This window comes from Furipterus horrens, unplaced genomic scaffold (assembly GCF_987537825.1).
Source record: "Furipterus horrens unplaced genomic scaffold, mFurHor1.1.pri manual_scaffold_5, whole genome shotgun sequence".
NCBI lineage: Eukaryota > Metazoa > Chordata > Mammalia > Chiroptera > Furipteridae > Furipterus > Furipterus horrens.
In genome coordinates, this window is record NW_028327175.1 from 93,886,568 (window position 1) to 94,162,913 (window position 276,346).

Consider the following 276,346-nt stretch of genomic DNA (forward strand, 5'->3'; position numbering starts at 1 on the left):
GTGACTAAAGCAGTTTCACCCTCCCCTATGCCGGTACCACTTCTTTCAGCCCCAGGGAGAGATGTCTTACACCTTCTCGGGAACCAAAGCATTAATTTTGGCCCGTTTTGCGTCGAAATAGTGTGGCGTAATATGTTCGTTGTGACCGAGTCGATCTTTGCCCAAGTAGTATTTACCGTTCCGTTCTCCCCCTACTAAGTAATTGGTTTCGCCCAGCCGGGTCCTGGGCGCGGCGGCGACAGCCGCGTCACTGGCGGGCGGGATCCCTCCGCTCTGGGGAGAGCAACGCTGGACGGTTAAGTTGGGGTGACTGAGAGAATCCATCCGCGTCGCCGTCGCTGCCGCCTCCGCCGCGGAGGAAGACAGGACCTTCCTTGCTCCTGTAGCGACCCTTTATAGAGTCCCACCACCACAGGTACCTCCGCTGACGAAAGGAGTCCTTACTCCCCCATCCCCAAATTCCCATGGGGGAGCGAAATCTTTCTTCTTTCCGTCTCCCGGATCTGGCCTCTTGGGAGCGGACGTAACTGCCCAGACTTTCCCTCCTTTCCTCTGGCTCTGTCGCTCCTAAACCCGGAAGGGGAACTGGGGGACCCTCGCCCGCGATAATGCACGCCCTCCCTGCAGCATTTGGAACATTTTGTCTGACCCTTGATGCCGTTGGGGCTCCGCCTGCCTCTTGCTCCCTGAGAAGTTGGGAGCAAATTCAGAGCTTCCTGTAGGCCCCGGTCCGCCCCCTTCCCCCACCTCCACTCCTGTTTGCCCCTGGATAGCACCCCTCGTGTTTCCCATTTCGCACCCCCGGCAGCATTCGTCTTGCAAAACTCCAGAATCCTCAGAGAGGCAGGCAAGGCCGCGAGGCCACCCTTTCCTTCGCCACTACCCCACCCTCGATTTGGGTTCTGCCTGTGTTTTCTGGCCCCATCACCCTGGAAGGGAGCCCATGGCACCCCTTTTCTTTTACTAGTCCTAACCCCAAGCCTAGCTCCCGGGAGCCCCCACCCCCTGCCTAGCATTCTTTTGGGCAAAATGGAGGTCGTGGGGGCCGGAGAGCCTGGCCCACTACGCTTCGCTGCGCTACACTGGCCCGCGCCTTCCAGCTGCCAGATCCGGGACCCTCCCTTGTCCCCTCCCCTTCGCCTCGCCGGACTTGCGGAGGCGGTGGGACCCCCATTTCTCCTTGGGACCCAGCTGCTGTGTGCCCAGAATTTGGGGGACGCTGAGGGGGCTCTGGAGGGTGATGGGGACTGAGGGCTAAGAGCGTCGCCCCAGCCCCCAACAGCTTCCTCTGGTCGGCTTTCGTCTGCCCCTGGTCTCTGGTGTTGCTACCCGTCCGGGGCTGCTGGCAGCTGGAAGGAAGGGGCTTTGTCCGGAGCTGGGGGAGGTGCAGTGAGGGGCTTTGTCCCTTCTTTACTTTCTCTGAGGGGCATCCCCCGGCGCTGGCATAGAAAGCTGAACTGACAGAGGGGAAATGTCAGTGGGGAAGAGGAACGCCCAGGCCTGGAGGAAGTGGGAGCAGAGTGGGGGACGCCCGGATTGGCAGAGTGCAGTGTGCATGGCGAGATCACACAGGTGTCTGGGAGTGGGGAGGCGGCAGGACTCCGGGTCCTGGAGCGGAGCCAGCCAGGCCCCTGGAGCCCCAGCGACGAGCCCGCGGGTTGGGATCCTGGGGTGCTGAGGGCGCAGGGCCGGGCCGCCTGGAGCCGCCACTCGCTCGCCCGCCCGCGCCGGGGAGAGAGCAGCTCTGCGCCTCTGGGCGGGGGACCGCTCTTCGGGGCCTTAATTACTTGTGAGCGGCTCCCACGAGCTTTGTGCGGCGCGCCGGAGCGGGCGGCCTCGGCTCTGGAGGGAGCAGCGGCTTGAGGTTGTCTTCCCCACCACCCTCGCCTCCACCTTCTGCAGGCGGCTAATGGGCGCAGCCGGCCCAGGGATTATCCGGGGTGAGCCGTCCCGAACCTATTAGTGCCCAATCGGCTTTTCCCAAATCTTGTAAACAGCCACCCTGGGCGGCTCTGGGGAGGAGAGGGAGGCTGGGTCAGGCGGGGGCGATGGGGCCGGGGGTGGGGTCACCCACCCTACAGGTCTTTGCCTTGGATGCGGTTGCCTTGGCAACCGGGCTAGGGTGGGGACACTTCACCAATGAGGTGCTCTCAGTCCGGGTGACGGTTGCCTAGGCAACCCCACGAACAGTCCAGCCTCCCCCTTTTTGTCTACCCCCCACCCGCAATCGTCTAAGCTTGGAGGGTGTGTGCGGAAGGTGTGCGGCGTGTGGGGGTGAATTTAAAGAGGCACCGCCCCTTTTAAAATAAGGTGCTAGTTGGGCGGTGCCTGTGTGGGCTGGGGCAGATGCCTGGTCTGTTTTGAAGGGACTCTACCCCCGCCCCGCCTTCACCCCCCGCCCCCAGTTCCTGTCGCGGGTGTCCTGCCCGGGCTTCTGTCCGAGGGAGGGGTTTCCCCTGCGCTTCCTCTTGCATTTCCCGCACCGTTTCCGGGGGGCGGGAGGAAGATTGGGGAAGTCAGCTATTCCTAGGCCACATCTGTGCCTGAGGCCCTGGGTTCTGCACGGGACACCCACGCCCCTACTGCTGTCCCTTTTCCTTTCTGCCCAGTGTTCACCCGTGTCTGTGGGCTTCAACCCGCCTTTCTCCCCTTTTTTGCCATGTGGCCTTGGGCCTGACGTCAGCCCTGCAATCCCCCAGGCCTTGGGCCAGAGGCGAGGAGCTGCCTCCCCCAGCCCCCGTCCCGCGGCCCCCAGCCGCCCCCAACCCCGCCCCACGGACCCGGCGCCATGAGTGAGCTGGAGCAACTGAGACAGGAGGCTGAGCAGCTCCGGAACCAAATCCGGGTGAGAGCCTGGCCGGCTGAGCTGGGGGTGGGGGGCTGAGTTGGCAGTGCCAGGCGGCTGTGTGTGCTAGAGGTGGGGGGCTGTTCTTTGTGTATGGGTGTGTACCCTAACCCCTTACTGTTTTATCCTTTCCACACCCCCGTTCCCTGTGTTCTTTCCTCTCCTCTCATTCCCTTGTCTTCTCTCCTGCCTCTGACTGGCTCATCTGTCTCGTACAGGATGCCCGAAAAGCATGTGGGGATTCAACACTGACCCAGGTGAGATGGATCTAGGGCTGGATTTGGGATTAAGGGAAGAAGCACGTGGCAAGGATTTGAGGCATACTGCTTAATGGGTTCTGCCACCTGACCCTCCCTGACCTATTCTGCCTCCACCTCCAGATCACAGCTGGGCTGGACCCAGTGGGGAGAATCCAGATGAGGACACGGAGGACCCTCCGTGGGCACCTGGCAAAGATCTATGCCATGCACTGGGGGACAGACTCAAGGTGTGTGTGTGGTTGGGACTGGGTGCTGAGCTTTCATGTTTTCCCTGGAGCTAAGGTTACAGCAAGCAGAATTAGGGCTGTGGACAGAGGCAGCCTTGTAGTTCTGGGGAGATGAACAGGATGCCCATACTGCCAGTATGTTTGGGAAGACTGTGACTCCCAGATATACCCAGGAGACCAGAAAGAGGACCATACTGACAGGAACTTCTGAGCTGCCACTGGGAGTTGTCTCAGAAGGGGCTCCCCCAGTATGGGACATTGGTAAGGGTATCCCTTTCTCCAGAGGGAGCTTCACATCCTGACCCCTATTCCTATCTCTTGCTACCTTCCAACAGGCTGCTGGTCAGTGCCTCCCAGGATGGAAAGCTCATCATCTGGGACAGCTATACCACCAACAAGGTAGAGGTGATGCCTGAGGCTGGATGGGGCTGGGCTGCAGGCCCTGTCTGGTTAGCTCTGACCTTGGGCACTGTCCATCCTCCCTAGGTCCATGCCATCCCACTGCGCTCCTCCTGGGTCATGACCTGTGCTTACGCACCCTCAGGGAACTTTGTGGCCTGTGGGGGGTTGGACAACATCTGCTCCATCTACAGCCTCAAGACCCGTGAGGGCAATGTCAGGGTCAGCCGGGAGCTGCCTGGCCATACTGGTGAGAGGGGCCTGGTAGGGTACAGGTGCTATTGGTAGGGGATAGGCTGTGCTGCCCTTCCTTATAAGACCCGGTTGACCAGCCCCTTTCCCCAGGGTACCTGTCTTGCTGCCGCTTCCTGGATGACAACCAAATCATCACCAGCTCTGGGGACACCACCTGGTGAGGCCCTGCCAGGGGTAGGCAGTTGGGGTTCACCCACAGTTCCTGCTTGGGGGACCACTGCCTCAGTGCTCAACATGTAATGCACACATCCTGAACAAATAAGGGCAGAGCTCTTATGCTGAACAGTTAGCCTCCTTCTCCTGTTGCAGGAAGAAGACAAAAGTAGGCTTCTGTGACTCTGGCTCCTGGTGCTCCTTCTATGGAGGCTGCCAGGACTGGACTCACATGTGGGGGGTTGGGTATGCATGGAGTCTGCCTGCATTCCTCTCTGATCCTTTCCTTCTTCCTGTCACCTTTCTAGTGCCCTGTGGGACATTGAGACAGGCCAGCAGACAGTGGGTTTTGCTGGACACAGTGGGGATGTGATGTCCTTGTCACTGGCCCCCGATGGCCGCACCTTTGTGTCAGGTGCCTGTGATGCCTCTATCAAGCTGTGGGATGTGCGGGACTCAATGTGTAGACAGACCTTCATTGGCCATGAATCTGACATCAATGCTGTGGCTGTAAGTTCTGGGAAGGCTGAGCTGGCCCATCTCTGCCAGGCTCTTGGCCCTGCTCTGTATCCTTATTCCACTCTGGTTCTGTCCTATAGTTCTTCCCTAATGGCTATGCCTTCACCACCGGCTCTGACGATGCCACGTGCCGCCTCTTTGACCTGCGGGCAGACCAGGAGCTCCTCATGTATTCCCACGACAACATCATCTGTGGCATCACCTCTGTTGCCTTCTCTCGCAGTGGCCGGCTGCTGCTCGCTGGCTATGATGACTTCAATTGCAACATCTGGGATGCCATGAAGGGCGACCGTGCAGGTGAGAGCTGGGTGCTGGGTGGGGACAGGTGAAGACAGGGAACCCAGGCTGGATTAGTTCTGATGTACCCCTCCCTTACAGGTGTCCTCGCTGGTCACGACAACCGTGTGAGCTGCCTTGGGGTCACTGATGATGGCATGGCTGTGGCCACAGGCTCCTGGGACTCCTTCCTCAAGATCTGGAACTAAAAGCCCCAACCCCCAACTGGGCCCGGCCAGGAGGGGCCTTGCCCATGCCCACACTACAGGCCGGGAGCTTTGGGGCTGGAGGCACATGAGCTTCCCTCCCCTGGCCACAGGGCCTTGGGTCCCTGCTTCCCTACCCAGGTTTGGTTCCTCCCAGGGGCCCCCACTGTGGAAATAAAGATGGGGATAGAATGGGGGAAGAGGGGCAGAAAGCCCTTCTTTAGCTGCCCTGGAGTCAGGGCCTCATCCCCCTGGAGGGTCAGAGGCAGGAGGTGGAAACTCCAGGGGCTGGCTTTTTTAAAACTGGTTTTATTTTAATTTTTATTATATTTTCAGTTTTTCCATAAAGGAACCAATTCCAACTCTGTACCTGGTTGCTCTGCTTGTCTTCCTCACTTCTGGGAGGGCATATCAGCTGCAGAGTATGGGGTCCTACCAAGTAGGAGGCAAAAAGAGAAAAATCCCATTCTTCTCAGACCAAAGGTGGAGCAGAGATAGGACTTAGCCCAGTAGGGCTGCAATTGTTCCTAAAAATAGCCCTCCATTCTACCAACTACTCCTACCTGTAGCTCTTCCTCTGAACTCTGCCTCCCCTTCCCCCAAGAAAAAAATACAGAGGCAGAAAGGAACACACGCCAAGTTTTATTGGGGTGGGGTGAGTATTTACAAGGGCAGGTAGAAGAGGGAGGAGTAACAGGATGGAGGAAATTGTGGGTACACGGCAGACAAAGGGATACAGAAGGCCCCTGTACCCACCCGAACCCCAGGAAGGGCAGGAGAGCAGCTGAGGCCCGGGAAGATGGGCTGGGAAGAGAGCAATGGGGGCTGAGTCCCTGGGCTTTTGGGCTCAGGGGCTTGTAAACATTGACCACTCTCAGAAGGGGATAGGATGGGAGAGGGCTCCCCCTACACTTCCTCACAGGGTTAAGGCCTCTCCAGGCTCAAGGGCCCCCCTAAATTCAGTCTAGCTGAGGGGGGTGGGGGGGGAGAGGAAGAGAGGGGAAGTGTCATCCCCCCTCCCCCTGCATTGGCTGCGGCAGGGGTGGGGGCAGTTACATTCACTCACAACAGTACTCCCCCCCCCACACCTCTAATGCCGCCAAATACTGGCGTGAGGAAAGGGGGAGCTGGGGGGCCAGCAGCAGCAAGACATTTTCCCCTGGCCCATCACCCCCTTATTGCTTTAGAGAATATTGTCTTTTCACTGACGCTAACACTGTTGAAACCAGGGAGAAGCAGGTGGAGGGAGTCCCTCCACCCATCCACCCCCAGGCTAGCTTTCCCACCCCCGCAACACTGACCCAGTTGCCACTTTGGTGCAAAAACAAAACAAAAAAAAAAACAAAAATGTGGTCTCTCTGGGGATGGATGGGGAAAGAAAACGGGTGGCTACTCCCCATTTCCCCAGGGCAGGAAGGAGAAATACATTCATGGAGGGGAGGCAGTGGCAGAGTCCTGCCCTAATACTGCACTCTGAGCAGTGAGGTCAACAGGAGAAGCTAGGTGAAAAACCCAAAAGATTTAACAAACTGTTAAAAAAAACACACACACACACAAATGGAGACAAACCTAGGCAGGTGATAGGGAACAGGTCAGTGAACAGAAGGACCACCTCTTCCCTTAGGAGAAACAGACACTTCTGTTCTTGACTACCCCACCCCACCACCTTACCCAACATTAAAAACATCACGGGTGCAGGGAGGGGAGAGGCCACTCCTCTCCAGTTTGGTCAATGAAGGGGTCAAGGCAAAGCTGGGTGGTCCATATCCCACACAGCCAGCCAGCTGCAGGAGCAGGGTTCCCTAACAGCCTGACACTGCAACCTGAAGCTCCAAGCTACCCATTCCCTTGGCCTCCTGGGCCTCTCCTCTCACCCCCTTCACAGGAGAAGTCATTATGTGGTGCCTCTCCAGCTCCTGGAGGAACTGCTCTGCCCCCACCGCGCACAAGGGGTGGAAGCAGGAGCTTGTGGCCCAAGGAATACATTCACGTGGCAAGGCAGGGAGCTGGGGCTTTCTGCTTCACACCCAGTTCCCCCAATGGCAGTGGTGGGGGAAGCCCCTCACCAGGACCAGAGTGGAAGTTTTGCTGCCCTGACAGCCAGATGAGGTTGGCACTGGCTGGCCCTCTGCCATTGACCCCGTCAGCCACCTAGGGAGGGGAGGTAGCCTGGCCCATTTGTGCAACTTTCCCCCAAAGCAGCAAAGCAAAGGGGCTCCTTTGGCCCCAACCCCAGACACCTCTGCCACAGTCATAGCAACAAGGGGGCCTTTCACAGCAGTCCGGCCGGTGGGGCTGAGAGGTCCTCGATGTGCAAACTGCTGGCACCCCAGCTTCCAGTTACCCCAGTGGCCGACCGGGCAGGGAGGGTAAGTGCAGCCTTGGGGGCCAGGCAGGACAGATCGGTGGGGCCATGTCCCCAATGCCCCAAAATAACAGTGTGTTTTTTCTTTCAGCCTCCTAATCTTTTTTTTTTCATAGTTTTTTGTTTTTCTTAAAAAACAAAACCAAAAACTCTGTGGACCTTCCATGTCACCCCCGCAATCCCCAGAGGGGAAAAGGGTGCGTATAGTTTTTAACAATATTATTTTGTCTCTCCTAACGTTTTCTTCAATGTTGTTTAAAAATTTTTTTAAAGAAAAAAAAAAAAGCAAAAAAACCCCCCTTCTCCCCAATCTATTAAAGTGCCTCGTGGTGGGTGAGTTAAGGTGCATCGTGTGGTTTGTAACAAGTGCTGGGGACCCTGCCCCTGCTTCCTCCTATGCTCCTTTGTTGGGAGCCTGCAGGCTGGGGACCCAACGGTCCAAGCTGCTGCTGTTGCCCCTGGCCTACAGCCCAGGGGGGCTGGTGGGATGGGCTGGTCAGTAGTCATCCACGCTCTCGATCTCACCAGAAGGTCCATGTAGGGAGTACCCTGGAGCCAGAAGAAGCTGGGTTTGAGCTTTCTCACCTATAGGTGCCTGCTCCATGCTGAGGAAAAAGCTTTCTCGCTGGCCCTACCCCCAAAACATACCCAAGATGCTGGGGTCCGAGTGCAGCATTAGTGCACGCCTCTTGGCCTTGCTGCCCTCTCCAGGGCCCAGTTTGGTGCTGTGGTTGGTCTGAAAGGTGGTCTGCAGAGAGCCACTGCTCAACCAAGCCTCCTGCCAGGCAGCAGAGAGCAAGTGGGAGTCAGGACGGGCTGAGCGACCTTATCCTCACCTGCAGGGGATGTGAAACCTCACCTGTTGCTGCTGCTGCCGTTGTTGGCTGGCTTTTTGCTTAGCTCTCCGCTCCAGGAATTGTTTGGCAAATTCTTTGGCTTCCAGCGTGTCCCCCAGGCAGGAACGAATATAATCATGGACATCATAGGGGGATTCCACCTCCTTGAGGATCGCTACAGCCATGGGCACTACAGGGCAGGATGGTAGCTGTCAGGGCCTACCTGATGTAGGTCTGGCACCCTGGCCCAACCCAAACACCCAGGGTCTGCCACCCATACCATCAAGGCTGCCCGTGGTGCTCAGTGTGTGCAGCATCTGCTCACACCACTGGGTGAAGCCATCTTGGGGCCTGGGGATGCCCTGTAACAGCTTCAGCAGCTTCTCTTCCTCCTCAGTCTTTTTGCGCACAGGCCGACCTGACAGGTGGCTGTACGAGTCACTAAGTGGGACGAGGAGGATTACAGGCAAGAGATCAGTTCAGGTGTTCCACATCTTTCCATCCCAATCCTAGCCCACACCCTGCAGGCCTCAGCACCCACCTGAGAGAGGGGCTGCTCCGGCTGTTCTTCAGGCCCAGGCTGCGGGCCAGGCTCCCGCTGCTCTTGAGGGTGTCCTCCCAAAGCCCCAGGCCGACACTGCCGCCCCCACTCTTGTCGGGCCCGCCCCACAGTGGCCCAGACTCAGACACCCACTGGTTCTGGGGGGCTGCGCCCAGGCCCCCAAGCTGGTACAGATGGCAGGAAGTCAGGGTGGCCCAAACAGGGACACACTCAAGAAAACTAAGTGGGGAGGCTTATTTATGTGTCAAAGGGGGAAGTAAGGACCACATAGGAGATACTTCAGAGTCAGGTATGGACCAGAGCTCCCCACCCCACTCCCGGGTCACCCTGATAGCTGACTGGAAGGGGTTCCTGAGGCCCCAAAAGTTTTAAGTCAATCAGGGAAGGGCCCAGCTTGCTCACCACACGGTGGTTGGGGGCCTGGACCCGTGATGGCTCCCGAGGTGGAGGCTGCTTATGCAGCTGTCGCTCGCCCTCTAACTGCAGCTCAAGCAGCGTCTTCATGGAGAGTCCTTGCTTGGCCAGGCCAGCCCACAGTGGGGGCGGGGAGCTGGGTGCAGGCGGCACTGGGACTGCGGCCACTGCCTGCTGTTGCTGCAGTAGCTTCAGCAGTAGCTCCTGTTGCCGCACCTGAACCACAGAGACAGTGACAGTTAGCAATCTAGCCCCAAGCTCATGTCAAGCAGGCTGAGGGCTTAGCTGGGTGGGCATCCACCTGCTTGCGCCGAAACAACTCCTCTTCCTCCTGCCGCCGCTTCTGCTCCTCCTGCTGCTGCTGCTGCTGGCGTCGCTTCTCCTCTCGGCGCTTGCGCTCCTCCTCCTCCCGCTTCACCCTGAGCTCCACTTCTCTGCGCTCTTGTAACTGACAGTCAACAACATCAGACATCAGACACGGGGGCACAGCGACTTCCCTGTGTCAGCCCAGCCCCTGACACCAAGGACTCCAGCCCCAGGATGCCTACTCACTTTATGTTGCAGCTGGAGTTGTTCTAGAATTGGACCCTGAGTCGAAGAGTTAATTGGTATGTCCCAAAGACTGGCCTCACCGCCTGCAGGAGTCAAAGGCAGCTACAGGAGGGAGCTGAGGCCCCCTGGACTGAAACAACCTGAGGGGGAGGCACAGCTCCTGTGGTCCCTACTTCCCCAGAGACTGCTGGGCTGGTCACATACCTGACTGTGATGAGGCTGAGGTATGTATGTCCCAGAGTGAGCCTGAATCTGGCACCGACAAGGACCGGTTCATCGTCGGGAGCAGGTTCTGGTCTCCACCTCTGAGGAACAAAGCACTGATTCTCAGCACCCTAAACCCATCTCCAGGCTGCTCCATCTCCCGACTTTACATATTCTGAGGGTTCATACATGCAGCCAAGCAATGACTGTGATGCGACAGACAGAGAGCAGCCCACAGACCTGGGAGGTTTGAGAGCTTGGAGCTGTTGCAGGAAGGCTGTAAGCTGCTGCTGCTGCGGTGGCGTCAGGTCCCCCAAAGCCGCCTTTTCCCGGAGCCCGCACTGCTGGAGGGGGCGGCTGTGGATAGGAAGACAGGCATGAGGGGGGCTGCCCCTATAGCCAGTGCACATCTCTATAGGCCCTTCTAGGCCCCTGTACCTATTGACCAGCTGAAGAAACTGCTGGTGCTGCAGCTGCTGGTACAAGGCCGCTGCTGCTAGCTCCTGTTGCTTCTTCAGCCGCTCCTGGTCCATGTTTCCCTGAGGAAGAGTGAGAGTATACATACTCGCAGCTCTGACCTTGTCATGCTCCACACAACCCACCTGACATCCATCAGGCTCCTGCCCTCCCCACCCCGCCCTGCCCAAAAGTGGATATGCTCACCAGCAGTGGGGGTGGCGAGGGGCCCGGGGCAAAGGGCACACGACCCCACATCTTGATGACCTCACCCAGTGGCTGGAAGCCCTCATCACAGCCACGCTTCACAAGTAGGGCCATGGAGAAGTAGCCTGCCTGAAACCACTCTGCCATCTCCTGTGTTGTGAAGGGGCCTGGACCGAGGGAAGGGGGGCTTTGGTTAGAAAGGTGTGCCAAAGAAGCCCTGAAACAGAATGACGTTGTGCCTCACCCCCAGGAGCTCTCCTGCATGCCCCATACTCTCCAGGGCACCTTGGATCTCTCCCTGTGGGTCCTTGTAGAACCACTTCCGGGCTGCACCGTGGCTGAGGGGAAGGGCAGTGGCAGCTGCAGAGTGGCGCAGTCCCTGGGCCTGCATGGCGGCTGTGAATTGCTCCTCCTCCAGGGAGCTGTCCTGCAGGGATGCCACAAGCTTCTCTGCCTCCTGGGAGCCCAGGGAGAGAGGGAAGGCTCAACTGCCCAATCACAGCAACAGCAGGATGGGGTTGGGGTTAAGGTCGGGCTGGGGTGAGCTGGATGCTGAGCTGGATGCAGTGGGACAGATGGGGAAGAGCTTGGTACCCAGGCAGACACACAGATTAACAATGGCGCTCTGTCCTCCTGTAGGGGTAGATCCCTAGAGCCTTCTAAGGCCTCCTGCCCCCACCCAACCTGCTGCAGGTGCTTCAAGCCTTCATCATCTTCCAGATCTCCAGGCGGGCCAGGGGGTGAGGCCACCCCAGGACTCAGCTGCACTGCCCTCAAATCATCTCCTGGGAGCAAAGACAAGAAGGTGGAATTGAGGGGTGGGGAAGTAGGGGGGGGCCAGTCCAGAGAAGGCACAAGATAGTCCCCTATCCACCCTCATTCCAGAAAAACAGGCTCTACTCTAGCCCCCCAATACCTCATGCACCTCCAGAGAAAATGCAGCCCCACCCTCTGGCTACCTTCAGCAACTGGCAGGTCTTTCTCCACAGCATCACCTCCTTCCCCATTAGTGCCCCAGAGTGGGCCCAAGGTAGCCAGTGGGGATGAAGAGCTAGACTTCTCCTCTGCAGGTGGCAGTGGGGTCAGTTCCTTCCCATCTGAAAGAGAAGGGTAATTACCAGAGCTCAAAACCAAAGAGCTAAAAGGCTTTAAAAATGATTTAGCACAAACCCTCCATTTGTGGCCAGATCTTGGGCCTCTGGATTTTGAGTCCACCAACTTAACTTTCAGTGACTCAACACTGCAAACCCCACTTTGCACACTTCCTCTTTTGCCCCTACAACACTGGACAGTGGCATGTGTATCCACGGCGCTGCCGAGGAATGTATGCACAACACCATAAATGTACTACTGTTTTACAGATTCTTTAAGGGATTTGCAAAGGTCACTATGATCGGGCTTGATTTTTATGACACACTTCCTTTAAGACACAGCCCTGTTGTTTCCGGGTTTCTCCCCACACCTGTATCTGCTTTCCTTGAGTTTCTAAGCAGCCTTCTGCTACAGGTGAGTGGACAGCCTGTACCCAGCCTGGTGAGGAAACCCTCTGCCCACCTGGCCCAGTTCCAGGCTCTCAGGCCTTCTCCTTACCCTACCCCCTGCAGGCTTACCTGCCTCAGGCCCCTCCTCATCCAGCCCTTCGGAAGGCTCTTCCTCTTCTTCTTCCAGACCCTGGAAGTCGAGCTCCTGCTCCTCAGGAATGGGCTCCTTGGGGCCCTTCTGCATGGGATTAGGGGATACAATGGGAGGTGAGGGGCACAGGACAAACAGGTATGAATAGGAGGATCTCATCAAGGCAGTTCCCACCATACTCTAATAAAAATCTTCCCCAAGTCTCCTCATGGATGGATACCTTGAGAGGCAAGAAGGCCCCGGAAGCATCAAAGGTACCCATTTCTTCATCCTCATCATCCAGGCACCACTCTGGGAGCCCATCCTTGTCGTCATCAAAGCCATCAGGCCCTCGGCACCTCCGGAGATGAGAGTTGACCCCCCCACCCCGTCCCTCCTCTTCACACCCTCCTCGATCCCCTCGCAAATCAAATTCAAACTTGCGACGTCGGTCCCCATGTTCCCGCCAGCCAGCAGAGCGGGGGCCACCATCTGGGCAGGAAAAGTCAGAGAAGAATGAGTATCCCAGTAGAGCCAGAGGGTCCTCTTCTGCTGCCCCCCAACCCCCTGGGACCACCAGCATTTCCAGGACTGCTCCCCAATGCACTCTACTAGAGAACACTTTTAGCTCCCTCCTTCTGGCCATGAAAGCCCCCTGCACAGGATGTTCTTGCTGCCCCTCACCCCGCCCCCTACAACACTCATCTGGCCCCAGTCTCACCAGGGCTGGATGAACGCCAGCGGTCACCATCTCGCCGAGGTCCTGCCCCAAGTCTCCAGCTGCCCTCCTCTTCTTCCTCTTGCTCCTCCCGGAGAGAACGCCAGTTCTCACTATCTGAGCGGGCATGTTCCTTCCTCGGACCAGCCCCTCCCTCCTCAAACCCGGATCGTGCTTGGGGATGGGGGAAAACACAAGTGGGGGAAGACACAGTCAGTAAAGTTGCAGCCACAGCCTCTTGGGAGACTCTATAATCCCCACTGATAAAGATGAGCCCAACTCTGAGTCCTCTTGCGCCCCCACCCCCCCCATCTTACCCAGGAAATGTCCCCTTTATTGGGTCCACCCATTTCAGTCTCTCCCCACCTCTCAATGACCTTTAGGGCCTGGCACCTGACCCACTACTATCCATACCTCCATCCCTCCTGGCCGACTTCTCAAACCGCCTCTCGCCTCTGCAGGACAGAAAGATGTTGGTCAAAGGTGGACAGCTTCCTCTCCCTGACCTTTGAGATCTCTGCACACCTGTCCATTCTGCCCCAAGAAAGGTGGAGGGGAGGAGGGGATAGGGGACTAGGAAAAAGTCAGGCCTGGGAGGGAGCTGATCCAGAAGGGCAGAGCGACAGGGGTAAGAAGGCAGAGAGCTCGATCTCTGACCAGGGCTTATTTGGTTGGTCTTCTATTGCCCTTAAATGACAAAGAGCCAAGCCTTTTGCCAGGGGACCCTGGATCTTAACCCTGGGGCTTCTCTCTGCTCTGTTTCTATGCCATCTCCTTCCAGCCTGCACCTGTCATCCCAACTCTGGCTACGCTGGATCTCCCGGGGGTTTCGACCAAAGGCCCCGTCGCCTTCTTCAATGCTTCTTTGGTAAAAGCAACTGTCACCACGGCCACGGCCTAGAAATGAAATGAGATGCACAGAGATCACCACTGCACATCTTCAAGACCACAGCCCCCCCACCCCTCTTGCCCCAGAACATATTATCGCTCCCCCTACCTCGGCTCCGTGTGCTGCCCCTGCCACGGGAGGTGCTGCCTGAGGTGGGGGCAGCCCCTTTCCCCATCAGCCTCAGCACAGCCACACTGTTCACTGACAGGGAGAAGTTTCTCTGAGGAGGGAGTCAGGGATGGGAGTGAGGACCCAGGTACCTGCCTGCCACCGCGCTATCCCGAACTGCATCCTCCCCCATCTGTCTTCCCAATCCAGCCCCACTCCAAGATAGAGCTACAATGCCCCAGCCCACAGCTAACCCAGCTCAGTCTCACCTGCTCCTCCTCAGTCAGAGGCTCCAGTGCCAGGGGCTGCAGTGGCTCCTCCTGTAGCACCGCAGCAAATTCCTTGTCCTGCAGCTCATCGGGCACCTGACAATCAGGGCAGGAGAGCAAGATACCACATACTCCTGGGACCTCTTCATGACTAAGGCTGAATAGGCAATTGGGCCACATACCCCACCCACACCTGCTCCTCACCTTGTTCTCCTTGATATAGAGGGCCAGCATCTCCTCTCGCCCATATCGATAGTCAGCCAGCTTGTATTTGGGCATGGCAGGGGATGGGGGTGGGGAGGCCACACTGCCACCACTAGAAAGGGCCCTCAGCCTAGAAAAGGAACACAGGGAAGGAGAAAGACAGGAGTCTGAGCAGCCCCTTTCTTCCTGGCTTCCCCACACCAGCCAAAGCACGTCTGACTCACCACTCAGGCCCAAAGTTGAGGGTCTCTGCTGCCATTGTGGAGCTGAGTGTGTTGTAGAGGTCAGAGGAGATGAGCAGGGGTGATGGGACTTAAGAGTTTACTCTCCAAACACCTGTGGAGGCACAGGGTACACTGGGCTTGGAGAGAACACACCCAGACAACCCCGAGAGGATATGAAATAAGTCCCCCACCATGGTGGGCACAGTAACTGGCTCTAAAATGACTTACCTAAACCAACCAGGTGCCACTCACACCATGAGCTAACCAGAGTCACAACAGGGGGAGACCTGAGGGAAAGAGGGCAGCTAGAGCCCCTTCTGTTTCTGCAGGGGTACCCACCCTCGACCCATACCCACCTGGAAGCCTTGCTCCGGGCAACAGGTAGAGCAGGGACCAGCCTCTCTTCAGGCAGGAGCCTATGCTGGAGAGACCAGGGTTCCCAAACTACTGGATGCTGGTCTGACCGCAGTGGTGCCCAGGGAGGGACTTTTACATCTGGGAAAAATCCTTAATGAGAGGTGAGGGGAAGAAGGTGGGTTAAATTAATGGGTCAGACAGGTCTCCCTGCTTCGAGCCCTCCTCTGTCCTGCATACCAGTGACCATAGCCCCTGCTCCTCCTTATCTCTGTCCCCCCATATGTTCAGCCTCATGAGCAAAGCCTGACTGAGGTGCTAGAAGTGGGCAGAGAACATGCCAGGCACCTCTCTAGGTCTTAGCACTCTCACCACATGGCACAGTATTCAGTAAGGGGGTGCTTCAGGTTTTCATAGACATTCAGGACAAAGATAAAACAAAAACAAAAAATCCCACTAGAACCACAAATATTCCAGACAGAAAAAAAGGTCGGCTATGGAGAGAAGGATTAGAGATTAACTTGAGAGAAAAATTATGTACTTCCCACCTGAAAATTTTCAGAGCTGGCTACTTGGTGTCTAGAGTTAGTTTCAAGAGAAACCCAGTACAAGGAGAGTAGGCATGGGGACGCTATTCCAGGGACAAAGATGGGGCACACTTTGAAGACTGCATATAGGCAAGTCTAGCCAGTTCACCCATGGGCTGATTTACCAACAGGAACCAACACCTAAACCCCTTTCCTGGGATCAGGAAGAGCCCAAGCACAAATAAAAAGAGCCAATACGGAAACAAGGTTATGATCATACAAGCTGGAAAGAAGACCCCTCACCATAAAGTACAAATAAGGTCAGAGACAGTGAGGCTGATGAAAGTGGCAGCGTTGGCAGTGGCCTGTCCCTCTAAGGACCAGTAGAGGAGGCTCTCAGGAAGCAGCTCATCCCTGGCGGTTCCAGGCAAGCAGGGGTTCAGGGGGCTGCGCAAGGGTTTCCTCACTGGTTGGGGAGGGCACTGGACTGGAGCACCTCCACAGTGGCCATCAACTCCAAGACTCCACAACTCTAGGAAGGAAGGAGGAAAAAGGGTTTCTATCAGAGGGGTCAAGGGGCAGAGGCTCTCTCACCTATAGCTGCACAGCAGAAGACAACACAGAACTCCAGGACAGAAAGAGGACCTACTCCCAGAATCCCAGCATCCTAGGCTGAAATGGAACTTCTGAGACCAGTTAGAGTAGGGGTGACCTCCCTCGGTAGGGGCATCTCTTCTACAACTGCTCTGGCTAGATACTCCTGGTGATGGAACATGATATGGCACACACAGCCATCATAAGACAAGTCTGTTGAAAAGCTCTTCTCTTCACGGAATTCAAGTAGGCCTCCCCAGACAGCGGAGTAAGATGATTTTTTTCAATGCTACAACCCTTATGTAATTCGGCCAATGTACAGAACTTGAAGACTTTATGCTAAGTGAAACAAGCCAGTCACAAAAGAACAGATACTGTATGATTCCTCTTATATGAGATTCCCAGAGGAATCAAATTCAAAGACACAAGAGAGTAGAGTGGTGGGTGCCAAGGGTACAGGGCAAGGTGAGTTGTTTAATGGGTACAGAGTATCAGCTGAAATGGGGCAAATGAAAAAGTTCTGGAGACAGATGGTGGTGACAGTTGCACAACATGTGAATGTATTTAATGTTGCAGAACTGTACACTTAAAAATAGTTAAAATGGGCCCTGGCTGTTTTGGCTCAGTGGATTGAGCTTCATCCTGCGAGCCAAGTGTTGCTGGTTCAATTCCCAGTCAGGGCACATGACTAGGTTGCACGTCAGGTCCCCAGTTGGGGGAGTGAGTGAGAGGCAACCACACAGTGATGTTTCTCTCCCTCTCTCTCCTCCTTTCCCCTCTCTCTAAAAATGAATAAATAAACAAACAAATAAATTATTATTTTTTTAAAGTTAAAATGGTATATATGTTATCACCATTAAAAAAAAAAAGGTTTAGGGAAAAAAAAAGGTATTTGGGGATAGCTATCACATACCTAAGTCTTCCCCATTCCAAGAAAAACACCTCAAATTCCTTCAAACAAACCTCAATAGAGACTGTTCTGAACCTCCTCCAGTTCACTCCAGAAGAGCTCATCTTCTAGAGGAACAAAGGAATCCTGCGACATGAAAGGTTGCTGTGGGGAGAAGGGAACAGAAAAGGGACAACTCACCCTCCCACCCTGCCAGGGAGTGGCAAAGGCGGCACTCCTTGGTGCTTTCCACGGCTGGCCTTTGCCTTTCTGTCCCAGTTGTAAGGAGCAAAGTGAGGAAAAGTGGCTCCCAGTATGAGCAGGAAAACTGCAGAGGCAAAAATAGGAAGCATTCAGGGAAGAGGGTAGGAAGCACAGGAACACTGGATAAAAAGGTCAAGTCTCCAGGTGGGCTGGGAAGGAGGAGGACCTGATCCCAGAGCTGGTGGCTGGCTAACTGGCCCTTCCTCGCCAAACAGCATGCATGCCTCCCACAATTTCCATCCCTCTAAGCAGGTATGTCTTTCCACATGCTTCTCAACTAGGGGCGGGGGGCACTCTGCTCTCCAGAAGACACTTGACAAAATCTGGAGACATATTTGGTTGGCATCACTGGGAAGTGCTACTGGCATCTAGTGGGTAGAGGCCAGGGATGCTGCTAAACATCCTACAATGCATAGAACAGCCCTCCACAACAGAGAATTATCTGGCCCAAAATGTCAATATTACCATGTTTGAGAAACCCTCCTCTATACCATGTGCAGAGGTAAACACCTATTCTCTCTGTTTATGGGGAAAAATAAAAGATGAGAGAAACCAAATTTACCGCAGTTCATTCTCCCTTCTGAAGAGTAAGGAAATAATTCCCTGATTATACTATTCAATGAGAGAAATCTGAAACCCTGCCGGGAGGGAAATCCTTGGGAAAAGACTAGAGTAAAAAAAATAAATAAAAATTTCCCCTAATTTTCTCTACCACAAACTCTCAAAGCCAAGTGTTTGGATTCTTTTCCAGTGAAGGAAAGGGTGGAGCGTAAGCAAGCAGGGGCGTGGGGACACAGCCTCTCCTGGCTATCTGATCTAAGGATTTCTCACAGATTCATTCTAGCTTAGCCCCCACCCCTTGCCCTGTCCTCAGCATCTGCCTGCCTCATCTATCAGCTCCTCTTAGGCCTCAGTATACTCTCACTCCCCTGGCATCCAAATTATTGCTATTAAAAGGCTGCCCCCTGCCGGAGTCAAGGAGATAGGACACACACTGGTCCTGGACGCTCACAACAGGCTTGAAGGAACAGGAGGGGAGGCTGTTCTCTGGGGTTCAGAACACACGGGAGAAGGTAAAGATCCAGAGAATAGGGGGTCCAAGTACACACTAAGTTAAGAACATTATTTCCTCATTCCGTCAATCCTGAAATTAGCCCCAATCCAGAGCAATGTGTCTTGGCACAGAAAAGTATCATTATTAACAGAAGTAGAATACCAAATTCCCCAACATTTGAGCAAAACTGCCCAGCCCCAACCAAGCCTGTTGGAGGTGACTTTGCCCTTTCTCAAGATGGAAAGATTCTCCCTAAATGAGAACTCAGGGGCTTAGAAAGCAGTGCAAGCAGAATCCCCTTGGTTGGTCAGCTATTCCAACTCTCTCCTCTCTGAGCCATCCTGACAAATGCTGCCCCTCAGCATGTCTACTAGTTAAGTTTTCAAAGCACTTCCATACTTTAACTCATCTGAACCCTTCTGCCCACTTGCCCAGTCTTGGGCTCCAGCCAGGGAAAATAAGGAAGAGAGGTTGCAGCTGCCCCAGCAGGGTACCAACAGGTCCCCACTCTATCCAGACTAGAGAAGGGGCATGCAAGTAAAGCAGCGGGAACTACTCCACACTCTCAAACATATTTGTTGAGTTTTAAGCCATTTCAAATTTCTCGGTAAGATTTTTAAAAAACCCTTCATATAGCTGCCTTTTCTCACCTTCTCTGCTCTAAAGTGGGCTGTTTTTCCTACTCCAAATTCCAACCACAGATATAAAAGCAAGGGAAAGATGGGGTCCTTTACTCCATCACATCACACACAATACTAATACATCCACTGGCTGAAAAAGCTAGGTCAGGGGTCTAGAACACAACTCAATTGACTGTAATCACCATATGGTACCTGGTCTACAGGCCATGACAGCAACACAAAGTCCAGCTCTGCCTCAACCTTTCCCAATGACATGCTAGACCTACAATGCAGAAAACAAAACTGGAGCTGGAGAGAAGGTAGGTGGCCTGGAATTGCACAGGAAACAAAACAGATGAAGGAACCAGAAAGCAAATTCCCCCCAGCACTGTGAGCAGCAACGGGGACCTGCCTGTTGGGACCCATGGTGTTTAAATCGCAGAGGCAAGTTGGGGGCTGTTGGTGGGGAGCTAAGTTGCAACCGGCATGTGAGCTCGAAGGAGCAGCAGAGGGTGTGTAAAAGCAGCACTGAGGAGCAGAAGGGGAGTAAGACTTGGGTGGCTGGAGGAAAAGAACCAGCCAACAAGTATTGATTTAGCCTCTCCCAGGGCCTGCGTTGTGATGGACCAGACTTGGAAGCTTACTGGGAATTCGAGTCATGACTGGGTAAGAGGTGTGATATGAGGATCTCCTTCAAGTTAACTTGGGTGGGGGGAGACGAAGTGTGAGAGGGGCCTTAGCGGTGGAGCTGCTGCATCAGGGGGACGGACCGGGAAGGGCCCAGGCTGGCAAAAGAAAAGACTGACGCGTTGAGCACGGGCGGAGCAAGGGGACCCCGATGACCAAGCACTAGTGTTGTTAGCTGCAAGTAAATTCAGGTGAAGACCCAGCAGAGCTGCTCTGGTTATCGGGAAAGGATTCCACGTTTACCACAGTCGTGCAATGCTTGGACTTTAAGACACGCAGGGCCCAGCTAATTCCAACAAGAACCCGTAGGCACGTTGAGGAATCTCCGGGGAGCGCTGAGCATTCGGGTCGGGGGCCCCCGAGCCGACCTGGCGGAGGAGGCTGGCAGGGGGAGACCTGGGATCCCTGGCCGGGTTTCAGAGGGATCGGAGCACGACCGTTAGGAGCGCGGGGGTGGGAAGGAGGCGGGCCGGCCGGGAGGACAGCGTGCCCTTCAGGGAGGGGCGCCAGGTGCGTGGGGCGAGGGCGGCCGCCCCCCGGGAGGGACAGCAGCCCTGGAGGCCGCACCGGGGGAGGGACCCACCCTAGGGCTCGGAAGCGGGCGCACCGGGCGGCAGCGGCCTCCGGAGGAGCCAGGGGAGGTCCGTGCTGGTGGCCCGCGCGCTCTGGCTCTGGCTCTTGCAAGCTCAGCGCGGCCGCCTCGGCGTCGGGGGCGGGCCTGCCCCGGGCCCGGCTGCGGGCCGGGGGCGGAGGGGCCACCGAGCGCTTACCACGGCTGGCAGGCGGCGCAAGGTTCCGGTCACAGGGCTTAGGCGGCGGCTGGCGAGCGGCGGGCTGGCGGCGCGAGGCGGGCCGGGGGCGGCGGGGGCGGCAGGGGAAGGGGCGCTGGCGCTCCCGCGGCGGCCGCTCCTCTCTGTTTGTGTTTGTAGCAAGATGGCTGCCCGCCTCGCACCACGTGACGCGGACGCAGGGCCGCCCCTTCGCCGCCGCCGCCGCCGCCGCCGCCGCCACCTCCCTCCGCGGCTTCGGCCGGCTCATGCCCGCACGATTGCTCTTCTCCTAGTGCCCCGCCGGCGTGGCGTGGGCGCCCGCAGTACCCGACGCCCCCACCCTCGGCACGTGACTCGGGAGCCTGGCTCGTCTTAGGACGCAGGGCACGCTGCGGTCAGGGTGTTGGAGGGCGCCACCGGGGTACTCCCCGACTGCCCCCCGACACGGCGCGCGACCATCGAGAGGGAGGCCGCCGCTAGTGGCATCGGTGTCTTCTCATCAGTCGGCTTCCTCCAGGAAGCCCTCCTGTGTTGAAAGGGACCACAAACAATGTAGAGGTGCGTTTATCAGATGTCCTAGGATATATGCAATAAGTGAGGAACCTAATAATTTAGAAACAGTGCGAGGCTAGTGAGAGCTGGAGTTTTATCTGGCTCTGCCACTAAGAGTTGACTCTCTTCTTTTTGTAGGAATTAGGGGTTAATGTTCTATCCCTCATCCCGGCCCCCACTCCACTCCCTTCCTGGAGTGCTGAAAGAATTTAGGTGAATGTGAAAGGCTTTGAAAAGAGATGAACTACTATGCAAATGTAAAACATAGATTCACACCTCCTTTGTTTAAAAAAGGTTGTCAGTAATGACTTCAGAATCCCTGATGCTTTTAAGATGAATAACTTTTGTGTGTGTTTTCACCATTTTCCTTAAAAGTTATTCCAGAATATATGCTCTACTATCCAGCTTCCTAAAACAGCTGTTACCAAATACAAAATAATCCTTTTCAAGACAATGAAAAGTAAATTCAGACATGTTGTGCCACAGCGGAGTGGAGACTTTAGAAGCAACTAGAAAGACCTTTTGTTCCTGCAGCGAGTATGCCTCCCAGGCTCCTATGCACTTGTAGTTTCACTATCTTCTTTTTTAGTTTTCTTTGACTTTCTTGCAGACAGGATTCCTGCCTCTGTTGTCAGTCAAACTGCTTGCTCACTGGCTGGAAAACGTAATTGTTTAAAGCAAGGATTCTTGTGCTAGTTCCATCTATTACCAGCTGTGGCCTTGGGCAAATTAATTAATCTCTTTCCTTTGGATTGTATGGTAGAATACTTAGTAGTGCTTGGCACAGGGCAAGCACTCCACAAATGCTAGCTAATAGGGGCTTTTGGTTACACGGGGTCCTCAATATTCAAGATTGTTAACACCAAATGAAAATATCTCAACAGAATCCAATCTTGGGTCAGAATTCTCCTAGAAGATGCTTATGAAAGCTGTTTTGTTTTACTCAAGGGCTTTTGTTGTTGCTTTTTGTTTGTGTTTTAACTTTGCTAGATTGTGCTCTGGGTGGTTGGAAGTTACCAGCAGCCTAACCTCTGAATGAGATCTTAGCATGTTTTAATTAGTAATTAGCTAATGTGAGATTGTAAATTATGGTGGAGAAATAGTACAGGGGCAGAAGATGGGAGGGGGGACCTCTGTGGACTGGGAGCAGTTGGGGACAGTGGTAGCTTGTACTGAGCTGAAAGGAAGGGCAAAATTTAGGTAGATTTAGGAAAAATGGGCATTCCCTTGAGAGTAGTGACAATGCCAGCTGATGGGAGAAGAGGACCTGGATTGCTAGTTGCATGAGAAGGGCGTTGAAATTTCAGTTAAGGGCCTTGAATGGCACCATGAAAATGTTTTTGATCTGAGAGTAGTACGCACTAGATGCAGTGAGTAAAGGAGAGCAAGGCTGGACTCCAGGGTAGAAAATGGGAATGATCGACCATAGTTCCCTGTGTACCAGCTTATGACCCTGTGCAAGTTCTTTCCCCCAACTGTAAAGTGGGAACCTTGCTACTGCTGCTAACACTATGGAAATGAACCCTACAAGTGCCCTCTTTGAGAATGGAAACTATATCAGACAATCTCCCATGCAGTATTAAAGAAAAAAATTATAAACAAATCACACACAAAAAAAGCTTCTCCTTTTTTCTTAATGGCAGATTCCTCTGTGGTGTTTGCCTTCAATGAAATATAAAATGATAAGGACCATTTTACTGTCAAATCAGTTTATTCCAGAGCTTGGCTTCAATTACCTAAATTGTGAACCTTTACATAATATCTGGATGTCAAAAGTTTGGAAAACATTTTAGACATCACGAAAAGACACACAACTTGTGTAATAATAGTTCACAAACTGTTGTTAAACTGATAATTAAAAATAATCAGACAAAATGGGCCTTAAAATTAATTTATTGCATTCAGAATTAGTTTCTACCATGTGCTAAGTTCTTTGGTTGACCAAATGTAACTGCTTGTCAAGTCATTAGTGACCCACATTGCTAAATCCACTGGTTCATTATCATGTGTCCTTTGCTGGTTCCTCCTCTTCTCCCCTATCTCCTAGGACGTAGTCCTTCTAGACCTCTCCATTGTTACAGGAGGGACTATACAAGATACGAGTCCTACTGCTAGACATTCTGTCTCATTTTAGCCATTGCTTCCCAATGTCATATTGCCTGTTTCCCCTTGCCGGGGGGATGCCCACCAAATCCTGTACGTTATCCCCACTGGTCATACTATCTTGTACATCTTTTTGACCTTCTATACTAAACTATGAGCTGCTTAGCACAGTATTCTGTTGTAAACAATATTTCAAGCGTCTAATAGGGCTCCTTGATCCCACCTTCATTGCTGTGTAGTATTCCATGGTGTGAATACCACAATTTAACTATTCACCTGCTAAAAGACACCTGGGTTGTTTTCTGTTTGGGCTATTACAGATAAAACTTCTATGGACACGTGTGTACAGGCTTTAAATTCTCAAGAGCATTGTTGCTGGGTCATATGGTGAGTATATGTTTAGTTTTACAAGAAACAGACTGTTGTCCAAAGTGGCCATATCGTTTAACATTCCCACAAGTGGTGCATAAAATATCCAGTTTCTCTGCATTCTTGTCAGCACTTGCTATTGTCAAGATTTTTTATTTTGGATATCCTAATTAGTGTGTAAAAGTCATCACGGTTTAATTTGCATTTTTAAATGGCTAATGATATTGAACATCTTATGTGCTTATTTGACATCCTGATACCCTCTTTGCTAAAGTGTCTGTTCAAGACTTTTGCCTATTTTCTAACTGAGTTTTCTAATTCTTGAGTTTAAAGGGTTCTTTATATATTTTGAATATAAGTTCTTTGTCAGATACATGAGTTGCAAATATTTTCTCCCAGTTTGTGGCTTCTCTTTTCATCCTATTAATGTACTCTTTCACAGAGTAAAAGCTATTAATTTTGATGAAGTACAATTTATCAATTGTTTTCTTTAATGGATTGTACTTTTGGAGTGGTGTCTAAGAACTCTTCACATGATCCTATGTCATCAAGATGTTTTCCTATGTTCTGAAAGGTTTATAGTTTACATTTTATATTTAGAGCTTCTGTCCATTTTGTGTTAATTTTTTCATAGGTCTGAGGTTCCGTTCTTTGCCTATATGTCCAATTGCTTTAACATCACTTGCTGAAAATACTTATTCTTGCCCCATTCAACTGCTTTTACGCCATTGTCAAAAATCAGCTGGCTGTATTTGTGTGAATCTACTTCTGGGTTCTCTTGTTCTGTTTTATTAATTTTTGTGTCCATGCCTTGGCATATACCACACTGTCTTGATATTGTGTTTATATAGTAAGTCTTAAAGTCAGAAAGTGTGATTCCAATATTTTCTTTTTCAAAATTGCTGTACCTTTTCTTGTCTTTCCATATAAATTTTACGATAAACTTCTTTATATCTGCAAAAATTCTTGCTGGAATTTTCTTAGGAATTGTATTAAAGCTAGAGATAAATTTGGAGAGAATTGATATCTTTACTGTGTTGAATCTTCCAATACACAGGCATGGTATAACTTTGTATTTAATTAGATCTTTGATTTTTAAAAATCAGCATTTGCAGTTTTCAGCATACAGCTTTTGTAGATATTTTGTTAGACTTATACCTAAATATTTCTCCCACCTCCCCCCATTTCTGGGGTGTTTGTATGGTATTATTGTGTTTTAAATTTTAGTTTCCAGTTACTTATTGCCAGTGTGTAGAAATACAATTGATTTTTTGTATGTTAATCTTGTATCCTGCAAACTTGCTAAACTCATTTATTAACTATAACATTTTTTTGTAGATTCCTTGGGATTTTTTGTGTATATAATCATGTCATATGCAAATAGAGGCAGTTTTATTTGTACCTTTCCAGTCTGTATCCTTTTTTTGCCTTATTGTATTGGCTGGACTTCCAACAATGAGAGTGGTGAAAGAAGACATACTTGCCTTGTTCCTGATTTTAAAAAAAAGGTGACCACTAAGTATAATGGTAGCTGTAGATTGTCTATATGTTCTTTATCAGGTTGAAGAAGTTTCTTCATTCTTTGTATGCTTAAGAGTTTTTATCATAAATTGATGCTAAATTATGTTAAACAGTTTTTCTACATCAATTGATAAAATCATGAATTTTTTTTCTTTAGACTGTCAGTGTGGTAGATAATATTAATTGGCTTCCTTATAGTGAAACAGCTTTGAAATCAGTTCTACTTGGTCATGGTTTATAATTTTTTTTTAAAGATTTTATTTATTTATTTATTTATTTATTTATTTATTTATTTATTTATTTTTAGAGAGAGGAGAAGGGAGGGAGAACGAGTGGGAGAGAAACGTCAATGTATGGTTGCCTCTCACACATCCCTAACTGGGGACTTGGCCCACAACCCAGGCATGTTCCCTGACTGGGAATCAAACTGGTGACCCGTTGGTTTGCAGGCCAGTGCTCAGTCCACTGAGCCAAACTAACCAGGGCCATTTATTTATTTTTAGAGAGAGGGGAAGGGAGGGAGAAAGAGGGAGAGAAACATCAATGTGGTTGCCTCTTGCAAGCCCCCAACTAGAGACCTGGCCTGCAAGCCAGGCATGTGCACTGACTGGGAATTGAACCAGCGACCCTTTGGTTTGCAGGCTGTCATTCAATCCACTGAGCCACGCCAGCCAGGGCAGTTTATAATTCTTTTTATATACCATAGTCCCCGCTTATCTGTGGGGGATACATTCCAAGATACCAGTGGTTACCTGAACAGATAGTACCAAACTCTATATATACTATGTTTTTCTTACACATATATACGTTTTCTCTTAAAGGAAGCACTTTACGGCTTCTCTTTGGCATATATGAATTGCCAGCTTCACTACTCTTGATCTTTGGGGTCATTAAGTAAAATAAGGGTTATTTTCCTGGCTGGGTAGCTCAGTTGGTTAGAGCATCATCCTGATACGCCAAGATTGCGGGTTCAATCCCCAGTTAGGGCATATACAAGAATCAACCAATGGAGACCCAGTCAAGATGGCTGCATAGGCAGATATGGCTTGCCTCTTCTCACAACCACATCAAAATTACAACTAAAATATAGAACAACCATCAGCCAGAACTGTCAGAAATCAAGTTGAATGGAAGTCTGACAACAACAGAATTAAAAAAACCACATCCATTCAGACGGGTAGGAGGGGCGCAGACATGGAATGGGTTGGTCTCTTACCCACGTGTGGTTGATAAAAATTCAGGAGGGACATCTCCTGAGCAGGGAGTCCCTGCCCCACACCAGGCCCCCCAGCCCAGGGTTCCAGTGCCAGGAAGATAAGTCCCCACAACTTCTGGCTACAAAAACCAGTGTGGATGGAGTCAGTGGAAGAAACTACTAGAGCCCCAAACAGTTCATTTTAAGGAACCCACCACACATGGACACACCTCCTCAGACTCACTCCCTCTGAGCTCCAGCACTAAGATAGCAACATGAAGGACACCAGTGGTATACAGGGAGAAACTGAAGTGCCTGGCATCAGGGTGGGCAGAGGCCATTGCCCCTTTTCTGAACCCTCCCCCCACAGGCTGGTAAGCTGGTGTCATATCTGAGGCTCCATCCACCTGGCTAATACTGTTTGACCTGCCTTGGAGATCCCCAGAAACTCTGCCCCACCCAAATTATGGGCCCACCCAAGCTGCTTTTCTATATGAATGGCTGGTCTTGGCTCATGCTTCCCAACTTCCTAAATCCTATTAAATAAGCAACAGCTGGCCTCAGTGGGCTCCAGGCCTGGCACTAGCAACAGCAGCTTAGATTCACAGCCTGGCTTCACCTGAGAATCTCCAAGCCCAGCACAAGTAGCAGCCATCTCAAATTGCTTTACAGCTTAGGCAGGGTGGCCCCGGGCAAAACACAGGTGGGTGCTGAACTTGGCCTGCACCACCTGGGAAACCCAGGGCCAGCACACCCAGTGATTAGCTACAGGCTATGTCAGAGCACCACCACCCTGCACCTGCACAGGATCCTCCACAGAGGGTGGAGGTTTGTGGTCAGTGGTCACAGCCAGTCATTACAGCAAATTAACCTGAGTAAATCACTCCTGTTGATCTTCCAATAGCAACCAAGGCTCAACTACAAGAGGAGGGTGCACTCAGCCCACATAGAGGGTTTACCTCGAGTACCCAGCTTAGGTGATGGGGAGGCTATACCACTGGACCCTACAAGACACCTACTACACCTACCATACTATCGAGACATGGAGTTAAAGCAGTTCTACCCAATACACAGAAACAAACAGGGCAGTTGCCAAATTGAGGAAGCAAATAAATATGGCCCAAATGAAAGAACAGAACAAAACCCTAATAAAAGAACTAAGTAAACTGGAAATAGCCAACCTATCAGATACAGAGTTCAAAACACTGGTGATCAGGATGCTTAGAGAAATGATTGAGTATGGCCACAAAATAAAGGAAGAAGTGAAGGTTATACAAAGTGAAATAAAGAAAAATATACAGGGAACCAACAGTGAAGGGGAGGAAGCCAGGATTCAAATCGATGATTTAGAACAAAAGGAAGAAATAAACATTCACCTGGAACAGAAAGAAGAAAGAAGAATTGAAAAAAACGTGGAAAGGATTAGGAATCTCTGGGACAACTTTAAACATGCCAACATCTGAATTACAGGGGTGCCAGAAGGAGAAAAGGAAGAGCACAAAATTTAAAACTTATTTGAAAAAATAAGGAAAGAAAACTTCCCTAATTTGGCAAAGAAAATAGACATACAAGTCCAGGAAGCACAGAGTATCCCAAACAAGTTGGACCCAAAGAGGACCACACCAAGACACATTGTAATTAAAATGATAAAGGTTAAAGATAAAGAGAATCTTAAAAGCATCAAGAGGAAAGAAGAGAGTTACCTACAAAGGAGTTCCCATAAGATCATCAGCTGATTTCTCAAAAGAAACTTTGTAGGTAAGAAGGGGCTGGCAAGAAGTATTCCAAGTGAGGAAAAGCAAGGACCTACAACCAAGATTACTCTGTCCAATAAAGCTATCATTTAGAATGGAAGGGCAGATAAAGTGCTTCCTAGACAAGGTAAAGCTAAAGGGATTCATCATCACCAAGCCATTATTACGTGAAATGTTAAAGGGACTTACTTAAGAAAAGGAAGATCAAAACTATGAACATTAAAATGACAACAAACTTAGAACTATCAACAACTGAATATAAAAAGTAAATAAGTAACAAAAACAAACTAAGCAAAAAACCAGAACAGGAGTAGAATCATAGGTATGGGGATCATTTGGAGGATTATCAGCTGGGAGGGGGAAGGGGAGAAAGGGGAGGATGGTGCAGGGATCAAGAAGCATAATTGGTAGGAACAAAATACACAGGGGTATGTTAAGAATTGAATAGGAAAGGGTGAAGCCAAAGAACTTAACATGCACGACCCATGAACATGAACTAGTGGGGCGGGGGCAGGGGGGATTGCTGGAGGGAAAGGGATACCAAGTGGAGGGGGACAAAAGGAAAACATTGGGACAACTGTAACAGCATAATCAATAAAATATACTTAAAAGAATCAACCAATGAATGCACATATAAGTGGAACAACAAATTTTTGTTCCTCTCTCTTTCCCTCTCCCTTCCTCTCTCTCTCTAATCAATACATTTTTAAAAACTTAAAATAAGGATTACTTGAACACAGGCACTTACATGGATTCTAAGTGATTGATTGGTGGGTAGTGGATATTCTGGACAAAGGGATGAATCACATCCATGGAGAGCAGCAAGGTGAAATTTAATCACTTCAGAATGGCACAATTTAAAACTTAAGAATTATTTCTGGAATATTCCACGTAATATTTTCAGACTGCAGTTGACCATGGATAACTGAAACTGTGGAAAGTGAAACCATGGATAAAGGGGGACAACTGTTGGACTCAATTTGCTAACATTTTGTGAGGACGTTTGCATCTTCGTTAATAAGAAATATCAGTGTAGTTTTCTTCTTTTGTATTTGTCTGGTTTTGACCTCATAAAATTAGTAGTATTTCTTCCTAATCTGATTTCTGGAAGAGATTCCTGTAGAGTTGGTGTTACTTCTTTTTGTAGAATTCACCAGTGAAACTATCTGGGCCTAGATACTTCTTTTTCTAAAGTTTCTTTAAAGCTATTAATTTAATTACTTTAATAGTTATAGAACTGTTCAGATTATCTATTACATCTTGGGTAAGTTTGGTTGTTTGTGGTTTTTTAGGAACTGGTCCATTTAATCTAAGTTGTCAAATTTATGTATGTGGGGTTGCTTTTATTATTCTCATAGTATATTTTAGTGTGTGAGGGATCTTTAGTGCTATACCTGCTTTCATTTCTAATAGTCATAATTTGAGCCTTCTTTCTCTTGTCCTTTCTTTTTTGCCAGTGTTGCTAGATCAACTTTGTTTATCTTTTCAAAGAATTAGCTTTTGGTTTGAGTTTCTTTATTATCTTTCTGTGTTCAGTTTCATTGATTTTTCCTTTTTATATTTCCTTCCATCTTGGTTTGGCTTTATTTGCCTCTCCTTTTTTTTAAGAAGTTCCTTGAGGTAGAAGCTTAGATTATGCTCTCCTTTTAAAGATACTGTTAGGTTGTTCCACAGTACTTCTTGGTTCCTGGAAGAACTGTTTATCCATTAAAACTCAGCTCAACACTGGCAGTGGAGCTTAGTTATTTGGAACATCTTCCCAATATGCCAAAGTTGTGGGTTCCATCCCTGGTTAGGGACCAAAACAAAAAACAAACAAACAAAAAACCCTGGAATTTATTTATAAAAAATTGTGCATTTATTCTTACATGTTTAAACTTCAGTCACCTTCCAAGTACTCTCCATTTGATGCAATACACCTATTGAGATCTTTCCACTGTTCAAAAATAGTTTTTGAACTCGTCAATTTTGATGCCTTTTAGTGCTTCTGCCATTTTTTTTTCCACTTCTTCCACATTGGTAAAACGTTTCCCTTTGAGGACTTTTTTCATCTGGGGAAGCCAAAAAAGTCGCTCAGGGTCTGATTAGGTGAGTAGGGAGAGTGGGGCACAGGAGTCATGCCGTTTTTTGGTCAAAAACTGCTAAACACAGTGTGGTGTGGACAGGTGTGCTCATAAATCACACATCATGAAATGGACAAACATGTTGAAAGAATCTTAAAAGAAAATTCACTGAAGCCAAACGCAGCCTCTCACAACGCCAGCTGGTACACTGATACAGGTGGGCTCCTAGAACACTCACCTAGCAGGAGAAATCTGTGCTACAAGGGGCCGGCCCTCCATAAGATAATTCCAGGGTTTATTTGTCTTTTTTTTGGGGGGGTCCCCCCTGTACAAGAATAAACTAATGAATGCATAAGCAAGTGGGACAACAAACCCACATTTCTCTTTCCCTTCCTCTCTCTAAAATAAAAAATGAAAATAAAAATAGCCCTGGCAGGTATGGCTCAGTGGGTTGAATGCTGGCCTGCGAACAGCAAGGCCGCCAGTTCAATTCCCAGTCAGGGCACATACCTGGGTTGCAGACCAGGTCCCCAGTTGGGGGTGTGCGAAATGCAACCAATTGATGTATCTCTGGCACATTGATGTTTCTCTCCCTCTCTTTCTCCCTCATTTCCCCTTTCTTTAAAAGTAAATAAATAAAATTTTATTAAAAACAACAACACTCAGATGTCACTCTGAGGCACAATAGGGTTGTAGCCAGCCTTCCCTCCTCACCTGTTACCACCTTTTCCTCTCAGCCCCCCCCCCAACTTGTGGGTAATGAAATAATTTGAGGCTAAAAGGAGAACTAGGTGATTTAAATCGTGCTGGGAGTTCTCAGGAACCTGACCTCTTTCTAACCTCTAGTAAAATGAGGTTAGACTCCACCCTAGGCATCTAGAGAGGGGTCTGGGGTCATAAAAATGCCAACTCACATGTGTAGGTTTCCAGTTTACAAGATTTTATTTGGCTGCACAACTCCATGGCAAGACAGAAATTATTCTCATTTGAGGGATGGAAAATGAAGCAGAGTAGTCTGAGACCCTCAATGCAGGTCAAACACATTTCCAAAGAGAACTCTCCAGGTCCAGAAGCTGCACCAATCTGGGCAGAGGACCTCCACACCAGGCAGTCAACCTCTCCCCACTGGCCTTAGGGAGCCAGAACCACCAAACCCATTACCCACGCTTTGCCTCGCCTTTCCCGCCAGAGGGCGCATGTCCTGCCAGGTCGCGGGAGCAGCAGAGCTGGTGGGTGATAGCTGAGGGGTGTGTGCGGGTCAGCATACTTTCAGGAAGCCGTGAAACCTGGGTCTCATAGCTTGGGTCCCCACGGGCTGGCTTGGGAGAGGTAAGGGAGAGAAACGGCTCCCATTGAAGTGCAGGAGAGTCCGCGGACACTGGCCTCCGTTAAAGGTCACTCCTCGCCACTCAATGCCCCACTCTGGGCAACGGGGAGTCTGGGCGGGAGGTCAGTTCTGTCAACTCTGCCATGCCTCGTCTGACCAGAGGAACTGCGATGCAGGAGTCCAGGACTTGTCTTCAGACTCCTTCGCCATCACGTTCTCCTGAGCGCTCCGGAGCCTGCTGTCTTTGCAAGACCCTAGCCCACATTTTCCACGCCCCTAGAATATCCGCCTTTACTCTCCCCACCTTCTTCTCCCTGTCCCCCACCTCCCCACCTCCAGGACCCCTCCTCGACCCCTCCTTAGGCCAGGAACTTGGACTGGTCTAGAGGAATTGACCCTCCTGCTTTTGGATCCTCCCTGCTTCTATTTAGTACCCGCCTCTGCCATCATGCCCCGCCTCCGAGTCATACATGTGGTAGTCCCATCACCCCCAGAAACCTCGCGTTACTCAAAACACCTCGCGCGGCTCCTTCAGCGCTCCAGGAAAGGGGCGGGGAGAACGGAGATCTGGAAAGCGATTGGTGGATCTCACTGGACTGGTGCGGGCGCGCTTGCGTATTCTTTGGCCCTTTTAGATACGGTGTCGCCGGCGATCTAGCGTTCTTGTTAAGCTCATCTTCTCTGCCCTTCCTGGGGTCTGGGGAGTGCGGGGCTGTTGGCACAACGCGTGAGTGGCCTGGCAGGGGAGAGGTCCGCATGTGCTTGGAGTCTAGTGTGGACCAGAGAGAGTAGGGTTGGAAGAGCCAGGGAAGGAGGTGGTGGAGGGGCCTGTGGTCGGGAACGATGTGATGAATGAATAGGAATTAAAAAGTGGTAAGGGAGATAAGGGAGCTTGAGGTGATGGGCGGGGACTGAGACTAGAAGGGAAGAGAGGCGCTCAGTGCGCCCCCTCCTGGCTACACCTTTTGGGCAGGAAATGGGGTAGGGAAAGAAGTGAAGTCGCTTGTTCGACCTCGCTGGTCTTGTCTTTTTCCCGTGCCAGGGCACACAGCATGGCAGAAAACCGAGAGCACCGCGGGGCCATCGAGGCTGAGCTGGATCCGGTGGAGTACACCCTTCGGAAACGGTTGCCCCACCGCCTGCCCCGGAGGCCCAATGACATTTATGTCAACATGAAGACTGACTTTAAGGCCCAACTGGCCCGCTGCCAGAAGCTGCTGGACGGAGGTTCACGGGGTCAGAACTCATGCACTGAGATCTACATTCATGGCTTGGGCCTGGCCATCAACCGTGCAATCAACATTGCCCTACAGCTTCAGGCTGGCAGCTTCGGGTCCTTGCAGGTGGCTGCCAATACCTCCACTGTGGAGCTTGTCGATGAGCTGGAACCAGAGACTGATACACAAGAGCCGCTGACCCGCATCAGAAACAACTCGGCCATCCACATCCGAGTCTTCAGGGTCACACCCAAGTAATAAAATTAGTCTGGCTCACCTTATTTTCCCATCCCCAGCTAGGCTCAGGTATGACTCTCCTTGTACTGAGTACTGTCATGAACCTTCTACCAGAGCCATATAAGGAAAAGCCTCTCCTCTCATAGCCGGAAGGACTGAATTGAGAGGGGAAGAGTGTTTCTTCTTCAGCCCAAGCAATGGGCCTTCCTGAATCTTGGTGGTCTGTAACCAGCCATTGTCCTAAACAATAAAAAAGTATCGAGTTGTATTACTGTCCACCCACTCCACTACCACTGTGCCTCCCCTGTGTAAAGTCTGTGTGTACCTGAAAAGGAAAGTAGGAAACTTGACAAGTGTTTAGGTGCGGGAGGGGAACCTGATGCCTTCACAGAGAGTATAGATTGTAATATGGACATTGTAACATAAACTTCAGTACAATGTAGAATATGGACAACCCAATATTTGCTTTAAAATTTCTTACTCTCTCAGAGGCAGGCCAAATGGATAAGGTGTACACTTTTACCTGTTGAATGCAGCTGGGATAGTTGCATGTTCAGAAGCATCAGACTCTGGTAGAGGTTCTAAGGCACAGGAAAGGTGAGTATTTAATAATGTATCAGGCTCTGTGGTAGGGACTGACATATGGTTTCATTTGCTTCCTGGTCTTGCGGGTCCCAAATTGTTCCAAGCAGCTATGGTCCAGAGCCCTTGAAACCCTTCTGGCTGGGCTGCTCTCATGGGAAAGGAAAGCCTCCCTCCTGAATTACTGGGCGCACAGATAATAAATACTTCCGGGGTATTTTTAGAAAGATCTGATCAAATGTTTATCAAACGAGTCATCTAAAGCAATGTTTATCAAAGTGGGCAGTAATCCATTTGTGGGTCTTAAAATCATTTTACTGGATCATAGACTTAAAAAGCAAGTTAAAAAGTACAACTTCAGTGGCAGTTGCCACTTTTTCATTTATCAGTTTATATATACACATGTGTACTAGGTATGTAAATTGTGTTTTACTTTGGTTGAGATCACAAGTTTGAAAGTCTCCAATTTAAAGGTTAGTAACAGAATTTTACTCTAGTTTGCTTGAAGGTAGTTTGGTTTGAGTTTCGAAAATCAGGCTTCTCATGTATTGAAATTCCTCTGACTTTGAGTATTCCTATTGATGAGAGATTGATTCTGGATGAGTGACAGTAACTCAGGAAAGCAGATTCCTAACAAAAGGACTAGTGCTTCATTCAAACAAGTAAACATGTACTCAGTACCTACTGTGAGCTAAGTCCTGGGTTGGGCCCCGGGGATACAAAGGTAAGTATAAAATGGCCTCTGCCTTCCAGGAATTCATCATTTAATTGGAAAGGTGGATACACAGTTTCTGTGAATGAGGAAGATGTGTTATATAAGGAAGTAAGAGCAGCCATGATATGGAAATGTGGAGAAGGAAATGCTAACTTTCTGGTGGGATCTAAGATGGTTTCACCTTTGACCTGGATTTTGGAGGATGAAGAGGAGTTTGCCAGACAAACAGAGTAGAGGGCATATCTGGTAGAGGGGTTGGTATGCACAAAGGGAATTTGTGAATAAGCAGGACACATTCTGGGGCTGGATGGTCGCTCAGTGGCTAGAAAGCAGGAGGCGGGGTAGCTATTATAGGTGACATTCCTATCCCACCCCTTATCCCTCATTCTATCATCCTTGACTGCAAAGCTCCCTTGTCCTGGAGTCCCCCAGTAGCAGGGTAGCCAGCAGGGAGCTGGATATAACTATGTGTCTCCCTGCACGTATGTGTTCTTGTGTCTGCGCTCCTGGCCTGAGCCCAGCTGAGGTGGTGGCAGGCAGCCCTTTTGCATTTGGTTTGTTTTGGCAGCTCTGTCTCCAGGCCTATTTGTTTGTTGTTTCTATTCCATGTTCTCTCACTGCTTGCCAGTGCAGCTTCCCTCAGTGGCAGGTTTATAGAAACAGTCCCTAGACATTGGAGCGTATGGGGGCTAACCATTGAGTGTGGGGGCAGGTAGGAGATAAGGGGAAAACTGCATCTACTGGAGTCCAGGCATGGTGGGTGGGGCAGAAACTCCACCTCATTTGTAGGGAAGTCAGAAGGGAGGCTGACTCTGTCTTCTCCACCGCCCCAACTTCTGGCTGTCTGAAGTGTCATTCATCAAAACTTGAGAAATGGGGCAAGTGAGTAGGGGCAGAAGGTGTGTCCAAATGTAGTTCCCCTCCCTTCCTTTTATTCAACAGCTGCAGTGCCCACAAGGAGTACATAATCACTTCCTACTTCAAAAACATCCTCAGAAGCCAGAATTCAAACATTGGAGGTGGGTGTAGACATTTGCTCCTCATTTGTAGCATTATCAAGCACCCATTAGTTGGGGATTTGTGTTAGGCCCCAGGCCTTCCCAGAGAGGTCTAAACCATTGGTCTAATAGGAAGCAGGACAGATAGACTTAAAAAGAGAATTTGCATCATGCTTGGAACTGTCCTGGCATTTGTAAGGGTTACTATTGTTAGTATGAGCCTTTCGGCTAAGAAATGGTTTGGGGCCTCTTAATGTAGTTAGGGAGAAGGGAAGGCGTGTTGTGTTTGGTTCACAAGGCTGGGTTATTATTTCTGTCAGGCTTTTGATTGTGGCTTGTCTGGAAAGGCCTCAGGACACATGAACTGGTTTGGATGTGCTGATGATCCTTCTAGGTAAGTCCCCGCATTATGTCCCAGGTAAGTTCCTGGTGCTTGGTCAAGAGTTGGAGTTCCACACACCCTTGAACTATGGAGAAGTTGGACTAGAATTATATGTTGAATATAGTTCCTTAGGGAACAGATATCCAGCAGCACAGAGATTTGAAGTGAGGCCATGAAAGAAGTCTTGTGAAAATGACCACTTAAGATTCCATCTTCCTAATGGCGTTATAGGTGCTTTTTAATATATGTTTTTTGGTTTAGCCATATTTTCCAGTTTTTCAATGATCATGTGTTGTTTTTATAATAAGAAAAAGTTAATTTTTTACAAAATCCTTTTGTTCTGTTCTCTAGTTTGGGTGATCAGGGGAGTCAGTCATCAAACTAATGAGATAACCTCAAGGAGAAGTGATTTCATTGCCCAGTCCAATAATGAATAAACATCTGACAGACGGATGGATGGGTGGATGCACAAGAAGACACCTTACAGTCTATAATCTATAACAAGCCTCTGCTCCCTTAAGAAACATCAAATGTTTTGTCACTGGAAATATGCAAGCAGAGGGTGGAATTTTACCTTTACAAGATCTCCTAGATCCCTTCCAAGTCCATGAATCTTGCTTGTGGCAAGAAAAAAGTACTTTCCTGAAAGTACTAACATTATTTGCTGGTTCATGAAATAAGACATGAGTCGAAAGGCTCACTTACATACAGATTAGGGATGCCTGTGGGGGTCAAACAATAGGTTTTTATAATTTGCCAGTTCTCAGTGAACCATGAAAAATTTTGGAAAATATTTGCTAAATTTGGGTGTTTAAGTGTACAGTATTCCCTCACTTATCATGGGTATTACGTTCTAGAACCCCCGCGATAGGTGAAAATCCGCGAAGTAGGAACCTTACATTTATTTTAGTATTTATATATATTTTAAGCCTTTATAAACCCTTCCCACACACTTATAAACCGTTCCCAGTCCCTTATTTACCTTTCCCACTCCCTTATTAACTTTTCCCACACTTTTATAAACACTACTTATGTTCTTATACATATTCTACACTTTTAAACCTACATAACTTTAGCAACATATGTATGCAGTACCACAAAATCCTGCGATATAGCGAAAAATCCGCGATAAATAATTAAATATAATATTTTTTAAAGTCCCGCGATAAGTGAACCGTGATATAGAAAGGGACTACTGTAGTCTAAGGCTGCTATAAACTTCCCTTGAGTAGATCTTGGCCTGTAATCCTCTAAAGTAGGAAGAGCCTATAGGAAGGACCACCCAGAAGAATTCATGCAAAATTCTTAGAAAGTTCCCAAGCCCCATTTAACAAAATGAAACCTTTGTACTCACAATTGTATACCTGCAAAGGCCTTACATGGGAGAAAAACACTCCCATTGATATTGCCAGTAGTGTTTTGTTTCAGTTGGAACTTTCTAATTTTATTTTTGCTTGGTGGACAGTTACTCTGGCCAATATAGCAGCTCTGTCTTCTGATGTAGGGTGGGTGATGTGAGCTAGAGATCCTAGGATGTGGGCTGACACTTTTCACAGAAACCTAACTCGGAGAAGTGGTTCTGGAGCTCAAGGCGGAGGTATTGGTGCTCTGGGAGTGTTTCTTCAAGGACTCAGGTGTTTGGGGAATTCAAGAGACAACTGAGGAAGGTGGCCCCATGATACTTATCTAGGGTGGGCCCAAAGGCCTCATTCAGTTCAAGGGCATTGGGCTTTTCTAGGGACCCACACTGATGGAGCAAGAAATCCATGGTTGGCCCCAGACTTTGAATAAACTATGTTTGAGACTTGTCTTGATATCTGTGACTTAACCTACCTCTGATTCCCACAGTGATGTCATTTCACTCAGCTGTGTTCAGAGGCAAGTTTCTCCCAAGTGTAGTCAATGTATACACCCAGAAATATCAGTCCACACCCCACTATTCTCATGACTTTTTCCAGTGAGCTGCTTGGTGGGGCAGCTCCAACACCAGAGATAAGGTGCCATTAACCTGTGCCCAGCTCTCCAGAGGGAATAGTGGGAGCTGCTGGAGGAAGACCGAAGAATATGCTGGGGGTTTGGTCTTCAGGCCTCCAAAGTGAGAACAAATAGCAGGGGTAATAAAGCAGAAAACACAGAAATAACAGCATTTATTGATCACTCTATGCCAGGTATTACATAATCCTACCACAGCCCTGGGAAGAGATTACTGTCATTTCCACCATCCTCATTCTATAGAAGCAAAGTTCAGAGATAAAGGCACAAGTCGGGTGCTAGTAAGTGGCAGAGCTCAGGCCACCAATCTGGACTCCCTTGTTTACCTTTAGGCTGTGAGGTCACAGAGCTGCTTGCTAAGAACAGAAAACTGGATCTGATTCTCCTAGCTACTTGTGGCCAAGAAAGCAGTCCGTGCCTCAACTTCTCCAAATTGACCTTTGCACAGGACTTTCTTTCTCCAGCAGGAATCCCTTCAACATTCTTGCTCCACTTCCAGTTCCCTAAGGGCCAGGAAGCCCTCCCCACTATCCCATCCTCTAAGGTCCTCAGCCACCTCACTTCCCAGCACAGAAGGTCTTCTGGGCCACTGGCTGAACTCTTGAGTCAAGCTGAGAAGCAACTGCTTGGAAAGCAGGGTAGGAGAGGCCCAGAGTCCGTCCGCCCCCCATCTCCAAGCCAACTCCAGGCAGCTGGGCCTTCGTACTGCCTGGGGTCTGGGACAGCTCACGGGTGCTGTAAATTTGCTTCTCCTTGGATATTCAATCTGAATTGGCTGCCAGGAAGAATTCATGGAACAGAGCCTGCCTCCACCCCCGCCATCCTCTGGTCACAACCGTCCCTTCTCAGACCCTGCCTCAGTGGCTGCCTGCACAGGAAGTGGAGGGAGGCCTTGCAAGCCCCCAAGATCCCAGAGCTAGGTTGTCCAGGCATGGCTCCAGCAAGCACTCTGAGGATGAATGGCTTACTTCCGCCCACTAGGTCAATCTCTGGCTGAGGTATCTGGAGTGGAGGGACTACATAATGCAAGCCACACATAAGTAATGACCATAAACAGGAAGCATGCTGGGTGCCTGATGAGTACCAAAGTGAACAAGACCTGTCATACACTGTCCTTTGCTCTCTTCTCCAATTAGCAGGGCACCTCTCCTGAATGACTCCTGAGAGTACCATTCCCATCAAAGTCTACATGAATGACACCCCCTGGAGTTGTGCAGTACTCAACCTTGACAGTTGTGCAAGTGGTGGCCCTGACAGTGACAGACCTAAGATGTATAAGGATGGCAGCACAGAAGAAGGAGACCACTTCCTGCTGGTGAATTAGGGAAGGTTTCATAGAGGAGGTAATGCTTAGGTTTGGTCTTTGAAGAACAGGGGAAGAGAGTTGTAGGGTGGAAGGCACAGGGTGAGCAAATGGCAGAAAGCTGAAAGCCATCTAACTGAGCTCGTGTGATGAGGGGAATAAGCAAAGTAGGAGAATAGGTTGGAGAAGTAGGTAGATGGCAGAACACAGAGGACACAGTCTTGGTTCTGAGGCAACCAGGAGCAACTGCAGGCAATTATTTTTTAAGTTTTATTTATTTATTTTTAGAGTTAGGGGAAATGAGGGAGAGAGAGAAGGAGAGAAATGTCAATAAGTTGCTTTTCTCATGTCTTCATCTGGTGATCTGGCCCACAACCCAGACCTGGCCCAAAACCCAGGCATGTGCCGTGACTGGGAATTGAACTGGCAACCTTTCAGTCTGCAGGCTGGCATTCAATCCACTGAGCCATACCAGCCAGGACGATTGTAGGCTATTTAACTGGAAAGTTAATCTAGTAGCAGGGTTGAGGATTAAGTGGAGGGATCAGTGAGGAGACCCTCTGCAGTGTTCCTGGGACTGGGTCAGCACCACACCAGAGGAATACAAGCAGGAAAATGGAAGGGGCACTGGGTAGAGGGTGGTGGACATTGGATAGTGAGCCCCAGATAGCTTCCTGTTTTCTTCCTGCTCTTCAGGGCCCCCTGATGAGGATAGACAGGTGGACCCTGCTATGCAGTATCCAAGAGCACCTGGGGTGAAGTTGTCCTCCAAACCAGCCTCTGCCCTCCTAGCAGAATTACGCAGTTTAGGGATTGGGTGTTGGGTGGACCAAGATCCTTTCCTCTACTCTCTCTCCAAAAGCTGCAGAGGAGGAGCCAGCACCACCGCTGTCCAGCAGGTCCCAGCACCTATAGGCTGTGCTCATGGCCCATTGCCTTTCCTTTCAAAGGTAGAGGCCTCTGACATGTTGCTGTCAGAGGGGAGGGAGGAGCAGGTCCCACAATCCTAGAGGCTCATCCTCTCCTCCCTTTCTTCAGCCTGTGTCTGTCTACACTCCCCCCTCCTTTGTCCCTGGTTCCCTCTTCATGGTCAGGTCAGGGCAGTGACGCAGGAGTCAGGGGACTGGGAGAGCAGAGCCTGGGGGGGTGGGGGGGGTTCAGGACAGAACACATGTGCGGACGTGTGTGGACGTGAGTGTGCATGTGCTTGTCTCACAGCTGGGATCTGGGAAGGGAGCAGAACTGGGCTCTGAGAGCCAAGAGGTGCTGGGAGTCTGCCTGGTGCTCAGAGGGAAACTGGGACCAGAGGGCATAGTGCCATGTGCAGACCGACATCCAGTACACCAGGTTGGAGGAGGGCTCCCAGAGTAGGCTTGAGGTGAGCTGAGGGCAGGTGAGCAGGGTGGGAAAGTCAGGCCCTCATTACCTCTGCCAGAAACACACCAACGTCTCCATTCATCTTTCTGAACTCCTCTTTGATCGTGGTCTCCCCCTTCACTCATGGCTCCCTCTCTTGCCTTATTCAGGTCACCTCAGCATGCATCCCTGCCTGCCTGATCTAAAACTGCAACCTTTTCTAACACTCCTGGTCTCCTTTCTCTGCCTGTTCTTAGTCCTTATTGCCATTGGAGATCCTCTCTTTTATTCATATTTGTGTTTGTCCCCTGCCTCTCTGCTAGAATGTCAGCTCCATCAGGGCAGGCACTCTTGACTTTCATTCACTGCTCTATCCCCAGGTCCTGGCCAAGAGTTGTTATTTTTATATATATTTCTTGAGTGAATGAATATTCATTTCTTGAAGAAACAAATATTTCTTGACTAAATGAATAAGTGAATGAATGAATGAATGAACATATCCCACTCTTTCCAAACAGAAGCCAAATTCCTCAGTGTCATTCAAGACCCTTCACAACCTGACCCCTCCTTAACCAGCACTCTGGCCTGATCTCCACCTCTCCTTTCCATACCTACACACCTGGCCCTTTGCTGAATTGGCCTTCCAAACCCACCTCACATCTCTTTCCACCAAAATCTTACCTGCTCTTCAAGGCTGAGCTAATTGTCACCTTCTCCATCAAAGCTTCCTTGACTTCCCCAGATAGAGGAGCTCTCCCTCTTCCAAACTCTTTCAGCTCAGCTCTGGGCACTAAAGCCCTCACACTTTGCCCTGTGTACACATCTAATCTCTGTGGTAAGCTACTAACTCCAACCAGGAGATGGGAGCTAGGTCTCAACACATCTTTTTGTCTTGCTAAGTGTGTAGTCAAGTGTCTTGAACACAGATATATCCCTAATTTAATGGGACTGGGTAGGGAGTAAAGGAATATATATGTAACTATGTGTGTTTGTAGGACTTTGCTTCTGTCTTATGAAAGCTGCATAAGGTGAGACTAATACTTGAATCACACCCATTTGACAGATGAGGACACTGAGGCTCTGGGGCTGAGGCCATTTTCCAAGTTTTGAAAGCCGGGCACCCTTGGTCTCCTGCTTTAAGGAGCTTGCTCCCCTGCCTCAGGGCTTCCTAGAAGCCACAAAGGCTTAGCTACAAATCCTAACTGCCATCACTCAGGGGGTTAGCTGTATTTCAGAGTTTGTAAGAATTCTGCCATGCAGGTGACCCTGTATCACAGGCGAAAAAAACAGATGTCAAAGTGCATGTATGTCCTACACTGCATACCATGTGCTTTGTGCCCTACCAGTTCAATTTCTGGGTTTTCAGGGTCCTAGAAAGTGGGGATCGTGGGGGGAGTAGACCCCCACACTTCTTGCTCTGTGCACCCCCCTTAACTTCCTCAACATGAACAACAATGGTCCTACCACAGACAAGTACAGGGACTGTGAAAAGGAAGACAACTGGCTTGCGCCTGGCCAGCACCTTCCGGGCTTCCAAATCCAGCACCCTCTTAGGAACCTAGGCATTTCCAGCTCTGAGCCCCCACCCAAGACCCGGATCCCCCGCTCCCCCTCCCCCAGCCAGGGAGGTGTGGGGGTCCCCAGCCTTTTTCAGAGGGGCTCTCCTAAACCAGGCACAAGCGTCCTAACCATCCCGCTGGTGCGCACCCAGCTGCACCTACCAGGGTCAGGCGGGCAGAAGGGTGTCCCTGTACCCGCGCCTCTGCAGCTCGGCTCCCGCCCTAATGAGCCTGCGACCCAGGCGTCCTGCCCCCTGCTCTGACCTCCTGGCCCCAACCTCGGGCGACCCCTCACGCACACAGTCTCCTCCACCCCCACACACGCACGCACACATGCTGATAACAGTCCCGACCCCCGGCCGCAGCCGCAGTGCCCGGGCCGACACTGGCCAGTTGCCTTGCCGCGTGTCCTCCCAGACGCTGGTCCTGCGCTTGCTCGGCGCGACCCTTGGCTCGGCAGCCCTTGAACCGGTGGCCCCCTCCTCCTGCCTGTCGAGTGGCTCTGCCCCACGGGGCTTCCCGGGATGAGGGCTCGGGGCGCGGGCGCCGGGCGAGCCCCTGGTCGCTGAGCGGCCAGACAGGGCGCGGAGATGGGGGTGCGCGGTGAGTGCTTGCCTGCTGAGAAGCTCCCGACCCGGTCCGTGTTTGAGAAGGGATTTACGGCTGGGACCGTTGGCCCCGAGATGACTGAGTTCAAGGACCCGAGACTTGCTGAGGGACTCCGGAAGGACAAAGGGGGTGGGGCAGCCTCCACGTGTCGGTCGGGCTTGGGGAGTCCTCAGGAAAGGCAGAAGGTGACCCGGAGACAGGGACGAAGTTTTGGGGTTCTTTGAATAGAAGGGCCGCTATGCGGGTTGGGAAGAAGTTGGTACCTGAGTCCTGGAGCAACCACCAGGATCTGCGAAAGAGGAATCCTCTGTCACAGCAGGATTGAAGTTTGGCCCGGACAAGTGGAGCCGGTAGCTGGGGGGTGGGGTGTGCGGTTGGCAGTAGGATTGAATGAAGGCAAAGGAGGCAGAACCTGAGCGCTTGGAAAGTTGGGGTTGGGAGGACTGGCCCAGGCGAAGAGCGGGATGTGTGAGTCTGCCCCACCAAACCAACCCTTCTCCTCCCGTCCCACACCAAGCCTGGCTCTCTTTTCTAGAATGTCTTGCCCTGCTGCTCCTGCTGTCTTTGCTGCTGCTTCCTTTGGGCTTCCCAGTCTTCGGCGCCCCCCAACGCCTCATCTGTGACAGCCGAGTCCTAGAGAGGTACATCCTGGAGGCCCGTGATGCCGAAAATGTCACGGTGAGGGCCCCCTCCCCAGGACATGCCACAGAATTCATTCTCAGGGGCTCAGGGGTCCCCACCAAGATCCAGGAACCTAGAATCCTTCCTGGCACTTAGTTCAGGGCTGGAGGTGGGAGGCCAGAGCCCCAGGAAAAAATGATAAGACTGGTAACCCTGATGCCATCTGGAAGCTAGGTAAGGGGCAAAGCTAGAGGGCCTATGGCCTGTGGGCTGGGCTGGGAGCTCTTGGGGACCTTGACTCCCTGGGGTTGTGCTTTTAGATGGGCTGTGCTGAAGGCTGCAGCTTCAGTGAGAATATCACCGTCCCAGACACCAAGGTTAACTTCTATGCCTGGAAGAGAATGGAGGTGAGTTTATTTTTTCCTTCTTTTCGGGAGTCTCATTTTGAGAACCTGATAGCGTGGGAAGGAGAATGATAGAGACAGAGAAAAAGTGGAGCAGCAAAGATGAGGACTGAATAGAATATGTTTATTCATTTGTTTGTTCATTCATTCACCCCACAAACCTTATTGCATGCCTTCTGTTTGTTTGCTCAGCTTTGTGCTTGGGGCTGCTGAGAGGGATGAGGAAGGGCCAGCTGCTGACTCCAAGTCTCTGTTCCCTTTAGGTTGAGAAGCAGGCCTCAGAAGTCTGGCAGGGCCTGGCTCTGCTCTCAGAAGCCATCCTTCGGGGCCAGGCCCTGCTGGCCAACTCCTCCCAGCCATCTGAGACCCTGCAGCTGCATGTGGACAAAGCCATCAGCAGCCTGCGCAGCCTCACCTCCCTGCTTCGGGCGCTGGGAGCCCGGGTGTGTAAGAATAGACCTTCCCTCACATTCTGTTTGCTCTTTCTGTAAAATGGGAGAAGGGCCCTGCTAAGGAATGACTTCCTTCAAACCCCTTCCAATTCTGTCTTGAATCCCATCTCTCTCCAGGGTCCCTGGCACTGCAGTAATCTTCTGCTCTCTCCTTGACAGAAGGAAGCCATCTCCCCCCCAGACACAACAGTCTCTGCTGCTCCACTCCGAACATTCACTGTTGATACTTTGTGCAAATTTTTCCGAATCTACTCCAATTTCCTGCGGGGAAAGCTGAAGCTGTACACAGGGGAGGCCTGCAGAAGGGACAGGTGACCAGGTGCTCCCACCGCAGGCACATCCACCACGTTGCTCACCACTACTGCCCATGCCACGCCTTCCACACCACCACTCCCAGTCCCCATGAAGGGGCTATCAGCTCAGCACCAGCCTGTCCCATGGACACTCCAGGGCCAGTGGTGACATATTAGGGGCCAGCGGAACTATCCAGAGCTCAGCTCAAATATGAGGCTCCAAAGCAGGAAGAATTCAGGAATCAGTTAAACTTGGGACGGTATCAGCTGGAGAGACACTGAACTTATCTCGGTGCCCTGCCAGGACAAGCTGGAGGGCAAATACCTCTTCTTGCACCTACCAAGCAGGGATAGGATGGACTGGAGAATATACGTGGCAAGTCATGAATTCTCTAGGTTTCATGGGGTCTCCATGACAGCAAGAGCCCCTTGGACAATGATGGTGGTGGGAGCCGTGAAGACGGGATGGGGGCTGGCCCCTGGGTCTCATCGGATCCAAGTTTTGTATATTTTTCAGTCTCACCGGCAAGAACTAAAACCATAACATGGTTTTTGGTTTTTCTGTTTTCCTAGAGGCTCCCTATTTTCCTGGCTCTGCTCCCATCATGGCAGTCGGCAGCAAGCCTGGGAAAGCAGTGTGTGTGTGGGGTGGGGGGTGGGGGGGCGCAGTCAGGCCCTACGTGCTGCCTTGCAGGGCCTGTCTGACCTCTTGACCCACTGGGCCTGAGGCCACAAACTCTGCCCACACTGGTCAATAACGTGGCTCCATTCAAGGCTATTCCTTAGTAGGCAGCTACCAACACTTTATTCTGCCTCTCCTCTATGGCGCCTTCAGCTAATGCCACATTCCCAGCATCAGCCTTTGCCACCTCAGTGCACCAACCCCCCTTTAAATCCAGCTCACCTCTTTCCTTGCCTGGGAATGGTCACCATAAACGTTCTTCCCCGAGACTCCCAGAGGGGCAGTAGACAGCAGTGCAGAAGGAGACACTTTCCCAGACAGCCAACTCACTGAGCACTCACTTTGTACTCAGTGCTTCTCTAGGTAGCTTACTTCTGTGACCTCATTTTATTTCCAACACAGCCCTATGAGAAAGTTACCACTGTCATTCCCATTGTATAGACTAAGGCCAAGGCAACAGGAATTATCCCAGCACTCACCCCTTCCCTCTTCTGCTCATTTTCCTTCCACACAATCTCTACCTGTTCCCTGCTCCCCTGAGATGGGGAACACAGAGCAAACTAACTCAACCTTCCCTCCCAATCCCTACTTCTTAGCTGATCCTTTACTCTGACAACTAACTTCAAATTCCTTCCCAGAAATTGCTTCCAGGGGCAAAGCAGTGCTCAAGAGAGTTCTGTGCAGATAGTAAAAGATGTCATAAAACTATCTAGACTCCAAGCCTTGCCTTTATCGCACACATGGGGATGAAGTCTTTCTGCTTATATTGGAAAACTTAGAGAAGTCAGCCAGTGCCCCTGAAAATATGCAAAAGGGAGACAATGTTTTGCAATTTGCAGTGGGAAAAATTATGGGCAGATTGAAGGGTTGGAGGGTATTTGCCAACTATATGTGGGGGGAGGGGTGAAACTGTGGTGGGAGGAGGCAAAGAAGGGGTGGACCCTAGGCAGATTTTTCACTCTGGCCAACACAACTTCTGGCCTAGAGTGTCCTCTTCAGGCTCTGTTAGGAAATGCTAGAGAAATCTACAAGCAACATTTCAATAAAAATTTGTATTGTGTTTTCCACATGTGGCATCTGGTTTTTGCCCCACTGCTGTGACTAAAGGAAGAATCCTTCTTTCTTGCTGGTGGAATTGAAGCTAAGTGATCTGTTCAAAGCCTAAGGAATCCAGCTAATAAATGACAGGTAGGACCTGACCTCGAGATTTAGGAATCATAACTCCAAAAGCTTGTCCACCTATTTTTCAGCCTGATTTGCTGCCTACACATCTGCCCGGCTCTTTCATTTCCAGAATTCAGGACCACTGACCCTCAACTTCTCTTCAGACTTATTACTACTTTCAATTAAACAAAGGAAGTAGTTAATGGTACCTGAACTATATGACTTGGGTCAGGTGTAATGGGCAAGTATGTTAAGAACATTAAAACACAATTTATTTATTCCACATTTATGAAGTGCCAACTGTGAGCTATCCTTTGCACTAAGTGCTAGTAAAATGACAGTCTGCGCTACTCACAGCCCAGTGTCCTCCAAGAGCCAGTAGTCCCCAAGGGCAGAAAGACGGCTCGTTATTTTAGCCACAGTCAGCTTGGTATGTGACTTGAGTGCTGAAATGTGGGCACCCAGAGGCCCAGGGTGTGAACAACTGGGCGAGAGCCTGAGTCCCTGTCCAGAGACAGATATGCAAGGAGGGTATTTGCAAAGTTTTTCAAGTTCAGACCAGGAGTGTGAACTTTATTCTATACTGTTATTATTATGGTTAATAATACATTAAACTCTGTGCTGTGATTCACACCACAACTCTGTGAAATAGGAGGACAATAGGTACCACCTCCCTTTGTCAGATGGGAAACTAAAACTAAGTTCTGCCACGTAAGTGATGGAACCAGCTCTTCTGACTTCCTGGTGGGATAGGAGCCAGCGCAGCCCAGTTCTGAGTCAGCAGGTTACATAACTGTTCAATGGAGATGCCTTCTGTTTGTAGAATGCTTTTCGATTTATAGGGTGCTTTCCTGGGCATCTCTCACTTGCTCTCCTAAACCCCACGAGGAAGGCAGAGACGGTAGAGGATCCTCACTTTGCAGAAGAGGAAACCGAGGTCCAGAGAGTTTATGGGCCTTGCCCAGGTCATTAGAGACAGAGAGGAAGGGCCAGGATCATAAGCCAGGCTTTCTGACTCCAGGTCCCTCTTCTACCAAAAGTATACATCATTGGGGCAGAGGAGAGTTAGAAGGAGTGAATGGAGGGAAGGAAAGAGCATTAAACATTTCCATTTTTCACTGCCCACTCCATACTCTGTCTCAGGCACCCACTTCCTCCCTGGGTGGGTGGAAAATGCCCACCACTCTCCCCATCACCCAGTCTTCCAGCACTAGAGGCCAACTCAACCACCGTTGCAGCCCCAACTCCCACTTTGACAGCAGCCTCTTGGCATTGGGTACTACTGGCCTGAATCCTCTCCCTGGGCCTGACCATCAGGCTGACTAAATGCAGGTGCCTGAACCCAGCTCACAGCCTACCTAGGATTTTTTAAAGTATATTTTATTGATTATGCTGTTACAGTGGTCCCAATTTTTTCCCCTTTGCTCCCCTCTGCCCAGTACCACACCCCTTCCCTCCAGCAATCCCACCCCCCCTTAGTTCATGTCCATGGGTCATGCATATAAGCTCTTTGGCTTCACCCTTTCCTATATTATTCTTAACTTCCCCCTGTCTATTTTGTACCAACCAATTATGCTTCTTAATCCCTGCACCATTTCCCCATTTCTCCTCTTCCCCCTCCCAGCTGATAACCCTCCAAATGATCCCATACCTATGATTCTGTTCCTATTCTGGTTTGCTTAGTTGGATTTTGTTTTTACTTTTTAGGTTCAGTTGTTGATAGTTGTGACTACCTAGGATTTTTCTGGAACTACTCAGTCCACAAGTTTCACCATAGCAAGCAACTGTTTCTAACTGGGGTCTCTTAGACATTGGAATCTAAACTGAAAGTTAACTACTGTCTATTATTTCTAGCTAGTCAAGGCTAATTACTCTAAAATTTCATCATAAAGCAGTGACATTTTAAAAAATTATTAGCAATAGAAAAACAGACAGCAGTATGGTTTCCCAATTTTTGTGAGTCATGCTCAAATGTCTATAAACTTCCTTCTTGATTTTTAAAAATTGATTATTTAAAAATCTCTGGCTGTGCTTATCTCTCCTCTCCTTCTTACAGATGAGGAAAGGGAGGCCCAGAGATGGTGATCAAAGTGCCCAAGGGCACACAGTGATGCCAGGACTTACTCCAGTTCTCTGAAGTAATTCCCAGGGGTTTTCTACATCCCAAGATCTCTCACACCCATTCATGCAGCTGCCAGTATTGTCGGATGACAAACCCTCTGGGGTCTTGCTTGTTCCAGACTTCCCAAAATGCAGAGTCCAATGGTTTCCTCCCATCACCACCATCCATCCCTTCCTGTCCTGCCTGAGCACCCAACCCCCACCTCTGGCAGGTTGGAAGCCGTGGCTGTCCAGCTCTGTGGCACCAAAGGGAGGTCAGGAAAATCAGCCCTCAAAGGCCTTATTGCCCAACCAGGAGGGTTGTGGATCAATTTACTTCTGCTGCTCTTCCTTAGGTTAACCGTTTCCTGGCTTTGTCCCTCTATTGATTGCTCTGCTAGCTTGGTCCAGAGGAAAGGTAGACCAAAGTCTGAGATGGGGCATCCTTTATATCTCCAGGTTTGATGAAGAAGGGCAGAGGATACCTGTCTCTCTGGATCTAATCCCTACAAGGGCCCTGTTGATGCTCATTTGGGCACAGGAGTCACCGAGACAGTAAAAGGGGCTTCTGGACTTCCCTTTTGGGTGCCTGGTGCTCAACTATACCACCCTGTCCCTGATAGACCAGAAGAATGACCTGCTTAGGCATCACTGTCACTGTCAGGTGCCCTGGGCATAGATTTGGTGGAAGGGGGTGGGATTTGCTGAGGTAAAGAGAATGACACTGAAGGCTTCTCAGAACTGGGGCATGGTGGGATATGGGAAATTTGGACGCCCAATAGCTCAGCTCACTGCAGACCAGCCCTCCAGCCTACCTACAGCTCTGTATGTACAATGAGAGTCAACGGGGTTTTTTAAAGCTAAAAAACCATCACCCTTTCAGCTGCAGTCTCATGTAGAATTGCCATTTATGAAACCGATAAAAGCATAGCTGCTCTGGCTGGGGTAGAATCCCCTATTTGGATGCCCCCAACAATCCCTGAGGGGCTCCTCACAGAACTGTGGGGCTGGGCAGGACACAGTATAGGGACTGTCTGTGTGATGCTCTTATGCTAGGCAATTGACTTCATCTCTCCTGAGTTGTTTCCACACACATGGAAAATGAGGACACTATCTTTGCCAAGAATAGGACATGAAATTCAGGTAGGTTAGCCTGCAAGAGTTGCTGTTTCCAGCTGCATCTACATTAACATCCATCCACATCACATCTCTCTGCTTCCACAACCTCCCCTCCTGTCTCCCTGGCTCTGACCAACTACTCTTTGATTCATATTCTTCCCCATGGCCCCCCACTCCACCACCACAACCAGCTTTTTGAAAATGCAGGTGACTTGATAGTCACTCCCATTGCTTAAAAACTTTTGGTGGTTCCTCAGAGTTATGGTATTCAAGGTTTCCTAGATAGGGTTCCTGCCTTCTCTGAGTCTTACACACACACACACACACACACACACACACACACACACACACCACACATTGGCCACTCTCCACATGTGTCATGCTCCCTCCAATCTTGGAACATTTCCTCTTCCTGGAATGTGCTTTCCCAACTTCTTTGTCTAATTACCATCTCTTTGTCATTTAGAAAGCCCCTCAGGTGTCACCTTCTGCATAAGCCTTCCCTACCCAGCATTGACCTGGGTCAAAAACTCCTTCCACAGGCTCTCTACTGAGCACTGATCTGTCTGCCAGCCAGAGAAATGCACCATTGTAGTCTGGCAAAAGATGGGAAAAGGTAGGGTGGAGGAGAGAGGACTGGCATTAGCCAAGCAGGAAGGTGGGGATGAACCAGCTGTGGGCAGGGCTGACATGAAGCTCATCTGAGAGGGACATTACTGTGGCCTTCCTGTGACTGAAGACTTCTCCACTCACCTCCTCCTTCACAGATGCAACAGAAGCCACTAAATATGTATCTGCGTGGTCCCCTCCCCACTCCCTTCACAGAGCTGGTTGTCCCTCCTGCTGTCTGTGGTTTAGACTTTTCCCACCTCCCTTCTCAGAAGCCCTTTTCTCATCTCTCTCACTGTTGCACTCTTCTAATGAGCATTTACACAGGCGCAAACTTCTCTTATCTTACTATTGTAGCGATATAATCAATAAAATATACTTAAAAAAAACATAAAACTTCTCTTATCTTGAACACATCTTACTTTGTTCCATTTTCTGCACCTACTCTCCCAGTCTTCCTTAGATGGCCAAACAGCTTTAAAATGCTGTCCCTGCCTCCTTCTGGGATCCCGTTCTTCAACTTCCACTCCCTCCTCAAATCTTCTAGTCTGGCTTCCTTCCAACTAAGTCCCTCAAATGACTGTCACTAAGGTGTCTATAACAAACCAGATCTATACACAGGAATATCTGGATGCCTAAAGGTGCAGAAGACGTGAAGACTTTGCTCACACCTCCTTGGGGGTCACATGACCACTGTAAACCGCTTGCTGTGTGTCCTGCTACTGCCAGCTCTATATCTCCACCTGAATATGTACATAAATACATACCTTTGTTCTGGAATTTTACATAAATGGGGGTTACACTATAAAATATTTTCTGTGTCTCTCTTCTTAATCTCTAGGTGCTCTTTTCACCATTGGACTCCATGGATCTACCACCATTCTTTTTTTTTTTTTTTTTTAAAGACAGGAATAAACTCTAATAATAGCATTATCAAATAGTACCTTTAAAAGTTATTTCTTAAAATTGTAATATACACATAATATTTATCATCTTAACCATTATTATATTCACTTTTTTGTTTGTTTCTTTTTTAAGACTTTATTTATTTTTTAGAGAGCAGGGAAGGGAGGAAGAAAGAGAGGGAGAGAAAGATTGTTTGGTTGCCTTCCCCCAACCAGGGACCTGGACGGGAATCAAACTGGCAGCCTTTTGGTTTTCAGAATGCCGCCCAACCCAATGAGCCACACCTGTCAAGGCAAGTACATTCATATTCTTTGTGCAACCCATCGCCACCATCTGTCTCTAGAACTTTCATCTTGTAAAACTGGAACTTTATACCTATTAAACACTAACTCCCCATATCTCACTCCCCCTAGCTCCTGGCAACCACCATTCTAGTCTCTGTCTATATGAATTTGCTTATGCTAAGTACCACATGTGAATGGAATCATATTGTGTTTGTCTTTCTGTGACAGACTTATTTCAGTTAGGATAATGTCCTCAAATATCATAACACGTGTCAGAACTTTCTTCCCTTTTAAGGCTGAACAATATTCCACTGTATGTATATATTACATCTTGTTTATCCATTCATCAGTCTGTGGACACTTTGGTTGCTCCCATCTTTTGGCTATTGTGAATAATGCTACTATGGACATGGGTGCACAAATATCTGTTCAAGTCCCTCCTTTCAATTTTTTTCATCTTTTCAATCCTATATACCTAAACAATATAGTAATCCTTTTTTTTTTTTTTTGAGGAAAACTGCTCTTTTTAATATCTGCATAACATTCTTTCATATGAATAATATTCCTTGAATATGATCTGGCCACATACTAATGGTAAGCATTTCAGTAATGTCAATTATTTACCTATTGTAAACAACTAAGATGTTTAAGGTATGTACATCTTTGCGCAAATAAGCATTTATTTCTGTGGGAAGATTAATTAGAAAGGTAATGCTGGGTCAAAGATACAGTATACACATTTGGAAGTTTAATAGTCATTGTCAAATTACCTCCTGAGAAGTTTTCCCCAACATACAATCTTATCAACAACGTGAGTGTGTCTGCCTGCATACTGGTGACACTCAGCGCTATCAATCTTTTAAATTATTGTCAATATAACAGTTTAATTTGCTCAACATTTCCCTTATTAATAGTGAATCAGAGCATCCTTTCCAATGTTTGCTGGCTGGTTGTATTTCTTTGGTGCCCTGTTCTTTTCAATTCTTTGCCAATAAGCATTTCAGCCCTCAGTTTACTTGACCTTCCAGTCGCCTTTGCCACTTTTGTCAGTTATAGAATTTTAGGTTTGAAATGAGTTTCTGTTGGAATTCTGCAGTGTTGCATTGTCTCCTAGAATCCATGGTTGCTATAGAAAAGGCCGACGCCCTGCTGATTCCTCATACCTAGTGTAAGACCTGCTTCTTTCGGTCTGAAAGTGGTTAGGATTTTCTCTTCACCCCTGATATTCTGAAATATCAGAAAGTCTCTTTTCTTTCTCTCTTGCTTTCCTTCTCTCTCACTCTCACTTTATTTCTCTCAATTTTGATTTATAACTTTTATTGGATTTTAAATTTCAGCCCCATAGTTTTTATTTCTGATTGTCCAGTTTTCATGGCATCCTTGGAAGGATGCCCAGCAAGGAGTGCCAGGGGTGTCTAAAATAGCCTGGGCTCCTTACTCTGCCTTCCCCTTATCCCTTGAGAGCCAACTCTGAGGTCCTGCATGGCTTTGCCAATCTGGACTCTGTTGCTACTAATGGCGGCTGCTTGCAGCCAGGGTCAAGTGCCCGCCTCTGTCTGGTAAGCTGGGCGAAGGGGTGGATTGGGGGTGGCTCTGAGGAATAGTGGGGGGTCAAAGTTGGAGGGGGCAAGCAGGCTAGTGATGAAGGGCAAAGTCCTGGGGAGGAAAGCGGGAGCCCCATGGGAAAGACAGAGGATGAACAGAGATGAGAGGAGCCCCACAGCTTCAGAGCCAGGAAGAGCAGTGCGAGGGCTCGATGGGAACAGGACAGTGGAAACATGAGGAAAGCGGGAAGAGCTAGGGAGACAGGTCTGAAGATGGCAGAGGAAGAAACAGAGAGGTCAAGCCCTCAGAAAATGGACAAAACCTGGAGCAGACCCAGCGCTTAGGAGAGGCTTCAAGTAGGAGGCAAGAAATGATGGTTGGCTCAGTGTCCTGGAGCTCATCTGGGGGGATTTGAACAAGTAGAACTTGAACAACCAAAACCAAGGGCTGTTTTATGTGGCCCATGCCACCTGAGGAGTGGCAGGGGCTTTTCTGTAGAATCTGTAAGGTGAGGAGGGGTGGTCTCTTTGTTAGTCCTCTCTATGTTCAGTTGCATGTAGTTGTGGCAATATCAGCCCTGCCTCACACCTAGCAACAAGGACCCATATAATCCCTACCTTAGGGGGCAAACTTGAACTATAGGACAAGATGATCTCAACCCAAAGGAAGGAGATTCCCCAGGTATAAACTGGTTCCTCCTCATCTGAGACTCAATCACACCTGACATTCAGGGCATAGAGGGAGAGAGGGTACCGGCGGGGATGTGAGGACCTCTCTGGGAAAACACTTTTTCAGAGACAGATGAGAACTTAAGGTGAGCTCACAGTCAGTCATTGAGGTTTATAATTCTTGATAATGACAAGTATTACATTTTATTCTTCCTCCAAATCAACCTCAAGGAAAGAGAAGCCTCTGGACCAGAAACCACTTGCCCACAGCTTTAGGAACAACTGTGAGTTGGAAATGAGGACCGCTCAGACTTTTCTCCCCCCGCCCAGCGTGGCCAGTCCTCCAGGCCAGACAATGACATAAACATGGAATAAATGTGTAAAGAGCAGCCCTTAGATGACAGAGGATGGAGGGAACTGTGGAGGAGTGTCAGTCAGCCCTGCCTAAAAGACTCACATTCAAATTAACAGCAACTAAATGTATGCTGCCCGGACAAAGCCTATCTGCCCCCCTGAAGCCAGCCCCCGGGACCTCAGTTTGTGATTCTAGACCTAGACATTCTGCCCACCCCATCGCACCCCCACTATGAATTTCTCCTAAGAGATGACTTGTTTCTCAGATTCTCTTCCCCAAATATCTGCTCTGGGCCCTAATCTTAGTGGCCATTTTCTCTAAGTTTACCAGTCTTGTTAACCCCTACCTTCCCCCTGCCCCACTTTGGCTCTGCAGCAGGTCTTGTCCCCTCTCCTGGCCTCATAGTAGCCTTTTCTTCCCAGCCATTATCACCCAGTGTGATTTTGAGAACAACTCCAAACCGTACTGTGACTGGACTCAAGAGTCCACGGATGATGGAGACTGGATTCGAGCCAGTGGGCCCTCCCCCATGGGCAGCATTGGGCCCCCCGGGGGGGGTACCCTAATGGAGGTGAGGAAGCCTAAGGTTTTAGGGAGGCAGCTGGGCGGTGGGCACAGGCAGATTAGGGTGGGGGGAGCAAGGAGGCAGTTGGAAGTGGGCACCTGGGCTCTGGGAAAGGGTTGGGGACAGCTCATGAGGGTGGCAGGGTCCCACTGTCCTGGGTTCTGCCTCCCTAGAAGGCTACTACCTGCACCTGGACTTGAGCACCCTCCACCCAAGGGGGGTGGCCCGCCTGTGCAGCTCCCTCATATGGGAGCGAGGCCCCCTGTGTGTGCACTTCGCCTTCCACATGCTCGGGCTGTCATGGGGTGCCCAGCTCAAACTGCTGCTGCGCACGGGCACCAAGAACAAGCACCCCAACCTGCTTTGGCAACACATGAACACTCAGAGCCCCTTCTGGATGTCCACCACCGTCACCGTGCCCAGGAGCCATGCCCTGCCAAGCCAGGTGAGGCTGATGGCTGAGCCTGGGGCCGTAGTGGGAATCTGGGTGTGTGGGGGAGCCAGCAGACACTGGGACAATGAGGGGGTATGGGGTGGCTGGGTCAACTGAATTCAGGCAGGGAACTAGGGGTTCACAGGGGGGTGATCCCTCCTTCCTCCCACAGCTGATATTTGAAGGAGTGATGGACAGCACTGCTTACCTGGGCATCGCTCTGGATGCTATTTCTATCCGTCGTGGCTCCTGCAGTCAGGGTGAGTACCTGTCCCTCCTCCTCTTTCTCTCCACCCCCATGATCGCCTAGGGTGGCAGGTGTAGCTCAGGGACCATAACCCTAGTTTCTTCCAAAGTTGAGGATACTTGCTACTCTCTACCTTCATACCCTGCACCTTTGATCCCTGAAGCAGCCACACCTAAAGAGAGGTTCTCCTTTAACATAGAGTTGTGGTGATACCTGTCTTGGAGTGGCCAACCATTCCACTTTATCCTGGGCTCTCCTGATTTTAGTACTGACAGTCTTACATCTCAGGGAACCTCAGTTCAAGGTAAACCTGAATGTTTGATCACCTTGGCTTCTACAAGATCTACCTGGAATTAGCCCTCTAATCTGATGTTAGAAAATTGAGGGGAACAAATTCAAGGGAAAGAAAATTCCAGGGGTTGGATGCAAGGCATTCATCCAAAGAACATTTATTGAACACCCACAATGTGCAATGTGCCTGGTACTGTCCCAGGCACTTTAGATATCTCATCTTACGAAAAAGACACTGAGCACAGGTACTATGCTAGATGCTCCCCACATATAATCTAGTTTACGACATGTGGGTATTGTTATTCCCAGTTTATAGATGATGACATTGAGGGTTAGGCCGTTTAAGTAACCTGTGCCAGGAACACAGCTGCTAGGGAGTGAAACTATAGCTGGCTTGAAAGCCCTCCATGGCTCACAGGACCCACATGGGGACTCAGAATTCTGACTCTAGACCGAGGCATACTTTTCAGAGATGCATCCTCTCAAAAAAAGCTAAATCCTTTCTCCTTTTGTTCCTTCAGTCTGCATGATGCAAATGTGCAGCTTCGACACTCAAAATAATCTCTGTGGCTGAAGCTGGCTCCCCACAGCCTCTGGGGTGGGGTCGAGTGGGTCCAGAAGAATGGGTCATCGGGGGTGCCAAACGTGGGCCCAGATAATGACTTCTCCAGCCCTGGTAGTGAGTAATGGTCACGCTCCTGTCCTCTGACTCCCTGGGCTTCTGGGGACCTTGTAGGAGTTTATGAGGTTTGCCTGACAACTCTACAATACCTCAACCTGGAAAAGTCTGGGGTGGACCCAAGCAATCTCAAACCTCTATCGGCTTGAATTGCCTGGCAGAAAGCAAACCCCACACTCTCAGCCGGCTCCCCCCACTGTCACCTTACAAGCTCTACCTGGCACAGTTGGCACAGCCTGCTCCTTACCTCCCTTCCCTGGCACCTTTCATTCTTTAATCATCCAATAAACATTTATTGAGCACCTACAGTGTGCCCAATACTGTTCAGGCACTTAAGATACATCAGCTTACAAAACAGACAAGAAGCGGTGGGAGACCAAGAGGGGACAGTTCCTAAAATAATAAAGAAGTACAGTTATACAGTTATAAGGTGAGCAGTGCTTTCAGAAAAAAAAAAAGGTTGAACAAAGTAAGTATATTGGGTGTGCAGGTGTAGGGTGGGCTATATGTTTAAATAGGGCGGTCAGGGTAGGTCTCATTCAGGTCACATATGAGCACAAACTTGAGGGAGGTGAGGCAGTGAGGCATGAAAATTTTGAAGGGAAGAACATTTTGACCAGAAGGATCAGCCATGCAAAAGTCCTGAGGTAGCAGTGGGCAGGTGGGGGTGGTGGGTGAGGGGCTATTGGAGTCCTTCTAGGAGCCATGGGGCTGGGATGGAGAGGATGAGCTCAGGAGAGTCTTAGGAGGAACGGATCATCTGGAGCCTTGAAGGCCTCTGTCAGGACTGTGGCTTTTATTCTACATGAATGCCTTTGCAGATTTGGAACAGAATGACTTGATCTTACTTATGTTTAAAAGGATCACCTGCTTTTTGTGTTGAAAATCCACTGAAGGGAATGCAGGGAAGCCATTTGGGAGGCTTTTGCAATAATCCAGGGGATGCTCTTTCTTCCTTTTCTATTCCATCCATGTCTATCCCTAGCTTCTTTTCCACCATCTCCCTGTGCTCTTGGCTGGGCTTTTCTTCTTCTTCTCCGTCTCCTTCTTCTCCTTCTCCTCCTTCTTCTTTTTCTTTCCTCCCTCCCTCCCTTCTTTCCTTCCTTCCCACTCTTCGGCTCCTTTTCTCTCCTCCACACCAGCCACCTCTTGTCTCTCAATCTCCTTTGCCCATACACGGTTCTAGCTGGCACTCAGTGCATGCTATGCCAATCTTCACAGGTCAAACGTAGAGGATCGTGCTCCCTAATTTCCTCTTCGAATTTGTATATCTTTCTTCTCTTTCCCTTTCTCTTTCTGCATTGTCAATTCTTCCCTTTCCTTCTACCTTATTTTCATTTTCATTTTCTCCAGCTTTCCTTCTCCCTACTCCATAGCTTTTTCTGCCCCATCCAACTCCACGCTCTCAATCCTCTGAGCTTTCCTGGGGCCTGAGGTTTGCCTTCTAGAAATACATTGAGAAACCCCACCTCACCTGCATTCTAAGCCCCTGGAGAGAAGAGCAGGGCCAGCACATCTCTGTATCCGCCCCTCCACCCTGCCCCTGGCATTTAGCAACGTATCCCATGCACAGCTGTTTCAGTAAATGTTGGTTGTTATTGCTTTTAAATGTTCTCTCTTCATTTTTTCCATCTTGTTCACTTAATTATATTTTTTCACCTTTTCTTTTTTTTCCATTTCCATTTCTCACTTTCCCAGTATCGCCACTCCTTGCTTTCTCTTTCACCATTTACCATTTCCTTTCCTTTCCTTCCACTGTCCTTTGTTGTTTCTTCTCTTTTTTCTTCTCTCCCACTCCTGCCCTTTCGCCTCCTTAGCTCTCTTCTCTCCCTTTCCAAAGTCCTCCTTCCACGGGGGTGAGCGTGCTCACCAGGAAGGACTACTAGATTTGGGCCCCTGCAGGCACGCATGCGCGCTGTCTGTCGGCCGCCTTAATTTATTACCCCCCCCCCGCCGACCCGGTTACCAGTTGCGTCACAGAGCGATGTAGAAGCCGATTGGCTGACTGAGCTTGTGGTAAAGATGGGGTGGGGAGATGGCTCCTCCTCTGTATCAGACATGCCCTCTCTCACCAGTTTGTGTTAATCGACTATGTCCAGTGGGTCAATAAAAGTAAGAGGGACCTAAAAAGTCAGAACCCAAAAGACAAGGTTCTGTCTGCTGCTTCTGAAAGGATGCCATTTTCCATGTGGCGACGTCCATGTCTTTACCCAGCCCTGCCAAGCACTTCTGAAAGGACTGAAGGCCTCAGCCAGTCGTGAGACGGGTGTAGGCCGCCTCAGCACTCGCTGGTCCTCGGAAGCTGCTGGGGCTCCCCAGAGCTAGACCCTCTGCCCTCACAGAGCCCTGTCACTGTGCCATACTCCCCCAATTTCAGCCACCCACCATCCTGACCTTTTTCTTCACAGGTGGCTTCTACATGCTCCTAGACCCCAAGAGAGCAAAACCAAGGCAGAAATCGATCCTCCTGAGCCCCCTGAGCCCGTCGTCAGGCTGTCTGAGCCTGTCTTTTCACTACATCCTCCACAGCCGGTCTCCTGGAGCAGCCCTCACCGTCTATGCTTCTGAATTGGGTGAGAGTGGCAAAGGCACAGGGTTTACTCTGAACTGAGGCTCGTCTCACGGGGCTGGGTTGGTGGGGAGACATGGGTCTAGAGAAATCTGGGCTATGTGCGAGATAATTTTAGAGTGAAATTGAGGAGCCTGGAGGGCACTGGGCTGTGGAAAATTAAAGTGCTAGGAGGGGCTTGCATATGAGGAAGGGCAATATACTCCAAGTATTCCCTTTGCTACCCATCCTTGTGAGTACAGGTTTGAAGTCATTTCCAGTGCCCTTAATCTCACTTCCTTGGATTGCTTCCATTGTGGGCAGCACCCAGAAACACACTCTTTTCTCGTGACAACCTGGACCCAACTGGCAGTCTGTTTCCGTCACTTACACAGGCCAGGGACAGATTCAGATACCGTTGAGCAAAAGGTCAGGTTTCCTTGCCCATAGCAGGCACTCCTGATATGGAAATGGAGTGAGGGTCTGGGCACTGGCAACAAGGTGCCTAGGTCCCTGAATAGAATAAAATCAGACCGAGTGTGGGGCGTGTGGGGCATTTGGGCCGTTTTCTCACACCCAGCCCCCTCTTCCTCTCTCTTCAGTTCATTGTGGTGGGCGTCTTTGGAGAGATCCCAGAACCAGCTGTGGCAGTGGATGCAGTCAGCATTGCTCCCTGTTGGGGTGAGAGCAAGGCCCTGGGAGGTCCAGATCTCTCAGAATCAGGGGTGGGGTGGGGGAGGAATAGAGAGATGGCCAAATTTTCTAAAATTTCCCATTTTGATACCCTAGAGTGCATTCCTCGGTGTGACTTCCAAAATGATGCTCATCCCTTCTGTGACTGGGTCCAGACATCAGGGGATGGTGGACATTGGACCTGGGGTGGTAACAATGTGCCCACCCAAGGTGCAGGCCCCTTTGGAGGGTCTCTTAACAGAGGTGAGATTGAGGACCCCTCAAGCCGATGAATTAGGGAATCTGCTCCTAGCTAGGGGGCTGGTTGGTGTGATTGACGGAAGAAGATGTAGGTGGTGAAGATCAGCCAGCAGGTGTTTATTGGGAAGGACCATATGACTGGAACTGTGGCGATGACAGAGCTAGAGTGAACTGAGGATTCTCATGGCTGTGGAGTCACTGAAACCCCCAGAAAAATCCAGGCATCTCACTTCATTGAGCCCAAGGCTTCAAAATCTACTATCTCATTTTCAATTAAGATACTTACTGGTGCAGCCAACAAAGGAATCTGGGTTGCTGACTTGGCTTTCCTTTCCTTCTGATCCTGCAGTCTTCAGTTAGACAAGTTCAAAATGAGCCCTGGCTGGTGTGTGGCTTAGTGGATTATGTGCTAGCCGGTTCGATTCCCAGTCAGGGCACATGCTTGGGTTGCAGGCCAGGTCCCCCGTTGAGGGTGTGCAAGAGGCAACCACTCATTGATGTTTCTCTCCCTCTCTGTTTCTCTCCCTTCCTCTCTCTAAAAATAAATAAATAAAATACTTTTTAAAAAGAGAAAAGTTCAAAATGAGCACACACACACACACATGCACACAAGGAAAAAACAAACCCAAACACTACAATGTGGAGAGTTTGGGTGTTTGCATCAAATCTCTACTTGGCAAGCAAGGTGTTGCTAAAGAAAGCAGTGCTAGACTTGTCCTGTGGAGGTTTCTCATCTTGCCTATTCTCTTTTTCCCCCAAAAAGGTGGCTATATCTACCTTCAGACTGACAAGTTGTCCCAGGCAGGCCAGTCTTTCAAACTGGTCAGCCCAGCCTTCTGTGCCCCGGGTGCAATCTGTGTGAAATTTCCCTACCATATGTATGGCCTGGGAGAGGGCCGCTAAGCTGAAGCTCCTGTTGGGGAACCCTGAGGGCAGTTCCCTCATTTCTCTCTGGCAACACGTTGGGTCTCAGAGTCCCAACTGGCTGAATGCCTCCATCACCATCCCTTCAGGACATCAACAGCCAATGCAGGTGAGAGATGGAGAGAATAGGCCTTCTAAGTATCTGTGTGGGGCATGGTAATGGGGATACAATGCCTAGTATCTGGGGACATAACCAGGACTAAGATGGGGCACTGGAAGGGAAGCAGAGCAGAAAAAAACTTGGTGTTCCTGAGAAGCCTCTTTGGCTCCAGAAAAGGGGCAAGGGCAAAGTTGAGGGTGGAACAAGGTGGCATTTTGGCAGAAGACAGACAATGCCTGGCAGAGTCACTGAGGTGCCAGGATTTCACTTTCATTTCTCTTTTCCTTCTTTCTCCCTCATTACCTTTAGCTGACACTTGAGGCGATCAGGGGCACCAACACTGCCTTTGTTGTTGCTGTGGGTTTCATCTGGATCAGTTATGGGACCTGTCAAGGTAAGACAAAACCCAAGACCTCAGAAATGGGGCCATGCTTTGGGATGACCATCTCTTCAGTTTCTCTATATGTACTGGTTAGAAAGCAAATCCTCTCTGTGTCTGAGTTTTCAGACAGCTTTGTTTTCTGTAAGTTACCCACCTCTATCTTCCTGGCTCCACCAGGATGCTTACTTGAATGATGTGACTTTGATGTCACGAATTTCTGTGGTGGGATCCAGAACATCTTAAGGAATGGGGATCCTGAAAGGAGGACCAATATCCTCTTCATTTTGTGTTTTCTGTGTCTGGCACAATATCTGACATATATTATGAGCAGTGGTTGTTGAGTGTTTATTGAGTGAGGGCGAGGTTGGGTGTGGAAGGAGAGTAGGAGTAAGTCACCCCTTTGATCTCACCCACTCAAATTAGATGTGAGTGAAGAGGGTGGTCCTATTATTTGACCAAACTCCAGGGATTTTTTTTTTCTTTGCAGGCCCTATGCCAACAATGCTACCTTCCAAGTCTCCAGTTCCCCCTGCTGGCCCTTCTGAGACCCCTCTCTCCACAGAAAAACCTATTGCCCCCACAGAAAAACCCACTCTCCCCACTGGAAAACCCACAGTCCCCACTGGAAAACCCACACTCCCCACTAAAAAATCCGCAGTCCCCACTGGAAAACCCACAGTCCCCACTGAAAGGCCCACAGCTCCTACCACATTTATACCCACTGGGTCTACCGTCTCAGTGATGCCTCCTAATACTTCAGGTACCTCCATGACCACTGTGACGCTGGCCACCACTACAACCCCTAGACCTACTCCAGGTATGTGATCATCGGACACAGAGCTGAAAGTAGGAGACAATGACTAGGAGAGAGTATTAGGGAAGGGGGCACTTCTAGTAGAAAACTGCAGTCTTAGAGGAGAGAGAATCAGACATGGTGACTTTAGAAGAAATAAAGACTGACTGCCATCAGCGAGAGGAACAGCAGGGCACAGATAGGTGAGGGTATTTGGGAACCAAGCACCAGACTTTCTTCTTCTTATTTTTTTATTGAGATACAATTCATATACCATAATATGCATCATTTTAAAGTGTGCACTTCAGTGGTTTTAGTATCTTCACAACATTGTGCAAACATCATCACTTTCTAATTCCAGAATATTTTCATCACCCTCAAAAGAAACCCCATACCCATTAGCAGTCACTCCCCATTGCCCCAATCCCCAATCCCTGGCAACCACTAATCTACTTTCTGTCTTCAAGACAGAAAGTAGATTATTCCATTATGTATAAATGGAATCACATTATATGTGGTCTTTTGTGACCGGCTTCTTTTACTCAGCATGATGTTTTCAAGGTTCCTCCATGTTGTAGTCTGTGCTAGGACTCCGTTCCTTTTTATGGTTGCATAATATAGATTAACTTCTTAGAGAAGAACTTGAGTGTAGGGGTGAGAGACAGGAAGTCTCCCTGAGGAGAATTATGGAGTGGAGGCTTGATAAAGGCTGTTTCCCCCTTAGTTTGCTGCCCCCCAGATGCCCACTATGAACCCTGCGCCTGCCCAGCATCCTGCCAGAGCCCCAAGCCCAAATGCGAGCCCCTCTGCAAGCCTGGCTGTGTCTGCAATTCTGGCTTTTTGTTTAATGACTCCCACTGCATCAATGCCTCTTCCTGCAACTGCTTCTACAACAATAATTCCTATAAGGTAAGACCACTGGGACGCCCAGGTCCCCTGAGGGAGATTGCTAGAGGAACACCTGGGTCCTGGTTCCATCTGCTCCCCAGGTGAGGTGAATTTGGAGCCGTGGAACAGTCCCAAGGGGTCAGGTCTCAAGCAGTGATTACACGATGGTGGAGTCATTCGTTCAGCACGTAGTTTTGATTGTCATCTCTGTTCATGCAATAAATACTTGCTAAGCATCCACTTTGACAGGACATGATGCTAAGCTTAGCAGACAGTTCTGTCCTCCCATGGTCCTGTGCCCTGTGCTCCTAACAGTCTTGATATTTCTGTACTTCTCTGTTCCATACTGGCAGCCTTGATGCATTAGGCACTAGACCAACCAGGGGCCCTCATCTCCAGTCTGAGGAAAGTTGGGGATCCCTAGGTATATAGAGAGCCCTGGACATTGATCAGAGCCTCTGGCATGTTCAGGACAGAATACAGTCAGTATTCCAGAATCTTCCAAAAGAACTTGTAAATCCAGATAGGATAGATCAAAAAAGAGAAGTTACTGTTCTTATCTTCCCTCAATGATGGCCCCTGCCCTGAGGGACATTTGTGAAGAGCAGAGGCTCTGAAGGGGCACACAGTCTGGGCCAGCACTGCCCAAAAGGGATAGCAATCAAGCCACAGGTCATTTTATGTTTCCTAATGGACACATTAAAAAATAAATAGAAGGAAACAGGTTAAACTAATACCAATATCTGCTCAATCCTGAATATTCTCATTTCAACATGTAATCAATAGTTATTAATAAAATAATTTGCATTTCTTTTTTTCCATGCTAATAGTCTTCAAAAATCCAGTGTGTATTTTATGCTTACAGCATATCTGGATTTGCACCAGCTGCATTTCAAGAGCTCAGTGGCCACATGTGGCTGGTGGCCACTGAATCGAATAGAGTCAGCCTAGAGGCAGGCCAACCTGAGCTTGAATCTTGGCCCCAGCACTTTGCTGGGTGACCTTGGTCAAGGTTCTTTACCTCCACAAATCTGTTTTCATATCTATAAAATGTTAACAATAAGATTTTCTACTTCATAAGATGGCTGTGTGATAAAATTAGATCCTGACATAGACCAATTACTTAATAAGTGTTAATTATTATTATTAGCAATGTATGATAACTACCACTTGCAGCCTAATAATTAACAGTGCATTCAGCTATTTGTGTCCAGTGCCTCTTCTTAGCTCTGTGTATTCTTCCTCTTGGTCATCTCCTCCGGGGCTACTCTCTCCCCACCCCATCTCTCTTAACCAATCTTCTGGGTGTCCCTGTGTCAGCGTTAGGATTAGCTTTAGCTGCAGCCTGGGTAGAAAGACCTGTCCTGGCTGTCCACATCAAGCATCTCTTCCCTGCCCTGAAAGACATGTATTAACACAGTATATATTCACTTTTGCATTCAAAAAGTGTTTATTCAGTACTCCTGGCATTGGGTCTCCATGAAGAGGGCATGGTCCTTGCTCTCATAATACTGTTAGATTCTTTGGGACACATTGGATCTTGGTTCACTTCTTCATTCAGCAAGTATTTATTGAGTGAAAGCTCTCTACTGGGCACTGTGCCATGTGTTGGGGCTAAGGTAGTGAGTAAAGATAGACATGGTCCCTCACAGGGGGAATTATAATAAAATAACTCCAAAAATAAATATAAAAGTGCAATTGCGGTAAGTCCTGGGAAGAAAAGGTACCCAGAGCTATGAGAATGACCCTTAGTCAGGGAGGTCTGGAAAGTCTTCCTAAGAAAGCAGTGTCCCTTGATCTGAACCTGTTGGTTGCCTAGGAATAATTTAGAAAGAGGGAGAAGGAAGAGCATTCCAGAATGAGAGAACAGCACATGCAAATGTCCTGTGGTGGGCAGGAATATCTAGTAGGAAGAGGGAAAATATGAGCAAGTTTTGGGCAGGTGTAGTGGAAGAGAAGGGGGGCTATAGCATGGGATGACAGGATCTACCTAAGAGCTCTTTAGCGTTGTGACCCCCAGTTCCTTGTTCTCAGCCTGGGGCGGAGTGGTTCAGCCCCAATTGCACAGAACGTTGTCGCTGCTGGCCTGGCAGTCAGGTGGAGTGCCTGAGCTCTCGGTGTGGGACACACACGGTGTGCCAGCTGAAGAATGGCCAGTACGGATGTCAACCCTATGGTGAGACCCTTCTCTTATTCTGTCCCCACCTGCCAGCCTTTCAGAGTGGGTGTGACACCAGGGTTCCAATCCCTGCCTTTATAAGAGAAGCTGGGGTGTGCAACGGGGTGGGTGAGGTGGCTACCTGGCCTGGTGAACCCTCTTGCCGTCGTCCTCTTTCTTCCCTCGGCAGGCACTGCCACCTGCTTTGTCTATGGAGATCCTCATTATCTCACCTTTGATGGGAGGCACTTTAGCTTCGTGGGCAAATGCACCTACATCTTGGCCCAACCGTGTGCCAACTCGACAGGTAGGGTCCTGGAGATGCCCCCCACAGCCTGGGTGAGGGGTCTGACAGGACAGCTGGGCATAGGAGCAAATGGGAAGGGCAAGAAAAGAAGGGTTGACATGTTCACTTCAGAAGCAGGACTTTCTCAAGACTAGGCTACTGGGGAAAATGCATCTTAAGACACTTCTCTTTATCAGTTGTTTCCTTGGCCAGCTTTTATTGAGAGGCTCACCTCACATAGTGGCAATAAAAGGACAAGAGAAATAGCACAAACATCCACCCTGGAGGACATTTCAGTCCAGTGAGGGGAGATGGGTTGGCAGCATGCCATGACAGACTGTTCTGGGAGAGACAGACAGTCATGCCCCACTCACATGTGGGTCCGGGTTTCCCTCTTGCACTGCAGAGCCCGTGTCTCTGTGGCCCTTTATCCCCACAGTGCCAGGTGTGGGTGCATCCCTCAGTGGATGCTCAGAAATGCTGTTGAATGAGCCACTGGGTGCTCTTCACTCTTCTCCCCAAACAGAGCCCTTCTTCAGGGTGGCGGTGAAGAATGAGGAACGAGCACAGGAAGGCATGTCTTGCCTTAGCAAAGTCTACGTGACACTGCCTGAGACCACCATCACCCTGCTCAGGGGCAGGCGCACGCTGGTGAGTCCATTTTTTGTTCAGCTCTGCCGGGGCCGCCGGTGGGCTGCTGTAGCCTTGTCCTGCCAGTGCCTGTAGCCTTCAGACCCTCTCAGGCATAGGCTCCAGGGCCCTCCCCTTGGAGGTCTTTAGGATTGCTGTGGAGGGTGGATGTTGGGGTCTTCTGGGGGTCCTTCTGGCCCTCAGATCTGTCTCTCTGTCTCTTTCCTTGGCCCCGCTCTCCAGGTTGGAGGTCAACAAGTCACCCTCCCAGCCATGCCTTTTAAAGGCATCTTCCTGGCTCCAAGTGGGCGATTTGTGGAGCTGCAGACTGCGTTTGGTTTGCGGGTGAGATGGGATGGTGACCAGCAGCTCTTTATGAGTGTGCCCAGGTGAGGCGGCTGCCACTTCTCCCGCTCTGCCCCTCCCTCCCCAGGACCATCCAGTCCTCTTCCCCTTCCATTCCAGGCACCGATGCTCAGTCTAGGTAGGAAGCACCTAGATCAACTGGCAGGCCTCCTCTTTGATGAGGAGACAGGAGGAAATGGTTTCAGGGCCATGGATGATAGCAGGATATATTCACAATGCTTCGGGAATGTGCTGGAAGGAGTCACTGATGGGCTGTGGGAGCTTCCAGAAGAGCGGTCACTTGACCCCAGTCATCAAGGAAGAGTGGGTCATAAGGGAACAAAAGACTTACTTTAGAGAAATAGTGAACAGCAAATTCAAGGAAAAACAGGAATGTCTTGGTGCCAGCAGAAGGTTTGCTATGGCTGGAAGAGGAGTGTGAGCAGAAGAAGGAAAGGGGAGGAGCTTGTAAAGGGGGCCCCGGAGCCAAGGGCTGGGAGCTCCCTGTGTGCCTGGCACCTGGCGTGGAACCCTTGGTCTGAGTCTGCACCTCCTCCTTCTCTGCTCGTTGCACTCGTCCCACTCTGTCGTGTCCCTCAGATGACTGAGGCCCCTTCTTTTCATTAACGCCTCCTCCGCGCTCTGCCCCCCGCAGCACCTACTTTAGCAGACTCTGTGGTTTCTGTGGCAACTATGACGGCGACAGTAGCAATGACAGCAAGATGCCTGACGGCAGGCCAGCACGAGATGAGGAGGAGCTGGGCAACAGCTGGCAGACCTCGGAGGATGCGGACAAGGAGTGAGTGAGGACGTCCCCGTCTCTGTCACCGCCCTCCCACCCCGGCTCCTTTGCCCCTTTTAAGAACCACGCACCCTGACTGGCATCACCCCTCTTCTCCTCTCTTTTCTTCTATGCACCCCAACTTCTGTCCCAGCTAAGTCCATGAACTCATTACCAATTCACTCACCCCTACCATCAATGTTCCTCAGACAATGGTGAGGAGACTTCTCCCTTTTGCTTGCCCAGCTCAGGTTTTCCCATCTCCTTTAGGGCTTGGTGTTCAACTGTCCTCCATTAGGGATTGCTGAGAGCGGGGAGACTGCTGGGGCAGGGGCCGAATGGAGGCGAGCCTTGACCCTTCGGGCATTTGGGGTGGATCTCTTCCACGTGCCAGAAGAACAAGGCAAATCCCCCATCGTGTAACTCAACCTTGCAGAACACTCTGTCGGGGCCAGAGTTCTGTGGACGGCTTGTGGTCTTCCATGGAGCTTTTGAGTATGAAAGGAGGCAGGATGGGTGTGGGGGTGGGGCTTGGCCCCTGGAGTCCTCTGAGGCAAGGGGCTCTGCCCCCTCAGACCCTCTCACCTGGCCTCTCTCTGCAGGGCATGCCTCCCTCATGTCATGGCTTCTGTCTTCTTCAACAACTGCCTCCTCGACATGTGTAAATTCCAGGGGCTACAGCAGATGCTGTGTCCTCACATGGCCACCTTGACGGAGACCTGCCAAAATGCTGACTACGTGGTGAAGCCCTGGAGAGGGCCCCAGTTCTGCCGTGAGTTGTGCCGAAGAGCAGGGTTGGGGGGATGCTTCCTTCAGATGCATATGAGAGCAAAGGGCCAGCATCTAAAAGCGTTTGCACAGGCTTGGGGGTGCCTGATGGAACCCCCTCGCTTCCACACATGGACAGGGTAATCTGCAGAGTCAGAAATATCCTATGCGCTGAGAAAGTCATAGTCACTTGTCAACACAGAAGTCTCCCCAGCTGCCTGAGGCTGTGCAGAGCAATGCCCCTGGGTGCATGCCTGCCCAGGTTGCCTGATGCACACACAAAATACAGACTTGTGCTGGGAGGTTGCACCATCACTGTCGCACACCTACTAAGAACGGCCCAGCTCTCTGGGGAGCCTGCCTTTAGGACAGGACCATGCCCTTAATGGGGCCACGTGGCTGGTTCCCCAGCTTTCCTTCCACCTTGATCGTTTACCTTGGGCAGGTCTACATAGCAGCGCTGTTGAGGTTCTCGGATCAGTCTGCTCCCGGGGACCTGCCTCTTGGTAGCTCCCTACAGGCCTCTCCTCCAGGCCCAGGGTAGAAGCTGAGCTCCTCAGTCATGCTCCTCCCAGTCCCTCTCTTCTTCTCAACGTGGCACAGAAGCCTCTAGCTGGGGCCTTCTGAACTCTGGGCTATGAACTAGCTACAGGCCTTCCTTCTCTTGTCCTCAGCTTGCCCCATGCCCTTCTCACCTGTGCTTCTCCCTCCACCAGCTCTGGACTGCCCACCCAATAGCAAGTACACCATGTGTGCCAAGCTGTGCCCCGACACCTGCCATTCAAGCTTTTCTGGCATGTCCTGCCAGGACCAATGTGTGGAAGGCTGTGAGTGCAACCCTGGCTTTGTCCTCAGTGGTCTCCAGTGCGTCCCCCGATCCCAGTGTGGGTGTCTTGACCCCACGGGCCACTACCTCACGGTGAGCCGCTGGGGCTGGAACTCTTAACCATGCAGCCAGAAAGCCCCCTGTAGGGGTCTGAAGTCTGCAGCAAGAGAGGAGTCAGGGCAGGACCTGCAGGGCTGGGATTACGGAAATCCTGGCTCAGATCTCCTTTCCCTTTTTCTTTCTTCAGCTCTAGCACTTTTCACATAGACGGGGATGGAATCACAGCAGTTAGTGCTTCCACTACCTGGCAGAGCCTGAGACCCCTGTTTCTCTTCCCTCCCAGCTTCTCTGTCCTCTGTTTCTCTGAGTCATTTTCTCCATCTGTCTCCCCTGAACACTTTCCAAACACCATCTTCTCTCCTACCAAGGCCCCTTGCTCTGCTGAAGGACTTCGGCTCCCTCCTGGCCCCATCTTCACAGTTTTCTTAGAGGCAGCATTTGGAGCCAGACCCTGGTCGCGTGTCTCTTCCTTCTCTGCCTGTCCCTCACCCAGGTCCGGGCAATTACACTGATGTCTGTCAAAGCGGCCTACTACCTGAGGTCCTCTTGGATCTCCTCCCTTTGGCCTCTACTCCAGGCCCTCTGAACACTGTCCATGCCTTGCTCTCTCAGTTCCACCTTCTGTTAAGCCCCTTTCACCTGCTCTGCCTCCAGCCACCCAGCCACCCATGCCTGTTGGAATTCACCTCCTTTGAGGCCCTGTTATAATGTTGCCTCCTCCTTGAAGCCTTCTTGATAGGCAAAGTTAGAAAACAGCTCTCTAAACTTTTGTAGCAAGTGCTTACTGTCTGTGTTGATGGCAAGAGACTCGCGAGGTGCCTTGCTTGTTGCTTGTCTCCTTTGGGTGCATACTGTGTTGGAGCACATGATCTATCACTTTACTTGTTTACTGCTCCCACTCTGGATCATGAGTTCTCTTAAGGCAAGGATTTCATTCACCCAGTTCATTACTGAATTCCTCATGACTGGCACCATGCACATACAAATATCCCTTGCAGTAGTGAAGGAACAAGCAGATGATGGAATGATTGAATAAGTGAATGAATGCCAGACTTTGGCAACTAATCCTGGAGCTTTGAGAAGATGGGAATTCTTCCCCAGTGAGCAAGCCAGTGATCTGAATAACAGTGGGCTAATAGTCAGACCTGGAAATAACTTCTTTTTCTTCCTTCTTTTATTCCCCCAGGTAGGGCAGCAGTGGTTCAAACCAGGCTGCAGGCAGCTCTGTATCTGTGAGAGCAACAACAGAATTCGCTGTGGGCTCTGGAGGTGCCACGCCCGGGAAGTCTGTCGTCAGCAGGATGGCATCTATGTCTGCCATGCTCAGGGTGAGCAGTCAGGTGGAAGGTGAGCGGGGGAGAGTGGGGTGGCGCTGCCCATGCAGCCTCCAGTAAGGGCAGGGCCTTGCCCTAAAGCAGGCTCCTCAGAGAGCTGGAGGATATCCAGGGGCTGGAAGGCAGTTCCCAAGAACCAGAGAATCATCTTCAAGGACCCAGAGAGTGGGGTTGGAGCAGTCCCTGTTCTTGACCTCTCCAAGCCAAGCTGACCATCTGATGAGCTACGGGAACCACCCCAATGTGGATTGACCAGATGGCACCTCAGGGTCAATGTGCCTCTGAACTTCATCTCCTCCTTCGCAGGGTCTGCCACCTGCACTGTCTCGGGGGATCCCCACTACCTGACATTCGATGGAGCCCTGCACCACTTCATGGGCACTTGCAGCTACACTCTGACCCAGCCTTGCTGGACATGGTCCCTCAATAACTACTTTGTCGTGAGCACCACCAACGAGTTCCAGGGTGGGAACTTGGAGGTCTCCTATGTGAAAGCCGTCCATGTGAAGGTCTTCAACCTCCAAATATCACTGATCAAAGGCCACAAGGTTGTGGTACGTGCCTCTCCCTACCACCCCGGGCCCCACAGCTCCAGCCTGCTCAGAACCTCTGCGCTGTCTGTCCCTCCTCAATGCCTGTTTGGCTTCTGGAACCCCAGGGGAGTTCCCCCCAACAGACCCAGCCCCAGTTCCTGAGATGTGCCCTCTGCCCCTCTCCTGGTCCCCAGCCTTGGTCCTGTTGTTGTCCTTGTTCCAAATGCATTTCCCTGCCATGTCTTCCCTGCCTTTCTAGCTGAATGGTCACCGGGTGACGCTGCCTGTATGGCCTGCACAAGGTCGGCTGAGCATTAGACCCAGTGGCTCCTTTATTCTCCTCTACACTGATTTTGGGCTTCAAGTTCACTATGACGGGAACCACCTGGTTAAAGCGACAGTGCCCTCCACCTACGCTGGCCAGCTCTGTGGGCTGTGTGGTAAGTTCCTTGGGCACCTGCGGGCAAAGCCAGGACAACAGGAAGGAGTTTGTCCTGGCCCTTGCTCATACACACACTTAATTAGGTGTCCTAAGCATTGGTCCACCGCTTCATAGGGTGGAGGGTGTTGGGCATGAGGGTGGGTGCTAAGGGAAGCTCAAGGTGAGGAAAAAGTTAACCTTGGTCTGTGGAGTGCAGAGTGAGGGAGCCTCTTGGGGGGAAAGAAAAGTGGTGGTCCTGGGGCTGGATCCTCTTGCAGGGTACTTCTGTGGTCTCTGTTAAACTGCTCCCTCCTCCAGGAAACTATAACAACAATAGTTTAGATGACAATCTGAAACCAGATGAAAAGCCTGCAAGTAACTCCATCCAACTGGGAGTTGCCTGGAAGTCAAGAGAATACTTTGAAGCCGGGTGAGCTGGGATAGGGGGTGCCAGGCAGGGGGAAGTAGACCTCCTAGGGGAGGAGCTCGGCGGGCAGCCTGCAGGGTCCTCTGCGTATCCCCAATCTCCCCGAGACTGATTTTGATGCTCTCGCTGCTGATTTCTCCTGTGCTTACTGATCTAAGTCTCTTTGGAGAACCATTTTGGGAAGTCTATACTGCAATCTAACCTTCTTCCTTCCTGCTGTATCTTCTGACCTTTCTACTTGAGGGCCCCACTTTGTTCTTTCCTCCTGTCCTTATTCACATCCCTGCTTTTCTGTCCACTTTTGTTTCTGTTTTTCGGGAACCTTCCCTAAATTCCTGTCCTTTCCCCCTCTTTTTGTTTAGCTGCTTCTCTGAGGGTGGCAAGACACCCCGATGCCAGGAGAATGAAGTGGAACACACCTGGAATAAAAATTGTAACATCTTAATCAACCCTCTGGGTAAGCTTCTTCCTCTGCTGGCCCCTTTTTCCTCCCCCAGAGCAGGAGAAAGAGGAGGGGGACTGGCCAGGGAGGGAGGAAGAGTGAGACATGAAATAGAGAGGAAGTCTGGAGGAAGGCAGATGGCAGGACAGAGGTAATGTGCACTTTCTTGGGAGCCTGATGGATAAGCCCTTTTTCTGCATCTCAAGAAATAGGTTCTCAGTAAGTACTGGTTTTGATGGAAATAGATGTCGAATTTGCCCAGAGCAACTGCTTGGTTCTGCTCCCTTCCCAGGCTTCTGCTCTTCTCTCACCACCTGTGGTTTTATCCTCCAGGTCCTTTCTCCCAGTGCCACAAGGTGGTACCCCCGTACTCCAGCTTCGCCAGTTGTGTGCATGGCCAATGTGGGACCAGGGGTGACACCCTGACCCTGTGCCGCTCCCTGCAGGCCTATGCATCCCTGTGTGCCCAGGCTGGCCAGACCCTGGCCTGGCGGAACAGCACCTTCTGCCGTGAGTGACCTGATGGGCACTCCTGCAGTATGGAGGAGTCCCTGAACCTTGTCCTCTCCCCCTTTCCCTAAATCCTGTTCCTGTGTTCTTCCCTTCATAGCCTGGTCCTCAGCCCCCACAGGGGAGCTCCTCTGTTCTCCACTTTCCAGTCTCTCCAAGCCCAACCCCCATCCTCTACTTGTCTCCAGGCACCGGCAGCCTCCTGCCCCCATTTGGTTACTGCATCTTTCTCCTCTTACCTGTTCCCTTTCCTCCTCTTTCCCAGGAACTCCTTTTTTTTTCAATTGTGGTAAAATATACATAATGTAAAATTTCCCATTTTTATGACTTTTTAAATAGATTTTATTTAGTTTTAGAGAGAGGAGAAAGAAGGGAGAAAGAAAGGGAGAGAAACATCAATGTGTGGTTGCCTCTCACATGCCCCCAACTGGGGACCTGGCCGGCAACCCAGGCATGTGCCCTGGCCAGGTGTTGAACCAGTGACCTTTTGGTTTGTGGGACGATGCCCAACTTTCGGAGCCACACCAGTCAGGGCTTAAAGACTTTTAAGTGTCCAGTTCTATAGCATTAATACACTCACATTATTGTGCAACCATCACCACCATTCATCTCCAGAACTTTTTCATTTTCCCAAACTGAAACTCTGTCTCTGTTAAACACTAAGTTTCCATTCCTCTCACCCCAACCCTGGGCACCACCGTTCTCCTCTCTATCTTTATGAATTTCACCACCCTAGGGACCTCTTGTAAGCATAACCCCACAGTATCTGTCTTTTTGTGACTGATTTATTTCACTTAGCATAATGTCCTCAATGTTCATCCATGTTGTAGCATGTGCCAGAAATTACTTCGTTTTAAGGCTGAATCATATTTCATTGTATGGATTTATCCCATTTTTATGATAAACATTTTCCATTTATCTGATAAATATTCCCAGGAATTTTTTTTTTTTTTTTTTTTTTTAAGATTTTGTTTATTTACTTTCAGAGAGAGGGGAAGGGAGAGAGTAAGAAAGGGAGAGAAACATCAATCAGTTGCCTCTCGCATGCCCCAACCGGGGACCTGGCCCGCAACCCAGGCATGTGCTCTAACTGGGAATCGATCCGAAGACATTTTGGTTTGCAGGCCTCTGCTCAATCCACTGAGCCACACCAGCCAGGGCTCCCAGGAATTCTCGGTGCCTCAAGTTCAGGGAGCTGGAAATTACTCAGCCCTTCCTAACACTGGTTTCTTCTTAGCTCTGAAATGCCCACCTGGCAGCAGCTACAGCCCCTGTGCCAACCCTTGCCCAGCCACCTGTCTCAGCCTGGACACCCCACGGGATTGCCCAGCAGCACTGCCCTGTGCCGAGGGCTGTGAGTGCGAAAAAGGCCACATCCTGAGTGGAACCTCCTGTGTGCCCCTCAGCCAGTGTGGCTGCACTGACCCAGGGGGCTCCTACTACCCGGTGAGAAGCCAGACCACAAGGGTGCCCTGCCCTTCCAAGCTCTACAAGTTAGGGGGCAGACGCGGTAGGGCAGGCCAGTGCTGGGGGCTGAAGAGCAAGCTGAGAGAGTGTAGCAATGCTTTACTGAGTAAAGCTAGCCACGTGGAGAGTTCGGGGTGGTGGGGGCCCAGTCTGTCTGTGGCTTCCAAGTTTCTGTTGCGTGCCCACACCTCACAGGTTGGGGAGAGCTGGTACACGGACAATACCTGCTCTAGGCTCTGCTCCTGCTCCCCTGACAACAACATCTCGTGCCTCCAAACCTCCTGCAAGCCTAACCAACACTGCTGGCCCTTGGATGGGCTAATGCGCTGCCGGGATGGAGGTATGTGGCCACTGAGCATGCAGGAGGACCTCACAGCCACCAAGATGAGCTCTCCCCAATTTCCCCTCATGCTCTCCTCACTGCCACCTGTGTCACTCTGGGTTGTGGCCCTGCTGTACCAAAGAGCTTCTGGGGGCGACGGGGGGTTTTGTGTGGAGATGACCACTGCGCTGTCTGGAGGGGCTCCTTGGAGTTACTCGTGGTTCGCCCATAGCGGATGGGCCATTAGAATTCTCCCCCTGGCAAGATAATACCTGCTCAACCCACAAGCCTCACACCAGCCAGGCCCTTGTATCTTGATTCTTTTCTTTGTCTTCCTTCCCTTTAGAGTCCCCTTCACCTTCACATCCTCTCCTTGAAGGCAGGGAGAATGCCTGTTCTTGGTAGAGCATGAGTATTCCTCAGCCACCTCTCTCTCCTGCAGGCATGGGAGTGTGCCAGATCTCAGGCAACTCCCATTATGTGAGCTTCGATGGCAGTTACCACGCCATCAGGAACACCTGCACTTACATCCTGGTGAAAACATGCCATATCACCATGGACCTGCCTTTCTTTAAGATCAGTGGCGAGAATGGGAGGCGGGAGAACCAATCCCCTGCTTTCTACCTCCGCCAGGTCAACATTAACATCTTTGGTTCCCTGATCACTCTACAAAAGGGCCACCGTGTGCTGGTGAGCTGGGTGGCATGGGCAGGGACAAAGGAAGAGAGCTCTGGGGAGAGGGCTCTAGTCTTTCTTCCTACTCACATGTCCTACCCTCCTCTGTAGATTGATGGTGAACAGGTCACCCTTTCCTCGGCCAACAAGGTCCGGGGTGTCAGCATCTCTGCAAGTGGCGTCTACACCGTGCTCAGCGTTTACATTGGGCTGCAAATCAAGTTTGACAGCAGTGGGTTCTTAGAGCTCGAACTCCCTAGAGCCTATTACGGGAAGGTGAGGAAAGCACCTGGCTCTTCTCCTAAGGGAATCAGCCCCCCCGCGAGGTGTGGGGCCCTAGACCCAAGAGGTCACTCCCCAGAACAGGAGAGGGATGCTGAGTGCTCCTTTCTCTTTTAGAGTACAAAAGGGGGTGCCAATGAGAAATGCTCTCCTGCCCCCCCGCAACCCCCCTCCCCCGACCGAATCCTGAGACTCCCCTCTGCCCACCCAGGTCTGCGGCATATGCGGGAACTTCAATGGTGAGGAAGAGGATGAGCTAATGATGCCCAGTGACGAACTAGCTCAGGATGACGTTGAATTTGTGGATAGTTGGCAAGACAAGGAGGCCAACTCAATGTAGTTGTCCCCATGTCTTTCTGCCTTTTCATAGGAACACAAGTTGGGATTCTAGATATGTGACACACCTGGGTTAGGGAGATCAGAGCGCTTCCTTTATGTGTGTAACTTGAAACCAGTAATGGCTTCTGGGTTCTGGGAACCTATCTGGGGAAACATAAGTCTTCCTTTTTTGGTTTCAAAACATGGTAGCTAACCGAGGCTGCATGGAAGGTGGCCAGAGGTCATATCAGCTTCCCAGTGAAGACAAGAGGTGTCTTCAGGGTCATTTGGGAGCGCCAAATCATTTCATTGCTGGGGCAGTGGCTTCCCGTATGATGACCCCTTTCCCTTACCACTTGTCAACAAGATGACCAAAAAGCTGACCAGATGAAGACCAAAAGAGAATATCAGGAGGAGCTAATTGCAAAATGCAGACCAGATCAACTAGCAAGAGCTCAGGAGCAATGCCAAGTGGCCTTTCAGGCTTCAGCCTGGACTCAGTGTGCCACCTACCTCGACCTTAAGCCCTTTCTGCTCCACTGTGTGCACAACCTCTGTGAGTTTAGAGGCCTAAACAATTCCCTCTGTGGTTCTCTGCAAGCCTTTGGGGCTGCCTGCCAGGCTCAGGGACTCAAGCCCCCAATCTGGAGAAACAGCAGTTTCTGCTGTGAGTGTCCCTGTACTACCCCAAATAGTTTCCAAACCCTGTTTCTGCCTCGATCTCTTAAAACTGCCCTGTTCTCCTTTCTGACTATTTCTGACCTATTTCTGACCTCACTATTTCTGACAGCAATGTTTACAATAACCTCTTAGCCAGCCCCCCCCGCCCCTCCCCCCACCAGGACAGCACAGTCTGCCTCTCATCTACTTCGCTAACATGGTCTTTCCAAAGGATACGTGATCCTGTTACTCCCCTGCAAGGCTATTGCCTGCAAGATTTAGTCCAAGCTCCTGTCTGAGATGTACAATAGCCTGCATGCTGTCCTAGCCTCTCCTCGCTCACCCCCTTTTTGGGCCCCTGCCATCATCTGCAACAAATGATCCCATTCCCCACACAGGCCTTGCTTTTCCACACCCCTCCCTGCCTTGATACACACCGCTCCTTGCACCTGGAAAGTTCTCCTCCTGGCTTACTTCTAGGTATCCTTCTATAGCTCTTTTCTTTAAAGTTTTAGAAAAAAAAAAGATTTGTTACATAACATTCACCCCTTTTAAAGTGTACAATTCACTGGCTTTTAGGATCTTCACAAGGTTCTGGAACCATCACCACTAATTCCTGAACCTTTTAAATTTTAAAACAGTGATTAAAGTGTTTTTAGTATGTGATGCATTTATATGGTTCAAAAACTTGAAAAGTATATCCCTAGTCGGTGTGGCTCAGTGGGCTGAGCACCAGCCTGTGAACTGAAAGGTGGCCGGTTTGATTCCCAGTCAGGGCACATGCCTGGGTTTCAGGCCAGGTCCCCAGTTGGAGGTGCGCAAGGGTCAACCACACACTGGTGTTTTTCTCCCTTCCTTTCTCCCTCCCTTCACCTCTCTCTAAAAATAAATAAAAATAAAATCTTTTTAAAAGTAAAAAAATAAAATAAAAAGTAACTTGAAAAGTATTTTAAAAAGTCCCAGTGAAAAGTCTGCCTCCCATCCTGAACCCCATGGGTCCAGTTTCCAGTCTGCATCTCAGTATTTTTCCAAAGGTCTTTTATTTATGCACATACAAACAAATACACATTTACTTTCCTTGTCTTTTTTACAAACAGTGTTTGAGACATAGTATTTTGTACTTTATTTTTTTCACTTGACAATCTAGCTTGGAGATCCTACCACATTGGATATTCTCTTCTATGTCAGATAACCACGTCTCATTTTGTTTGGCAGCTGCGTAATATTCCATTATGGTATCATAATTCATTTTTCATAATTTATTTAGTCTCCCATCAATAGACTTTCTAATTGCTTCCAACCTGTTGTCTCCCACGCTGAACTGGGAGAACCATTCTTCTTCTCTTCTTCCCTCGGGCCCTGGCACATAGCCCATATCTCTAAGGCTCCACCCCTCCCTTCTTGCCCCCAGCTCTGGAATGCCCCACCCACAGCACTGACTCGGCCTGTGTCCCTTCTGCTTACCTTTCTCCTGAGACCGGGAAGGCCAGTGTAAAGATAGCAAAGTCCTATTCACCTGCCAGAGCGCTGCATTTGTCAGCCCGGCTACATGCTGCAGTTATGATTATCTATGTGTGTGTCATACATATCTGTAGGATAAATTCCTAGAAGTGGAATTGTTGGGTCAAGGACGCTGTGCATTTGTACTTTTGAAGGGTGTTGCCATTGGCTTTCCATAGGAGTTGAGGAATTTATATTCCCACCAGCAACGTATGAGAGTGTCTGTTTCCTCACAGCCTCATCAACACAGAGCATTATTACACTTTTGAATTTTTCCCAATCTGATAAATGAGAAATAAAAAGCCTTAATTTGCATTTTTCCTACTATGAGTGAGAGTGTGCATTCTTTCATATATTTAGGAGCCACATGAATTCCCCTTTCTGTAAACTATCTCTTCATACCCATTCACCAGTTTTCCACTGGATTGTTGGTCTTTTTGAACTGTTTTATAGAAGTTCTTTTTTCTTTCACACAGAGTAGCTCTTTACTAGTGCTACAAGTCACAAAACAACTTCCAGTTTTTTATCTTCGGCTCTTTTCTTGCCATGCTGAAAGAAGTTATATATAGTTTGTGTGATTAAATGTGTTAGTCTCTGTTTTATGGTTCTGCATGTTGAGCCATGATTACAAATACCTTCCCCCTCTGAAGTTAAAAAAGAATTTGCTCATGGTTTGTTCTAGTATTTTTATGGTTTTATTATATTTTAGAAACATTTTTGATCCACAGGAATTTATCCTGGTGTGTAGTACAAGGTATGAATCAGCTTTGGTTTTACTTTTTTCCAGCATTATTAAATGACCAGTCTCTCTTTTCCCCTTGACTGAAATGCTATAATTTATCATATACTAAATTCCCATGTGTTTGGGTTTTTGTATGGACCTTCTCTCCTCTTTCATTGTCCCATCTGTCTTTACTTACTTGTAACGATGTTGTGATCATTGAGAGTTTAAAATATAATTTCTGGTAGAGACAGTCACTACCCACTGCTTTTCCCTTTTTTAAAAATAAAAGTTTTCCTGGCTCTTCTGGTTTGTTTGTATCTTCCTCTCCACTTGAATATCATCTTGTCTTATTAGAAAACATTACAAAATCTTTTTGATGTATTTCGTTGGGATCATTTAAGTGTATAAATTAACTTGGGGAAACCTGACATTTTTATATTGCAGACTCCTATCCATGAACACTCCCATTTGTTCACAACTACTTTTGCCCAAAGGGCTTTAATTTGACTCCTCCAACAGAATGCTCTTTGCTCCTGTTACACCTCGCATACACACGCCTGTCACACACTTACTGACCGTACACCTCAAGGCCTATGGGAGCTGCTGGCTGACCTTTATCTCCCATGCTGAACTGGGAAAGCTATTCTTCCTTTCTCCCACCGCCCCCCCCCCCTGCCCTCCCCTGGCACATAGCCCATGCTCACTAAGTCTTTACCTCCCCCCCGCAGCTCTGGAATGCCCCCCCCAACAGCACCTATACGACCTGTGTTCCCTCCTGCTCACCTTCCTGCTGGGACCTGGAAGGCCAGTGCAAGGACACCAAAGTCCCCTCCACCTGCGAGGAAGGCTGCATTTGTCAGCCTGGCTACGTGCTCAGTGAGCAACAGTGTGTGCTCAGGGCTCAGTGAGGCTGCAGGGACGCCCAGGGACGCTCCCTTCCTGTGAGTGGGGACAGAAGCTGGGGAGGGAACAACACAGCTTGAGGATGGCGCTTTTTCCTTTCCTCAGCCTTTATCAGCCTGGGGTGTGTCTCTCTGGCTGGCCCTGCTGGGGTGTGAAGGCTGGTGACAGGGCACGGTGGTCTCCAGCCAGGCCTGGGCTGGGGCTGTGTTCTTTGGGTTTGGATCTGAGGAATCCCAAACCTGGAGTACTGCACAGTGTAGTAGAGGAGCATGGCCTTGGTGGGAATCCTGATGGCACTCTCAGGGGACTGTGTTACCTCAGTTTTCTCATCTGGAAGATGGGTCCAGTAGTTACCTCCTAGACGATGTCTGTAAGACACCAAGCACAGTGCCCCCAGGGGGTGGTACAGAGACGTAAGTGTGTAGGTGGCTCCATAGCTGCCTCTGGTCTGTGCCAGTTAAGTCATTCAGACTGCGGGCTTGGGCGGAAGGGGTGAGAGGAAGGAAAATTGGCCCTTCCTTCCTCAATCCCTTGGTCTTCCCGCGGCTTCCACAGGCAGGGAAAACCTGGCTCTCCAGCGACTGCACCCGCAACTGTACCTGCAGAGCAGGAGCCATTCAGTGCTGGCCCTTCATCTGCCCCGCTGGCTCCCACTGCCACTCCAACTCCAATGGCAACAGCAGATGCACCCCCCCACAGTAAGGGAGGCAGGTGGGGAGGTGGAGAGAGGCAGGTCCAGAGGGGCTAAGGCTGGGAAGCTCTGGAGAGAAGGGGCTGAGCTCATCATGAGTCTCCCCAGCTTTGTGCCTGCCTGCAAGTCATGACCCTCTCTGGAACTCACTCCTTTGGGGCAAAAAGAGGAAACTGGGAGAGGAGATCCTCTTCGTTTTTAACGGGGCTGGGAGAGAGGAAAGGTGCAGCTCAAGTATCAGGGGAGCTCAGGGCTCAGAGGGGGAGTGACAGGTGACATCAGGGTAGGTGAGGGATTCTGGGGGCTGCTAAATCTGGGCAAGATGCCTTAATGTTGGCCCTTCTTGGCAGAGTGGAAACGGTGCTTAATTTCTGGAGACCCCCATTACTGCACATTTGACGGCCTCAGCTACCGCTTCCAGGGCCACATGACCTACACTCTGATGGAGACTGTGGATGTGCTCCCCAGTGGGTTGACGCCCCTGGTCGTGGAGGGACGCAACAAAATGTATACGTCCCTCAGCCTGGTCTTCGTACATGAAATCATCGTGATGGTCCACGGCTACACAGTCCAGCTTCAGGCTGAGCTGCAGCTTGTGGTAAGATCTGGGCCAGGCTAGGGGGTCCTGGGGAGGCAGCCTGAGCCATGGGAGGCCACCTGGAGCAGGTGAAGCCAGGACTCCGTGTTCCCTGGGAAGTTCCTGACAGTAGCTGCCTGGTTATAGAAGTCTGAGTTTGTGTCACACCCACATCATGGGATTAAGCAAAAGGCTGGAGAGAGACAGGGGACAAGAGAGGAGAGATCCTGCAACATGAAGATGGAGCCAGCTGAGGAAGTAGCAGGGGCATCAACTCTGCCAATGTTTTTGCGGGAAAGTGGTAGGGCTGCAAAGGTAGCCGATCTCAAGGAGGCCTTTGCCCCGAAGACAGAGAAGCCTACTGGGCTATCTCATTCTGTGGAATGATGACAAAGAGGGGCATTGAGATGTGCCAAGCGAGGCAGAGCCATAGTGGCAGAGGGGCAGGTTGACTCAGGTCTCCCCGCGGCCCCTGCCTTCCTTCTCCAGGTCAACGGCCAGAAGAGGGCCATCCCCTACAAGCTCAGTGAGCATCTGCAGGTTATCCTTCAGGGCCGTCAGCTGTATCTGATCACTGACTGAGCTGGTTATCAGTTTTGGTGGAAGGAACAACGCAGGTACCTGAGGCTAGGAACCCAAGAGCAGAAGGGACATTTCTGGGATTGGGAGGGGAGGCCCACATCTTAGACAGAACAAGCATGGTGAGGAGACCCCTGCCTGGGAGTGGGGCCCTGAGCTCCCATGGAGGCCCCAGGAGGTGTGGGAAAGCAAAGAGGTGGGGAGTCTTGCTCTGGATGCCCCCTTCCTCCTGCAGTGATCTCCCTGCCCAGCACATACCAGGGACTTGTGCGTGGCCTGTGCGGGAACTTTGACAAGAACCAGAAGAATGAGTTTATGCTGCCCGATGGCTCCCTCACTCAGGACCCCAACAATTTTGGCAATAGTTGGGAGGTGAAGATCAATGGAGGCCTTCCCCGCTTCTCAAGGTGAGAGGGCTGGGGCTCAGAGCAAGAAGGCCCAGGCCCCAGGGCCATGAGCAACAGCCCGGTATCTGTCCACACCCTCCTCAGCCCCATATCCTCAGCAGAGGAAACCTGTAGGCAAGTGCCCAGACACACTTGCTGGATTCTCCTAATCCTGTGTGTGTGGGGGTGGTACCTGCCATCTGGATCCCAGTCTGTGCTCATGCCCTCCCCTTACACACTCAGTTCTTCTTAAATTCACGAACCTTCCTGGCCTCCCCTGGCCCTTGGCTCTCTCCGTCCAAGGGCCATCCAAGAGGAGGGGGAAGAAGAGAAATCAGTCTTTGATGTGTCAGAATGCAGCCCAGAGCAGCTGGAGCTCATCAACAGCACCCAGGCGTGTAGGGTGCTGGTGGACCCCCAGGGCCCCTTTGCTGCCTGTCACCAGACTGTGGCCCCAGAGTCCTTCCAGGAGTGAGTCAGGGGCCCAGGACACTGGGAATTCCTTTTCTCCTGGTCTCTGACTTTTGCTGTTTGACTTACTTCTATCTTTGTGGCTTCCATTCCTTGTGGCACTGCCCCAAGCCCCACCCCCCCTACCCCTCCACACAGTCAGACAGACAGACACACACACACACACACACACACACACACACACACACACACACAGCCTGAGGTCTTTCTGCTGGGGTTTCTAAGGCCTTATTCTATGGGGCTGAGTGTCCTTGTCTCCTCCCCCTCAACTGTCCCTGCTGCTTCCCCAGGAACTTTATGCTTGATCTGTGTGTTGCCCGGAACCCCAAAGAGCAGGAGAAGCTGCACCGCCAGCTTCTCAGCGGGTACACCAATATCTGCCAAGAGGCAGGCACTGCCCTGGCCAGCTGGCGGGACCACAGCTGCCGCGGTGAGGCACTGACCTACCCCCCCCCCGCACTGGCCCCTGACCCCCGGCCCCCCAGCAATTTCTACCTCTGCTCAGCTCTGTGCCACCACCATTGCCCATATCAGCGTCTTCCCGACTGGGTTCCCCACTCCTCAGCTCTCGCTGTGTCAACGTCCTCCACCCTAAGCGCTCTCTGGCTCCACCAGGGAAGTCTCATCCTCACCCTGTCACCCATTTTGCTTCTTCTCACCAATGCCCATCTTTGCGCCTCCAATCCTTTCTCATGCTCTAACATCACAGGCAAAGAGACACTCAGAACCGGCCCACTGTCTGGCTTATTTGCCTATACCAAGCAGTGTCCTGTGCGTGACCTTGTTTCCACTTCAGCCCCGCACTCCCCGCACCTGCTGAACCAGCCCCAGCCTGACCACTCTCTGACTGTGACTCTGTCCCTTCAGCCTTGGCATGCCCAGACAACACCATCTATCAGAGCTGTATGACACCCTGCCACAACTCCTGTTCCAACCTGGCGGCCCCCAGGGACCGTGAGGGCCCCTGTGTGGCAGGCTGGGCTGGCCTCCCAGGCTACACCTACAGTGGTGCCCAGAGCCTCCCCCTGGCCCTCTGTGGTTGCACCGACAATGGCACTTACTACCAGGTTAGGGGGATGTCGGAGGCCTGGGGTGGGGGGGTGGGGTGGAATTGCGGAGGGAGGAAAACTGGTCCTTCTCCTCCCAGTCCTTCTTTCCTTTCCAGAGGGGTGATGACTTTGTGACTGAGAATTGCTCTCAGCGCTGCTGCACCTTTGCCAGCTCAGGGGTCCTGCTGTGTGAGCCCCTCAGCGGCAGCACTGGGGGAATCTGCACCCTGGGGACCCTCACTCGTGGCTGCTTCCAAGGTGAGCCCAGATCTCCCCTTGGCTTTAAGTTGCCTCCATACCTTGGCGGTCCCTGGATGTAAGACTGTCCTCCCAGTCCTATCTATGCCTGGCCCTCTCCTGGCTCCCCCGCAATGATGCCAGAAAGTTTGCGCCATTTAATTCTGCTTCTTCTCACTTAGTCCCTTTTTGGGGAAGGGCAAAAGTTAAGGATCTGATGTGTCCTGAGCATATGCTATCTGCTGGGCACCAGGCACTTAGCATCAGCTTCCCATGATCTCCTTTAGTCCTTACTCAGCACTTAGTAGTGAGTATAGGCTCCCCATTTTTTAAAACAGATTTTATTTATTTGTTTCGAAAGAAGGGAAGGGAGGGAGAAAGATAGGGAGAGAGAGATCAATGTGTGGTTGCCTCTTACATGCTCCCAACATGTGCCCAGAAACAGAAAGGGTGGGGGTGAGGGTGCGATGCTAAGGCCTTGGAGTCCCTGGGGCAACATCCTCCTGGAGAACCAGCCACAAGCGGGGATTGAGGGGGATATAGGACCTTCACGGTGGCAACCAAAGACCAAAGGGAGTGTCTCCTCCTCCACCCGCTCCTATCCCGTTCCAGAAGTGTGCTGCATTGTGTTCTGCCTGTTGGTACTGTTGGTGCCCATGGTGGTCAGAGTGCCGGCAGTAAGCAGAACATGTGTTTTGAAGAAGAGGATGAGGACAGGAAGGAGAATGAGGATGAGGATGAGGATGAGGAGGTGAGTTCTGGAAGAGGGGTTGACGAGGAGCAGCTGGGAGGTGAGTGAACAAGGGGAGTGGGCACTGACCCTCTCTGTCCCCCACCATCCCCTAGAGAGAAAAGGCAGAGCTAGAAGAGAGACAGGCCGGCAGACACGGGTGAGAACTACCCCACTGCCCAGAACCTTGACCACCGGGAATCAAGCAGGCCTCTAATACAGGTTTTCTTGCTTCCTCCCTTTCTCCTCAGATTTTGTTCCAGAGCCTGCCTTCAAAGTTGCTCAGTTTTGAGTCGTCCTCAAAAAAGGAGACAAAATAAATTATTTATTTTTGGATGTGAATTTCCACACAATCATGGTGGAGGGTCTGTGAGGTGGGTCTTGGGGGGACAAATAGGAGGGAGACAGGTATGGGGGGCAGAGGGCTCAGTAACCCACAAAATGCCCAGAGGGAAGGTCTGAGCAGGTCAGGTCTGTTCCGTAGGCAAAGCCACATCAGGGTGGGAGGCCAGCCCTCTGGCTCCTGAGATACAGGAGAAAAGACTGCATTTGTCATGTTTTCCCCCAAGGAGTCCTCGTTAGAGGACTTTGCCTCTGTACTTCCCCACCAAGGGTAGGGAAAAGTGGTCCTGAGGAGTTTGACATTTCTTTTTTTTTAATTTAAAGATTTTATTTTTTGAGAGAGGGGAAGGGAGGGAGAAAGAGAGGGAGAGAAACATCGTTTGGCTGTCTCTTGCATGCCCCCAACCTGGGACCTGGCCCACAACCCAGGCATGCACCCCCGCCGGGAATTGAACTGGTGACCTCCTGGTTCACAGGCCAGCACTCAATCCACTGAGCCACACCAGCCAGAGTGACTGACATTTCTAATGATGAGCTGCCTTGCTTGGTAGAGGCTAAGAATGGGAAATGTGGCTTTTTCTAAATGGTGGAAAGGCCTGTGCCCCTCTGAAGGACGCGTCCCCCCCCCACTTCTGCACAGATCCATTTCCCAAAAGAGCCTAAGCATTACTGTGGCATCTGAGGGTGGAGTCTGGCGCTTCTTGCTGAGGAGTCTTGAGTTCCATCCCAGTAGGAGTGACACTCCCCCCCCCCCCCACACACACCTCAGCCTGCGGTCTAAGAGCCCCCCACCAGGCAATTCCTTGTTTGGGGGAAGGGGTGGGACATTCTGCTTGGGCTCAAAGAAAAAGAAGGCTCCCAACTTGCAGGGAGGCTGTCAGGATGTAGGACCCCAAGGGACAGGAGACTTGAGCCTGGGGACACCAAAGCAGGCAGGGCTCTAGAAAGGTATCTTTACTCTGTACTTACATTCTGAGATGACCAGCCTTGCAGCCACCTTCCTTTAAGGAAACGAGGCCTAACCTGGGTGGAGATAGGGCTCCGGGGAAGGAGGGTTGACTGTGGCCAAGCCATCCTGCCCCTTAGCTGGGGGGAGCAGCTCACACTCTGAGCCAGGAGTGGCAGGTGGCCTGGCTCAGGAATTTAGGAACTGGGCTGACCATGCTTTAACCTGGCTGTCAAGGGGCTTCCTGCTCTACACCTGCACAGTCCTTTACCTGTTCTTTAACTCACTGCTTGCTCAGCAGTCCTGCTCCCTTGACTTACTCCTCCCCTGACCAGATAAGGTCACCTTCTCTAGCCAGATATCTTGATTGTCAGGGGAAGGGGTGGCCTGGGCTGGCATCCTCTAGATAGACCTCTTTCTAGACCCAGACACCGCCTGTCCTTGGCAGGACTGGGTCCCTTTCTCTTTTGGAGGTATAAAATATGGGTGATATCTCAAGCGAGGGGACTCCAGAAGAGGCTGATACAGGTGGGAAATTGGAGATGGGAGTTACTGCCTGAAGCTCCCTGGGCTGGGAGAGGCAGAAGCTATGATTTATAATCTGCACTGACCCCAACACCACAAAAGGGGTAAACTGAGATGTAGAAATGACATGGTTGCTCCACTGGACAAAGCTGCCCCAGCCCAGACCTGCCCCTGCAGGTGTCCCTGAGGGTGGGCAGACTCAAGGGAAAAGAAGCAGAAGAATGCAGAGAAAAAACAATGGGGATTGACTCTATCTTCATCTTCCTGTTTGGGAGGGAGAAGTGGGGAGAATACACTAGGTAGTTTCCCCCTCCTCTTCCCAAGAGGATGGGAGAACCTGCCTAGGCAGCACCTTGAAAGGGGAATTGTCCTGACCCAGCCTAGCATCTGTGTGTATGTGTGCACACGTGGGGGCCTGCATCCTCCACCCCAACTCTCTGCAACTCCCCCACAGTCAATGCCCATATTTTCCTCCCATGCCTTTATACCAACCCCAGCTGTCAACATCTGGCACACATCTGTTTCCATCTGACTGGACCCCCATCCCAGTGGATGCCCTCCTTCAGGGGGCTGTAGAGGGCTGTGAGCTCAAGGCCTCCTCTGCCTCAAACAAGCATCCTCCCAGGGCTAGGGAAGCTGGGCAGGGGAGGAGGGGGCAGCCCCACCCCGGAAGTGCCCCAGGCTCTTGGCAGAACCATCTGGAGCCGTTAGAAGCAGCTGCCAATGACTCATCTCCCAATGCCCCCACCCCACCACCTCAAACACACCCTGGGGTTGGGAACTCAGCACCCAGACCCCACACAGCCGTTTCTCCAGATCTCCTACCCCTCCATACAGTCTCCACTTTCTTCAGAAGTCTATTCCATCCCCCACTCCCAATCACCCCCAGAGCTGCAACACTTCCCATTTTCTTTTATTTATACAAAAAAATTGTTTTAAATATAATTTAAGAACCCCTCCAAGCACCGGTGTCTGTCTCTGGTTTCTACCACTGCTCCCTCCCCGCCCACCACGGACACAGCTCAGGCATACTTGGTGGGGCAGGGAAACGTCTGGGGGCTGTGGCATGGCCAAGGCACTGTTCTGAAAATAGACACAACGATGGGTCCCTATTTCGACCTGGGAAAGGGAGGTGATCATGAAACATGTGCCCTCTGACAAAAAGTTATAACAAGGACAATAAGAAACCAGAAACAAAAACAAGAGAGAATAAGACCAAAACCAAAACTTAAAACTCAAAAACCTTCAATATGAAGGCAGCAGATGGGGGAGGGGCATTTACAAGGGAAATAAGTTTGGTGGAGACAGCAGCAAGGTTCGGACACCCAAGTCCAATGATTTTGTCACTGGGCCATGACACCCCTTCCCGCCTCCCACCACAGTGCTCCACTCCCAAGCTTAAAGGCTTGTCACCCTCTTCTCTTTGGTCTGCAAGGTCTGTGGCCCTTCAAGGTGAGGAGGGGCACCTGGGGGCTCTAATTGGGGGTCAAAGGGAGGCTGTAGGGGTCGCACCTAACCGCTCCGGAAAATTAGCAGATTATGGGTGCTTTCTTTCCCTCTTGTCAAACCCAATCCTGAGGGAAGGGCTCCCACACCCTTGATGGGGCTCCCCGCCTGAGGGGTATGTTCCATTTATACTCCCATATGGCAGAATCTCCAAATCCTGTCTCTCCAAATTGCCAGCTCCCCGTCCCCATACGTTCAAAGTGCAATCCAATGGGGCATAGGGATGGAGGCCTCTTGGGTCCCCACCCGACTGTGCCCCGAAAAGAAGGGGAGCCGTGTCCCCAGCATGGGAATTCCAGCTGCTCTAGAGCTGTGGGACCAGACGAGGAGGTGCAGGTCAGTACTGAGGAGATGGTGCTCCCGACCCGCCTGGGGCTCCAGGTTTGGACTGGGATTTCATGTGCTGGACACTGGCCAGGATTTTCTTCTGGTGTCCCGCCAGAGTAACTCCTATTCGGAGCAGGTCCCTGGGAAAGAACAGAGAGCTAGGTGAGGCCATAGGGCTGCTGGGGCGGCTCTCCTAGCTTAGCTCCAGAAACCTGGCCTTGGGATTGTCAGCCAACCAGGAAGACCAGCGGGGGAGGGCGCATACGTCAATAGTTGCTGGGCAGCTTCCGGAGGATTCGGAGCCAGGCTACAGCCCTTCTGCGCAGCCGCAGTAGAGGATAGGGGAAGGGTCGAAAGGCAGGAGGTGCGGAGGTGGGGGATGAGGGCTGAGGCCTGGATGGGTGCCCCGCCAAAGATTAGGGAGGAGAATCAGAGAAAGGGAGAAACGAGAGAAAGAAAGGCCCAGCAAATGAGGTTGGGGGAAGGGGATGCACAGATTGCTGTAGAGGAGAAGGGAGAGGTCAGAAAGAAAAGGCCAGAGAGAGAGGAAGGGCTGGGTGGAAAGGAAGGGGAGGGATGGAGTAAAGCAAACTGCCTCCCCCATCCATTCTGAGGCCTGGAGACTGAGATAAGGGAAAAAAGAAGAGGTAGGAAACAGAGCAAGAACCTATGTCAAGGAAAGTTTGTTTCAAGTTTGGGAGGGGAGCACCCTGGCCCAGTGGGGCCGACTGGCCTGTGACTGCCCTGTCAGGGAGAGGGCCTCCAGGACCCTCTGGTTCCAGATTTCTATTCCTTCTTTTTCTGTTATTCAAATCTGGGGCCAGAGAAGTCCTTGGGAGAGAAAGGGGAAGGCAGAAAGGAGAAGTATCAGAGAGAGGCCAACTAGGGAAAAAACAGTATTTGGGAAGCGCTGGAATCATAAAACCATTTAACGCTAAAGCTGGAAAGGTTCTCCGAAACCTAGTTGAATCTTCTCCTTTTATGGGTGGGAAAACATCCAAAGTTGACACGTTGTTAATGGGAGAGCAGGGTCTGGAATGTAGATAGATGCACAAAGATAGATACAGATTGCCAGGCAGGGAGCAAGATGGTCCAGGGCTGAAATGGTGCAAGGGAGTGAGGTGGGCACGGCTGGCCTAGGAGATTCCCTGGGCTCTCAGCCCCAGCAGCTGTTGCTGCTTTGAGGAGGCCCTAGAAAAGCTGGCACCAGGGGTTGACCCCAAAGGCCCTGCTGACCAGTGGGCTGGATTCTGGTCCCCAGGTGCTTCTCTGACCACTTGGCTCTAACCCCTGCCTCCAGCTTCTGCCATGACTTACTCAGTGGAGATCTGGCTGACCAGCTCGAAGGAGCCAAACCCAGCGGCTGCAAAGCTTTCCTCGTATCTTCCCATCTTGATGGCTCGAAGCCACTCACCCACAGAGCCAAAAGCTGAGTAGTGAGGCTGCCGCTGATCCAGAAGTGGGTGTGAGGCCCTGGGAGACAAGGATGGGGAGCATGTGCTGAGTACCAGGGCTGTGTCAGGATGGTGACGGTGAGCCCAGCCTTGGGGAGGCAGACAGGGACAATCTCATATACTACCAGAATGACAGATAATGTTTTTGGAGATTCTGGAGGGGCGGAGGTGGCAGAGTGCAGCAAGGAGGGCCCATTCTCCTGAGTCCTCACCCGCCGTTCTCTCTGGCCACGATTTTGAGGCTAGCGGGGTTCCGGATCATCTTGTCGAGGGCACTGACCACCTGGGGGAAGCGGGGCCGTGCATTCCGGTCCTTCTGCCAACAGTCCAGCATGAGCTGGTGGAGGGAAGTGGGGCAGTCTGGGGGAGGGGGTAGCCGGTAGTCTTGTTCAATGGCATTGATCACCTGGAATGACAGAAGCACTGGGTGAGGATGTCCAGGAAGAATGAGGATGCCAAAGGATCCCAAAGAAATGGAGCTTAGCAGATGCTGGCTGGGAGCGACAGCCCTCCAGAATGGCAAAGCTGGGGGTCCTCCTGGCTGGGGCCCAGGCTGGCTGTGGCTTAACGCCCCAGCAGCTCTTGGGCTGTGATCCAGATGTGTAACCTCCCAACTGTGCCCTCCATCCCTGTTCCTTCTGTGACCAAACATGCTATATCAAACTCTTGGGTACGAAGATCAACTTTTCTTTGTGTCACCCTCATCATCTCAAGGTCCCAGCAGTGATGAACTCTGGGAACCCCACCCCCACCCATATCCCAGGTGAGAATATTCCAAGAAGATATGGTAGGACCAAGGGACACTTACGTCCTGATTGCTCATATCCCAGTATGGCCGTTCTCCAAAAGACATGACCTCCCACATCACAATCCCATAGCTCCAGGCATCACTGGCAGATGTGAACTTCCGGAAGGCAATGGCTTCAGGGGCTGTCCATCGGATGGGAATCTTTCCTCCCTAAAAATGAGGAAAGCAAAGATGAGCTGAGGGTCTTACAAGATCCAGGCACTCTGCTCCTGGCCTTTGCTTTTCCACCCAGCTCAGGACTCCTTTCTTTCTGGGACCTAGCACCCAGCTCCACAACTCCATTCTTTTCTAGACACCCAGAAGTGAGGTTTCCTAAGCTGACCACTCCCTCTGTGGTCTGCTCCTTCATCTTATCCCTGGATCAGAGCTGTCAAGCCCCCAGCCACCTTTGCAACCTTCCCTGCCCACCTGGCCCTAAGAACCTAGTTCTTATGTCAGTCCCTCAGCCTTACCAGAGAGCTTGTGTACGTGGGGTCAGAAGAGTTCTCCTCCAGGAATCGGGAAAGGCCGAAGTCAGAAACCTTGCAGACAAGGTTGCTGTTGACCAGGATGTTGCGGGCAGCCAGGTCGCGGTGAACGTAGCTCATCTCAGCAAGGTACCGCATGCCAGAGGCAATGCCTCGTAACATGCCCACCAGCTGGATGACAGTGAATTGTCCATCGTTCAACTGGAGACCAGACAAAGGGGCGGGGCATGGTTTGGACAGCTCGCCCTCTATTCCCCCTTCCTTCCACATTCCAAACTGTATGTGTCACTTCAAGACCCATCTCACATTCAGGCCTGTAGACTTCCCAGGTACGCCCTCCTTTCTCTTATCCCCAGTTCTCTGAGCTCTGACTATATCACCATAACACCAATGCTTACAATTGTTCCAATTTCGAATGTACACATTCACATTCTCTTAATTAGAGTGCAAGGAGAGATTTTAATTTTTTCTTCCTTTTAACATGGTATAGTGCATTATACCCAGGACATACTCAACAAATGCTTGTGATCTACTATGTTCTTTTCATTTAACAAAACCAGAGTTCTGACAAGACTGTGCTCTGAGCTACCTGTCTACAAGTGGAGATAAATTTATGCCGATTCAGCCAAAATCAGCTCAGCCAAGAGAACAGTGAGGAAATCAGGGTACCATCAGCAACCACAGTGCCAAAGCCAAGATCTAAACCCTGACATTGACCTTTACAGTTTGCTCTCACCAGGTAAACCAACCAGTAGGGAATGGTTAACTAATCCCATCTTTTGGGATTAGTTAACCCCACAGACACAGAGTCCAAAACCAAAGTCTGAATCAATCCTCCAAGCCTGAATCCACTCCAGGACTTGAATCTGTTCATAGAAACATCACTTGCCAGATGCTCAGAGTATAGACCTCAGAGCGGCCATGATTCCTTCCTTTTTTTTCTCCCCTCACCTGCCACTTACAATCCATGAGTAAATTCTGCTGACCCTGCTTCCAAAACATACCCCAGATCCAACATCTTCTCTGCACCACACTGCAACCTTCACAGCCTGCAAGTCTCCTCATTGGTTTCTGGATTCCTTCCACTCCTGCTCCCCAGCACCCACCAAAGTGATCTCTTACTGAAACCCCTCCAAAGGCTTCCCGTTGAACTTCTGATCAAACCCAAATTCCTGACCAAGGCCACGAGGCCCATGTGGCAGGGCCACCACCTACATCAAGATCCACCATGGTTCCTCTGCTCCCCAGGTTCAGCCTCCCCTGCCTTTCTGCTTCTTGTTGAGTTCCTGCCCCCAACATGATTCTTCCTCCATCTTCTCAAGGCTGGCTCTTTCCATCTACTCAAATGACTTCTCTTCTAAAATAGACCTCCTCCCCCTCCCTGCAATGGGATCCCTTGTCAGGTACCAATGGAATAGACTCCTGTGTCCACTAGAGGGTCAAGCCATCATCACACTACTCCAGGTCAACCTCAGCATCACTCACAGTGGGACCCAAGTGGCTTGTGCCTCCTGATGGGGCGCGCCATGTGAAGTTCACAGCACCCCCAATACAAGCTGGTTATCAACATTTAATTTTGAATGTATCAACATATTAGACATAGCTTCTCTTATAGGAAATACAGAGAAACAAGCTAAATGACCCCACAGGGAAGAATCTAATAAGTCCACAAAGTGAGACATTCAAGGGGACAGGTAGCCCAGCTCTTCAGCATGTCAGGGTCATGACAAGGGGCTGTCCTGTTTTTGAGAAGAGACTCAAAAACAATAATCACCAGGTATAATGCTTGATCCTGAACCAGATGGTTTGGATAAACCAGCAGTAGGGACATTTGGGGGACTACTGAGGAAATGTGGATATCAACGGGGTATTAGAGGACACCGAGGAATTGTAATTTTTTCTAATGTAATGTAATTTTGCTATGTAGGAAAATACTTTGATTTAAAAAAAAATGCGAAGTGCCCTGGCCAGAGGCTCAGTTGATTAAAGCATTATCCCGTACATCAAATGTTACAGATTCGATCCCTGATCAGGGCACATAACTAGGTTGCGGGTTTGATCCCTGGTTGGGCTGCATACGGGCAGCAACTGATTGATATTTCTCTCTCTACCTCTCCCTCTCCCCCGCCTTTTTTCTTTCTAATCAATAAACATATCCTTGCGTGAGGGTTAAAATAAAAATGCAATGTAAAGTTAACAAAATAATAAAATTTAGTAAACCTGTTAAAGTGACAGAAATAAGCTCTTCCCTCTCATCTCCAGCCACTTTTCCATGATCTTGTTTAATTATTTCCACATTTGAAACTATTTGTTTATTTTTAGAAAAGCTTGTTTGTTTACTTAATTTTCAGTCTTCCCCATTACACTGTCAACTCCCTAAGAGCAGAGATATCCATGGCTTTATTCCCAGGGCCCAGGACAGTAGCTGGTGTACAAGGAGGTGCTCAGGAAATATTTGTCAAAAGGACAAATTATGACCCCTTAGATCCCAAGGTCAGCTGTCCCACTGAGAGCCCAGTTTCACCCATGCCCTAGAAGCGGCCAGTTCCAGGGACTCAGCCTTTCCTGAAGGGAGGATGAAGGGCAAAGGCAGAGTGATGTGGAACCCGCCATCTGTCCTGGGTTCTGAGCTCCTTGGCTGCATTGGGGTAGCACGGGTGAACTCAGGAGGCTGGGGCAGGGGAGCTCACCCGCAGGAAGGAGTCCAGGGCACCGTTCTCCATGAACTCAGTGAGGATCATGACAGGCACGCTGTTGGTGACCACGCCCTCCAGACGGATAATGTTGGGGTGCTCGAACTGTCCCATGATGGAGGCCTCGCTCAGGAACTCCCGCCGCTGCCGTTCTGTGTAACCACCCTTCAGGGTCTTGATGGCCACGCAGCTCTCCTTCTTCCCCGGGGCCTTGAGCCGCCCCCGGCACACCTCCCCAAACTCGCCTTTAGGAAGAATGCCAAGGGTCAGCTCTCCTCCTAGTCTGGCCCTGCCATCCCCTCCCTACCCCATTTCCCTCCCCTGCCTCCAGGATTCTTTCCTCTTACCTGCACCAATCACCTCTTCAATCTTCACATAGGAGACATCGATCTCTTTTGCAAATTCCCTCACAGCCTCATTAGGGTCCTCGTAAGTGAAGGGGTCAATGTAGACCTTAGTACCTGAGGAATCATGCAGGGCCCATTAACCAAGTAACTTCCCCTGCTCTCAGACGCCCCAATTCTTGGCTCACAACCCTGCCCCAGCACCGTTTCTTTCAGGACAGGCCTACATACCGTGCCCGATAAGATACTGTCCGTGTTTGTCTGAGTATTCAGCTTCTCTCCCACTGCTCTGCTTCCTATAGCCATGGGAAGGAAAAGGTAAACGAAGTCACATACTTATGTTCCCAGAGGAACAGGATGGGAAGAGAGAAGCAGAGATTGAAAAAGGTTCCAAGTGGAAATGGGCTCTTGGGGTATTGAGTCTTGCCCTGGAGTAAGAGGGCAGGTGGCCACCTACACAGGTTTTACAGGGGTCTCCAGATGCTCAGAGCCCTCACCTGAGGCAGAGGACAGCAATGACAACGACCACCAGGACCAGCACCACGCCCACAACTGCAGTGCCTGCAATCAGGGCCAGCTGCTCCCGCCAGCTCTCATTCTCTGGGGGAGAAAAAAAACATGATCAGGAGACCTGAAAGGCCCCCAGGGCCCTGCCCAAGTCTCAAGAATGACCTGTGGTTCTCCTGAGAACAGTGTGGCAGGTAGCAGAGGACGAAGGAGAGGTGGGGCTGGGAAAGCACAGTGATTTTCAAACTGCTTTCTGTGGGCAGTAAGCCTCTCCAGAGTCCCTCAGGGCAAGGTTCCCAGCCTTATTACTGTCAGAGCTGGTTTGATCTTGTTCTGTTATAAATACTGGTGACCACTAAAAGTCCCATTTGAATGAAAGGTTCCAAAGGCTAAATAAAAGTAAAAGCTTATAGCCCCAAAGAACCCATATGGAAAGAACCCATATGTCCATCAACGGATGAATGAATAAACAAAATGTGCCACAGCCACACAGTGAAGTATTTTTCAGCCGTAAAGGAAATAAAACACTGACACACACTACAGCACGGATGAACGTTGAAAACATTATCTACGTGAAGAAGCCCACACATTGCACGATTCCATTTGTATGAAATGTCCAGAACAGGTAAATCCATAGAGACAGGAAGTATATTAGTATTTGCCAGGGGTTGGGGGGTGATGGAAGGGGTATAGGGTCTCTTTTTGGGGTGCTGAAATGTTCTAAAATTAATTGTGATGGTTGCACAACTCTGTAGATAAACTAAAAACCAATGAATTAAACATTTTTAATGGGTCAATTGTATGGTATACAAATCATATTTTAATAAAACTGTTTTAAAAAATTTAAAGGTTTAGAACACTACTGGGCCAACATATTACAACAGGTGCCATCTCATTTATGCCCTGGAGCTTTGGGAGAGGGGCCTCATATTTTCGTTTATTTGGATGAGAGAGCTGGGGCTCCAAGGTCAAATTTTTTGCCAACAGTCACACAGCTGAGGGAAGGTTGCTGAGCAGGTCTTCACACTCAGTTGTTGGTTTGGGTTTCAGCATCCTATGCTTTCCTCAGCAGGCAAAACGCCTCTCACTTGAGGGAAAGAGGAACATAGGGGTGTGACTTTGGGGGTCCTTCAGGAGCAGCACCGCCACCCATGCATATTCCCAGGCTCACCATCCAGCTGGGTCTGGCTGTGGTGCTCCTGCCCAAAGGGTCCATAGCCAGCCTCAGAGCGCGCCCGCACCTGGACCAGGTAGCTGGCTCCCCGCTTCAGCCCCCGCAGATCTGCCCGGTTTTCTGATGTTTTCAGGAACCGAACACTGCTGGGACCCTCTGCACCCTGTCCAAGAGGAGGAGAGGAGGGGTTGGCCGGAAGTAGAGGCCCCCAGTTTCCACTGCTCTTCCAGCCTCACCCTGCCCTGCGCCCCATCACTAGCATCTTGGTTCTATTACATAGCAGCTGAGGGCTTTGTGCTCACTTAGGTGCACTGTGCTGAAAATTTTGCATTCAATGACTCATTTAATTGTTTCAGCAATTCTGCGGGGTTGGTACCATTATCACAACTATTTTCCAGGTGAGGATAGTGAGCTCAGAGAGGCCAAGGGGCTGGACCAAGGTCTCACAGATAGTAGGTGGCAGAGCTGGAATTCAAGTGTCTGCAATTCAGGTGTCCCACCCTTGGAGCACATCTCGCTGCCCACCCCCAACCCCAGGGGTGGTGCCTGGTCTCACCTTTTCATGGTACTTGACCTCATAGTCCAGCACTGCTCCACTGGGTGTCCGGGGAACAGCCCATGTCAGGCTCAAGCTGCTAGGTGAGGACCGAGTCACCCGGATGTCAGACACTGGGGGTGGCACTGTGAGACAGGACATGTTGCGGTTCTTCTGCATGGCAGCTCTGTCTTTTACCTTTCCCAACTCTTCCGCTAGCTGCAATTTTCTCAGTTCACCAGATGTTTCAAGAATTCCTTCTGGCTCCCATCCTCAACTCTCCAGACTGCCCTTGTGTCTTTCATTCTCTGCCTTTTGCTCCCAAAGCCCCGACCCTCCATACTTCCTGGGGACACCATTTCACAGCCTCTGTCTTTTTTCCCTTCAGCCCATACTGGCCTCTCCCACCAACACCTCTCTCATCTGACCATGGGCTGCACCAGCCCCCAGTCTTACCCTCACGGTCAGTGGTGACATTCACAGCCTCAAATGGGACAGGCCCGGTGGCTATGGAAGATACCCCATTCAAGGCAGTGACCTCGAAGGTATAGGTGAAGTCAGGACGCAGCCCACGAATTGCAACCCAGGGCTCCACCAGGTCCTGGGGACCAGGGTCGAAGGTCAGGTCTCCACAGGATGTGCAGGACCCCCCAGGACGGCACTCCCGGCAGCGGAGCGCATAGGTGAGGTCCTCTCGGCCACCTGACTCGAGGGGAGCACTCCACTCCAGGCGCAGGGAGGAGCCATTTAGGCGGGAAACCACGCTTCTCGGAGCTGATGGAGGGGCTGCAGGAAACCAAGGAATCAGACAGAGGCTGAGCAAATGTGAGGAATGGGCAGTGGGACAGACAGGCAGCCACAATGACTTGGCTGGGCACCAGCAGGCCAGGGTCAAGAGGAGGAAGGTCTGGGAAGATGGGGGATGGGATGGGGGTCCACCACTGGTCACTTACTGGTACAGGGTGCACTCCGGGGGTCTGTGCGGGCCCGGAAGTACCCTATGCGGCACTGGCAGGCAGGTGAGCCAATGGTGTTGGAGTGGCTGTTGGCTGGGCATGGTTGGCAGGCCCCATCCCCAGACAGAGGCTTGAAGGTGCCCTGGGAACAGGCTGAGAAAGAGCAAGCATTCACCAAAAACATGCATCGAAAACATGCAGCTGTTCTTAAGGCTGCATGAAGTGCAAAAGGGGAAGCAGGGCAGGAGGAGTTCAGAAACCTCACCTCTAAGAGAAGGAGACCTCCTCCAGATAAAGAATTAACCCTAACACCCACACCACCTAACTCTTTGGCAGTCTGATGAAAACCAAAGGCCGCTGCTCAGAAAAATGATTTTGAATGCATACCACAAAACACACTGGATTATAAAGTAAACCAAATAAGTTGAATACAATGATCAAAATATGAAGAAAAGTTTGTGACATAGAAGTGTGTATGCCTCTCTATTAACAAGATAAAGCAGACAATCTAACAGCCATCATAATACCGAAGTGGTGAGGAGAAAACACAGCATTTGACATTCTTGTATCATCTGTCATAATGGGCTATGAAAATACCCAGGAACCATAATGAACAAGAATAGAGATCATGACACCTTTGTTCTATGAGCCCAACAAGGTGCCCCTCACCTGAGAACAGTCCTGCACCCCTGGGCAGCCTCCCATGTCCAGAAAGGACTGGTCATTATCAGGGAGAGTGTGGAAGTGAGGAAGGGCTCTGAACTATCCTGGGGAGGAAGTGGGGAATGAAGACAGGCCCTCCAGGAACTGAGTGCCCAAAAGAGCAAAGAGCGTTCATAATCGAAAATTAAGAAGTGAATCTAAAAAACAGGGAACAGGACCTTCTTCTCATGGATTGGCAACAACACTTTCTTGGGGACATGCCCGTCCTCACCTCGGCACCTGGTATTCCCCTCAGTGGCCTCGAACCCTGGAGCACAGCTACAGCCTGTGACTGGCTGCTCAGCCCACTGGCCATCCTCCCGGCAGTAGAGGCTGGGACTGGGGCCGGGGACAGGGACAGCATCTGCCACGCAACTCCCTGCCACTGGCACCACGAGCTCACGAGGCACAGTCTCTGGGAAGCGGGTGAGGTTCACAGTCAGCTGGGCACACTTCTTGTAGAAGAGATGCAGGGACAGCAGGGCCATGCAGGCGCCCTGGTCCTGGAAAGCCAGGTAGAAGCCAGCCTTGGTGAGTGGTCCCAGACGCAGGGTCTTGATGTTCACCTTACCGGTTGCCTCAGCCCCAGGGCGCTTGCGGGTCAGGTGCTCAGCAGCCACTGTGTCTACCTGGGGTCAGAAAAGAGACTCAACTGCTGCTGTCCTCCACTCCCCAAGGACCCAATGGACTGTCTACTTTCTAGCTTAACTTCTCCCTGACCTCCTTGGTTTCTGTTCCAGAACCTTCTCTCCACCTTTCTGAACCCACACTTTCCTGTAGGCCCCAACATTGTTCATGAATACGAGCTGTGCTCCTACACTATGTCCAGCCTCTGCCCTATACCACCCCCTCATCCTACAAAAATTCATTAACACGTGTTCAACACCAGGCCCTGAACTCGGTGCATAGGAAACAGAGATGAAGAAACACAAAGAAGCTACAAAGGATGATGAGTGTGATGGCAGGTGGGACCCCAGAGTGGGGTGACTCAGCAAAGGCGTCCCAGGGGACACCTAGGAGCTGGAACACAGAAGACATAGTAGGTGGGCAGAAGAGGCAGAGAGAAGGCATTCCAGGGTGAGGGTTAGTAGGATAAAGGGGCAAGTGCAGAGTGGCTGAAGTACAGTGAGTGACTGAGAGAACCTCCTCTGGGGACCAGGCCAGCAACCCAACTGCATGCTGCTGCTCCAGCTAGCAGACACCCTCTTCCCTCCCTAGACCTGAGGCTCCTGCTTCCGGCGCCTCAACCAGGGGCCTTAGACGTTCACCTCCATTGCTCCTAGATCACAGCCTTGCCCCTGCCCTGCCTTGGCCCGGGGTTGTGTCCTGGGTACCTTGATGTAGGGGTTCTCCATCCAGGCTGGGGTGAGGGCTGTGGCTGTGTCAGCGTCGCTCTCAAAGTAGAAGACTGTAAAGGTTTCCTTGCAGGAGCGCCCAGCCCGGGGCAGGGACAGGCACTCGAGCATGGTGAATCGAAGTGTGGCGTACACATGGACAGCACCTCGCCTGGGGACCCAACCCGTGCGCAGCCAGTGGGCCAGGCCTGGGGCACGCTGCACATCACACACCTCATAGGTCCGAACGCTGTGTTGCTCTTCATCGAGGCCACTCAGCTCCTCCCACTGTGGGCAGAAGGGGGACAGCGTAGGAGCTGCTGAATGGCTTAAAGGTCAGTGGGAGGGTGTTTGTCATCAAGTAGAAGTGGCTAGGGTCGCTAGGGAAGGGGACTTCTGAGAACAAGAGCTTAGAGGACACTGGTTATTGCTGCTGTGATCTAGGCAGTGATACGGGAAGCAGGTCAATATTGGTGCTCCTCACTCTCAGTTTCCCTTCTGAATCCCAGCTCTGAGGCCCAGCTCTTACCTGCCCCTCCACTTGAGGAAACGTCACCCACTTCAGGTCGGCCGTTTCCAATTTTGTGTTCAGTAGGGTCTCTAAGACAGATAAGACAATCAGTCAGTGCTTAGGGGAAGTACTGGGAAGACCAGATGCCTGGGAATGGAGAAGGGGGGTTGGTCCTCTTAGCTTCAAGCTGGAGGAGTCAGTCAGACTGAGACAAGAGATAAGGAGGGGAGCGAGCCCTGCCCTCCCATTTCTCAGCTCTTTCTTAACAACTGGCTGGCTCGCTGCCCCTCAGGACTCCCAGATCTAGACCTCCCTCAACTACTGTACCCTGGAGGATAGGGGAAGGTGCAAACAGTGGCAGGGTAGAAGGGCAAACAGTTTAGAAAGGATTAAACTGGACCCCTGACCTGGCCCTGCCTCTGTGGTGGGCAAAGGGCTGCTGGCATGGGGACACCCCTCCTTACAGGGCCTGCCAGGGCCTCCACAGTACCTTCTCCAATACCCAAGTCCCTGCCTCCCTGCCTTCAGCTCTCCTCCTCTTCAATGTCCCCACCCCTTTTGGGACCCAACACTCCAGTCCTTCAGATCCTGGAAAGTAGTGCTTAGCTTCTTAGACCCCGCCAGGACCCCTACGCCCTCCCCTCTCCCCCCAGCTCTCTGCTGCAGCTGCTGTGAGAAGGGGAAGTGCTGGAGGCCGGGATGCTTGGGTTACCGCGCTGGCCCCTGCCTGCAGAGGCCTCACATCTGGATTTGGTTATGAGAAGGAAAAAGGGAGGAGACTTTAGGGGTGTGTGTATGGAGGGGGACACACCTGGCTCAGCTCGACCTAGGGGAGGGCTCCAGAGGGGGGCGGGGCTCTGGCGGAAGGTGGGGATTAGGGGAAATTGCACAGGCCCAGGCAGTGCAGGGTGGCGGGAGGGTAGGGGAATCCCCTTGGAGGCCAGGGCAATGTGGAGGAGGGGCGGGGAGAGCCAGCAGCACACCTGGGTCCAAGTCCTCACTTCCCTATGGGGGCTGCTGGAGAGAAGGGAAGGCAGGTGGGTGGGGCAGGCTCCTGCCAGGGACCAAGTGCTATCCATGGAGGGCAAGGAATCAGGCGGGACCTGGCCAGCCCCAGGTAAGGCCCATGCCCCGTGGGTGGTGGGAGAGAGCCCAGCACGCTGGGGACAGGATGCCCGGGGTTCTGGGAAAGGGGTGGATAGAGCCTGCCGTCTCCACCCTCCATTGTTCCAGCCTGGATAGTGTTTTCCTGTCTCCAATTTACACACTGTCTCTGTTTCAGGGCTGCCCCCTGAGCTCCCAGCGGCTCACTTTCTCTTACTCGGTCTTGGTTTCGCCTCCACCTGGAGTGCTCTCTGACATGTCAGTAGTCTTGCCTCTCACCTCTCTCTCCCCAGCTCTCTGTCCACCTCCATTCCTCTTGCTGTCTCTCTCCTCCGATTTTTGTTTCCCACTTCTCAACTTCACTGGGGTGTCCAGCCTTGGATAAATTACTTAACTCTTGTAAGCCTCAGGCTCTTCATCTGTAAAATGGGACAACAATCCCTCCTACCGCCAGGGCTGTGGGACCCATGAAAATATAAAGCACTCAGCATGGGCCTGGGGCTTAGGAAGCACTTGGGTAACAATTTGAAGTGATTCCCTTTTTCTCTTTGCCTCTTTTTCCCCACTTCATCCTGACAGGTTTTCCCTTTCCTCTGCCTTTCTTTCTCTCCCAGTCTTTACCCTTTTCTCAGAGCCAGGTCAGTCTTCCCTCTCTCCACACTCAGCCTTTGATCCCCAGCCCAGAGCAGCACTGCCCAGCCTGGAGGAGAGGGGTTTCTAACTGCCTTTGATTCCTCTTCTTCAGCAGCCCCCCAAAGCCCCCTCTCCAGAGACCCCTTTGATTTCAAGCAGTGAAGGGGGGGGCAGCTCATTGAAAGGAGATTAAGGATGTAGGAGGAGGGTTTATAGGGCTCTTGGTTCCCCCACTAGGGGGTGAGGGGAGGGGAGAGACTCATGGATGAAGAAACATTTGGGAGGAATACAGAAAAATTAGAAATTTATAGAGACTGAGTCAGGGCAACACAGGGGCTGCACAGGTCAGTTTCTGCTGGCCTGCAGGGTTGGAGGAAAGCCAGCTTGTCTAGGACTTGAGCAGGGCTGGGGTCTAGACAGCATTTAAAGGGCTGGGGTACAGCCTGGGGAAACCGGGAAGGGGGCCTCTCTGTGGCAGGGGCAGTGGCTTTGGGAGATTTGTTTGGAGTGTGAGCGCAGAAGATGGTCATCCTGGCAGAGGCGCGTGGAATTGCAGGATCAAGGTGTGAATGCTAAGGAAATGAGGGGTGCGGGTAGTCTATGGCCTAGCACAAAATTCTGCCTGTCTGCAGTTGTTCCTCAAGAAACCTTTCCTTCTTTTTGGCGGAGGTGGGAAGAGGGTCTAAAACTTTGAAGAGAGTTTTGAAGTTTGGGGTAGGGGGGAAAGGAAAGGCCGCCAAAGGCGTCTGGAGTCAAGAGTGAGAGTTTGGGGAGCCGGGGTTGGGGCACGTCTTGGGACGGAGCCCGACTCCATCTCTTTCCCAAACAAAAGAAAACTGCACTCCCCGCTGGGCCGCCTCTCCCCCGCCCCCCGCCCGGGCTAGTACTATTGGTCCGAAGTGTTCGGGGTTGAGGTGCCGGGTAGGGGTAGAGAGAGAGGTCGGCCCCTCCACTCCGAGGCCCAACTTTGGGGGCCCCAGGAGCGGCGGGATGCCCCTAAGTAAACTCACCTTCTAAAGCGGCTGCGAGCGAAGCCCAGCAGAGCAGAACCCGGAGTTCCATGGCGCCGCCTCACTCCGGTTGGATCCGATCTGAGTTTGGGGGGCGCTAGCCCCCCCAGGTCTGAACCCCCCCCTGAGCGAATAGACACCAATTCCCCGCGCGGGACTCTCGGTTGGAGCTTCAGCGCGGGCCCATACGGGCGCGCAGGGAACCGGGCGGCGGCGCCCAGGTGTGGCCCCGCGTCCCCGCCGCGCGGGCGGGCGGGGGGCGTCCTTGTAGGGGACGCGCCGGGCGGGAGCAGAGAGAGACGTGGCTGGAGTCGGGGTCCCTCCGGGGCCTCGGGGTCCCGCCCCGGCTGGCTAGGGGTGGACCTGCCTTGCGCTTTCACTCCCCCCACTCCGTGGGAGTGGCGCTGCTCGCGCTGCGGGGCCGAGTGCGCTGCGCGCCGGCGGGGAGGGTGGAAGCAAGAATAAGAACTGAGCAGGAGAGAGGGAGACTGCGGATCAGAGCCGGGGCTGTGCTGGGCTGGGCTGGGACTGGGCCAGGCGGCGCCCGGCGGAGGAGGGAGGGGCGCGCGGGAGGCTGGGGGAGCCGCCCCCAACCCTGGCTAGGCTAGGGGGCCGGGGCGCGCTGATTGGGTCGCGCGGTGCTGAATAATTCATGAGGGAAGCGGAGTGGGGCGCCCAGTGGAGCAGGTCGGGAAGTTCGGAGAAAGTTTGGAGAAAGGGGAGGGGCGGTGGGCGCGGAGCCCAGGGACCGCCCAGATGTGCACCGAGACTTGTGTGCCCTGGCGCGGATCTTGCGTGTCCGGGCCTGGGCCCAGGGACCCCCAGGGCAGGCCCGAACCCGGCGGACACCGGGGAGCTGAGAAGCGCTCCCAGCAGGCGCCGAGGGCCCCACAGAGGTGCGCATTATCTTCCTGCGGACTTAAGTTTCTTCGGGATTAGCCCACTACCCCCTCGTCGGCGCTGGGGACCGTGTTTGGGGAAGCTTTTGAGGATGGAGGGTGCCCTGCGGGCCCCGAGGCAGCGATGTCAATTTAGATATCCCTGGATCGAACGTTCATACAATCGTTCAACAAACATTAAGTATTGGGGACTTAGTGTGTGCACAACCTAGCGCTGAAAAACGCGGAGTGGAAGCGAGAGAACTGTGCTGAGATGGGGAGGAGTATAGCAAAGTCTAGGAAGCAAGGGCAAATAAAAGGTAGGTGGGTTTGAGAGAGTGAGGGGTCAGGATGGATTCCCAAATCACTGTCCTCATTCACACTGTCGCGTTTGGGAGGGCTCCGCACCACCCGCAGCCCTGACCCTTGGGGCTGGGGCCGGGCTGCTGCTGTCTTTCCTGAGGCTGTTTCCTGTCTGGCTCCTGGGGGCCCTCGGGGTGGCTGGGAGGGCCTTTCCTCTCATTGCCACCACCCTCCCCCAGTTCCATCAGTTAGAGGGGAGGATCCAGGAAAGCAATGAACCTCCCACCAACCCCCTTCCACATCAGGGCACCTAGTGTGAGTCATGGGGTGGATGGAGGGTGCTGCAGGAGTCCCCCAGTGGAAGAATTGGAAGGAAAGGGCTTAGATTCAGAAACTATTTAAGGGGAACAGAGTCTGGAGGAGCTGAGGAACCGAGAGAGAGGGAAGGAGGAGTCACCAATACCTGGGGAGGGGCTGCCAAGCATCGCTAACCCCCCAGAGAGGACAGCTAAGCCTGTAGTGACCTCTTGTTCCAGATCACTTATCTTCCTGCCACAAGTGGTGCTCCCCACACCCCTGCCCTTCCTTGTTGCTCTGCTTGGGTCCTGCTCCGGGGTGGGGGGTCACAGGGGGCAGGAAACAGCCGGCTTGGCTGGAGCCAGGCAGACCAGGCCAGCAGACCAGGCCCAGGCTGGGAATACCATCCTCTCTCCCTGATCTAAGTCCAGTCTCCGTTCTCTTACTCAGCTTCTCCTCCAGGTTATACTCTCACTGCCCTCACCTTTCTCTGCTTTCACTCTGCACTCAGATTCTCCCCTCTAAAAGTTGTCCCCTCCTGGGCTCTGCTTTAATTTTCTCATTTGGTGGTGGTGGGGAGTTCATCATTACAGATGAATCATGATTCATCATGATGGTGCATGGCATAAATGAAATGCTAGAGACCAAGATACACAGGGAAATGAGGCAGGGGGCAGTGAGGGGCTGATGAGACCAGAGGAAGGAAATAGTGTAATAGCTCACCACAGATTTGAACTTTGTATTTCTGAACCCTGAGGATCAGAGTCCCCTCAGCTAGAAAGAACAGTTTAGGTAAGAAAACACTCAGTAGAGCCCTGGCTGGTGTGAGAAAACACTCAGTAGAGCCCTGGCTGGTGTGGCTCAGTGGACTGAGGGCCAGCCTGTGAACCAAAAGGTGGCTGGTTTGATTCCAGTCAGGGCACATGCCTAGGCTGCAGGCCAGGTCCCCGGTTGGAGACGGTATCTCTCACACATTGATGTTTCTCTCCCTCTCTTTCTCCTTCCCTCCCCCTCTCTCTGAAAATAAATAAAATCTTAAAAAAAGAAAAAAACCCAATAGATCCCATATCATTGGGTCCTCAGCCCCCACCCCCCAGCATATAATCCAGTTCTTAATGCCAAGTGTATACTAATAAAAGAATAAAATGAAACTTTTATTGAGCATCTACTATGTGCTGGGTGATCACTGCTAGTGCAAGTTTTGTAAAACATGGCTTCTGGTCTCAGAGACCTCATAATGTGGTGGAAATTCAATTACTTCCCCTTTCCATGGAGATGATAGCTGAGATTTTTTCACTCCAATGCCCACGAATCACCCTCCATCTATCCTGTAGGGTTTGAGGTCATTTTCTCCACCTTCTGACCACCCAGGGCCATATCTTAGGCAAGCTAATTCAGTATCCACTGAATTACATTACACAGGTAAGCATCCATGTCACTACCTGAATCAGCCCAAACAAATCTCAGGCCCTCCTTTCTTTACTATTAGACCACTTAGGGGACTTCACTATTGTCATTGCCCCCCCCCCCCAAATATAAGGTTGTCATCCCCTGCCCACGGTCAATATGGCAGTACATATGTGGAGCACCCCCACCCCCACCCCATCCCCCAAGAGCTGGCAGGGCTTTGTTTTTGCTTTCCACATGATGACAGTTGTTGGGAGCAGTCTTGGAGTTAGGACTTTTCCTATACTTATTAAACAAACAACAGATCATCTCTTCATAAATTGTAGAAATTATCACTACTCTTCCCATATCACAGCCCCTGTCCTTTGGCTCATGTAACCCTGTCAAGTCTAGAGTTAAATTTACCTGGAAGCCCATGAAGTTTACACTTCAGCACCCTTCACCTTCCTGGCTCCTCCCAAAGCCCTGGTTAATGAGTGCCATCAATTTAAACAGTTTTTTAGGTGAGTCACAGCATGAGAACATTTGAAATGGTCCTGAATCACAGCTCTTATAGGAATTTGACAGAGGTTTTGACCTCACCAGTAATGAGTTGAGAAGTTTATAAACTCAAAAGCAGAAAGAGATGTTTATAAACTCAACAATGAAAGAAAAAATTAAATTGTTCATGCTAGAGGGAAGACTGAGATTAGAGAGAATAGAAAATAATACAGTCATAATCATGAAGAGGTGGTCAAAGGGTACACCTGTAAGAAAAAGGTAGGACATGAAAGTATTATAGAGGTATATTGAGTAGTTATTTACTACAAATGTTATTTATCTAGCTTTTAAAAAAGGTGCATGATTATATTTAAATACACAATTTTTGTACAACTAAAAAATAGAACATCACAGTAAAATGATAGTAAAACACATGGTTTCTCATTTGCAGTGCATGACAAATGGTTAAAATCTTTGGTCATAAATGAGCTCTCATCTAGCTTTTGTAATATTTTTAGTATTTGTCACCTTAACATTTGCAACTGGTTGTGATTTCTCAATCTAAATAAACATGAACTTTACCTAGTTTTATACTCATAATTCTGTTTTCTTAATAAGGGTTCCCCAAATTGTACAAACTTCAGGATTCACAAAGCCTGAATTCAGGTTTTATCTGTTTACCACAAATCTTCCTGAACTCATTACATATAGTTGTATTAGACACACACAAAAGACTTTATTAATTTATTAGTGATTCTATGTTCACTCGTATATGGTCCTAAATTTCATGAAAGCAGGTACAACATACACTCAACATATACTGTCTGGTCCATAGTAAATACTCAGTAAATATTGTTAACAATCCTTTATTGACAAGTCATCCTTTAATTTACTAAGCAATAATTTTTGAACACTTTACTATGGGCCAGGACTGGGGACACAAAGTTATCCTCTCCCTTCCAGGATTTGACAGCTAAGGGAAGAAATAGCCATGAAATCTCTAACATAGGAGACTATGTGCTGAGCATAAATGGTGGCATACAGAGGGTCCTATGGTATCAGGGAGTACACCTAATCCAGCCTGCAGGGTCAAGTTGAGCTTTCTGAAGAAGATGCTGTGTCTGAATGAGTCCTAGAGGAAATTGTCAGGAAAGGTTGCTTTAAAGGCAGAAGGAGGAGCATATACAAAAGTATGAACATGGTGAGATTGTCCCCAAATTGCCAAGAGTTCACAATGCCAGCGTATAGAGTGAAAAGACAGTGACAATGGACAAAATAGAGAGGTCAGCAAGGGCCAGCCTTGGTCATTACAGGACCTTCCAGGAGTGCATACTTGTCCTAAATACATTGGGAGCCACTGAAGAGTTTTAGGCAAAGAAGCAACATCAGTGAATTTGTCTAGAAATATTTCATTTACACAACTTTGGAGAATAGATTGAAGGCAGAGAAACCAAATGCAGTTCTCCAAATGACAGTGAGAGCTTGAACTGACATCGTGTGTGTGTGTGTGTGTGTGTGTGTGTGTTAGGGGAGAATTTAAGAGATGTCAAAAAGCTGGAGTAGGCAGGACTTAGAACCTGGCTATGGGGGTGAAGACTAAAATAAAGCATAATTCAAGTTTCATACTTGGGCCCTGGCTGGGTTGCTCAGTTGGTTAGAGCATCGTCTTAATATGGGTTCGATCCTCCATCAGGGCATGTACAATAATCAACCAATGAATGCATAAATAAGTTGAACACAAATCAATGTTTCTTTCTCTCTTCGTCCCTCCTTCCCTCAGATCAATTTTAAAAAGTTTCAGACTTGGGCAGCTTGGTAGGAGCTAGTGAAATGGATCATGAGGGAGGAAGATGATGGGCATGTTGAGTTTGAGATCCCTGTGTACCATTTTGGAGTTCAGAGACAGCTTTTTGGCTGGAGATGCAGGTTTGGGAGATAGTTTTTACATATGTGGTGATAGAAGCTGCTAGAAATGGGAATGGGGGTGTGGAGACTATAGATTGGGAAGACTGAGGAAAATCTTACTACTTCATCTTTTAAAAAGTAAACATGATCATATCTAGAAGGGACCCTGAGCACTGATGGGATAGCAGGGGACTGTAACAGCTAGGACTGGGAGTGAACATCAGTGGGACCTGACAGGAAGGAGGGAGGGAGGGGGAAGGGCACAGCTCACAACAGCGGTCAAGGCTATCAGAGGACCACCAGGTGGCAAGAAGGGAGGCCAGGGCTAAAAGGGAAAGGTTGGAGCGTCGGAGTAAGGAGGGGAGAGAGGTAGTGCGAGTCTCATTGTCCCAGCAGGGGGAAGTCTTTTGTTTCCTCTCTTCCCTTGGCAGCCTGACAGGATATGAGGCCAAGCCCCCTCTCCATGCCAACATCCCCCCACCTACTGGATGTGGCCCTTCCCTTACCATTGTGTCCTTGACAGGAATGGGGCATGGGCATTGGCGCTAGGAGGGAATTTGAGGACTATTAGTGGCTAGGGGATAGGCTATCAGGGTCTTGAAGAGACAAGAAGCTCCTGGGATGGTTAATGGAGCTTGGCAACGGAAAGCTCTGTGCTTGGGGAGGAGCAGGAAGTCAGGCTTGGGTGGGGCCAGCCCTGAGGGTAGCAGGTCAAGCTACACGGTTGTAAGTTGGGCCCCAGAAGAGTTGATGCAGGGCTTCGGTCTTCTCCCAGCCCCTACCATTCCAGTCTCAGTGGGGCCTGAAAACTCACCTGAACCCATGCCTCTCCACCCCCTCCATTCCCTAAGGTTGACATCATCCCCACGAAGGCAGTAGGCATCTCCTAGAGCCCAGCAAACTCAGGTGACATGCTCTCTAAATCCACTTCCCTGGCCTCCCTACCTCCCCGAGATCTAGAAGTCTGGCCTCCCAAAGCGGTCCTTCGGAAACCCTGGAATTTCATCCCACCCCTCCGCTGCCTCCAGGGCCAGTCCGCTCCATCAGCGGTTCCTGCAGGAAGGGCGCCCTGTTCAGCCTCGCCTCTCTTCCCGAGCCTTTTGTTTGCTGGGTCTGCAGGAAATTGTAGGGGCGGTGGCCAAGGGCTCATCTGCCCCAGGGGCCTGAGGGAGGGGGTTCTGAATTTACTAGACTTAATCCTAGGGAGCTCGCTGCTGGGGTGGGGAGTGGATCACCAGGAATTAGCATTTAGGGTCTTAACTCGGAGTGCGGCACCCCTGGGGTGGGCGGATTTGATGTCCTAGTCCCTGGCCGGCGGACTGGGTGTGTGTTAGGCGTATCCTTAGAACTGGAGGCTGTACAGAGACTCCAAAATCACCTAATATGACCCGGGAGCCGACACGAGGGGAGAAAAACCCAGATACTGAATCCCATAACCTCGACCTACACGCCTCGGGTCCCGGCGATCCCAGTCGGTGGAAAGCAGCAGGCAGGTCTGTCCAAGGCACTTCTGAGGAGTAGCTTTTTTTCCCCTCCCTTTAAAAAATGGTTGGGAGGAGGACTAGCACGTACACCCACTATTCGCGCCTTCATTAGACGCTACTGCAGAGTAGGCGGTGACGTGGACGCTCTAGCGGGCCAGCGCTCTCTCGTTGGTTGTACTCTCTCTCTGAGGCCACCCGGGGCGCTGCCTTCTTCCTTTCCCAGAAGGTAGGGCGGGGCCAGTGGAGTCACGTGAGGAGCAAGCCCCAGGTCCTCCAGGGTTTCTACAGTCGTCAAAGAATGATTGTTAAGGGGCTACCGGAGTGCCAGAGACTGTTAGAAGTATAGGAGCCACAGCAGCGAAGAGAACAGAGATTCCTATTTCGTGGAGCTTAACTTTATATCGGGAGAAGGCAATGAACAAGATAACAAGTAAAGGACATTATATGGTGTTAAGGGCTATAAAGAGAAAAAATAGGAAAGTGGTTGGGAAGGAAAATGTGGCTCAATTTTAAATAAGGTTGGCAGAGAAGATTTCACTAAAAATATTTGAAGACGAAGGAGGCTCATGGCCTGTGAACCACAGCATTTTTTAGGTAACTGTCTAGAGGTCATTGTGGGGCAGGATCAGGAAATGACAGAAATGGGGAAAGGATGTAGATCTGATAGGGCTTCATGTGTAGGTTGGCCATGTAATCTTGGGTTGGCCAAAAAGTCTGTTTATTTTTTTCCATAAAATAAAAGACATTTCATTTTCACCAATAACTATTGATTTGGATATTTTGAGCATGTTGGCTGTCTCCTGCTATTGGCTTCTAGTGGGTAGAGGCCAGAGGTGCTGCTAAACATCTTCCAATGCATAAGACAGCCCCACAGCAAAGAGTTATTTGGCTAAAATGTCAATAGTACCAAGAAACTTTGCAAACCACTTTTGACATGTTCGGTCAGTCACAGCACCTTCTCCATACACTGCACAAAATTTTTCAGTTATATTTTTAACTTTCTTGAAATAATAAAGCATAATACACCAAAAATGTTGTGTCTCTTCTTCCATCTTCAATATTAAAATGGCTGCACACAAATTCACCAATTTTGATAAGGTTTTTTTTTTTAATGTATGCTGATATGACAGCTGTCACGATACAATCTTAACAAAATTGTTTCAAATGAAGTCTAAGACAACTAAGCACTACAAGAGCCATTGTATGGAAAAACTGAAAGAACTTTTTGGCCAACCCAACGTTTAGACCACTCTGGCTCATGTCTGAGCAAAGGAAATGCTATTAATACATATGCCAAGGCAATAGGCATAAACTGTTGTAGTAGGACGGTAGTCAATGAATCAGGAGGTGAGTATGGTTACCCTATGATAAGGGTCTCCCGCTCTTTGAGGAAAATGATAAATCACTAGAGGGTTTTGAAAAGAGAAGTAGCATGACTAATATTTGCTTTAATAATAGCATCAGTCTAACTGCTCTGTTGAGAATGGACTGTAAGGTCAAGGGTAGAATAGCAAACCAGTTAAGTAATGCAGGTAAGAGATGATGGTGATTTGGAGGAGGATGGTAAGACGTGGTGTAATACTGGTTATATTTTAAAAGTAGAAGCAAAGGAATTGCTGATGGGTTGGATGTTCAGTGTGAGGAAAAGTATTCAAGCATAATCCAAAGGTTTTTGGCCTAAGCAACTGGAAAGGTGGGAGGATCACAAGAGGAGTAGGTTGTGGGGTTAAGTTTAGGTGTTTGATTTTGGACATACCAAGTTTGAGTTGCCTGTTTGATGTCCAAGCAGGGATGTTAGTATGTAGTTGAACATAACAGTCTAAAATTCAGAGTAGAGCTCTGGGCTGGAGATACACCCTTGGGGGCACTATTATAGAGATGGTATTTAAAACTATGCGATTGGATGAGATCATCAAGAGAATGGGGTAACGGTAAAAAGGAAGTCTGAGGATTGAGTTTCCTGTCCTCAGTAGAGCCTCTGGTCCACAGTGACCTCTTGGTCGTTCCTCCAGGACCTACAGGTGCTCCTGGGTTAAGAGAAGAGAGGAGGAAGAACCAGCAAAAAGGAGTGAGCAGGAGGAAATCTATGAGAGTGTGGTGTCCTAGAAACCACATGAGGAAAGTGTTGGAGAGGAGAAGGTAGTGATCAAGCATGTCAAATGGTGCTGGTAGTTTAGTAAAATTAGGAATGATCGATGACCCATGGATTGACCAAGTGGAAGTCACTGGTGACTTGATGAGCAGTTTCCCTTTTGCTGAGGGGCAAAAGCTTAAGTGTAGTGGGTTTAAGAAGAAACAGAGTAGGGGATTAGAAATGACTAGTATAGACAGCTCGTATAAGAAATTTTGGTATAGCCCTGGCTGGTGTGGCTCAATGGATTGAGCACCAGCCTGCAGACCAAAAGGCTGCCAGTTTGATTCCCTGGTGGGGCACATGCCTGGGTTGCAGGCCAGATCCCCACTTGGGGGTGTGAGAGAGGCAACCGATTGCTGTTTTTCTCCCCTTTCCCCTCTCTTTAAAAAATAAGTAAGTAAAATCTTTAAAAAAAAAGAAGTTTTGCTATAAGGAAGAAACAACAAAGAAATAGAGTGATAATGGGAGTGTACTAGAGTCAAGAAATTTTCTTTTTGAGACAAGAGAAATAAAAGCATATTTGTATATTAATGAGAATGAGCCAATGGAAAAGGTAAACAAGATGATGACATGGGACCTAATAGCCAGTTAACCTTAACTGGGAGCATAATCAGTTTCTCTTTAGTAGCAGGTGGGAGGGCAGAGCAAAGTGTGTTGGGTAGATGGGAGCTTTTAAAGTCTCATCTGATGGCTTCTGCTTTCTAAATTAGGAAGCAAGGCAGTGAGCTGAGAGTGAGAACAGTGGAGGGAACACTTGAGGGTTGAAGACAGAGGTGAAAATTTAACAGTCATCTAGGAGTATGGGAGAGTAAATGGTCTAGAGAAATCTTCTCTGAGTGCTGGGCAGCATTAAGGACTCACTTATGGTTCATGGCCATGAATTTGAAATGAGACTGACTGCCATGGTTGGGTGTTTTCGCCCGCTACATTCAGCTGCTTGAGCAGGCTCAGGATAGATGAAAATTGTTTATCAGAAAAACTGTGGTTTTGCCAGGAGGTGTAACTAGGTGACAGAGGGACAAGGGAGTGCTTTTCACTGACTGTGACCTTTAAGATGAGTAAAAAAGGAAGTGAGTGGGGGATAGTGGAAAGATGGCAGGATCAATGAATCGGGGGTTCAGTGAAGTGGAGAATTGTTGGGGTCAGGGCATGACAAAGGCCCTTTCCTTGACCAAACTTCAGCAGGTTCCTCTGAACCCTCTTCTGACCTTAGCCCCCATCCTTCCTGGGCCTTCCTAGCCCAATTTAGAGTTATCTGATATATTGATATCTGATCACACTGGGCTGCCTTCAGCAAGAATCCTGTTAATAAGCCTGTTTAGCTAGAATCCCTCTATGGTTTCTATATCCTCTTAGTAATTTTCCATTCACTGGCCCCCTCATTCTGCTTGTTAGGAATAAATGCTATTTGGGGGTTGAGCTCCACCTCTCTGCCTTGTTGTGATAGTCTTGACACCTATTGCAATAATCCTGAATGAAATCTTCCTTACCGTTTTAACAAACATCTGATTAATTTTTTCTCTGCAGGCCTACTAGATGAGGTGAACAGAAAGAGGGAGGGCCTGTAGTTATTGATAAGAACAAGTTCAAGGCATGACCACTGAGTAGGATGGAGGGTAAGATCTATGCAGAAGTGGAATTTAAGTGACTGCCAGGCCAGGGTGTTGGAAGTCTCATCAATGTGCATGGTGAAACCACCGAAGATTGTGGCAGGGGTGGTGTTGGAGAGATCCAGGAGCCACACTCTATGTCGTGGGCAGCAGAGATGATCAATGAAAATGCCACAGTTTAACACATGAGACCTCTCCCTGGCAAAGCCACATTTCGACTGGATTGAGCCCTTTTGTCTACAGCCAAAGACAAGTGGGAGGAAAAGAGGTGTTCATTTCCTGAAGCTCAAATGACTGTAACCATAAAGTTAGAAATGAACCACTGAAGCTCTCTAATCCACAATTACCAATTGAAAAATGGAAATAATAGCAGTGCCTACCTACCTACCTCATAGATTGGTTATGCATTTTTAATGTAGTACTGCATACAAATGACAACATTGAACATTTCGGCATTGTTCTCAAGTGCCTATTAGTTCGTTTAACTCTCAGAGTACAGTAACCTTATGCGGGAGGTTCTAGTTAATCCCTAGTTTACAGAGGAGAAACGTTGCCAGGTGGTGCTGATGTTGCTGGTATCTGAAGAGACTGAAAAGGGGGTTCTACCTCTCAGAGGTTCACAAATAGTGTAATTTCTGCTAGAGGGGAGAACCCCGCATGCCGAGGGACAAAAGCGGGCGGCAGACCGAACCAACCGTTGCTTGCGCCTCCAGGGCTCGTCTGGATGAGTGGCCAATGGCTCCCTCAGGTGGCAGAAGCAAAAAGGGCAGCCGGGCGGGCTGGACCAGGTGCGAGGGGTGGGCACCGGGGTTGCGGAGTGAGCAGACATTCCGGGGATTCTAGAGGCTGGATAGGACCCTTGAAGGCCTGGACAGACGAGGTCTCAAGTTCAGGCAATACACCGGGGCCAGATGTCGCGGTCCCGCCCACCTGCAGGTTGCCTGCCGCAGTAACTGCACGCCCCTTCCATTGGTGGCTCCTGCGGACGCCTCTGAGCTCGGAGTCGGGTCCCACCTGGGCGACGGGCACTTGTTTGCACCAGGGTAACGAGCGCTGTAGAGGCCGTGGCCCACATCCTGCAGGAGACGCGCGCCTTAGGGGAACCCCTGGCGACATCCAGGGCGCACGTGGAGCAGGAGGAGCGCTGGTCACTGGAGCCTGGAGGGGGCGGGGCTTCCCCGGGCGCGCCCACGGGGCGGGCCCGGGCCCGGGGACCAATGGGACGCGCCTGCTGCGGGGGGGGGGGGGCAGGCTCTTGGCCTGGCATCCCGGTAGCCGCAGCTGGCTTTTCCGGCATCCGCGCCCCCTCCGCCCGTAGCGGACCCCTCTAGCTCCCGGGGATCACCCCGGAGCAGCTGCGTCCTCCGGGTGGGTAAGTGAGCACTCGGCTGCACCCGGGCTGTGGGGGTACACCTGGCCGGGGAGAAGGGGATCGCAGTCCCCTCCTACCCACTCCAGGAGAAAGTGGTCAGGAACGGGTAGGGGGAGGAGGATCTACCTTGTGTTGCCTACCTGTTTTTCTGTTTTGGTAGTCGAAGGGTGTATTTGGGGGGGCACCTCATGTGGTGGGAGGGATCTGGTGAGGCCAAGGGGAAGAGGAGCAGGTTTGAGATAGGTTGAGGGAGAGGGTTGAGGGATGGTGGGGCGTGGGAAGATAGGGAAGTTTCTTGTTTTCCATAGGTAACACGACTGCATGAGGGAGCTTGGAGGGGTTTCAGTACCTGCGGAGGAGGGGGTGAGAAGGGCTTCCTGCCCATAACTCACTTCCCTTTTGGAGAATTTGCTTCCTCTTCTGCTAGTGAAGAAGAGGGAGGATCTTTGCCCTTTTCCAGAACCACTGCCATCCCTAGTCTCAGGATATGGAGGAAGGGGCGGCCCTAAGGAACTGAAAGGGGCCTTGCTATCCAAATTCTGCCATTGCTGGGGCAGTGGCCAGGGCCAGTCAGCCTCCCACAACTCTTTGTGTGTGTTTCCTTGCAGCTCTCCCTTTGGATGAAGCTTCTGAGTGTTTGCTTAGAGGTGTTTTGTGGGGCTCAGTGGAACTGCTTTCCATTCAGGACACTTTGTGCAGGCCTCATCATCCATTGCTGGCTTCTCTACCTACTGTCAGCCATGGCTGATGAAAACTCTCCTTTGCTGGCCTACCGGCTCCTTGAGGAAGATGGGGTTGCCTTCCCTGCCAATGGGGCCGGAGGGCCTGGAGGTGAATCTGCCAGGAAGCTCTCCACCTTCCTGGGTGTGGTGGTACCCACGGTCCTGTCCATGTTCAGTATAGTTGTCTTCCTGAGGATTGGTGAGTAGATGGGGGGAAGGGGCTTACTAGGACGTGCAGTAGGGAGCTGGGGTGGTGGAATGAGGTTGTGGAAGAGCTAGAGGTTACTGAGGACCAGTGGGTGAGGAGTAGGGCTGGGGCATGTGAGCCATCCTCTGACCCTCCTTGCCATGCCTGCCCCAGGGTTCGTGGTGGGCCATGCTGGGCTGCTGCAGGCTTTGGCCATGCTTCTGGTTGCCTACTTCATCCTGGCCCTCACCGTCCTCTCTGTCTGTGCCATTGCCACCAATGGAGCTGTTCGGGGTGGCGGAGCTTACTGTATCCTTCAACATTGGTGGACTGGGGTCTGGCTCTTCCATCTTGTAGGGAAGAGGAAGAGGCCCCTCTCTCCATCCCTTGGGGGACAGGGCAAGAGGGAGGCAGGTTCTAATGAATGTTTTGAAGACAGGCTGGTATGGGGAAGGTGACCGAAAACTTTATATGTTAATGCCACATTCTAGTCCACGAGATGTATTCCAGCTGTCATTTTGGTTGTTCTAACAGTCTTGTCAATTAGGTTGCATTCATTTTAGAGGAGAGGAAACTGGAACTTAAGAGCATTAGGGACTTGTGTGAAGTCACATGGCTTGGGAGTGGCTGCACTGGGACATGTTGCCCCTGGGAACATGTGCAGGGAGACCAGACCTAGAGGGTCAGCTGCAGAGTGCTTTGTGCTGGGGCCCTTCCTCATGCTCTTTTTCCCTTAACACTCACCCTTGCTTCCACTTTTAGTCATGATCAGCCGGACCCTGGGGCCTGAGGTTGGAGGCAGCATCGGCCTCATGTTCTACCTGGCTAACATCTGTGGCTGTGCTGTCTCCCTGTTGGGGCTGGTGGAGGCTATGCTTGATGTCTTCGGGGCTGGTCTGTTCTCCCCACCCTGGTCATGGAAGCTCTGTGGGTTTGCAGGGTCTAGGATGCTGGCATCATGAGGGAGAGAGGTTCTCTCCAAGAGCTTGTCATTCTTGAGCTTTTACCATGTGCCCAGCCATGTGTAGATGTCCAAGAAAATGTCCTGGCCTCCAGGGAACTTACCATCTAGTCTTGGGGGCCAAGCTAATACCCCTAAAATCGACAGTAAGATTGGTGGTACCAACCCAGCAAAGCTAGGATACTGGGGTTTAGCTTAGTGAGGGAGTAGGGAAGGTGGCCTTTCTGAGGACAGGTAGACCAAAGCAGGGGTCTATTCCTGCTTTGTGTCATGGTTGGGGTTCCTCTTCAGGGCCTGGTCTTCTAACTTTATTCTTTCCTCTGCAGATGCCACAGGGCCCAGTGGGCTCCGAGTCCTGCCCCAGGGCTATGGCTGGAATTTGCTTTATGGATCCCTGCTGCTGGGCCTGGTGGGCGGGGTGTGCACCCTCGGGGCTGGCCTCTATGCCTATGCCTCCTTCCTCACATTCCTGCTGGTCTCTGGTTCCCTGGCCTCAGTACTGGTCAGCTTTGTGGCTGTGGGGCCCAGGGTCATCCCCTTGACCCCTCGGCCTGGCCCCAATGGCTCCTCCCTGCCACCCCAGGTTGGCCACTTCACCGGCTTCAATAGCAGCACCCTGATGGCCAACTTGGGCGGTGAGTTGGGCTCAGAAGTACTGGGGTTCTCAGGGCAAGGGGCAGGCAGGTGTGGGGGCTGGGCCCTTGGAATCCCTGCATGAGAACAGATGTCAAAGAGAATTGAGGGCAGGAGATCTGGACCTGGAGCAGAGCAGTTTAATTAAGATCAGTTTGGTGTGTGCTGGCTGCTGTGTGTTTGGCCCAGTGGGGTGTGAGAGTTGACCACAAGGCAGTCACTGCCTTAGAGGAACTTGTTTAGTTGGAGAGATAAGATATACATTCAGGAAACAATTAAATAGCATAATAGACTGAATGTGATTCAAGTAGACAAGAATCGGAGAGGAGTCTAGAGAAGCAGCCAGATGGGAGTATGGGCCTGGGGTGGGAGGAGTAGGTGAATTTGGAGGTGGCCTGAAGTAGGCTGGGGGAATTCAGATAGGAGTGGGAGAGAAGATGTCTCAGGAAAGAGCTTGGATGAGACCTAGAAGAAGGAACAGAGTATACAGGAGAAAGAGGTGATGAAGAGCTGAGCCAGGCCCAGTGCTTGGTCAGAGGTGGGGTCTTCGTGAGGGTGGTGGGGAAAGTAGGGGGGTTGTGGAATGTGAGGAGTGGATCACTAGGAGGGATGTTGACACCCTCTCTTCCATGGGAATAATTCTTGCCAGCTGGCTATGCCAAGGACTACACCACAGGGGCCATGATGACCTTTGCCAGCGTCTTTGCCGTCCTTTTTAATGGCTGCACAGGCATCATGGCTGGGGCCAACATGTCTGGTGAGAGTCCCTGCCTACTGCCTCTTGGGTGTATGGGGCTGCCACCCTGTGCCCCTATCTGGGTGCTGAGGGCTCAGGGACATAGGGGATGGTAGAGGGCTGACTTCTCTCCCTTTGTTTCCCTACCTCCAGGAGAGTTGAAGGACCCCAGCCGGGCGATTCCCCTGGGCACCATTGTGGCTGTTGCCTACACATTTTTTATCTACATTTTGCTTTTCTTCCTCTCAAGCTTCACCTGTGACAGGTACTTGGGGATGGGGTGAGCCTGGTCCTCTAAGGGGTGAGGGGGTTGTTGGATCACCAAAAATCATACAGGCTGGGGGGCAGATGCCCAAGTTGTTGGGGTACAGGCAAAATGGGAACTGTTCCTCCCGCGGGAGACAGAGCTGCTGTTGCCAATGGGAAGACTAGCTAAGTGGTGATAGATAACCTGCGGCCAGCATTTGCCATGTGCCTGGTACTGTGGAAGCACTTGGTTTAGGGGTGGGGAATGGCTTTCTAGTCAACTTCCGTAAACAGTTGGCTCCTTATACATATACTGTTGGAATGTCTGTCATGTGATTAATTCCAAGGCAGTCCAAATATAACCAACGAATGCTAAGTCTGTCCCCCTGGCACACTTGATCTATTATTATGGTCCTTGAGATAGGGGCAGGATCAGTTGAGAATGTCCATCTCCTAACCTCACACAATGTTTTGAGCCCTGTTCTCACCAGAACCCTAGATGGTTGCACATTTATTTACCATGTTCTCCTCTTTCCATTCCTGTAGGATCCTGCTGCAGGAGGATTATGGGTTCTTTCGCACCATCAGCCTGTGGCCCCCACTGGTATTGATTGGTATCTATGCTGCAGCACTCTCAGCTTCCATGAGCTCCCTCATTGGTGCCTCCCGCATCCTCCATGCCTTGGCCCAGGACGACCTCTTTGGTGCGCTGTTCCCTGCCTCCTTGCCCAGCTCTGAGCATGCTCTTCGTGTCTGTCTCAGTCTCTGCTTGGCCCAGGCTGATGTGTCTGCTGTGTTTCTGTTTGTACAGGAGTGATCTTGGCTCCAGCCAAGGTGGTGTCCCGAAGGGGGAACCCCTGGGGGGCTGTGCTGTATTCATGGGGCCTAGTACAGGTAAGCCTTCCTCTTTAAGCTGCCCTTTCCTTCATCCTCCTGGTTATGCTTGCAGGACCAGGAGGAACTTAGGTGTGGACTGGGAGACATAAATGAAAAGGCAGGATGCATTGGCACTTTGTGGGCTGTGGCTCAATACTCAGCTTCTTGGTCCTTGTCCAGTTGGTGCTCCTTGCTGGAAAGTTGAACACCCTGGCTGCTGTGGTTACTGTTTTCTACTTGGTGGCCTATGCTGCAGTGGACTTGTCCTGCCTGAGCCTGGAGTGGGCCTCGGCCCCCAACTTCCGGTGAGAGAATGCCTGTGTTCCTTGAAAAAGAGAGAGGAATGGGAAGGACTCAGACCAAGAGGGGTGAGGCTAAAAATGGAATTGAGTAGCCTGGTGTTCAAAGCTGGCCCTGAGTGTCCTTCGTTCTCTCTGTCCATTTGCAGCCCCACCTTCAGCCTGTTCTCCTGGCACACCTGCTTGCTGGGGGTAGCCTCCTGCCTGCTCATGATGTTTCTCATCAGCCCTGGGGCCGCCGGTGGCTCCCTGCTGCTCATGGGCCTCCTTTCTGCCTTGCTCACAGCTCGAGGTGGCCCTAGCAGCTGGGGCTATGTCAGCCAGGCCTTACTCTTCCACCAGGTTGGGGGAGCTCAGAGGAGGGTGGGGAGGGGAGGAGGAGGTCTGGGAAAACCAACCCTACAAAAAGGCCTCCTCTTTTCTTGGCTAGAGCTGGGATTCCTGACTGAGAAGTGTTGAGTGGGGGTTGCCCACTCGAGCCCTTCCTCCCCACCACCTCACCTTGTCCCCAGGTGCGTAAATACCTGCTCCGACTGGATGTGCGGAAGGAACACGTGAAGTTCTGGCGACCCCAGCTGCTGCTCCTGGTGGGGAACCCCCGGGCTGCCCTGCCTCTGCTTCGGTTGGCCAACCAGCTCAAGAAGGGAGGCCTCTATGTGCTGGGCCATGTCACCCTGGGAGACCTTGGTTAGTTGCCCTCCACTCTTCCTTTCCCTCTCGGTCTCAGATGTTCTTGGTATTCTTTGTGTTCCAGAGACCTCATGCTTCACCCCAAGACAATGCTTCCAACGAGCACACAGCTCTACCCAGACCTTTTTCTTCTGCCTATTTGGAATTTGGACTCTAGGACAAAATACATGAGTTTGGCCCACATTTGCTGTCTTCCTTCTCCACAGACTGCCTGCCCTCTGATCCTGTGCAGCCACAGTACGGGGCATGGCTGAGCCTTGTGGACCGGGCCCAAATGAAGGCCTTCGTGGACCTCACCCTCTCACCCTCTGTGCGCCAGGGGGCTCAGCATCTGCTGCGGATCTCAGGCCTTGGTAAGCTGCTCCTCCCTGGGTCCTCTCTGCCCCCTCTGTAGCCCTTTTCCGCCTCTTCCACCATCCCCCTGATCACCCAATAGAGTAAACCACAGATTGCAAAGTCCAAAAGAAACCCACAGTCTAGTGCAGATAAGACATTCACTCAAAGATAACAGACAGTATGGGATCAGGTCTTGGAAGAGATGCTTAAGGACTACAGATGGGGTGACACATTATATTGTTTTGTGATCCACAAATTGGGGCACAGGCTCTGAAGAGCATGTTATATTTCTGAGGGCAATGGGAGTATTATTTGAAGTTGGGGGCTGCCCCATAAATCTATGACAGATAGTTTCTAACCACCCGAATTCAGAGAAAAGAAGGCCACTATGCACTTACATGGCCAGCAAAGGTTTTATAATAAGGTGGTATCTCAGCTGGGCCTTGAAGTGCGTGGAGAAGTAGGGAGTGGTGTAACATGGCCTCTGCAAAGATTCAGAGGGTGTGTGGGGCTGGTGCTTTTGGGTGGAGTGGAAGATTCCCGGCTTGTGACTCTGTCTCAGTGCCGAGGCCTCCGGCCTTGTACCCCAACTTCCTCCAAATCCGTTCTCAGCTGCCTCCCTCTTAATCTCAGGACTGGCATCTGTCCCATTGCTGAGTTCATGCTTCCTTCTCCACTTAGAATCTGGCTAAAGATCAGGTGTTGGACATTGCTCTGTTTGGTGTAAATCAGAACCCTGGAAAATGCTCAGGAGGGGGTATGCCTAGTTTAATTTGCAAGATCAGCTAGAGTTCACACCTGGTGAGGTGTTTTGGAACATTATCAAGTATTATGAGATAGACCCTGGGGCATCTTAGGGCCTGGTCTCTTTTGTGGGGAAACCTGTGCCAAGAGACCACTACTTTCTTGAAATTTAACCTGTAGAAAATGATTCAAATAAAAGGAAAAGGATTTCTTGACAATCCATTTGTTTCAAGAGAAATGGTCTTAGAAGAGGTTTCAGAGTCTTCCTGTATAGTCAGCCCTCTTAAAGGGAGGGAATTAGCTGATTCCACATTGGTTGTTTAAAAATTAAAAACCAGGAGCTGTTGGCAGGGACTTGGGCATTGTGGTTGGTACACACACTAGCCTAGAGGCTAAGAGAATGGCTCTGGTGTTGGGTGCATTGTGTTTACCTGCCACCCCAGTATCTACCAGCCATAAACCTTTGGGCAGGTGGCTTCACTGCTCTGTGCCTCAGTTTCCTTATCTGTGAAAGGGAGTAATTAATAGTCCCTATGTGATAGTGTTGCTGCAAGGATCAGTGAGTTAAATAAAACACTAAGTGCTTTCAGGAAGATATGCCCCTTGGTCAGTATACAGATGTTAGCTGTCCCTTTTCTGGGGACCTTGTTTTGGACATGCCATCATTAGGGAAACAGATTGTGCAGCCCCAGCACACAGTTCTCATCCTCCCCCAGCAGGGTCTGGGTGCTGTTTCCCTTGATACTGAGGCCATAAGCTTGACTAATTAGGATCTGGTCAGACTGTCATTTTCCATGTTGAAAAAGGTGGACTGTTTGGAGTGAATGCATCCTCTTGTCATGGAAAGTGCTCATTAGTTAAAAAGAATCCTAAGGTGACCTTTGCCTGTTTAAACAGGGGAGATTAGTCATGGAGATAAATCAAATAATGCATGAGAAAGTGTTTGGGAAAACTAAAAGTCATTATGCAAAACTGCATAATGTTGCCCTAAGAGCCCAAACACAGTGCAAACAAATGTCATACCTGATGTTGCCATCAGCGTGGATGACTGGATGTGTATAGCGTGGTGTAAACGCAGCCATATAGCGTGGTGTAAACTCACCTGGTGAGTCTGGTTCATTCCTACCTCCCCCTCTGTGCCCCCAGGTGGCATGAAGCCCAATACGTTGGTCCTGGGTTTCTACGATGATGCTGTACCCCAGGATCACTTCCTGACAGACCCGGCTTTCTCTGAACCTGCTGATGGCACCCAGGAGGGCGGGTCCCCAGCCCTGAGTACTCTGTTCCCTCCACCCCGGGCTCCTGGGAGCCCCCGGGCTCTAAGTCCCCAGGACTATGTGGCCACAGTGGCAGATGCTCTCAAGATGAACAAGAATGTTGTTCTGGCACGGGCCTGTGGGGCTTTGCCCCCTGAGCGGCTGAGCCGGGGGTCTGGAGGTACCTCTCAGCTGCATCATGTGGATGTGTGGCCCCTCAACTTGCTGCGGCCCCGGGGTGGGCCTGGCTACGTGGACGTCTGTGGCCTCTTCCTGTTGCAGATGGCAACCATCTTGGGTATGGTGCCTGCTTGGCACAGTGCCCGGCTCCGGATCTTCTTGTGCCTAGGGCCTCGAGAGGCCCCTGGGGCAGCTGAGGGGAGGCTCCGGGCACTGCTGAGCCAACTGAGGATCCGGGCCCAGGTGCAGGAAGTGGTGTGGGGTGATGGGGCTGGGTCCGGAGAACCTGAGGAGGAGGAGGAGGAAGGGGACTTTGTGAATGGCAGGCGGGGAGACTCTGAGGCAGAGGCGCTGGCATGCAGCGCCAACGCCCTGGTTCGGGCCCAGCAGAGGTGTGGCAGAGGAGGAGGGCCTGGTGGGCCTGAGGATGGTGATGGCGAGAAGGGTCCCGCCACAGCACTCACCTTCCTGTACTTGCCACGACCGCCTGCTGATCCTGCCCGCTACACCCACTACCTGGACCTGCTGGAGATTCTGAGCCGAGATCTGGGCCCTACTCTGCTCATTCATGGTGTCACCCCTGTCACTTGCACTGATCTCTGATGCCCTGTTCTGAAGTAGTGTCCACATCTGGCAGCCTACCTTGATTAGTGAATGAGGAGGGCAAGGGCCGCCTCCTGCCTGCCCTGCACATGGGAGATATAGCCTGGTGGAGGTATTAGGGGGCCTTGGGCTAGGGCATCTCTAGATCCCTAGGAGAGGGGCCCTGGTGCACTAATTAATTCATAGCAGCTGTCCCTGACGGGCCAGGGGAGGAAGTCAGCTCTGCCCCCTCCTTCCCTTCACTGGTGCCTTGATGGGGAATGGGTCTCTGCTTGCGACTCTAGGCTACCTCAGTCTCCCCCTCACCTGACTGACTCACTGACCCAAAGTTGTAATGTTTTTGTGCTGTTTTACTTTTCTAACTGCTGAACGTCAATAAAAGACCAAAACACTACAAGCTGGCTGAACACTGCTGGTATGGGGATAGGGTAGGTGGGGCAGGAAGAGGGAGAGATATGTATGGTTTGGGGAATGTGGGAAAGAGGAGCGCTGGAGTGTCCTAGCGGTGAGGAGGCCACGTGCAGGACTTGGGGCGCCAGCCTAGGGGTGGACTCGTGGAAACGGAGGCTGCCCACAGCTCCCCACACTGGGACTCTGGCGAAAAGCCCTCTATGCTTGGCAGCAGGGGGCTGACTGGAGGGAGGTGGGGGGAGGAACGCAGTTTAGGGCCTAGGGGGCCACGTGACCCTCCCCCAGGAATGCGCTGACGTCACCGGAGGCGTGGCCGTCCCCCAAATTGGGGAGGAAGAGGGAAAAAAGCCAGGAAAAGTTTCTTTCCTGAAGTCCCAAACGAGGTGTGCAACGGAAGAAGGGATCAAGGCCAGAGGCCCGGGGCTCCGTGGCACCCTGACCGCTGTCTGGAGTCCCCCGTTCCAGGCCATGTCGGGGCCCACTTGGCTTCCCCCCAAGCAGCCAGAGCCCGCCAGAGCCTCTCAGGGGCGAGCTCACCCCCGAGGTGCCCCGGGGCCGCCGCCAGCCCACGGAGCAGGTAAGGCAGCCTCAGGACGGCTGAGGAGGCCGCCGGCTGTAAGTCTGGCTGAGCCTGCCCCTGCCGCTCCTTCCCCGAAGCTGGGCTGGAACCAGCGGCCCCTGCCCTCTCCGCAGCCCTCCTAGCCTCCTGTCTCATCCTCACACCCCAGGTGTGGGTGGAGGTAGGATGGGGTGAAGCGGAGAGGAGAAGTGGAACCCGAGAGGGCGGCCTACACAAGTGTTACCCTTGTCTCCTTCCCCATCTCCACCTTCACTCTCTTTTCCCTCACCCAAGCATTCCAGCCCCACCCCAGGGTCAATTTTTGCTCCGTCCCATCTGAGCAGTGCTACCAAGCCCTGGGTGGACCAGAGGATCGGGGGCCGGCCTTGGTGGGGTGCCATGGTGCACCCCAACGCTCGCAGGTAAGAACTGGGATTGGGGGGGGGGTGCATGGTATCCGGGGCAAGAGAAGAGGTCATGTGATTTGCATTCTCCTTGCTTTTGCTGTATCTCCAGGGGCTCCCCCCAGACAGGGGGGTCCTGCGCCCAGGAAGTCTGGATGCTGAGATAGATTCCCTGACTAGCATGTTGGCTGAGCTGGATGGGGGTCGTGGTCATGCCCCCCGTCGGCCTAACCGGCAGGTGACCCCCCCCATCTCTCCCTTGCTCCTTGTCCCCTGTTCCCCTTCCTTCAGTCTGGTCTCTTCTCTGTCCATTCAGCCCTCCCCCCCCCGCCCCCCGTAAGTGATGCATCTGGGCCACCAGAGCTCAGTGGGCTGTCAGCCACTCAAGGGTGGGCCCTTGTCAAAAATTATCCCTTACCTGGGCGCCACACACATGGGGTGGGGGTATGGGTTTGTACAGGTGTGTGTCCTATAATGGGCCTGCTCACTCCTTTTGGTCTGCATTTCTTCCCAGGCTTATGATCCCCCTCAGCCCCTTGCCTACCGCCCTGGCTCGGGCTCCCTGAAGCCGAACGGAGGGGGTGTTCCTCCTCTGCTGCTCCCAGCATCCCCTTATGGGGGCCCCACTCCAGCCTCCTATGCTATGGCCAGTACTCCCGCTGGCCCTGCCTTTCCTGTGCAAGTGAAGGTGGCACAGCCAGTGAGAGGCTGTGGCCCCCCCAGAGGGGGCCCCTCTCAGGCCTCAGGGCCCCTGCCTGGCCCTCACTTTCCTCTCCCAGGCCGAGGTGAAGTCTGGGGAGCTGGCTATAGGAGCCACCGAGAGCCAGGGCTTGGGGTTAAAGAGGAGGCCGTCGGGGGCACCAGCCCTGCAGGAGGAGGAAGAGGAAGTGGGTATGGGCACCAGGTAAGCACTGGGTACTGGGATTTGGGGTCCTCACAGACAACTGGACACTGATTAGGTGGGGGTGGAGGTGGTATTTTAAGTCCTGGTTGTCAGGCGGGTGGGATGTCAGAGCTCTGGACTCCCTCCGCCTCCCCCCAGGGATGTGGGCAGGACAGGAAATGTAGGAGGGATAGGGGACAGAGTGACACACTGGCTTCTCAAGACACACCCTTGGCACCCGGGCTGAGATGTTCACCAATGCGCTTTCTGGTCACCCTCAGGTATTTTGACAGCATTGAAAGCTAGAGGTAGTGCTGAACCCGATTCTCTCCTCCCAGGTCCCCTTGAGCCAGCCTCCTGAGGAGGAGCTGGAGAGGCTGACCAAGAAGCTGGTGCATGACATGAGCCACCCACCCAGTGGGGAGTACTTTGGTGAGCTGAGTCTGAGGGTGGGTGGAAAGGGTGGGGGGCTGGAAAGTCAGAGGGACAGTAGATATGGCTTCCTGAAGGGCCTATGCAGGTTGACCCTGTCCCTCCCTGTCCCCAGGCCGGTGTGGGGGCTGTGGAGAAGATGTGGTTGGGGATGGGGCCGGGGTTGTGGCCCTGGACCGCGTCTTTCACGTTGGCTGCTTTGTGTGTTCTACGTGCCGGGCCCAGCTTCGGGGCCAACATTTCTATGCCGTGGAGAGGAGGGCGTATTGTGAGAGCTGCTATGTGGTGAGTGGTTGGGGTTGGGGGCTGGAGTCAGCAGAGGCAGGGGGCTTCAATCCAAGGTGGGAACTAGATGTCCATGTCCCAAAGGGGAATAGGACTCAAGACTGGGGGACTAAAAATGATATACAAGAAAGGAGGAATTAGGTAGCTAAATACTGGCTGCTGCAGGGGAAGGGCAATAGCCCCTTGTAAATTTGAGGCATTTCTTTTAGAGTTAAGGGAGTGTTAAATTCCCACAACACAGTGTAAGGCAGGTATTGAAGGAAACTGAAGCTCAGAGAGGTTACATAACTTGTCTGGGAAGTTGCAGTGCTGAGATGTGCACTGAGATCTGTTCAAGGCCACCTCTCACTAAATCAAATGAGGGGCTACATAAACAGATGGGTGGGCTGACAGGATGCCTGTAGGGCTGCCATGGGCCTTCCCAGCCCGACCTTCCTGTCCTCCTTCCCAACAGGCCACCTTGGAGAAGTGTTCCACATGCTCTCAACCCATCCTGGACCGGATCCTTCGCGCTATGGGGAAAGCCTACCACCCTGGCTGCTTCACCTGTGTGGTGTGCCACCGTGGCCTTGATGGCATCCCCTTCACGGTGGATGCCACCAGCCAGATCCACTGCATTGAGGACTTCCACAGGTAGGCTGGATCCCCACCTTTGTCTCAGGATGTCTGCCTTTCCCATCTTTCTCCTCTCTTCTTCATGTCCCAGTACCAGCCACTCCCATTTCCCACCCTTGCCATGCCTTGTACTTGTTAACATCACTCTAGTCCCCAAGATCCAAGACCATACTGCTGGCCTCTCCCCTTCCCTCCCGCATCCCACCTTCTCTGGGCTCCATTGTTAGTCCCCATCCAACCCTAGGGCTTGACAACCGCCTTGGTTCTCTTCTACTCCAGGAAATTTGCTCCACGATGCTCAGTGTGTGGTGGAGCCATCATGCCTGAGCCAGGTCAGGAGGAGACTGTGCGAATTGTTGCTCTGGACCGCAGTTTTCACATTGGCTGTTACAAGTGTGAGGTCAGGGGGCCTGGGCAGGGGGGAAATGAGTTCTTGGGGTCCAGGCTCGCTGGGTATGGTAGAACCCAGGGATCTTGGCCTGATGGAAAGCTGTTGCTTCTTTCCTAACAGGAATGTGGGCTGCTGCTCTCCTCTGAGGGTGAGTGTCAGGGCTGCTACCCACTTGATGGGCACATCTTGTGTAAGGCCTGCAGTGCCTGGCGCATCCAGGAGCTCTCAGCCACCGTCACCACAGACTGCTGAGTCTTCTCAGAAGCACCTGCTGCATTCTCCCTTTCCCATTCACACCTTCCCTGGCCTGTGCTTTTCCAGTTGTCACCAAATGCTATGTCCTCTTCCTCCAGTCATGAAATAATAATCTCTCAAGAATTTGTAAGACCCCTCAAGTCTATTGTCTCATCTGATTCTTATAGCAGCCCAACAAAGCACAACTGTTGAACTGTTGTGATTGCATTGTTAGCTGAGAAGTGACTTCCCCAGACTGCGTGGTTCCCAAGTGGCAGAACCTGGGTCTTCGTACCCCTGGTCCAATTTTTTACTACAATCAGCCTTCTGTATCCCTGGGTTCAATCAACTGAGGACAGAAACTAATGAGAAAAATTACATTTAGCTAACATGTACTATGTGGTTAGGCTTACCATGGCTTCACCCGGTACTACACTTGTAGACTTTTCTTCCCCTTGTCATTAGTCCCTAAACAGTACAGTGTAACAACTATTTACTTAGCATTTACATTGTATTGGGTATTGTAAGTAATCTAAAGATGGCTTGAAGTATACAGGAGGATGTGTATAGGTTACATGCAAATTTAATGTGCCATTTAATGTAGAGGATTTGAGAATCTGCAGATTTTGGTATCCCTGGGGGTCCTGGACCCAATCCCCTGTGGATACCAAGGTACACCAAGGGGCTGTATACACTGTTTTTAATGTAGTTAAAACAATACCGGGAGTAAGGCAGCAACATGCTCCAGGAGACAGCATTTCTTTTTAAGTCTTCACATTCAATTCACTGAACAAGGACTTGATGTTATCCCTAGGGTGGTGGTGCATTTAACTTAGGGCAAGCCATATACTGTTGGTCAAGACCTCAACATACAACCCGTGTCATCAAAATACTGGTTGGGATGAGACTGATATTTCCAATTTTGCTTATAAAAGGGGGTACCTTTGCCAAAGAAGAGCAGGAACAATGAATGAACGGGTTTTGCAGGTAGCGAATACCAGGCACCAATAAAGGCTGGGTCACCAGTGGGAGCACAAAATGGTGGGAGATCCTTTAAAATGGTTGCTCTATCCTGCTGAACGCCCGCACTCTCCAAGCCTCAGCCCTGCGCGAAAAGAGCGGGGGACAATGCCTAAATGGTCTAGAACCGGACACTTCCGGGTAAGTGAGCTCTCCGACAGTGGTATGAGGAAGCTCTTCTTCACTACCTACCTCCCCAGGCTACGCTTGGCCCAGCCCAGCCTCCGTAGTGCCTCTCGATCAAGCAGTTCTCGTTCCGAAAAAAATCGCGAGCTTTCAGGGTCCCGGTCCCTTCCCATCATCCCCCGGTGCTCCGGGCCTTCCCTTCGGTTTAGTTCTAGTTAGGGCCGCGCGGGTAGTTGTCTGTAGTTCGAGGACCCGTTGCGCGAGTGACGCAGGCGCTGCGCGAGCGGTGCGCCGACCGCATCCTCGGCTATCCCACTTTCTTCGTGTCTCTTCGGTCCCGAAGCTGAGAGCCCCGTATCTCCCCCTTTCAAGTCCTCATCGCGCACCAGAGGCAAGGGGGCGGGCCCCGGGCTCCCAGAGAACCTGCCAGCGGGAGCGCGAGACTAAGGGCCGCGACCCCTCCCGGATGGGGGAAGGAAGGGGCCTGGAGAGCCGGAGCTGGGGCGGGCGGGAGGAGAAACACTCGGGGCCAACGGGGTGGGCGGGAGACCCCTGGGGGCGAGTGGAGTGTCGGGGCCGTCCACCTGCCGGGGAAGAGGGCCTAGGATGGCGGGAACCGCGGAAGGCTGGCCTTTGCGGGGAGAGGCGGGTGTGCTGCTCCAGAGGGGCGAACCTTTTCTCTTGTCATTGTTTAATACTCTGAACACCCTTCTCTGGGCTCCAGGCCTCAGAGCGCGCTATGGGGGACAGTGATGACGAATACGATCGAAGACGCAGGGACAAGTTTAGGAGAGAGCGCAGCGACTATGACCGTTCGCGGGAAAGAGATGAAAGGCGTCGAGGGGACGATTGGAATGACCGGTAAGACGCTTTTTCTCAGTTTTGCCTCCCCGTCTCATTTTGTTGCACTCCACCCTCATTGCGCTTCCCTTATAATTTTATTAGGGCAAACCATATGAAATTCCTCATACTTCACCGTTTCATGTGGTTCATTCAACCTATTTGCTGTTGGCCAAAGATTTTTGAAATACCCAGAAGATAAAACAATAGACCTAAGAGAGTTTGAGTATGGAAAACCAGTTTTTATAAATGTATTTAAAATGTGTGTATTTATTGTTTCTAAATTATACCTCAAAAAGGTAGTATGATAGAATTGACTTCTCTGGAGAGGCTGTCAGACCAGTTCTCTGGCAGAATGTGATTAAATTTATTGTAATTGGCCTAAAATCAGAAAGTTCTTTGGACAATGGTGGGGTTGAGTTTGACAGTGATAGGTTTGATTCCATAGTGGTTAGCTTTCTGAGATATACTTGAGTAAAAGTTACAGTGTTTCCATTAAGAAACATCTGATGTGATTTCAAATAAAGTAATCAAGATTAGGAGGAACTGTGGAGGGTTTTTTTTTTCCATATAAGAGGTGTTACCAATGTCTAGTCAGTTAGCTGGTGGCACTGACTTGATTTGGAAACAACCAGGAAAAAATTTTTTTGCTGAATTATTGTGATAGCATTTATTCATTCAATATGGTTTTGAAAAATGAATTTAGTAACTCATTCAGTCTCTAAGTAAATGTATCTCTTAACTGTGGAGACTCTTGCACTTTGTTTTCCTTTGTATTTTCTAAGAAAGAAGGAAAGATGTTCTACCAAATTCTGATTATTGCCTTTAAGAAGTTTACAGTCTGGGGGCCAAAATGGCCTGGGGTGTGTGCTATAAAAGAGTATTTATGAGAGATCATCATAAAGATGTTAAGTATTGAAGGAACAGATATTCCTTTAAAAATTCTTTTTAGGTTTTATTTATTTTTAGAGAGGGGGGAAGGGAGAAAGAAAGAGAAGGAGAGAAACACTGATCAGTTGCCTCTTATACATGCCCTGACCAGAGATGGAACCTGCAATCCAGGCATGTGCCCTGACCAGGAATTGAACCAGCGACCCTTTGGTCCGCAGGCCGGCACTCAATCCACTGAGCCACACCAGCCAGGGCTAACTTGGATTATTGAGTATCCATTTTTAAAATACATATGACAAATGGGAAATATGCATAAAGAACTTATGCATATAGAAGTAAAGTGGTTATCTTGAGGGAGAGCGTTTGTAGGATTGAACTGGGAGCTGAGTAACAGTTTTTTGGTTTGTTTTTGTTTTAGTCGTTTCTATGGGTTGCCTTTTAAAAAATCCGAATGAAATATTGTCAGGCAGAAATTACTCATATTTGGGTATTTGGTAGACGTTTTCATGAAAACAAACTAAGAGAACCTGTTCAAGGAAAATTGTCAGGCCCTGGCCCATGTGGCTCAGTTGGTTGGAGCATTGTTGTGGAAAGGTTGTGGGTTTGATTCCTGGTCAGAGCACATGCCTAGGATGCTCTAGGATTCAAAAAGCAAAATGTCAGTTTTGTTGACAATGAGGAAGTGTAACTTTCCAGTGAAAACTACAGTTTTGGAAAACTTGTATCTGCTAATATGAGATTGTCAGCTTCCCACTACTTAAAGACTTCTGAGGAGATAAGTAGTGATGCTAATAAATGTGATGTTTTGATATTGTGTAACAAGATATGTCAAGATTCATTCAAAGAGCAAGGTAGGACAGTAGATTTTAATGTAGCAAACTAACTCTTGCCAAGTTGTGGTGGTATCAAAGAATATTCCCAGTTATCTGACAAGGCTATTACAGTGTTCCCTTTTCCAAGTATATATCAATGCGAGGCCAGATTATCTACATACTTTTCAATCAAACCACATATCACAACAGATTGAATATAGAAGCAAATATGAGAATCTACCTGTCTCTGTTAAGCCGGACCTTGAAAAGATTTGTAAATGTAAAAAGTACCACTTTTCTCACTTTTTTGTGTGGAAAATAGCCATTTTTTAATAAAAACATGTAATTTATGTTAATATACGATTTCAAATTAAATAGATATTAATTTTTTCAGTTCTTACTTTGAATATAGTAAGTATTGATAGATATAACCCACATAAGCAAAGACTCTTTAATAATAATTTTTAAGGAGTGTAAAGGGGCATCCTAGGACAAAACACTTTGAAAAACCAGAGTTAGAGCTAAGGATTTTTTTGTTGTTGTGATGGGGGTGACTGGTGACTGTTGGTGAGGCTGGGATGACAGCCAGGACCCAAGGTTTTAAACAGTGTTGTGTACTGGCATTTAAGCAAGGGCATGGCATGATCAGATTTGTGCTTGGAAAAGTTCACTTTGTAGAGAAGGGGGAGAGACCAGAGGCAGGTAAGCAGAACCAATGCTGCACTCAGAAGAAATGACCAGAGGATAATAAGGAAGGGGGCAGGTTTGATAGGCTTGGAGGTAGATGATTAACAAACCAGAAACAAAGTATGTAATGGTGAGGGTGACAGTTGATCACTGGTTATGTAGTGACACTGATATAGCAAGCATGGGAAACATGAGGAGGGAAGCAAATTTGGTTCCATAGTGTGGAAATAATAAGCTGAATTCTGACATGTTGAATTTAAGGTGACAATGGGTACCTAGTAGGGAATTATTAATGTTGTTCTAGCACATTAATAGGCTAGGCTGGAGGAAGAGTTGAAAGCCATCAGTTTGTGGGTAATGGCTAAAGTGATGAAAGTAGGCAAGAATCTTTTTCTGTTTAGAGGGCAGTTTAATTTTTATTTAAAAAAATTTTTTACTTATTGATTTTACAGAGGGGGCAGGGAGAGAGAGAGTGAGCGAAACATTGATTTGTTGTTCCACTTATTTATGCATTCATTGGTTTTCTTGTATGTGCCCTGACTGGGGATTGAACCCGCAACTTTGGTATATTGGGATCATGCTCTACACAATTGTGCCAGGGCCTAGAGGGTAGTTTTATAATTTTAGGCTTTTAGTCTGGTGTCCAGAAGTGTGATCTTGGAATAGCCAACTGTGTCTTATTTACTGTTACCGTTCTTACCTCCAGAGAGTGGGACCGTGGCCGGGAGCGTCGTAGTCGGGGTGAATATCGTGATTATGACCGGAATCGGCGAGAACGCTTCTCTCCTCCCCGCCATGAGCTCAGTCCCCCACAAAAGCGCATGAGGCGAGACTGGTGAGATGGCAACAGTTTCTCTGTCTTCGCTCACTTTTGCTGATAACTCTGATCATTTCCTTTTCTCAGACTTCTTATAAACCCATCTGTTTTTGTTCCTTTAAATCCTTGGGTGAGAGATTACATTCCATGTGCCCCTCCCTCTGTCCCATCCTCCTTCATGCTCTGCAGAGATGATTCTCTCCTCCGTTTGACTTTTGTGTCCCCCATCCTCAGGGATGAGCACAGCTCTGACCCATACCACAGTGGCTATGAGATGCCCTATGCTGGGGGGGGTGGGGGCCCAACTTATGGCCCCCCCCAGCCCTGGGGCCACCCAGATGTCCACATCATGCAGCATCATGTTCTGCCTATCCAGGCCAGGTAAAGACCTGAGGTTCTAGGGTTTCTGGGAGAAGGGAGTTGTCAGACTTGGGGAATGGTTGGGGTTGCTGAAGACCATGGCAGGAGGTGGGTTAGACACACAGCGGAGTGCCTGTGGGGTGGTAGCAGTTGATGCCTGGGGTAAGGTCCATATGGGCAAAGGAAGGGGGCACCTACCTCAGCCTCCGCCCCCACAACCAAGACTTCCTGACCGGGCTCCCCCCCAGGCTGGGTAGCATCGCAGAGATCGATTTGGGTGTGCCACCACCAGTGATGAAGACCTTCAAGGAGTTTCTCCTGTCGTTGGATGACTCTGTGGATGAGACAGAGGCAGTTAAGCGCTATAATGACTACAAGCTGGATTTTCGAAGGCAGCAGATGCAGGATTTCTTCCTGGCTCATAAGGATGAGGAGTGGTGAGTGCCCCTACTTTCCTATTATCTTTTCCCTAGTATGTTTCACCTGGCCCCACCAGTGGAGCCTGAAACCCTGTCCTTTCCCCATTTTCCCCAATCCAGAACTCCTAGGGGGTGGGGGATGGGAATTAAAACAGCATTGGCTGATGGGTTCTCCTCCTCATGTCAACCAACGTCTGCCACAGCCACCCCCCACCCATCTCCCTTCCCCACTGTCCTCAGTCAGTGGGACACCTCCAGGCAGCTGGCCAGAGCCACCTGTTCCCTTGGGGCAGCAGACAGACTGCTTCCCACTTGCTGGATTTGGGTCATTGTCATCCCTGATCACCAGGACCCTGTGTGACTGTGGCATCCTCCCAAAAGCAACGAGTGAATCCAGACAAGAAAAACAAAGATCTCAGGGTCATTTGACAGAAAAAGAATTTTAATTTTTTTCTTTTTGTGGATGTTTTAATTTTAATCAACCATCTTTTCCCCCCTTCCTGCTCCTCCTCCTCATCCTCTTTCTGCTCCTTCTCCTTGAAAAGAGCCAGAACTGGGAACTACACCCGCTCATCGACGGAGCTCGGAGCAAACCCACCTCCACCCCCACCATACCCAGCCCATACATGAGCCCTTGGGCTGAGCCGCGCTGCCCCGGCCAGGCAGATAGGCAGGGCACTGCTGTGCACAATGCAGCAGTTTAGCTGAATGTGATTGCTCAGGCAGTTAGTCAGTCAGGGACCCCACCGCGGAGTCCCGCGGGGATGGGGCATCCGGGCCGGGACATCCCAGCCAGGAGCCAGCCGGTGGCCCACCTGACAGCATGGGCCCTGGGCGCGCTAGTTAAATCTTGAGCTCTGTTTGACCAAGCGGCCAAGGTAAAGATCCTGGAGGTGACGCCTGCGGCTTTTCTTTCCTCTTAATGCTCAACTTGTGGTTCTGTTTTGTCTTTCACTGTCCTCTTTCTTTCTCTGTTTCACTCATGTACTTTACTCTCTCTGTCTCTGTTTTTGCTCCTTGCCTAACACTCCCCGCCCTCCAGTTTCGCTGTCTGGTCTCTCTGGTCTTCAGTTTTTCCCTTTGTTTTTGATATCTGGGACTTTCTCACACTTTCTCCTTTTTCTCATATTCCTAATTTCTTTCTTTTTTTAAAAAATTTAACCCCAAGGTCCTATTTTAAATGTCTTCATGCTCCACCCTAACCCTCCACCCCTTTCTTTACACTCCCTGTGGGCAGTACCTGAGGTTATAAGGGCACTTTAGTTTTTCCCTTTGGTCTTTCCGTGTCCCTTCACCATCTGCTTATCTTCCCAAGGGGGGAATAAAGGTATCCTGCCTTTTTGGCTTTTCCTATCTGGTGCATTTCAGGTTTCACCCTGTCTTCCACCTATGGGTGGAGGGAGTTGGTGGGAGCAGTCCTTTTAATGACGAGTTTTGGGTTGGCAAGAAGAGGGAGGTTCTTTGGGACCTACTATTTCCTTAGCCTTCCTCTCAAGCTCTGGGAAACTACACTTTTAAAGTTAGTATTTCCCAGAGACTTAAGGCAGTCCATCTGCCTCTCCAGCCCTGGTCTTCCCTGTAGTCATTAGTCTTTCTAAATCCAGAACTTAATTCCTGGCTCTACCCCCAAATCTTCTCAGAGCATAAACTCTGGTTCCTTTGGGGGTATTGGGTGTTTTTTATTATACTCCTCTCCCCAATCTCTCTGCTTTTATGATCATTTGTGGGTGTGAGAGTATGGGGGCAAAGTCCAGATTTTCCTGGGCCCCTTCCAGTGCCCTGACCTTGGCCTCCAGTGACAATTTTGTCTCTTCCCTCCCCACTTCCTTTATAGGTTTCGGTCTAAGTACCACCCAGATGAGGTGGGGAAGCGTCGGCAGGAGGCCCGGGGGGCCCTGCAAAACCGACTGAGGGTGTTCCTGTCCCTCATGGAGAGTGGCTGGTTTGATAATCTTTTCCTGGACATAGACAAAGCTGATGCCATTGTCAAGATGCTGGATGCAGGTGTGTGGACTGGTTGGGGCAGTGGGTGTCTGGTGACGAAGGTCTTGGTTGGGAAATAGAAGTAGGTTGACAGAAAACCAGAGGCTGAAGGCCAGGGCCCTTGGATTGTGACTTACGTTCCCTTTGTTGGTAGCTGTGATTAAGATGGAAGGAGGTACAGAGAATGATCTACGCATCCTGGAGCAGGAGGAGGAGGAGGAACAGGCAGGAAAGCCTGGGGAGCCCAGCAAGAAGGAGGAAGGCCGGGCTGGATCAGGCCTGGTAGATGGAGAGCGCAAGGCCAATGAGAAGGAAGAGAAGAAAGAAGATGGCAAGCAGGTCAGTGTTGGAGCCTGTGAGTGCTGGGGGAAGAGAATGGAGCTGTTTTGTTATAGGGATCCATAGGAGCTAGAAGTAGAGGGCTGTGTATTGGGTAGGAGAGAGGTTAACTTTTGGGCTCAGTTATTGAATTGGGAGGAGTTGATGGGGAGATATAGTCCAGTGACTGTCTTTACCTATAGGCTGAAAATGGTAGTTCTAGTGACGACAAAACAAAGAAACCTGAGGGTGATGGGGACAAGGAGGAGAAGAAAGAAGACTCTGAGAAAGAAGCCAAAAAGGTAGGGAATCTCTTGCTTGGGGTCAATGTCAGGGCAGGGGTCCTTGTTATCTGGCTCATTTCCTCTTGCTGTGGCTCCCACAGAGTAGCAAGAAGCGGAATAGGAAGCACAGTGGTGATGACAGCTTTGATGAAGGCAGTGTGTCCGAGTCAGAGTCAGAGTCTGAGAGTGGTCAAGCTGAGGAGGAGAAGGAGGAGGCTGGTAGGTTTTATTTTTTGCATCTAGTTCATTCTCTTCCTATGAACGGGTGGGGCAGGTGAGAAGTTGGTGAAATTGATGGGAGGGTGGCCTATTGGGAGAGACCAGGGGGGGTGGTGGTGGGGTGGTGGTGGTGGTGGTGGAGGTGGTGGTGGTGGTGGTGGGAGTTTGACAGCTCTTCTAGCCTCTCTTCCAAAATTGACAATAAAAACTCAGCAACTCCCACCACTTCCTGCATAGAAGACGCACTCAAGGAAAAGGAGAAGCCCAAGGAAGAAGAAAGGGAGAAGCCCAAGGACGCTCCTGGGCTGGAATGTAAACCCAGGCCTCTGCATAAGACTTGCTCTCTCTTTATGCGCAACATCGCACCCAACATTTCCAGAGCTGAGATAATTTCTGTGAGTGGGGAAAAATGGCACTGGGGGCAGGGACATCACCCAGGCTCCATTCTTTTGGGGGTGGGAGGAGACACCAGGTGGGGAGAAGATAATCTGGCACTGCTTGACATATATCTCTATTCTCTAACAGGAAGGGTGTCTTCCTGTGGGCCATGTCTTTCGAGGGCTGGTCCTGGTTGCACCATTTACTTTCAAGTGCTGTTACCCTTAAGTTCTTTGTTGGGTTTTCCTTGTCCAAGTAGAGGCTCAAAGGTAGTTCCTTAGGGTTCTGAGAACATGGGGATTGAAGGAAGTACTGACTCCTTGAATTGCTAAATGAGGTTTCTGTTCCTCTGCTTTTCCAGCTTTGTAAAAGATATCCAGGCTTTATGCGTGTGGCACTATCTGAGCCCCAGCCCGAGAGGAGGTGAGAATGGAGAGAAGTGTGGCCCTGGATACTTTGGAGAAAAGGTGCAGGGGAAGGCTAATGGCAGTATCATCTCCACCCCAGGATTATGTTGGCATCTTTGTTCTTGTTTAGGTTTTTCCGCCGTGGCTGGGTGACATTTGACCGCAGTGTTAACATCAAAGAGATCTGTTGGAATCTGCAGAATATCCGAGTGAGTGCTGGGAGCAGGACTATTTTGCGGAAGAGGTGTGGCTCTATGTGCTGCGCACCTCTTACTGCTTTTTTCATTGATTGCTTCTTTTATTTTGCTCCCTATTTCATCCATTCAGTCTGTTCACATTAATTGTATACTGTTGTCTGTGGGGTAGGCCCTGGGACTGTCCTCAGGGAACTCAGTCTAATCACTGGTGCTCTCAATAGGGCCAGTCTTTTGAGTTGCTGCTTCCTGGGCAAGTGTTGGTAAGCTTTCTGTACCTTCCAGCTCCGGGAGTGTGAGCTGAGTCCTGGCGTGAACAGAGACCTGACCCGTCGAGTCCGCAATATCAATGGCATTACCCAACACAAGCAGATAGTGCGCAATGACATCAAGCTGGCAGCGAAGCTGATCCATACGCTGGATGACAGGACCCAGCTCTGGGCCTCTGAGCCTGGGACACCTCCTCTACCAACAGTCAGTGACTCCATAGAACTTTTTCAAAAGCAGCCAATACCCCCTCATCTGTGGGCACCTCTGGTCTTACATGATCTGTGGCATTGACCCCTTGTACCCATCCGCTTTTTGGCCCCTCTTTATCTAGGAAGCACCTCCAGCTTCCAGCAGAACAGATTGGTGTTAGTGATTATTTATGGGCTAAGGTAGAACAAATACAAACATGAAGACAAATCCTGAGGCAGTGATAACAGGCCAAGTGAGCCTTGAATTGTTTCAGCTCACTTTGCCTTTTCAAATTAGGTTCCTAGGCTACCACCCTGAGGGGCTTTTTCTGCCTCACTTGCCTCTCTTCTCCCTCCCAACTAGAGTCTGCCCTCTCAGAACCCAATCTTGAAGAATATCACTGACTACCTGATCGAGGAAGTGAGTGCTGAGGAGGAGGAGCTGCTGGGGAGCAGTGGGGGGGCCCCCCCTGAGGAGCCTCCTAAGGAAGGAAACCCAGCGGAGATCAACGTGGAACGAGATGAGAAGCTGATCAAGGTGCCAGTGAGAGCAGCATGTGGGGTGAGAACCTGGCTTGGGGTGGTAAAGGGTAAGAGTGGTGAACTCATGGCTTCTTGTTTTCTCCTAGGTTTTAGACAAACTACTCCTCTATTTGCGCATTGTGCATTCCCTGGATTATTATAACACATGCGAGTACCCCAATGAGGATGAAATGCCCAACCGTTGTGGCATCATCCATGTTCGGGGACCCATGCCACCCAACCGTATCAGTCATGGGGAAGGTGAGCTCCCTGCCTGAGTTCCCTTTGGTTCCCTTTTCTCCCCTGCTACCTCTAGTTTCTTGCTTTGGAACAGTGTTCTGTCACTTTCTCCTGTCTTCTTCTCCTTGCATATTCCTTTCTTCTGGCTTCCTTCTCCAACCTGCTCTGTCTCTTCCCCAACTACAGTATTAGAGTGGCAGAAGACATTTGAAGAGAAGCTGACTCCGCTGCTGAGTGTGCGGGAATCTCTTTCGGAGGAAGAGGCCCAGAAGATGGGTCGCAAAGATCCTGAGCAGGAAGTGGAAAAGTTTGTCACCTCTAACACTCAGGAACTGGGCAAGGATAAGTGGCTATGCCCTCTCAGTGGCAAGAAATTCAAGGTCTGGGATGTTAAGAGTTGTGGGACAGGTGGGAGGAGTGGGTGGAGCCAGGATTCTGCCTCCAGGCCTGGGAAGAGACTGTTCTTTGGGATCAGGTGGGAGGGAAGGGTGATTATCTTGGGGTCTGGGGAGTTAGGGAACTACTTCTCAGTTCTGACCCTCTGCTTTTGGCATCCAGGGCCCTGAGTTTGTACGCAAACATATCTTCAACAAGCATGCAGAGAAAATTGAGGAAGTGAAGAAAGAGGTGGCATTTTTTAACAACTTTCTCACTGATGCTAAACGCCCAGCTCTGCCCGAGATCAAGCCAGCTCAGCCACCTGGCCCTGCCCAGAGTAAGATACGATCCGAGAAGGTCTGCCACATTCCCTCTTGACAGTTGACCAACTCCTGGTTCTTTAACTTATCTCCTGAAGTTTTTGCCTTCCCCTCAGGCCATATTCCTAAAAGCCAGTTATCTGTGTCCTCCCCCCTCCCCAGTAATTCATGTTCCTGTCTGTGTTGTACTCCCCCCAGGCCTGACCCCAGGACTCCCCTACCCACACCAGACTCCTCAGGGCTTGATGCCCTATGGTCAGCCCCGGCCCCCCATTTTGGGCTATGGAGGTAAGTATAGGAGGGACTTGAAAGGGCTTGGTGGTTTTGAGGGGTTGGGAGAAAGAAAGCAACTAATATGTAGTTGAGGTCATAGGTTTTCAACTCAACACTCACCTTTGTCATAGCTGGTGCTGTTCGCCCTGCAGTCCCCACAGGAGGGCCTCCATATCCCCATGCCCCTTATGGTGCTGGCCGAGGGAACTATGACGCCTTCCGAGGGCAGGGAGGTTATCCTGGGAAACCTCGCAACAGGTGAGAATGAGCTAAGGTGTCCAAGCTTTCTTGTCCTCTTCAAATTGGGACCCTCAACTCTCATCCCATTTTACCTCTTTCTTATCTCACAGGATGGCCCGTGGAGATCCACGGGCCATTGTGGAATACCGTGACCTGGATGCTCCAGATGATGTGGATTTCTTTTGAGCCTCTACTTTTCCTTACTCTTGGTATCATCTACACTTACGACTGCTGTGTCCCATCCAGTTCTGAGAATTTTTTGTACGTCCAGCCCTACTGCCAATAAAAGCACTTCTGCAGTGACTCCTAAGTGTATATTATATACTTCCCCAGATAATCCCAAACATTGGCTGGGGCAGTGGTTAAGCTAGGCCTTGTCATTTTATTGATGCCAAAGGTCCCAGGCTCTACTGGGACTTTCTGGGAGCCTAACATCAGGCAGTCTTTAAGCCTCTGCCTTTGAGAGAGGGTAGGTGAGTGTGCAGGGGTCAGAGTCTCAGTTCCGGGAATTTCGCCTCAGTCCTGGGCACCCAGCTGCTTTTTGGAGTTCTGGCTGGTCAAACACAGGTTGTAGAAGGAGTTGGGGTCAAAGGCTGTACTCACCTCTCGCCAGCCTACCCACCCCGCAGCCTGCAGTTCACTGGGGTTTTTCGGAGCATACCAGCAATGAGGGTCCAATACTAGGACGTAGGCTTCGGGGCCTGGCCCCAGGCAGATTCCCAGCAAGGCCTTGGACTGCGCATCTGCATCCCCCCCAACCATTACAGGACCCCCGCCTCCAGCGAAGTGGGAGTAAAGCCTCTCCAGTTCCCCCTGAAGCCCAGCTCCACGGGGAACGTGGCATAAGCGCCCCTGGGGCCCTCTGAAGTGGTCGAGACAGAGACTGGCCTCTACACAGCCGATCCAGCTTCGGGAGCCCCGAAACCCAGAGGGCTTGTCGCCTATTTCCTCGAGTGCCGCCTGCACGTCCACTAACCCGGGTATGCCCGTGGGCTGACCGTCTGGCCACGAGCATAGCGTCTGCAGAGTGCGGTATCCGCAACCCCAGCCCCGGTCGTCCAGGCCGTCGCAGCCGTAGTGATAGTAGAGGTAGTGGCCCGAAAGGATGGCCAAGCGAACAGGGCCACGGACAGGAGGAGCAAGGCCCAGGTGGACGTCCCTTAGCAGCTCCAGGGCGGTAGGTGGGAGCGGAGGTTGTCGAGGCTGGGCAGCTGTTGGCGTCTGGCGGCGTGGAGCGAACTCCAGGGAGAATTCAGGCTCCAGCACTTACTCTCAGCCCCAGGTCTTGGGCTAGCGGCGGCCAGGACCAGCACGCACGCAGGCTCTGGCAACAACCTCGCCCGGCACTCGGAAGCTGTGGAAGGCGAGGCCCGTGGCTGTGGGGAACAAATGGACCCCTGGCGTTCCCACAATGCACCGCCCGCGCCAGCATTCTTACTGCGCAGACGCGAGCTCCGCCTTGCGGAGGCAGGGATCAGCGCCCTGTGTCCCACCCCTAAGTGGGCCAATCGCGGGCTCCAGCGACTGCTCCTCCATTCCCTCAGCCCTAGCGGTTAGGCGTTCTGCCAGACCCCCGCTTCTCAATCGCGCACACGGCTTTGGCTGTAAGAGTTTATTGGCAGCCCAGAGGGGCGAAGGCACCGCGGGGTAGGGGCTCGGTCGAGACATGCAGAGGACTGGGAGCCCCGGGGGAAAGTTGGGGCGGGCAGGGTCTAGGGCTCCTCTGTTATATCCCAGCCCTTAGATAAATAGTATATACAGCTAGGGGACTGGGCGGGGCGGCGGAACGTGGGGGTCCCGCCTGGGTCACAGGTCTGAGCAGCGATCCTGCTTGCTGTAATGGTCAAACTGGTTCTTCCAGTGCACCATGTAGGAGCTCCAGCGGTGGAACTCGGCCTTCCATTGGCGCTCTGCCTCGTCCAGCGTGTCTGCGGCCAGGGCGCCCGGCAAGTGGGTGGGTGGAGGACGTGGAGAAGGTCAGGGAATGGACATGTGGGGGGGGGGGTGCATAAATGCACGAGGACACAAAGAGAAAGTAGGAGGCCACAGGATGGTGGAAAGAGGATCACAATATGGGAAAGACGAAAGACCAGGGAGGATAAGGATAGAGCGTGTACCAAAGAAGGATGGCGGAAGAAGGGAGGGGTAGAAAATGACCGGAAGACAGGAAGACAGATGGGATTAGGAGGGTGGAGCATCCGTGGATTGATGGGGAAAAAAGAGACAGAAATGGTTGACAGTTATAGCCCCACAGGGAGGTGCTTTCTAGCCCCGGGTCTTCCCTCTCTCCCCAACACCAGGCTCAGGCTCCGAGGAATAATTTTATAAAAAAAAAAAAATAGGCTTTTTCATTTCCATTTAAACAAAGGCGTGCGGCTCCCTGAGATGGGTCGTAGGTCACCACGTCCCCTGTCCAGTTTGAGTCTCTCTGAGGAGAGATGGGGCGCTGGGTCGGAGATCCCTGAGTGGGGCCCTTCCCCACGGTCCGACCACCCCTTAGCGGAGGGGGCCCCTGAGGCCGTAGGAGGGGAAGAGGCCGTGGTCACAGCCGCAGGAGCCGGGAGAGAAAGAGAAAGAGGAGAAGGAGGGGAAGGGGGAGGCCGGGCCTGGGTCTCGGGGCAGCCTCCCCGTGGGCGGGGCCTGGGCAGGTGCTGGGAGCCTCCGAGGCTGGTGGGGAGAAGAGAGGGGTTATACACCCCGCCGGCTTCCACTGCCCCCTTTCTCTCCGCGCCCCATTTCTCCCTCTACTGCTCAGCCCCTGCCCACTGGCCCCTGCGTACCGGTGGCGCTGAGCAATTTGGGTAGGAAGCCGTTCCAGAAGGCACAGGCCTGGGCGCGCAGCCCCCGCCGCACCTCAAGCGGCCGCAGGTTGAGGCTCACGTACTGCTGCTCTCCCCCCGTGTACGGTGGCCACTGCGGGGCTTTGGGGTCCCGGGGGTCATTGGGGTCCCTGTGGAAGGAAAGGGAAGGCTTAGCCTCAGGCTGGGGAATGGAGATGGAGAGGAGGAGGAGGCAGACTTCTCCCAGACCCCATGCCCTCTTCACTCCAAGGAGAACCCCATCCCTTCCCTCCACTACTGCTTTAATCCTTCTTTCTGTTCTCCAGTATCCCTCATCATCTAGAGTCTTCTCCTTCCTTCTGTCCTCTTTCTTTCTCTCCTCTCCCTTTCCTTCAGTCTTCCTGCTCCATCGTTGTCTTTGTTTCTCTCATTTAAAAAATTGATGATTGCCCAGGCGGTGTGGCTCACTGGATTCAGTGCTGGTCTGTGACCCAAAGGGTCTCCAGTTTGATTCCCAGTCAGGGCACGTGCCTGGGTTGCAGGCCAAGTCCCCAGTTGGGGGGTGCGCAACAGGCAAACACACATTGATGTTTCTCTCCCTCTCTTTCTTGCTCCCTTCCCCTCTCTCTGAAAATAAAGTCTTTAAAAAATAAAAATAAGTAAAAAATTGATTTATTGAGCCCTTACTGTGTAACCAGGCATAGTCCTATCTCTGCAAACATCACATTTACTTTTAACAACACCCATGTGATGTTGGTTTTATTGTCCCCTTCTTCAGACAGGAAAACCGTGTGCGCGCACTTATGCATCACAGCAAATAAAATCACTGCTGGTCTAATCGATCGAGCTCTACTGTTCACACTTTAAGTACCATGGTAACTCTTCTGTCTCTCCTTGTTCATCTCTTCTCTTTGCCTGTCTCTTTGCTGTCCTTGTCTCCTCTCTTCCAGATCGGCCACCCTACTTCCTCCTTCCTTCCTCTCCCATTCTCCCCTGTCATTCTCTCTCCCCCCTCTTGTCTCCTTTCCTCTGTGAACTTCCCCTTCTCTTTCTAGCCCTTCTTGTCTATCTCTGCTTGTCTTCCACTCTCTCTCTCTCTCTCTGTCCCCTCTGCCTCCCTAGCTCCCAGAGGCTGTCCTCCCCTCCACACTGCTAACCCTGTGCGGGCGAAGTTGGCCCAATATTTCATCAGTCGCTGGGCAAAGGCTTTCTCCTCGATGGTGTAGTTTAGCGAGGGTTCCAGAGGGAGCCCAAAGATGAACTCGATCTCGTAGCCGTGGGGCACCCCCATCCAGGGGGGCCAGGACATTGTAGACGCACGGTGTTCAAAGATGTAGGCATAGACCCGAGCACCCTGGGCAGCCAGTCGCCCAGCCAGTTGGGTCACAGGGCACACGACATTGTGGTCACCCACCACATCACTCATGGCCTCCCTCAGGCGTGCTGGATCCTCAGGGTTCAGCCAGTCTGTGTAATGCAGGACCACAGCCTCGGCAGCCAGGTCACTTGCCTGGGGGACCCCGACCCGCACCCCAGCCAGGAACTGGGCCCGGCTGATGAGAGACTCGTTGTCTTTGCTGAAGCCCGGGGCCCCGTAAACCAGAAAATACGAGCCCTCATCCTTCACCACACCCACCAGCACCTGGGGAAACAGGATGAAGGAATGGGGGTGGGTGGAGGTGGGGACAGACACAGACAGGCAGACAGAAACAGATGGACAGACAAAGAGCCAGAGAAATGAACAGTTACAGACCCAGAACCACAGAGGAAGAGAGGAAGAGATTGGGTAACAGGTGGAGAGGAGGGAAAAATATACTCGCATTTTCTTTCCTCTTTGTCCCACTGGCCACCCTGGGATCAAGCCCTCAAGGAAGAGAAACCTGGGCCTTTGGGAGTGGGTCCTGTGGATCCCTCATGACTGGGTCCCCAGGGGGAGGGTAGGTGGGAGAAAAAGCCTAGAGGAACCAGCTCCACCCCCTCCAGCCACTAGTCACCTGCAAGCCGTGGAAGTCTCCAGCATTGATGAGGGCCTCAGGCGTGTCACTGAGGAAGTCTCCGTCTACCACAGGCACAAAAGAGAAGCGGAAGACGCTTTCTTGAGGCAGCACATGCCACTCGTGGTCCACCAGGTCCTGAGCTGGCCGTGACCGCAGGCAGGCAACCAACTCTGTGTCATTGCTACCAGCCCCACTTAGAGGACAACCTACAAGGCGGGCCAGTAACGTGGCCCTTCGGCGGGCCTCTCCTATGCTCACCGTAGCCCAGGGCCCGTTGGGTGCACCACTCTGCAGCACAGCCCTGTGGAACAGGCCCCGGCTGGGTGGGGACAGCATGTGCATGCCCACAGAGGCGGCACCTGCACTTTCCCCAAACAGAGTCACTGATGTTGGGTCACCCCCAAAGGCTGCCACATTCTCCTGTACCCACTGCAGGGCCAGCCTCTGGTCCAGGAGACCCACATTGCCTGGGGCTTCCTTGCTCCCCGGCAGGGCCAGGAAGCCAAAGGCTCCCACCCGGTAGTTCATGGATACCAGCACAGTCCCCTCTGCTTGGGCCAGGAAGCGGCCATCATACACGTCCAGGGAGGAGGACCCACTGTAGAAGCCACCCCCATAGATCCAGACGAGGACAGGGGTGGGGGACGCAGGCCGAGGGTATGGTGTCCACACGTTGAGGTAGAGGCAGTTCTCACTCATCTCACGGTTTGGGTTCCACATCTCGATGCCCTCAAAGCCAGGGTACAAGGTGTCCACGTACTGGTAGCAGACACTTTGGAAGGCTGTGGCATCCAGCACCCCCGACCAGGGCCGCTTGGGCTCTGGCGGCAGAAAGCGACGGGGGCCCACGGGTGGCTCTCCGAAGGGGATGCCCAGAAAAGCAGAGACAGGGCCCCCAGGGGCCATTAGGCGGATTCCCCGAAGTCGGCCCCCGTGCACTGTCACCAGCAGCTCTGGGTCCTCCGGGTGCTCAGCTTCTGCCCCTCCTCTCAGGAGGAAGAGGAGAAGGAGAAGTGGGGACACTGGAAAGAGAGTATGCAGGGGACAGCATGGGGGCCTCATGGCTGCCAAGGCAGGCAGGTGTCTGCTGGGAGAAAGAAAGGCAGAGGATGAAGGCCTGAGACTGCCAAGAGGAGATTAGGTAACACTCTTGCCCAGGGGTTATCATTAAGCTGCAGAGGAGGTGGGGCATGCTGGCAAAGAGGAGGAGAGAAATGGAGGGAGGGAGACAAGTAGAGACAAGGACACAGGCAGACAGACAAGCAAGAGGGGACAGAGATCAGGCACACAGACACCCAGACAGAAATGAGACCTTTCAAACAATACCCTCCCCAGTCCCATAGAGGACCCACCGCCCTCACCTCCTTCCCCCAGCTGGGTGGACTGGTTTGGGCCCAGTGTGAGCAGTGCGAACACCCGCACCAGAGGCTGCAGTCCACGTACTGGCCACCCGACAGGGGCGGGGCCCTCGCGGACGGGAGGAGGTGCCGATGGGGGCGCTTGCGGTGGCGTAAAGGCGCAGCTTCTTCAGCGTTGGCCAGGGCCGGGGCCCTGGAGGGTGGGTTGGGCATTCAGCATGTGGGAGCCGCAAGTCCTGGGGCACCCCAAATCCTGCCTACTCCACACACTACCCCGCCCAACCCCCTTCATGCATTGTCTGACACAGCGCTCTGATACCCGTGGGTGCCTGTCTGTTGCGCGCCCTTGTCGTCTAGTCTCAGTAAACGGATTCGCCAGCTTGGACCCCAGGACTCCAGTCCCCCAACCGGCCAATGCTGCTATGCACGCTGTCGCCAGCAGGGGGAAGTAGAGACCGAGAAAATATCGGCGCTCCCCACCCCAAGTAACGGAGCCGGGAACTTGGGGCGGGGGTCTGGGGGCTTGCGGACATTGCGGAGGGGTCTGAAGGGCGAACGGGGACACCTCTGTTCCCAGAGCTCCGGAGATCCCCGGCTGCAGGGGCGGGGGCGCTATTTTGGGGCAGCAGCTGCTGCGGTTCCGGCATCTCCAGCCAAGGGATCAAAATTCCCCGGGTCGGAACTCCCCCCTCTCGCGGCGGTCACCCCTCACCCAGCCACCGGCGTCCTGAGATGGGGTGGTGATGGTGCTGAGATTAACTAGGAAACCCGAGTGGGGCTAATTATAACTCGGGGCTTCCGTTGAGCCTCCCCTTCCCCCCAAATAGAGACGGAGTCCCTGCGGGAGGGAGAATGCCTGGGCCTGGCAGGGGGCTTCAGCTGGGTGCTTCGCAGGGGGGCTGGGGTTGCCGGATTGGGGTGGGGTAGGGGAAATGGCAGCCGGGCGCCAGGAACCTGCGTAGCCCGGGTTCCGCCCCAAGCAGGGGGCATCTTACAGTGGACCCAGACTTGAGGACCAACGGGCAAGGGGCTCTCGGGGGGGAGGGGGTTCCCCCAGGAAATCGAGAGCAGAAGCAGTGGCCAGCCCTTCGGGGTGCCGGCTCCCTGCGCAGGCGACCGTAAGTCTTCAGCGGTGAGTGAAGAGTTAAGGATGAGTGTGGGGTGACAGGGGGGCGTCACTGGGCAGGCCCGGGGGCTCAGTGGGCGTCAGGTTTGGGGGCCTGGATCCCTCCGCGAGCGCACTGTGCCCCGGACGTGGAAGGGGCCGCAGGCTGGGGGAGGGTCCCGGGCGGGGCAGGAGACTCACCTGAGACTGCCGAGCTGGGCCGGGAGCTGGAGGCGGCCGCTATTCCCTGGCGCTGGCAGAGCCGACTCTGACAGCCGCCGCCTCCGGCCCCCCGCACACACCCCTCCAGCCCCGCACCGCGCCCCCGCCTCCGCCCACTGTCTCCGCCCCCTCCCCTCCCCACGCCTGGGTCTACTACCTCCTCTCCCTCTTCCTCCCTCGGAGCCAAGACCCACAGACCCCGGGGCCCAGACGGAGCCAGTGACAGATGCCGACAGACGGCCAGACACACGGTGACCAGCACGACCAAACGGTCCGCAGTGGTGGAGCAGACGTCCACATGACAGACAAACAGAAGCCCGCAGAGACAGACACGCGCAGACGGTCTCATGCAGAGACGGCCACAAACGCAGTGAGAGACATTCACCGACGGATGGACACTGTCGGGCTGGGTGACAGCCTCGGTCGGGGCTGGGAGCCGAATAAATGAGCATCTCTGGTCATGACATAGCAGGGTTTGGCATGGGGGGTGGGGTGGCGTGGGACTGGCACGTTGAAGTGTGGCTGAAGACCTCCCTCAGAGGAACGGTTGGTTCTGCTGGAGAAAAGCTGACATGGGACACTCTTGGGGACGAGGGCGCACCTGTGGAAATGAATATGCAGACATGAGTTCATGCGTGGAAATGAAGGGGACACCCATAAAGGAGACGAGGGTGGGGTGGGGAGGGAGAAGTGACTCGGCGACACTCCAGAAGGAAGGCCAAAGTGGTGGCACGCAAAAGGGTGCGGTGGGAGGCTGCACTCCGCTGCCCCAGTAGGAACTTCCGAAACCCCCGCGGGTGGGTCTGCACTGGTTTCCAGACGGCTGACCACGGACTTTCGTCACCAGGGGCCGGTAGGGGCATGACATCACTAAGCCAGGCTCTTATTGGCCACCGCAGCGGGCAGGTGGGAGCGGTCTGGTCTGGGCCCCCTAGGCTGTTCCGAGGGGTCGGAGCCGCACAGACCACCACGTTCCGCTCTCTAGGGATCACCTATGGGAAAGTGCGGCCGCGAAGGCGTCTCACGCTGGAGATGAGGGCGGAAAAGTGAGTCGGTGCCCGCATGATTGCGCCGCGCAAAGGGGCCTAACTTTCGGGGTGGTCGGCTGCTTGCAGGACAGGCGGGCGAGGGCAAACATCCCGGTGTGCGTGCGCGCGTGCGACGGTGCGGGGCGCCGCGTGGGGCGGCCGCGCGCGCTCACGCTCACTCGGCGGCCTGGCACCCCGCTGTGTCTCCGGACCCCGTCTGCAACCGTGAGGGGCCGAGGACACCGGGCCTGGGGTCTCGGAAGTGGTATGGGATCCTCCTGAATCGAGAGATGTGCCCCTCTCTGGGCTGCGCGGTGCGGTTTTCCTAGCTGCATCCCTTTCCGCCAGCTCGCACCTGCGCCCCGCGGGAATCGGCCCCCATTGGGCCGAGGACCTTAGCTGCGTCTAGTCTGTTCTCCGCCGAGGGCGGCGGCCGCCAGATGGCGCCGAAGGCATCCGCTCCGGCCTCGAAGACGGGTTGGACAGCGATGAAACCGCTCGTGATCTCTTCCCACCGTCTGGCTTTCCGCGCTCCAGTTTTCAGGCACCCCAAATCCCCTGCAGGGACACCGAGGTTCCCTGCATCCTGCCTTTGGCGTCCTGGTCACACTGATTGAGGGATCCCCAGCGATCAGACCACGTCTCTAGTCATTAGGGCTGTGAGTTGGGGATAGGGGACAGAAAAAGGGACAGCTGGTACAGCTGCGGGAGAAAAGGATATGAGGCAAGTCTCCTAGCATGGTAATTATGAATTATTACAGTGAACAAAATCAACTATGAATGCATGAACAGAGGCCTCCTTTAGGCCTAAGGCTGTGGAAATTTTTGACCTGTAAAGGCCCTGACAGTGATAGGGCTGTCCCATGCAAGTGCCTCACCTGATTTCTCTAGTCAAGAGTCCCTAGGCCGATACCACGAAGATAGAGAAGGCAGAGACACCTTATAGCTCAGGGTTATCATGTACTAGTGATACCTTAGACAGTTTAGAAAGTGGAAGGACAGGGCATGTTCTAGGACCTGGCCTAGCAGATACTGTCTCACAGAGGTCAGTGCTGAACTCAACCTGGACTTGCCGCTGGAGTCAAAGACAGGACGCCTATGGTGAACTAGAATCTCCAGGGAGGTAATTCCTATTTTCATGTGGGGGGGGGCTGTTAAGTGGATTCAGCCAGAAAAGGTGTCCAGATATATCTGCAGGGGCTGGAGTGGAAAGCAAAAATAAGGGCAGTTCCTGCCTGCTTGGGGATGGCATCAATGAGGCAGTACCCATGGAAGGTAAGGGCAGGGCAGGTTGTGAAGTGTTCTGTGGTCAGTCAGAGCTTTATTCCTTTCAGGAGTGGGGACTAGGGAGAGTCAGGCAGCAGGAGAGGGAAGAGGAAGTGGAGTTTCCAAAGATGCTGGAGAATCTGGGGCAGGAGGGGATGCAGCCATTGATGTCAGTACACTCTCCCCACTCCCCAGGCCTGGGGAGATGGGAAGGAGGACAGGCAGGCCCAGTATGGGAAGGGTGAGTATAAGGCGGGGGGGGGGGGTATAGGGGGTGGGCTGGAATCTGAGGAGGGTGTCCTACTCCTGGAGCCCCTGATGTACTTCCCATGCCCTGGGTCAGGGAGGGGTCAGTTGAATGTCCAGTCAGGTGAATCTGCAAGACTGCATGGCGTTCTAGGGCATGCAGGTCCTTTGCCTCTGAGGTAGGTGTCGCAGAAGTAGGCTAGGTCTCTATAGCTGTAAGCAACTCTGGGAGATATGCCCATGGGCCATAGGTATGTCCTCAGCCTGCAGTTTGTCCCAGGATTGTTAGGATGGAGAAAACCACACAGATTTGTGTTTCCATCTCAGAGAATTTTTTCTTTAAAAAATTTTTAAATGTATGTTTATTTTTTTAACAGTGATAAATTATACTTTTATTTACTTTGTTGAGTCAGAGGGTTGTAAAAAATTATTGCTGAAGTAGGTATCAGGAAAACAGAAAGATGTTTTAGAAGTCCAGTTACCTTGGAGTTTATTTAAACTGAGAGAAAAACATCATAATGTTTTCATGTAATACATGTGTGGTTCTTTAAATAACAATCGTGACTAACAGAAAGATTGAAGGAATGCTGCACTTGTGAGCCATACAAAACACCAACATTTGGGGTTGTACATAATTTAATGTCTAAAAAAAATTTTTTTTAAAAATTCTGTTATGGTCAATACAGAGCGGCATGCCTTAGGTGGGCATAGGAATGCAGTTAATTTTTTTATTTTTAAAAATGTTTTATTTTTATGTTTGATTTTAGGTAGAGGGGAAGAAAGGGAGAAAGAGAGGGAAAGAAATATCAGTATGAGAGAAAAACATCAGTTGGCTGCCATCCGTACCTGGAACCTGCAACCCAGGCATGTGTCCCAACTGGGGAATTGAACCGGTGACCTTTCAGTTTGCCACACCAGCTGGAGCCATAGGAATACAGTTTAGAAAAGAAACAAAAAATCACACTGAAACTACTCAATTTCTTCAAAATCATTGAGTAAGAAAAGCAACATTGAACTGCCATGCTGATTCTACACAACTTCTATACAGTACCTTGACTTGAATCCAAGAGCAAAAGTTAGACTCTCTTCCTTTATTTTTGGTAAACAATTGCACTGCAAACTTAGATGACCTTTCCCCCTGGATTTTACCTAGGATCAGGCTTTAAATTTTGTTATTTAAAAGAGGACAGGTTTGGCACTTTTATTTTGATGTCACCAAATATTTCTTGAGATCTCAGGAAGAGTCACATTCTTTATAGCTGATATAGCATGGACTGGAGCTCCCACTAAGCCAGCCTCAGATTTCTCCAGTTAATTTTGTGCATCAATTTATGTAGCAATTTCATTCATTTTGGTCTCTAATACCATTTCCCTGCCACCATCTCTGCAAGAATATTGTGAACCTTGTTTACATGGAAGACTAAATCCAGTACACAGACATTTTCAAAACACTTTTCTAATGTTTACACACATACTTGAATTATATTTCCAATGCGACGTTCACTGTCTGAAAAATCCACACAGAAGACAAAATATAACATTGCTTAATATCTATAAATCAGTTTATTGTCAGTTTCTCCAATTAATATCCTCCTTCTAGGGAATTACAAACACTTTCATCTCTCTTGGGTACCAAATGAAATGTATCCCTGATGATTTGCTGTTGTGTATCTTCACTGCAAAGCTGGTAGAACTTGGGGAGTTGTGGCTTCCTATGGTTGCTGAAAATGAGGATCACCTTCATCATGGCTGAGATGGGCGGACCACCTGGGTGCTGGGTGCTGAGATCCAGGGCTGAAGACAGGCACTTAGCCTCACCTTGGGATCTCACCAGTGAGCCTTGCCCTCAGAGGATTTTTAAGTTCGCAGGGGACCACCAGAGAGCCAGAATAAAGGGTGCAGGTGTTGAGAGATCCACAGGGCCTTGGAGTAAGCCCTGGACTGGATATCCTGATTCCTGGGTTCTGGCCCAGTGCTTGCAGTGAGACTTGTGGAAAGTCACACTACTCGTCTGGGACTCAGTTTCCCCATGTGTAAAATGGTGAATTGGACTTGAATATACGTCAGAATCATGGGGGCCACTTAAAAGGGCTGCTCCATTTGGTGTTGGGTAGAGTCCTTAAGTCTGTATTTTTAGCAAGTCATCAGGGCAGTCCCATGAGGGTGCTGTGATCACCACATGAGAAATGCTGGACTAGGTGCCCCCACAGTCAGTCCAAATTGACCTCCTGAGGACCAACAGGCTGTGTGGGTCAGCAGGAGGTGCTGTGGGCAGTCAGCAAGTACAAGAACTAACAAGGGCACCTCTGGCAATGAAGGGACATGGACAAGGGTTTGAGCTTGTTCTTGAAAATGGATAGAATTTACAGGAACAATTCCTGTTTTTATCAACCTTAGTCAACACAGGGACCTCACCTGTCTAGCCATGACACCTTTCCCTACATAGTCCAACAGAATAACCTCTCCAATATCCTCTGTTGCCCTACCCTCCACAGCCATCATGACAGGGATAATATCCTTGATTCTTCTGTTTCTTCCTTCACCATGTCTGTTTATTCAGGAATTAATCTTGATCCTACCACCAGTTCTATCATTCAGGGAACACTCCTACTTCACTTGCATGTCTGTGTCTTAGCTTTGCCAACAGGGGGAACTCCTACTTCTGTTACAGCCCTTGCCCCACCTCTGCCAACAAAAAGGATTCTCATGTCCTCTGTTCATTGGTTAGGATTTCAGTTCAGCTATGTGATACAAAAAACCAAACAATAATGGAAATATATTTTTCTCTTACATAAAGGAGACCTAGAAGTAGGCCATGTTAGGTTGGCAGGGTGCCCTGGAGGCCAGGGACCAGGTTCCTTTAACACAGAATTGTGTTACTCAACCACCATGTAGCTTCAATTTCATGGTGTAATGTAGTTGCTAAAGCATCAGCCGTAACATCTGCTTTCTGGGCAGCAGGAAGGAAGAAGGACTGCTCCTCCCTTTAAAGACATTTTTTTGGGAAATCATATACACAGCCCTTCATTTACATCCCACTGATCAAAACTTAATCCTAAACTCATAATTGGCTATGCAGGAGGTTCAGAGGTGTGGTTTAGTTCTGGATGACTTTGTACTCATTTAAAATTTTGCTGTCCTAATACTAAGGAAGAAAGGAGAGAAGATACTGGGGCTAGCCATTGCCCGAGGCCACTGCCCCAGCCCTATCAAACAGGGTTGTTAACCTGTAGTTAGGAGCTTAAGCCAGGCAAGAGACTTTCCTCCCCTCTCCCTACACCTTCCTGTAATCCCTTCTGGAGATTGCCCTAACGTTTATACTTAACCCAAGTTACATCATTTTACATGATCCCTCCTTGGACTCATCTACACATCCCGTTTGTACCTTTTTGCACTTTTGCTAGTTTTTAGCATTTCACACAATTTTTAGCCTGTCTCTGGATAGTTTAATTGTATTTTCACAGTTCTGTTAAACATTTAACCAGTTTATAGTATTTCCCATGCAGTTTCATTGGACATCCTTCTGCTTATTCTCACCCCCTTTCTAGCAGGAGATAGGGTGGAGTGGGTTTCATATCTTGTGCTCTGACTGGATTATAGACATTGGTACCCTCCTGGGGCTGATTTCTGCCCACTAGCTATAATGGTTTTGAAAGGAGTGAAATGTATAATTTAATTCACCAGGAGTACATTTCGCCCCGTGTTACCATTTACCTGCCCAGGCATCAGAACCCTGGAGGAACTCAAGATCCTGGAGTATGACTCAGCTCCCACCTGACAAGGTCCTTGGTGTGCAGAACCACTGTCTGTGCAGATTCTGACTCCAGCCAACCCTAATGCTGGTTTTGGTTTAAATATTCGCAGTGCCTCTTGCATGACCTCTCAGGAACAGCTAGGTTGCACTGGGTACTATCTATGTTGGACACTCTGGGAGCTCCTGAAAATGTCTCCAGCTGCTTCTTCAGGTATCAGCCAGCCAATGAGGGCATTCCAAAGTAGAGAGTCCTTGGATGAACCTGGCTGTGATTCAAGGACAACAGGCATCACACACAGGAGGGGTGCAGAGGTGCGGGGGGTGGGGGGGCGTGGGCGGCGCTTGCCTAAGATTCCCCCACCTTGACTGGAGACAGTGCAGGCTGGCTACAAGGTTGGCCGCACGGCCAGCAGTCCTATGAACAGATGGAGTCCCAGGTCAATGTCCACATTACTGGGGACAGCAGAGCAGGCTGGTGAGTAGCCAGACCCAGTGTTACTTTCATATTAGCATTTACTGGGGGCTTGTTTGCCAGGCACTGGCCTGAACACTGCTAAAAATCATCACCCCAGTTATGGTGGGTCAGTTGGTTGGAGTGTCATCTTGTACACCAAAAATTTGCTGGTTTAGTTCCCGGTCAGGGCACATACCTAGGTTGTGGGTTCGATCCCTGGTTGGTGTGCACGAGGGAGGCAACCAATCAATGTTTTCTCTCTCACATTGATATTTCTCTCTTTCTCCCCCTTCCTCTCTCTCTAGAATCAATAAACATATCCTCAGGTGAGGATTAAAAAAAAAATCATTCCATTTAATTGCTGATTACAACATTCCAGGGGGCACACCCTATTATCCTTACAACTGAAGTCAGGAAATGGGAACTGAAACTTAGAGAGGTTCAACTTTTTGCTGACTGTTATCAGCTCCCAGCCTGGTAAGTTGGGGCCCTGGACTTCGGACGATAACTCTGACCTGCACTGATGATGATGTGCTACCGAGTCACTCACCTTTTCTGTGACTTCCAGAAAATGAGCTTCTAGAGTCCAAGAAAAGAAAGGGGGTGGGGCAGGTTCTTACATTAGTTTCCCAGGACAGCTTCCTACCTGCCTCCCACTCTCCCCTCCTCCCTTCCCCACTTCCATCCCTCTCTCTTTCCATTTTTCTCTCTTCCTTTCAGACCTCCGTCAAGGATCCTGCCTGTCAGATCTTCCAGCCGTCTTGGCCCATGGAAATAGATCTGGGTGCCAGGTGCCAGGTATGGCTCTAGCATTCTGAAGGGAGAAGGTAGGTGAAGAATACCCAACTCTGGGAAGAAGAAGGGCAGGTAATGGTTTCTTCACTTTTCAGGGACTTCTCCTCCTCTCCATCTGGGACCTCACACCTCCACCTCACTCCCATACTCTGATGGATCTCGTGACAGCAGGACTGGCCTAATTCAGCCAGGCCAGGGCCTGCGGGCATGAGGTCCCCAGCCTCCACCATGGTCAGAGGAGGTCGATGCCCACTGAGTCTCTCCATCCCATCCTGAACCCACAGGCCACTGCAGCGGCCCCTCAACTCCCAGCATTATCTCTCTGACTCAAGGGCCACTTCTAGAGCCTCTTCACTCCACCCAGACCATCCCCTTTCCTGGGGCTCCATGATTTTCAGGGATTGAGATTGTAGGGGAAAGGGCACCCCTCCCCCAGTTCCTTCTTTGTAGACTGGAGGGCTCTTGGAAAAGTGGGAAGAAGGGCCTGACTTCCTCAGGGACCCTGGGGTTCAAGGACAGTGGAAAGAATTTAAGTACTGAGGTGGAAGAATCTAAACGAAACAAAGCTCATTGATACAAAGAACAGGTTGGTGGTTGCCAAAGGTGAGAGGTGAAGAGTAGGCAAAATGGGTGAAGGTGGTCAACAGGTACAAACTTTTAGTTATAAGATAAGTAAGTGCTGTGGATATAATGTGCAACATGGTAACTAGTTAATAATACTGTATTGAAAGTTGCTAAGAGAGTAAATCTTAAAAGTTCTCATCACAAGGAAATAGTCTGTAACTATGTGAGGTCATGAACATTAACTAGATTTATTGTGGTAATCATTTCACAATATATACATATATTGAATTGTTATGTTGTATTATACACCTAAAACTAATGTAATGTATGTCAATTATATCACAATAAAAACAAAACAAACATACTATAGGACATTTAGATAAACAAAAAAGCATAGTGTCAATCCTGAAAGTATCTTTGCATACATTAAATATATAGTGCCCATGAGGATAGGGTAGAACAATTTGTGTTTTTTAAATATAAATTTGTGAATGCTCTTCGTATACTACAGATATTAACCCTTTATCTGTCATTCACATTACAAATAATTTTCCCCAATCTGTTTTATCTACTTTGTATTGTTTTAGCATATTTCTCTCACACACAAAAAGTTACTTTTTTATGTAGTAGGATATGTAAAATTTTATTTTTATAGCTTTTGGGTTTTGCATTTTGATTAAAGTAGTTTCCTCAACTTCTGTGTTATACACATAGTCTTCCAAAGTTTCCTCTACAATTTTTAGTTTTTATTCTCATCTCTTTGATTTAGTTTACTTTTTATTTTAATGTTGAAAGATCTAACTTTATTTTCTACTATGTGGACAGTCAGTTGTGTTTTTAAATAAACAATTCATTTGAATTAAATTCCTTCTTTGCTGTATATTCAGATAATTGGATTTATTTCTGGCTCTTCCATTGTTCCATGGATCTATTGTTTATTCTTATGGCAACCATGAAGTTTGGATGACAGTAGTTTTACAGTATATTTAAAGTATATGACAGGGCAAGCCTCACAATTATTTTTCTGTTTTCTGCTATATTCTTAGACAACATTCATCTACATGAATTTTAAGGTAATTGCATTCACTTAAAAATATTCATTACACAATGGAATACTATGTAGCAGAAAGAAAGAAGGAACTCCTGCCATTTGCAACAACATGGATGGAACTAGAGAGAATTATGCTTAGTGAAATAAGCCAAGCAAAGAAAGAAAAATACCATATGATATCACCTAATACAGGAAACTAAAGAACAACACAAACAAAGGAACTAAATAGAACAAAGAGCAGAATAGCAGTCAATAGGGGGGAGGGGAGAGGGAGAGAAGGGGGATAAGTAAGGGAAGGGTTTAATTAAAGAGCCTGTATGAAAGACTCATGGACATGGACAACGGGGAGGGATATGATTGTGGGAGAGGGGGTGGGTTGGGTGGGGGAGAGAAATTGGGGGAAAAGGGGACAACTGTAATTGAAAAACCAAAAAAAAAAAATTAAAAAAAAAAAAAATTCAACCTTGTTGTGATCTAAATTAAAGTTGCATTAAATGTGTACATTATTTTTAGGGAACTTGACATATTTTTGTTGTAAAAATCATTATACCCAAGAATTTGGTACATTTTCCCATTTGTTTAGATCTTGCTTTATAACCTTGAATAATAAAGCCTTATAGGATTTCTCATATGAAATATGTCCTTTTTTGTTAAATTTATTCCTAAGTATTTTTCTATTTGAGTTTCCATTGTGAATGGAGCCTTTCTTCCAATATCCATTTCTAGCTGGTTATTTTTAGAATGGAGAAAATTATTTTTATAATTTATCTAGCCACCTTATTAAAGTCTCTCATTAATATAGTAATCTTTTCCCCCACTAGCATTTTTGGATTTTATAATTATACAATTTCATCAGCAAGAAATTGGAGCATTTAATGTCTTTCTATTGTTTATGCCAAGTATTTATTTTATTTTTGCCTTAGTACATTAGCTAAAGCTCCCCAAACAATGTTGAAATAATAATGGCAATAGTGAGCATCCCTGTCTTGTTTTTTTATTTCAATGATATCTTGAGTATGATAGCCAAGATCTGGAAATAGCCCAAGTGCCCATCAGTAGATGAGTTAATAAAAAAGCTGTGGTAGACACACACAATGGAATACTATTCAGCCATAAAAAGGAAATCTTACCTTTTGTTACAGCATGGATGGACTTGGAGATTATTATGCTAAGTGAAATAAGCCAGGTGGTGAAAGACAGATACTATATGATCTCACTTATATATGGAATCTAATGAACAAAATAAACTGACAAAATAGAAACAGAGGCATGGATACATGGAACAGACTGACAGTTGTCAGAGGGGATGAAAGAAGGTAAAGGGATTAAGCAAAAAACAAAACAAAACACATGGACACAGACAACAGACAACAGTGTGGTGACAGCCAGAGGGAAAGGGGAGTCGGGGTAGGTGGAGGTGGACAAAGGGGGTGAAAATGGTGATGGAAAGATACTTTGCTTGGGGCAATGGGTGCACAATGCAGCGTGCAGATGTTTTGTTGAGTCATACACTTGGAACCTGTATGGTTTTGTGAACCAATGTCACCCCAATAAATTCAATATAAAGTAGCTTGAGTATTTGATTATTTAGAATGTGTTATATTACTGTCAATTCCCTTAACTTATTTTTTGAGAAATATATTATTCATAAAAAGTGTGGAAAATGCACACATGATTAAAGAATAATAATAATAATCCATGTTTCCACTACCCAACTTAGGAAATTGAACATCACATGCTTAGAAACCCCTGGATGCTTCTTACCATTTGTGGCACTGTTTGTGGGGGAGGGGTCTGAGAGAAAACAATGCCACTTGCTCAGTACTCGCCCCCTTTTCAGGCACTTCTCCCACTTCCCATGTCTGTCAAGTCCGTGAGCATCTTTGGATATGGGACTGGCACCTCTCTAGCTGTTGCTCTGGCTGTGGTTCCCAGAGTGGGTGGGTTTGAGGACATTCTAGGACTGTAGGGACCCTCTAAACAAATGGACTCTGCTGAGAGACTGGCAGTTTCTTCCTTCACCCAAACCCCCACTGGTTTTCACAGTCGGAAACAATGTGGCTTTCTTTTCTCTGGCACTGGAACCATGGGCTTCTCGGTCTGGTCTGGTTTTGGGAGCAGTCCCCAAGTATCCTGGGTCTTGGTTGTATGCAGACAGCCTACAGAAAAGCAAGGCTGGACCTTAACATAGGGGTGGGGCTTGCTTGGACAGCAGAAAAAGACTCCAGCAGTCTTATCTTGACCATCTTCTTCCTAAGTTAAGTGCGGCTTCCCAGACCATTGACTCAGCTCAGAGTGCAAAGGTATAACCTTCCTCTTCTCCTTATGGGAAGGTGTTCAAATGACTGTAATCGTCGGCAGCCGTCCGTCTCGAGAGACGATGGTGTAGCTTCTTAAGAGTCTATCTGCACCGCCGAGAATGGCTGTGCAGTCCGACTCGGGAGTGACACGGTATCTGTCTCCTCGCGTGTTGAATCGACATCTTGCGATGACGCTGGAGTGTCCTCTCCAGTGAAGCTGAAGCTACAGAGCCTGGGCAGGGTGATATGGAGGGTCTGCTGTTGCCCATGCAGCAGACCCCCCCTCTCTTCGCAGCTGAAGGATCCAAGGGAAAGACTGAGTCAATACAGCTTGGCTTCAGGTGCGCCGCAGGAGTTGCCGGTGTTGACCACAACGTCAAACCGCCTTAGGGACTCCGGCTCCGGATTTTCTGTCGGGGTTTACTCCCTTAGCCTTTCCCCTGAAGAGGTATGCCGCAAGGCAGTGGAGGTTTTTTGGAGTCAGAGTTTTCCTTCTCTGATGTGCCCTGACTGGAAGATCGAACCAGCGACACTTAGCTCGCAGGCCGACGCTCAATCCACTGAGCCAAACCAGCCAGGGACCAAATGACTGTAATACCTGTCACTAAATGATAATAAAGTGCCACAGAAGAGATACCAGTAGTAAACACCATTAAACTTCAGGGGTGGGAGAAGTCATTTCCTTATCATGCATGGGTTCTTGGTAGGAGGAAAGAAAGAGCAAAGCAGTAAATGATGAGTGGGATTTTCACAGGGAGAAAGAAAGAGAAAGGGAGATGGAGGAGGGCATTCCTGGGTAGGAAATAGCTCAGGTAAAGGCTAAGAAGTAGGAAAGTCTGAGGCAAAGAGGTCTGTTGATTGGAGCAAAAAGAAGTTTGTGCAGCAGAGGGAAATGAAATTGAAATGGTAGGTAGGAAGGAATCAGGGAGCCTCAAGTTGGATCAGGATCCGTCTCTCCAGAAGCCTGCTATCCCATACAAAAGGGGCCCATTCCTGTCTGTGTCCCCAGCACAGGAGCTCATACTTTGTGTTTGTTTACCGCACCTCGGTCAGTTCTGGTGCTTGACCACGTAGCCCTAGTTCCACAGAGACTCCTCTGAAAACAACACAATTTTTCAAAAACAAGTATTTTAATGCTTCACAAACTGGTCAAACGTGTTAAGAACTCAAAGTGGAGGACCCCAAGAATGACGAGGACCCCAAGAATGGCCTGGCCACCTGTCAGCTCCCTCTCCTGGGCTGCACCTGTGGTTTTGCTGTCTTGGTCTGTGTGCCACCCCATCAGGACGCTTTATCTTTTCATTCATTTGTCTGCTTCGTCCAGCTTGACCACCCAAGGTTATTGTAGCTTTGTGATAAGTTTGGGAATCAGGAAGTTTAAATCCTTCAGTTCTGTCCTTCATTTTCACAATTGATTTGGCTACTCAGAATTCTTTGAGATTCCACATGAATTTTAGCAAATTCTTGGATATGATACCAAAGTTCTTTTATTTTAAGCACTTTGAATGTAACAAACTACTGTTTTCTGGCTTCCAAAGTTTCTGATAATAAATCTGTTAGTAATATTTTCTTTTTTTAGGGTTGGAGGAACTAGTTCTTTATTTTAAAAATATTTATATCAAAATAGTTGCACTGTGGGTTTCTCTTTCTCCCAATTTGGCTCCCAAAGAGACCACATCAAAGAAGAGTACATTTTAAGCCAATAAGCTGCAGGATGAGCACCTAACAGACCTCACAGAACCTCACCAAAGTGGGGGTACTGGGTAAGGAAAGAAATTTTTAAAGATCAGCACTCTGACAGCCCAGACTACAGAGAGTTTTCACAGCCAGATGGGGTGGTCAGTGCACCCCAACCCCAAAGAAGCAGTTTCAAAATAATATAACATTTTAAAACAGTTTTGTACATAAGTCATTCAAGATTTCTCCAGCACTAACTGCTATAATGCACAATGAGATGGCACTTTTAGAGACAGCAGCTTCAGATCCAGAAAAGGGTGATGAATTTCATGTGGCTAAATCAGTGGTAAAAACCTAGTTTTCTTTCTTTCAAGGAGGCATGAGAGCAAATAACTGGTTATTTCAACATAGGGGGCATATGATCTATTTTGTGAACCATTGAGAAGGGGGTAGAGATGGGACCAGGGTTTGGTCTCAGAGAGTTCTCACCATTTTGATTTGTTTGGTCATTTCTGATTAAAAAAAAAAAAAAAAGTCCCAAAATACCTTAAAGCTGAAACCTGAACATCACTTAAAAATTTTTTAAAAATTTTTGCTGACTCCTCCTGGAATCACCTTTCTGGTTTGGCTGGCACTCTGCACAAAGCAATGATTCCCCATAGTGGAGTGTTTCTTTCTCTGGGCTCTGTTTGGCGCTCAGTAAGGCAGGCCCATACCTTTTCCCCTCCTCTACGGAGAGAGCCATATGGATTAGGTTGAAAAATTACCTTCTTCTTCTTCTTCTTTTTTTTAATTAGTCAGTTACAGTTGTTCAAAATTTACCCCTGTTGCTCTCCCCAGCCTGGCCCTCCCACAGTCAATCCCCAACCTGCTGTCCATGTCCATGTGTCCTTTATACTTGTTCCTTGACTAGGGCCTTCCCCTTCTTTTCTTCTTTCTCCCCCTTCCCACTCCCCTCTGGTCACTGTCAGTTTGTTCTCTGTTTCCATGTCTCTGGCTCTATTTTGTTTGTTTTGTTTTGTTCATCAGGCCCTACCTATAGGTGAGATCAATAACCTTCTAAAAGTGAGGAAGGGATTAGATTGCTGCTTGAGAACTGTGGAATCATCTGGAATGTTTTATAAATGGTTGCTATAACAACAACAACAGAAAAGGTAATTACAAAATGTGTACATTACAACATGCTTTTAAAGGCACTTTGCATTGTGCTCACATTCCCTTAAATGTTGCTTCCAAGGTGCTCAACCTCTATCCTAACCAGAATCTCTGGGGAGAGGCAGAGACAGTTTGGTGAAAAAGACTTTGGGGGAAGGGGGGAGGGAGGAAGAAGAAGGAGGAAGCAACCTTCCAGTTAAAGATCAGCCCTCAGTTTTCAAGGTCAGCTTCTGGCAGGTGGGCCTCAGGCAGAGTCAGGGTCAGAGGGAGAAGCAGCAGCAGGGCGGGACTGGGGTGCTGTACATCTCATTCAGGTCAAGCAGAGTCTGGTCCAGCATCCTCGGTGAACAGAGCTGTTCCTCTTTGGTGCATTTCAGTTTATCTTCCAAATCATCCATTGTCTGTTCCAGCTTGGCTACCGAGCTCTCAGCAAACTCAGCGTGGATCTCTGCCTCCTTGAGTTTAACAGTAAGAATCTTTATCTCTTCCTCATACCTGTCTTCTCCTTGAGAGTCTGATCTGCTCATACATCTCTCAGCAACAGGATTCTGCCAGCTCAGCTCGTTCCTCTGTGTGTTCCAGGTCCCACTCAATAATCAGCAACTTACGAGTCACCTCTTCATACTTCCTATTTGCCTCTTCTGCAACGTACTTAGCTTCTTTGAATTGGATTTCCTGGAGTTCCATCTTCATCTTTTAAAGCTCAGTTTTCAATAACCTTCATACCTCTCTCACTCTCGTCAGCAGCTTTCTCAGCTTCCTCCAGCTTTTGCAGGGCAGTGGCCAGGCGCTCCTGAGCACAGTCCAGCTCCTCCTAACCAGTTGGAGCCTATGGTTCAAGGAAACCACCTCAGTCTTAGCCTGTTCCTGGGCCCATCTTTCTCCCTCCACTTCCTCTGCATCATTGACCTACTGCTGCAGTAGTCCCTATACAGACAGGCAAGATGACGGACACAACCTCTTATGCTACATCTACCTAGAAAATCACACTTAGTCCCACCAGTGATGTTTATACAGAGTCTGTCATGACAGAGATAATTTGTATTCCCCCAGTGACATCTTACTCAGTTCCACAAATACAGTCAATTCGACTGACATCCATCACCTCTACTCCAGTGACCACTAGTACCTTGACATTGACCACCAGCGTGCTTCTGTTTTCTATGCCTGTTTCAGCCACGCAGCCAGGGTCCGTTTTCACCACAAACATTAACTCCGTGTCCACCTTGATTACTACACACTCTACTACCCAGGCCATCGCCCACCCCTACATCTCCCTCTAGTACTGTCACCATGGCCATGACTGAAATCACCACTTCCGCTGACACTTCAACCCCTGCCACTTCGATCACAGCAACCTCACTTATCCCTGCACTGTGGCAACATCCCTGACTGCTTCCACCAGCAGGGAAACAACACCCACTCTGACTGTGACTCAAACTATTCCAGGCATCAGGACTTCACAGGGCTTCTCCACTGGAAGCACACCCACATCCACAGTACCCCATCTGCCCCTACCTCTGGCACCATGCAGACATCCACAGCCAGAACCCTGTCTTCCATTAGTACTGAAAGCCCTACCACCACCTCAGCACAGATCATTTTCACACGCCAACCACAGCTGAACTCACCTTGACACTCACCTCGTCCAGTAGGTTGGCAACCCCCGCAGATACCATCACATCATCCCCCACCACACACAATACAGAAACAACATCCAGCAACACCCCAACCTCTGCCATGAAGCCTATAGGTGATTCTACACCATTCAAAACTTCGTGTAAATTTTCAAGGATTTTTTTCATACCCTCTCCTCTTATAGTGAGTACGTCTACAAATGCAGTGCTATTTCTTTTAGTATCATTATCTCTTCTTCAATACCCAAAATAACAATTTTCTTTTCTGTCTCTTCCACCAGTGATATTTCAATGCTCACTACTATCCCTAAAATTTCTCCCAATTCCTCACATCCCATCACTAACATAAATACAGGTTCTTCAGTCACGGCTTCTCCTACCTCTTCATCTGAAACTACAAGAATTTCTTCAACCATGTTTTCTCCAATAATCTCTTCTATTGTAACAGCTTTCACTGTTTTTATTATCCCTGCTACCCCATGTCCAGAATATATATCCATTACAATAGTGTCTACTTCTCCCATTCCCACCACTCCATGTATAGAAATTGAAACAATTAGTAAAATTACTTTTACACCCACTATCCCATTATTAATCTTTACCTCTACTATCCCTCCTAGTTCCACCAGCATGACAACAGTGTTCCCTACACATACAGACACTTCTACTTCAGATCTGGAAACTGACCCACTGTCAGGGTCCCCTTGGGAAAGTATTGAGACTTGGAGCCCCGCACAGGCTAGGCAAAGGAAATGAAACCTGTAAGACTTGACCAGAAAACTGGGAAAGCTGGGTGCATACGTGCCTCAATGCTATAGCCAGTGGGCCCCAGTGGGAATCTGGCCACGAGAAAATGCTTTATGTCCTTTGAAGCTTTCCCTGTTCTTTTACCTCGCTTGATCACTTTGTTGTACCAGCAGCAGAGGTCTTAACTTTAACTCAAAATGAACTTACCCTCCCTATTTTATGGCCATCTGAAGTCTTTGTGTCCAACATACCCTAACCTGAGGGAGATCTCAATGTTCCTTCAATTATTATTCTTGAACAATATCTGTTTTCTGTAATCGGCACTGTTCAACATTGATGAGATTTATGTGCATGCTATATGCCCTTAACCTTACTGCACTCAATAAAAGACCTCAGAGGAAGGCAATTGAGGCATTTGTCTCTCAGACATTTGCCGGCCTTCTCTCCCCTACCACAAGCTGCCTGGGAAGTCTTCATTTCATCTGAGATACCAGGGGATCTCTGTGGGTTGGGGGTTCCCAACACCTCACCAACATCATAACTGATGCTCCTAGTTCTGTCAGCCCTGGGACTGTCCCCGTTAACAGTTTTGACAAGCACACGAAGACCCACCAGTGGTACCTGGATGAGCACCTACTCTGTAACCACCTCACATGTGTCTGGCTTCACTATTCTCTCACTGACCATGAAACCAAGAAGCAGCTTTCCAACCATCATGATGACATCAAACAAGTTGACACACACCAGCCCAACCACCACCAGGACTCCAGGGACCTTGGTGGTCACCACTCAGACTTCTACCACCTTTACATCACCCAGAACAACTCTGGCCACTACTCAGATGACCACACAGTCTAGATTGACCACCACCCCAGGCTGGACCTCCTTCCTCCTGTACTAAATTCCTATGTCTTCAAAGTCTGGCTCTATCCTGAACTTTACTTTCTTCCTGTGCTGCCCAGGCCCCTGTGACAATAGTGGCACCTGGATACAGGGCCACTGCTTCTGCCCCTCAGGGTTCTCTGGGAACCACTGTGAGCTCCAGGAGATCAGGTGCCAGACAGAGGTCAATGGGATGGCCTCAAATGCCACCACCACAGTACCTTCTATGGCTCCCCCTGAGAGTTTGCTGTGAAACAGGTAGAACTGAGTGGGTTGCCATAGTTCTATCCTATGCACTTTCTCCAGGGAGGTGCCCATGACTGCTCTTGGGCCCAGCTCTGTGGTTGGCCTGGAGCCAGCAATCTCTTTATCCCTGCCTTATCTCCCAAGCCTTCTCCTATCCCATCTCCTGGTCCAGGAAGTGGCTGAGACCACAGTCCTTCCGGGGCCCTCTCCCAGTCTGGGTTGCTCAGAGCTGTATTTGTTTCCAGTTGCTTTTGTAAGAAACTACCACAAACTTAGTGGCTGAAACAACACAAATTTCTTAACTTACAGTTCTGTAGATTAAAAGTCCTATGTGGACCTTACTGGGTTAAAACTAAGGTTTCAGCAGGGCTTCATTCCTTTTCAAAGAATCTATTTCTCCGCCCTTTCTAGCTTCTGGAGCCTCCCATACTGTTTGTCTCAAGGCCCCCTCTCTCCATATTCAAAGCCAGAAATGTTGCATCTGTGACTTTTTTTCATACTCACATCTTCCTCTGACTGATTCAGACTCTTCCTGCTCCCTCTTCCACTATTAAGGACCTTGTGATTATATTGAGCCCACCTGGATAATTTATGTTGATTTCCACATATTAAAGTCAACTGATTAGTAACCTTAATTACAACTGTAACTTTGATTCTTCCTTGCCATGTAACATAACATATTCATAGGTCCTGGGAATTAGGACATAGGCATCTTTGGGAGCCATTATTCTGTGTCCCCCTGGGGCAGACAAGGGAGAGAACACAGGCCTGACTTCTGTGCATCCTGACTTCATTCTTTCCCCCATCTCAGGACAACTCATCCCAGAATTCCTACATCTCTCCCTCCTGCTATTCAGTCAGTCCTTAGGGAACATGGAGGGGGCCATGGCAGGAACCTCTGGGTTGGGGTTGGTGGTGGTGATGTCAGATAGGAGTGGATTGTGGAGTGATCAGAACAGAGCATGACGTGTGCAGAAATGGTGGATGCTGAAATGGGCATGGAGGTGCCTGTCCAACAGGAATTCGCCCCAGAGCTCAATGACAACACTTCTGAGGCTTACATGGATTTCAGCAGCACCTTCAAGAATCAGGTGAGGGGAAATGGGAGGGAACTCAAGGGTCCTCACCTGGAGCTGAGCTTGGCCTCCTGGGTGACCTTAGGTCTGGAGGTTTAGATGTGAGCCCAGGGATCCTTGGCATTTCAGATGAAGAATGTCTACCAAAATGTGGAGGGGTTCAAGGATGTGGAGATTCTATCCCTGAGGTAAGAGATGCTTCTGGGGCCATGGAGACAGTGTTAGGTGGGGGGAGTGGGTGCAAAGAAAGGCTGGAGAAGCCATCCTTTAGTTTTGTAAATCATCAGATTTTATAAAGAGAAAGGATAAAGAGAGTACGCAAGGGAATCACTCCATGGGGGACTCATTAAAAAAAAAAAATCCTTACCCAAAGATGTTTATTAATTTTAGAGAGAGAGGAGTGTGGGGAGATAGAGACAAACATCAATGTGAGAGAGAAACATTGATTGGTTGCCTCTGGTAGGTACCCTAACTGGGGATCAAACCCACAACATTTTGGTGTATGGGACAATGCTCCAACTAACTGAGCCACCTGGTGAGGGCCACGGGGGATTTTAGAGATCATTTTCTGGGGTAATTTTTTCTGCAAGAGGGGAAATACTGCCAATTTTTAAGTGCATTGTAAGGGGGGAGATTGCATGGGACATGCGGCGCGGTGGTGCATGTGGGCTGGTGGGAAGCCTGGTGTCTGGACTGTAGCTGGTCTCTCTCTGGCTGGCACCTGGTCTGCTGGGTGGGTCAGCATAAGTGAGGCAGAGAGCCCAGGATGGCCTGGTTTGGTAATGGCTTGAAGCAATGCAAGAGAATGGCAATCATTCCTTGTTCTACCTTCCCAGACTGACCACCTCAGGGATGCTGGCAGCTCCTTCTGAACATAACGTGTCTGAAATTCCAGCTCATTGCCTCTGCCCCTCTTCTTCCCAACAATACCTGTGTACCCATGGTTGGTCCTGAAAGTGTCCTACTAAGGATCTACGTGTCCCACTCCTGGGAACATATTAAGGCCCCCTGGTCCCCTCGACCCCCTCAGGAAGGGCAGCATGGTGGCAGACTATCTGGTCCCGTTGTAGTCGCCCTTCAGTGTCTAGCTGGAGAATGAGTGTGAGAAGGTGAAGACATCCCTGAAGGGGGAGCTCCAGAATGCCAGCCAGGACCAGGACAGCTGCCAGAATAACCAGAGTGAGTTGAGGCTGGAGGGATGGGTCAACATCAGTATCACCACCTCAGCCTGCTCCAGTTCAGACAGGGGTCTCCTGGGTTCAGGTGTCAACCTTGTGATACCTCCAGCAGGTTTTGAGGAGGGACACAGGTCCACAGTCAACTGGGTCAAGAATGGAACTAAGGAGGAACTTGCCAGAACCTGGGCGCTGGAGAAGAGACCCTGTGTCCGTTCTCAAGGTTTCCAGGATGGCTGAGGACCCCTGATTAATCATGGGGGATGAGGGAGGCCAAAGTAGCCTTCCCTTGCAGCCCACCATGCATCCCACTCACTGACAGAGCCCTTGTTGCCCTTCCCCGTGCTCACCCTGCTTCCCTGGCCGGCCCTGAGCTCTCCACCCTTCCCACCCAGTTCCACCTGTGCCCGTGTCCCCCCAGCCCTGTGTTTTAAGCCTGACTCCATCAAGGTGAACAACATCAGGATGGAGCTGACCCTGGAAAGTGAGGGAAGAACAAATGGCTGAGTGGCCCCAGGAGGCCATGACTCCTCTCACCAGGGACATCTTCCCATTGAAATTCTCTGGGGAGGATGGGAGGACATTTTGGGGAGGCATGTGAGGTGGCCCTTCTGTACTGCCCTTTCTGGGGAAGCAAGGAAGGTGAAGAGAGGGTGAGGATCCTGAGGGCCTGCCCTCCCCTCATCTAATCCCAAGGTCTACCCGACGATACCCCACTCTTGGAAATGTAGTCCTGACATCCATTTTCAGAATCACTATAACCAGGACCCAGAGTTGAGTGGATGAGGTCCCTGTCTGTCTCCACCCACCCCCACCCCTGGCCCAGCCACCTGTCTGTGCTCTGCAAGCCAGAGTTATGAAAATTTCTACTTTCCCTTCGTGGAGGAGAACCGACTTCGCTGCGTCACCAAATGCACGTCGGGAGTGGATGGCGTCATCGACTGTAACCAGGGCCAGTGCCTTCTAGAGAAGAGTGGCCCTCTTGGGGTGGAGGCCTGCCCATATGCAAGAGTCCTGCTCACAGCCCGCAGGGCCTACCAGTCAGCCCAGCCCCACCAGACCCCCCCAACCCCCACCCCAGTCCCTCTATTCGCCTTAGGGTGGAGTCTCGCCCACCTGCTACCTTGCGCAGGGTGCAGGTGCTGTATGACCCTGTGACCCTGCCAGGGAGGTGGTGAGGGTCTGTGACCTCTGGCCCCCTCCTCCAGCTACTTCTCCATGGACAAGCACTGGGTCCTGGACTCGGGCTGCGAGGCCTCAGTCGCCTGGAAGGCGTTGGTTGGGAGCCTATTGGGGGTGCGACCCTGCTGCTGCTGCTTCCGTTCCTAGTGGCATTCGGTGTCTTCGTGGTGGCCCCACCCCCACTCCCTGGAGGAGGCGCGCCCAAGGTGGAGGCTGGTGAGTGCTCTGGGGGTGGGGATAAGGGTGGCAAAGGGGTTTCAGATGGGGCAGCCCCTCCCTGACCGCATGCGCCCTGATTCAGGTCCTGGGATTATGACAGGAAATGGTTGGAGATGTGGGATGAGGACATTTGTGGGGACTTTTACAAACTTAGACTTCCAGGGCATCAGGACAGGTGAATCTTGCCCCCTGGAGGAGGGAGCAGGGGCTTCCCTGGGCACCACCGTGGCCTGGACAGGACCCGAAGCTCTCCTTGCCCAGGACCAACACTCACCTCTGGGTAGGGAGCTTACCTGGCTGCTTATCCAGTCCTTCCTATGGAAGATCCGATGTCCTGCATAGGCCACCCCAGCAGGGCAGACACGGGCACAGGAGGCTCCTGAACCCTGCCTAACCCGCATCCTTCCCTGCCCCTGCTTTTCCCTTCCTCTTGTCTCTCTCTCTAGTCAAGAAGGAAAACTCCCATGTGGCCTTGGAGAATGTGCACACCAATATGAGGGTGCGGGGGCAAAGAGCGGATGGGTGGTAAGGAGCTCCCCCAGGTCTGGCTCCCTTGCCCTACCCCCACAGGGCAGGGAGCTGAGCTGGGACCAGGAGGCAGAGACCCCCCAGCCAGCCTGAGCATGGTGGCTCCCTGTTCTCACTCCCTCTCTCACACACTCTGCTGCAGGTACACACCCAGAGACCTGAGGTGGCCTTGTGCTCGCTGTGAGCCCTGCACTGCCCCTCCACACTGTCCCAGACAGCAGGAAGGAACCACCTACACTGCGTCTGTTTCAAGAGATGGTCCGGGTCTCATGCAGCTCAGTGTCCTGGTTTCCTTGGGGAAAGTCAGAACGTCCTCTGACGCCTGTCCTCCCACCTTGGGTGAAACCTATCTGGAGACTAAGGTCAGATCCAGGCTCCACTGTTGGACATTGGGCAGGTCACTAACTTCTCTGACCCTGTAAAATTAGTATAGCATACTTGTTCTGATATCTTGTACAGTTTTTATGAAAACCAGAAATGCTCAGCCAGCTCTCTGTCCCAGTACACCTTCCTGTGTCAGCCCCCATGCTTAGATGGCTTCTCTCAGATCCTCAGTCCCCACATCCTAGGCTGAGTCTCAGGCCTTAGTCTCTATTTTCCTGTGAGTGTTCCTACTGCCTTTTCCTCACCTGATACCTGTACCCAGCCTAAAGTCCATCCCAACCTCCTTCCTTCCTTATATAACTTCCTGCCCTACCCTTTGTTCCCATATCTTAAATCCTTTCCCCCTCCGAACCCACTTCTTAAATCACTCCTCCCCCACATCTCGGCCCCCAGCTCTAATATCCTCCAGTATCCATACTCTCCCCTTTCCCATCCTTGTAACTTCCACCTTAAGTCCTTACTCTCCGTCCCAGTGCCCCAGTCTTATACCTTTCTTCCTCCCCCATACCCCTGTCCTTAGTTACGTCCAGATGTCCTTGTCATCTTAGGGCCCTGCAGTGGTATTGCCCAGGCTCTGGCCCCCCATTCTGATGTTCCATCTCCTTTCTCTCCCCTCTAAAGATCTTGGATCCCCATGGGTAGGGGATTGGGATGTGGGTTTTGCCAAGTCCTCAAGAGTGAGGGGAAGTGGGGCCCTGAAGGGGAAAAGTCCCCTCAACCCCCTCCTCCTCATTTCCCTCATTCTCCCTCCTCTCCTTTACTGCCTCACCCCCCTTCTGCACCCTTCCCAGCTCCTCCTCTTTGCCCTCTTCCTGCTCCCACCCCTGCCCCTGCAGTAACCTCTGAGCCCAGAAGCCCCCAGCCTCCTGAGCAGGAAGGTCTCTTTTGGGGCAGGATGTCTGCAAGTCTCCAATTCTCCCATGGAGTACAGCGTAACATTTATTGTCAAAGAAGCTGCTCTGCGTCTTTCTCCTTCTCATCCAAGTGGGGCCTCCACTTGGTTGGGGAACAAGGACATCTGGAGGAGATGTTGTAGGAGAACCTGGGAAACCAACTTTCTCCCAGTGAGGAAGGAAGGGGTCCTTCATAGGGAACATAGGGATTGGGGGGCCCATTGTCTTAAGGAGTGGGAAACCTTCCCGTCAGCAGCACATGGGAGCCTGTTGGGTTTGCTATCTGTAGCCTTCCCTTCTTGACATCAGGAGCTTAGGGCTGAGTCAGGGAGGTGGGTAGTTCAGACTGGGTGAGCTGCTTTTTGTGCTGATGGGTAAGCTGTATCTCTTGAGCCTTGAGACTCCCTAACCTTGGGTGGCAGGTACATTCACACCACGACCTGCCATGCCTAGGGTTTGGGCCCTTCTCTTCCCCTGATTGTGGGTAGCCAGGCCTGTTGGACTGGAGCGGAGGGTGGTCGGAGCTGACAGTGTGAGGTTCTTTGGGTGAAGGTTTGGGAAAGGTTCCTGGGACCTTTTCCCAGGACAATCAAGGGTGGAGACCTGGATCATAAAGCCTCAGGTGTGAACGGAGCCCCACCCAGGAGAACGGCTGGTGGTCAGAGGCTCTGGGGAAGGTTGGCACTACTTTGAAAGGGACCAGCTAGAGGTGGATGCTGGGAAAGGAAGCCTGGAGGAAAGAGGGGCCTCTCAGGTGTTGGGGGGAAGGAGTTTTCACTCAGCCTGGCCTGTTGCTGGCTGCTCCTTCCAGGGTTTGTCGCCCCTCCCTCCACAGTCATCTCTGCCTGGCATTTCTTGGCTCCTGCCTCTTGGTAATCATTACACACTCACAGCTCTGGCTTCCTGTCCCTCCTTCTGGCCCTGCCCAACCTGTGACTCTGGGTTCCTGGCAAGATCATGGCACTGGGGCATAGGCTCTCTCCAAGGGCAGAGGGTTGATAGGCTGTTTTTTATCCAACTCTTTGTAATCAGTAGGCACCACCCATCCAGCTCCATCACTGCACCCCCACCCTGGACCAGGCACTGTCTTTCCCCAACGCAAAGGTCCCCAGGGTTCTTTTGATGAGTGACCTCTCCTTGGGAGGTGCTCATTTCTTGGTCCCTCCCGACATGCAAGGATCCTGAAGCCAGGGCCCTGCTCTCTAGGAGATGTTGGGGGTTTGTATCTTGCCACTGGCCCTCTGGCTCTGAGCACTCACCACTGCCATGACACCTGGTGAGTGAGACCTGGCCTGGCCCAGAGCTCCCTGGTGGTCCAGGCAGGGCTGCAGCAGGTGGCTGGCCTCCCTACCTCTTAGCTCTGTCCCTTTGCAGGGCATGGGGCTCCCAAAGGGCTGGACACAAGCCATGACCTCACCCTTCCTTTGTGAGTGCTAAAGTCACCCCGAGACCTGTGGGTACAGAGGAAGGGGTGTGGCCTGTGGTTGTACAGTTGATGGCCAGCATCAAGCCCCTGGCCCAGGGGCTGGGTGGGGGCTGAAAGCTACCCCCTCTGCTCTCTAGGCCTCCCCTGGGAGAATAGGGACATTTTCTTTACCTAGACAGTAGTCTATGCCTTCCTCATCCTGGGGGCTTCTTCTGCCCAGAGGGCCAAGTCTTTCTGACCTCACAGAGGCACTCACTGTACAGGCTGCCAGCCCTGACTGGGAAGGGAAGAAGTCCATGGGCATCTGGCAGCTTCCCTGCTTGCTTGGGTAGAGCCTCAGGGGCCCCTGGGAAAGCCCCCTCTAATTAGAAATGGCTGAAAGGCTGAGGGGGAGATAGGCTCTGGGGTCCTTGTTGAATCTTGTCAGGGCCATTCTTCTGGGAAGCAGCTGATTACAAGCTGATTTCCAATGGATTCTCTCATACAGCGTAGATTCTCTTGATTCCCCCAAGACAGGGAAGACCTCTGGGGAAGGGGTGGGCAGGGCAGGCACTGGGGCCAGGGGCAATGGGGAGTGGAGCCCTGGGCCCCAGGTAGAAGAGGAGCTCCTGAGTTGAAGTACCTGCAGGGTGTGTGTGGAGGGATGGCCTCTGCAGGTGGGAACGTAGGCCCTTAGAGTTCAGCTCAGCCTGCCATGCCCTGACACACCTTATTTTCCCTTACCCAGACATGCTGAGGGGCAGTGGCTCAGGCCAAGAGGAGCTAAGGGGAGAAGAGCAAGGGCTGTGGGTGTAAAGTGTGTGGATTTAGGGACATTATAAAAATACATTAATTACAGCTATATTAGCTTTAAGGTAATTAACAGAGAGTAGGCAGCTATGGTGAGGCAGGGTGGGGGGGCGGTTAACCTTAGGAGAGGTCCTACCTACCCTGACTCCTTGGGAAGACTCTGGTCCCCTCTCTGGCCAAGTTATCTGAGAAGAGGGATGGTGGTGGTGATGATGATGATGGTGAAGGGGCCAACAGTCAGCAAGTGTGCAGCATGTGTGTGTTCAGCCATGAGTTAAGTAAGAGGCAGCCACCCTCAGAAGTAAAGGCTTCTGTTCCTAAGGCACTGACACATGTGAATCCATTAGCATGCAAAAGAGTAAAAAAAACATCTCTCTATGAGAAGTGCAGAGAGCTGTCAGGGGTCGGGAGGTCGGGCAAACAGGGTCATTCCAAGGGGACTTCAAAAAGTCTGATGATACCTGGAAGCCACCTGCCCCAACTCACAGAGGGCTCTGCTATTTACAAAGCCATTTCAGAGCTTGTATGACTTTCACAAGGAAAACTGTGTAAGGACATGAAGGCAGACAGGAAATTAGGCTCAGAGAGGGTGAGTGACCTACCCAGGGCCACACAGCAAATAATTAGCATGCCGTTACACATTTAACACTACGTTTGTGCTGCCCCGTTCCATGCTGGAGGACCTCAGACCTCTACAACACCCCCACTGCCTGAATGTATTCTGGGTTTCCAGGGGGGGTGGTTCAGATGTTGGGTAAGAGACCACCAGTGGCATCTGTAGTTTTCTTTTGTTCCTAAGTTGCACCCTCTGCATACTTCAGTTCCTCATAAGGACTAATGAGGTTTTGGACAAGTAAACAGTAAGGAGAAAGAATGCCAGTTTGAGAAGGTAGGAAAAACGCATGCATGGCTCTGCAGGGCAGCCAAGGGGACCTGTACTGGGTGGGTGTGAGTTTTGAGAGAGTAAGTTCAGTGGTTCAGGAGCATCTTTGGGTGACAGGACATTAAAGCCAAGTGGAGGTGTTTAGACACCAGAGGACCATTTTGGGTGGGTTGCCCCATGCCAGGACAGACCTGTAGAGAAGCACTGAGAGCCATCCTGGCATGAAGTCACGAGGGTCTCCAGCTGGGGACTCAACTCCCCTGGAGCTAGAGAGGAAGTTTCCATTTGATGAGAGGCTGTGAGGGCACCGAGGCAGATAGAGCTAGATCTTGCATGACTGAGAGGACAGAGACTTCTTTTTGGTGGTTGACAAATGTCTTTCAGGTGGGCCTATTGAGTTCTGGGTGACCATGGAGTTTCTGCATGGAGCTGTCCTGGAGGCCTGGGGTTCCGGAGAGAGCACAGGAAGAGCTCTGCACATCCCATAAGCTGCAGGGGCCACAAAGTCCATACAATGCCAGGTCAACATGAGGCTCGGAGCCTGTATCCTGTTCTGAGTACATAAAGTTCCAAAGTGCTTTTAGTCAGGGTCGGGGAGGGGAGCTCCTCAGGATGGCAGTGGGGGACAGGGACTGTCTTGGGGGGTCTGCGGCAGGAGCTGAAAGGGGTCAGAGCTCTGTAGCCTAGAAAGGTGAGGGTCGAAGTGGAAATGATGAACAAGTACAAAATCAGGAAGAGTGTAGTTAATGGTGAGAACAGATTTGTTCACAATAGACAAGGGGGCAACTTTGAAACTTGTGTGATGTAAATTTAGAGCGGTTAAAAGCAAGTGCATACCATATGATGTCACCTATAGCAGGACCCTAATGAACAAAACAGACAAACAAGCAATATAGAACCAGAGGCATGGAAATAAGGAACAGACTGACAGTGACCAGAGGGAGGAGGGTGGGGGAGAAGGGGGGAAAGAAGGGGAAGGGTCTAGTCTAGGAACTAGTATAAATGACCCACGGACATGGACAAAAGGGTGGGATTGACTGTGGGAGCTTGGGTGGAGGGGTGGGGCTGTGGAGAGCAACAGGGGGAAAATGGGATAACTGTAAAAGAACAACAGTAAAATAATAATAATAAAAAAGCAAGTGCTGTTTTATACTGAGAATAATAAACTTACTCATTCAGCAAACACTCCCAGGCCAGGTGGCGGGTGCTCTGGACAAGGTAGGATGAATAAAACAGCTTATCGTTGAGTTTTTTTATATGGGAACATGGGAACAGCGCAGAAAGAACCACCACCCAAGCCTGGTACAGAGACTCTGAAAGGGGCCCAAGCTGATGGAGGAGTGTGGCAAGGGCATCCGGGGCTGCTCCCTGGGCTGATCAGGGAGGCTGCAAGGATAGGTGGCTTTAGTTTGGTGGCTGTTGAGTAGTACAGGGAGGGAGCATTAATTGTTATTCAAAGGTCTTAGATTCAGAACTGACAAAGCCATACATAGTTATAGAGAGAATTAGAATATTGATTTAAAAATTCCTTGGGGTACAGCAATATTTCAGCGCTCAATCCATTGAGCCACACTAGTTCAAATGATTATCTTTCAAAGAAAAATCTAAATACATGTATGTGAAGAAGCAAAACAAAGTGCAAACAGGGCAAGAAAGTACCACGTTTTACTTGTTTGGTAGGAGAGCTGGTGTCTTTGATGGCAAGTGTGGTTGCAACCCAGGCAACTTATTTTTGTTAAGCCTTTTGACCACAGGGGTTTGGAGAACTCCACTTTGGGAATCATTCCAGTGAATGATTTTTTCTGGGTTTTCCAAAATACTGGGCACACTTGACTTTTTTAATAGCATATACATTTATTGTGTTTTAAACATTATAACATAAATATATATTTGTGGTAAAACATTTAGACAATATAAAGAAACAAAAAGAAGGAAACCTCACGTAACTTTACCATGCAGATAAACATGGTTAACATTTTGGTCTATTTCTGAATATGTATTTAGATTTATTCTATAAGAAGTTCATATTTTAATGTCTGATCAATATTCTATTCTATGGAATGGCATGGTTATCTAGCCAGCCTCCCATTCTTTGATTCTTGGGCATGCTTGTCCCAAATTTTTCACTATAATAATGATGTAATAAACATTCTTTTATAAAAATTCTGAAAATCTACATCAGATTATTTTATTTTGAGATCAGTAACTAAAAATTGAATCATTAAGATGGTATAACTCTATTTTTGGCCCCTAATATGTATTTTCAAATCATCCTTTAGAAATGTGATACCAAATTAATGCCTGTCAGCACCCTATGAGAACGCCCCGGTCAACATGAGCTATTATTATCATCTAACGTCACCAGGGGGGGTGCAATTTGATAGGTAAAAATAAATAGTATCTTGCTTTGTCTTGAAATTTACTGCTTAATGGTGCAGTTGATTTACTATTTTCTTTTTTTTAAAGATTGCATTTATTTATTTTTAGAGAGAGAGGAAGGGAGGGAGAAAGAGAGGGAGAGAAACATCAATGTGAGAGAGAAACATTGATCAGTTGCCTCTTGTAAGTGACTGGGACCGAACCTGCAACCCAGGCGTGTGCCCTGACCAGGAATTGAACCGACAACCTTTGCTTTGTGGGACAACACCCAACTAACTGAGCCACACCAGTTACGGCTCTTATTTTCTTCTCATAGGGTTATTGGCCGTTTGGGTTTCTTTGGAGAATGTTTGTGCCCTTCTTTGCTCAGCTTCCTAGTTGAGCATCCCTGACCCTGGAGGTTAATTGTGGGAAGGACAGCCTCACCTACTCTGCCACATCCTTTGGGTAAGCCATTTCTATCAGAATTTTGGACTGGGAAGAGTCTGAAGCTCTTCACCCAAGACACTGCCAGGGGTGAGTGAAAGCCTTGGGCACAGAAGGGGTTGCCTGCCTGGAGTCTGGTGGTTGCAGCAGAGTCTCTAGCTTAGGGCTTCCACTTAGAAAGTAAACAGGAAAAAATAGCAGAAGGAGGACAAGGATGAGTAGGTGGCATTTTGGGACCTGAAGGAGATGAGAGATTCCAGAAGATGAAGGGCAGCCTGGTGAGATGGACAGGGACTCGGGCTCTCAGAGCTCATGGGTGTGCTCTGAGAGACAACTATCATACCAATGGTTAAGGATAGGTTGAATGGCAACAAAATGAAATAAGTACTATAAATTCAGGAATAAAGACAATAGAGAACTGGATGTCCAGAGTCCATCTCAATGAGTATCCTGGCTTTTGTCTGTGCCCTGGAGCCCTCTGTGTGACTGCTGTGGCCTCATCCATCTCCCTGCCTCTGGCCTCATTGCCCCTTCAGTGCGAGCACAGCTAGGGTCACGGCAATTTGCTGAACATTCTTAACTGCTTCTCGGTCAAGTCCAGAGCTGACACCCATGTTGTAGCTATCCCTCTGCCCTGACTTGTCTCTTGGTGCTTAGCTATACCCCAAGCATGCACTCTGGGCTTCTACTCATGCTGTTCTCTCAGCTAGAAAACTTTTCCCTCCTGTACTCTCCAAATCCTTCCCTTGTGCTAAAAGTAAAAGCCACCTTTAGATTGTGCTTGAATTCTAATTTACCAGCTGGTTGAACTAGGAAAGTATTTAAATTCAGAACCTTGGTTCATGTGTAAAACAGAGACATTCATGTCAACCTCACATGATTATATTAAATAACTAAGAGAAAGCATGTAGAAGAGTTTCCATATGCATTTATTTCAGAAGTGCTTGCTGAGTACCTACCTACTGTAGGTCAGGCTAATGAAGCAGGAATGTCCTCTCCTTTCATGGACTCTCTCTGCTCTCAGAGAGGAGTGAAGACCCTCCATAGGCCATAGCATCCACAGCCATTGAGTTACAGCTGTGATGGGGCAAGTGTGGGAATCTGACAGGTTGCCAGTAAGTGCCGCCTCTCCCCGCAGCTGTTCATTCTTTGTAATTCAGTTACGGACACAATCATAAACTGCCTATATATGCCTTTTGATTGTTTGACTTGTCTACTTTTATAACTTAATAGCTCAATACAATTTATAGTGCCCAAACCCACAAAACTTTTTAAACAACAAGAAGAAAGATAACTATTTTCTTTTTGAAGTTTCTCTCAACAAGAAAGGCAGAGAGACTGTTCCCTCCCTTTCTCTTCTTCCCCCGCCCTGTTGGCTCCCACTCTCCCCTCATCAGGGCTTCAACTATCCTCACATTGGGGGCAAGGAGCCCAATGAGGGACAGGGGCTCATTTGTCTTTGATCCCCAGGGCTAGCATGGTCTTGGCAGTCACAAGTAACTTGTTGGATGGAAGCCTGAAATGGCAGGCTGCAGAACTGAGTAGTTTTCCCATGGGTGCACAAAGACTGAGAAGCCGAGGACTGTGGTTGCCTCTAGGGAGATACAGAGGGGCTTCTGAGGTGCAAGTGGAAGAGGCACCTTCAGAGGCCAGGAGGAAAGAGTGGCCCTTTGCTGAAGGAAGAGACAAGTAGAAAAGAAGGCAGCTCTGCTGCCCAGCCTGGGTTTACTCTGAGCACTGCTGCCCTTGGCTTTGGGTTGACCAGAGCCCACAAGTGCACTCTCTCCCTGATACTCCTCATACCCACCACTCAGGGATGTCCCCACCTCCATCCCTGGCAGTCTTCCCAGTTCATCCTCTCTGCTTCCACCATGCTGAATTAGACTAAACCTAACTCACAGGCAAGAAGACTGGGCAAAATAAATGAACCTCTGGCTTACAAACAACCAAGCAATCTTCTCCATTTTTTTCATTAATTTAGAATTCCAAAAATCTTAGACATTATTGCACCTTCCACCTCAACTGCATCAATCAACCATTGATGGAACTTTTCCCCTAATGTTTTTTTTTTCTTCAGATTTAATGTGTTTTATTGATTAAAATATTACATTTGTGCCAATTTCCCTTCCCTCTGCTCCCCTCCACCCGGTGGCCCCCCTCCCTCCAGTTGTCTCCCCCTTTTAGATTATGTCCATTAGTTGTGCATACAGTTCCTCCCAACCTCTCTCCGTCTATTCCATTCCCTCCTACCATGATCCCCAATTCCTATATCATCTCCCTCCCTCTCCCCACTCCCCCTCCCTGTTGACCTCCCCCCAATATGCTTCCCGTACCCACAGTTCCTTTTCCACTCTCGTTGCCTGTTTAGTTTGCCTTTGTTTCATCTCCCTAGCTTCTGTTTTTTAAACCAGTCCCTTTAACATCTCATATAACAGTGGTTTGGATCTAATGAACTCTTTCAGTTTTATTTTGTCCTGGAAACACTTTCTCTGTCCTTCTATTCTGAATGACAATTTCGCTGGATAGAGTATTCGTGGTTGTAGGTTTTGGATTTTCATTACTTTGAATATTTCTTGCCAGTCCCTTCTTGCTTGTAGGGTCTCCCTTGAGAAGTCAGCTGATAGTCTAATTGGGACCCCTTTGTACATAATTCTTTTCTTCTCTCTTGCTGCTTTTAAGATTCTCTCTTTATCTTTAATTTTTAATATTTTGATTATAATGTTTCTTGGAGTGGTTCTCCCTGGGTCCAGTCTCTTGGGAACTCTCCTTGCTTCCTGGACCTGCAAGTCTATTCCCTTCCCCAAGTCTGGGAAGTTCTCCTTTATTATATTTTCACTCAATTTTTCAAGTTCTAGTTCATCTTCCTCACTCTCTGGCAAACCAATGATTCTTATGTTGGGCCTTTTATAGCTGTCCCAGAGGTTTCTGATCCTCTCATTGTTGCTTCCCATTTCCTCTCTCTGCATTGGTTGACTGCTTGTTCCTTCTCCATATTCCAGTTTGTTGAAATGAACTCTGGATTTTTTTCCCTCACCATCTGTCTCGTATGTGGTTTTGTTCCTTTCGTTATGAATGTTTTTCGCTTCTTTCTTATCTTTTTCCTGCTCTTTTGTGAATTCTGTAAGCCACCTGATAACAATGGCCCAGAACTGAGCCTCTGACAGGTTTCTTATCTGTTCATCTGTCAGGTTCTCTATCTGTTGCCTGGTGAGTTGTGTCACCGGGATCTCTATAGTTGTCTGCCTCATTTTGACAGATGCGTTTTGTTTTCTTGGGCCGGCTGTCGGGGGCAGTGCCTGCGTACGCGTCACATATCAGCGACCGGCGCCTGTCCGCGACCTATTTCGCAGCCCTGTGGTGCTTTCTTTGGGGGCGGGGGTCCAAGATGGATTCACACAGTTATTCAGCTAGGAGACCGGGATCCGTCCTCCCGCCCCCCTGGGCCTCACTGTTCAAGGCGATGCGGTGGCTGCTTTCCCCAGCGCTGGGGTCGCGCACTGCCAGGGGCTTGACTGCCGCCGGGCTTTTTCGCCGCCCCGCCGCTGTCTCAGGTGCGACTGCAAACAGCGCTGCCCTCTTTAACTCTTACCTGCCCAAATGGCACCGCTGGTTTATAACTTCATATGTTGGGCTTCCGTGTAGTTTTATTTTCTGGAATTTCTAGTTATCCTTTGTTTTGAAGTAGTTGTATTCCTCTCTAGTTGTAGAGGGAGACCTAGCGTGTCCGTCTAAGCCTCCATCTTGGCCGGAAGTACTCTCCCCTAATGTTTTGATGGTGGTCTGCAAGGCTAAATATCCAGAACTGTTGACGTGGATGACATGTCTTGACTAATTGCTCACTCCTCACCTACCCTGGCCTCCAGTCCTGGTCCAGCTCTTGGCCTCTCCCTGAGACTGTCAGTTTTTTTCAGAACCCTGTGAAAATTGGGGCATCTGGGACATGGTGGGTGCTGCTACCCTGATGGAGTCCATGATCCACTCTTCCAGGGGTCAAGGAGGGAGGTGAGAAAGATGCAGCTCCATGACATCTTTGGGGAGGAGAACAAGACTGACAGGAGGGACAAGAGGCCATATGCCCTGCCCTCTCAAGAAAGTCCCCTATAAACCACCTGTAGAATCTCTAATAACCCCTAAGTTTATGGCACTATTTCCACAAAGATTCTTTCTATACTGGATTTTATTAATCTCATAGGCAGGGTGAAGAGGGGCCAGGGATTATAGTCCCATCTTACATAAGAAAAGAGTCCTACACATGCAGTCACATGTTTCAAGTGGCACAGAGAAGATGGAAGAAGCCCTCCAGTTCAAGGGCGCAGGTCCAGCACTCTCACTATTAGACAACTGTAGCCCATTGAGTGGGTTGGGGCACCCAGGGTAGAGGAGGAGCTCACCTGGGCAGGTTGTGAGGGCCTCAGGATGGCCAGATAGAGGTGGGAGTATTGCAGGGAGAGTGGCTAGCTCTAGTATAAGTGTGTCTGGAGACAAAGGACAGGGAGTCAATTATGCACGGCAATGTGCCTTAGCTTTCCTACTCCCTCTGGCTCAATAGAAACTGCTAGGATAGAGGGGAGTCTCAGATGTGAAGGAAGATGGGGAAGAGAGGCTTGTCAGACTAAGTATCAGTCAGAGTATGGAAGGTGAGTGTCTGGTCTGCAAAATACAGAATGAGGAGCAAAAGGAGTGTGCATGGGCACTAGTGTGAGTACAACTGTCTGTTCAAAGTTATGTCAGAGCACCCAAGTAAATGAACATGTCCCAGTGTGCTCAGGGAGGAATGTGCAGTCAGAAATATATACATATTTCTACACAACCATACAGATTTGTCAAAATTCGTAGCCATACTACTAGCAGTTCAACTTGTCAATCTCATCAACCCCTCCTCCCAAATTACCTAGTGACACCTTGTCCTTTAGACAAACAATAATATTCTACAAAAGAGACAAAGGTCTAGATCAAAATACCCCCAAACTGTCCAAATCTACAGGTTCCCCTGACACTTCCTATACCCCTGAAAAGTAAAGTCCTGTTCCAGTATCATGGGCTGCAGCTATCTCCCAGCCAGTCTGGGACAGGCTGCCACTAAACTCATTGACAAATTCATAGATCACGTCAGCGTCTCTGATTCTTCTCAATCCACAGAGTCACCTTCAACCACTCTTACTGAGAAGGTGTCCACATCAAGTGCTCATGAATTATTGATGTCTTCTGGTGGTGAAGGACTATCAGCCACATCTACTACTGTGGAATCCACAGACTCTTCCTACAATACAAGTTCTTCTCCCTCAAGTCCGACACATTTTCCACCAATTTCCTGGTCACTGGATGCAGTGCTACAACTCACACTGGATTACCCCTCTGTCTTCACAACCATGCTTGATTTTTCAAAGTCAACCTTGTCTACCACAGATGATGGAAATGCTGCACCCCCTTCAAGCCCTGGTCATGTATTTACCATCAGTGCTGTCCTGGCATGAAAAATCAAAACCCTCATGGAAAGATTCACTGTCTTTATAGGCATCCTTTGTTCATCAAAACATACAGCTATCTGGGACTGCACCATTGCCATTACATCAAGTCCACATGAACACTACCACTCCTGGTGCATTAACAACATCTTTTCCTCCAGGATTCAATTTCACAATCACCTCAAAAGTGTCCACACCAACATTTTCTACTACTCTTCCTACAGCACAGACAATGCAAGTCCTACTTCCCCATCAAGCCCCACTAAGCTCTCTACCCCTACTGTGGTCTCTGGAGAAACAGACATGACTCACAGAGGAGTCAGTTCTCTACACTACTGTTTATGATTTGTCATAAACAGTATGATTTGTTTCCTCTGAAACCTCCTTTACAAAATATGAAGGATCTTTCACTACAGGTAGGTATCAGGAAACACCAACACAGCCTTCACTGTGGAATCCACTGTCTTTACACTCTTCTCAGATTCATTTAACCTAACAGTTCCATGTGATACCTTTTATACTACTGGGAATGCAAACCATTCTTCTTCATCTGATTCTGGTGATTTAATTTCCACCACCATGGTCTCTGGGCAAACATCCTCAACCGTTCTTGAGGCATCCACTGTCTACGCAACCATATTTGATTGGTCTCACCCAATTTTCAGCTGTCACCTTCTCTACCACTGTCAATGGAAGTCCTGTTTCGATATCAAGCTCTGGCCAAACAGCCACAATTTTCATGGAAAAGCTAACTGCCTGCACCCCCATTTCTGGTTTGTACAGTTCTACAGTTTTTGTTGACACTTTCTCTACACTCTAAGTGGTGGTCCTGCATCCTCATCAGGTTCTGCCTTATTGCCTTCCACCGCCAGACAACCCTCACTGAGACGTTCAGTGGCTTTATCACTACTATTTATTCCTCCAACACAACTGATTTGTCCAGTGCCTCTGATACCACAGAATATCTTAGTCCATTATCCTTAAAAAGCCCATCCATTCTTCTACTTCCCCAGTCACCTCTGGACAAATGTTCAGCACCGTGGGTGAGGATTCTACTCTCTTCTTCACCAGCAGTGACTCTGTCAAATCAACTATTTCTACTTCCATCCCTTTTGCCACAGACAGCACTAGACCTGCATCCCTGTTAGCTCTCACTTCCTCCTCTACAACTAGAGCCATCTCTGGACTGACAATCACTACCTTCAGTGGAGGATCTACAATCTTTCGAATCAACCTAGAGTCATGAAACCCAACAGTGTCATCTGACATCTCCTGTACCACAGTCCCTGGTACCTCTACTTCAGCCTCAACTATTCCAGGCTTCTCCTCCAGGCCAGTTCTTGACTTTTCTTCAGCCATTACAACTTCTGGCTTTTCTCTTCTTGTTTCCACTTCACACTTCATCTGGCTATACTTGTACTCCATTCCCTGAGTACAATGCCACTTCAATTCTCCATCCCCTGTTCACTAGCACTTTCACAACTGTAATGACGACACACTCTCCAGCTATGACACCAAGTAAGTCTCCTTGTATTTTTCTCTGTGGGCCTTTCCTGTCCATCTTCCCTCATCAGCTAATCACCTTAGACTTTTTTGTGGTCTTGTTCCACCCTTCCCACACCTTCTTGCTGCCGGTGCTTGTTGTCCCTACAATTGGATATTACTCTATTTTGATTGGTAGGACTCTTGTTTTCTTTGGTCATCCTCTTTCATCCCTTGTTTCCTTCCTCCTGTTGTCCCTCCTCCTTTCCCCACTATCTCCTGCGTATTGAGGTGGCGACTGAGGGGTCTTGGTTGCTGTATGATCATCTGGCCCCATGACCCTCATTTAGTGCAATGCCTGAACGATGAGACTTGAAACAGTTTCTTAGGCTTCCATGGCGACTGTGTTGCATTCTACCCCTATGAAGGGCAGTGCCAGAATGGGGTTTCCTGGGATGAAAGAGTGTGTCTGTCCCCAAGGCTAATTTAGTTACCAGTGTCTACACCTTTTGGACTTCTTCCTCAGTATTGACCATTTCTGAGACCTGTAGATTGTCCCCATGCTCTTTAACTATTTAAAATTGGAGGATGTCACTGGAAAGATCACCTGCTACCACTGCTTCACTGTGTAAGAAGAGGAGAAAATGTGACTTTTACTCAGGCCAAACACAGGGAGAACACGGACCTTCTGCTTCCCTCTCCAGGGCCCTTTTCACTAGCTCACCTGCCCTTATCATCAGGTTGTTTCTATCTCAATCCCTTTTGGAACCCTCCAGTTAATTCTCTCTGAGTTGTGATCCTGGCCACTAGCTCCTCATCATACTCAGAGACAAGGTGCAGAAATTTTAGTGACTCCTACCTGCCTCTTGAATTTTCATCTTCTCTTCTACCCATTTTCTGTGCCTCCATGAGACAAATAGGTAGAAATTAACAAATTTCAGAAGATATTACTGAAAGGTGACTTTCTCATGCATAATGTGACCTGTTCCCACAGAAATCCCAGGGAAAAAAATCAATGCCACTTTAAGAGTTACATTGAAAGTGACTTCACAGAAGACATGAATAACATATCCTTCCAGGCACACTGGGACTTCACTCAGCTATTCAAGAGCAGGGCAAGGCCAGATTCCCAGTGTGGATGTCTGATGTGAGAAGAGATGCATGAGTTCATCCTAACTTACTTACTGTTCAGGGTCTCTCAGCTCCTGGGTCCCTTTAGACTACCCAGATTCTGAGAGGGGTCTTTGGAGAGTTTCCTTCCTTGAATCATACACCACCCACATCCTGGCAGAGAGAGGGTCTCTGCACCCTCCCTTCCTCCTTTCCTATTGGCTAATACATGGGCTCCCTAGGGGAAGGGGCCCTGAGGGTGCCCCCAATATATGGGACAGGGCTGCTGCATGCTGCAGGCCCATATGTGCTCAGCTGCCTTTTTTTTCCCTTTCAGATGAATAAAGCTTACATGGGCAACGACTTCTCCTAATTCAGAAGTGTGATCATTAGGGAACTGCTGTGAGTATGTGTGAGGGGTGGGTTTATAGACTGTGGGAAACCCCCTCTCTTCCCTGCTTCCTCCTATCTTGAATGGTCAGAGTATCAATACTTGACTGAGCCAGAGAGGCCCCCAGACCTGAGGTAACACCTGAGGGCTCTGAGACCATTCATTCATTTACTTACTCATTATTTATCCAGGCAACAAACTTGTATTGGAAGTCTACTCTATGCTTGGTGCTGGGAACACAGTGGTCCTGGTCTTCATGGAACTTAGAGTGGCAGAACACAGGCAGCAAAATGGCTGTGCAGCCTGGTTAGAGTTATGGTAAGGGGCACCTGGGGTGCAATGGGAGAGGTCCTGGCTGCAAGCTTGGTGAGGTGGAGGGAAAACTTCCTGGAATAAGTGACAGCTAGGTTTGAAAGATAAGGAGGAATGGGCCAGGTAGAGGGAAAGGAGGGGCAGGGGTGTCACAGCAGAGAGAATCAATGACGAGGAGCCCAGAGGTGAGAGAGAGGAGGGTAGATTCCAGGAATATAAAGAACAGTTGTCTGCTTGAGGGCAAAGGGGTAATGGTGGGAGAGGCAGTTGGAAAGATGACCCCTACCAAGTTATTTAGACTTCAAGAATCAGCAGTTATGGCCCATGTGGGATAGTATCTGATTTGTGATGCAGACTACAATCTGACCACTGGGCTGAGAATGGGTGGAGGGATGAAATGATGGTGGCCTGGACCACACAGGTGACAGTGCAGAAGAAAAATAGTCTGGTATGAAAGGTCTTTAGGGGGCAGGACCAGCAGATCATAAGGATTTGGTGGGTGGGAGAAGGATAAATGACACCAGATTTCTGAGGTGCTGGGAGTGTGGGGTGCCTTTGCTGAGGTGATAAGCATAAGGAAGAGTAGGACGGAGGAAGAAGACAATGAATTTGGCATCGGCCATGTCAAGTCTCAGGTGCCAGGGCCCAGCCATGTAGAGTGATTGAGTGATGGAGCAGTCAGCAGTTGAATATGTGATAGGCAGGATCTGAGTGGAGACACCCGCACTGGCATCCCTGGAAGCCCTGGGAGTAGATCAAAGTAGATCAGATGGCCCAGGGATGGTCCCAGTACAGGAGTGACAATATCCCAGAAAAGAAGCACAGAAAGCACCAGCACCTAAGAGACAGGCATGAGAAGACAGAGCTCCCTAAAAAGAGTAGAAAGAAGCAGACAAAGGGGTTGGAAGGGTGCCCTGAGGCTGTCATGTCCCAGCAGCTAGGGGAGGAAAGGGTTTCAGGAAGGAGGGAGAGCCACACTGTCAAGAGCCCTGGGTTCCATGGCTCAGAGTCCTCCAACTGCACCCTCTCCACCGACCAAGCATTATCATTGTCTGTCTCCATCTCCATTTTGGCTCAGGATATTTTTTGTTCAAGTTCTGCTGGATCCTGCCCCTGACTTCTCTGTCACAATGGCTGTGAGCAATGGCTGATCTTATCTCAAGCTCTCTCCCCTTAACAGCATTGCTGACCATCTAAAAGAAGCTTCTACATTGGAATCATGTTTCCAAAGTGACTTTGTGTTTCTTCATTTCCATAAGCTCATTTATTTGGTTTCCAAAACATAATTCAAGAGCCTCTGTTTTTAATTTTGTAATTTAAAATACTTTTATTGTGGTAAAATAGTCATAACATAGAATTTGCCGTGAACTATTTTAAGTGTACATTTAGTTCAGTGGCACTAAGTACATTCATATTGCTGTGCAGCCGCCAGCACCATCTATCTTTAGAATTTTTTATCTTCCCAGAATGAAACTCTGTACACCTTAAACACTAACTTTCTATTTCCCCTCATCCCATCTCTGGCAACCATCATTCTACCTTCTGTCTCTATAAATTTGACTACTCTAGGTACCTCACATTAGTATTCATATAAATACTCATACAGTATTTGTCCTTTTGTGACTAACTGGCTTACTTCACTTAGCATAATTTCCTCAAGGTTCATCCATGTTGTAGCATGTGTCAGAATTTCCTTCCTTTTTAAGGCTGATTAATATACTTATAGGCCTGTACATATAGACCACATATTACTTATCCATGTACCCATCAATGGATAGCTTCCATGTTTTAGCTACTGCAAATAATGCTGTTATGAACATGGGTGTACAAATATCTCTTTGAATGCCTGCTTTCAATTCTTTTCTTTTCTTTTCCTTTTTTTTTTTTTTTTTTTTTTGGTGGATTTATTTATTTATTTACTTATTTATTTATGTTTTAAATTATTTTATTTTATTTTTCAATTACAGTTGTCCCAATTTCCCCCTGTGTTGCTCGCCACTGCCGGGCCCACACCCCCTGCCCTGCTCCCACAGTCAATCCCCACCCTGTTGTCCATGTCCGTGGGTCATTTATGCTTGTTCTTTGACTAGACCTTTCCCCTTATTTCCCCCCTTCTCCCTCTCCGACTTCCCCTCTGGTCACTGTCAGTTTGTTCCTTATTTCCATGCCTCTGGTTCTATTTTGCTCATTTGTTTGTCTTGTTCATTAGGTTCCACTTATAGGTGAGATCATACGGTATTTGTCTTTTGCCTACTGGTTTATTTCACTCAGCATGATACTCTCCAGCTTCATCCATGCTGCGTGAAAGGTAGGAGTTCCTTCTTTCTTTCTGCTGTGTAGTATTACATTGTGCAAATGTACTACAGTTTTTTGATCCACTCATTTACTGATGGGCACTTAGGCTGTTTCTAGCACTTGGCTATTGTAAATAATGCTGCTATGAACATAGAGGTGCATAGGTTCTTTCGAATTGGTGTTTTAGGATTCTTAGGTATAATTCCAGCAGTGAAATCACTGGATCAAAAGGCAGTTCCATTTTTAGTTTTTTTGAGGAAATTCCATACTGTTTTCCACAGTGGCTGCGACAGCCTACATTCCCACTGACAGTGCAACAGTGCCGTAGGCTTCCCTTTTCTCCACATCCTCACCAGCACTTGTTGTTTGTTGATTTGTTAATGATGGCCATTCTGATGGGTGTGAGGTCATATCTAATGGTGGTTTTAATTTGCATCTCTCTGATGGCTAGTGATGTGTGATGTGGTGCATCCTTTCATATGTCTATGGGCCCTCTGTGGGTCCTCCTTGGAGAAGTGTCTGTTCAGGTCCTTTGTCCATTTTTTATTTTATTTTATTATTTTATTTTTTAATATGTTTTATTGATTATACTGTTACAGTTGTCCCAATTTCTTTTCCCTCTGCTCCCCTCCACCCAGTGACACCCCTCCCTCCAGTTGTCCCCCCCTTTTAGTCCATGTCCATTGGTTGTGCATATAGTTCTTCTCAATCTCTTCCTGTCCACTCCATTCCCTCCTACTATGCCTCTTAATTCCTGTACCATCTCCTTCCCTTTCCCCTTCCCCCTCCCTGCTGACCTCCCCCCAATATGTTCCCCATACCTATAATTCTTTTTCCACTCTTGTTGCCTACTTAGTTTGCCTTTGTTTCGATTCCCTAGCTTCTGTTGTTGGTTGTTGTGATGCAGTTTTCATTTTAATGTTCATAATTTTGATCCTCCTTCTTCTAAACCAGTCTCTTTAACATCTCATATAATAGTGGTTTGGATCTAATGAACTCCTTCAGTTTTATTTTGTCCTGGAAAGACTTTCTCTGCCCTTCTATTCTGAATGACAGTTTCACTGGATAGAGTATTTGTGGCTGTAGGTTTCTAATTTTCATTACTTTGAATATTTCTTGCCAGTCCCTTCTTGCCTGCAGGGTCTCCCTTGAGAAGTCAGCTGATTAGTCTAATTGGGACCCCTTTGTACATGATTTTTTTCTTCTCTCTTGCTGCTTTTAAGATTCTCTCTTTATCTTTAATTTTCGACCATTTAATTATAATGTGTCTTGGAGTGTTTCTCCCTGGGTCCAGTTTTTCTGGACCTCTCTGTGCTTCCTGAAACTGTAAGTCAATTTCCTTCCCCAAGTTTGGGAAGTTCTACTTCATTATTTTTTCACATAATTTTTCTATTTCTAGTTCTTCTTCTTCACCCTCTGGCAATCCTATAATTCGAATGTTCATTCGCTTATAGCTGTCCCAGAGGTTTCTGAGCCTCTCCTCGTGTTCCTCCCTTTTTGTTTTCTCTTTCTGCACTGGTTGACTGTTTGTTTGCTGCCTATGTTCCAATTCGTTGATTTGATCTCTGGTTTTCATTTCCTCACCACTTGTCTCATATGTGTTTTTGTTCATTTCAGTGTGACTAGCTTTCATTCTTTCCACATCTTGTTCCAAATCTTTTGTTAATTCTGTAAGCCACCTTATGACTATAGCTCTGAACTGAGCCTCAGAAAGATTTCTTATTTGCTCATCTGTTAGGTCCCTCAACTGCTGCCCGGTGAGCTGCGTCACCGGGATTCCAATCATGGTCTGCTTCATCCTGACAGTTTTCTGTTTACCTTTGCTTCCTGGGCGGGCTGTAGGGGGCGGAGGCCCGTGCACTCGTCACTACCCCAACTGGCGACCTTTTTCACCGCTCTGTGGCGCTTTGTGTGGGGGCAGGGATCCAAGATGGATTCCTGCCATTACTCTCCGCTGAGAGACCGGGAGGCTTCTTCCCCACGGCCTTCCCCAGCATTGAAGTCGCGAGCTGCCGGCTCTCAACTGCAGCTGGGATTGCTCCCCTGGCGTTCCTCACAGTCCCACCGCTATCCCCGCTGCTACCTCAGACAGTACAGCCTGACCTTTCCATCCTGATTCTGACTTCGCCCCTCCTACCCGTCCAGACGAGCACTGCTGGTTTATAACTTCATACATTGGAATTACATGTAGTTTTATTTTCTGGAATTTCTGATTATCTTTGGTTTTGAGGTAGTTGTATTCCTACTCAGCTGTGGAGGGAGACAAGCGTGTCAGTCTAAGCTTGTCCATCTTGGCCCCAGTATCTGCCCATTTTTTAATTGGATTGTTTGTCTTCCTGGTGTTGAGTCGTATGTGTTCTTTATATATTTTGGAGATCACACCCTTGTCTGAGGTGTCATTGGCAAATATATTTTCCCATACGATTTGTTCCCTTTTCATTTTGCTGATGTTTTCTTTAGCTGTGCAGAAGCTTTTAAATTTGATGTAGTTGCATTTGTTTATTCTTTCTTTTACTTCCTTTGCCCTAGGAGATATATCAGTGAAAATATTGCTGCATGGGATATCTGAAATTTATTGCCTATGCTTTCTGTTAGGACTTTTATAGTGTCACAACTTATATTTAAGTCTTTTACCCATCTTGAGTTTATTTTGTGGTATGGTGTAAATTGTAGTCTAGTTTCTTTCTTTCTATCTTTCTTTCTTTCTTTCTTTCTTTTTATATGTATCTCTCCAGATCTCTCCATTTTATGCTCCTGCCCCCTTTGTCAATTGTTAATTGACCATAGAGACATGGGTTTATTGCTTTCAATTATTTTCAGTAAATATCCAGAAGTAGAATAGCTAGACAATATAATAGCTCTATTTTTAATTTTTTGAGGATCCTCCATACTGTTCTCCATAGCAGCTGCACTGTTTTATATTCTCACCAACAGTGCACAAGGGTTCAATTTCTCTACATTTTCTCCCCAAAGCTTCCAGTTTTAGGAATGGATTTGGCCAGTTGGCATTCACTGTGATCACTGATATTTTGAGATCTTAGATTGTTTTACTCTGCGGGCTCCCTCTGGATTGTTAACTGCTGGAGGGAAGAGTCTCCAGTCTGTCTTGCCTCTGAATCATAAGGCTAATTGTCTCTCTCCACCCCTCTTGCTTCTTGGGCCTCACTTTCTGGGAAAGTGGATAATATGAGGTTACTGATGAACCAGCCCGTGGTTCTAGCAATGGCAGGATCATGGTGAAACATGGCATTGTCCTGGAGGACACTGAAAAAGTGCCCACTGTAGGGAACCGATCCTTGTGGTTTAGAGAATTGTAGCCCCAACCTGAGCATGACCTGCCGCCACCGCCCTGGCTGTGCTTGTCTTTAAGTCTCAACATAAGGCTGCGTGGGAGACATAACCGAAAGCCACTCAGAGGGTTTCCATGGGAATTGGATTTAAAGAATGCTTATCATGCCTTAGAACTTGCTCTGCTTTTCTTATCTTTAATGTAACATAAACAATCTCTAGCAAGGAACGTATGAAACCTTGCACCTAATGCCAGTGTGGCATTAAGATGTTTAATAAACCCTGACACAGACTGGTCACTGTGCCCTGTGTACTGGTACTTGTAATCTGTTACTGTCAACTATAATCCAAATGCCTAAAAGCTATTGATGACTCATGAATTTTGACCTTGTATCTCCCGTGTGTATTCTCCTCAATAAAAGGCATGAGGGACGGAGGTTTGATTGCTGTTCTCCCCTAGAAAGAGCAGCCACTTTCCTTCCCCCCAGACATAATATAGTGTCCTGGATAGATTTGTCTGCCATGGTCGTGAAACCTCTGCTGGACAGAGGAGTTTCCAACCGAGCCTAAGGTGTTGGAGGCACCTCTGCCTCAGCCCACTCCAGTGTCCTGGAGGACATTTTACACCAGCATGTCAGGAACTGATTGCAAACATCACTAAGATTGTAAAGGCCAAGATTATGTATGAGACCAAAAAGCTACCCAGTAATTCTGAAGAATGCAAAGGTACACCCAACTGGCCCCCATTTTAGTTTGCTCACAGACACCTGCCTTCAAAGGGAGAGCCAGTTTCCTTGTTTTTGACGTTGATTTTTTGTTTTGTGGAGATTGGGTGTAGGGTTGTCAGTGGGCTGGCCTGAGCTTGCGTGCATGTCCCCAGTTGTTCAAACTATGGCATGCACTGGTACTGGGAAGAAACCTGTGAACTAAGTGCCAGAAAAAACCTGCTGTATGGGAGTGAAAGGGTCATGCTGGTACTACTGGTGGTCGTGGTGGTTGTCCTGACCATCGTCTTTGGTGGATTCCAGAAGAAACTGCACAGGTGAGCTTCTGTGGCTGGGCCTAGTGAGGAGACCACAGTTGGGATATCCCAAGGCTCTGCTTCTAGTTCAGCAATTGGACATCAGCCAAAGCCCACAGGATCCAGCCCCTCCCAGCTCCGGGTACAGCAAAGAGCAGCCTGCTGGTCTTATAGGGTAAATCTGTTTGGCAGAGAGGTGGAAAGTAATACTTATGTACTGGAACTGGATGATATAATGAAGTTATGTGGCATTTGTAATCACCTTGGCTGCCACAGAGTCCAGGACACTGGGACACTGGGAATGTGCTGTCTGGTGTCACTTTCCCCAGCTGTAAAATGGATAAGATCTATTTGAGAAGGTTGCCATGAAATGCCCCCCAGCAAAAGCCTGGGCCGGCAGTTGGCAAAAGGAGCCGCTCTGACACTAGTCCAGTGCCCACATCATCGCACAGATAAGGAAACTGAAGCCCACTGAGAAGAGTGAAAGAAGAGCAGGCCATGGTGACATCCCCAGGCATGCTCTTTGTTTTGGGCAGCTCCTCCCTGACTCAGGACTTGGCCATGGTCAGACCCTTCTGGAAGCTGATAGTCAAGGTGTCCTGAGCCTCTTCTTCTACCTCTCTGCCTGCCACCAGCTGCTCACAGCCTTTCTGTTAGCAAGCAAGAGTATAATGTGTCTCGAGAGTGGCAAAGAGAAGCCATCCTTGGCAGTTTCAAGAACACAGACATCTTGAAGGTACCTCTTGTCTGGCAAAAGGGAGCAAAGCTGGAGGGTAAAAGGCCGGGAAGGCATCTCAGTTAAATCTGGTGTGACTGTAAGTGATACTCATTCTGCCAGTCCATCCCACATCTGCTTTGACAGCCAGCTGCTCTGCAGCCTGCTGACCTTGAGCTCCCATGAGCAGCCCCTGATGACCTCCAGTCTTTTCTCAGGTCCCCCAGCTTGTGTGCAGCCCACTCCCACCATTGTCCCTCTTCTACACCTTTGATCTACTGTATCACTGTCTGGAAGGTTCCCCTCACCCAAGTCTCTGCAACCCCCCAATACTGTTCTGTTTCCAAGATCAGGTTCATACATTGCCTCTCCATGGAATCTCCTGTGTGTTCAGCCTCTTCTGGCTCCCAGAGTCCCTAGCAGCCCCAGCTGCTATGGAATACTGTCATGTCATTGCTGTCCATCCCCCCTACCCCCCAGCAAATCCTGAAAACTCTGTGGAGGGTCTACAGGGAGGGATGAGAGCTGGTTCCTACTCCCGGAGACCACCCCAGGTGAGGGCAGCAGACACACACAGTGAGTACAATGATAAGGTCATGCACAGAAGTCTGTCTGACTCAGTCCAGGCAGAGGGTGTTGCCTGAATCTCTGATTCACTGTGGGCTTGGGGCATTGCTACCTATGATATGGTGTGTTATTTGTGTACTGCCTGATACCAGTGAGGAGCAAGGCCTTATCCCAGTGAGAAGGGACAGAGCTTTCCAAGTAGGGGGCATTGCTTTAAAAAAGGCATGGAGGTGAGCAAGAGTGTGGCCTGTGCTGGGACTGTAGGCAGGTCAGTGGACATGAGGTTGGCAGAGCCAGGTCATGAAGGTCTTCATGGGCCTTGATTGGGACACCCACTGCAGGGGCCAGATGTGCATTTTGAGCAGTTCACTCAGGTGCATATAAGGAGACAACACTAAAGTGGGGAGACTAAGGGAGTTGTTCCCAGTAATACAGGCTGAATGTACGCAGTGGGGACTGAAAGGAGGGGACAGCAGATGAGAGAGTTTAGATGCCAGTGAGAGGGACAGGGCTTGTTGTTTGCAGGCTTGGGGAAAGACAAAGACTGGTTCTAGGGTTGGGGGGCACTGCCTGAGACAGGGCACAAGAGGGAGAAGCTACAAGTGAGGCATCCTGAGTGGGGTCTGATTGAGGCTGATGGTGGATGAAGTGGACAGAATGTGGGCATGGGAAGAGAGGGGGCTACAGGCAGGGCCCTGGAGATGACCTTGAACAAGGCCAAGAGGAGTGGTCAGGAAGGTGCTCTTGGCCTGTGGCAGAGGAGGAAGTCACTTGGAAGACTGGGGAAGTGGATGCTGAACACAGCCAACTTGAATGAGTAGAGTCAGGGCACAGCTAGTTTCTGCCTGCCATGGTTAGCATCACTATGAATGTGTACTGGTGACTCCTGAGCAGTCCCTTCCTCCTGCTCCACCCTGACCTCAGTCAGTCCTACTCCACCCAGGGCCCACACTCACCCTGGCCATGACTTTTAACCCCAAGACACATCAGGGTGCTGCTGCTCTGGTTCCTTCCTGTCCCTGCATCACACTGGGCCAGCTCCCTAGGTTCTAGAGTTGTCAAAACCCACCTCATAGATAAGCTGCAATGGTGGAAGAATGGATGGACCATGGGTTATGCAGTTTAGGGCAGATATAGGTCTCTTTTTTTTGAAAGATTTTATTTATTTTTATTTTTAACATTGTATTTATTTATTTTTAGAGAGAGGGGAAAGGAGGGAGAAAGAAAGAGAGAGAAACATCAATGTGTGGTTGCCTCTCATGCGCCCCCAACTGGGGACCTGACCGGCAACCCAGGCATGTGCCCTGACTAGGAATTGAACCAGTGACACTTTGGTTCACAGGCTGGCGCTCAATCCATTGAGCCACACCAGCCAGTGCTTATTTATTTTAGAGAGAAGGTAAGGGAGGGAGAAAGAGAGGGAGAGAAACATTGATGTCAGAGAGAAACATGGACCAGTTGCCTCTTGTAAGCACCCTGATGGAAGACCTGTAATCTAGGCATGTACCCCAACCAGGAATCAACATGTGACCTTTTGCTTCGCAGAATGATGCCGGACCAACTGAACCATACCGGTAAGGGCAGGACTATTTCTTTCACTAGGAAAAAATCTCCACCTCTGTGTCTCTCCGGCCTCCCCCAGGCTCACTCTCACCCCAGTAGTTCTCCCGACAGATCAAAGTTCTCCCCACAGATCAGAATTTGAAGGACAAATTCAGCCTTGAAACTGCCAATAGCCACTTCTGACCCTCCCTGAAGAACATTGACCCATCCACCGGTAGGAGCTGCTCCCACTTCCCCACTTCTGCTCCCCACCACCCTGTGGCTTCCAGAGAAGAGTAGGGCACAGTTGGTCCAGAGGCAGCCCTCTGGCCTCGCCTTCTCTCTCCGAACCCCCAGCTGCACATTTAGAGGCCGAGCAAGGTGACAACTGCTCAGTGAACAGGGCAAGGTCTCCCAGCCCTCACCCAGATCTGAGCAAGACAGCAGCAGCCCTGGCTGGTGTGGCTCAGTGGATTGAGTGCTGGCCTGCGAGCCAAAAGATCACTTGTTTGATTCCTGGTCAGGGCACATGCCTGGGTTGTGGGCCAGGTCCCTAGTTGGGGGTATGCGAGAGGCAACCTATCGTTTCTCTTGCACATCAATGTCTTTCTCTCTCTTTCTCTCTCCCTTTCCCTGTTTCTAAAAATGAATAAATAAGATCTTTTTTAAAAAGACAGCTGCAGACAGAGAGCCCATCACAGGTCAAGAGGAAACAGATGTCAGGGCCCAAAGCGGTTAGTTCAGAGCTGGCGGGCTGGGCTCTCACCCTGGTTGTGAGCCCCTTTCAGCTCCTGCACCCTCCATTCGAGAGTCTCAAGGCTGCCTGACACCTCTGAATCCTTGTTTGTTCCATCCACAGTGACTCCTCACTTTGGAATTTACCTACCAATAAAAAAGGTTTAAAGAGCAGAGTGCAGTGTTTTCCTTCCTCTTCTGCTGGGGCCTCTGGAAAGGTCCTTCCTGGAGAGAGCACTCCTTCCAGGGTTCGGTGCCAAGTCTGGACATGGGACACTTTCATTGCCTTCTTGTGCCCACATGTGGAACACAAAGCCCCTCGCCTGTTCTAGGCCTGTGAGGACCAGGCCCATCTCTCCCTGAGGTCCCTATGTCAGATGAGCCTATGGTCAGGTTTGGGAGAGGGAAGTGGGCCTCTGGCCCAGGGAGTCAGGGGTGAGAGCAAAGGAGTGAGCACTTGGCTCTGCTGACCTTGAGGGGGTGCCCAGGTCATTCCAGATGGCCATGGTGGCCCAGGTTCACAGTGAACCTACAGATTCCTGGGCCCACAGACCCAAAAACTCTCAGTCATCCCAGAATGGTGTGGCCATGACCTGCACCCTATGTCCTGGGAGGTCGGGCGGGTTATCCACAGGAGCAGTAAAGAGGGCTTGAGCAGAGGGGATGGAGTCAAACACAGGGCACCTTTCTTTTTTGGGCTCAGGCCCAGCCCCCTCTCCTCCATTCCTCATCTCTCTCCAGTGGTCTACTCGTTTCTCCCAAGCTGCTTCAGACCTTGTGTCTGCCCCTCTGTTGGGGTGTGTCCGTATGCTGCCTTGACAGGGAAGTACCCCCCCCTATTCCGCCCTTTGGCCTGTCATGTGTGAAACTTCCAGGTTGACTCAGATTCAGCCCTACCCACAGATCTTCACTGTCTCAGGGAGCAAAGGGCTCTAGGGCCTATTTATTTATAACATTCATTGGCTGATGTTTATTTTGCTTATTTCCAAGACAGTGGAGGACAGGTGTGCTATGCTCTGAGCTCCCATGTCAAGGCAGCTGACAACGACGATCTGCCTGCTGCCCCTTGTCCTCCAGCTCCTGTCCCTCCATGGTGCTGCTGAGAATGGTGAGTGACCCCCGGCCCTGCCACCCTCACAGCCCCAGCCCTACCAGCATCTCCAAGACCTGCCAACGCGCTAGGGAGGGCTGCTTCCTGAGGGCATATGTGTGGGTACTTTCTGCCCAGAGTGCAGCCGCATGTCCCTTGCCTTCTCTTCTACCTTCCCCAGGGAGATTTGCGGGAAGAGCAAGGGCTTTGGAAGCCATTCAGGTTAGACTCTCTCAGCCTCAGTTTTTTCTCCAGAAAGTGAAGAGGAGAATGCTGACTTGTTAGCACTAGAGCATTAGATGAAATCCCCCAGCACAATCCCTGGCACATGACAGATGTTCAACCAATGTTAAGGTCTGACCTTACCTTGTGTATGTGCCCTTCCCAACCCTCTCTCACCTTCTACCTCTGCACCAAATGCCCTTTGTCTTTTTTACATAACACGAGACAAAGGCCTTAAATCTCTGCTTTAACTCTTGTCCTGGGCGTTTCTCCATCACTGCACCCTGCTTCATGTCCTAATGATGTCATAAGTCCGTCAGGTGTCCCAGAACCATGAGAGGAGCCACTGCTGTAGCCAAATGAGCAAAAGGTGGGGTTTCGGGATCTCCAGATTCTAACCCTGTCATGAAACTGTTGTTGTACCATGGGGCAGCTCAGTTCATCGCTGGCCTATTTCTCCCACTAAAGGACAAGGGCCCTTTAGGGTCCTTACAACTCAGCTGCTCTGGGCTCCATGACTGTGAGGACTGCACTTAGGTTGGCAGAGGATGACAGCAGGTCCTTGTTGAACCTTCCAGGAGCTCCCTCTGCCCCTTCCTGCCCCCAGAGAAAGAGTGAGGTGAACCAAGGCAGAAACCAGTGAGGCTCAGGACACCCAGCAACTTGAAATGTCAACCCAGGGTGGCCTGAGCAGGGATAGAAGGGTGTTTGGAGACAAAAGTGGGGACCTCATACCAGGTCCTGTGAATATCATTTAAACTGCCATGTCCTGGACTTTGTCTTGCCCTGAGCTCATGACACCAGGAGCAGTGGGGCCTCCTGGTGCTCTGGTCCCAGAGCATGGCCAGCTCTTCTCCAAAGAGGAAATGGGGTGGGTGAGGGGGAGAAAATACACCTGAGCATAATCCTAAAAATTGTATCCTCTTTGGCCCAAAACCATCCACAGGGCCTTCTCTGAGGGCCAACCTGAGGACTGACCAAGGGAATGAAGAGGATGGGGGAGGCAGGGGGACAGAGGCTGCATTAGAATGGGGCAGTGGCTTGCCTTGCTCTAAAGGCTGTCACTTGGCAAATATCCCCAATGTGACATTACCTGAAGCTGCTATCTTATTAGTATTAAGAATGACACCCTCGCCCTGGCTGGCATGGCTCAGTTGGTTGGGCATCATTCTGGCAAAGCGAAAGGTTGCTGGTTCGATTCCCAGTCAGGGCACATGCCTGGGTTGTGGGCCAGATCCCCAGTTGGGGTGCATGCAAGAGGCAACTGATCGATGTTTCTCTCACACATCCATGTTCCTCTCCCTCTTTCACCCCACCTGTCCCTCTCTCTAAAATAAATAGGTAAAACCTTTTAAAAATGACACCCTCTTCCTGAGGCCCTTTCTAGACATTCCAGACTCTTAGTCACTTTATCTCTAATTGCACTTTAGTTGGGGAAGATCTTTACAGCTCCTTCTCTTTCATCCCTTCAACCCCCACTCCCGTCCTCTCCTTTCTTTTTTCCTTTTCTTCCTTTCCCTCTCTGGTCTTTCTTTCCCCTTTCCTCTCCCTCTCTTGGCCTTCTTTCTCCTCCTTCTTCTCCCCCAACCCCACCCTGCCAATCCCTCAGCCTCTTTCCCACATTCCATACTCTGTGGCTCATCAAGTCTCTAGCCTCAGTCCCCTCTCTGTGAAATGGAGCCTTTCAGTCTCTGTCCTACTCTTCAAGATTCTGTGTTCCTACCACTGGGCCTGGCATTGGCCTGCCTACAGAGCCCTGGCCAGCTTTGAGTGGCATCTGACTTGCCCATGTCCCCTCTCTGTGCACCCAGAGCCACATCCTTCCTCAGACTACTGGGCTGGGGATGCCAGGATAGGGCATAGGCCTCTTAGTGGCCTCCACCTTGCTTTTCCTGGAAGACACACTCTTATCACTGTCCAACCCTCCTTCTTCCAGCGCACCCTGGTTATATTGCAAACCAGCAAAATGCAATGTCCTCTCCACTCCGCCCAGCCCCATTCAGCCTTGGGAAGGATTCTTGCACCTCCCATTCCCAGCAAGAATGGGACCAACATCTGGATGTTTCATCATCAATCTTTAACCTGTCTCTTTGCTCTTTCCACCCTCCCCTGCCCACACCTGTCCTGGGGCCTTTCACCCACCTCCTGTTTCCACTATCCTCCTACTTTTGTCCTCCTCCTGGGAGAGTCTAAGGAGCATACACTCAAATGCCTACCCTTTCCATTCCCCCATCCCTAACCCCACTTCATCTACAAGGCCCGTCTCCTCTGAGGAGTCTTCCTGGGTATCTCCACTAACTTCTCCCCTCAAAACCACTCCTACAACCATAGGCGAACAAAAAGGAAGTCCATTTGCTTCCTAGAGCTGTTGTAACAAATACCACGACCTGGGTGGCTTAGGACAACAGAACGTTTTTGTCTCATGGTTCTGGAGGACAGAAGTTCAAAACTAGGTGTCAGCAAGGCTGTGCTCCTTCTGAGGGTAGCAGGAAATGATCTGTTCCTATCCTCTCCCATGGCTTCTGGTGGTTTGCTGGAAGTCTTGGCATTCCCTGGCTTGTCGACGCATCGCCCGCCCCTGCCTGTCTTCACATGCCGTTCTCCCTGTGGTATGTCTGTCCAAACTTCCCTTCTTTATTTGACATCAGTCCTATTGGATTATCCTCAACCCATTACATGACTGGGACCCATTAGTTTCTTAGGGCTGCTGTAACAACGTGTCACAAACTTTGTTACTTAAAACAACAGAAATTTACTATCCCACAGTTCTTGAGACCAGAAGTCTGAAATTAAGGTGTCAGCAGGGCCACATTCAGTCTGATGGATCTAGGTTGGATCCCTCTTCTCTTCTTCTACTTTCTGGTGTTTGCTGGTCATTCTTGGGGTTCTGTGGCTTACAAAGAACCCCTTCAGTCACATGGCTGTCTTGTCCCTGTGTATCTTCACACTGTCTTCACTCTGTGTCCAAATTTTTCTAAAGATACCAGTCATATTGGATTAACACCTCCCTAATGACCTCACTTGAACTTGGTCACCCCTCTAAAGAACTGTCTTCAAATAGGGTCACATTCAGAGCGACTGGAGTTTAAGATTTTAATATACTTTGGGGAGGGGACACAGTTTAATTCATAATAATTGCCCCAAATCAAAAGGCTTACTGGTTGCTGAGGGTGTGGGAAACAGGCACTGTCACAGCCAGGTGGAGGGAGTGTAATTAGTACAATTCCACAGAAGGCCAGTTACAAAGGAGCAATACCATGTTAAATGTTTCTGCCCTTTCACTCAGGAATTTCCACGTTTAGGACTTTACCCCATCAACATACTCACACACTCATATAAAATCATGTGCACGAGGACATTCACATGTTTCTATTGCTGCCATGACAAAGTATCCTGAACTTAGTCAAATAAAACAACACCCATTGATTATCTCACAGATTCACAGGCCAGAGGTTGGGATGCAGGCGTGGTTCAGCTGGGTTCTCTGCTTAGGTTCTCACCAGGTTGATGGCTGCTCTGTGGAGGAATCCTCTTCCAAACTCATTCAGGTTGTTGGCAGGATCAAGTTTGTCATAAGGTCTCCTTCATCTGAAAAGCCAGTAATGGTGTGTCCTCATGATTCAGATTTCTCTGCTGCTTCTGCCTTCTGCTTTTAAGGGCTCATGAGAAAACATTGAGCCTGCACTAATAATCCAGGATAATCCCACCTATTTAGTTGATTATTAACTTTAATTATATTCACAAAATTCCTTATATGATGGAATTATGGGGTCCAAAACATTTCCCACTTCACAGCCCAAATATCCATCTCAGGAGATTGATTAAATAAATTATAGCACATTTATTCCATGGAACACTGTACATCAATTCAAAAGAAGGAGGCAGCTTAATATGCTAATAATGTTCAAGAAAGTAAGTGAAGAAAAGCAAGACAGAGGACAATGTGTATAGTACGCAACCAAACAGGTTCCTTTTTTATTTTGGTAAGTGCTTAAGATGTATACATCCTTGAAAAGCTACACAAGAAACCAGTTTATAGTAGCTGATTTTGAGAAAAGAAATGAGGACAAAAGGCAGGAGAAAGACATTTTTCAGACTATGCCTTTTGTACCTTTCAAGTTTTGTACCCTGTATGCATCAATTATTCAAAAATCAAACCCTTTTCTTCTTCCTCTTCTTCTCCCTACTCTTGTGTGTGTGTGTTTTAAGATTTTATTTATTTATCTTTAGAGAGAGAGAAGGGAGGAAGAAAGAGGGAGAGAAACCTCTGTGTGCAAGAGATAAGTCGATCAGTGACTCTCATATGCCCCTGAGGGGGGACATGGCCTACAACACAGGCATATGCCCTGACTGGGAATCAAACTGCTAACCTTTCACTTTGCAAGCTAGCACCCAATCCACTGAGCCACACCAGCCAGGGCCCTCCTTTTGTTTTTCAAACCAATTTCTTATGTCCTGAGAAATCTCAGGCTAGGGCTGTATTTCCTCTATTGAAGCATGATCTTGCTGAATACTCTACCCAACACCCTGTAAATTATGAGTTTTTCCAGTTTGGCTAGAGGGAGCAGCGCTGTTCCCATCCCTATGTGAGACACGGTTTCTGTTCTTTCTAATCTTTTCCAGTGGTATTTTGATTCTGGGTAGTTTCTTCATAAGCAATCCCTAATCCGTACCATGTGCAGCTCTATCCTCTCCAGGAATTCAGTTCTATGAACTCAGGCTGCCTGGTCTCCTTAGACTCTAGTCTGCATCTCCTTGACTCAGGAAACCTGCTAGGCTCTGCTAGGGTTCTTTCTCTCTGTACTGCTGCCTGGAATCTGCTATTAAGTCAGTAGGCTAGGGAAATTGAAGAAGTTCACTCCATTTGTTCCCTGTCTCTCAAGGACCACTGCCCTTTGTTGCCTGATATCTGGTGTATTGAAAATTATTGTTTCATATCCTTGGTATTGTTATATGGTTATTTCGGGGCTTGTGATGTTCTAGATAGGAGGGTAATCCAACCTCCATTACTCATTGTGAAGCTGGTGCATCTTCAACAACACCTAATGACAGGACAACTCCTCATACAAATTCCACAGAAAGAACCACATTTTTAACAATGACTATTGAAACCAGCAGCTCTGTGATATTTACTGCAAAGTCTAACGCATCTTTAGTAACACTTTCTGTTGGAACCACTCATCTGAGAACCTCTAAAAATTCTACTGTATTTTCCACACCTTCTACACAAAGTGCCACATCTATGACAGTGCGCTCAGTGGCTGCTGCATCTTCAACAACACCCACTGACAGCATTACTCTTCATAAAAATTCCACAGAAAGAACCACATTTTTAACAACCACTAGTGAAATCAGTACCTCTGAGACATCCACCTCAGAGGCTACTACGTCCACTGAATTGCCTCCTTTTATCACCACTGCTCTCCTAACCTCTAACAGTTCTACATTATTTTCAACACATAATACGGACAGTGCCAGTTCTGGTACAGTGCCTACGGAAGCTGGTGCATCTTCAACAAATCCAAATGAGAGCACCACTCCTCATACAAAATCCACATGAGGTAACACATTTTCAACTATAAGTAGTGAAAACAGCAGCCCTGTGACATCCACTAAAAAGTCTAATGCAATCTCATTAATGACTTCACTGTTACCACTCCTCTGACGATTGTACAGGTTCTAGTGTATCTTACCCACTTTTGAAGGGCAGTGCCAGCCCTATGACTGTGTCTACAGAAGCTGGAATATCTTCAACAACATCAACATACATTACCGCTCCTAATAAAAACTCCACATATTCGACAATGACTAATGAAACCAGTACCCCAGACACATCTGCTACAGAGGCTACTATGTCTTCTGCTATTATTCTTCTCTTGTTATCACCATTCTTTTTGTAACCCTAACAGTTGTACATTATCTTCCACAGTTGCTACAGTCATTGCCAGCTCTGTGACATTGCCTGGAGATGATGGAGCATTTTCAACATTCCGAAATGTCAGTGCCACCCAAGATAAAAAATCCAACAGAAGTAACACATCTTCAACATTGACTACTGAATTGAGCACTCCTGTGACATTAACTACAACAATCAATGCATCCTCAGAAAGGCCTTCTTTTAGCACCTCCTCTCTGACCAACACTGTGAAAGATACTGTACCTTCAGCATCTGCTGATGAAAGTGCCACTTCTGTGACAGTGTCTGCAGTAGTTGCGGAATCTTCAACCATTTTGACGAACAGCATGACTCCTGCTGCAAAATCCACAGAAGGTAGCACATTTACCACCAAGACTGTTGCAAACGGCTCCCCTGGGATAACGTCTACAGGGTCCACTGCATCCTCAGTAATAACTTCTGTTAGCAGCTCTTCTCTGACAACCTCCACAGAGTCTTCCATAGAAACTGCCACCTCTGTGACACTACCTACAGACTCTGATGCATCTTCAACGAGTCCGACGGATGGCACCAGCGTTCATACAACTACCTCGGAGACTAACATCAATTCCACCATGACCACTGAAAACAGCACCACGGTGACAGACACTACAGAATCTACCGCATCTTCAGCATTACCATCTGATGGCAACACCGATCCGACAACTTCTGCAGAGGCAAGTGTATCTTCCACATCCCCTACACACAGTGCCACTTCTACGACATTGTCTCCAGAAGCTGGCACATCTTCCACAACTTGGACTGAGAGCACCATCTCCCATACAACTTCCAAAGAAGAAAGCACATTTTCTACAATTACGAGTGAGATCACCACACCTGTGACATTCACTACAGCAGCCACTGTATCCTCAGAAAGCCCTTCCTCAAGCACCCCCTCTGTGACCACCTCTACGGAGGGTAATGTCTCTTCAACATCTGCTACTGAAAGTGTCACCTCTGTGACCTTGTCCACAGAAGCTGGCGCATCTTCCACCATTTTGCCTGACGGCACCACTTCTCCTGCAACCTCCACGGAAGGTAGCACATTTTCCACCATGACTGCTGCAACTGGCTCCCCTGAAATAACCTCTACAGGCTCCACTGCATCCTCAGTAATAACTTCTGTTAGCACCACCTCTCTGACACCGTCCACAGAGTCTACTGTATCATCAACATCTTCCACAGACAGTGCCACCTCTGTGACATTGCCTACAGACTCTGGTGCGTCTTCAACGAGTCCGACGGATGGCACCAGCGTTCATACAACTACCTCGGACAGTAACACCTTTTCCACCATGACCACTGAAACCAGCACCGCGGTGACAGACACTACAGAATCTACCGCATCTTCAGCATTACCGTCTGATGGCACCACTCATCTGACAACTTCTGCAGAGGCAAGTGTATCTTCCACATCCCCTACACACAGTGCCACTTCTACGACATTGTCTCCGGAAGCTGGCACATCTTCCACAACTTGGACTGAGAGCACCATCTCCCATACAACTTCCAAAGAAGAAAGCACATTTTCTACAATTACGAGTGAGATCACCACACCTGTGACATTCACTACAGCAGCCACTGTATCCTCAGAAAGCCCTTCCTCAAGCACCCCCTCTGTGACCACCTCTACGGAGGGTAATGTCTCTTCAACATCTGCTACTGAAAGTGTCACCTCTGTGACCTTGTCCACAGAAGCTGGCGCATCTTCCACCATTTTGCCTGACGGCACCACTTCTCCTGCAACCTCCACGGAAGGTAGCACATTTTCCACCATGACTGCTGCAACTGGCTCCCCTGAAATAACCTCTACAGGCTCCACTGCATCCTCAGTAATAACTTCTGTTAGCACCACCTCTCTGACACCGTCCACAGAGTCTACTGTATCATCAACATCTTCCACAGACAGTGCCACCTCTGTGACATTGCCTACAGACTCTGGTGCGTCTTCAACGAGTCCGACGGATGGCACCAGCGTTCATACAACTACCTCGGACAGTAACACCTTTTCCACCATGACCACTGAAACCAGCACCGCGGTGACAGACACTACAGAATCTACCGCATCTTCAGCATTACCGTCTGATGGCACCACTCATCTGACAACTTCTGCAGAGGCAAGTGTATCTTCCACATCCCCTACACACAGTGCCACTTCTACGACATTGTCTCCAGAAGCTGGCACATCTTCCACAACTTGGACTGAGAGCACCATCTCCCATACAACTTCCAAAGAAGAAAGCACATTTTCTACAATTACGAGTGAGATCACCACACCTGTGACATTCACTACCGCGCCCACTGCATCCTCAGAAAGCCCTTCCTCAAGCACCCCCTCTGTGACCACCTCTACGGAGGGTAGTGTCTCTTCAACATCTGCTACTGAAAGTGTCACCTCTGTGACCTTGTCCACAGAAGCTGGCGCATCTTCCACCATTTTGCCTGATGGCACCACTTCTCCTGCAACCTCCACGGAAGGTAGCACATTTTCCACCATGACTGCTGCAACTGGCTCCCCTGAAATAACCTCTACAGGCTCCACTGCATCCTCAGTAATAACTTCTGTTAGCACCACCTCTCTGACACCGTCCACAGAGTCTACTGTATCATCAACATCTTCCACAGACAGTGCCACCTCTGTGACATTGCCTACAGACTCTGGTGCGTCTTCAACGAGTCCGACGGATGGCACCAGCGTTCATACAACTACCTCGGACAGTAACACCTTTTCCACCATGACCACTGAAACCAGCACCGCGGTGACAGACACTACAGAATCTACCGCATCTTCAGCATTACCGTCTGATGGCACCACTCATCTGACAACTTCTGCAGAGGCAAGTGTATCTTCCACATCCCCTACACACAGTGCCACTTCTACGACATTGTCTCCAGAAGCTGGCACATCTTCCACAACTTGGACTGAGAGCACCATCTCCCATACAACTTCCAAAGAAGAAAGCACATTTTCTACAATTACGAGTGAGATCACCACACCTGTGACATTCACTACCGCGCCCACTGCATCCTCAGAAAGCCCTTCCTCAAGCACCCCCTCTGTGACCACCTCTACGGAGGGTAGTGTCTCTTCAACATCTGCTACTGAAAGTGTCACCTCTGTGACCTTGTCCACAGAAGCTGGCGCATCTTCCACCATTTTGCCTGACGGCACCACTTCTCCTGCAACCTCCACGGAAGGTAGCACATTTTCCACCATGACTGCTGCAACTGGCTCCCCTGAAATAACCTCTACAGGCTCCACTGCATCCTCAGTAATAACTTCTGTTAGCACCACCTCTCTGACACCGTCCACAGAGTCTACTGTATCATCAACATCTTCCACAGACAGTGCCACCTCTGTGACATTGCCTACAGACTCTGGTGCGTCTTCAACGAGTCCGACGGATGGCACCAGCGTTCATACAACTACCTCGGACAGTAACACCTTTTCCACCATGACCACTGAAACCAGCACCGCGGTGACAGACACTACAGAATCTACCGCATCTTCAGCATTACCGTCTGATGGCACCACTCATCTGACAACTTCTGCAGAGGCAAGTGTATCTTCCACATCCCCTACACACAGTGCCACTTCTACGACATTGTCTCCAGAAGCTGGCACATCTTCCACAACTTGGACTGAGAGCACCATCTCCCATACAACTTCCAAAGAAGAAAGCACATTTTCTACAATTACGAGTGAGATCACCACACCTGTGACATTCACTACCGCGCCCACTGCATCCTCAGAAAGCCCTTCCTCAAGCACCCCCTCTGTGACCACCTCTACGGAGGGTAGTGTCTCTTCAACATCTGCTACTGAAAGTGTCACCTCTGTGACCTTGTCCACAGAAGCTGGCGCATCTTCCACCATTTTGCCTGACGGCACCACTTCTCCTGCAACCTCCACGGAAGGTAGCACATTTTCCACCATGACTGCTGCAACTGGCTCCCCTGAAATAACCTCTACAGGCTCCACTGCATCCTCAGTAATAACTTCTGTTAGCACCACCTCTCTGACACCGTCCACAGAGTCTACTGTATCATCAACATCTTCCACAGACAGTGCCACCTCTGTGACATTGCCTACAGACTCTGGTGCGTCTTCAACGAGTCCGACGGATGGCACCAGCGTTCATACAACTACCTCGGACAGTAACACCTTTTCCACCATGACCACTGAAACCAGCACCGCGGTGACAGACACTACAGAATCTACCGCATCTTCAGCATTACCGTCTGATGGCACCACTCATCTGACAACTTCTGCAGAGGCAAGTGTATCTTCCACATCCCCTACACACAGTGCCACTTCTACGACATTGTCTCCGGAAGCTGGCACATCTTCCACAACTTGGACTGAGAGCACCATCTCCCATACAACTTCCAAAGAAGAAAGCACATTTTCTACAATTACGAGTGAGATCACCACACCTGTGACATTCACTACCGCGCCCACTGCATCCTCAGAAAGCCCTTCCTCAAGCACCCCCTCTGTGACCACCTCTACGGAGGGTAGTGTCTCTTCAACATCTGCTACTGAAAGTGTCACCTCTGTGACCTTGTCCACAGAAGCTGGCGCATCTTCCACCATTTTGCCTGACGGCACCACTTCTCCTGCAACCTCCACGGAAGGTAGCACATTTTCCACCATGACTGCTGCAACTGGCTCCCCTGAAATAACCTCTACAGGCTCCACTGCATCCTCAGTAATAACTTCTGTTAGCACCACCTCTCTGACACCGTCCACAGAGTCTACTGTATCATCAACATCTTCCACAGACAGTGCCACCTCTGTGACATTGCCTACAGACTCTGGTGCGTCTTCAACGAGTCCGACGGATGGCACCAGCGTTCATACAACTACCTCGGACAGTAACACCTTTTCCACCATGACCACTGAAACCAGCACCGCGGTGACAGACACTACAGAATCTACCGCATCTTCAGCATTACCGTCTGATGGCACCACTCATCTGACAACTTCTGCAGAGGCAAGTGTATCTTCCACATCCCCTACACACAGTGCCACTTCTACGACATTGTCTCCAGAAGCTGGCACATCTTCCACAACTTGGACTGAGAGCACCATCTCCCATACAACTTCCAAAGAAGAAAGCACATTTTCTACAATTACGAGTGAGATCACCACACCTGTGACATTCACTACCGCGCCCACTGCATCCTCAGAAAGCCCTTCCTCAAGCACCCCCTCTGTGACCACCTCTACGGAGGGTAGTGTCTCTTCAACATCTGCTACTGAAAGTGTCACCTCTGTGACCTTGTCCACAGAAGCTGGCGCATCTTCCACCATTTTGCCTGACGGCACCACTTCTCCTGCAACCTCCACGGAAGGTAGCACATTTTCCACCATGACTGCTGCAACTGGCTCCCCTGAAATAACCTCTACAGGCTCCACTGCATCCTCAGTAATAACTTCTGTTAGCACCACCTCTCTGACACCGTCCACAGAGTCTACTGTATCATCAACATCTTCCACAGACAGTGCCACCTCTGTGACATTGCCTACAGACTCTGGTGCGTCTTCAACGAGTCCGACGGATGGCACCAGCGTTCATACAACTACCTCGGACAGTAACACCTTTTCCACCATGACCACTGAAACCAGCACCGCGGTGACAGACACTACAGAATCTACCGCATCTTCAGCATTACCGTCTGATGGCACCACTCATCTGACAACTTCTGCAGAGGCAAGTGTATCTTCCACATCCCCTACACACAGTGCCACTTCTACGACATTGTCTCCAGAAGCTGGCACATCTTCCACAACTTGGACTGAGAGCACCATCTCCCATACAACTTCCAAAGAAGAAAGCACATTTTCTACAATTACGAGTGAGATCACCACACCTGTGACATTCACTACCGCGCCCACTGCATCCTCAGAAAGCCCTTCCTCAAGCACCCCCTCTGTGACCACCTCTACGGAGGGTAGTGTCTCTTCAACATCTGCTACTGAAAGTGTCACCTCTGTGACCTTGTCCACAGAAGCTGGCGCATCTTCCACCATTTTGCCTGACGGCACCACTTCTCCTGCAACCTCCACGGAAGGTAGCACATTTTCCACCATGACTGCTGCAACTGGCTCCCCTGAAATAACCTCTACAGGCTCCACTGCATCCTCAGTAATAACTTCTGTTAGCACCACCTCTCTGACACCGTCCACAGAGTCTACTGTATCATCAACATCTTCCACAGACAGTGCCACCTCTGTGACATTGCCTACAGACTCTGGTGCGTCTTCAACGAGTCCGACGGATGGCACCAGCGTTCATACAACTACCTCGGACAGTAACACCTTTTCCACCATGACCACTGAAACCAGCACCGCGGTGACAGACACTACAGAATCTACCGCATCTTCAGCATTACCGTCTGATGGCACCACTCATCTGACAACTTCTGCAGAGGCAAGTGTATCTTCCACATCCCCTACACACAGTGCCACTTCTACGACATTGTCTCCAGAAGCTGGCACATCTTCCACAACTTGGACTGAGAGCACCATCTCCCATACAACTTCCAAAGAAGAAAGCACATTTTCTACAATTACGAGTGAGATCACCACACCTGTGACATTCACTACCGCGCCCACTGCATCCTCAGAAAGCCCTTCCTCAAGCACCCCCTCTGTGACCACCTCTACGGAGGGTAGTGTCTCTTCAACATCTGCTACTGAAAGTGTCACCTCTGTGACCTTGTCCACAGAAGCTGGCGCATCTTCCACCATTTTGCCTGACGGCACCACTTCTCCTGCAACCTCCACGGAAGGTAGCACATTTTCCACCATGACTGCTGCAACTGGCTCCCCTGAAATAACCTCTACAGGCTCCACTGCATCCTCAGTAATAACTTCTGTTAGCAGCCCCTCTCTGACACCGTCCACAGAGTCTACTGTATCATCAACATCTTCCACAGACAGTGCCACCTCTGTGACATTGCCTACAGACTCTGGTGCGTCTTCAACGAGTCCGACGGATGGCACCAGCGTTCATACAACTACCTCGGACAGTAACACCTTTTCCACCATGACCACTGAAACCAGCACCGCGGTGACAGACACTACAGAATCTACCGCATCTTCAGCATTACCGTCTGATGGCACCACTCATCTGACAACTTCTGCAGAGGCAAGTGTATCTTCCACATCCCCTACACACAGTGCCACTTCTACCACATTGTCTCCAGAAGCTGGCACATCTTCCACAACTTGGACTGAGAGCACCATCTCCCATACAACTTCCAAAGAAGAAAGCACATTTTCTACAATTACGAGTGAGATCACCACACCTGTGACATTCACTACAGCGCCCAATGCATCCTCAGAAAGCCCTTCCTCTAGCACCCCCTCTGTGACCACCTCTACGGAGGGTAGTGTCTCTTCAACATCTGCTACTGAAAGTGTCACCTCTTTGACCTTGTCCACGGAAGCTGGCGCATCTTCCACCATTTTGCCTGACAGCACCACTTCTCCTGCAACCTCCACGGAAGGTAGCACATTTTCCACCATGACTGCTGCAACTGGCTCCCCTGAAATAACCTCTACAGGCTCCACTGCATCCTCAGTAATAACTTCTGTTAGCACCACCTCTCTGACACCGTCCACAGAGTCTACTGTATCATCAACATCTTCCACAGACAGTGCCACCTCTGTGACATTGCCTACAGACTCTGGTGCGCCTTCAACGAGTCCGACGGATGGCACCAGCGTTCATACAACTACCTCGGACAGTAACACCTTTTCCACCATGACCACTGAAACCAGCACCACGGTGACAGACACTACAGAATCTACCGCATCTTCAGCATTACCGTCTGATGGCACCACTCATCTGACAACTTCTGCAGAGGCAAGTGTATCTTCCACATCCCCTACACACAGTGCCACTTCTACGACATTGTCTCCGGAAGCTGGCACATCTTCCACAACTTGGACTGAGAGCACCATCTCCCATACAACTTCCAAAGAAGAAAGCACATTTTCTACAATTACGAGTGAGATCACCACACCTGTGACATTCACTACCGCGCCCACTGCATCCTCAGAAAGCCCTTCCTCTAGCACCCCCTCTGTGACCACCTCTATGGAGGGTAGTGTCTCTTCAACATCTGCTACTGGAAGTGTCACCTCTGTGACCTTGTCCACAGAAGCTGGCGCATCTTCCACCATTTTGCCTGATGGCACCACTTCTCCTGCAACCTCCACGGAAGGTAGCACATTTTCCACCATGACTGCTGCAACTGGCTCCCCTGAAATAACCTCTACAGGCTCCACTGCATCCTCAGTAATAACTTCTGTTAGCACCACCTCTCTGACACCGTCCACAGAGTCTACTGTATCATCAACATCTTCCACAGACAGTGCCACCTCTGTGACATTGCCTACAGACTCTGGTGCGTCTTCAACGAGTCCGACGGATGGCACCAGCGTTCATACAACTACCTCGGACAGTAACACCTTTTCTACCATGACCACTGAAACCAGCACCACGGTGACAGACACTACAGAATCTACCGCATCTTCAGCATTACCGTCTGATGGCACCACTCATCTGACAACTTCTGCAGAGGCAAGTGTATCTTCCACATCCCCTACACACAGTGCCACTTCTACGACATTGTCTCCGGAAGCTGGCACATCTTCCACAACTTGGACTGAGAGCACCATCTCCCATACAACTTCCAAAGAAGAAAGCACATTTTCTACAATTACGAGTGAGATCACCACACCTGTGACATTCACTACAGCGCCCACTGCATCCTCAGAAAGCCCTTCCTCTAGCACCCCCTCTGTGACCACCTCTACGGAGGGTAGTGTCTCTTCAACATCTGCTACTGAAAGTGTCACCTCTATGACCTTGTCCACAGAAGCTGGCGCATCTTCCACCATTTTGCCTGACAGCACCACTTCTCCTGCAACCTCCACGGAAGGTAGCACATTTTCCACCATGACTGCTGCAACCAGCTCCCCTGGCATTACCTCTGTAGGGTCTACTACATCCTCAGTAATAACTTCTGTTAGCACCACCTCTCTGAGAACCACATCATGTAAGTAATTTTTGAATTCATTTTTTCAGTGACTAAATTCACCTTTTTTCAGTCTTCTTTTTTTCTTCTAGAGTTGTCTTCTTCTGCTGTTACTGTGATCCGTTAGATAACTACTTCTGCAGTCCTACCATCGCAATCTTCGTTTCTGTTTATGTTTCTTGTTTCTTTCCCTTTGCCAATCTTTTTTACAACATAATTTGTTCTCTTAGCTTGGGCACCTACCTTCAGTTCCCAGTAATGGGTCCACAAATCTTTTTTCCTTCCTTTTATACTTTGCACATACCTGTCCCATTGCATTTTATATACTATAATTTTATTAACTTTCTTTCTTACATTTTCAGTTTCACGTCTTTTTGAGAAGCTTTCCTTATTACTCTTGGTAATGTTTAAATGGAAATTTTTTTTGTGTTTTGTTTTTCAGGACATGTTGGCAGTGTATTCAAATGTACTCTTGGCAACTCTCTTTTAGTCACCTTTCACTTTACTTTGTTTTAACTCATCCTCTGAGTATTCACCATAGGAACAAACAACATTCATTTTAATTCACTCTGAACTCTACTTTCATATTCTTGAATGTTCATCCTTATGCCTCCATCTCTTTTTCTTTGACTCTAGAACTTTCACTTAGCTCTCTCTGTCTAGTTAGCATGAGACCTGCCCTACTTCAATCATATTATTGGCAGCCGTCCGTCTCGAGAGACGATGGTGTAGCTTCTTAAGAGTCTATCTGCACCGCCGAGAATGGCTGTGCAGTCCGACTTGGGGGTAACACGGTATCTGTCTCCTCCCGTGTTGAATCGACATCTTGCGATGACGCTGGAGTGTCCTCTCCAGTGAAGCTGAAGCTACAGAGCCTGGGCAGGGTGATATGGAGGGTCTGCTGTTGCCCATGCAGCAGACCCCCCCTCTCTTCGCAGCTGAAGGGTCCAAGGGAAAGACGGAGTCAATACAGCTTGGCTTCAGGTGCGCCGCAGGAGTTGCCGGTGTTGACTACAACGTCAAACCGCCTTAGGGACTCCGGCTCCGGATTTTCTGTCGGGGTTTACTCCCTTAGCCTTTCCCCTGAAGAGGTATGCCGCAAGGCAGCGGAGGTTTTTTGGAGTCAGAGTTTTCCTTCTCATTCATACCTACTGCTATAATATACTATTATTTTATTATATATAGTATATGGTATATATTATATGGTATACCATTATACTGTCAGTATTATCATGAGATTGGGAAAGGCTATTTGGCGTGCATTGAATGAAGTACAGCAGTTCTTCATTCGTTCTTCCAATTATGTCACATTCAACGTGGTTTTACTCTAACATTAATGAGATGCCTTAGGCACTTAACTCTTGTTCATATGAGTCAGCTTATGGTAAAGTCAATTTTTTATACATTATTTTACTTTGCAGAAACTATATATGATGTTAACTGAGGTCTTACTGTATATTAGTTAATCTAATTGAAAGATTTCCTGATTTAAATGAATTATAGATACGCTCAGAGACATATGACCTGTGTCTTCCCAGGCCACTTCCCAGTCTGTCTTGAACTGATAAAAATAAGAGGCTGTTCTTCAGTTTTTGGCTGCTGCTTTTTCTCAGGACTTCGTAAATTCTTCCTCCGTTGAGTTCTGCTTTGCCTGACCTTTCTATTCTGTGCCTTTGTTCTCTGGTCTCTCTCCAATGTATCTTTGTCTTGGTGAGTTCTCTCTGGTTCTTAGGTGGTGGGCTGAGCACCTTCAGAAGGGAGTTGTAGACCTTGTGTTCCCAGGCAGCCCCGCAGGTGTTTCACAGTAAATGCCAGGTGGCTGCATGACTGCTGAGCCCAAAGCTAGTTTCGGTCATCTCCCTGAAGGCAGATGGTCCCTTCTGTCTTCCTCCTATCCCTTGGTGGTTGGCTTTCTCTTTAGGCTGTTGGGCAATAGGTGAACATACCCAGCAGCTGCTTTAGCCTTACTCGCAATCCTGGGCTTAAGCACTTAGATTAAGTCTGGACATTCTTCAGTAATGAGAGAGAGAGATAGAGAGACAGAGACAGACACAGAGACTGAGACAGAGTCAGAGACAGAGAGGAGTTACAGGTCTCCATTGTGCCCAGGGCTCTTGAGTCATCTCTTCCTTTCTTCCTGAATATTTTGGACCAAAGGCTATAAACAGGCAGTTTAATGTGACTGTTGTGGGTGTGACCCCTGCTCTATGAGTCTGGCAGGGGTAGACCAGGAGGTGGAGGTAGGACAGATCTTCATAGAGTGCATGAACATATCATGTGCCTCCCCGTGGGAACCACACCTCAAATACTGGTCTGCATAGGCACAGCTCTTCTCAAGAAAAGCCAAAAAGAGCAGAACTTTTGATTTTCCAGGTTGGTTGGCATAGATGTTTGAGAGTTGTCTATAACCACTTCCTATTTTTTAAAACTAAGTCTACACTCCTCCCTCAAACTCCATGTCCCAGCAAATTAAGAGTGAGTCAGAAACAGTCACAATGGCAATGATGTCCAGGACAAGCTCTTCTGAACCAGGCATTGAATTGAGAATGACATGCTCATTCTGAAGCTTGGTGGATTCCAGACTGACGAAATCCCCCTGAATTCTCTCAGTCACTGTATCCCTTTTTCTCATCCTCAGTCCTGACTGTGTTGCCCCCACTTCTCACACTAGGTTTTTCTTTCCTTGATTTTGGGGGCTAAAGTAAAGCATGCTGAAAATAGGTCTCTACAACCAGGTCGACTCTGCTTCCATGTGGAATCTTAGCCTCTCTCCACCTTACTTCTCCAGTCTGTAAAGTGAGGATGATACTGTCAGGCCCACCGGGGGCTCATGAGAATATCCAGTTAGACTGTGGTCTGTATAAATATGTTGTGAGCTATAAAGTACTGTGTAAATACATGTGGTTGAGATAGATCTTGTCCCTTTCAGTGACCTGCCTCAATGGAGGGACATGGAATGGCAAGGCCTGTGAATGCCCCACTGGCTTTAAAGGAGATAAGTGCCAGTTTGTGGATGTAGTTTGCCAGAATGGAGGCACATGGGATGGGATCAAGTGTGTGTGTACTAGCCTCTTCTATGGACCAAGGTGTGAGGAGGTGGTCTCGACCATTGAGATAGGTGAGTAAAACTGCAGGGCTCTTTCTTCCCCAACCCTGGAACCCACCTCCATGCTGGGCACCCATTCCTGCTCTTTCTTGGCTAGAAATATGACCCTTTCCTGGGTCAACCATTTTACCCAGTGCTAAGAAAGTAAAAATATTTTTTAAATGAATAAATCAAGAGGGTATAGTTTGGAGCAAAATACAAATTTGGTGCAGAATTTTTACCGTAAAATATACTCAAAATAAGTGAGTATATGATGGAGCAGAATACAAAATGTGTATAGAATTCTCTAATAGAATATAAGACCCAAGGTCCCTTGGGCTCCGTTGCAAAGTCATGAGGAGTACAGTGTACCCCTCTCTCCAGGGGCACTCTGGTGAGATCTGAGTGGGGTTGGGGTGGGGAACTAGGCTACTCACCCACGCAGAGCAGAGTCACTAGAGGTATGGGTCTCCTTGGTAGGAAATTCAGTGGGTCCTGCCCTCAGTAAGTGATGCTGTTGTCTGACCCCCTCAGAGCCTCCTCCAGAGACTGTCACTGCCCAGATGGAACTGAGTGTGACAGTGACCAGCAACAATTTCACTGAAGATCTACGAAACCGGTCTTCTCTGAAGTTCCAGGAATTCAATAAGCTATTCACAGAACAGGTGGGCCTGGGAGAGCAAGTCCTCATTGCTACTCAGACCTCCCCAGGTAGGAATCTCTAAGGGTTAAGAAAGTAGATGAAGGTTGAGTTAGAGGTGAGCAAGTTTCTCAGCTCACCATTGTCTCGGGGCTTTCCAGGGAGGGAGGGGAAGACAAAGCAAGTTCCCACCTGGGGCTTCCCAGGGGCCCTAGAGGCAGGACTGGTCTCTGGGAAGACTCTACTTTGTTTGGACAGGGGATGGGGGACAGGGAGATGTTGCATATCCATCCTCTGCTTTCCTGAGATTCTGTGGAAAGGCCTAGCAGGTCCCCATGTGGGGCCTCTGGGATAACAGTGGCCTCCTTGCCTTTCAGATGGACAAAGTTTATTCCGGGATCCCTGAATATGAAGGGGTTAACATCACAGAATTGAGGTAAGTATCTGAGGTTGCTAGGAAGAAGGTCTATGGAGTGGAAGCGAAAGTCATAATTAGAAAGACAATTGTAACTATGCCCCCTGAATTCGTCTGCTAAAGCTGTCATAACAAAATATCCCAAACTGGATGGCTTAAACAACAAATCTTTATTTCTCATGGTTCTGGAGGCTAGAGATCCAAGATCAAGGTATCAGCAGCTTTGGTTTCTTCTGAGGCATCTCTCCTTGGATTGCAGAAAATTGTCTTCTTGCTAGGTCCTTACATGGCCTTTTCTCTGTGCATGTACATCCCTGGTGTCTCTTCATGTAACCAAATTTCCTCTTCTTATAAGGACACTGATCAGATTGGATTATGGTCCACCCTAACAGCCTCATTTTAATTTAATCATTTCTGTGGAAGCCCTATCCCCATATGGTAAGATACTGGGGAACTGGGGCCTCAACATATGGATATGAGGGAACACAATTTAGCCAATAAAACCCTTCAACAATTATAGTTTCACATACATTTTCCAAATGAAATCTCATAACCACCCTGTGTTGAGGCCAGGAGGGCTGTTTCCATTGTGCAGATGAAGAAATTGAGGCTTAAAGAGATACAGTGAGTTGTCTGAGGGGTGATTTATAGAGTGGTAGTGACAAGATACCAACATACAAGAACACCTGGAGGCTACAGCTTGTATGATGGACACCCCATTAGTCTTCACTGATGTAACTAAATAACTTAGCTTGCAAAGGGAAACCCCCAGGACAAAAGATGTCCAAGTTCACAGTTGTCCTGTATTCACTTCTGCTCACCAAGGATAGGGTTCTGCCCTCACAGAATCTTTACCCTGTTACTGACCCCAACTTCATGAAACCCTTGGGAACACAGGGCGACAGCCTTTCTCATGGTTTACAGAGTCATCACTGATAGTTTTCAAAAGGAACTTATAACCAAAAGAAAAATTTTTTTTACAAAAGGCACAGAAAAAAACTGTGTTTATCGGCCTTCATTTTTCTCCCTATCTCAATTCTGTCTAACTTGAGACCTTCTCTGCCACACAATGAAGGCCACCTCAGGTAGGACCAGGTGGGGTTCCCAAGTCCCTTCCCAGGCTGCGTGCACAACAGGTGCCGGGCCAACATGGGGCAAGGCATGTCTGCTCTTTGGCATCTCAGCTACTCTGGAAGAGAACAGTGTTTTTCTTTCTGCCCCTAAAACTACTCTCTGGGACTGGCATGTGTTGACCCTGTAGGACTCACTCTTTTGCTCCTGGGGTGGGGTAGGGGGCTCTGAGTGCCAGTCCTCATCCCTGTACTCCACCTGTCTCTCAACCTCTTAGGCAAGAGAGGGAGGAAGGGCTCTGTGGACCAGGCACTGAGCCAGCGCCTTTATGGTCCTGCCTAAAGGTATTGCGGGTTTTCCTCTATTCCACCTCCTTGGGCAGATAGGACAGCTGGGCTCTGAGGGGTGTGAGAAAGCACACAGCAGGGAAGTGATTCTTGCTCAGAGGGTGAGGGATTGGGAACTAGGGGAAAGGAAAGGAAGCAAAGGGAAGCTGTGAGCATGTCTGAGGCCCTGGCTTCTCATAACTCTTGAGCAGAGAGTAGAGAGAGAGTTTTGACAATAATTTTAATGTTTTAGGTATCAGGAACTCCTTTTAGAATTGAAAAATATTTGAGGGAGTAGAAGAAAAATGGACATATGCACCTTGAAATTTTTGCATATGGTCTTAAGAGGCTCACAGACCTCCTGCAGGCAGCCTACCACCTAGAAATTCATAAATCCCAAGGAATCCCTGGTGCAACCTCCTCCCCTATGGTTGATGGCCACTTATGGATACTTTCCCAGCAGCTGTCCAGTCTCCTGCATCAGTACATATAAAGTAACGCCTTAAGGTCGCCCACTTCCATGGTGCCATCCCTCCTTCCATCTTCATTCCTGAGCCTTCCCTGAGTCTTTCAGGTGATATGGGTCCAATAGTGACATGCCAAGTGCAGTGCCTGGAATGGAGCCTTCACCCAATAGACATTGGGTCTTCATTTTCAACCATCCCCCAACAGCTCTGCCTTCCCATGTGGGAAGAGAGGGCAAAGCCTGACTGGGGAAAGGGTTGGAGAGATGAGCACCCGTTAGCACTCTGGAAGATAACCAAGGACATCTTTCTTTCTCTGCTCAGTCCTGGCAGTGTGGTGGTGAAGCATGATGTCCTCCTGAAGGCCAATTTCACCCCAGAATACAAGGAAGTTTTTAAGAATGTCACCCAGAAGGTGGAGGAAAAAATTAAGAATATAACCCAACAGCAAGTAATGAAGGACAATAACTGCACAAGTAAATTCCTAGGCTTCTGGGGAGGGGCATGAGGAGGCCCTGGGGTGGGAGAGGGGAGAGAGGCAGATGGGGTGAGCAGGAGAACACTGAGAAACCAGGAGTCAGTCCCAAAGCTGATCGCTCTGACTGGCAGATGCCAAGAGAGGCTCTGAAAGGTGTTTGCAGAGGTAGGTGCACTAAATCCTGAATCTGCAGGAACATGAGGATGAGCCTCACTTATTACTCAAAGTACGTGTTTCTAAATGCAATAAGCAGTGTGGGGATCTTGGCCAAGGAGGGCATGGGAGAAGATAGTTGGAGAGTCATGGTTCTGGATAACTGGATGTGAGGCTGGCATTTCCTCTTTGCAGGGACTGATTACCACCCCAATGCTCCCCCCCCCCCCCACCTGAGTCTCCTGCTAAACAAGCTCATCAGGGGCTTCGTGTCTCCTTCACAGGCTTAATGTGCTTCAACAAGAATGCCACCCAGGTGCAAAGCATTTCGGTTAGCGAATACAACCCTGACGGTAGGTGACCCAAGGGCTTCAGGGATAGCAGGGGAGGCAGGCAGCTCTCCCAGCCTCTTGACTATGCGACTCCATGCCCCCTCAGAGGAATGTCGGGAGAAGGCTGGGAAAGAATTTGCTGACTACTTCTTTGTGGAGTACAAGGACCAGAAACCAAACTGCATAAACCGCTGCACACCTGGCTTCAACGTCTCTATGGACTGCCACTTTGGGAAGTGCATGCTGGAGCGCAGTGGCCCGCGTTGCTAGTGAGTGTCTCACTGCCCCGCCCCAGGCCAGCTGCCCTCCTCTCTTCCCACTCTGGGGACCCTGCTCCTCCAGACTTCAAGGTCGTGGAGTGAGTCCTGGACTTTTCTGAATGCAGCCAGCCACAAAGGTCATGCATGGCCAGAGCCCCAAGACCAGGTCCAGAATGGGCTGAGAGTGGTTCAGTAGCTGCCCTCCTTTTCCTGCGGTTTGTATCTGGTGAGGCTGAGGAGAATGTCAAGCTCTGAAGAAGCAGATGAAAGGCCCCAGCCTCAGGAAGCCCTCAGTCAGTTGGGGAGGACAGGGCCTTGCTCCAGAGAAAGATCAGCATCCTCTGCTGGTGAAATGGAGGTAGAAGATCACACCTACATGGGAACAGTGGGAAGCCTGTAAAGGCTAAGGGAGTAGGAAAGCAAAGACAGGCATTGCCTACTGAAACTAAACCAAAGAGACCCCAGCTGGAGTACCAGGTATGGAGGAAGGACTGGCACATATGCAAAGGCCTGAGTAGTTGTTCTGGGAAGGCTTCCTGGAAGAGGAGTTTACAGGTTGTCCTGGGGAGGAAAGGAACAGGGTTCAGAAAGGGCATCTCCAGGGAGGAGGAGTTTCTTCAGAGGAGGAATTGCTCTGGACCAGGCATGGGGCACTGTTCTTCCCCATAAAGAAGAAGGCTGAAAACTAAAATGGTTAATGTGTGGGTGAAATGGTCTTTGTTTGGTTCTCAAATTCCTGGGTGCAACCCAGCAAAACCCCAGAGTTGGGCCAGCTGCTTTAGGTCTGGATTGCAGAACTTGAAGGCCTAGGGCTGGGTATTGGGGCTATTTAAGGCCCACCCATGGAAGCGGGACTTCGACTGTATTCATCTCCTCAGGGCTCCTTGCTCTGCATCCTAGCAATCACCTTTTCCTCATTATCCACTCAAGGGGTCAGGGCTAGTTCTAAGATTGGGACTGTTAGTATTGGCTGGCCCTGACTCTGAATGGCTCCCTCTCCCCACCTACTCCTTCTCTCCATCTCAGCTGCCTGACCACAGACACCCACTGGTACAGTGGGGACACCTGTGAGTTTACCACCAATAAGAGCCTGGTGTACGGGCTCCTGGGGGCAGCGGGCGCAGTGATGCTGATTGTCCTTGTCATCGTCCTGGTGTTCACATTCCGCTCCAGGAGAGAGGTGAAAAGGTGAGCCACTGCCACCGCATCTTCCATTTGCCTCCAGCTCCTCCTCCTTTTCTGATCCCTCTGTTTCTAATCATGTTATCCTTTGGGGTGGACAGAGCCAGTCCCCAGATTTTTGTTCCCATTCTCTGCTCAAAATCAGATCTCTCCGGTGTTTATCAACAGGCAAAAGTCCAAAGTGACTGAGCTGTACAAGTGGCATGAGGAGGAGGGCAAATCTGCCCCTGGGACCTTCCAAAACTCTGGCTTTGACATCTCTGAAGGTATTAGACATTCTCAGTAGACTCAAAATAACTCAAAGTGTGAATACACACATCTGAGGCATGTGGGAGGGGCAGAAGGAGCAGAGGAAAAGCATTTTCATCTCTAAAATGTTGGGTTCCATGTCTGCAAGCCTATTTCCACCACTGGCTCCTGCAAGACCCTGGATGGGGCACCAGCGTGGGCACAGCATGCTTAGACCATGAGGTGGTGTCACAGGTCGTAGGTTTCTCTAGAACACAAAACTGTGCCTATGTGGACACAAATAAGCACCTAGGAGTGGGTAAGCTCATTAACAGATGGGTTATAGCTCAGTAAAGTGATTAACTAAAGGATTTGTTAGATTAAATGTACATGTTAAAATGTCTAGAAATTGAGTCTTTAAATTCAAAGAAGGAAAAAATGGTATGAGGAAAACATTTTAGTCTCTTCACAAAAAGGCAAGAAAGGGGAAACAAAAAAGGAAAGAGTATGACAAGTAGCACAAAATAAGAGAGAAAATAATCCAACCATATAAATAACTATAATAAATATACAAGAGCTAAACACTTCAATTAAAAGAGTAGACTTAAAAATCTATTCACTGTGTATGAAAGGCACATGTAAAACAGAAGCACAGAGAAAGGATGAAAGCAAAAGTATGGAAAAAGACAAAACAGAAATACTGCAATAGCTGTTGTTCTGTGTGTAGCTATATTCATTGTGGGTAAATAAGTGCTAAAGCAAAAAAATTATTTAAAAAATAATCAGTATCTACAGAGAAATGGTTTACTTTGTTAAGAAGATATAAAAAACCTAACTTGTGAATCCTATTAATACAGTTTTAAAATATATAAGGCAAAACTTGACAAAACTAGAAGTAAGAATTAATTCACCACCATGGTGAGAGATTTTTTTTTTTTTTAAAACCTTCTCTTAGTAATTGACTGATCAAGGGGGCAAAAAATAATCAAGGATATGGAACTTTCATATGAAATAAATAACAGCTTTAATGTAATTGTCATAGACAGACTGCATTCAGTAACCGAAGAGTATACATTCATTGTAAGAGTATATGGAAAATTTATAAGAATCTCCACACACAAAGTCAGGAAAAAGTCTCAATAAATTTCAAAAAACTTGTTCAAATTATACTATATCATCTGACCACAATGCAAGTTAGAAATCAATAACAAAAATATTTCTGAAAAACAAAAACAAAAATCCTATATCTTTGGACCAAATAAGAAATCATAGTGGAAGTTAGAAAATACTTGGATCTGAATGATAATGAAAATACTTGGTTTCAAAATGTGTGGTATATAGCTATATCCGAACTCAGAAGGAAACTTATGCCCTAAAAGCACTTGTACTGGTGGAGGAAAAGAAAAATTGGAAATCACTGGGCTAACTTTTCAACTTAGAGAGTTAGGAAAAAAACAACAAAATAACTTCAAAGAATGCAGATGTAAAAATAAAAAGTAGAAATCACCAAACTAGAAAGTAGAAACACAATAAAAAGGGTCAACATTTCAAAAGCTGGTTATGTGAAAACCAATAAAATTGACTGATTTCTGCTTATGACTAATGAAGAGAAAAGGGTGAAGATACAAATAGCATCAGGAATGAGTAAGGAAATAGGGCTATGATTGCAGCAGTGATTTAAAAGCTAATAAAAGACTATTACAAACATCTTCCAACCAACAAATCCATAAACTTAGGCAAGATTCAGAATGGTTCTAAAATTGTTTCTTAAAATGAACCAGGCTCAGTTGGTTTTACAAGTGAATTTTACCAAACATTGACAGAGCAGAGACTGATAATCTTACACAAACTCACTCAGAGACTGGAAGAAGAGGCAATTCTCTCCATTCACATTGCAAGCCTACCAAAAATGTTTATAGCAAAACCAAGGGCAGTACAAGAAAGTAAATTTAAAGACCAAACTTGCTTGTGCACATAGATATAAAGATGCTAAACAAAAAATTAGCACGCCAAATCCAGCAGGTATAAAAAACATGACTAGCTGAGTTTAATCTAGAAAACTGAGTTAGTTCAAGATTAGAATATCTATTTATAAATTTACCAAATTACCAGAATAAGAAGAAAAATATGATCACTGCAATGGATGCAAAATAAAGCATTTAATAAATATCCTTATCTGCTCATCATAAAAACTAATCCAATTAAGAACAGAATCTCCATTTCCTGGTAAAGGTATCCACACAAACACACAAAATCATTCTCAAGGATAAACCATTAAAAGTCAATTTAACCACAGATTGGCAAAGTTTTTCTATAAAGGGTACATTTTGGGCTGCGGGCTGTATGAACTCTGATACAACTACTCAACTTTGCTGATGATGCTTGAGAACAGACACAGACGATATATAAATGAATGAATAAGTGCGGCTGTGTTCCAATAAAGCTTTATACACAACTTAAAATTTTTCAAGAATTCTTCACTCATAAGACATATAAAAATAAGTAGCAGTCTGGATTTGGCTCACAGGCAGTAGTTTGTCAACCCCTATATTGAACCAGGGGCAAGTCACAAATGTCCTCTATCACCAATTATATTAATTATTGTCCCAAGTGTCCTAATCAGTGTAATAAAAATGAAAAAGTGTTTAAAGGTTGGAAAGAAAAACATAAATCTATCATTTGTTCATGTGGTTGTCTTACATGAAACACAAAAGAATGTTAAATCACTAAAATTAATAGATTCAGCAAAGTTGCCAGATATAAGAGCAATTTTATAAGTTGAATTGCATTTCTATGCATCAGCAACAAAGAGATAATATAAAAATACTCTTTATATAGCACCTAGAAATACTATTTAACAAAGGATGTTTAAGACTTTTCAGTGGAAAAATGATCAAAACTTTATTTAAAAGTATTGTAGAAAACCTACATGAAAGAAAAACCACGTGTTCATGAAATGAGGCAGCCAATATCCTAAAGCCATCACATGGCACCCCAAGCCAGGCCATATCTTAATGGACTTCATGAACTTGAGAAGGTGCTGAAAAGGAACTTAAGGTTTTTGTTGAATTTTTAAATGTGATTGTTTTACATCTTTTGAGAACCAATCAAACCGTTTACTGAGGTCAGGTAATTTAGGTAGCCTCTCATGTTTGCAATAGTTCTCAGGATCTTGGGAAGTAGGGATGCACCTCTCACCCAGCAGAGGGTGAGATAAGAGGGAGAGATGAGAGCTTGTCTTCCTAACCATCTGCTTCCATGTCTAGAACAAGAGAACTCCATTGACCTGGACTCCATCTATAGTAACTTCCAGCCCAACTTGGGCGACATAGACTCTAAAACAAAGGTAAGAAAGGTCTGCATGAGATGTTCACCTGCTCCTGCTCTAAGACCCCGTCTTCCCTCCTACCATAGTAGGATCTTCAGAAAAGCTGTCATGTTTATGATTTGTTAGTCAAGGCGATCACCTAGTCCTACACTGCTGGGAAATGGACATAACTTGGGATGGTAGCAGGTGGAGGAGGACAGCTAAGCAGCAAGGTGGGGTCTACCTTTTTTAGACCCCTGAGGCTTCAGGTTCAGAGGTTTCCATTTGCACTTAAAGAATGTCCTTGGTGGCCAATTTATTTAGTTATTTTAATTTTTTTAAAGAATTTATTTGTTTGTTTGTTTGCTTATTTATTTGTAGAGAGGGAAGAGGAGAAAGAGAGGGAGAGAAACATCACTGTGTGGTTGCCTCTCACTCGCGCCCCCAACTGGGGACCTGATGTGCAACCTAGTCATGTGCCCTGACTGGGCATCAAACCAGCGACACTTGGCTCACAGGCCGACACTCAATCCACTGAGCCACAGCAGCCAGGGCTATTTTAATTTTCAAACACACATGAAAGTCAAAATAGTAGTGCAGTAAATACCTATATACCTCATCTAAATCAACAATGTTTAACATGTCATATATATATATCATATATATATATATATATATATATATGAATTTTTGCTGAACCATTTGGAAGTCAGTTGCAAACATTATGACACTTGGTTGCTATACACATTAGTACCCACCTCAGAATACCATTATCACACCCAGTAAGTTGATAATAATTCTAGAATATCATCCAATATCCATTCTTCCAATATACCCAGGAACATCTCTTATTACCAGTTTTCTCAAAAGTGAATACTACATATATCATTCACTGATTTCTATTGTATCTCTTTGGTCTTTTAACCTATGACTGGCTCCTACATTTTTTTAATATACAGGTGTGAAGAAAAATTAAGTTTATAGTTGTGCATATGGAAAATAGTACAACTGTACTGGAAAATATTTACAACTGTATGCCTACTTTTGCCCAGACCTGTATTGGTTTTTGTAAGAGTCTAATATGGTTGTCTTAAAGAATGCCACACATTCTGAATTTGTCTAATTATTTTCTTATGGTGTCATTTAACTTGTCCTTCAATCTTCTGTATTTCCTATAAACTGGCAATGTGGTCCACAGGCTTGATTACACTCAGCTTAATCATTTTTACTAAGCCTACATCATATATAATAGCACTGCATCACCTCAAGAGGTATATAGTGCCAGGTTGTCTCATTATGGTTGAGTCCAAGATAGGTCACTGGGTAAGGAGTGAGAACTCTTTAATTGTCACTTTTATTTTAACTGGATGGATATTTGAGGGCAAAAAAATACCCTCAAAGTAGTCACACCTCAGAAGAAGTGTGATTGGCTTCAGGCACTAGTTATCTTCCCTAGAGCCAACCTTGTTGCAGAAGTGAATTCCTAGCCAGGACACACTTAAACCTCCTTAATTTTGAGGTTGGGTAGAGTGGAGGGATACAGTTGTTTGCATTAGACTCCAGGTAATAGAATAAGTTCTAAACTGAGTGCCTCCCCTGTCCCAAGACTCTTATGCTTCCAAATTCCAGGTTTCTCATGAACCCAGCCCTCATGTGGTTCTAACTCTCTTTCCAGATCAAAATTCAGAGGCCTCAGGTGACGATGACATCAGTTTAAGGCAAAGGCAATCTCACATGGAGCTGTGGGGTCTGGAAGTAAGAAGACCTCAGTTCAGCTAAGTTTGGTGGACCATTTCCCCATTGCGAGTGTTCTATAGGAACATGATAAGACATAAAGAGGGAGAGGAGAGAGACCACAGTTCAGAGAATCTCTCTAAAAGAAACACCGTGGGAGCTCCAATGGGCTTGTCGGGACGCAGGCAAGTCCCTTCAGCTCATTCTGGGGAGGTTCTTTCTGCTCTCTGTCAAGCTTCAGCACCAAGGACAGCATTCCCATCAACAGGTTTACAATGGTGATCCGCCCAATGCGGATTCCACTTTCTGTTATACAAAATGATGTTTAAGATTTATTACATTCCCCCTTCATAAAAAAAAATGTTTTATAAATATAGAGCATTTTCTTTTAGTATATAATATGATTATTTTTAAAGTTCTTTTAGTCTACAGATTCTATTTCTTGTTAATATAATCATGTATATTTTAATAAATAAAAACAACACAAGCACTTTTTATTAAATTTTTTATGGTTCCCATGCTATTCTCCAGTCAATGCCCTATACAAGCTCCTGTTTCTCACCTGCCACGCTCTCTCCTCCTTCCCTTCTCTCCTCCAGGATGTAGGGTGTGATGAATTTGGCCTCAAAATGACAAGAAGGAAATCTGAAGCCACATGGAGTGCCATGTTCTGACCTTCCCTGGCTTCACTTGCTGTCCACCCAGGATGCCGTGCACATTCTCTCACTCACATGACATAGGGGCTCACTTCCTACTGAGGGAGAACCAAGTTCTCTTTGTGTAGACAGGCTCTTTCTGTAGGTCTGAAGAAATGGCATTTGGGGTTCTATTTTTAGCTTTCTCATTAACTCCCTTGGTTAAATTTGGGAAAATTGTATTTGACCATTTGAGCTCAGTCTTGCCTTCTGCTGAATAAGTTGTCTTCATCACTGAGATTTTTAACATTTTTAGAATGCGTTATTATTATTTCTTCCATTCAGCTCAGGGTTCATTTTGTTCTAGAAGGTCTCTTCCACAGACCGCCCCACTTAAACCTTAACCTAAGAAAGAACCTAGGCTCTGCTGCCCCTACATGGTGGACACCCAGAGCATCTGCAGGTACTGTTCAGCAGCTCCTTGCCATTCCCCCCTGGCATCCTCCATTAGAGAGCTTTAGGCTTCACTTGGTTCATTCCCATATTTGCCATCAAGGTCTCCAGCTCCTAAAACTGGGCTGTCTTAGTCCATTCAGTCTTCTGTTACTGAATACCATATACTGGTGGCTTATAAACAACAGACAATTATTTCTCACACTTCTGGAAGTTGAGAAGTCTAAGAGCACAGTATGGGCAGATTTTGGTGTCTGGTGAGCACCTGCTTCCTCGTTTACAGACACCTGCCTTTTGTCTGTGTTCTCACATGATGAAAAGGGCAAGGGAGCTCTCTTGGGCCTTTCATACAAGAGCACTAATCCCATTCAGGAGGGCTTTGCTCTCATGACCTAATCACTTCCCAGCCATCATATTGAGAATTAGGTTTCAACATATGGTTTGGTGGGGAAAATACAGGTTTAGTCTGTAACATGCACCAAATCCGGGTGTCTTTACTGTCAGAGCTGCCTCCTGTTTTCCACAGGTCCAGACATCAGTGGCCATGGGAAGGGGCATTTAAAAGGTCTACAGACCCCCCACATCTCATCTGAAACCATTTTACCCACCTCAATCCCTTCCTGCTCTCTCCCCACATCTGCTCCGGGGACAGGCAGACTAGAGTGGCTACATGCATATTTGGCCCAGGTCCAACACTGGGTCAGCTACCCAGCTACCTGGGTGAGCTTGGGAAAGTAACTTCTTTCTGTACCTCAGTTCTCTCAGCTGTAAAAACTGAATGACCTTGTGCCAAATGTATATTTTAACTCATTTATTCCTTACAATCCTGTGGAATGAGAACAATCATCATCCTCATTATACAGGTGAGGGAATTGAGGCAAAGAGACATCCAATAACGTGCCAGAGATCATGCAGTCAGTGGGTGTAAAGCTGAGATTATAAACAAGTCATGTCTTTGTTCCTGACCATCAGTTTTGTGCCCTTCCTGTGGGGCTGCTCTTGGGATTAACTGGGTTAATACATGGAAAGTCCCTGGGAAAAAAGCCAGGCTCATAGAAAGTTCTAGAAAAAAAGAAAACACTAGTTATTGTTTCATCAGCTTCCCTCTTCACAATTCTCTCTGTCCATAGCCCTTCTCTTTTAAGTCTCTTCTTCCTCTCCTCTTCCAACCCTCAAAGAGTAATGGGTTTGACTGGGATCAAGATGAAAGGGAGGCCCTGCCACTTTGCAGAAACAGAAAAATCTAAATGCACAGAGATGCACAAAAGAAGGTTGAAGGTGGATGGATACACCAAGGCACAGAAAGGAGAGTCTGGCGGGGGGCTTAAAAGAAGAGTTTGAGAACCATCCCTCCAGGCTCACCTCTGGCCACCTGCATCACCCCCCAGGCATACAGTTCTAAGTTCCACGGCTTCCTCTTTGGTGCTGCTCCTGCCTGGACCGCAGGTCTCTTTATGGCCATCACCTCTGGCCCAGCATATCGCTGTATCTGCCTCAGGGCTACTCCCCCTGTGGCCTGCCTTCCTGCCAGTCACTCTTTTCTGCCACAGACACTGGCTCCTTCCCTGTTATGCTCTTCACCTGCTCAAAAACACTGACCCCCTCCACCCTCTTATTACAGCAAGATTGACACTCCCCAGAGTGGTCTTCAAGGTCCCTGGAATCGGGACCCACCTTCCCTCATGGCTCCATCTTGCCTTCATCCCTCTATGGCATGTTCTGCTGAAATGCCACCCTCTTCCTTCAGCTGCTTCTCCAGCCCCCAAATGCCCCTCTCATACTTTCCTCTCTAGAACCTGATCTGACCTGCAACTATAATTCCTCTTCTTCTCTGATACAACCCTTCACAATTACTCTCTCTTACCTATGCCTTGCTCAGGCTGTCATAACACAATACCATATACTAGGTGGTTTAAACAATAGACATTAATTTTCTTGCAGTTCTGGAGGCTGAAGGTCCAAGATTAGGGTGCCAGCAAGATCATGTTCTGGTAAAGGTTTTCTTTCTGGCCTGCAGATGGCCACATTCTCACTCTATGATCACATGACTGCTTGTGCGTGCGTGCATGTGCGTGCGTGTGTGTGTGTGTGTGTGTGCGCGCACGCCCGCACACAGGATGGGGTGGGGAAGAAGCAAGCTCTTTGGTGTATCTCTGTAAGGGCACTGATCCCATTAGACAAGGGCCCCACCATAATGACCTCATCTAATTCCCAAAGGCTCCATTTCAAATGCCATCATATTGGGAGTTAGAGCTTCAATATATAAACTTTGGGGGAACACAAACATTCAGGCCAGAACACTCCTGAACATTATTATGTATATTTTTTTATGTCACATTGATAATCTTCCCTACATATCTGTCTCCACAGGACGCACATGGAGCTTTGTCCCCTCTGTTCCCAATAGCACCTAACACAGTGCTTTGTGCATAGAAGATGCTGTTAATGGTTGTTAAATTTAGTTGAATCAAGATTCATTTCCACAATGTTTTTAAAAGCATTTCCTGTCACATTCATCACATGCTTCTCTGACCTTTTTGGCTTCTGTCAACACAAAATAATTGAATTCTTACTTGTTCTCTAATTGCTTCATGCATGCTTAGCTCCCATCCTATGGAAAGAACCTTGTTCTGGGCCATAGAATCTAGCACAGGTCGGGCATGCCAAAGACACACATTCTGGTTTCCTCTTTTCTCCTTTCCTCCCACAGACAAGCTTCCCTCTCTCTGGGAGAAATCAAGACAGAAGAAATGATCGGCAGAGCTTTTTCTTCATCCCAAGAGGCCCTGGTTTTGGGAATAAGTACAGCATTCTAGTCTTCCTCCTTTTCTTCTCTGGGTCTTCTCACGTCACTTTCAGTCACCCAGAGATCCTGGGGATGGGACAAGTATGAACTGAGGCTAGCAGTTCAAGGACCATTCCCTGATGATTAACTAAGACTAATTAATGCTACTAGATCATCCTCAGAATGTGTAGAGATGAGGGAAATAATTTTCCAAAGCATCCTCTAAAACTCAGCTCTCAAAGACAGTGAGGGTGTTGGCATTCAGAACCCCAGAGATTTTACTAGACCTTGGAAGATGTGACAATTTTGTTTTGCTTGATTCATCGGTGATGATACAGCAAGCAGGGGTGGGGGTGGGGGTGGAGGAGTGCTGACTTCCTAAGGCAGGCTGCCCGATAAGAGGCAGGACTCACAGGGAGCCAGCAGCTAAGGAAATTTACTGTGTGTGGTAGCCAGGGGAAGTGCAATTGGACCTGGGCGATAATCAGCCTGATTAGCACAGTGCCTCCTGGAGACAGCCAAGGTCAGGAGGCGGTGTGTGGTGGGGGTGGCGAGGACAGGTCAGCCAGCATCAAGGTGGAGCATCAGGGGCTGAGGCTGGCTAAGATCAAGAACAACTGGGGCCCTTAGAAGTGAATAGAGCAGCAGACCCAGGGAAAACAAGTCCAATAGTTGCCCAATCATGGGAGTTAGGGTGGGTCAGAGGGACCAGGCTGAAGTCTGGGAGGAGGAGGAGGGAAACAAAGGCACAGGTGATAGAGAAGTCAGGAGCCAGGGGAAGAAGGTGGACAGAGCTGGGGTGCTCATAGCACCTCCACACTGGGTGGTGGCTGAAGGGCAGGTGCTGGCCAGGTTAAAAACTCAAGATCCGCCATCAGCAGCCCCTCTCAGGCCTCTCAGACTCAGCCTCTGCTGTGTGTGCCAGGCAAGAGCAGAGCTCACTGGTATTGAACTTGGTGGCAGGCCACAAGGTTCTTGTAAGGCAGCTGCAGGAACACCTGGAGTCTGGCTTGTGGGATAGAACTGCAGCCTGCTGTTTCTGCTCTCCCCCACCCCCATTTCAATAGGATTAAAATCTTGGATCGTTGGGGGAAAAGGGACCATTATGCCTGGTGAGGACTGAGTGATCTTGTTCTCTATGACTGTTACAGGACATTGATGGGCCCCTGCCAGGTGGCATCTCTAGACTTCCAAAATTGTGCTGATCACAGTCACACAGTTCAACAATTTTTGAGCCCTTGACAAATGCCAGGCCTGGTGCCAGGCATGCACATGCATTAATTCATAGCTTCTCAACCTGGGCACTTCAACCCAGTGTGCCCTGAAAGGATTACAAGTCTTTTTGTAAAGAGAAAGGCTTTTTGAACTGGATCTGCAAAACATAAACCACATATGAGAATATTTTCTTTTCTGTTCAACAAAGGGCACTGCAGAGGCAATTCAGATATGGGTGTCTAGCTGGAAAGAGACATTTACAATGTCTGAAACTGATAAGGATAAGGAATTAATGTCTAATAAACTCTTGTAAATCAACTTTAAAAAGACAAGCAACTCAAAAAAAAAAATAGGCAAAGATTATGAAAGTAAAATGGCTAACAAGCATGTTAGAAGATGCTCACTGTGATTGGAGAGAGCCCCCGGCCCTCCAACTACCAGGCAGGGCTTGCCAGAGGCTGGAGCCCCACCCCCCACCCCATCCCATTGTAGGTAATTTATGGCCTCTGGCTGGACCAATGGTATTGTTCACATGCTAAAAAGCACACCTTTATTTTATTGACTCTATAACACCCCATGAGGAAGTACCTTTTTTTTTTTTTTTTTACAGATAAGGAAACTGAGGAGTTGAAGGGCTAAGTGGCTTGCCTGTGGTCACGCAGCGAGGGAGGGGGAGGTTTGCACTGGGTGTGCTTAGTTTGAAAGCCCACTATGTGAAGAACGAGCCTTAAGGAGAGCCAACTGCTCTCTCTCCAACACCAGGTCCAACACCAACAGGTTATAATTGCTAGCTCTCCCCCAGCACATCCACACGGACAGAGATTGTCTACCTAGGTAGGGTGGGGGCCTCTTTCAACAGGATTGGAGGTGCCCATTTCTATGCCACAAGGGAGGCCAGATGGAAACATAAAAGATGCTCCTGAGCACTCTCATGCCCAGGGTTGAGCAAAACCGTCCTGGGGGAAACTCAAGCACTAAGGTGTTTTCTCCTCACTGTCCCCCCTTACCAGAATGGAGCTGTTTGTGCTGAAGAGACCCATATTAAGAATATTCAGGCCTGGAATTTGGTGCAAGAAGTCAGAGATACCTGAGTCGATGCTAGAGTAGCTGGAGATGTGCTGCCCCTTACTCTTCAACCTGGAAGGCAGGCTGAGCTGGGAACCCTGATGGTGAGCTCTCCTCAGGAACAGCCCCACAGGCCTGGCTGACCCCACAAGGCTCACCAGGCAGAAAATTAAGACACCCGACACCCCAAGGAAGGGCTAACCCCTGTAATAGTTTCCTAGTGCTACTGTAGTAAAACACCTCAAACGAAGTGGCTTGAACAACAGACACTTATTTTCTGACAGTTCTAGAGGCCAGAAATCAAGTTGTCGGCAGAATTGGTTCCTTCTGAAGGCCATGAGGAAGGATCTGTTCCACGCCTCTCCCCTGACTTCCAGTGGTTTGTGGGCAGTCTGGTGATCCTTGGTTTGTAGACTCATCACCCCTAGCTCTGCCTTGCTCTTCACGTGATATTCTCCCTGTGTGCATGTCAGTGTCCATATTTCCCCTTTTTATAAGGACACCAGTCATACTGGATTAGGGGCTCACTGTAACTCCAGTATAACCTCATCTCAACTAATTACATCTACAACAACATACTTCCAAATAAGGTTACATGCTCGGATACTGGAGGTTAGAACTTCAACATATGAATTGGAAAGTGGGGACACAATTTAACCCATAACACAGCTCTTCTCCTAGAACAGTGGTTCTCTCACTTGGGTGAGGATCAGAATCACCATCAAAGAACCCAGGGGAGCCTTGACAGGTGTGGCTCAGTGGATTGGGCATCTTCCCACAAACTGAAAGGTTGCTGGTTCAATTCGGGACCAGGGCAGCCAATCAATGTTTCTCTCTCTTTCTTTCTCCCTTCCTTCTCCTCTCTCTAAAAATAAATAAATAAAATATTAAAAAAAAAAAAAAAATGACCCAGCAGCTCAGGCTCTTTGACACCAGATGGAGCCTAGGTGATTCTGATACACCAATGAGCACTGCTCTCCTGCAGGACTTTTAATTGGATGTGAGATGCAGAGGCCTGACTTGGTTACACATCTCAGATCATCTTACAGCCAAGGCTCACCTCTCATCAGATTTGTCCCTCTGTTCCTGTGTCTACCCTTTTCCCTCTTCCATCAGGGCTCACTTCAATACACCTTAATATGTTAAGGTAGCCTTGGCCTGGCCAAGTGGCTCATTTGGTTGGAGGGTCATCTCATACCCCAAACGGTTGTGGGTTTGATCCCTGGTCTGGGTGTCTATGGGAGGCAACCAATTGATGTTTCTCTCTCCTCCCACTTCCTCTTGCTCTAAATCAATAAATATATTCTCAGGTGGGAATTTTTTAAAAAAATAGTCTTGAAAGTCATATCATTCTGTTTTATGTATGTAGGTATATGAATGTGTTTTGTGGATCTCATCTATTCCTGTTTCTATTCTTTTAGGTTTTTAAGACCGTCTCATGTAAGAGTTTCTCTAGGAGTTGCATTGCTGGGACATTAGGTTTCCACAGAATTTAGTGTCACTGCTTTGCCAGATGGCACTCCAGAATGTCTGTGCCCATCTCTACTCCCATGTCTCATAGTCTTGCCATCAGATGGGTGCAAAATTAGGAATCACCAGTGAGCATTTTCTAACATGCTTGTTAGCCATTTTACTTTCATAACCTTTGCCTATTTTTCTTTAGAGTTGCTTGTCCTTTTAAAGTTGCGTTACAAGAATTTATTAGATATTAATTCCTTATCCTTATCAATTTCAGACATTGTAAATGTCTCTTTCCAGCTAGACACCCATATCTAAATTGCCTCTGCAGTGCCCTTTGTTGAACAGAAAAGAAAATATTCTTGTACATAGTTTGTATTTTGCACAAACTCAGATCCATTTCAAAGAGTCTTTACCTTTAAAAAATCTCAAAGATATTCTCCCACATCATCTTCTGTTGGTTTTTTAGTTTTATTTTTCACATTTAGGGCTGGGTCGATTGGGATTTCACCTCTATATACAGTGAGTTAGAGATCCATGTTCATTTCCCATTGTGGCTATAACAAATCACCATAAACTTAGTGACTCAAAACCATACCAATTTATTAGTTTACAATTCTGGAGGTCAGAAGTTCAAAATGAGTCTTATGGGGTTAAAGATCGAGGTGTCGGCAGGGTTGTTCTCTTCTGGAGGTACTAGGCATTTTCCAGCTTCTAGAGGATGTCCACATTCCTTGGCTTATGGTCCCTTCCCCTGTTATTGTTTTTAATTAAATATTTTATTTATTTATTTTTAGAGAGAGGAGAAAGGACAGAGGGGGAATTGAACCAGCAACCTTCTGCTTTGAAAAATGATGCCCAGGCAACTGAGCCACACCAGTCAGGGCTCTTCCTGTTTTTAAAGTACATCACTCCAGCCTCTGCTTCCATAATCTCATAGCCTTTCAACCACAGATAAGTTTCTCTACTTAGAAGAATTCACATGATTATATTGGGTCCACCTGGAACATCCAGAAGACTTTTTCCATTTCACAATCCCTCAGTGAATCACACCTACAAAGTCCATTTGCCATTTAAAGTAACATATTCACAGGTTCTTCAGGACATGGACATCATTGGTGGCCGTTATTCAGCCTCCCATAGGATCTTGCTTGATATTTGCTCCATATGTTGAGGTAGTTTTCCCAACTATCTACCAACAGGCCATTTCCCCCACTGACTTGTGATGTCACCTCTTCCAAATGCCAAGTAGCTGTGCTCACATGGATCTGATTCTGAGCTCCCACTTGCCCTGTTTCTGTCCCAGAACAAGTATCAGTGTCATTTTGGTGTTTTTGTTTTGTTTTGTTTTAACCATGGCTTAATAAAACATTTTTAAACTGTTAGGGTGAATCGTCCTTCACTCTTCCTTTTCAACATTTTCTTAGGTATGTAAGGACTTTAATTCTGCCATATAAATTTAGAATTGAATTTAATAGAATAACTTGAAAAAAATTGTGTTCTTGCAATGCTAAGTCATCTATGAAGATAATATAGTTCTTTTTTTCAGGTCTCCTTAAACCCCTTCAATGGAGTTTACACTTTTTCTCTGTAAGAGAGTAAATGTTCTGATCACCAATCTCCAGTGTAGTTAGTATATGTGAGGTTTTTTCCTTCACCAACAGGCATTAATTCTCTGATACCAGCTGGGTGACATACACTTCAATTCAATTCTGACACTATCTACCTGAGATAGTGTTACCGAGCAAAGGCGGGGTGGGGGTGAGGGGCGCATTTACACAGCACCTTAGTGCATGACCCAACAATTAGTGTTGAGAAAAAAGGTCTTTATTTACAATATTCCAGCTTTGGGGGTCGGGGGGAGCTGGAAGCACTTCAGCTCAGAGCCCCGTTCTCCCATGATACCCACCACTTCCCTTGCTCCCCAAAAGGTATAAACCAAAACCAAACCCAATAATTCCCCACTCCTTATCTGTCAGCTCTCTCCTTCAGGATCTGGGGTACATTGTCTTCAGCCTCCGTATACTAGTCCAGGAAAGCAAGTGCCATGTTACACTGGATCATGGTGAAGTCCAGGAACTGCACAACTCCTAAGACAGTGTCCTCTCCACATGTCCCGAGTTCCCAGAGTCCAGATAGAGTCTGGGTCTGCAAGGCAGAGTCCTTGGTGGCTTCAGAGTCAGATGGAGTGGGCGTGATCAAAGCAGCCTCACGACTGCTTTTCTACTAGCCCAGGTCGAATGGCTGGATCCTGACTCCAAATTGCATAGCTGCTTCTCACATGGCTGCTACAGCCTGCTGCTTCATCATGCACCTCTGACATGCTCCATCCATCGTGCTTCTTCTTATGGCAGATGGTGGCCCTTCTTCATCCTCAGACTTCATGGTGGATGGTGGGGCCCTTTTTCCTCCTTTCAAACAGCATGGCTGTTGTGTTGGTTGTGATTTCGGACGCTGAAATAAATCCGGCAGGCAGGATGATTGGCCAGTAACGAACGGAGGACTGTGGCTCGCTCAGACCATCAGCAGAGAGCGGGAAGCCTCATCCTCCTTTTATTAGGGTTTCAAAAGTTACTAAAAATAGAACAGGGGGTATGAGCTTTACAGCCAACAACAGGGGAATTTTGCAAGTGATAGTATCATTGATATGTCTAGCACCTATCAGGGAAGCAAGGCAGACACTCTAATCTTCTAAGCCAGCTCCATTTCAAGACTTCATTAACAAGGAAGCAGATGGAGTACACAACGGAACCTGTTTTACCCAGGATTCCATGACTCAGTGGCCTCGACAGCCTAAAGCCGAAGGCGGAGACGAGAGTTGCTCATTGTCTCCTGAGTCATGGGATGCCACCTGGGTGGTGGGGCATGAGAATGCCCCTACCCAGAGATCTGTCTTCCTGCAACACATGGCCCTCTATTTTATGGCTCCTTTCCTTATGGTCATAAGGAAAAGCTCAGATATCTCCTTGTCATTGATATGCAGAGTATCCTCAACAGTATCATTGCTTTTTTTCTGGCCCTAGCTACCAGCCTGCCATAGATAAGCAAAGTACCTTAAAAGCTATATTATCTCCATCCCCTGTCCCCAAAACCATGGGCTGTGGAGAATTTGGGGATGGCCCTCTGTTAACGATAGGAGACAGCCTCAGATTCCACAGGGCAAGGGTTCAGTCCCATAGGACTGCCCTCTGCTTCAGATGCCTTTGCTCTAAAAACATCCAAAACTGTAATAATTTTTATGAGTTTATAATTCATCCAAAACGACAATTGATGAGAAGCAAAATCTCAATGGATTGAGAAAATACTCCAGAGAATGGAAGTTTGCACCTCGTTTTATACATTACAACGAGAAGAGAGGACCTAAGGGGGTTGCATGAAATCTATTGGTGGTAGATTAGACAGTCCAGGCCAGAGAAAGCAAAGCGAGGAAAATCTCTGGGATTTGAGGAAAATCTCTGGGATTGAATAAAAAGTAAAACAAATAGATACACACTTCTTTTATATAGGTGGGTCTAGGAAGTTAACAGTTAACAATTAGCACAATAACAATAACAACGAGGAGTTTTGTGGTCTCCTGCTCTGTTGATTGTGTCCTGAGGGGTCTGGAAAAGAAGATTACTCTGACATTCCAAATGTATATTATCCTAGATGCAAAAGCAAACAAACAAACAAACAAACAAAAAGACAGGCTTAGTTAAGGTGAAGAGTGATCTGTGTCAACAAAGATACCAGCCTAGGACCTGACTACCCTCCATGACTTGCTTTTAGTTAGAAAGATGTGGTTACGTTAAGTCTCTAAATTTGTAACCTCCCTTGAGCTTGTTAGGTTTAGTTTGTGGCCCCTTTTTCACCCACAATGCCAATCCCAAATCCACGTTGTTACCTGTACTTAGGACCAACTGGCTATAAATCATAGGTTCCCATGACCCCCTTCTTAGTTCAATTAATTTGCTAGAGTGGCTCACAGAACTAGGGAAACTCATTTACTCACTAGATTACCAGTTTATTACAGGACATGAATCACCAGTCAAATAAAGAAGCAAGGTCCCAAACAAAAGAACTTTTGTCCCCATGGAGTTTGGGCCTGGCACAATGGCACATGTAAGTGTTCTGGTTCAGCAATCTGGAAGCTCTCCGAATCCTGTTCTTTTGGGTTTTTATGGAGGCTTCATTGCATAGGCACAACTGATTAAATCATTGGCCATTGGTGATTGATTCAATCTCTGGTCACTCTCCTGGCAGAGGGGGGTGGGGGATGGTACTGAAAGTTCCAAACCTCTAATCACATGGTTGATTCTCTTGGCAAGCAGCCCTCGCTCTTGGGTGATTAAAAAATTTACCTCATTAACCAAAAAAAAGAAAGATACCTTTAAGGCCTTCATCACTTAAGAAATTCCAAAGTGTTTCAGAGCTCTGTGACAGAAACCAGATGAAGACCAAATATATATATATATATGTTACAGAAACAGGGGAGTCCAAAAATCCTCGGAGTTCGCGGCTGGGGAATGGGGAGAAGGAAGCAGCTTTCAGAATGCCTCCACATGCCTGAGGCTGGTGGCTGGTGTCTTTCATTATGCAAAATTGCTTGGATGCTTCCAAGGCCTCAGGTGGATGGGAGGAGTCTTGAACCAGGGGACGGTATGGAAAGCACACAGAGCTTACGTGGGGTTCTGTGAATGGTCAGAACTGTTGGCAACACCCACTGCGTCACAGGACGCAGTCAGGGATATATAGGCGGCTGCGAACACTTTGGGGGACGGCGCGCTCTGGGGCTGTCTCCCTTGCTGGCGGGTGTTCGCAGGGGTGCTCTGGAGAAGGAGAGGAGATCCACGCGGTTTACAGAAAGAAGACAGTTTGCAAGGAGGCTGAGAATCCCGGCGGTTTTGTATTGAGAGCTGAAGGGCACCATAGCACAGAAAGGACCTCCCCAATCAGATTGAATGATTGGCAGCCACTGGTAAAGCTGAACTGTGTTTGGGAAGTAGGGAAACGGTGTTTCTGACCTTCCTAAAACTGGCTAGGTTTGGTAGGGGGAAGGCAAGGATATGTGTAACTGTTAAATAAACAATTTTCTTTTCACTCAACTAAAGTATTAAGAGTTGTAATTCTGGCGGTGGGCAATCGGACCCCTAACTAAAGAGCCCGTGGATTTGTTTTCAATTGGAGCAGCCCAGGGGTCCTGTAACACATATATTTGCAACCCAGAAATGTGCCCCATCCCAGAATTGAACCAGGAATTAAACCAGCAACCTTTTGGTTTGAGGGATGATGCCCAGCCAATCGAGCCATACCTACTGGGGCCAAATATATATTTTTCATTATAAAGCACAGTACCACAGGGGGTCACATGGATTCACTGGTAGAAACACTCATTTCCTAATTTTTGTGTTTCCCTGTGGCAAGATCTCCACTAGGTATTATTTCTGGATCTTGCTTCCTTCCTACACTTGCAATTTTAAGTGACAGCCATTTGTATAAATCTCTTGAATGATTGTGCCAACCCTTAAAAGATTTTACACACTGAAATCCAAGTCTCCTTTCCTCTGCCCTGGGCTGTGTGAGGTAAGAGTCAAGAGTAAGTGTCTCATAAGAAAGAGAGACTTCTGGTCAAGATGGAGGCGTAAATACACACGCTGCGTCTCCTCACAACTAAGGAGAAATTTACAACCACTTCAACACTAAAAAAAACAAAACAAAAAAAAACGACTTCCGGCCAAGATGGAGACTTAGACGGACATGCTCAGTCTCCCTTTACAACTACTTTAAAACAAAAGATAACTAGAAATTCCAGAAAATAAAACTACACAGAAGCCCAACATACAAAGTTATAAACCAGTGGCGCCCTTTGGGCAGGTAAGAAGAGCGAATCGGGCGGTGCTGTTTGCGGTAGCACCAGGGACAGCGGCAGGGAGAGCAATTCTGCCTGCAATTGAACCCCGGCAGCTCGCGACCCCAACGCTGGGAAAAGCAGCCACCACATCACCTCGAACAGTGAGGCCCAGAGCGCGGGAGGACGGATCCCGGTCTCCTAGTGGAATAACTACAGGAATCCATCTTGGACCCCCGCCCCCACACAAAGCGCCACAGCGCTGCAAACTAGGTTGCGGATCGCCAACTGTCGCTGGGCAGTGACGACAAAGCGATACAGCGCAGCGAGAAAGGTTGTGGATTGCTGCCAGTCACTGGGTTGTGACGAGTACACAGGCTCTGCCCCCGACAGCCAGCCCAAGAAAGCAAAACGCATCTGTCAGAATGAGGCAGACAACTATAGAAATCCCGGAGGCACAGCTCACCAGGCAACAGATGAGGAATCTGACAGATGAACAAATAAGAAACCTGTCAGAGGCTCAGTTCAGGGCCATTGTTATCAGGTGGCTTACAGAATTAACAAAAGATCTGTAAAAAGATGAGAAAGAATTGAAAAACACTCATACTGAAAGAAACAAAACCACATATGAGACAGATGGTGAGGAAATAAAATCCAGAGTTCAAATCAACAAACCAGAACATAGAGAAGGAACAGTGAACCAGTGTGGAGAGAGGAAAGAGAAAGCAAAGAAAATGAGGAGAGGATCAGAAACCTCTGGGACAGCTATAAGTGAACAAACATTCTAATAATAGGATTGCCAGAGGGGGAAGAAGAAGAACTAGAAATTGAAAAATTAAGTGAAAATATAATAAAGCAGAACTTCCCAAACTTGGGGAAGGAAATAGACGTACAGGTCCAGGAAGCACAGAGAGTTCCAAAAAAACTGGACCCAGGGAGAACCACTCTAAGACACATTATAATCAAAATGTCAAAAATTAAAGATAAAGAGAGAATCTTAAAAGCAGCAAGAGAGAAGAAAAGAATCATTTACAAAGGGGTCCCAATTAGACTATCAGCTGACTTCTCAAGGGAGACCCTGCAGGCAAGAAGGGACTGGCAAGAAATATTCAAAGTAATGAAAATCCAAAACCTACAACCACGAATACTCTATCCAGCGAAATTGTCATTCAGAATAGATTTCTTTAGATCCAAACCACTATTATATGAAATGTTAAAGGAACTGGTTTAGAAAAAGGAGGATCAAAACTATAAACACTAAAATGAAAACTGTATCACAAGAAACGACAACAGAAGCTAGGGAATCAAAACAAAGGCAAACTAAATAGGCAACAAGAGTGAAAAAAGAACTATAGGTATGGGGAGCATATTGGGGGGAGGTCAGCAGGGAGGGGGAAGGGAGAGAGGGAGGGAGATGGTATAGGAATTAAGAAGCATAGTAGGAGGGAATGGAATAGACAGAGAGAGGTTGAGAAGAACTATATGCACAACCAATGGACATGGACTAAAAGGGGGGGACAACTGGAGGGAGGGGAGCCACTGGGTGGAGGGGAGCAGAGGGAAGGGAAATTGGGACAAATTTAACACTATAATCAATAAAACACATTAAAAAAAACAACAACCCAGAAAATCCAAAAAATAGAAACTACAGGGAAGTTAAGCAAAGAAATAAAGAAGAAATAATCAACCAGAAAGGTAGGAGGGGTGGAGCCAGGACGGAGAGAAAGGGGAGTGGAGCAGCAGCTGCAGGGGTGGGCCTGGCGGCAGCACGGCTACACACAGGGCAGGTTTCACTGGAGAGCAGCAGGTGGGTGCAACTAGCAGCAGCTGTGATGAAAAACACAGTCATACCGTTTAAACCCAAGAAATGATGCCAGCCCCAAACCAGACTGAGTAGCTTGCAGTTCCAGAGCCTGGGAAAATAGAGCCACATTGCTTCTGACCGTGAAAGGGGGTTGGAGCGGAGGAAGAAGCTGCCAGTCTCGAAAAGGAGGCAGCTTGCTTAGTATGGGAAGGGGGAGAAGTGCCTGGAAAAGCGGTGGCAGCTGGCACTGTTCCCTTTCAGACCCCTCCCCGACATACAGGCTAAAACTCGGTGAAATGGTCGCCAGCACTAATGAATACCTAAGGCTCCACCCTCTATAATGTAAGAGGTGCGACAGCCCCACACAGATCACAGAGGCAAACACGGAAAACTGTCATGATGAGCAGACAGAGAACGGGGGTCAGATCAAGGTCCCAGTGACACAACTAAGCAACCAGCAGATACCACACCTAACAGACTAGGAGACAGACAACTTAACAGATGCACAGTTTAAGGCATTGGTGATTAAGATGCTCATAGATTTTACAGGAAAGATTAAATAGGACAGGAAAAGAATGAAGGCTATCCTGGCTGAAATGAAGGAAAATCCATACGAAACAAATGGTAAAGGAAAGGAAACCAGGGTTCAAATCAACAAATTGGAACATAAGGAAGAAATAAACAGTCAACCAGTACAAAAGGAGGAAATGAGAATTTAAAAAAATGAGGAGAGGCTTAGAAACCTCTGGGATGCTATAATGTGCCAACTTCCAAATCATAGAGTTGCCAGAAGAAGAAGAGGGAGAGCAAAAAATTGAAAAATTATGTGAAAAAGTAATGAAAAAAAAACTTCCCTAATTTGGGGAAGGAAATGGACATATGGGTCCAGGAAGCAGAGAGTCCCAAACAAACTAGACCCAGGGAGGCCCACACTAAGACACATTATAATCAAAATGCCAAAGGTTAAGGATAAAGAGAGACTCTTAAAAGCAGCAAGAGAGAAGAGGAGAGTTACCTACAAAGGGGTACCTATAAGACTGTCAGCTGATTTCTCAAAAGAAACTTTGCAGTCAAGAAGGGACTGGCAAAAAATATTCAAAGTGACGAAAAGCAAGGACTTATAACCACAATTACTCTATCTAGCAAAGCTATCATTTAGAATGGAAGGGCAGATAAAGTGCTTCCCAGACAAGGTAAAGCTGAAGGAGTTCATTATCACCAGGCCATTATTATATGAAATGTTAAAGGAACTTATTTAAGAAAAAGATAAAAACTATGAACATTAAAATGAGAACAGTATCACAACTATCAACAACAGAAGCTAGGGAATGGAAACAAAGGTAAAATAAGCAGACAACCAGAGTGGGAACAGAATCATAGGTATGGGGAGCATGTAGAGGGGGAGGTTAGCTGGGAGGGGGAGAGGAGAGGGAGGGAAATGGTGCAGGAATTAAGAAGCATAGTAGGAGGGTGGGGAATGGACAGGGGGATGTTGAGAAGAGCTTTATGCATGACCCATGGACATGGACTAAGGAGGGGGACTGCTGGAGGGAGGGAGGTTGATGGTTGGAGGGGAGCAAAGGGAAAAGAAATTGGGACAGCTGTAATAGCGTAATAAATAAAACATACCAAAAAATAAATAAATAAATAAATAAATAAATAAATAAGAAGGGAAAAAAGAAAGTGTCTCACTTCTCCAAGGAGGACATACAAAGGGCCCATAGACATAAAGAATGCTCAACATCACTAGCCATCAGAGAGACGCAAATTAAAACCACCATGAGATATGACCTCACACCTGTTAGAAACAAGGACATAGTGACTCCCAAACCAGTAGAAAGTCATTCGTAACAAGGGACAAATGTAATTAAAGGGTCTTAAGGGCAAATGTAATTAGAGGGTCTCTGAGAAGGGAGCTGACATCACTGGCATATCTACAAACCACAGAAGAGGCATTTAGATAACCGTGTTAGATTGTAACTCCGGAGTAACCAGTAATGGAGAAACGGGGAAGAAGGAGAGGGGAGGGGGAGCTAATTGCGTTAGGGCGAGGAAGCTAATCACTTTAGGGTGGAAAAGATAATCACTTTAGGGTGGCAATTTCAGAGTGGGGAAGCTAAGACTATAAAACCAGTTTCCTTTGTCTACTTGGTGCGCACATTCTCCTGGCTGTGAGGGTGCGCCCGGCTCTGCAGACTCGTGAATAAAGGCCTCGCTTTACTACTCAAGTCCTGTGTCCCAGTTTTTATTGTGAGCGTTTCTCACACACCCATCAGAATGGCCATCATTAACAAATCAACAAACAACAAGTGCTGGCGAGGATGTGGAGGAAAGGGAAGCACTGTTGGTAGGAATGCAGACTGGGGCAGCCACTGTGGAAAACATATGGAATTTCCTCAAAAAATTAAAAATGGAACTGTCTTTTGATCCAGTGATCCCACTGCTGGGACTATATCTGAATCCTGAAGCACCAATTCAAAAGAACCTATGCACCCCCATGTTCATAGCAGCGCTATTTACAATAGCCAAGTGCTAGAAACAGCCTAAGTGCCCATCAGTAACTGAGTGGATCAAAAACTGTGGTACATTTGCACAATGTAATACTACACAGCAGAAAGAAAGAAGGAACTCCTACCTTTCACGCAGCATGGATGGAGCTGGAGAGTGTTATGCTAAGTGAAATAAGCCAGGCAGCAAAAGACAAATACCATGTGATCTCACCTAATACAAGAACCCAGTGAACAAAACAAACAGATGAGCAAAATAGAACCAAAAGCATGGAAACAAGGAACAGACTGACAGGGACCAGAGGAGAGGGGGGAGGGGGAGAAGAGGAGAAAGAAGGGGAAGGGACTAGTCAAGGAACATGTCCATAAACATGGACAACAGGGCAGGGATCAACTGTGGGAGTGGGGGGTGGATGGGGGTGAAGCAGTGGGGAGCAACGGGGGAAAATCTGGAACAACTGTAACAGAACAATAAAAAATAAATAAATAAGAAAAAGTACAAATAGGTAATGACCCATGGACATGAACAATGGTGGGGGGATTTCCTGAGGGAATGGGGGATGCTGGGTGGAGAGAGGCAAAGGGGGAAAATCAGCACAACTGTAATAGCATAACCAATAAGAAAGGGAAAAAAAATTTTTTTTTTAAAGAGTAAGTGTGTCTAGTATGTCACCCTTTCTCAGATGAACTGTCCAAAGCTGGGTCTGGGGAAAGGGGACAGAGGATAGTAACAAACCATTTTGCCACAAATCTTAACCACATCCTCCAAGCTAGTCTTTATCAGAAATCAAGTGGATGTCACTGGGCTCCTGCATGCTTCCAATCAATTCTAAACTTGGGAAACAAACTCAGACTGGCTTTTGAGTATCTGTAGGGGTTAAAATTAAGCAAGTGGGGATCACAGAGATTTTTACCTTGGTGACATGCTGCTGTTTTTTCCAAGTTGCACAGCTGGCTTTTGTTTATTCTTAAAAAAAACAAAAACTACTTTATCAATGTATAATTTATATAAGCACTTTTTAAATACTTGCATTTTAAATGCACAGCTCAGTAAATAAGTTTTGAAAAATGTACTTATTTGTGTAATTGTCACTGAGCAAAGTGGGGCTTGGTCACATGACACCTTGGTGTGTGGCCCAACAATTAGTGTTGAGAGAAACAGGCCTTCATTTATAATATTCCAACCAGGGGGTGGGTTGGGAGAGGTGCTGGGAGCACTTCAGCTCAGAGCCCTGTTCTCCCACGACACCCAGCACTTCCCTTGCTCCCCAAAAGGCTAGAAGCCAAAAACATGCCCAGAAGCACCCCATTCTTTATCTGTCAGCTCTCTCCTTCAGGATCTGGGGTACCATGTCATCAGCCTCCGTAAAATAGTCCAGGAAAGCATGTGCCACGTTACACTGGATCATGCTGAAGTCCAGGAAAGACAGAGGTCCTAAGAGAGTCCTCTCTGCATGTCCTGAGTTTCAAGAGTCCCAGAGAGAGTCCAGGTCTGCAAAGTGGAGTCCTCGGTGGCTTCCAAGTCAGCTGGAGCTGGCACAATCAAAGCAGCAGCATGCCAGCTTTTTCACTAGCCTAGGCCACATGGCCCTCTTCTGTAGGGAACCAACTCTCCTACAAATCTGGCTAGCTGCAACATCGTGGGTCTCTTCCTTACACACCAGACCTCATGGTGGGCTGGTGCGGTCTCTTCTGCCCTCTTTCAAACTGTGTGGTCCTGCACACCACATGGCTGCCACCTTTTGTTCTGCGTGGCTCCTTTCCTCCCTTCAGACTGCATGGCTCTCTACCTCTTTCAAACCATGTGGCTCTCCTCCTTTCCTTCTGGCTCTCCCTTTCATGAATGGCTCGGCCGCACTCCTGCTATTGATATATGCAAAGTATCCTCAATAGTATCATTGCCCTTTTACTGGCCCTAGCTACCAGCCTGCCATAGATATGCAAAGTACCTTAAAAGCGGCACTGTTTCCCTCTCCCATCCCCAAAACCATGGCTGTGGGGACTTTGGGGGACCTCTGTTACAGAGTGGGCACAATCAAAGCAGCAGCATGCCTGCTTTCTTGCTAGCCCAGGTCACATGGCCGAATCCTTTCTTACTAGCCCAGGTCACATGGCCGAATCCTGACCCCAAACTGCATGGCTACTTCTTCCCACATGGCTGCTACAACCTGCTGCTCCGTGGTGCTCCTTCCACCATGCTTATTCTTGTGGCAGGCAGGGGCCCTTCTTCATCCTTTTAAACAGCTTGGCCCTTTTTCTTATGGCTCTGTCCTATTTTAGATGCTGACCAGGAGTCCCATACCTCATTGTTATGAAAAATATCTTAAGCTGTATCATCCACCCTTTTACTCAGGTGGCCACTGCTTCCCTTTAGGAAAGGCTCAGCTATCCCCTTGTCATTGGTATGCAAAGAATCTTAAACTGGCTCTTTTACATGTAGGACAGCTATTATTCAGCTGCCAGCTTGCCATAGATAGGCAAAGTACCTTAAAAGCTGCATTATCTCCTTGCCCCATCCCCAAAACCATGGGCTATGGGGACTTTTGGGGAGGGCCCCCATCCTATTATATAATCACGACCACAAAGAAGATATAGAATATTTCCACCACCCAAGAGAGTTTCCTTATGCCCTTTTACAGTCAAATCCCATTCCAGCCCAGCCCCAGGCAACCACTGGTCTGCTTTCTGTCACTATAGATTACTTTGTCTGTTCTAGAAAGTCATGTAAATTGAATCATAAAATATGTATTCTTTTGTGTCTGGCATCTTTCACACAACAGAATGTTTTTGAGATTCTTCCATAGTGTTTCAGGTACCAGTAGTTTGTTCTTTTTTATTATTATGTCATATCCCACACAATGGAATACATAACTTGTGTATTTATTCACCTCTTAATGTACAATTGAGTTGTTTTCAGTATTTGCCTATCATGAATCAAGATGCTATAAACATTTTGTACATGTTTTTTGGTGTCTTTTTCATTTATGAAAGTCTCAAGATCAGGTAAAAATAAATTACAACGGTAGAAGTCAAAATATTTGTGACCTTTGGGGACTGGGGGTTAGTTGGGAGTGAGCTGGGTGATGGAAATACTCTATGTCTTGATGTGAGTGGTGCTTATGAGGCAGGATAGTAAGAAGCTAGGAAAATTTCCTAGGAAGCAGAATAGGGAAACTGGGACAGACAGGTGAACAAACTGGCTGAGCAATTTACAGCCAGATACAGAAGCTCACCTCCTTAGGGATAACATCCAGGCCTCAGTATTTCAGCTCCAGGCCCAGAAAAGCAGCAAAACCAAGTGGGCAACGCCAGGACAACCTGCACCCTGCAATGACTAATGACCCCTGCCCTGGAGCTGACCAATCAGTGATGATCACAACCCTGAAAGAGCTCACCTGGAAAACTGATGAATATTCTACTGAAACCCTCTCCTGAGACCTCCCCTAAGATTCCCATCTGCAAAAGAGAGGAAAGACAAAGGACCCAGCTCTCCTGATCTCCTTCTGGGGAGCCGCCCCCACACCGCTCCCTTCCCCCTTCTCTTCCCCCACAGGTGTGCATCTCCTACATTCTAAGGGACCCGGAGACTTGTAATCAGGGGAACAATGGGCAGCACAGTTTGTCCCAGGCTAATCCCCTAAACCAGTCCCCAAGATTCCCTTTTCTCTGACTTCCCAGTGAGCTAAGGCAGCCTAGCCTAGGCACTCCTGTTGCTTCTTCTATGCTAAGCCCTTCCTTGTTTCACTGTCCCCAGCTTTAATAAATGTGCCCTCATAGTCACCTGAACTCCTCCTGTGAAATCTTTCCTGCACAATGTCAAGAACCCACACACTACCTACTGGCCCTGAGCAGACCTGTTTAGGGCCAGGATCCCTGTCCAGCAACACTTATGTGGAGGTACACATGTAAAAAATTTTCCAGCTACTTATACTTGGTTGCTGGAGCGGCCCTAACAAAATACCCCAGACTGGGGGGCTCAAACAACAGAAAGTTATTCCTCACATCTCTAGAGGCTGGAAGCCTAAGATTAAGGTGTCAGCAAGGCTGGTTTCTCTTGAGGCTTCTCTCCTTGGTTTGCAGGTGGCCGCTTTCCCGCTACATCCCCATATGCGAGGCACCCTTGGTGTCTCTCTGTGTGTCCAAATTCCCTCTTCTTATAAGGACACCAGTTATATTGGATTAGCGCCCATCCTAAGAGCTCCATTTTAACTTCATCACCTTGTTAAAGGACCCACCTCCAAATAATAGTTACATTCTGAAGTACTAGAGGTTAAAGTTTCAACATATAAATTGGGGGCGGGGAGGGGCACAGTTCAGCCATATGAGCATTTAAGGTTGGCGTCATTACTCGCTTCAAGACTATGGCTAGTAGCTAGTGTCTTCATTATGCAAATAGCTTTGGTTCTTCCAAGGCCTCAAGGAGATGGGAGGGAGTTTGCCCATGGAATGGTGAGGAAAGAGCATACAGAGCCTGTGCAAGGTTCTGTTAGTGGTCAGAACTGGTGACCATGCTGCATCACAGGACACAGTCAGGGATTTAAAAATAAGGCGGCAACCGAGGGACTTCCGGCCAAGATGGAGGCTTAGACGGACACGCTAGGTCTCCCTCTACAATTAGAGAGGAATACAACTACTTCAAAACAAAGGATAACTAGAAATTCCAGAAAATAAAACTACACGGAAGCCCAACATATGAAGTTATAAACCAGCGGTGCCATTTGGGCAGGTAAGAGTTAAAGAGGGGGCGGCGAAAAATCCCGGAGGCAGTCAAGCCCCTGGCAGTGCGCGACCCCAGCACTGGGGAGAGCGGCCGCCGCATCGCCTTGAACAGTGAGGCCCAGGGGGGCGGGAGGACGGATCCCGGTCTCCTAGCTGAATAACTGTGTGAATCCATCTTGGACCCCCGCCCCCAAAGAAAGCACCACAGGGCTGCGAAATAGGTCGCAGACAGACACCGGTCGCTGATTTGTGACGCGTACACAGGCACTGCCCCCGACAGCCAGCCCAAGAAAACAAAACGCATCTGTCAAAATGAGGCAGACAACTATAGAAATCCTGGTGGCGCAGCTCACCAGACAGCAGATAGAGAACCTGACAGATGAACAGATAAGAAACCTGTCAGAGGCTCAGTTCTGGGCCATTGTTATCAGGCGGCTTACAGAATTCACAAAAGAGCAGGAAAAAGATAAGAAAGAAGCGAAAAACATTCATAACGAAAGGAACAAAACCACATACGAGACAGATGGTGAGGAAAAAAAATCCAGAGTTCATTTCAACAAACTGGAATATGGAGAAGGAACAAGCAGTCAACCAATGCAGAGAGAGGAAATGGGAAGCAACAATGAGAGGATCAGAAACCTCTGGGACAGCTATAAAAGGCCCAACATAAGAATCATTGGTTTGCCAGAGAGTGAGGAAGATGAACTAGAACTTGAAAAATTGAGTGAAAATATAATAAAGGAGAACTTCCCAGACTTGGGGAAGGGAATAGACTTGCAGGTCCAGGAAGCAAGGAGAGTTCCCAAGAGACTGGACCCAGGGAGAACCACTCCAAGACACATTATAATCAAAATGTCAAAAATTAAAGATAAAGAGAGAATCTTAAAAGCAGCAAGAGAGAAGAAAAGAATTATGTACAAAGGGGTCCCAATTAGACTATCAGCTGACTTCTCAAGGGAGACCCTACAGGCAAGAAGGGACTGGCAAGAAATATTCAAAGTAATGAAAATCCAAAACCTACAACCACGAATACTCTATCCAGCGAAATTGTCATTCAGAATAGAAGGACAGAGAAAGTGTTTCCAGGACAAAATAAAACTGAAAGAGTTCATTAGATCCAAACCACTGTTATATGAGATGTTAAAGGGACTGGTTTAAAAAACAGAAGCTAGGGAGATGAAACAAAGGCAAACTAAACAGGCAACGAGAGTGGAAAAGGAACTGTGGGTACGGGAAGCATATTGGGGGGAGGTCAACAGGGAGGGGGAGTGGGGAGAGGGAGGGAGATGATATAGGAATTGGGGATCATGGTAGGAGGGAATGGAATAGACGGAGAGAGGTTGGGAGGAACTGTATGCACAACTAATGGACATAATCTAAAAGGGGGGGACAACTGGAGGGAGGGGGGCCACCGGGTGGAGGGGAGCAGAGGGAAGGGAAATTGGCACAAATGTAATATTTTAATCAATAAAACACATTAAATCTGAAAAAAAATAGATAAATAAAACAAACAAACATAAATAAATAATTAAAAAAAAAAATAAGGCGGCAACCATTTTAGAGAAGATGAGAGGAGATCCATGTGGTCTGCAAGGAAATGGAGAACTCCATGCTGCTTTGAAAGGGAGAATTCCATGCGGCCTTGAAAAGGACAGAGAGAGAACCTGCGTGATCCAGTGCAACATGGCACATGTTTTCCTGGACTGTTATACAGAGGCTGATGACATCGTACCCCAGATCCTGAAGGAGAGAGCTGACAGATAAGGGATTGGGAACTTCTGGGCATGTTTTTGGTTTCTAGCCTTTCAGGAAGCAAGGGGAGTGCTGGGTGTCGTGGGAGAACAGGGCTCTGAGCTGAAGTGCTCACTGTCCTCCCCAGGTTGGAATACTGTAAATAAAGACCTGTTTTCCTCAACACTAGTTGTTGGGTTTTACACCAAGGCACCACCTGAAAGAACCCCCTTTCACTCTGTAACAATGCCTCAGCAATTAAAATAAATAAAAGAAAAAGAAACAAAGACTCTGTAGTGTTTGTTGTGAGGTGAGGACCCACAGACAGAAACCAACATTTCATTGGCTTCTTCATTCAGGTAGACAAGCTGTCACCTCATCAATTCATTAATTCATTACTTCTTCAATAAAAAGAGTAAAATGTAAAAACCAGACTATATAAATAAACCAACAAATAAATATATAAATCAGTCTATGAAAGATGGAAAATTAAGCTCTCAGAACAGGAGCAGTGGGTGAGTTGAGGACAGCAGGGTGGTCAGCTCAGGAGAAAGTTTGGAAGAGGCAGAGGGGACCTGGAAGGCCCGGTGGACAGAGAGAAAAGGGAGAGATCTGCCCTCATGATTTCAACCTATGGTTCAAAACATAGTTGTTTCTAAATAAAGCGCAGACAAATGAGATGTGTTTGCTAGCCTTGTGTTGTTGAGTTTTAATGTTATTCACTACTGTCAGAGACCAGACAGAGTCTATCATGCAGAAAATTTGGAATTTACTAGGTGCCTTTGCAGCTGAGTACACAGTCAGCGTCTGTGAATGGCCCCTGTGTGCTCTTAAAGTATGGATACCCTCTGTTATTTGAGCATAAATATACTCTCAAGTAAATAAATATGCACAATTAATTGACATTAGCTCATGTTTATTAATAGTTTATTCAAATATTCCATATCCTGATTAGGCTGAAGACTGACATTTTTTTAGGAGAAAGATATGGAAAGGAAATTGAGGTCTTGAAGGCCAAAAAGCCTTTAAGGCAAAAAGCAGTGTAATAATATAATGACTCTATTGTTAACATATGACATCAGCATAATGGTAAAAATGTTCAGGCTGTTGGAAAAACATAACAGTTCTAAATGTATATATATTTAACATAATTTAAAATATATACATCACAAACTGGCAGAATTACAAGAAAAAAATCGACAAATTCATAGCTTTCATGAGATATTTACAAAAGCATATACTGGAGATTGATATCTTAGGCAGAAGAAAATATTATGTTAAGAATATGGAAAGGAACTAGTATAAATGACCCATGGACATGGACAACAGAATGGGGATTAACTGTGGGAGGGGGTGCTGGAAAGAGTAGGGGAGAGCAATGGGGGAAAAAATGGGACAACTGTAATAGAAAAACAATTTAAAAAAATAATATGGAAGAGTTGAACAAGACTTGAATTATAAACTTGATCTAATAAGTATACATTAAAATTTGGTTCCAGACATTTAAAGAAGATATATTTTTCTCAAATATATGTCATCTATTAAAAACCTATGATATAGTATTCCATAAAACAAATCTTTGTAAATATTGTAGGCAAGAATATTGGAGGCCAGTGAACAGATTATAGCAGTAGTTCAGGCAAGAGGTAAGGAGAAGAGGTCAGATTCTGAATACGTTTTGAAGGTAGAGCTGAGAGTTTATATAACACAGCAGGAAAAGAGGTATCAAAGATGATTACACAGCACTTGGCCTCAACAACTGGAAGATGAGGTTGTATTACAGGGCTCGAAATGCCTGAAGGTGGGAAGGGGAGGACAGGCTGGAACGGGGAGAACCAGTGTTTAGAACAAGTAGGATTTGTCCTTGGAATACAAGGTTCATTTAACATCCAAAAAACAATCAATAAAATTAATCATATTAATAGACTAAAGATTAAACACTGAATGATCATCTCAATAGATGCAGAAAAAACATGTGACAAAATTGAACATTGATTCATGGTAAAACAAAACAAAACAAAACAAAAAACCTCAGCAAACTAGAAAGAGAAGGAAACTTCCTTAACCTGATAAGGGCATATAGCACGATACATAATGTTAAAAGTCTGAGTACTTTCTACCTGAGATAGGGAATAAGAAAAGAATGTTTGCTTTTATCACTCCTGTACTGGGAGCCCTGGCCAGTGCAATAAGGCAGAAAAAAGAAATAAAAGGCACACAGATCAAAAAGAGAAAAAAAAGTAAAACAGTTTCTATTCATTGATGAGACGATTGTCTATGCAGAAAATTTCAAAGAAAAGAAAAAAAGAAGATTGGGATGCCTGTTCAACTTACAAGTGGAAATGTCCAGTAGGGAAGTCAGACATAAGCCTGGAAGTCAGGGGAAAGGCCTGGTCTGGAGATGGTTTGGGAACTGCCATCCTATCAAGGACATAACATGGTTTAGTGCTATGGGACTGGATGAGGTCACTTCAAGAGGGAGTATAGAGAGGAGGTCTGAATATGTTCTGTTTAGGGTCAGGAAGACAGGTGAATCCAGAGAAGGTGTGTGCAGGGAGGTAGGAAGAGAACCAGGAGACCAAGGTGCCAAAAAAAAAGATTTCAAGGAGTGAGTGATCTCCTCTGTCAGATGCCATGGCCAAATAAGAGGAGCACAGCCAAGGTGGAGGTTGTTGAAGATGTTGGCTAGAATAGCTTTCCGGGAGTGTCAAGAACAAAAGCCTAATTGTAGTCAGTTTTAGAGAAAATGGAAAACAAGGCAGTCACTGATAGCCCTGGCATGTGGGGTCAAGCAGGGGACTGGTATTCTGTTTTGTCGAAGTAAGAAATGTCCAAACCTCTAAGAATATTTATGAGTTTATTTGAACCAAACTAACAATTGCTGGGAAGCAAAATCTCAACAGATTAAGAAAGTGCTTCAGAGAATGGCAGCTTTGCACTTTGTTTTATTCGTTAAAATTAAATGAGGAGATGGAAGGTGGGTTCCATGAAATCCATTGGTGGTAGATCAGGGAGGTGGGAGAAAGCAAAGTGGCAAAAATCTCTGAGATTGAATAAAGAGTAAAGCAGAGAGACAGATACTTCTATTACATTGGTGGGTACGGGATAGTTAACAATTAAATTTTACACATACAGATGGTAGATGTGGGGCATTATAACAACGTGGGGTTCTGGGGTTAGTGCTCTGGTGGGAGACTGGGCCCTGAAGGGTCGAAAAAAGATTACTCTCACATTCCAAAGGACAACATAGACTCAGTTAAGGTAAAGATTGACCTTTGTCAAGGATATGACCTAGGACATGACTACCCACCAAGACTCACTTTCAGTTAAAAAATGTTGATTTCAGTCCTGGCCAGGTGGCTCAGTCGGTTGAAGCATTGTCCTGTACGCCAGAGAGGTTGCAGGTTTGATCCCCAGTTGGGGTGCTACGAGAGGCAACCAATTGATGTTTCTCTCCCATCACTGTTTTGTGCGCGCTCTCTCTCCCCTTCCTCTCTCTAAAATCAATAAAAAATATATCCTTGGGTGAGGAAAAAAATTTAATTTCAGACCATCTTATGTGGTCACTTTAGGTCTCTGAGTTTGTAAGGCCTGCCATGCAGGCCTCCCCTGAGCTTGTGAAGTTTCATATGTGGCCTCTCTTTCATCCATAGTTTTGAGGCCGAAAATATGCTGAAGAAAGATCCAGGGGATAGAGGAAAGGTGATGTTGCAGGACAGAGGCAAATGCAGAAAAGAAGCTCTTGAGTTAGTGATGGGGGTGAAACCCATCAGAGCCGAGCAGAAATGTATTGAGGTCTGAGCAAAAGGAAAAATCGGTAATATTGATCCTGTCTTGACTTACAATTTTGATGTTTAATTCATTGAGGATTTTTTGCATTACTTTTGATTTTTTAAAATGTATTAAAATATTATTTAGGCTGCCCCTTTATAATTTGCACCTGATGTCCTATGGAGGGGAATCTTTGTGGGAAATTTACTAGTATAAGGGAACTGGCGGTGTATCAGAATAGAGGGGGCAAAAGCAGTCCTTAGGCTGACAGGCACCTCCCAGAACCCGGAGACAAGGGTAGATGGTTAGGCTTGGTTGTTGTCCTTGTCCTGCAGGGGAGTCAGCTTCGACAGGATGAGAGCTCCCTCTGGTGGTCCCTGGCGGCAAAGACAGCTCAGAGCGTAAGGGTGCTGCTGCGTGCAGGGGACGCGAAGGGAGCAGTCAGAGGAGGAGGGGCTCGGTCTAGAGAGGAGCAAGTTTTGAGAGGGGAGTAATCAACAGTTTCACAGGTCAGAGAGGTCTCATTGAACTTTGGCCTGATTAATTTACCTAGGTGCAGCAAGAGGTGTAAATTAACACATGTAAACCTTTTCAAGTATTTTGCGATCTTGTAAAACGGAAATACCTATGAGATAGGATTGCACCCCAACTTGCAGGCATTGCAGATGAAATTTTGTGAAAGCAGTTTCTTGGCCTTGGTCCTAATCTCAGGATAGAAGAGCAAATAATAGAGGCTTTTAAAAGTCCAAGCCAAGATTCGTTTAGAAAATTTCCATATAGAAGTGATGAGGTTCCAACTACCAGAAAATGAACTTCCTTACCATTGTGAGGCTGGGACCTTGAAAAAATAAATAAGTAAAATGTCAGAGAAGTCAAGGAGAGTAAAAGGTAAAAAGACACTACTGTCAACCTGGGCTGCAACACAGCATTTGTTGTCACTAGAAATCCAGTCCTGGGGCCTTTGGTTCTGAGCTATGAAAGCTGGCTGGCCAGGGACCCAATGAATTTTGAGTGACTCAAAGCAATTTCGGTTGCTATAAGAGTGATTCAATTCCAGCTTCATGTCAACAAGAATACTGGGACTGAGTTTGACAGCTGTTATCCAGAAGGCTGCCAGTCTCACCTGGACAGCTGGAGGTAGGAATGATTTCTTTGGAGCATGAGATAAGCACCGGTCATGCTTCTTAGTGAGAGTGAACACCTCCAGCCTGGTGTGTTTAGGATACACGCAGGCCTAAGCAGACATCACACCCACAGGCTGGCTGTGCTGCACAACAGAAGCACCAAGGCCAGCGCTATAGGCTAGGTCTAGCACTATAATTTTACATTTATGTGAATATTATACAATAACTTCATTTTAAAATACTTTGTTGCATAGCTACTGATAAAGGAGAAAAGAAAACGGAATAAGCATTGCCAAGAGAGTCGCTTAAAAATAGAGAAGGGAGGCCCCTGGGGAAGAGGGGCCTGTGCACATTTGTGCGTCCTTTCTCAGAACTCCTGCTAAGTTGCTAAACTATTGCTAAACCCAGCTCAAGGCTGAGCCATAAACATCCTGGAACAACTGCTGTGTGCACACATAGGGATTCTACCGCCTCCTTGCAATTGCTGCCTCCCTCATTCGCACTTTGGATCTAACCACTCCCTGTTCATCTTTCCTTTGCATGGAGAACCCATATGGGAACGACACTTGTAGATTTTGTCTCTATAAAACCTGGCCTTCTTTGTTCTCTTCAGAGTGCAACTGGGGTTGCTACGTGAATCTGCACCTCCTGGATTACAATCCTTTTGCTCAAATAAATATTTTTGTTGTTGTTTTCTTCTTTATCATAGACTAAACCCCTTCTTTGGTTAACACTACTTTCAGAATGTACTGAGAATTGTCCGGGATGTAAATATTGCAAAGTATCTTGTTAGACTTGCACATCAGTTTCCTTGGGGAATCTAGAGGGAGCGTTGAGTATAGATGAACTCCAAATACGCTCCCTCAGCCTTGGCAGATGGTGGAAGCCTGAAGGGATCCAGGCATTTGAGCACAACCTCTGCCAAAATCATTGACTGACAACTAAGTTATGAAGATACAAGGGAGATCCCAAAAATCAGATTGAAAAATAATAGGAAAACCAAGTAGAGATATCACTAACCACACACCACCATGGAGACAAAATCCACAGTTTAAGTCCCATCAAATTGTGAAACGACAGCTGCATCAGCAACAATCCTCAGTGTGAAGACATAGGGAAGTGCGACCCACACTCAGGAGACCAGAGTAGGCAACGGAAACTGATGCCGAGGGGGCCCAGATGTTACATTTAGCAAATAAGACACTTTGAGGCAGCTGTTATGAATATTTGCAAAGAATTAAAAGAAAATGTGATGACAGTGGATCAAAAAATAGAAAATCTCAGCAGAGAAATGTAAACTATTAAAGAAAGAACCAAATGGAAATTCTACAGTTGAAAAGTAAAACAACTGGAATGAAAAATTCATTAGAAGGGCTCAACAGAACATTTGGGATGGCCAAACAAAGAATCAGTGACCTCAAAGACAGATTAATAAAAATTATCCAACTCGAAGAACAGAGGGAAAAAGTATTGAATAAAAACAGAGACTGAGAGGGAAAAATGATGCACACATTCCAATAAGGAGCAGCGTGCCTGCTCCTGGCCTCCTGGGCTCACGCCCAAAAAGAAGGGACACTGGGGAGCTTCTGGCACCAAAACAAAACAAAACAAAAAATACCCCAGAGACTGAGAGACAGTGGAACAATGTCAAGCATACCAACATATGTTTTAAGGGGAATCCAGAAGGAGAAGGAAAAGAGAAAAGGCAAAAAAACCCCAAAAACCTTCAAAAATAAAAACGACTTGTTTTGCCACTTGTGGCACTGTTCACATACCCATTTTGGTGGCGATCTGGTATCTTTGTGCACCAGTAGCTGAGGAAACTCCAGTACTTGCTGTGATGAAAAACCCAAGAAAGGAGTCCAGACCGAGAACAGCGGTGATGTTAATGTGAAGGTGGGAGGCAGGATGGTTCTGTGGTGCAGTTTAAGGTTAAGAGGCATGGAGCACTTGAAAGCCTATTGTGAATGATGGGCAGCCAATTAATGAAATAGATGGCAAAGATACAGTCAACATATTCCTAGAGTGGACAGGAAGCATCTACTGAAAAGAGAACCTTCTACTTAGCCCAAATATTTCCATAGACCAAGAACACATGCTCAATTAGAAAACTGCAATATGGCTCTATCACATCCTGAATAGTTTCCTCTATTCTTTCACTTTTCCTTCCCCATTCTTTCATCGTGCCTGAAGTGACTGAGATATGTGCACAAGCATCTTGCTTTAAAAAAACAAAATAAAACTAGGAGATCCGGTCAAGATGGCAGATGTGGCTCACCGATTCGCACAACCACGTAAAAATTACAACTAAAATGGAGACGAACCATCAGCCAGAACCATCAGAAACCAATGTGAATGGAAGTCTGACAACTATGGAATGAAAGAAACCACATCCATTCAGACTGGTAGAAGGGGCGCAGACGCGGCACAGGCTGTTCTCTCACCCGCGTGTGGTGGACAAAAACTCAGGAGCAAGGAGTCCCAGCCCTACACCAGGTCCCCCAGCCCAGGGTTCCAGGGCCAGGATGACAAGTCTCCACAGCTTCTGGCTGCAAAAACCAGCAGAGATTGAGTCAGTGGAAGAAATGCTGGAGCCCCAAGCAGTTCATCTTAAAGAACCCACACATGGACTTACTAAGACTCACTCCCTCTGTGCTCCAGCACCAGGGTAGCAGCTTAAAAGGAACCAGTGGTATACAAGGAGAAACTGAAGTGTCTGGCATCAAGGTAAGCAGAGGCTATTGTCTCTTTTCTAAACCCTCCACCAACAGAGCCCGCAAGCTGGTGCCACATCCGAGACTCCGTCAACCTGGATAGCACTGTTTGACCTGCCTTGGAGATCCCCAGAGACTCCACCTGACCCAATTTATGGGCCCACGCAAGCTGCTTTTCCATACAAATGGCTGGTCTTGGCATCTGCTTCACAACTTCCTAAATCCTATCAAACAAGCAACAGCTGGCCTCAGTGAGCTCCAGGCCCAGCTTACTAGATTAGACTCACAGCTTGGCTTCGCCTGGGAATCTCCAAGCACAGTACAAGTAGCAGCCATCTCAGATTGCTTTAGAGCTCATGCAGGGTGCCTCAGGCAAAAAGCAGGTGCGGGCTGACCTTGGCTTTCACCACTCAGGAAACCCCAGGGCCAGTGCACCCAGTGGACAGCTACAGACCATGTTGGAGCATCACCACCCTGCCCCTGCACAGCTGATCATCCACAGAAGGCAGAGGTTGGTAGTCAATGGTCACAGCCAGTCCTTGCAGCTGACTGGCCTGGGTAAGTCCCTCCCATTGATATTCCAACAGAAACCAAGGCTCAACTACAAGAAGAGGGTGTACTCAGCCCACAAAAAGGGTGCACCCTGAGTACCCAGCTTGGGTGATAGGGGAGGCTGTGTCACTGGACCCTACAAGACACTTACTACATGAGGCCACACTACCAAGACATGGAGTCAAAGTAGCTCTACCTGATATACAGAAACAAACAGGGCAAGTGCCAAATTGAGGAGGCAAAGAAATACAGCCCAAATGAAAGAACAAAACAAAGTCCCAGAAAAAGAGCTAAATGAAACAGAGATAGCCAGCCTATCAGATGCAGAGTTCAAAACACTGGTGATTGGGATACTTAGAGAAATGATTGAATGTGGCCACAAAATAAGGGAAGAAGTGAAGGTTATACAAACTGAAATAAAGAAAAATATACAGGGAACCAACAGTGATGGGAAGGAAGCCGAGATTCAAATCAATGATTTGGAACAAATGGAAGAAATAAACGTTCGCCCAGAACAGAAAGAAGAAACAAAAATTGAAAAAAGTGAGGAGAGGATTAGGAAACTTGGGACAACTGTAAACATGCCAACATCCTAATCATAAGGGTGTCAGAAGAAGAAGACGAGGAGTAAGAAATTGAAAACTTAGTTGAAAAAATAATGAAAGAAAACTTTCCTAATTTGGGGAAGGAAATAGACATACAAGTCCAGGAAGCACAGAGAGTCCCAAACAAATTGGACCCAAAGAGGACCACACCAAGACATATCATAATTAAAATGTCAAAGTTAAAGGTAAAAAAAGAATCTTAAAAGCAGCAAGAGAAGAGTTACCTACAAAGGAGTTCCCATAAGACTATCAGCTGATTTCTCAAAGAAACTTTGCAGGCAAGAAGGGGCTGGCAAGAGGTATTCAAAGTGATGAAAAGCAACTAACAGAGTTCATCACTACCAAGCCATCATTATATGAAACGTTAAAGGGATTTATTTAAGAAAAAGAATATCAAAAGCATGAACAATAAAATGACAAAAAAATCACAACTGTCAACAACTGAATCTAAACACAAACTAAGCAAACAACCAGAATAGGGACAGAATCATAGGTATGAGGATTATTTGGAGGGTTATCAACTGGAAGGAGGAAGGGGGAGATAGGGGGAAATGGTGCAGGGATTAAGAAGCATAACTGGTAAGAATAAAATAGACAGGGGGATGCTAAGAATAGTATAGGAAAGGGTGAAGCAAAAGAACTTACATGCACGACCCATGGACACGAACTAAGAGAGGAGGGATTGCTGAAGGGAAGGGGAGTACCTTGTGGAAAGAAGCAAAAGAAAAAAATTGGGACAACTGTAACAGCATAATCAATAAAATATACTTAAAAAAACCTAAATGGCCAATGATATATTTCATCATCTGTGAAAATACTTCCTTTCTCCATTAGAAACATGCTCATCTAATTCCCATCTTTATATTCCAATAAGTTATTAGCTCTTGCTGTTTAAAAAAAAAAAAACTAAAACATTCCTGCATATCTGGTTTAGAGACTTGCATGTTTTTCATTTGTCATTGTAAAATCAAGGACAATTTAATAACTTTATTTGTATGTAGCTGTTACATGTATGGCAATATGTCTTTAAAAAGTGATAGACTATTTTAAAGAAATGAATCCTACATACTTTTCAAGACAAGAATATTGTTATGCAAATAAATTTCTTATTTAAAATTTTTAAAGCTAAAATAAAAACATTCTCAGATAAGTACAAATTGCAAGAATTTGGTGATAGTCAACCTATCCTACCAAAAATACAGAAGGGAGACCTTTATATTGAAAAGGAAGGACACCAGATGGTAGCTCTAAGTCACAGGAAGGAATGAAGAATACCAGAAATTTAAACATGTGGGTAAATACAAATGACTGATTTTTAGTTTTTCTTTCCTAAATGTCTTTTAAAAAGAAAAAATTGTTTAAATAATTATTATAATGCTGTATTGTTGGGTTTTTAACATACATAGATGTAATATATTAGACAAAAATAGCAAAAAGAAAGGGTGAAAATAGAGGCAAGTTGCTATATTTTATTGAATTTAAGTCAATATTAACCCAAAATAGATTCTCATAAATCAAAGATGCATTTTACAATCTCTAAAGCAATCACTAAGAAAAAAAGTTTAAACATATAGCAACAGTGGAATTAAAATAATACATTATAAATATTCTAATATTAAGGCAATAAAGAACAAAGTAACAAAAAAGATATGAGACAAAAAACAAATAGCAAATAACAGACATAAATTTAATCATGTAAATAATTACATTAAACCTGAATAGATAGACTAACTACTCCAATCAAAGGCAGAAATTGTCAGGCTAGATAAAAAATAAGAGCCAACTATGTGCTGTCTATAAGGAACACACTTGAGATTCAAAGACATGAATAGGTTGACAGAAAAAGGATGAAAAATATATATCATTTAAAGATTTTATTTATTTACTTATTTTTAGAGAAAGGGAAAGGGAGGGAGAAAGAGAGGACGAAAAACATCAATGTGAGTGAGAAACATCAATCAATTGGTTGCCTCCTGAATGTACCCTGACCATGCCCGGTCTGACCGGGGACTGAATCTACAACCCAGACATGTTCCCTGACCTGGAATCAAACAAGCCATCCTTCTCTTTGCAGGACAATGCCCAATCAACTGAGCCACACCAGTCAGGGCCAATATATATCATGTAAACAGTAACCATGAAATAACTGGAGTGACTACATTAACATATTAATATATACTAATATTTAAGAAAAGAAATAGAGACAAAGAGGAACATTTCATAATGATAAGAGAAAGAGATAGATATTATAGGCATTTAACAACAGAGCCCCAAAATTCATAAAGTGAAACTGACAGAACTGAGTAAAAAATAAGCAACTTAACCATTATAGTTGGAGATGTCAGTACTGTCAGTGATTAATAGAACCACTAGGCAGAAAATCAGTAAGAATATAGAAGACTTGAACAGCACTATTCATCAACTTGACTTAGACATATACGCAACACTCCACCCAACAACAGAGTATACATTCTTTTCAAGCACACATGAAATATTGTCTAGGATAGATCATATGTTAGGTCATAAAACAAGTCTAAATAAATTTAAAATATTGAAATTATACAAAGTATTTTCTTCAACAACAGAATTAAGTTAGTAATGTATAAAAGAAAGAAATCTGGGAAATTCCCAAATATTTGAAAATTAAACAATACACTTCCACATAATCCATGGGTCAAAGGACATATCAAAAGGGAAATCAGAAAATGCTTGGAACTGAATGAAAATAAAAACACAAATATTAAAATTGATAAGATACTGCAATGGTATGCTGGAGCCAGTGTGTACTGGCTCCTGAGAGCAGATTATGCACAACCTTCCCCTACTTTGTGTCCTGTAGCCTCATGTTGATAGTTTTAAATCAATAAGGGCTGAAGTATTTACACCACAGAAATTGGTAAATGCCATAAAACAGTGTTTCCCCTCCCACCAAAATAAAAAAGAACTTAGTAGTTAAATGTTTAGCATAACACTACTGAATGCAGCAGCAAAGCAAAGCTTAGGAGGGAAATATGTGGCTTTAAATGCTTATATTAGAAAAGAAAAAAGATCTAATGGCATAAGAACAGATGCATAGATCAATAAGACAGGATAGAGAGCCCAGAAACAATCTCATACCTATATGGTCAATAAATATATGATAAAGGAGACAAAACATACAATGGGGTAGAGACAGTCTATTCAGTAAATGGTGTTGAGAAAAATCAAATAGATGCAAAAAAAACCCCCAAAACTTGACCACCTTGTTACATCATATACAAGAATAAACTAAAAATGGATTAAAGATTTATAAATGTAAGAAAACCATAAAACTAGAAGAAAACAAAAGCAGTAAAATCTCTGACATTTCTCTTAGCAGTATTTTTTTCTGATACATCTCTTTGGGCAAAGGGAACAAAAGAAAAAATAAACAAATGAGACTACATCAAACTAAAAAGTTTTTGTACAACAAAGGAAACCATCAACAAAACAAGAAGACAGCATACTGAATACAAAATGTTCTCCAAGGATATATCAGATAAGGAGTCACTATCCAAAATTTATAAAGAACTCATACAACTCAACATCAAAAAAAAAAGAAAGAAAAATGGGCAAAGGACCTGAATAGACACTGCTCCAAAAAGGACATACAGATGGCCAAAAGACATATGAAAAGATGCTCAATGTCACTAGTCATCAGAGAAATGCAAGTTAAAACCACACCTCACACCTGCAAACAAGAGCTGGCAAGGATGTGGAGAAAAGGTAACCCTGTGCACTGTTGGTGGGAATGCAGATTGGTACAGCCACTGTGGAAAACAGTATGGAGGTTCCTCAAAACATTAAAAATGGAACTGGATATATATCTACTTAAAAGTATATGTCAAAAAAAGTCCAACACACTAATTCAAAAGAATATATGCACGTCTATGTTCATTGCAGCATTATTTATAATATCCACGATATGGAAGCAACCCAAGTGCCCATCAAAAAAGGATAAAAAAGTGGTGGTATATACAGGGGTGGGAAAAAGTAGGTTTATAGTTGTTCATATGGAAAATATATAATACAAGAATAAACAATAATACAAGAATAAACTCTGTGTTTCACATACTCACAATTGTAAACCTACTTTTGTCCACCCCATATGATTATGTTGGTAATTGTGTTGGTAGTTACTTGACTATATACCTCTGCCAAAACTCATTCAACTATAGCCCTGGCCAATGTGGCTCAGTTGGTTGGGCATCATGCCACAAAGTGAAAGGTTGCCAGTTCAATTTCCAATCAGGGCACATGCATCTCACACGTCAATGTTTCTCTCCCACTGTTTCTTCTCTTCCCACCTCTCTCTACAATAAATAAATAAAATATTAAAAACAAACTCAGCTATAGACTTAAATTAGTGATTTTTATTATATGTAAATTACACCTGAGAAAGTTAATTTTAAAATGCAAAATAAATACCACTCTCACCTAAAAAGGGAGAAAGAGAGGGAAAGAGGAAAAACAACTTTGAGGTAACAGAAACTATACAAGGCAAAGAAAACTAAAACCACACACACAATACTATCAATCATATCCTCAGAAATAGAAGATATTGTTTCCACAGGAAAAATAAGGTGCAAAAAAAGGGAACTCATGAATTAGAACCATGACAACAGATTTGAAAAATACGATAGAAAGGCTGGAAGGTTAAAGTTGAAAAAAATCTCCCTGAAAGTAGTACAAAAAGAGAAAGAAATGGAAAAGAATAGAAGAGAATAAAATTAGAGGAATCATTTAAGAGATACAGCAGCTAGCCCTGGCTGGCCAGATGTGGCTCAAGGAGTTGAGTGCAGGCTTGTGAACAGAAGGGTCACCAGTTCGATTCCCGGTCAGGGCACATGCCTGACATTTCTTTCGCACATCTGTGTTTCTCTTTCTCTTTCCCTTCTCTTCTCTCTAAAAATAAAAATAAAACCTTTTGAAAAAAGAGAGTGAGATACAACATCAGAATGATCTGAATTATGGAAATTCCAGAAGAGGAAACAGACACAACAGGGGAGAGAAGATCGTGAACAAAATGCTTTAGGAAAATTCCCCAGATCCAGAGGGAAACTGTTCCTGGAGTGAAAGAGCTCACTGAACGCCCAGCATGATGCCCTCACTGTGAAGTTTAGAACTTGGAGACAAAGAGAAGATTCTAAAAGCTTCCCCAAAGCACTGGCTCCGGAGAGGTCATTGTTAAATTTCAGGACTTTTGCAGCTGGTTGTTAAATCAGCCCTGGTGGGAATATTTATACCCTATTTACAACATGGAAACTGGTAAGGGGGGAAGCTGGCTTACCAGCATATTACTAACTAGTTATGTAAACTATGGATATAATTAAACTATGAATACTATGTAGAAATATAGAAAATGTTGATATAACATTAAGTTATTAAGTAGACAAAAAGTACATGTATGCTATAAATACAATTATGTAAAATATATTTCATATGGACAGTGAACAAAATATACACAAATATTTTGTTACTACGGTGATGTTTAAAATTTTATTTTAAATTATCCTTATTATTTATATAAGATTTAAAATCTTTGCTCACACTCCTAAGCCCCCTGCCAGCACCTACAGAACAAAGTCCAAATGTCCCAAATCCTATAATGGCTCCCTATTAAGTTAAGGCCTCATGGGATTCTAAACAGAAAATTTTAGTTTGTTCCGCCTGCCCAATTTCCATTGCCTGCCACTACCCTACACCCACCTTCTTTCCAGTCCTATCAGACCAACCAACTTCCCCAAGAGTCATCTTGAGGTGCCTTTAGCATCTAACAACTATCTCCACCCTACCCCAATTCTTCCTCCCCTGCATGCATCCCCATAGCAATGCTTATCAGTTGGCTGCAGCTGAGTTATCACTTGGTTTAGGAGCCCTTTCTCAGGGTAGAGAAACTCATTCTGGGGCCTGGCACCACACTGCAGACACTTTAAGCAATTGTTCTACATTAAGGGAGGCAGGTAGGACAGCCACTGTAATGTCTCATCTTTCAGGAAGCTTTCTTGATTTCCACACCACCACCACCATTCCAGGAGAAATTAAATTCTCCCTTTTCTGTTTAGTCATAGCACTTTATATGGCCTCATGTGAATCAATATTTCTCTAACTCAGTTTCCTCACCTGTAAAATGAAGGCAATAATGATACATATCTCACCAGGTTATTGTGAGGATTAAATCAGTTTGTTTACAACACCCCATGTCAAGCTCATGCTAAACACTCAATAAAAGGAAGCCACTGTGGTGATTATTTTGACACCTTAGTATCACATTTTTCTTATTGTCTCATATTTCACCATGTATATATTTCACCTCCTCTATTAGATTGTAAGCTCCTTATGGGCAGAGAACATATCTTGTTTATCTTTGTATATTCCACAGTGCATGGCACACTGTCTGGCCACAGCAGGCATTCAATAAATCGTTCTTGAATGTGCACATGTACACACAGAGGCCATAAGCACATGCAGGTATACACATACACTTAGGGGCACACATGCGCCACTACATTTTTCTGTCCTCATCCTGGCTGACCATCTGGTCTGTAGCATTCCACAGCACTGGTCACCTCCTTCTTCTGGAAGTACAGCATTCTCCAGCTATGACTTCTGTGACCTTTCTCTTGGATTTCCACCTACCCCTCTGGCAACTACTTCTCAGATTCCTTCCAGCCCCTCCCCCCCTTGCCCTTAAATGTCTGTGTCCCCCATAGTGCCATCTCAACCCTGTTCTTCTCACTTTGGACACTGTTGAGTGACCTCGTCAAAACCACAGATACACTTAGAAAAAGCATGGAAAAGTCACCAGCTTAGTCCTCCCTCCTGACCTGAAAACCCTAAGGGACATCCTGCCCTCCTTCCTTCACCGCCCTCCCAGGTCTTCTTTTGCCTTCAGCAATAAGTCCTCCACCCTCCTCTCTGTCCCTGTTGCCACTGGGTCAGCTCAGACTCCTCCTTCCCCACCTCTACCCCGCCCACACACATACCTTTCACCTGGATCCTCTAGGCAGGCTCCCCTCTATGCTCTGGACTGCTGCCAGAGTGAGCTCTCTCATCAGTTGGGTTTCCTGCTGAAAACCTGTCATTGTGGATAAAGGGGTGCATACATGGATATATATGATCAATCAACTATCGTAAAATGTTGACTACAGAATCAAAGTGTTGGGTATATGAGTGTTCGCTGCAATTCTTCCAACTTCTTTGTGCTTCAAAATTTTCATAAGATGTTGGTGAAAATATCCTTCGGTGATTTCTTTTGGCTTTTTGGATGAAACTTCAAAGACTCCTTCATGTAGCTCATAAGGCCTTTCATGATCCGGCTGCGCTGCCTCTTTCTATAACCCGATCTGCCACCATTCGCGTATCCCCTTCCCACAAACCATCCTAGTTACTTAGAACCACCGAGGACAATTGTGGTACTGTAGTTCATTCCTCTGTGTCCACCTGCTTGCTGTTCCTGCAAAGAATATTCTCCCCAGACCTCTGTTCACTCTTCAAACTCACCTCTGGTGACGCCTCCCCCAGGGAGCCATTGCTTACCCCCTCAGACGGAGGCCCCCTATCTGGTTCCCACAGCGTCTCTCATAGCTCAGCAGGCGGTTTTGGCACCAGGAGCCTCACCTAGCACTGGATTTGCAGAAAAGCTGCAGCACTGGAAACCTGGCCTGAGGACTGGGGTCTGAATCACATGGGATCTCTAATATTTTCCCTCAGAGAGTTCGTCCTTAGGCAATTCCCTGCATTTGCGACAAACAAGCTTAGCTGACTGAGCAGGTCCTGAGGCTACACAACTGACAGGCAGAACGTGCAGCCTCCCAGAGGGGGCCGAACTCTGATGGGGTCCCCCCCCACCTCCTGCAGGAAGAGGTGTAGGCGGGGTGGGGAAGAAGGCGGGGCCCGAGGCTGTGGAAGTCGGTGTCCCGGGGCTGGGACGGAAGTTGCACAAGTGTAATTAGTTTCAGTTTTGTTTCTCTTCCAGGCACCCTGTAATAGCCGTCTCCAGAGCTCAGCACCCCCACTTCTGGTCCTGCAGCCCACGGTCAGCTCAGGCAAGGTAAGGAGAGGGAAGGAAACGGCGGTTGAAGGAAGACCTGAACTGGAGGGAATGGGGGGAAGGGAGAGAGAGCAAGGGAGGAAGAGGAAGGGAGGGGGGAGGCGGAGAGAGGGACCCGGAAGTCAGGAGAAGAGGGGAGCCTGGGCAGGGACCACCCCCACCTCACCCCACAGGGCCAAAGGTCTGAGGCTCCCTTGGGAAAGACCACCCTCCCACTCTGAACTCTCCTCCCAGCCCCCACTTTCCGGAAGTTTGGGGAAAATTCCCCAAGTCCCGTCATCAAGTACTTCACAGCTACTGTGCTGGGAGCTGGGAGGATTCGCAGATGAATCTCATACAACTCGGCTCAGAGGTTTCTAGGAGAGCAGAGGGCCTCTTGCAGCAGGGGAGACGGAAAGAAGAGGACTCTAGGAGTTGAGGCAAAGGCTACAGTGATCCCAACATCTATCGGCTGGAAGGAGAGGGCAGGGCAGCCCCTTCCTCTCAGCCTCTCTGCTGCCTGCTCCAGAACCCATTTCAGAACGTCAGGGCAGGACGTGGGGTCCCTGCTACCCATGCTGCTGCTCTGAGGGTCTAGAAGAAGACGGGTGTGTGGGATGGGGGAATTGGGGCCCATTATACTGCCCCAAATGCCGGAAGTCAAGAAAACTGCCCACCTGAACCTCCTGCTGTGTCCCCTACCCCAGCAGGATCCCCAGGACCTATTAACACAGGGGCTCAGACCATGCTTACCACAAGGCCTGTCAGTTAGGGCACTTGGTCATTACACTGTTCACTCTCTGAGGCCAGGCTTCAGTTCTTGTCATTTCTTACATCTCCTGACATACACAAGTAGCACTGACTTTTTCACATTTGCTGAATGTATGCATGGAAGGAAGAAGGCAGCTCCTTAGCTCAAGAGCAAGTGGCCAGAGGACCTCCAAGACCAGAACAAAATTCTTGGCCATTCAGGTGATTCTCCAGACCTGGTAGAGCTTGGGGATAGAGGGAGAGGCAGGAGGGCAGGCTGGGGGCCCTGTGGTGGTGCCCTCTGCCCTCTAACCCTGCCCATTCACTTGCAGCATGGTGTCCCAGGGATCCTCGCCCTCTCTTCTGGAGGCCCTGAGCAGCGACTTCCTGGCCTGTAAAATCTGCCTGGAGCAGCTGCGGGTGCCCAAAACCTTGCCCTGCTTGCACACCTACTGCCAGGACTGCCTTGCCCAGCTGGCTGAGGGTGGCCACCTCCGATGCCCCGAGTGCCGCGAGACTGTGCCCGTGCCGCCAGCAGGCGTGGCTGCCTTCAAGAACAACTTCTTTGTCAATGGGCTTCTGGATTTAGTGAAGGCGCGGGCGGGTGGAGATCTGCGCGCAGGGAAGCCAGCCTGCGCACTGTGCCCCCTGATGGGGGGTGCCAGTGCCGGGGGTCCAGCCACAGCCCGGTGCCTAGACTGTGCTGATGACTTGTGCCAGGCCTGTGCCGATGGGCACCGCTGCACCCGGCAGACTCACACCCACCGAGTGGTGGACCTGGTGGGTTACAGGGCAGGGTTGTATGACGAGGAGGCCCGGGAACGCCAGGCAGCCCAGTGTCCTCAGCACCCGGGGGAGGCCCTGCGATTCCTGTGCCAACCCTGTTCCCAGCTGCTGTGCCGTGAGTGTCGCCTGGACCCCCACCTGGACCATCCCTGCCTGCCCCTGGCTGAAGCTGTGCGTGCCCGGAGACCAGGCCTTGAGGAGCTGCTGGCGGGTGTGGACAAGAACCTGGCCGAGCTAGAGGCAGCCCGGGCGGTGGAAAAAGAAGGCTTAGCCCGCCTGCGGGAGCAGGTGGCCAGAGTGGGGACACAAGTGGAGGAGGCTGCTGAGGGGGTTCTCCGAGCCCTCCTGGCCCAGAAGAAGGAGGTGTTGGGGCAGCTACGGGCCCACATGGAGGCTGCAGAGGAGGCTGCTCGGGAGAGGCTGGGGGAGCTGGAGAGCCGAGAGCAGGTGGCCAGGGCAGCAGCTGCCTTTGCCCGCCGGGTGCTCAGCCTAGGTCGTGAGGCTGAGATACTCTCTCTGGAGGGGGCAATTGCCCAGAGGCTCCAGCAGCTGCAGGGTTTTCCGTGGTTGCCTGGACCAGCCCCCTGTCTGTTGCCCCAGCTGGAACTCCATCCTGGGCTCCTGGATAAGAACTGCCACTTGCTATGGCTTTCCTTTGAAAAGCAGCAGCCCCAAAAGGACAGTGGGAAAGATGGAGCTGGAAGCCAGGGAGGCGAGGAAACCCAGAACTGCAGGGAGGATGGAGCCCAAACCCAAAAGGAGGACAGAGCCCAGACACCCCAGAAAGATGGAAGCCCGACCCCAAAGGCAGAGAGAGCCCAGACCCTGAAAGATGGCAGATACCAGATGCCCCAAGAAGATGGAGGAGCCCAGACTAGCGGCAGGTCCAACAAGAAGAGGAAGTTCAAAGGCAGGCTCAAGTCAATATCCCGGGAGCCCAGCCCAGCACCTGGGCCAAACCTGGAGGACTCCGGCCTCCTCCCCAAGCCCATCTTTTCCTGCAGCTTTCCTACACGGATGCCTGGAGACAAGCGGTCTCCCCGGATCACTGGGCTCTGTCCCTTCGGCCCCCGGGAGATCCTGGTGGCAGATGAGCAGAACAGGGCTCTGAAGCGCTTCTCCCTTAATGGTGACTACAAAGGCGCTGTGCCTGTCCCCGAGGGCTGCTCCCCCTGCAGTGTGGCCGCCTTGCAGGGTGCGGTGGCTTTCTCAGCTGGGGCTCGGCTCTACCTCATCAGCCCTGATGGTGAGGTGCAGTGGCGCCGAGCCCTGAGCCTCTCCCAGGCCAGCCATGCTGTGGCTGCAATGCCAAGTGGGGACCGGGTGGCTGTCAGTGTGTCGGGCCATGTGGAGGTGTATAACATGGAAGGCAGCCTAGCCACCCGCTTTATCCCTGGGGGCAAGGCCAGTCGGGGCCTTCGGGCACTAGTGTTCCTGACTACCAGCCCCCAGGGTAATTTTGTGGGGTCAGATTGGCAGCAGAATAGTGTGGTGGTCTGTGATGGGCTGGGTCAAGTAATTGGAGAGTATGGAGGACCAGGCTTGCATGGCTGCCAACCGGGCTCTGTGTCTGTGGATAAGAAGGGTTACATTTTTTTGACCCTCCGCGAGGTCAACAAGGTGGTGATCCTAGACCCGAAGGGGTCACTCTTAGGTGACTTCCTGACAGCCTATCATGGCCTGGAAAAGCCCCGGGTGACCACCATTGTGGACGGCAGGTACCTGGTCGTGTCCCTCAGTAATGGGACCATCCACATCTTTCGGGTCCGTTCTGCTGACAGTTAAAAGACTGGGATTGGGGTGGGACTGGGGAGGGAGTGGGGCAGGAGGAGGGGGGCAGGGTTGCCTTGAGATGTGGTAAATTAGGGCATTTTCCCAGAGGGCAGGTGTTGGCAACTTTTCAGTGTGACGTGCCACACTGCCAGCCCCTTTTTGGGTGTGTAGGCATAGGGACCAAGGGTTGTGGCATGACCGTAGCTCTCAGAGGCAGATGGGGAGGGCTGGCAGGGTGCTGGGAGTCGACCACACCTCATGCCTTTTGTGGGTGACTGCCGCCACCCCCTCTGCTACTGTTATTATAGTTTTAAGATTTTGAGATTTGTAAGCTGGTCCTAATTTGCGTTCTTCAAAACCATTCCTGGTGGAGGAGCCCAGCGAGAGTCTTGGGGAGGTGGGTGGGCAGAAGTCCTCCGAGCCCAGAACGGTTCAGGGTATGTTGGTCACCAGCCTCCTGGGACAGCTGAGAACTTGCTTTCAGCAGGCTGGAATAGGGACAGGTTAGAAGAGGCCTGGGATTTTGAAACAGCAGTTAATGGCATTTCTCCTAGCCACGGCCAGAAAGTATGAAGGCTTCTCTGATAATGGCATCCCCCAGTGTAGTTTGGGTCGGGGACTAAGTACAGATGCCGGCTGAAGCCAAGAGGAGTTTACCTCCAGGTCTGGGAAGAGAATGTGCTGCTAGAACACTGAACCTGGCAGGGTCAGAGTCTAACACTAGGGTTCCGAGCATGAGAGAAGGGGTACCCCCATGAGCTCCCATCACTTCCAAGCCAAGACCTATGTAGGATTTAAAATCTTTCCTGTGTTGATATCTTTACATTTCCTGGAGTCTATTTTTAGTTTCCTCTTAGTTTTCCAACAGAGTTCCTTTTGAGAAGTTTTGTCTTTCATTTGGCTAAACTAAGGGGTGAAGGAATGTGTTCTTCAGTTGGCCACCCTTGCTGGGGGGAAGCAGCCTAGCCCTGGAGACCAGTATGGGATTGGAAGACAAAACAGCTGGAAAACCTAAGAAGTTGGTAGTGGGGCAGGGATAGTGGAGAAGTAGAAACCAGAGGGAAGGATCTAGTTGGAGGTGAGCCACCGCCCTGGTCCTTTGCATAGGCCATTGTGGCGGTGGGACTGAGGTGGACATGTTCAGCTGGGGCTATTGAGAGATGACCTAAGGGAATCGTAATGTGGGGATCATGGACAATGGAGTGTTCACGGGGACCAGAGTAATTTTAGACAAGTCCAGATGGAAAGCGTAGGGCACTGGGGGTTGGGAAAAATCCTTTTTCTGGGGAGGTTAATGCTTGTTTATTGAAGCGATAGGGGAAATCATCAATGTTAAGTGGATAAATTCAATTATATAAAAATTTGAAATGTATACACAGCAAAGAATAATGAAGATTTGAAAAACCAATAAGATGAGAAAACCGCGTACGTAGAATTGATCTGAGTAAGAGCTGAGCCTCCATATATGATCAAGGTATCTTACTTGGTCAAAGGACCAAACAGGCTGTGCACTCGGGAGGAAATGCACACAGGCCAGGACTGCTAAACAAAAAGATTTTAAGAAAGCCACTTTCATGTGTCAAAAATACCTTTTTAAAATATGTCATGGAGAAATAGACTCCTGGCACTATAAAATGTTGCTTCCTGGAGAGAAATTTGGTAATACTTGACAAGAGTAAGAAGAAGAAAAAAAAACAAAAAAACTGTAAGACTCAGTTATCTCACTTTGGGGAATACATTCTGGGAAAATATTTCAGAAGAAAAAATTATTTGCCCAGAGTTATTTGTGGCCACCCTATAAATGACAGTCTTGACTGGAAACTGCTCAGCTGTAGGGGGACAGCTAAGCAGATTGTGGTCTGTTAGGGCAATGAGCTACTGCCTTCACGTATGGTAACTATGAAAACTATTTATAAGAATATCTTATGTGATGCAATCATAAGCAGAACAAGGATGAGAATTTGGATTCTGATTACATGATGATAGCAACAAGGTGAAAATATGTCTGATTCGTTATCGAGTGGAAATAGGTTCAAAATGTGTAAATAGTGATTTGGGAGATTGGGTTCTTTCTGCATTATTTCGTGCTGTTACTCATATATGCACATTTTTACTTAGTTATTATTGTCCATTAACATATATGCTTGAATATTTACTTAAAAATACATCTCTATAAGTGATATTTAAGAACAGCTACTGGATTTGCAAATGAATGTGTCTCTTAGCACAAATGAGACTATCCTGTTAGAAGAGAGATGGGAGTTGGGGGAGAGTACCAGTTGGTTGAGTGTGGCAGGGAGGAAGGCCATCAGAGCAGGGGTCTATCTGGTGACTGAGCAAGAAACTCACCCTGGCAAGGTTTACAGAGGTCAGGTGGTCCCCTAAGGTGATGGGATCATTGTAGAGCGTTTAGAAAGGCAGGGGGAGGTCTTGTTGAGTTCACCAACTAATTCAGACTAACTGGAAACCAGGTGGTGGTTCTAAGGAATCAACTAGTATAGGATGAATTGCATTGGGGGAGGGGGGGGTCTGTCTTTGCAGCCCTATCCGCAGAGTTAACAAAATAATGGCTCATAGTTGGTACTCCGTTTAAACATGTGTGAAGTGAATATCTGTGGAAAAGGGATGGGACAGTGATAATACTCCAGAGATTTGCCACCTTAAATGCCATAGCCCCATCCAACTAAGTTGTTCAAAACCTTGGCTTTTGGAAATCTTCAGTGGAGGGATGTTGTGGACACAGTCCACCATATGCTTCTGAGGGTGCGGCTCGGCTCCCAGTCTCAAAAGAGATGAGATTGGGGTGTCCTGCTTATGTACGTGGAGGGGGACCTGGGGGATCATATACATTCGGGTTGAAACAACAGCTCTGCAGAGCTATACAGGAACCATATGCTGAGGGTGAAATGGCTCCAGCCAAATGGCTCACCCAGGAGGCAAAGCAGGAATAGAGACCTTTAGAAAGGAAATGTCACCTGACTGCAAGAAGAAAATCTCACCAATGCTCCAGACATGCAGAAGCCACATGGCTTTCCAGGAAGCTGTAAGCATCCTGGAAACCAGGCATTGGAGGATTGACAGGAATTCTAAATTTTCCTCATTAAGGGGTTGGGGTAGGAAGACACAGAGCACTAGCAAAATATGAAATGGATGGGAAGTATAGCACTGAGCCAATTTAGAGAAAATCCCCAGCATCTTAACTGTGACCTGGGAATCCTAATGAAACCCACAGAAAGCACCACTCAGCACCGAGAGAACAAGTTCTTGGTTAAAATACAGATCTAAAGGAGTCAGGAACATCATGAAAGATAATGCCACCCCACCCCCACCCCACATGGGACTATGACAATTAACTTGATCAATTATTCCTTTTCCTGTTTGGAACTTTCTAGGCTGTGCACATACTGGTGAAAGGAGGATGCCATTCATTCAGGTAGGGAGAAAGGGAGTCGAAAACCTCTTTCTTTGCTCTTAAAAAAGTAAATGAGTAAGCAGAGACCTGGGTTGAGTGTTGACTCTTCCACTTAATGTTCTCTTGGTCTAGCTCCCTAACCTCTGTGAACCTTAGTTCCTACATCAGTAAAATGGGGATAATAATATCCACCATGCCCACCTCACAGGGTTGTGAGGACTGGGTGAGAAGTAGCGAAAAGTATTTTGTATTTTATATGTCATAAAGCTCAAATCCTAGGTATTGGTTGGAAAAAAGTTCAACTGACTTATACTAACCTAATACTCTTACATCAGGGTAAGCTTGAATGAAATGTTACGTGCACATATTGTGAGGTGAAAGCTCAAGAACATCTGGGTAGAGTTGTTACCCGCTTCTCCTTTGGAGAAGACTTTACTTTGCATTCCAGCCATTATTTGAAGACACCATATACTATGACACAACTGTGACTGTAGGAGGAGAAGGGACCAATGGCCAGCTTGCTAAGAGGCAATGCTATTCCTAAAAGCCAGCTGAGAATCAGACTGTACTAATGAAGGACTGATAACCATAGACTTTTAGAAGTTCAACATGGCAGGAGTGGCCAAATCTCTTGATAACTTAGAGAAAATATAACTTGGGAGGGAATAGCTCTCCTTTCACTGTAGTCTTATTATTACTGTGTCTATAAAGCTATGCCATATAATAAATCTACAGAGATAAGATTCCACAGGGGCAGAAGTCCAAGAGGGAAGTCAGACATCTTCCAAGGCAATTGGTGAGGTTGGTGACCTGAGCAGGGTAGGGTTCAAAGGTAGCTGCTTGACCACCTCTCCTTGGTGAATCAGCTGGGAACTGGAGTTACCCGTACATGGAATGGAAGACTGGACAGGGGTGCAGAGTTCTGTTTTGAGGAGGATGCAGTCTTGGATTAGCTGGGGCAGAGAGCTGCCAGAGAGCACTCAAGAAAACATTGCTAGCAAGAGAAAGACCAAGTTCTGATGCAGGCTTAGAAAGACTGGTAACTTGACCAGAGGTAGCAGAACTATCCTACCCAACTGGTTCATGCATATAGTTTAATTAAATGGATCAGGACAAGAAAAAAACTTACCTTTGAGGGACTACAGATGCCTTTGGTTGGAGGATGCCTTTTGCAGCAGGGTTGGGGTGGACCTCACCTGAAACTTTAGATGAGGACTCTTTGGGACCAAATAGAGAAGGGCCTGTGCCTAAAGAGGTGATCAGGAAGTAGGTCTGGGGAGGTTTTAGAAGGCAGCCTGACTTGTCTCAGGAGAAGGTTAGAACTGGTTGGCTTAGGAACCAAGAGAGACAGGGTTGAAATGGAATTGGAATCTGGATATCCATGGTATCAGCCCAGTAAATTTCTCTTAGTTGCAATGGGCTGAAAAGTCTGTTGTAAACTCTCATTCCTTCAATTGTGTACTCTGTATCTTTTTTTCTGTTTCTCAATAAATTCTCTTCAAAAATTTGAACCTTTTCTTGGATAGTTCATGGGTATGGGGGACTGTCAACCCAGGCCTAGTTGGGCAAAGGGAAGAAGAAAACATAGCCACCCTATCATGGCTCCAGAGATGTCAACACAGAGTACTTGGAGGACACTGCAGGAGCAGGGTGACTGGCAGAGTCACCATCTGTGGTCCCACCCTTGCCCCGAGCCACTTCTGCCTGTAGGAGGCAGAGGCTCCCTCTGGGCAGAGATGTGTACCTCCAGGCTAATCCTTGGTGGGAGCCAGCAGGTGATCCGGCCCAGCAGGATCCCACACTCAGGTGGGGCATGCCTCTATGGGTGAGGAGCCCAGGTCAGAGTGGCTGTGTCCACCACTGGTCTCTGCTTGTTTTCTGTTCTGGGGGGATGCAAATGGGTATCTATGCATGCAGTTTAGCATGCTGCATTTGCAAGCTCACAGTGGCTCCTGCAGGGCTGGGAGGTATCTGGCTATAGCAGTGGTTCTCAACCTTTCTAATGCTGCGACCCTTTAATACAGTTCCTCATGTTGTGGTGACCCCCAACCATAATTAAAGCATAGTGATTAATCACAAAAACAATATGTAATTATATATGTGTTTTTCTGATGGTCTTAGGCGACCCCTGTGAAAGGGTCTTTCGACTCCCAAAGGGGTCGTGACCCACAGGTTGAGAACCACTGGGCTACAGGAATATCTGCCTACTGGCGCAACCCACCCGCTCTAATCTGTGTCCAAAGCCCTCCAGGAGCTCCTGCCCCTCCACTCTTGAGTGTCTTGAACGGGAAGAGGAAAGACCTCAGATCCTTATCTTTAATTCACACAACCTCTGGCTCCGCTTTCAAACACAGATCAAATAGCAGCTATTGAGCACTCACCTCCCCTGTGCTTGCTTTTCACCCAGGACTTCCGGCAGGCTCAACCCCTACAAAGTAGGAACATTAACATTTTTTGACAGCCAAGGACACCGAAGCCTGGGAAGGCTTGCTCATGGTAAATAGATTAAGATTCTGACTCCAAAGCTGCCCTTCCAACCAGCTCTAAATCCTGAGCCTGTGTCTGTTTCCTTGTTTGTTATGAGAGTTGAATGAAATGAGATCTGAGGTTCTTTCCTGAGCTACCAGACCAGACCCCTGCCCTATAGCATGTCCAGAATCCAGACACAAGAAGACAAGCTCAGAGAAGCCCCTATGCATCTGACTGCTGTCTAGTGCTCACTGTCAGGGGCCCCAAGATGAAGAGGGAATGACAAGCAAGGAGAGAATGTTTTGAGAGGCTTGGTAGGGGGGTCAGGGGGTGGGGATCGAGGCCCACTGCTGCTGTGGTGACAGCCTGAATAAGAATTCCACAATTCATCATCTAATGACTCAGCCTGGCTTTGGAGCTGCGAGTCTGCGAACCCCAGGGAGCATGACTCAGCAGCTGAGGGCCCCGGTGCAGGAGACATCACTGTGGTCCATGTGAGTGGTGACTGTGGGGAGAACGGCCTGTTCCCAGCTCCAAACCCCAAGCCGGCACATCTGCTTTTGTGGTCAGACACACACGGCCTCTGTTTCCTAGCCATGTGGTCAAGCGCCCCCTCAGACTTGGGTCTCTCCTCCTTTGCATTCAAGAAGTCAGAGCCCCGCCCTGGCTGGTATGGCTCAGTAGATTGAGCACCGGCCTGTGAACCCAAGGGTCACTGGTTCAATTCCCAGCCAGGCACAAGTCTGGGTTGTGGGCCAGGTCCCCAGCTGTGGGCATGTGAGAGGCAATCAATCTCTGTTTCTCTCACACATCGATGTTTCTCTCCCTCTTTTTCTCCCTCCCTTTGCCTCTCTCTAAAAATAAGTAAAATAAAATAAATTTAAAAAATGAAAAAGAAGTCAGAGCCCCAGTGGCATTAGGGCCACCTCCTTTCCCCACCACCTTGGGACCAGCAGCAAGACGCCATGGCCACAGACAAATACGGGCCTCTCTCCCTTTCACTGCTCTGCCAGGATCAGGCCAGGCTTGAAATAAGCAGCAGAGTCCACACTACAGGGGTGGGGAGGCAGACACATGCCACAGGCTGGGCACAGGACTGGACAAATGCTCACAGCACCCCTTCTCACTCCTGAGGGGGTGGGGTGAGATGGGGATCTCAGGTCCTTCCCCCTCAGAAATAACAATGCATGTTTTCCTTCCCTTCAACACTAAGTTAGGGACCGTGCATCAACTTACCAGAAGAAAATAGCTAAAGCAAGCTGCCGTGGGACAGCCCAGAGTCCAGGGAAGGGCTGGCACCATGTGGGGCACACACTGCCCGTGCCCGCTTCTCTTCACCATGCCTGCCTGCACTCTCCGAAGCCTGAGCACTTCCTCACTTACATTATTCACATGCAGCTCTTTTCTCACCTGCAATACCCTTCAGGAAAAGAACTTAATGATTCATGTTGCGCATTCCATAATCAGGTATTCCATAAATATCTGCTGGTTGAAGGGAAAAAAAGAGTGAATCTGTGCTAACACCTGTCACTACCATTTCTATCAGATACAAAATTGGGAGGAGAGGGTGACTCTGTCATTGGGCATGGCCTGAGGCAAAAGGGATTCATCCTTTGCCTTAGAAAGGAGACATGAATAAGAGTGAAGTTACCCAAATTCTAGGGGGAAGAGGCAGTAATCTCACTCTGCTATACTTTCCCCCTTTTCCATAGCACTCTAACCTTGTAACATACTATTTCTTTAGTTATTTATCCTGCTTCTTGTTTGTTGTTTGTCTCCTCCCCCAATATCCAACCTGGGTGGAATGCAAGCCCCGGAAGGACAGGACACTTGGCCTGTTTTGTAAACCGATATATCCTATGCCCTTAGAATAGTGCCTTGGATAGAGTAGGTACTGAGTGAGTGAGTGAGTGAGTGAATGAATGAATGAATGAATGTTATCTCAGACATTTACTCTGAGCCAGGCCCCTCTACCTACTATGTATGCACTTTACATGTATTATCTCAGTTACTGCCCTCAGCAGTCCTAAGAGGCAGATACTACTCTCATCTCTGGTTTAAAGGTAAGGAAGGTGAGGTTAGAGACATTATGTAACCTGAACAAGATCACCAGGAGCTGGGCAAGTAGCTGGACAGAGGCCAGCACCACCACTGATGGCCTGGGGCCAGCTCTTCACCACTCCCTGGCGAGGAGCTGCCCTTAAGGCCAACCAGGGAAACCACACCCCACATCATCTTCGCTGGTTGATGTTTTTCTTTTTCTTTTTTTTTTTTGATTGATGTTTTTCTTTATTTCTCTCTCCATCAACTTCCCACATGACCCCGTCACACCTCCAATAGATGTCTGCCCCAAAGCACAGCTTTTTCTCAGCTGGGAAGACATTTCCTGGTGGGAGAAACTTGGAGGCTTGGGGCAGAGAAGGAGACTGGGGCCTGCAGAGCTGCGGTGGGGCTGGGCTGTTCCTGTAGCCCACTCCCTAACACCTCCCTCTCTGCCACCCACAGACAGTTTGAGAGGCTCCAGGCCCAAGCTGGGGGATGGCGGAACTCTCCAGATCACTTTTCTGTGGGT

General features: G+C 48.7%; 18 protein-coding genes and 2 pseudogenes across 37 annotated transcripts; 14 read left to right on the forward strand and 6 right to left on the reverse strand.

Moving 5' to 3' along the window:
* Positions 1–256: 256 nt before the first annotated feature.
* On the forward strand, positions 257–5,509 carry GNB2 (G protein subunit beta 2). 2 transcript variants are annotated; one of them, XM_090276777.1, is made up of 10 exons: positions 257–415; positions 2,700–2,845; positions 3,064–3,102; positions 3,226–3,332; positions 3,668–3,731; positions 3,819–3,981; positions 4,077–4,143; positions 4,448–4,649; positions 4,739–4,955; positions 5,037–5,509. In XM_090276777.1, the coding sequence occupies exons 2-10, from the start codon at positions 2,789–2,791 to the stop codon at positions 5,141–5,143; spliced, it is 1,023 nt and encodes a 340-aa protein (XP_090132903.1). In that variant the 5' UTR covers positions 257–415; positions 2,700–2,788; the 3' UTR covers positions 5,144–5,509. The 2 variants fall into 2 exon arrangements, with proteins under 2 accessions (XP_090132903.1, XP_090132904.1); XM_090276778.1 differs by lacking the exon at positions 257–415 and having other exon boundaries at positions 2,684–2,845.
* A 2,432-nt stretch (positions 5,510–7,941) lies between these two features.
* On the reverse strand, positions 7,942–20,607 carry GIGYF1 (GRB10 interacting GYF protein 1). The gene is made up of 29 exons (XM_090276776.1): positions 20,519–20,607; positions 17,325–17,451; positions 15,944–16,172; positions 15,116–15,266; positions 14,988–15,046; positions 14,760–14,871; positions 14,536–14,665; positions 14,332–14,427; positions 14,063–14,174; positions 13,854–13,962; positions 13,480–13,520; positions 13,069–13,239; positions 12,589–12,839; positions 12,347–12,455; positions 11,696–11,833; positions 11,421–11,521; positions 11,022–11,193; positions 10,737–10,903; positions 10,512–10,612; positions 10,314–10,430; positions 10,074–10,174; positions 9,870–9,952; positions 9,619–9,765; positions 9,306–9,533; positions 8,883–9,067; positions 8,622–8,782; positions 8,365–8,531; positions 8,154–8,283; positions 7,942–8,054 (listed from the first exon to the last, which is right to left on the reverse strand). Exons 6-29 carry the CDS (start codon positions 14,792–14,794, stop codon positions 8,002–8,004), a joined length of 3,105 nt encoding a protein of 1,034 aa, XP_090132902.1. The 5' UTR covers positions 14,795–14,871; positions 14,988–15,046; positions 15,116–15,266; positions 15,944–16,172; positions 17,325–17,451; positions 20,519–20,607; the 3' UTR covers positions 7,942–8,001.
* A 202-nt stretch (positions 20,608–20,809) lies between these two features.
* POP7 (POP7 ribonuclease P/MRP subunit) lies at positions 20,810–33,124 on the forward strand. Of its 4 annotated transcripts, XM_090279092.1 has the most exons (3): positions 20,810–21,076; positions 23,494–23,560; positions 32,445–33,124. In XM_090279092.1, the coding sequence occupies exons 2-3, from the start codon at positions 23,505–23,507 to the stop codon at positions 32,875–32,877; spliced, it is 489 nt and encodes a 162-aa protein (XP_090135218.1). In that variant the 5' UTR covers positions 20,810–21,076; positions 23,494–23,504; the 3' UTR covers positions 32,878–33,124. The 4 variants fall into 4 exon arrangements, with proteins under 4 accessions (XP_090135218.1, XP_090135220.1, XP_090135217.1 ...); XM_090279094.1 differs by lacking the exon at positions 23,494–23,560; XM_090279091.1 differs by lacking the exons at positions 20,810–21,076; positions 23,494–23,560 and adding an exon at positions 24,933–25,050.
* A 9,209-nt stretch (positions 33,125–42,333) lies between these two features.
* On the forward strand, positions 42,334–44,144 carry EPO (erythropoietin). 2 transcript variants are annotated; one of them, XM_090279096.1, is made up of 5 exons: positions 42,334–42,346; positions 42,888–43,030; positions 43,294–43,380; positions 43,641–43,820; positions 43,989–44,144. In XM_090279096.1, the coding sequence occupies exons 1-5, from the start codon at positions 42,334–42,336 to the stop codon at positions 44,142–44,144; spliced, it is 579 nt and encodes a 192-aa protein (XP_090135222.1). The 2 variants fall into 2 exon arrangements, with proteins under 2 accessions (XP_090135222.1, XP_090135221.1); XM_090279095.1 differs by lacking the exon at positions 42,334–42,346 and having other exon boundaries at positions 42,743–43,030.
* An 8,324-nt stretch (positions 44,145–52,468) lies between these two features.
* On the forward strand, positions 52,469–83,721 carry ZAN (zonadhesin). The gene is given in 51 exon segments (XM_090279334.1): positions 52,469–52,528; positions 53,438–53,483; positions 53,977–54,104; positions 54,107–54,125; positions 54,293–54,564; positions 54,725–54,812; positions 55,612–55,685; positions 55,688–55,769; positions 58,178–58,348; positions 58,576–58,580; positions 58,649–58,734; positions 58,898–58,998; positions 59,107–59,253; positions 60,014–60,147; positions 60,149–60,283; positions 60,584–60,668; positions 61,417–61,473; positions 62,174–62,358; positions 64,372–64,513; positions 64,686–64,802; positions 65,308–65,432; positions 65,655–65,800; positions 66,412–66,555; positions 66,925–67,032; positions 67,140–67,309; positions 68,022–68,224; positions 69,378–69,519; positions 69,832–70,079; positions 70,318–70,498; positions 70,798–70,909; positions 71,269–71,363; positions 71,682–71,858; positions 73,096–73,304; positions 73,521–73,665; positions 74,090–74,337; positions 74,434–74,598; positions 74,816–74,940; positions 75,357–75,589; positions 76,994–77,011; positions 78,554–78,747; positions 79,265–79,420; positions 79,753–79,998; positions 80,467–80,555; positions 80,557–80,594; positions 80,792–80,963; positions 81,246–81,413; positions 81,704–81,843; positions 82,281–82,435; positions 82,437–82,480; positions 83,312–83,490; positions 83,681–83,721. Coding segments are annotated over 51 exon segments (6,750 nt in total).
* Positions 83,722–86,137: 2,416 nt separating this feature from the next.
* Positions 86,138–101,836, reverse strand: EPHB4 (EPH receptor B4). The gene is made up of 17 exons (XM_090276779.1): positions 101,308–101,836; positions 98,579–98,649; positions 98,050–98,337; positions 96,948–97,344; positions 96,011–96,166; positions 95,514–95,843; positions 95,079–95,203; positions 94,520–94,685; positions 93,339–93,441; positions 93,073–93,137; positions 92,845–92,958; positions 92,495–92,742; positions 89,790–90,005; positions 89,338–89,487; positions 88,742–88,935; positions 88,393–88,548; positions 86,138–87,215 (listed from the first exon to the last, which is right to left on the reverse strand). The coding sequence occupies exons 1-17, from the start codon at positions 101,357–101,359 to the stop codon at positions 87,086–87,088; spliced, it is 2,961 nt and encodes a 986-aa protein (XP_090132905.1). The 5' UTR covers positions 101,360–101,836; the 3' UTR covers positions 86,138–87,085.
* Positions 101,837–113,058: 11,222 nt separating this feature from the next.
* Positions 113,059–122,043, forward strand: SLC12A9 (solute carrier family 12 member 9). 2 transcript variants are annotated; one of them, XM_090276780.1, is made up of 14 exons: positions 113,059–113,177; positions 113,786–114,098; positions 114,261–114,395; positions 114,849–114,980; positions 115,374–115,682; positions 116,330–116,437; positions 116,570–116,681; positions 117,209–117,366; positions 117,474–117,556; positions 117,719–117,843; positions 117,987–118,179; positions 118,350–118,524; positions 118,734–118,880; positions 120,754–122,043. In XM_090276780.1, the coding sequence occupies exons 2-14, from the start codon at positions 113,798–113,800 to the stop codon at positions 121,644–121,646; spliced, it is 2,871 nt and encodes a 956-aa protein (XP_090132906.1). In that variant the 5' UTR covers positions 113,059–113,177; positions 113,786–113,797; the 3' UTR covers positions 121,647–122,043. The 2 variants fall into 2 exon arrangements, with proteins under 2 accessions (XP_090132906.1, XP_090132907.1); XM_090276781.1 differs by lacking the exons at positions 114,261–114,395; positions 114,849–114,980.
* A 261-nt stretch (positions 122,044–122,304) lies between these two features.
* On the forward strand, positions 122,305–126,021 carry TRIP6 (thyroid hormone receptor interactor 6). Of its 4 annotated transcripts, XM_090276790.1 has the most exons (9): positions 122,305–122,634; positions 122,911–123,038; positions 123,133–123,258; positions 123,535–123,924; positions 124,242–124,335; positions 124,451–124,620; positions 125,075–125,253; positions 125,515–125,635; positions 125,747–126,021. In XM_090276790.1, exons 1-9 carry the CDS (start codon positions 122,526–122,528, stop codon positions 125,876–125,878), a joined length of 1,449 nt encoding a protein of 482 aa, XP_090132916.1. In that variant the 5' UTR covers positions 122,305–122,525; the 3' UTR covers positions 125,879–126,021. The 4 variants fall into 4 exon arrangements, with proteins under 4 accessions (XP_090132916.1, XP_090132917.1, XP_090132918.1 ...); XM_090276791.1 differs by lacking the exon at positions 123,133–123,258 and having other exon boundaries at positions 122,306–122,634; XM_090276792.1 differs by lacking the exon at positions 123,133–123,258 and having other exon boundaries at positions 122,310–122,634; positions 122,961–123,038; positions 123,800–123,924.
* A 1,579-nt stretch (positions 126,022–127,600) lies between these two features.
* On the forward strand, positions 127,601–138,349 carry SRRT (serrate, RNA effector molecule). Of its 3 annotated transcripts, none has more exons than XM_090276796.1 (19): positions 127,601–127,867; positions 130,943–131,071; positions 131,288–131,434; positions 131,662–131,850; positions 133,667–133,836; positions 133,970–134,154; positions 134,337–134,435; positions 134,519–134,636; positions 134,874–135,031; positions 135,376–135,437; positions 135,552–135,630; positions 135,901–136,089; positions 136,438–136,611; positions 136,703–136,856; positions 137,022–137,215; positions 137,394–137,550; positions 137,732–137,821; positions 137,959–138,064; positions 138,157–138,349. In XM_090276796.1, exons 1-19 carry the CDS (start codon positions 127,746–127,748, stop codon positions 138,230–138,232), a joined length of 2,598 nt encoding a protein of 865 aa, XP_090132922.1. In that variant the 5' UTR covers positions 127,601–127,745; the 3' UTR covers positions 138,233–138,349. The 3 variants fall into 3 exon arrangements, with proteins under 3 accessions (XP_090132922.1, XP_090132921.1, XP_090132920.1); XM_090276795.1 differs by having other exon boundaries at positions 127,603–127,867; positions 134,877–135,031; positions 137,938–138,064; XM_090276794.1 differs by having other exon boundaries at positions 127,605–127,867; positions 137,938–138,064.
* Positions 138,350–138,408: 59 nt separating this feature from the next.
* UFSP1 (UFM1 specific peptidase 1) lies at positions 138,409–139,582 on the reverse strand. The gene is made up of 2 exons (XM_090279335.1): positions 139,540–139,582; positions 138,409–139,311 (listed from the first exon to the last, which is right to left on the reverse strand). Exons 1-2 carry the CDS (start codon positions 139,580–139,582, stop codon positions 138,563–138,565), a joined length of 792 nt encoding a protein of 263 aa, XP_090135461.1. The 3' UTR covers positions 138,409–138,562.
* A 61-nt stretch (positions 139,583–139,643) lies between these two features.
* ACHE (acetylcholinesterase (Yt blood group)) lies at positions 139,644–145,960 on the reverse strand. 7 transcript variants are annotated; one of them, XM_090276783.1, is made up of 6 exons: positions 145,666–145,960; positions 144,185–144,374; positions 142,821–143,910; positions 141,984–142,468; positions 140,827–140,996; positions 139,644–139,974 (listed from the first exon to the last, which is right to left on the reverse strand). In XM_090276783.1, the coding sequence occupies exons 1-6, from the start codon at positions 145,958–145,960 to the stop codon at positions 139,853–139,855; spliced, it is 2,352 nt and encodes a 783-aa protein (XP_090132909.1). In that variant the 3' UTR covers positions 139,644–139,852. The 7 variants fall into 7 exon arrangements, with proteins under 7 accessions (XP_090132909.1, XP_090132910.1, XP_090132908.1 ...); XM_090276784.1 differs by lacking the exon at positions 139,644–139,974 and adding an exon at positions 140,374–140,713 and having other exon boundaries at positions 142,821–143,907; XM_090276782.1 differs by lacking the exon at positions 139,644–139,974 and adding an exon at positions 140,374–140,713.
* Positions 145,961–149,220: 3,260 nt separating this feature from the next.
* Positions 149,221–149,795, reverse strand: LOC150009026 (AP-3 complex subunit sigma-1-like; annotated as a pseudogene).
* Positions 149,796–160,058: 10,263 nt separating this feature from the next.
* On the reverse strand, positions 160,059–161,056 carry LOC150009027 (tropomyosin-like; annotated as a pseudogene).
* A 270-nt stretch (positions 161,057–161,326) lies between these two features.
* Positions 161,327–190,637, forward strand: MUC3A (mucin 3A, cell surface associated). The gene is given in 13 exon segments (XM_090279337.1): positions 161,327–161,363; positions 162,770–163,060; positions 163,145–163,243; positions 163,246–163,332; positions 164,286–164,401; positions 164,516–164,574; positions 165,417–165,565; positions 165,983–166,045; positions 166,388–166,548; positions 166,770–166,959; positions 167,409–167,487; positions 189,894–190,055; positions 190,571–190,637. Coding segments are annotated over 13 exon segments (1,560 nt in total).
* Positions 190,638–201,415: 10,778 nt separating this feature from the next.
* LOC150009029 (uncharacterized) lies at positions 201,416–202,566 on the forward strand. The gene is made up of 2 exons (XM_090279338.1): positions 201,416–202,287; positions 202,536–202,566. Exons 1-2 carry the CDS (start codon positions 201,416–201,418, stop codon positions 202,564–202,566), a joined length of 903 nt encoding a protein of 300 aa, XP_090135464.1.
* Positions 202,567–202,786: 220 nt separating this feature from the next.
* On the forward strand, positions 202,787–205,206 carry LOC150009030 (uncharacterized). The gene is made up of 2 exons (XM_090279339.1): positions 202,787–205,039; positions 205,150–205,206. The coding sequence occupies exons 1-2, from the start codon at positions 202,856–202,858 to the stop codon at positions 205,204–205,206; spliced, it is 2,241 nt and encodes a 746-aa protein (XP_090135465.1). The 5' UTR covers positions 202,787–202,855.
* A 337-nt stretch (positions 205,207–205,543) lies between these two features.
* Positions 205,544–207,366, forward strand: LOC150009031 (uncharacterized). The gene is made up of 2 exons (XM_090279340.1): positions 205,544–207,199; positions 207,310–207,366. The coding sequence occupies exons 1-2, from the start codon at positions 205,736–205,738 to the stop codon at positions 207,364–207,366; spliced, it is 1,521 nt and encodes a 506-aa protein (XP_090135466.1). The 5' UTR covers positions 205,544–205,735.
* Positions 207,367–207,655: 289 nt separating this feature from the next.
* LOC150009032 (uncharacterized) lies at positions 207,656–209,526 on the forward strand. The gene is made up of 3 exons (XM_090279341.1): positions 207,656–208,680; positions 209,196–209,318; positions 209,436–209,526. The coding sequence occupies exons 1-3, from the start codon at positions 207,656–207,658 to the stop codon at positions 209,524–209,526; spliced, it is 1,239 nt and encodes a 412-aa protein (XP_090135467.1).
* Positions 209,527–209,646: 120 nt separating this feature from the next.
* On the forward strand, positions 209,647–224,071 carry MUC17 (mucin 17, cell surface associated). Its single transcript, XM_090276797.1, has 11 exons — positions 209,647–209,915; positions 212,824–213,012; positions 213,514–213,644; positions 213,997–214,055; positions 216,220–216,371; positions 216,811–216,879; positions 216,965–217,127; positions 218,145–218,306; positions 218,469–218,566; positions 221,795–221,874; positions 223,511–224,071. The coding sequence occupies exons 1-11, from the start codon at positions 209,720–209,722 to the stop codon at positions 223,550–223,552; spliced, it is 1,341 nt and encodes a 446-aa protein (XP_090132923.1). The 5' UTR covers positions 209,647–209,719; the 3' UTR covers positions 223,553–224,071.
* Positions 224,072–264,511: 40,440 nt separating this feature from the next.
* On the forward strand, positions 264,512–267,915 carry TRIM56 (tripartite motif containing 56). 3 transcript variants are annotated; one of them, XM_090279097.1, is made up of 3 exons: positions 264,512–264,605; positions 264,840–265,556; positions 265,667–267,915. In XM_090279097.1, the coding sequence occupies exons 2-3, from the start codon at positions 265,465–265,467 to the stop codon at positions 267,903–267,905; spliced, it is 2,331 nt and encodes a 776-aa protein (XP_090135223.1). In that variant the 5' UTR covers positions 264,512–264,605; positions 264,840–265,464; the 3' UTR covers positions 267,906–267,915. The 3 variants fall into 3 exon arrangements, with proteins under 3 accessions (XP_090135223.1, XP_090135224.1, XP_090135225.1); XM_090279098.1 differs by having other exon boundaries at positions 265,441–265,556; XM_090279099.1 differs by lacking the exon at positions 264,840–265,556.
* The last annotated feature ends 8,431 nt before the right edge of the window (positions 267,916–276,346 follow it).

What these genes read in the sequence shown, in the direction of transcription:
- SRRT (XM_090276794.1), top strand. Translation starts at nt 127,746, where the DNA reads ATGGGGGACAGTGATGACGAATACGATCGAAGACGCAGGGACAAGTTT. An exon ending in CCGTATCAGTCATGGGGAAG is followed by an intron (nt 136,857 to 137,021) that starts GTGAGCTCCCTG and finishes CCCCAACTACAG; the next exon opens with TATTAGAGTGGCAGAAGACA. An exon ending in TCAGTGGCAAGAAATTCAAG is followed by an intron (nt 137,216 to 137,393) that starts GTCTGGGATGTT and finishes TTTGGCATCCAG; the next exon opens with GGCCCTGAGTTTGTACGCAA.
- LOC150009031 (XM_090279340.1), top strand. Translation starts at nt 205,736, where the DNA reads ATGACCACTGAAACCAGCACCGCGGTGACAGACACTACAGAATCTACC. An exon ending in CCACTGAAACCAGCACCGCG is followed by an intron (nt 207,200 to 207,309) that starts GTGACAGACACT and finishes CCCTACACACAG; the next exon opens with TGCCACTTCTACGACATTGT.
- GIGYF1 (XM_090276776.1), bottom strand. Translation starts at nt 14,794, where the DNA reads ATGGCAGCAGAGACCCTCAACTTTGGGCCTGAGTG. An exon ending in AGACCTGCCAGTTGCTGAAG is followed by an intron (nt 11,522 to 11,695) that starts GTAGCCAGAGGG and finishes CTTTGCTCCCAG; the next exon opens with GAGATGATTTGAGGGCAGTG. An exon ending in AACGGCAGCAGCAGCAACAG is followed by an intron (nt 8,284 to 8,364) that starts GTGAGGTTTCAC and finishes GCTGCCTGGCAG; the next exon opens with GAGGCTTGGTTGAGCAGTGG.
- TRIP6 (XM_090276790.1), top strand. Translation starts at nt 122,526, where the DNA reads ATGTCGGGGCCCACTTGGCTTCCCCCCAAGCAGCCAGAGCCCGCCAGA. An exon ending in CCCGTCGGCCTAACCGGCAG is followed by an intron (nt 123,259 to 123,534) that starts GTGACCCCCCCC and finishes ATTTCTTCCCAG; the next exon opens with GCTTATGATCCCCCTCAGCC. An exon ending in GAAGTGGGTATGGGCACCAG is followed by an intron (nt 123,925 to 124,241) that starts GTAAGCACTGGG and finishes CTCTCCTCCCAG; the next exon opens with GTCCCCTTGAGCCAGCCTCC.
- GNB2 (XM_090276777.1), top strand. Translation starts at nt 2,789, where the DNA reads ATGAGTGAGCTGGAGCAACTGAGACAGGAGGCTGAGCAGCTCCGGAAC. An exon ending in CTGACATCAATGCTGTGGCT is followed by an intron (nt 4,650 to 4,738) that starts GTAAGTTCTGGG and finishes TCTGTCCTATAG; the next exon opens with TTCTTCCCTAATGGCTATGC. An exon ending in CATGAAGGGCGACCGTGCAG is followed by an intron (nt 4,956 to 5,036) that starts GTGAGAGCTGGG and finishes CCTCCCTTACAG; the next exon opens with GTGTCCTCGCTGGTCACGAC.
- UFSP1 (XM_090279335.1), bottom strand. Translation starts at nt 139,582, where the DNA reads ATGGAGGAGCAGTCGCTGGAGCCCGCGATTGGCCCACTTAGGG. An exon ending in CGCGATTGGCCCACTTAGGG is followed by an intron (nt 139,312 to 139,539) that starts GTGGGACACAGG and finishes GCTGAGAGTAAG; the next exon opens with TGCTGGAGCCTGAATTCTCC.
- SLC12A9 (XM_090276780.1), top strand. Translation starts at nt 113,798, where the DNA reads ATGAAGCTTCTGAGTGTTTGCTTAGAGGTGTTTTGTGGGGCTCAGTGG. An exon ending in AGTTGTCTTCCTGAGGATTG is followed by an intron (nt 114,099 to 114,260) that starts GTGAGTAGATGG and finishes TGCCTGCCCCAG; the next exon opens with GGTTCGTGGTGGGCCATGCT. An exon ending in ATTCATGGGGCCTAGTACAG is followed by an intron (nt 117,557 to 117,718) that starts GTAAGCCTTCCT and finishes GTCCTTGTCCAG; the next exon opens with TTGGTGCTCCTTGCTGGAAA.
- LOC150009029 (XM_090279338.1), top strand. Translation starts at nt 201,416, where the DNA reads ATGACCACTGAAAACAGCACCACGGTGACAGACACTACAGAATCTACC. An exon ending in AGTGCCACTTCTACGACATT is followed by an intron (nt 202,288 to 202,535) that starts GTCTCCGGAAGC and finishes CCTTGTCCACAG; the next exon opens with AAGCTGGCGCATCTTCCACC.
- EPHB4 (XM_090276779.1), bottom strand. Translation starts at nt 101,359, where the DNA reads ATGGAACTCCGGGTTCTGCTCTGCTGGGCTTCGCTCGCAGCCGCTTTA. An exon ending in ACAGTATCTTATCGGGCACG is followed by an intron (nt 92,959 to 93,072) that starts GTATGTAGGCCT and finishes ATGATTCCTCAG; the next exon opens with GTACTAAGGTCTACATTGAC. An exon ending in GTCAGCCAGATCTCCACTGA is followed by an intron (nt 87,216 to 88,392) that starts GTAAGTCATGGC and finishes GTTCTTTCCCAG; the next exon opens with GGACCTGCTCCGAATAGGAG.
- EPO (XM_090279095.1), top strand. Translation starts at nt 42,743, where the DNA reads ATGAAGGCAAAGGAGGCAGAACCTGAGCGCTTGGAAAGTTGGGGTTGG. An exon ending in GTGATGCCGAAAATGTCACG is followed by an intron (nt 43,031 to 43,293) that starts GTGAGGGCCCCC and finishes TTGTGCTTTTAG; the next exon opens with ATGGGCTGTGCTGAAGGCTG. An exon ending in TTCGGGCGCTGGGAGCCCGG is followed by an intron (nt 43,821 to 43,988) that starts GTGTGTAAGAAT and finishes TCTCCTTGACAG; the next exon opens with AAGGAAGCCATCTCCCCCCC.
- LOC150009032 (XM_090279341.1), top strand. Translation starts at nt 207,656, where the DNA reads ATGACTGCTGCAACTGGCTCCCCTGAAATAACCTCTACAGGCTCCACT. An exon ending in ACCGCATCTTCAGCATTACC is followed by an intron (nt 208,681 to 209,195) that starts GTCTGATGGCAC and finishes CACCGTCCACAG; the next exon opens with AGTCTACTGTATCATCAACA. An exon ending in TCATACAACTACCTCGGACA is followed by an intron (nt 209,319 to 209,435) that starts GTAACACCTTTT and finishes CAACTTCTGCAG; the next exon opens with AGGCAAGTGTATCTTCCACA.
- POP7 (XM_090279092.1), top strand. Translation starts at nt 23,505, where the DNA reads ATGGACACGTGTGTACAGGCTTTAAATTCTCAAGAGCATTGTTGCTGG. An exon ending in CATTGTTGCTGGGTCATATG is followed by an intron (nt 23,561 to 32,444) that starts GTGAGTATATGT and finishes TTCCCGTGCCAG; the next exon opens with GGCACACAGCATGGCAGAAA.
- LOC150009030 (XM_090279339.1), top strand. Translation starts at nt 202,856, where the DNA reads ATGACCACTGAAACCAGCACCGCGGTGACAGACACTACAGAATCTACC. An exon ending in CCACTGAAACCAGCACCGCG is followed by an intron (nt 205,040 to 205,149) that starts GTGACAGACACT and finishes CCCTACACACAG; the next exon opens with TGCCACTTCTACGACATTGT.
- ACHE (XM_090276782.1), bottom strand. Translation starts at nt 145,960, where the DNA reads ATGCTCATTTATTCGGCTCCCAGCCCCGACCGAGGCTGTCACCCAGCC. An exon ending in CACCCAGCTGGGGGAAGGAG is followed by an intron (nt 143,911 to 144,184) that starts GTGAGGGCGGTG and finishes TCTTTCTCCCAG; the next exon opens with CAGACACCTGCCTGCCTTGG. An exon ending in GCCAACTTCGCCCGCACAGG is followed by an intron (nt 140,997 to 141,983) that starts GTTAGCAGTGTG and finishes TTCCTTCCACAG; the next exon opens with GGACCCCAATGACCCCCGGG.
- TRIM56 (XM_090279097.1), top strand. Translation starts at nt 265,465, where the DNA reads ATGTATGCATGGAAGGAAGAAGGCAGCTCCTTAGCTCAAGAGCAAGTG. An exon ending in CAAAATTCTTGGCCATTCAG is followed by an intron (nt 265,557 to 265,666) that starts GTGATTCTCCAG and finishes ATTCACTTGCAG; the next exon opens with CATGGTGTCCCAGGGATCCT.
- MUC17 (XM_090276797.1), top strand. Translation starts at nt 209,720, where the DNA reads ATGACCTTGTCCACAGAAGCTGGCGCATCTTCCACCATTTTGCCTGAC. An exon ending in TCCAGGAGAGAGGTGAAAAG is followed by an intron (nt 218,307 to 218,468) that starts GTGAGCCACTGC and finishes GTTTATCAACAG; the next exon opens with GCAAAAGTCCAAAGTGACTG. An exon ending in ACATAGACTCTAAAACAAAG is followed by an intron (nt 221,875 to 223,510) that starts GTAAGAAAGGTC and finishes CTCTCTTTCCAG; the next exon opens with ATCAAAATTCAGAGGCCTCA.